The 288,358-nt window shown below is 42.3% G+C and overlaps 3 protein-coding genes across 9 annotated transcripts; 2 read left to right on the top strand and 1 right to left on the bottom strand.

Moving 5' to 3' along the window:
* Positions 1-5,195: 5,195 nt before the first annotated feature.
* Positions 5,196-34,090, top strand: bag1 (BCL2 associated athanogene 1). Of its 2 annotated transcripts, XM_041184427.1 has the most exons (7): positions 5,196-5,263; positions 6,039-6,167; positions 17,776-17,858; positions 19,031-19,144; positions 23,567-23,674; positions 26,931-26,993; positions 33,609-34,090. In XM_041184427.1, the coding sequence occupies exons 1-7, from the start codon at positions 5,227-5,229 to the stop codon at positions 33,696-33,698; spliced, it is 624 nt and encodes a 207-aa protein (XP_041040361.1). In that variant the 5' UTR covers positions 5,196-5,226; the 3' UTR covers positions 33,699-34,090. The 2 variants fall into 2 exon arrangements, with proteins under 2 accessions (XP_041040361.1, XP_041040363.1); XM_041184429.1 differs by lacking the exon at positions 23,567-23,674.
* A 1,556-nt stretch (positions 34,091-35,646) lies between these two features.
* On the bottom strand, positions 35,647-56,540 carry fastkd3 (FAST kinase domains 3). 4 transcript variants are annotated; one of them, XM_041184981.1, is made up of 7 exons: positions 56,176-56,540; positions 53,889-55,359; positions 51,117-51,202; positions 43,748-43,922; positions 42,922-42,991; positions 36,128-36,242; positions 35,647-35,885 (listed from the first exon to the last, which is right to left on the bottom strand). In XM_041184981.1, exons 2-7 carry the CDS (start codon positions 55,330-55,332, stop codon positions 35,787-35,789), a joined length of 1,989 nt encoding a protein of 662 aa, XP_041040915.1. In that variant the 5' UTR covers positions 55,333-55,359; positions 56,176-56,540; the 3' UTR covers positions 35,647-35,786. The 4 variants fall into 4 exon arrangements, with proteins under 4 accessions (XP_041040915.1, XP_041040918.1, XP_041040917.1 ...); XM_041184984.1 differs by having other exon boundaries at positions 51,117-51,199; XM_041184983.1 differs by lacking the exon at positions 56,176-56,540 and adding an exon at positions 55,806-55,926.
* A 28,624-nt stretch (positions 56,541-85,164) lies between these two features.
* On the top strand, positions 85,165-212,771 carry mtrr (5-methyltetrahydrofolate-homocysteine methyltransferase reductase). 3 transcript variants are annotated; one of them, XR_005942571.1, is made up of 16 exons: positions 85,167-85,439; positions 89,209-89,365; positions 91,500-91,650; positions 91,755-91,872; positions 103,188-103,575; positions 109,696-109,824; positions 122,228-122,381; positions 135,816-135,904; positions 137,893-138,073; positions 157,850-157,892; positions 161,614-161,809; positions 163,979-164,097; positions 192,434-192,526; positions 193,942-194,124; positions 204,320-204,526; positions 212,320-212,771. XR_005942571.1 is itself a non-coding variant. In XM_041183474.1 (15 exons), exons 1-15 carry the CDS (start codon positions 85,240-85,242, stop codon positions 204,462-204,464), a joined length of 2,346 nt encoding a protein of 781 aa, XP_041039408.1. In that variant the 5' UTR covers positions 85,167-85,239; the 3' UTR covers positions 204,465-205,233. The 3 variants fall into 3 exon arrangements, 2 of the variants coding, with proteins under 2 accessions (XP_041039409.1, XP_041039408.1); XM_041183474.1 differs by lacking the exon at positions 212,320-212,771 and having other exon boundaries at positions 204,320-205,233; XM_041183475.1 differs by lacking the exons at positions 192,434-192,526; positions 212,320-212,771 and having other exon boundaries at positions 85,165-85,439; positions 204,320-205,233.
* The last annotated feature ends 75,587 nt before the right edge of the window (positions 212,772-288,358 follow it).

Genomic DNA, 288,358 nt, shown 5'->3' with positions numbered 1-288,358 from the left:
ATGTGATCATTGTTATCTTCAATCACCACGCATTCCATATTCTATTAGCTTTTAGGCTTAGATTTATATCTCCTTATTACCAATTCACTGATCATTGGACATACTGCTTAAATGTATACCCTATTATACCCTAACATTGAAAAACACTTCTAATAGATCTCCACTAATAATCTCTGCTCCAGTGTATGTTTCCATGCCTTGCATCATAAAGATATACTCTCATCTCCGTTATCTCCCTTGTACATGTGTTGGGTAGTACTCCTTATATCCAACATTCTTTCTGCAGTGAAATGCCCAAAATGCATACAGTTCTCCATCTGCAGCCTAGCTGTGGTTGACTTTTAAATGCCCTCTGAACAAGGGCAATTAGGGATGGGCAATAAATGCAGGCCTAGCCAGCGACGTCCACATCATAAATGAATGAAAAGCATTATAGTTTCGCTGCCACTTTTTTTTGCTTTTGCATTCAACTTCCCTCCAGGAAAAATAATCTATTTTCACCTTTTGCGTCTTATTACACTCTCCCCGGCAATAGTGCACAGATTTAGTGCCTTCTCCTGTGGCATGTGGGCTAATTACTCCTATTCTATTGCGTGCAAAAACACTACTCCTTTTCCATACTGACTGCAGTTAACCTGAATAAGTGTATACCTTCCTTACGCAGATTTCAACCCACCACAGAAACGAAAACTCTCTTTTATTTCTCCTCCTGTGTTGCCCGGTCTAAGAACACACAGAAAGGAATTTACCGTGTTCACTTCGGTGCAGCCCCATCTGCACATTTTAAATCAATGGTTGCCTCTAAAACAAACAGTAAAAACCACGGCTACTGTTTGGCTTTTGCCGAGAGTGGGGGCTGGGACTGGGGCTGTGCCAGCGGCAGATGAGACCCGGAGTAGCTGAATGTTCAGTCACGTTTCCTCTCCTTTCTGGAGGCAGTTACAGCTAAGGGCTGACTTTCCTTCCCCTGATCATCACAATCTGTTACGTTTCATGCCTACACAGCATCTGATAATTTGAAAATATTGGTTATTGAACATATATGTATATGTATAACCTGTCCGATATTTCAGCGCATATCTCTTCGTTACTTAAAAAGTCTAAAACTTCCAGCGAGTGTTTGGAGTCTGTGTTGCTACAGGAACAGGATTGTTCCGTGTCACTTGCAGCTGCCGCACTGAACAGGAAATATCTTCACTTTTCCACACCCTTTATCGCCAGGAGTTTCCTCAGCTTCTCCTGCTCCGCCGTCGCAACTTTGCTAGAAACTCCTTTCATGCCGCACTTTCGGCGAAGTTGCGGCAACAAAACTCTGAGGAAATTCTTCGGTCTTCTTCACGGATTGGTTACAGCATAGAAGGAGGTTTCGGCCCATCCTGTCTAATGCCACTCATCGACCTTCTCCCTGTAGCCCTGCACATTCTTCCTTTTCAGATAATGAAAACCTGGATTGAACATGCCTCCACCGCCCTCAGGCAGTGCATTCCAGATCCTAACCACTGGTCACATGAAAATGTTTTTTCTCATGTCAGGATTGCTTCTTTTGCCAATTACCTTAAATCTGTGCCCCCCTCCTCTATCCTTCCAAAAATGGAAACAGTTTATTCTTATCTACTCTGTGCAGACCCCTCATGATTTTATCTATTAAATCTCCTTTCAACTTTCTCTTCTCCAGAAAGAAGTCCCTACTTTTCCAATCTTTCTATGTAATTTAAGTTCCTCATCTCTGGGAACATTCTTGTGAACCTTCTGCACCCCCTCTAATGTCTTCTCATCCTTCCTAAAGTGTGGTGACCAGAACTGGACACAATATTCCAGTTGAGGCTAAAGCAGTCTTTTATTCAGGTTTATCATAACTTCCTTGCTTTTGTACTCTAGGCCCCTGTTGATAAAGCCCTGGATGCTGGATGTTTTTTAACCACTCTCTCAACCTGTCCTGTCACCTTCAATGTTTTATGCACACGTACACTCAGGTTCCTCTGCTCCTGCACACCCTATAGAATAGACCCTTTATTTTCTATTGAGTCTCTGGGTTCTTCCTACCAAAATGAATCACTTTGCACTTCTTTGCATTAAATTTCACCTGCCACTTGTCCACCCATTCCATCAACCTATGAAGATCATAAGTGATTGGAGCAGGAGTAGCCATTTGGCCCATCAAACGTACTCTGCCAATTTGATCAGATCATGGCTGATCTGATTGTGGCCTTAAATCCACTTTCTTGTCTGTCCCCATGACCCTTAATACTCTCACTGATCAAAAATCTGTCTAACTCAGCCTTGAATATATTCAATGACTCAGCCCCCACTGCTCACTAGGGAAGAGAATTCCAAAGACTAACAACCCTCTTAGAGAAGAAATTCCTCCTGATCTGTCTTAAATGGGAGACCCCTTATTTTTAAACTGCGTCCCCTGGTTCTAAACTCCCCCACGAGAGAAAACATCTTCTCAGCATTTACCCTGCCAAGTCCCCTCAGAATCTTATATGTTTCAATAAGATCAGCTCTCATTCTTCTACACTCCAATGAGTATAGCCCTAACCTGCTCAACCTTTCAACATGAGACATCCCCTTCATCCCAGAAATCAGCCTAGTATACTGCTTCCAATGCAAGTATTTCCCTCCATAAGGAGACCGAAACGGCACACACCACTCCAGGTGCGGTCTCAATGCCCTGTACAGCTGTAGCAAGAGTTCCCTACTTTTATACTCCATCCCCCTTTTGCCTTCCTAATTACTTGTTGTACCTGCATGCGAACTTATTGCGATTTATGTACAAGGACATCCAAATTCCTCTGTACCATAGCATGCTGCAGTCTCTCTCCATTTAAATAATAGTCTGATTTACTATTCTTCCTGGCAGAGCGGATTCTAGCATTTTCCCAATGATAGATGTTAGACTAACTGCCCTATAGTTTCCTACTTTCTGAATTTCTCCTTTCTTGAATAGTGGTGTTACATCTGCGGTTTTTAAATTTGCTGGGACCTTTCCAGAGCCTAGGGAATTCTGGAAGATTACAACCAATGCAAACACTCTCTGCAGATACTTCCTTTAATATCCAAAGATGTAGGTCATCAGGTCCATGGGACTTGTCAGTCCTTAATCCTGGTACTTTTTCTCTAGTTGCTGTCTTATAGACTATATCAATCAATGTAATTGCACCTTTTTTGTTCCTTAGTTTTAGCCAAATAGATTCGGTCTTTGATCTCTCTGGGACATCCTTCTCTCCATCACTGCAATGTTGTCTTTAATCAATACTGCCACCCTTCCCTCTTTCCGTCCTTTCCTATCTTTCCTGAACACCTGTATCCAGAAATAGTTTAATACCCACTCCTGTCCTTCTTTGAGCCAGGTCTCTGTTGTTGCCATAATATCATATTTCTACATGTCTATGTGTCAATCTGCACCTACAACTCATGACTCTTACTTACCACAACGTGCATTTACATACATGCGCCATAACCCTAATTTAGACTTTATTACTTTCCCCCTTATGCTGAACCTACCTATTACCTTACTATTTCCTACTGTGGTCCTATTTGTCTCTCCCAATGTTTTGCACCTTGGTTTTCCTCTCTGATATTACGTCCTGGTTTCCACACCCCTGCCAACTTAGTTTAAACCCTTCACAATAGCATTAGCAAATCACCCACAATAAAATTAGTTCCGGCTCTGTTTAGGTGTAACCCACCCAGCCGATACTGGTCACAGTGATCCTGATCTGCTCCACCCTCCTCCCAGTCAGTTTCACAGTGATCCTGACCTGCTTCACATTCCTCCAGGTCTGCTTCACTTTTTTGTCGACTTCAAAATGATCCCGACCTGCTGCACACTCCTCCCAGTGTGCTTCACAGCAATCCTGACCTGTTGCACACTGCACCCAGTCTGCTTCGCAGTAATCCCAACCTGCTTCACAGTGATCCTGACCTGCTGAATACTCCTCCCAGTCTGCTTCACAGTGATCCTGATCTGCTGCACACCTTGCCTGGTATTTCTACTATTTCACTTTAACTTCCACAGAATAGGACAGAATAAAGTGGAACAGTCACTATTTTGGGGAGAGGAAAGTGTCTTTGCCTTGTGACATCACAAGTTAATATTTTTATAGTGACTTTTAAAACATAATCACATCATAAATGATGTTTGTGTAACTAGGACTACTGTGTAAATGTGGGTTTCTTTCCAACAGCTTTGCACAAGGACTTGGAATGAGCATGTAGAACTTGAGATTGTTGTGAGGGCAGGAAAAGGACTTATGGATGTAGATATAGAATTTTAATTTTAAAAGCATTAAGGGGATATGGAACCAAAGTAAATCAGTGAGAACAGGAGTGATGGGTAGATTTTAGTGCAGAACAAAATACAGGCTCAATTTTGGGCGAGTTGCTTTTAATGAAGTGGAGATTGGCAAAAAAAAACTGGAACAAGAGACTGAAGGTGGCAAAATATGAATAGGAGTTTCAGCAGCAGACGTGGGCAGTGTTGAAAATATGTGCTTTTGTTGATGGAAAAAATGTAGCTTTTGAGCTGCACTTAGGACAATTGTTTTGTAGGGTTTCGTTCAACCTGAACGACTGACCAGGGAATATTACGTATCTTTTAGTGGTCTAAATTGTATGTTTAAATAAACTAATGAAGTGTACAAAGTACTACACATCACGGTTTCCATCCTTACTCTTTTCATCCTTAGCTTGTAACGCAGTCAAGGCATTCCTGGTCATTTCATCGGTATCCCATTACAGTATACGAGGCGGTTAATATAAAGAAAACGTTTTAACGTATAAAGAATTGCTTTAATTTATATTTTTCGATAACCAACTTTGGTTCTTTAAGCTATCACATCTTTCTCCACGGAGAACAAGAGGAGTCACTGTCAGTGCTGCTCCCTGCTTTGTGTAAAGGGGAAGAGGTCGCTTCACCCAGTCTGCTCGCAGTGGGACTGGTCACTTTGCTTCCACCAATCAGCCTGAAAACAAAAATCTCAATCGGATTCCGATAACTTCACAGACTGCAGTCCGAAGGGCTTAGTGCAATTATTCGAGCCACTAGTTCAGCTAACAGTTTAAGCTGTTTTTATTTAGAAACTCCACATACATTCACCTCCTGAGGAACTAAGTCCCGCTCCACAAATATGGCGCCCACCTCCGCTTTCTTTCACGTCCGCGCCGCCGGCCATTTCCGCTGCGGAGCGGAAGTTGAGTGAACCCCGGGAGGGTGGAGGAGCGATGGCTGGGGATTTGGTGGGACTCACACTGATGCACGGTAATGACCGGGGAACCGGGCTCTGCTGCCTCCATCAGATGGGGAGGAACAGCGGCTTTCAGCGGGGGGGTGGTGGTGACTGAGTCAGCTGCAGGCGGGCAGTGTCTGTCTGCCCGCCCGCCCGCCCGCCCGAGTTTGCACACTGAGCCTTTCACCGCTGCAGAATGAGCTGGGCTCAATCCGATTCAGGTCGGTGCAATACAATAGATCTGTGTTTGCAGCGATCGAGGGACAGGGTAACCTCTGATACATCTGTTCACCGACTGTAAGGTCTGTAGGTGATAATGAAAACTGAGTAAATGTTAGGGTCTGTAAAACGCTGCCTTATATTGTGGTAGAGGCAGATTCAATCGTAGATATCTAAAGGGAATTGAATAATTACCCTAAGAGGGAAAAAATTGTAGGGTTCCGGGGAAAAGGCAGGGGAGTGGGACTGAGTTGCTCTTGCTGAGAACTGGCACAGACTTGAAGGGTTGAATGGGCTCCTGTGCGGTAACCATTGTATGATTCCATGAATAAAATTGTCCATTTTTACCGCACATACGATATTGAATATGGGGATGTTTAGATATGGAGAAGAAGTGGTCTGAATCACAAGGCCTAGATCTCATTGTGTATGCTGTGTGCAGCAGTTAAAACTGGTGCAAATTATTGTATGTGAGCTATGTTCATCTGTTCAGTGTTTTGGTGCAGAGTGCCTTTTCAAAAAAGTGTCGTGGAATAAGGGTCAGGACATAATGATGTTTACTGATGTGAATTGGTATTTCATTCTTAGGCAGTTCAAAACACAAGATTGAAATTTCTGCAGGACAGGAAGGATGTGAACCTACGTTACAGGACATGGCAACAGTTATTGCTCAAGTCACTGGGGTACCTCAGCAACTGCAGAAACTAATCTTTAAAGGTATGCATGATTTGCCATTAGAATGGGTAATGCATGAAATAGTTTGCCTTGATCCTGATTGTGGTTATTGCTTATTGAAGAGTTTGTCTCATTGGAAATTTAATGATAAGATTGTCTGAACAAAACTTGCCAAATTATTGTCTTGGGTACTTCAATCATTTTGAGAATGGAATAACATTTCTGTGCTTAAAGGTAAAACAAAAGAGTTTTGTAGTTTATTGGACAGAAACCACATTTACAGGCCTTTTTGGGAAAGCTGAATGTTGTAGATTAATAAAACATCAAATTCAAAGACAAATTTATGACTGCAGAATTAGAATGCAGACTTCGCTGACAGGATGAAATTCTTTTTATGGAGTGAGCACAGGCTGTACACTCTAGAGGTTGGAGCAATCCCGCCATTCCTTTATCTGTTAATCAATAACCTTGTTACTGCTAATAAATCTTACTACTATTAACTAACCTTACCAATACTAATAAACCTTACTAATACTGATACTTAATACACCTTACTAGTAATAAACCTTACTTTTAAAAAAATACTCACCAGTTTATTCCCTGGTTTAAATAAAATAAGTAGGAAATACCCACCAGCCAGTCACCTACCTGCTTCCCTGTGATGTCACACCTCATTTTTCCCTTCTGAACACAGGTGTTGAACCCACAGACTAGATCCTGGTGGAATAGCTGCTTTATGTCCCGATGTGTTCTCACTCCTTGCCACTCGTGCAGTGAACTCTTGCTCTTTTGTGCATTGCTTTATGCCCTGCCTCCCATGTCATTTGTGCAGAAAGTGTTGTCAATTGTAGCAGCTTGAGTTTCAGGTTTCGGAACTTGAACAACACTGGAATCACTGCGACGCGATGTGAGGTTGAGAGCTTTGTGGATCACAGGTTTATAGATGTGGTTAGCTTGCAGCTTAAGAGTACTTGGGGAGAGAGAGAATGGATGACCACCGGACAGTCAAAAAGAAACAGGCAGTGCAGAAGTCCCCTGAGTCATCCCACTCTCTAACTAGTATTCTGAATACTCAGGAGAGTGATGGTGCATCTGGCTACTGCAGCCAGAGCAAAGTCCATGGCACCACAGATTGCTCAGCTGTACAGGGGGAACAATACAGCGGTACAGGGAAGAGCAATAGTGATAGGTGATTTGATAGTCAGGGGAATAGAAGGACATTTTTGAAGCTGCAGATGTGAACCCAGGATGGTGTATTGCCTCCCTGATGCTAGGGTCAAGGATGAACAGCTCCAGAGCACCCTGAGGGGAGAGTGTGAACAACCAGGAGTTGTCCACATTGGTACGAATGACATCGGCAGAAAAAGGGATATAGTTCTGCAGCTAGATTTTAGGGAGCTAGGGAGAAAATAAGCAAGTAGAACCCCAGAAGTAGGAGGTTAAAATAGATGAATGCATGGCTGGAAAGATGGTGCAGGAGGGAAGGCTTTAGATTCTTGGGACATTGGGACTGGCTCTGTGGAGATGGGACCTGTACAGGCTGGACAGGTTGTGCCTAAAAAGAGCTGAGAATGAGTTCTTTATGGGCAATTTGTTAGTGCTGTTGGGGAGTGTTTAAACTAACTTGGCAAGGTTATGGGAACAGGAGGTAATATGAGAGAGGAATACCAAAGTGCACAGAATACTGGAGAGATAGATAGCAATTAGTGTAGGGAATAGTAAATTATTATGTGGGGTCAAAGTAAAGGAGAAAGTAATAAGTCAGGGGTATTGCATGCATATGAAAGCACGGAGTTTGACAAATAAGTTTGGTGAGTTACAGGTGCAGATTGACATGTAGAAATATGATGTTGTGGCTATAACAGAGACCTGGCTCAAAGAAGGGCAGGACTGGGTATTAAATATTCCTGGATACAAGATGTTCAGGAAAGATAGGAAAGGAAGAAAAGGTGGGGGAGTTGCAATATTGATTAAGGAGAGCATTGCTGGAGAGCGAAGATATCCCAAAGGGGTCAAGGGCTGAATCTATTTGGCTAGAGCTAAGGAATAAAAAAAGTGCAGTTACATTGCTGGTATAGTCTATAGGCCACCAACTAGTGGGTAGGATGTAGAGGAGCAGAGTAGTTATAATGGGGGACTTTAGTTATCCGAATGTAGGCTGGGATAGTAATAGTGTAAAGGGCAGAGAGGGCAAGAATTCTGGGACTGTGTTCAGGAAAATTTTCTACAGCAGTATGTTTTTAGTCCAGTGAGAGAGGCGCACCCTTGGACCTGGTTCTTGGAAATGAGGTGGACCAAGTGGATTATATAGCAGTCGGAGAATAGTTATGGTACAGTGTTTATTGTATCATAAGGTTCAGGTTGGCTATAGAAAAGGACAAAGAAAATTCTACAGTAAGAATAATTATCTTGGGAAAAGCAACTTCAATGGTGTAAGAATGGATCTGGGTCGAATAAATTAGAATCAAAGGTTGTGTTATGATCACAGCTGGTGTTAATTGCAGCGCAAACCAAATCCCAGAGGAAGCTTGGCCTATGGGCCATAACCATTTTTTTGTATTCCGGAAACAAGACGACGATGTACCATTCTCAGAAGTATGAAGCCCAGTAACATTTTTGGGATTTAAAGAATTAAAAGTAAAAGTTTTATTACCAAGAGTAAAAAAAAAACTTAAGCACACAAGTTTACAGTTACACAATTAAAGTTAGTCTTACAAAACATTCCCCAGAAAGACACTCTACTTGGTCAGACCCACAAGTAACACTTCCAGGCAACACTCCCTCATAGATGTTAACTGTAAAAGAAACCTAGTAATATTACACAAGGCAAACTGCTGTAACTTCAGTAAAGGCCTACCACATGACCTCTACCCTCTTCCACTCTGCGGTGGAATCCATTTCAGCATAAAACTGCTTCTTGCAGCTCAAGACTTTTCTGGCTTAACTGGATGGCTGGTTAAAACAGCATCCTCGCCCAGCTCAGAGCTCCAGCTTATTGCTCAACAGCTCAAACAGCTTCAAGTATCTCCATCCCCTAAATTCTCCACAGCAACTCTAAAATATCTTTTTCCCCCTTTCACCTCCAGTTCCATTGTTCATACACCTCTTTGGAACTCAAATCCTTCCAAATATAAAATATTTTGTCTCTATCTTGTGATTGCTTTCGGGTCAATAAAATATAATACCCCACTATTGTTTACCTATGGAACTCCTGCAAGACGCAAATATGGTTTTTGATATCTCTGACTCTCTTTTGATATTCAAACTCACAACTTACATCTAACATTTGTATTTTTAAGTAACCTATTTATTTGTACCTCAAACTTAACACCTCTATCCTTTTCATGTTTTAAGCCCCCAGTCAACCTCACCCCTATCAATCTCTTGTCCAGCTTAATTAACTCTCACACATGCACACAGACACCCATCCTTCTTTACAGAATAACACAGCATTCCCCCAAAATATTAAAGAAAATAACACCCATTTCTCATAGTTGGTGAAAAACACTAGCTGAACAATGAAGAAATAGTGTGGCATAGCCAAGGTTTATCCCCTTGAAGGGGAAAGATAGGGCAAACAAATCCAGAGCTTTCTGGATGACAAAAGAGATAGAGATTAAGATGAATAAGAAAAAGTGTATTTATGACAGATGTCAGGTGGGTAATACAATGGAGAACCAGTCTGAATAGAGAAGGTTCAGAGGGAAAGTGAAAAGCAAATAAGAGAAGTGAAGAGGAATTATGAAAAGACACTGGCAGCTAACATAAAAGGGAATCCCAAAGTCTTCTGTAGGCATATAAATAGTACAAGGGAGTAAAAGGAGATCTACTCATGGAGGCAGGGGGAATTATTAAATTAATACTTTGCATCTCTCTTTAGCAAGGAAGAAGATGCTACCCTGGACACAGTGAAAGAGGAGGTAATTATATATCTAGATGGATTTAAAATTGATAGGGAGGAGGTATTAGACAGGCTGTATATTCCTAAAGTTGATAGGGCATCAGGGCTGGATGCATCTAAGGATACTGAAGGAAGTGAGAGTGGAAATTGCAGCGGCATGGGCCATAATTTTCCAGTCTTCCTCAGACTCAGAGATGATGCCAGAGGACTGGAAAATTGCAAATGTTACACCTTTGTTCAAAAAAGGCTGTAAAGATAAGCCAAGCAATTACAGACCAGTCAGTGGTAGGGAAACTTCTAGAAACAATAATTAGGTCAAAATTAATAAGTCAAATGGATAAATGTGGGTTACTTAAGGAAAGCCAGTGCTGATCTGTTAAGGGAAAATCATGTTTAACTAACTGGCTGGAATTTTTTGAAGAGGTAACAAATTGATAAGGGCAATGCCGTTGATGTAATGTAGATGGACTTCCAAAAGGTATTTGATATAGTGCCACACAACAGACTTGTGAACAAAGTTATAGCTCATGTAATAAAAGGGACAATAGGACCATGGATATGAAATTGGCTGGATGACAGAGAATATTTGTTGATAGATGTATTTCAGGCTGGGGAAGGTTTGCAGTGGAGTTCCCCAGGAGTCGGTGTTGGAAACCTTGCTTTTCCTGATCTATATTAATGGCTTGAATGTCGGGGTACAGGAACTTGCTGATGATATGAAACTTGGAAGCATTGTGATCTGTGAAGAGGATAGTGTAGAACTTCAAAAGAACATAGACAAGTTGGTGGAATTGGCAGACAAGTGCAGGTGAAGCTCAATGTGGAGAAATGTGAAATGATTCATTTTGGTAGGAAGAACATGGAGAGACAATATAAAATAAAGGATACAACTCTAAAGGAGGTGCAGGAGCAGAGGGACTGAGATGTATACGTGCATAAGTCATTAAAGGTAGCAGGACTGGTTTAAAGAGCAGTTAACAAAGCATACAGTATCCTAGGCTTTATTAACAGGAGCATACAGTACAAGAGCAAGGAGATTACCTTGAACTTGTATAAGATGCTAGTTCAGCCTTAGCTGGAGTATTGCGTCCAGATTTTAGGAAGGATATGAAGGCAGTGGAGAGGTTACAGAAAAGATTCCTGAGCATGTCTCCAGGGATGAGGAACTTCAGCTATGTAGAAGTTGGGACTGGTCTCCTTGCAAAAGAGAAGGCTGAGAGGAGATTTGATAGAGGTATTCAAAATCATGAGGGACTGGACAGAATAGGTTGGGAGAAACTGTCCCCGCTTGCAAAAGGATTGAGAACAAGAGAGCACAGATTTGAAGGAATTGACAAAAGAAGCAAAAATGACACGAGAAAAAGCTGTTTCACATAGCACCTGAGTGTGGTGGAGGCAGGTTGAATCAAGGCATTTAAAAAGGAATTAGAACTATTATCCGAAATGGAAGAATGTGCAGGGTCATGGGGAGAAGGTGGAGGAATGACCATAAGATGTAGGAGCAAAAAATAGGTCATTCAGCCCATCGAATCTGCTCCACCATTCAATGAGATCATGGCTGATCTGATAATCCTCAACTCCACTTTCCTACCTTTTCCCCATAACCCTTGATTCCCTTACTCATTAAAAATCTGTCTATCTCAGCCTTGGATATACTTAACGACCCAGCCTCTAGACCCTTCTGCAGTAAAGAATTCCACAGATTGACTACCCTCTGAGAGAAGAAACTCCTCCTCATCTCTGTTTTGAATGGGCATCCCCTCACTGAGTTTTTTGCCCTCTGATCCTAGATGCTCCCACAGGGGGAAACAACCACTCAGCATCTGCCCTGTCAAGCCCCCTAAGAATCTTTTATGTTTCAGTAGGGTCACTTGTCATTCTTCTAAATTGCAATGAGTACAGGTCTAACCTGCTCAACCTCTCCTCAAAAGAAAATCCCTCCATACCCGGGGTCAGCTAGTGAGCCTTCTCTGGACTGCCAGTATATCTTTCCTTGGATAAGGAGACCAAAATTGTTCACAGTATTCCAGGTGTGGTCTAACTAGTGCCTTGTATAGTTTTAGCAAGACTTCCCTATTTTTATACTCCATCCCCTTAGAAATAGAGGCCAACATTCCTTTTGCCTCCTTATTACCTGTTGAACTTCTATGTTAACTTTTCCCCTTTATCTATCCTGCTTGTTACCTCCTTAAAGAATTCTAATAAATTTGTTAGGCATGATTTCCCCTTCATGAAGCCATGTTGACTCTACTTGATTAGATTATGTATTTCTAAATGCTCTGCTATTACATTCTTTGTAATAGACGCCAACATTTTCCCAATGACAGATGTTAAGCTAACCGGCCTATTGTTATCAGTTTTTGTCTCCCTCCCTTTTTGAATAAGGGTGTTACATTGGCTGTTCACCAATCCTCTCAGACTTTTCCAGAATCTAAGGATTCTTGGAAGATTACTACCACTGAATTCACTATCTCTGTAGCTACTTCCTTTAATATCGTGGGATGCAACCCATCAGGTCCAGGGGGGCTTATCGGCCTTTTCCCCCGCTTTTGCCCCATGATTATTTAGTATTTTTAGAATGTTATTAGTATCTTCTACCGTGAATACTGAAGCAAAGTATTTATTCAACTCCTCTGCCATTTCCTGGTTCCACATTATTATTCCGCAGCCTCATTCTCTAAGGGGCCTATGTTCACTTTGGCCCCTCCCTTCCGAATTGCTAATTTGGAGACCCGGTACATACACGATGGGCTGAATAGCCTCCTTCTGTGTTGTAACATTCTGTGATCCTGTCATTCTAGTTATCTTGGTTTGAAGACCCCTACTTAGTTTGATTTCAAGCATTTGAAATGTAACTTCTGATGGTGATGTGGTTTAGTACAAAACTATCCATGACAATATTTGGGAGACCTTGTTCTGTATAGTTGGTATGGTAAGTGTCAGGAATTTGACGAGTGCATGAAAACATTGAATATCAACAAGTGGAAAATAAGTTCCATTCTGATCACTGACCTTGAAATCCAAAAATTCAACAAACTTGAGATGATTTGGTAATTTCTTGTTTTGCTGTAACTGTTACATGACCTTGACAAGAGAAAGCTTTTGGTATTTTATTGGATATTCTTGAACTTTCACAACTTGAGCAAATCTATATTGCCTGGGACTGTATAGAGCAGATTACTGTGTATATATTAAGCTAAAAAATATAACAATAATGCATCAAATTACAGGATGAATAGAGAATAGCAAGACCATTGGAGCCATCTTAGCTTATCCTAAAGGAAGCTATGGTCATCGGTCAGTGCATTCAGTTGATTGTGGGTTTTCTTTGCTTCCACTGTGCCTATGTTCATTGCGTTTTTTATGTACAACCTTCAGTATTTATATGGCTAGTCCAGTTCAGTTTCTTGTCAATGGTAACTCCCAGGATGTATGTTTGTCTTTGAATTTGTGTTCATTTGCCTTACAGTTTAATATGAAGTAATCTACTGGGTTTACCTTTTCTATACCATACCTATATGAGACTTTGTGGCCTTGTTAAGGCTGAAAGGCCTAAGTTTTTCCATTTTTTTCATAACTCAGTTCTCTGACTCAAAGGAATAATTTCATGGTGTGCTATGCACTGCCACCAGAATTTGAATGTCACAGTACACACAGTTCTAATAATCTAGCTTGGCTATTCCCAAGGCGCACTATAGTTTTATCCTTGACTTCATCGAATTGTACTATCTTGTACTGTTTCAGTGATACAGTTCAGCACTCTATTCATTTTGTTCAGTAGTCTGAAATGACTAGTCATGTTAACTGCCATCTATTAATAACCTTTAATCTCATTCAACATGATCTGTTCTTTCTCAGCACCATTCATTGAGGACAGCATTTCTGTTCTTATGTGAACTGTTAAAATTTATTTTATTTTTATTATTTATTCAGTAATGGCATGTGGGTTTTGCTGGCTGGGCCAGCATTTATTGCTCATCCCTAATTGCCCTTGAGAAGGTGGTGGTGATTTGCCTTCTTGAGCCGCTGCAGTCCTTGTGGTGTAGGTACACCCACAGTGCTGTTAGGGAGGGAGTTCCAGGGTTTTGACTCAGTGACAGTGAAGGAAAGGCGATATGTTTCCAAGTCAGGATGGTGAGTTACTTGGAGGGGAACTTCCAGATTGTGATTTTCGCCTCTATCTGCTGTCCTAGTCCTTCTAGATGGTACCTGTCATGGGTTCGAAGATGCTGTCGAAGGAGCCTTGGTGAATTCCTGCAGTGCATCTTTTAGATGGTACACACTGCTGTTACTGTGCGTCGGTGGTGGAGGGAGTGAATGTTTTTTATGGATGTGGTGCCAATCAAGCGGCTGCTTTGTTCTGGATTGTGTCAGGCTTCTTGAATGTTGTGGGAGCTGCACTCATCCAAGCAAGTGGGGAGTATTCCATCACACTCTTGACTTGTGCCCAGTAGATGGTGGACAGACTTTAGGCATTATTCCTAGCCTCTGACCTGTTCTTGTAGCCACAGTATTTATATGGCTAGTCCAGTTCAGTTTCTTGTTAATGGTAACTCCCAGGATGTTGATAGTGGGGGATTCAGTGATAGTAATGCCATTAAATGTCAAGGCGTGATGGTTGGATTCTTCCTTGTTGGAGATGGTCATTGCCAGACACTTGTGTGGCACGAATGTTACTTACCATTTGTCAGCCAGAGCCTGGATATTGTCCAGGGCTTGCTGCATTTGGACATGGACTGCTTCAGTTTCTGAGGAGTCACAAATGGTGCTGAACATTATGCAATCATCAGTGAACGTCCCATTTCTGGCCTTATGATGGAATGAAGGTCATTGATGAAGCAGCTGAAGATGAGTGGGCCAAGCCACTACCCTGGGGAACTCCTGCAGTGATGCCCTGGAGCTGAGATGACTGACCTCCAACAACCACAACCATCTTCCTTTGTGCTAGGTATGACTCCAATTAGCGGAGAGTTTTCTCCCTGATTCACATTGACTCCAATTTTGCGAGGGCTCCTGGAAGTTACACTCGATCAAACATGGCCTTGATGTCAAGGGTCACTTTCACCTCACCTCGGAAGTTCAGCTCTTTTGTTCATGCTTGACCCAAAGCTGCAATGAGGTCAGGGGCTGAGTGGTCCTGGTGGAACCCAAACTGAGTGACAGTGAACAGGTTATTGCTAAGCAAGTGCTGCTTGATAGCACTGTTGATGACACCTTCCATCACTTTACTGATGATTGAGAGTAGACTGATGAGGTGGTAATTGGCCAGGTTGGATTGTCCTGCTTTTTGTGTACAGGACATACCTGGGCAATTTTCCACATAGCTGGACTGATGCCAGTGTTGTAGCTGAACTGGAACAGCTTGGCGAAGGACATGGCAAGTTCTGGAGCACAAGTCTTCAGTACAATTGCTGGAAATTGTCAGGGCCCATAGCCTTTGCAGTATCCAGTGCCTTCAGCCATTTCTTAATGAAATGCGAAGTGACTCGAATTGTCTGAAGACTGACATCTGTGATGCTGGGGATCGCCGGAGAAGGTCGAGATGGATCATCCAGTTGGCACTTCTGGGCTGAAGATTGTAACAAATGCTTCAGCCTTATCTTTTGCACTGATGTGCTGGGCTCCTCCATCATTGAGGATGTGTTGGGCTCTTCCTCCAGTGAGTTGTTTAATTGTCTGCCATTCCCAACTGGATGTGGCAGGACTGTAGACCTTAGTTCTGATCTGTTGGTTGTGGGTTCTCTTAGCTCTGTCTATCACCTGTTGTTTATGCTGTTTGGCATGCAAATAGTCCTGGATTATAGCTTCACAGGTTGATATCTCATATTTAGGTATGCCTGGCACTGCTACTGGCATGCCGTCCTGCACTCTTCATTGAACCAGAGTTGATGCCCTGGCTTGATGGTAGTGGTAAAGTTGAGGATATGCCGTGCCATGAGATTATAGATTGTGTTCGAGTACAATTCTGCTGCTGCTGATGGCCCACAGCACCTCATGGATGCCCAGTCTTAAGTTGCTAGATCTGTTTGAAATCTATCCCATTTAGCATGGTGGTAGTGCCACACAACATGATGGAGGGTATCCTCAGTGTGAAGGCGGGACTTGGTCTCCACAATGACTCTGTGGTGGTCACTCCTACCAATACTGCCATGGACAGACGCCTCTGCGGCAGGCAGGTTGGTGAGGGTGAGGTCAAGGATGTTTTGCCTCATGTTGGCTCCCTCACCACCTGTTGCAGACCCAGTCTAGCAGCTATGCCCTTTAGGATTCGAGCAGCTCGGTCAGTAGTGGTGCTACTGAACCACTCTTGGTGATGGACTTTGAAGTCCCCCACCTGGAGCACATTCTGCACCCTTGCCATCCTCAGTGCTTTCTCCAAGATCCGTTCAACATGGAGGAGCACTGATTCAACAGCTGAGAGAGGGAGTTGCCCATCCCTAATTGCACTTGAGAAGGTAGTGGTGAGCTGACTTCTTGAGCTGCTGCAGTCCATCTGGCAGAGGTGCACCTACAGTTCTGTTAGGGAATGAGTTCCAGGATTTTGAACCAGTGAAAATGAAGGAACAGTGATATAGTTCCAAGTCAGGATGGTGAGCGACTTGGAGGGAAATTGGAGTTAGTGTTCCTGTGCGTCTGCTACCCTTGTCTTCCTACGTGATAGAGGTTGCGGTTTGGAATTTGCTGTTGAAGGAATCTTGATGAGTTCCTGCAGTGCATCTTGTAGATGGTACACACTACTTCCAATGTGTGTGGTGGTGGAGGAGGTGAACATATCAGGTGACGGACAGGTTACCGATCAAGCGGGCTGTATTGCCTTGGATGGTGTCAAAGCTCTTCAGTGTTGTTAGAGCCATACTGATCCAGGCAAGTGGATAGTGTTCCATCAGACTCTTGACTTGCACCTTGTAAGGTGGTGGACAGGCTTTGAGGAGTCAGGAGGTGAGTTACCACAGAATTCTTATCCTCTGACCTGCCCTTGTAGCCACAGTATTTATATGGCTGGTCCAGTTCAGTTTCTGGTCAATGGCAGCCCCCAGGATGTTGATAGTTGGGGAGCCAGCAATGGTAATACCATTGAATGCCAAGGGGAGATGGTTAGATTCTCTCTTGTTGAAGATGACCAATGTCTGGCACTTGTGGCGTGAATGTCACTTTTCACTTATTAGCCCAAACTTGGACATTGTCCAGATCTTGCTGTGTGCGAGTACGGTCTGTTCAGTAACTGAGGAGTTGAGCATGGTGCTGAGCACTGTGTAAGTACTTCACCCCTTTTTTACCTGACCTGCTGCTGAAATCCTCCTTCGTACCTTTCTATCCTTTAGACTTAACTATTCCAACGCACTCTCGGCTGGTCTCCCACATTCTACCCTCTGTAAACTTCTGGCCATCCAAAACTCTCCTGAATTGACCTGAGATTATTAGGAATCACCATGTATTGTGGGATTGCAGTCACATGTAGGCCAGATCATGTAGGAATGGAGTTTCCTTCTCTGAAACACATTGGTGAGCCAGTTGAGGTTTTCTGACGTCTTTCATTTTCTGGTGGTATTCTACAAATTGACTTTTTTTAAAAATATAACTTCCCATGGCAGGATTTGAACTTGCAAGCCCCTAAATTGTCAGGCGACCAAAAGACATTGGAATCTTCAGACACTGCATTTGTCAGATCAGTTATCTTGCACTCCAAAAAGTGTCACAATAACTGAAACATTTTTAATGTTTAATGTTTTTATTTTCTGTGTCATGTAGGTAAATCTCTTAAAGAGATGGAACAACCTTTGTCCGTTCTTGGTGTTAAAAATGGCTGTAAAATAATGATGATTGGTAAAAAGGTAAGATTCTATCATTTTTCCGTGTCAATGAGTTTTTACAGCAAAATATCTAAAATCTTGAACGACTTTCCATTTTGTGCTTTCCTGATGTTATTTATATATTCCTTTTTTTAAAAAGAAGGATAACTGTATTCTTATTTTCTCCTTCCTTCACCGGGTTTTCTCACCCATGCATGATTTCCTCATTTAGCAGAGTAGATAGATCACCTGCTGCAAGGCTACTGTCATTCTATAAGGGGCATGAAAGTAATCTGGGTGACTTGGCCTATGGCATTGTCACTTCTTCTGTAGGGACATGCCTAGGCTGCTTTCTTTATTTTGACAAGTAAGTAATTCATCTGTTTCTTATATATAGTCACTGCAAGAATTACTTAATGGTTGCTGTCAGCTGGCACAACAGGCATAATGAATCTGTGTAATCAGAAAGACACTTCACACATTTTAACACGATTGCTCATCTTAGTAATCCATCAACAGCATGTTAAATAACTGCCATTCTTTCAAATGATAATGTTTGTTTTGGTCAAAGAACTAACAACATATCATGAAGCTAACTTTTTTTGAGTCACTGAAGTTAGGAACCTGACATCAGTGGTTAAACATTCTGGCCTTGCCACTTCCTACAAGCCTGGATATTTTAGGATTACTTAATACTTTATAGTGTCAGGCTGGCTCAGTTGACAGCATTTGCAGTGTTTTGCTTTTTGTTTATTTTGTAGTACTCTTGCCTCTGAGGGCATGTTTCAAGGCTTGAGCGCGTTATTTGAGTTGACACTTCAAAGCAGAACAGAAGGAATGTTACGTTTTTGCAGTTGCCATTCTTCCAATGAGATATTAAAACGAGCCCCTATAGTCTGTTCCATTGGTTCAAAGAAACATTTAGACTAGACACATTGGTACTTTTAGGGAATTCCTTTGGCAGTGTACTGGTCAACATTCTGCCTTTTACCAATATTACCAAAAACAGATGTACTGGTTGTTTGTTTTATTGCTGTTTATGGGATCTCGCTCAGTACAAAGTGGCTGCTACATTTACCTACATAATAACAGAACAAATTACTTTTGGAATAACTATATATGATGCTTTGTGAAGTGCAATAAAGCAATTTCTCCACCCCACTCAAATCTTTCTTAAAAAAAATCATCCTGATTTGTTTTCTCTCAACTTGCAGAACAGCCCTGAGGAGGAAGCTGAATTAAAGAAGTTAAAGGAGCTGGAAAAATCCACAGATCAATTATCACATAAACTGGAAGAAATTAATGCAGAGCTGACAGGCATTCAGAATGTGAGTTATTTCTTATTTGCCTTTGAAAATACTACCTTTTTGATATCCTTGCCATCAAATCATCCCTCCTTCAAAAAATAGCTGGAATGCTGTTCGGGGAGGGACTAAGCAAACAGGAATGTGCTAGTGTCCACTTCTCTGCAAACCCAGTTGTCCCCATGTTTGGCTCACTGCAGTGGTGTGAAGTACCCTCAGGTTAATCTTTCTGGTTAGACTAGTGAATTTCATTCTTGATGTTGGGGTATTGCACTTGGCTTCAATCCCTGGTCTGGGTAAATGTATGAGTGACAGGTGAGGACAATAAGATTAGTACCTTAAACTTAAATAAGGGTGACTATGTGGGGATGAAAGCTGAGCTAGCTGAAGTGAACTGGGAAACTAGACTAAAGGATAGATCAGTGGAGAAGCTGTGGCAGACATTTAAGGGGATATTTCAGAGTATTCAGGATAAGAACTATTATAAAGAAAAATTCTAAGGGGAGAACCCACCATCTGCGGTTAACTAAAGAAGTTAAGGAAAGCATCAAACTTACGGAAAAAGTATACAATTCCACAAAGGTGAGTGGCAGGTCAGATGATTGGCCAGAATATAAGGAATGGCAGAAAATGACTAAAAGGCTAACCAGGAGAAAGAAATTAGAGTATGAGAGGAAGCTAACTAGAAACGTAAAACGGACAGCAAGAGTTTCTACAAGTATTTTTAAAGGAAAAGAGTAAGTAAAGTGAGTGTTGACCCTCTAAAGAGTGACAGTGGGGAGCTAATAGTAGGTAATAAGGAAATGGAAGAAATTAACAAATATTTTTCTTCTGTATTCACAATAGAGGATACAAAAAACATTTCAATAATAGCTGCAAATCAGGAGGTTAACGGGAGAAAGGAACTTGGTGAAATTGAAATCACTAGGGAAATGGTACTGAGCAAATTGATGGAGCTGTCAGTTGGCAAGTCTTTGGGTCCTGATGGACTACATCCTATGGTCTTAAAAGAGGTGGCTGATGAGTTAGTTGATGCGCTGGTGTTAATTTTCCAAAATTTGCTAGATTCCAGAAAGGTTCCATCAGACTGGGAAGTAGCAACTATAACCCCTATATTCAAGAAGGGAGGGAGGCAGAAAACAAGAAACTATAGGCTAATTAGCTTGACATCTGTCATAGGGAAGTTGTTAAAATCGATCATTAGGGAGGTTATAGCTGGGCACTTAGAAGAGCTCAAGGCAATTGGGAAGACTCAGCTTGGTTTTGTGAGAGGAAAATCATGTTTAACCAATTTATGGAGTTTTTTGAAGGAGTAACATGTGCAGTGGATAAAGGAGAGCCTGTAGGCGTATTGTACTTGGATTTCCAGAAGGCATTTGATAAGGTGCCACATCAGAGCTTATTATGGAGAATAAAAGCCCATGGTGTAGGGGGTAAATATTAGCATGGATGGAAGATTGGTTGGCAGAAAGCAGAAAGTTTGCACAAACAGGTCTTTTTCAGATTGGCAGGGTGTGACGAGTGGAGTCCCACAGGGGTCTGTGCTGTGACCTCAACTTTGTACGATTTACATCAATGACTTAGATAAGGGGAGCGAAGACATGGTAGCTAAATTTGCAGATGACACAAATATAGATAGGGAAGTATGTTGTGAAGAGGGCGTGAAGAGGTTGCAGATGGATAGCGATAGGTTGAGTGAGTAGACAAGGATCTGATAAATGGAGTTTAATGTAGGAAAATGTGAAGTTGTTCACTTTGGCAGGAACAGCCAAAAAGCAAAATATTACTTAAATGGAGAATGGCTGCATAATTCTGAGGTGCAGAGGGGTCTAGGTGTTCTAGTACATGAGTCATAAAAAGTTAGTATGCAGGTACAGCAGGTAATGAAGAAGGCTTATGGAATGCTACCCTTTATTCCAAGAGGGATTGAACATAAAAGTAAGGATGTTATGCTTCAGTTATACAGGGCATTGGTGAGACTGCGCCCTGAATACTGTGTGCAGTTTTGGTCTCCTTATTTAAGGAAGGATGTAAATGCATTGGAGGTGGTTCAGAGAAGGTTTGCTAGATTGATACTGGAATGAGTGGGTTGTCTTATAATGAAAGGTTGGACAGACTGGGCTTGTTTCCACTGGCAGTTAGAAGAGTGAGGGGTGATTTGATTGAAGTATACAAGACCCTGAACGGCCTTGACAAGGAAGACGTTGAAAGGATGTTTCCTCTTGTGGATGAATCCAGAACTAGGGGGCACTGTTTTAAAAATTAGAGGTCGCCCTTTTAGGACAGAGATGAGGAGATTTTTTTTCTCCAAGAGTTGTGTAACTTTGGAACTCACTGCCTCAGAAGGTGGTGAAGGGTGGGGTCATTGAACATTTTTAAGGCAGAGGTAGATAGATTCTTATTAGGCAAGGGAATCAAAGATTATTGGGGCCAGATGGGAATGATCTTATTGAATGGCAGAGCAGGCCCGAGGGGCCGAATGGTCTACTCTGGTTCCTATTTCTTATGTTCTTATGTTATGTTCTTATGCAACAGGGCTGGACTCAGCTGTTATTTCACCAAGACATGCCAACATACACTGTCCAGACTAATGAACTTATCTCTTGGATAAGGTGCCTACCTCAGTGTAAATGAGGGGAGGGTCAAGAGAAAACTTCAACATAATACAATATAATAAAACAAAAGCACCAACTCCCACAGCTCCCTCGACTACAACTCCTCACATCTTTCTTCCTGTAAGGACTCCATCACATTCTCTAAGTTCCTTCGCCTCTGTTGCATCTGTTCTGATGATGCTACTTTCCAAAACAGTCCTACTGGCATGTCTTTCTTCTTCCTTAACTGAGGTTTCCCACCCACGGTGGTCGACAGGGCCCTCAACCGTGTCCGACCCATCTCCCGTGTCTCTGCCCTCGCACCTGCCTCTCCCTCCCAGAACCATGATAGGGTCCACCTTGTTCTCATTTTTCACCCCACCAGCCTCCGCATTCAAAGGATCATCCTCCGCCATTTCCGCCAATTCCAGCATGATGCCACCACCAAACACATCTGTTCACCCCCCTGTCAGCATTCTGTAGGGACCGTTCCCTCCGGGACACCCTGGACCACTCCTTCATCACCCCCAAAACCTCAAACCCGTCCCACGGCATCTTCTTATGCAATCGCAGGAGGTGCAACACCTGCCCCTTTACTTCCCCCTTCCTCACCGACCAAAGGCCCAAACACTCCTTTCAAGTGAAGCAGCATTTCACTTACACTTCCCTCAACTTGGTCTACTGTATTCACTGCTCCCAATGCGGTCTCCTCTACAGGCTGGGTGACCACTTTGAGGATCATCTTCACTCTGTCCTCAAGCATGACCCAGACCTTCCTGTCGCTTGCCATTTCAACACACCACCCTGTTCTCATGCCCACATGCCTGTCCTTGGCCAGCTGCAATGTTCCAGTGAGAAGCTCAGGGCAAACTGGAGGAACAGCGCCTCATCTTCTGATTAGGCACTTTACAGCCTTCTGGACTTAACATTGAGTTCAACAACCTCAGATCATGAACTCTCTCCTCCTCACCCCTTTTTAATTCCCTTTTTTCAAATATTTATTTTTTAATTTTTATAGATATTTTTTCCCCACCTATTTCTATCATTATTTTTAAAATGGATTTCCATTCATTGTTTTACCCCCACCTTTTAGCCTATTTCGATCTTTTCCCCCGCACCATCCCCCACCCCACCCCACCCCCACTAGGGCCATCTGTCACTTGCTCATTCTCCTTTCTTCTCTTAATGTCACCATTAGCATCTCCTTTAGCCAGTTTCACCACCAGTAACACCCCTTCGACCTTTTGTTTATGACATCTTTTGCAATCTCTCCTTTGCCTCCACCTATCACTGGCCTTCTATCCAGCTTCACCTGTCCTATCCCCCTTAAAACAGTATATATTTCACCACATTTCTACTTCTCTTTAGTTCTGAAGAAGAGTCATACGGACTCGAAATGTTAACTCTGTCTTTCTCTCCACAAATGCTGTCAGACCTGCTGAGTTTTTCCAGCAATTTTTGTTTTTGTTGAACATAATACAATAACCTGATTATATTTAAAATACCGGGATGGTGGGGATAGACGATACTGTAGTTTTATTTGAAAGGATTCCTTGGTGAGCTTGACTGTATAATTCAGTGTTAGAAGTTATGGATTAACAATATAGGTACCACCACAAGTGCAACAAAACTACACAAAATCTTTGTACATGATTATATTTTAAACGTATTGATGGTGGGGGGGGTGCGGTCAATAATTTTGAAGCATTACAGGTTTGGATTTTACAGATTAACATCTTTTGGTAGTATTTTAGAGATAAGCATTTTGGTTTGTTTGCAACATCAGGCATATGAAACATGATGCTCTTGGGTATGAATTCTGAGGTGAGATTTTATTTCAATTATCACCCAGGGGTTCCTAGCTCAGGATCTTCAATCTGCTGCTTTAACCAAGTTAGAGAAGAAAGTGAAGAGCATATCTGAACAGTGTATGAAGTTCCTTGAACAGATTGATGCTATGGTGGGTAAGAGAAAATGACATATTACAACTGATATAAATATAATTGCTATTTTTGGTGGGGGTGAGGGTTTTAGTTCAAAATTTGAATTTTTTCTCATTAGGTTGCATTGACCATTTTAAATTTTAATGTTTCCCATTTCTGTAAAAAACAAAGTTCACAGCTTTTTGATAACTTATTTCAGAATCTTGATTTTTCAAAAAAATGGTCTATCCAGAACTGTGTAATTATTTTTGAAGCACTTGGATATTGATAATTAAATTTTCTTAAACAAAAATTGATCAGCTATGAACACCAACAAATTTTAATCCAAGACACAATACAGAAAAGACATTCTTGTCAAATTTTAAATTGTGTACTTTGATAAAATAATCAACATATTTGAACTAGTAGTCCTCTAATCACCTATTTATGCAGTGATATTCTTGTAATTTATTTTGAATACAAATATCATTTTTTGTTTGTTCTATTTTCAAAATACAATAAAGTAAAATGAGGATTCCACAAGGCTATAAATGAGTGCCAGTCCGATCCTTGTTAAATGTGTCTAATTCAGTAACAATTGTCCATGTTTAAATATGGTTCATACCACTTTACAATGCCACCTTTTTATTTCATTGGAGATCATTCAACAGTTGAAAACACGTGGCATGTAAGGGAAGTACAAGAACCACTCTTGAACCATGTATCATTTTAATTATGTAGGTTCATGTGAACATTTTAATTATGTGGTACAAGCCTGGTTTGGATCTGTCAAGTCACAGTAAGTTTTGTAGATAGGAGCAGAAAGTTACAAAATGTATGGACAAAACTGGCAGATTTAGTGCAATGTAGGGAAATGTCCACTTTGGATCCATGAAGGACAAATCAGAATACTTTCTTAATGACGAGAACCAGGAGTTATAGAGGAACATGGATATGAGTGTCTATGTACCTAGGTAAAAAAAGTAATCAAAAAGGCTAATAGAACATTTGCCTTTATCTCAAGGGAGCTAGAATTCAGAAATGAGGAAGTGATGCTTCAGTTGTACAGTCTTGGTCCGATCACGTCTGGAGTATTGTGTTTTGAGTACCACTCCTTGGATATATTGGCTTTGGGGTTAAGCACGGATTTTTAGGATTATTAATGGTGTTTTAAAGGCTAAATTAGCAGATTGCATGAATTTGGCTTGTAATTTGCTGGAGTTTAGAAGATGGAGTGAAGATCTAATTGAGACCTTTAAAATGGTAAAGGGGTTCATCATCCCTTTATGATGAGTGGATAGAGAAACTATTTCCTCTTGTGGTGTAATCTGGAACAATGGGGCATTATGTTAAAATCAGAGTTAGACTAGGATTGAAATCAATTCTTCACACAATGGGTAGTGGAAATCTAGAACTTCCCTAAAAGGATGTGGGCTAATTGAAATGTAAGACAGATTTATATACTTTTATTAAATATGTCAAGGGATATGGAGCAAAGAACATGATAGATGGAATATAATGTGGAAAAATGTGAAGCTATCTACTTTGATAGGAAAAACAGAGATGCAGATTATTTCTTTAAATGGTGAGAAATGGGGTAGTTTTGATGTCCAAAGGGACCTGGGTGTCCTTGTTCATGAGTCACTGAAAGCTAACATGCAGGTATAGCAATCAATTGGGAAGGCAAATGGGATTTTGGCTTTTATTGCAAGAGGATTTGGAGTACAGGAGTAAAATGTCTTGCTTCAATTGCATAGAGCCTTGGTGAGATCGCACCTGGAGTATTGTGTGCAGTTTTGGCCTCTTGACCCAGGGAAGGATATACTTGCCATAGAAGAAGTGCAACAAAGGTTCACCAGGCTGATTCCTGGGACGGTGGGAATGGCAGGATTGTCCTATGATGAGAGGTGGAGGATACTGGGCCTGTATTCTTTAAAGCTTAGAGGAATGAGAGGTGATCTCATTGAAACATGCAAAATTATTACAGGGCTCAACAGGGTAGATGCAGGAAGGATCCCCTGGCAGAGGGGTGGGGTCTAGAACCAGGATGTCTGAGGACAAGAGGTAGGCCATTTAGGACTGAGATGAGGAGGAATTTCTTCACTCAGTGGATGGTGAATCTTGGGAATTCTCTACCCAGAGGGTTGTGGAGGCTTAGTTATTAAGTTTAAGACCGAGATCAACAATAGATTTCTAGATATTAAAGATATCAAGGGATATGAGGATAGTGTGAAAAAATGGCTTAGAGATAGATGATCAGCCATGATCGAGTTGAATGGCAGAGCAAGCTCAAGGAACTGCATAGCCTACTCCTGCTCCTATTTCCTTTGTTGCTATGTAAAGGTAGGTAAATGGATTTGAGATACAGATCAACCATGATTGAGTAGAATGGTGGAACAGGCTCATGGGGCTGAATGGTTGACTTGTATCCAATGGTTTGTGTCTCCATTGCAGCATTGCTCATAATACGTACAGAACAATTCGTAGCAAGAAGTTATCAGATTATTTTTAATTTTAATTTATGTGAACTCAGGAAAGGGATTGAGATAATGAAAGGAAGTTCAAATCGCAAATCGCCAATGAATAATGTACTTTATTTTTAGTGGATTCTTCCATTATTAAGAGTTTTTTTAATCTGATTTTTCAACATAATTGCAGAATGCTTTTTAAAAAACTTTATATTGTGACTTTCTTAAAGAAAGTCAACCTTCTTGATACTTAGACAAGACTCTTAATAAAGTGATTGTAATGACTCCTGCCACTTAACTAATTGATTTGATGTAGAAGAGCTGTCAGCAGGATGTGAGAATCTTTGCTTTAAGTGTGATCTCAGATTGATATAATTGTGTTTTTTTGTTTGCATTTAAATTAAACTCAACATGTTTGTTAATCAACAAACTCGAAACTATGATGTTTCTCTGGAAAACATGAAACTGATAAGTAAAACTATTCATTGTGATGAAGAGCACATTGAGAAAAGAATCTTCATTTTTGTTTGAAAACGCATTGGGCAGAAGTTTTCAGTTTTCTATTTCTCTAAGTGCAACCAATGCTACTTGGCTCCTGTCACAGCTAATATTGAGTGAATCTGAAGTCTGAAGAAGATAGATTTGAAAAGTCCTTTAACAAAATCTTTAGCAAACCTGATGAGAAGACCCTGTACCATAATGGACTGTCCCGTCTGTTTCAGAAAGTTCCAAACTAAGTTTAACTTTAAACAAGACTATAGTTCAAATTTGTGCAATTTATACCATATAGTTCTTACAAATGAAATATTTTAAATTTATTTTCAAGAGTTTGCCTGATGACTTTAGTGACTGCAGACATAGGAGGAAAGGTCTAGTAAAGAACGTTCAGGTGAGTCTTTCTTATATATTGAAGATTTAAGGGATACCTTTCTTCAGCAATAGGTGATTATTGCTATGTTGTGTTGCATGTTACTTTGTTCAGAAAGTGCTACCCTGAATTGAGTTTCATGTGCAAAGTGATATGTATATACAGAGTAAATGCCCAAAGTATTATTTCCAGCATTTTCTGTTTGTTGCCATCATCTGATTGTTTGTTAAATTTATTCCAGGCTGTTTTGTATATCTATTATATCCAAGTCCATTTCATCAGTTAAAAACTCTGAAGAGCTTCCTGATTTCAGTCCTAAATTCACCTTTTATAACTTTGAACCCATTACCCTTTCTTTCCTCTTCTCCACTTTGACCGCAGCATGTGATTGTCTCATTTGTTTATCACCAAAACTGGACGTAGTACTTATGTCCATATGCTGACAGTGATACCGTCTGGTTTAAGCACTGCTCCCTCTACTGTTCTGTTCTACTGTGTAGCTCAACATTATATTGGCTTTATTGACAGCTACTCTGTAGCATTGACTTGTACATCCTGTACGACTATACAACAACCATACAGCAAAAGCAAATTACGTGCTGATCCCTTGTATCAGGTCTAAGGGTTGAGGAAAAACTGGAGAAGTTTGGGGCTAACCATGTAAAAGAGGCATCAGATAAAATAGTTAACGAAAAGGAAAAAGAAAAAGAAAGTCTGAAATATTACCAATTGCAAGTGAAGAGAAAGGGGTAATGGGTTCAAACTTATGAAAGGTGAATTTAGGACTGCTATAAGGAAGTTCTACAGAGTTTTCAACTGATTATGTGGACTTGGCTATAGTAGCGATATTAAAAACCTGGAATCATTTAAGAATCAGATACTGAAATGAGTAGACTATAGCATCACTCTGGGTGGACGAACTAAGATGGGCAAAATAACCTTCCTCATCTGTAATTTGCTTCAGATGTTTGAAAGTCAAATTCAAAACCATACTGTGTGTTTCAAGTGCAGTTGGTATCTTATTTAATTGATGGCTGAATGTTTAAGTTATATAGGATTTTAACCTATACATGCTGCTAGCTAAAGCTCCTGTAGCTAGTATCACACAAAAAATTGAGAGAAAACAACGGCCTTGAGTGTTTAAACACTTAGTAAACTTCATCAACATTTTTAGTAGCATGTAATTTTCATATACTCTTCTCGAATAGAAACAGAAAATAGGAGCAGGACTAGGCCATTTGGCCCCTCGAGCCTGCTCCGCCATTCATCATGATCATGGCTGATCATCGAACTCAATAGCCTGCTCCCACTTTCTCCCTATATCCTTTGATTCCTTTTGCCTCAAGAGCTAAATCTAACTCCTTGAAAACATACAATGTTTTGGCCTCAACTACTTTCTGTGGTAGCAAATTCCACAGGCTCACCACTCTCTGGGAAAAGAAATTTCTCCTCATCTTAGTCCTAAATGGTCTACCCCATATCCTCAGACTGTGATCTCTGGTCCTGGACTCTCCCACCATTGGGAACATCCTTCCTACATCTACCCTGTCTAGTCCTGTTAGAATTTTATAGGTTTCTATGAGGTACCCCCTCATTCTTCTGAACTCCAGCGAATATAATCCTAACCAACTCAATCTCTCAGCATACGTCAGTCCCACCATCCCGGGAATCAGTCTGGTAAATCTTCGTTGCACTCCCTCTATAGCAATAACTTCCTTCTTCAGATAAGGAGACCAAAACTGCACACACTATTCCAATTGTGGTCTCACCAAGGCCCTGTATAATTGCAGCAAGACATCCCTGTTCCTGTACTCGAATCCTCTTGCTATGAAGGCCAACATACCCCTTGCCTTGTTTACCACCTGCTGCACCTGCATGCTTACCTTCAGCGATTGGTGTACGAGGACACCCAGGTCTTGTTGCACATTCCTCTCTCTCAATTTATAGCCATTCAGATAATAATCTGCCTTTCTGTTTTTGCTACCAAAGTGTATAACCTTACATTTATCCACATTTTATTGCATCTGCCCTGCATTTGCCCACTCACTCAGCTTGTCCAAATTACACTGAAGCATCTCTGCATCCTCCTCACAGCTCACCCTCCCACCCAGCTTTGTGTCATCTGCAAATTTGGAGATTTTACATTTAATTCCCTCGTCTAAATCATTAATATATATTGTGAATAGCTGGGGTCCCAGCACCAATCCCTGCGGCACCCCACTAGTCACTGCCTGCCATTCATAAAAAGACCCATTTATTCCTACTCTTTGTTTTCTGTCTGCCAACCAGTTTTCTATCCATCTCAATACACTACCCCCCATTCCCATGTGCTTTAATTTTACAGGCTAATCTTTATGTGGGACTTTGTTGAAAGCCTTCTGAAAGTCCAAATAAACCACATCCAATGGCTCCCCCTCATCAACCCTACAAGTTATATCCTCGAAAAATTCCAGTAGATTTGTCAAGCATGATTTCCCTTTCATAAATCCATGCTGACTCTATCTGATTCTGCCACTGTTTTCCGAGTGCTAAGCTATTAAATCTCTTATAATGTACTGTAGAATTTTCCCCATTTCTGATGTCAGGCTGGCTGTTCTATAATTCCCTGTTTTCTCTCTACCTCCCTTTTTAAATAGTGGGATTACATTAACTACCCTCCAATCTGTAGGAACAGTTCCAGAATCTATAGAATCTCGGAAGATGACCACCAATGCATCCAATATTTCTAGGGCCACTTCCTTAAATATTCTGGGGTGTAGATTATTAGGCCCTGGGAATTTATCGACCTTCAATCCTATCAATTTCCCCAACACCATTTCCCTACTAATACTGATTTCTTTCAGTTCCCCCTCTCTCACTAAACCCTGTGTTCCCCAACATTTCTGGTATGTTATTTGTATCCTCCTTTGTGAAGACACAACCAAAGTATGTATTTAGTTGGTCAGCCATTTCTTTGTTCCCCATTATAAATTCTCCAGTTTCTGACTGTAAGGGACCTACATTTGTCTTCACCAATCTTTTTCTCTTCACATACCTATAGAAACTTTTACAGTCAGTTTTTGTGTTCCCCGCAAGCTTACTCTTGTACTCTATTTTCCCTTTCTTAATCCCTTGGTCCTGCTTTGCTGAATTCTAAAGTGCTCACCATCCTCAGGTCTGTTGTTTTTTTCTGACCAATTTGTATGCCTCCTCCTTCGATCTAATACCATCCCTAATTTCCCTTGTAAGCCATGGTTTGGCCACCTTTCCTGTTGTACTTTTGTGCCTGACAGGAATAAACAATTGTTGCAGTTCACCCATGCGCTCTTTGAATATTTGCCATTGGCTATCCACTGTCATCCATTTAAGTACCGTTTCCCAATCCATCACAGCCAACTCATGCCTCTTATCATCGTAGTTTCCTTTTTTAAGATTCAGGATCCTAGTCTCAGAATCAACTATGTCACTCTCCATCTTGTTAAAGAATTCTATCATATTTTGGTCGTTCATCCCCAAGGGTCCTCGCACAACTAGATTGCCAATTTTTCCTTTCTCATTACATAATACCTAATCTAGGATGGCCTGTTCTCTAGTTGATTCCTCAACATATTGGTCCAGAAAACCATCCCGTATATACTCAAGGAATTTCTCCACTACAGTATTGTTACTAATTTGATTTGCCCAATCTATATTCAGATTAAAGTCACCCATAATTATAGATGTTCCTTTATTGCATGCGTTTCTAATTTCCTGTTTAATGCCATTCCAACATCACCACTACAGTCTGGGGGTCTATGTACAACCCCCACTAATGTTTTTTGCCCCTTAGAGTTTCTCAGCTCTACCCATACAGATTCCACATCGTTGGAGCTAATATCTTTCCTTACCGTTGTGTTAATTTCCTCTTTAACCAGCAATTCAACTCCACCGCCTTTTCCTTTTTTTCTGTCCTTCCTATACCCCTGGATGTTCATTTCCCATCCCTGGTCACCCTGCAGCCATGTCTCTGTAATCCCGACTATGCCATACCTGTTTACATCTATTTGCGTGGTTAATTCATCCACTTTATTGTGAATGCTCCTTGCGATAAGACACAAAGCCTTAAGACTTGTCCTTTTAACATTACTTGTCCCGTTCCCACTATTTTTCACTGAGGCCCTGTTTGATTCTTGCCCTTGATTTCTCTGCCTATCACTTTTCTTATTCCCCTTTCTGTCTTTTGTTCTTGTCCTTGATTCCCCCTCCTCTGACTCCTTGCCGAGGTTCTCATTCCCCTGCTATTTTAGTTTAAACCCTCCCCAACCACTCTAGCAAATATTCCCCTGAGGACATCAGTCCCACTCCTGCCCAGGTGTAACCCGTCCAGTTTGTACTGGTCCCACTTCCCCCAGAACCAATCCCAATGTCCCAGGAATCTGAAACCCTCCCCCATCACACCATCTCTTCAGCTATGTATTCATCCGATATATCCTGCTATTTCTACCCTGACTAGCACGTGGCACTGGTAGTAATCCTGAGATCACTACCTTTGAGGTCCTACTTTTCAACTTACTTCCTAACTCCTTATATTCTGCTTTTAGGACCTCATCCCTTTTTTTACCTATGTAATTTGTACCAATGTTTACCACGACCACTGGCTGTTCAGCCTCTCCCTTCAGAAGGTCCTGTAACCACTTTGAGACATCCTTGATCCTAGCACCAGGGAGGCAACATACCATCTGGAGTCTCATTTGCGTCCACAGAAATGCCTATCTATTCCCCTTACAATTGAATCCCCTATAACTATTGCATTCCCACACGTTTTACTCCTCCCCTGTATGGCAGAGCCTACCGTGCCGCAACAAATTTGGCCGTTGCTGCTTTCCCCCGAGAGGCCATTCCCCTAACAGTATCTAAAGCAGTATATCTGTTTTGCAGGGAAATAGCCACAGGAGATTTATGCACTGCCTGCCTAGTCCTCTTGCTCTGCCTGGTGGTCACCTATTCCCTTTCTGCCTGTGGACTCTTAGCCTGTGGTGTGACCACCTCTCCAAACATGCTATCCACGATACTCTCCGCCTCACGGATGCTCCACAGTGTCCCCAGCTGCCACTCCAGCTCCAAAACCCAGGCTTCCAGGAGCTGCAGCTGGAGGCACTTCCTGCATGCATGCTAGCCCTGGGCACTAGAATATTCCCGTCCTCCATCATAGAGCAGGAGGAGCACACCACAGCTTTGAGCTCTCCTGCCATGACTTACCCCTTTAAATTAAATTAAATGTTTTGCAAGATGCTTAATATCAAATAATATCAATTACTCTAGGGCACTTCTTCCTTGCTTCTCATTGTTACAGAATATAGCCCTTACAACGATGAACCACAAAATAAGACCTTAAAAACTATAAGCGATAAAAGTAGTAAATACTTACCCGACTGTACTCACGGTACTCAAAGGATCACCTCGTTCCATCCTCACCAAACTCCCTCAGTCACCAAACTCCAACTTAAGCACTCTACTGCAGCCCAAAGCAGCGCTCCAGTGCAGACACAGTCAGCACTGTAAGATGGCCTGTTTTTATACTCTCAAGTTTATGCCAAGTTGCATTTTGAAGCTGAAATATTAACAGTTCAAACTTTGAACGGTGGATATTTTATTTCAGTTTAGTCAATTCTATTACCTGGAAGCAGGTATATAAATGGTTTAGATGTAACTTCCCAATCACCAACATACATAATCAGGTAGTTTGCATATTTCAAATTTGATGCTTTGTTTATGAGTCTGAGATTGGTAGCTGGAGTATTGGGCCTGGCAATGCAGTACCTAGTATACATTTCCTGTCTGGAAATTCCAACTCCCATGGCGTGAGCATGCTCTGCATCAGCATATAATCATAGTGGTTGAATTAAAATTTAAGACTGTGTGGATGGCAACATGCACACTGTTAACTGTAGGCAGGTTTAAAAAGTGCCCATGAGGTCCGAAGGACTTTATAAACCCAATTTTATAATGTACTAAAGTTACATTTTCATCTGCTAGATTCCGGCAGGGGCAGGTGGTACTTGCAACTGTGCTCCTTCTGTCAGGAAAGGGAGATAGCATACCAGGTTTACTCAGATACCCCACTAGTTCTGCCCATTGAAAGCAAAGCTTAAGTAGTCACTGTTTAATAGCTGTAACTGAATGGAAATCTCTCTCCATTAGGGATGTGGCAAGTTAACAGTGGCAAAACCAACAACCGAAATTCATTCACTGGCCACTTAAGCCGCACCTGGCAACACTTCTCTTTCTCCTTTCCTGGATTTTAAAGCAGCACTTTGTGAACCTGTTGTGCAAATTACTCTGTCTCCATATTTGTGATGTGGTCAGGCTGCAGACTGGGGTTCAGCATTTCTAGGCTCATGTATTTATTGACTAATTAGGATGAAGTGGTTTCACCCAAACAGATTTTGTCTTTTTTCGGGATGCCAGCAGTCAGAAATACTAAAGATATTATCCAACTTGTTACATTTCTGGCAATCAGGGCACAAACTGCTTAGTTTCACATATTGTTTTTTAAAAGAAAAATAATCACTATCCTGGAAATCATTATAGAATAATTCATATGGCCTCCATCAAATGTATATGAAAAGCTGCTACATTTTATTGTGAAGCATGAAATTTCTCTTCTTTTGGCTGCAGACTTACTTGGCTCAGTGTGATGTCATTGAAACACATATCTCACAGGAACGAGAGAAACTTCAATCAAAGAACCTTGCTCTTGCTGACTGATTTTATGGAAAATAATTGAGAATTATAATAGTAAGGAACCATCCTGTTCAGATTTTACTATTTAATGTAAAGAACTTTTAAATTATTTACAAACTGGTGTAAATGATGATTTGGAGAACAGAAACTTTGTAATAATGGTAACCATTGCCTTCTAGGACAGAAACATGTTTATTCTGAATTCTCTCTCACATTGTCACTCCAGAATGTTCTCTATTACTACAAAGACACCGGGTTGTTTTTAAACACTTGGGGGTCATAAGTTCAAGTATTAATGGACATACATGGCACGGAAATAAATACATTGTTTTTTTGTACTCTGGCAGTATGTCATGCTTGCATGTGGTAGTCAGTCAAAATGCAATCTGCATTCCTTAATAAATTACTTAATTTCATTCATTTGATATGTCTAATTTATTTAACAATCTTTGGTGATTTCCATGAATAAGTAAAAGGTTATCCTACATATTTGAAAACACACCACATCAGTTCAGTCCTTATTTGCAAGGAGTTGATGCTAGGCCATTGTAACGCACGTCTTAGCTATCTTAAAGTTGCAGAGGGCTGGGTAAGTCAACTCATTTTTCCTGCCTCAGGAGATATATGGCCCAATGAGATTTATGCAGAAACAGATAAAGATGCCAACGTTGGGGCAAAAGATCAGTTTATGTTTAATAATCAATGCTATCTGCACTGGGTGTAAATGTGCACAATTCATTGAAGATTGCAGGGTAGGTTGAGAGCACGGTTATTAAAGCAAATGGGATCCTGGACTTTATAAATAGGGACATAGAGTACAAAAACAAGGAAGTTATGATAAACTTGTATAAAATAGTGGTTTGGCCTCAGCTGGAGTATTGTGTTCAGTGTGGTCACAACACTTTAGGAAAGATGTGAAGGCATTAGAGAGGGTGCAGAAAAGATTCACGAGAATGATTTGAGGGATGAGGACCTTCCGTTACATAGATTGGAGAAGCTGGGGCTGCTCTCCTCATGAGGGGTTTAGACAGAATAGATAAGAAATTGCTCCCATTGGTGGATGGACGGAGAACCAGAGGACCCTGACTTAAGGTGATTGGGAGAAGAAGCAACGGTGACACGAAGAAAAACTTAAGTTAAACATATTGACCTATAGATACAAGGATAATATATTTACTGCAAATAAGTGCATTTAGAACTGGATTTACTTTTTTTTTCCGCAAGAATGACCCAAACCTCCCTGTCACTTGCCATTTTAACACTCCACCCTGCTCTCTTGCCCACGTCTGTCCTTGGCTTACTGCATTGTTCCAGTGAAGCCCAATGCAAACTGGAGGAACAGCACCTCATCTTCCGACTAGGCACTTTACAGCCTTCCGGACTGAATATTGAATTCAAGAACTTTAGGTCTTGAACTCCCTCCTCCATCCCCAACCCCTTTCTGTTTCTTCCCCCTTCCTTTTGTTTTTTCCAATAAATTATATAGATTTTTCTTTTCCCACCTATTTCCATTATTTTTAAATATTTTAAAATCTTTTATGCTCCCCCCACCCCCACTAGAGCTATACCTTGAGTGCCCTACCATCCATTCTTAATTAGCACATTCGTTTAGATAATATCACCAACTTCAACACCTATGTGTTCTTTTGTCTGTGACATCTTTTGATGATCTGCTTCTATCACTGCTTGCTTGTCCCTACAACCACACCACCCCCCTCCACTTCTCTCCCTCTCCCCCCCCACCTTAAACCAGCTTACATTTCACCCCTTTCCTTGGATTCATCTAGTTCTGTTGAAGGGTCATGAGGACTCGAAACGTCAACTCTTTTCTTCTCCGCCGATGCTGCCAGACCTGCTGAGTTTTTCCAGATAATTCTGTTTTTGTTTTTTACCTTTTAGTATCTTTTCTGCCTAATGAAATGTATAAAATACGCAACTAATAGTATTTCAGGAGTTTAAAATAATTACATTATTTTCAGTAGTAATTTTATTTATATAATTGTATTCAAGAAATTAAACACTGCAGTAGGACATCCACCATTACATATTGTCTTTTTGCTGACGTTGTAAATTACTAAGGTGGAAATTAATTGGCACTTTGTTTTAGTTTCTTCACCAAGCAAGTCTGTAGCTGTATGGAAAGATCTTCTTGTGAAGGTATTTTACCATCTCCTCACTGTTCTTCAGTCTGTCAAATTCATGGAATGGTATCTGGATAAAACAAATGACAGGTTTTCATATTATTCTTAAGGATCCTTAAGTAATGGTTTAATAAATATGCATGAATTCATGTGTAGACACTAATTGTAATCACAAGTTGTCTATAAGAGAGATCTGAAGCTTGGAATTACTGCCAACAAAGCATTTTATGACCATATATTCAAGTATGTATCCCAAATATGTTTTTTCACGAATGAGGTATTTTTGGTTCTCACAAGTTGAGATACACTCACCTGTATAACATCGTAGCCCAGCAGTCGCAGTTGCCTCTGTTTGATGATTTCCTTACCAAGCAGATTGTGACTGTTTACAGAGAACCTTCTCTGGTCATCAATGCATAGTGCTATTCTGAAAAAGATAACAAGTACATATAAAAACATGATTTCAAAACTTAAATCTATATAGTCCACGATGTAAAACCTTTCTATGACTGGGTTTCAAGAGTTTTAAAGGTGGAGTGTCATCAAAGGGTTCAGGGTGGGAGTTCCACAGAATGGAGCTAAGGTAGCAGAAGATGGGGCAGAGAGTAGAAAACAAGTGTCAGGACAGAGGCATGTAGGGCTGGGACGATAGTTGCAATCGTAAGTACTGCATGTGTGGCAAATAAATCTACAATTAAAATACTTCCAGAAATTCAGGATCTGGTTAAAATCTCTAGTTGCATTTCAAGCTTTACCAATGGTTTGAATGATCCCAGAGTACTGATATGCAGTATCTGCCAGTTCACAAAGAGGTGTGTGCTGTCTGTTGGTGACTGCATTATTATATCGGACCTCCATTAACTTGGGATAAACGATTTGTTAGTTTAGGCAGACCTTCGAAATTTTGTGATGTACTTATAAAAGAAACAAAAAACAATATCTGTACATAAGACTTAACATTTTCATGGCGGGGGATGTGTGGTTCATTGTCTTTAGACCTTCTGGGGAAGCCTCTGACATGGTCTTTGAAGGAAAATATTGCGAACAGCACCAAGAACTCTTTACGATCATCGACCTGACCAAAGCATCTAACTCAGTAAATCATGAGACTCAAGATAAAAGCAAAATACTGTGGATGCTGGAAATCTGAAATAAAAACATAAAATGCTGGAAAAACTCAGCAGGTCTTACAACATCTGTGGAGAGAAAGATAGATAGACATCTCTCTGTCTTGAGAGAGAAATCTTGAGGCTCTGTGGATTACGCTCCAAAGATTTGGATGTACAAGAAACGTCACAATTCTGCAACTGCTTCATGAGGATATGACTGCAACTGTTGAGTGAGAGATCTTGAGCAGACGTCTTTAAAATCTGGACCTGGGTTAAGCAAGACTGTTTGCAATCTACCTAACAGTGGCTGTTCACCTCAAAGATCTACTGCCCTCTGGTGTGAATAATAAATACCACCTAGATGAAAAACACATCTCAGCCAAATTAAACTGATCACAATAGACATACATGATATACATGTATACGTATGGTTGCTGATAACTGCAGTGTCATTACCCACGCTGCACCAGATTTGCAAGCCACTATCGATCTCTTTAATACTGCATTCAAGAGACTTGGCCTGTCCTTGAATGTTGCCAAAACAGAACTCATATCAACATCTGGTCAGCCAAATATTCCATCTCCCATATATATTGAAGGAGAACCTCTGGAATATGTTAAACACTTTCCATACCTTAGCAGCCACATCTCTCAAAAGGCCACCATTGACGAGGAGATCCAACATGGGATTAGCTGCATCAGCTCAGCCTTCTACAAACTACATCAATGAGTGTTTGACACAAAGATCTCCGCAAGTCAATAAAAGTCCTAGTGTACAGCGCAGTAGTTGTCACCATATTCCTGTACTGTGAGATGCTTGAGAAATTTCATCAGCATTGCCTCTGCCATATCCTCTGGATTCAAAGGGAGGATTATTGAACAAATGCTAGTGTCCTTGAAGATAACTCCACAAGCATTTAGGAAAAAAAAACTCCTGCAAAAATCAACTTCAATGGACTGGACACTGTCGGATGGACAAAAAGCATCTTCCCCACCAGGTCCTGTTATCTCAACTCTCTCAAATGGCCACTGTTCTGGGGAGGACAAAGAAAGCGCTTCAAAGACACTCTGAAGCTATCCTTGAAGCATGGCAGAATTGACAATAACTCTGAGAAGCTTGCTACCAATTGTTCAACATGGTGACAACTTGTGCATCAAGCTGCGTCATGCTTTGAGTCACAATGTCTTAATGATGAGGCAGAGCTGTGGCAGAAAAGGAAAGAAATGGAAGCAAATCCTACATTCTGGATCCCAATCCTACATACCTCGTGCCCAATATGGTCAAAAATTTACGGGTTGAGAATCGGCCAGTTGAGTCACATGAATACAAATGGCAGAAACTCACAACCCTGAGTAGACGTTATCTTTGAATCGAGGGACAGATAAGGACGACAATGACTTAACATTTCTGTAAGTTTTTTACTAATGTTAAAATAGGTGGTATTTCTAGCAAGGTGAACACCAAAAAAATTGAATTTGTATAAAATACAAAAATGGGATAGAGGGGAATATAAAACTTGGTGTTAACGTTATTGTTTTAATAATTGATATAAAGATAATGTGAAGAACCAAAGTACAAGAGTAGGCCATTTAGCTGCTCAAGCCTGCTCTGCTATTCAGATAGGTCATGGCTAAGCTGTTAAAACATGAATGTGTAAATACAGAAAAACATGGGTATTGATAAAACACACTGGTGCCATCTAGTGGTATAACTTGGTTTTACACTGAAGGATCTCCAAACGGTATTTTCACACTGTTCAAGTGGAACACCGAATCTAGATACTGTCTATACACATCTGTGAGGTGATGGGGTAGCATCTGCAAATGGCAATTTACCAAAGTGATGTAAAGCTCACTAAGATATCACATGGAGCCATAATTTGTTGTGACAGGGCATCTAATGGCAAACTCCTCTTGACGTGTCCTTGCAATGTTTAGGTTTTTACATTTTTAGTGTGGCAAGTTGCTGAAAGTGTGAACTGATAATGGTGATTTGAGGGGAAACAGCAAGAGGGCAACAGTATCTCCTGAACCAACCTGTTTGAAGGATTGTGAAATAAACTGAGGAGGAAGCGTATCTTGGTATAAGTGAATTCGGTGTCAATCAGGTGCAGGGGAAAGGAAGATTGGATTGAGACACTAAAGGGAAAATAATTTTTAATTTAGACTGTACATTTTCAAAATACCCAAAGTGCCACTGATTGGCAATAGTTAATACCATAATTTAACAGAAAAGACAACAATGTGGCCAGTTTAGTTTGTGTCCATTGCGCAAATACAGCATCTTATTGCTGTTCAATGCATTTCGGTGCTGAGCAAGATGCAATTTTCGAAACTAACAGAGAAGCAGTGAACTTTTGAATATTGACATTTAATCTCATATTTTTTAAGACTTATTCTTTCACAGGATGTGGGTGTCACTGGCTAGGCCAGTATTTTTACCCATCCCAAATTGCCCGTGAGAAGGTGGTGGTAAGCCACCTTCTTGAACAACTGTCGTCCATGTGATGTAGGTACACCCACAGTGCCTTTAGGAAAGGGAATTCCAGGATTTTGACACAAAGACAGTGAAGGAATGGCAAAGTATTTCCAAGTCAGAATAGTGTATGGCTTGCAGGGGAACTTGCAGATGGTGGTGTACCCATGCATATGCGGCCCTTGTCCTTCTAGGTGGTAGAGGCCGCAGGTTTGGAAGGTGTTGTCGAAAGAGCCTTGGTGAGTTGCTGCAACACAGCTTGCAAACAGTTCACACTGCTGCCATTGTGCATCAGCGGTGGAGACAGTGAATGTTTAAGGTGGTGGATGGGGTGCCAATCAAATGGGGTGCTTTGCCTCAGATGGTGTCGAGCTTAAAGTGTTGCTGGAGTTGCACTCATTCAGGCAAGTCAAGAATATTCTATCACATTCCTGACTTTGTGCCCTTCAGATGGGGGACAGGCTTTGTAGAATCATGGGGTGAGTTACTCGCTGTAGAATTCCCAGCCTTTGACCTGCTCCTGTAGCTACTGTATTTATATGGCTGGCCCAATTAATTTTCTGGTCAATAATAACATCCAGGATGTTGAAAGAGAATTCTGTGAAGGTAATGCCAATGAATGTCAAGGAGAGATGGTCTTGTTGAAGATGGTCATTGCCTGGCACTTGTATGGTGCAAATGTTATTTGCTACTCATCATCCCAAGTGTGAATGTTGTTTAGGTCTTGCTGCATATGGACACAGACTGCTTCAGTATCATCAGTGAACATCCCCACTTCTGACCTTATGGTGGAGGGAAGGTTATTGAAGCAGCTGAAGTTGATTAGGCCTAGGACACTACCCTGAGGAACTCCTGCAGCAATGTCATGCGACTGAGATGATTGACCTCCAACAACCACAACCATCTTCCTTTGTGCTAGGTATGACTCCAGTAAATGGACAGTTTCCCTGATTACCATTGACTTCAGTTTTGTTAGGACTCCTTGATGCCCTCGGTCAAATGCTGCCTTGTTATCAAGGGCAGTCACTCTCCCTCATCTCGAGAACAACTCCTTTGTTCATGTTTGGACCAAGGCTGTAATGAGGCCTTTTCTGGCTCTCTCCTGAAGTTGCTGTGCCATTTGCTCAGAAATAACTGCAATGCAATTAGTCTCAGTTATTTAATCAGCAATGTCTAGCTGATCAACTCTGCGTTCTGACAAATGGTTATTGATCCGAAACATTAACACTGTTTCTCTCTTGACAGTTGATGCTAACCTGCTGAGTATTTCCAGCACTTTGTCTTTATTTCATATTTCCAGCATCTGGTGAATTTTGCTTTTGTTTAATAGCTTTGACTTTGCTTTTGATATTGACCCAGATACTGTAGTAGTAATGACAGCAAAAGTCAGCATTTGTTGTCATTACACTTCCAAAACTGACAGTAACTTCTGGAGTTGGCACATGTGGAAATCCAGAAGCTGCTAGTAATTCTGTTTCCCCATGGTGCACTGTTCCCATGGCAATCAATTAAAAGTCACTGAACTGAAAACTTATCCATTTATGTTATTAGTCTCATTGTAAAACCCCTTGAAAAAGTGTAACTTTTTCGAATAAGGTGCATCAAGGTTTTTAATAGCGTACTAAGCTCATAATTAATTGGCATCAAAAATAGTAAAATCCAAGCCACAGAGCATTTTGTAGATCAAGGACAATTTTCTTCTTATTTTCAGTTGGTATACAGCATCACCTTGGTGTAGATCAGAAGATCAGACAAAGAGGATTGCACATATGCAACAGAGCTGACCTGATTTTTCACCTATTTAAATTCAGGGGTTCTATTTCAATATGGGATTCTCACATCCAATGTTTCCTCTATGCACTGTGCCCATTCTTTTGCATCCACGCATAACGAGGATAATTTTCCCTTTCATCTTCAATTTCACTTAGCACCCTCGGATGTATGTTAGCCATTAGATTTAGTTGCAGACAGTGATGGCTGCCATAGTGTCTATAGTGAACACTGTCAGCAGGTAACCATCCAGTATTTTAATTACTTTAAGATCCTCAGTTTTGAACTTGTTTACATTCTTAAAGGATTCTAAATATTTGATAACCTTTGTTATTATCTGGAAGGGTTTCTTAGCATAGGAGCCAAATACAAGATTGTTTATTTCTAGTTCCCTCTCTGCTCCTCTTTATTTTCTTTACTTTTTAAGTTAAAATTTCTATTTCTGTGTTTTCCCTCACTTTTCCCCTTCCAGGTGTTATAGAGTTTGTTTCACTTCTATTGAATCACTTGCCATTTCCAAGTAGAGATTTGACTTGCATTTTGTGGCGTGCCCAGTAAAGCAGGTGTGAAAGGTATATGACATTTACCAGCTCACATTCTAGACCAGGTAAGCATCTTGGTTCTCTTAGGTGGTTTAAATCTCCCTTGAGTATGATCTTTGAACTTCCTTTCCCCCACTTTACTAGGTTAAATCCTCATCCACTGACCTTTTTTAGCTTCTCTGAAAGGACGTTTGTACCAATCTTCTTCACCAACAACCTGATGATTCCATTTGCAAACCCACTGTTGCTGATGACACCATCCTTTACAGAGTTAACTCTGAAAAGTGAGCTGCAGTCAAAATAACTGCAGACCAATACATGCAGAACTGAACACGAGAGCAAATGGAGTATTCTCTTCAATGAAAGTACAAGTCTATTAAACTAAATGAGATTAATTGATACTGTCTCTGTAATTTTGCTGTGAGATACGAACCCACTTAACTTGTATTCGGCCTGTAAGTTTGGTAATCATAATAGTGATTCAAGCTGATGCAAACGAACAAATTGCCGTTCTTACACCAGCTTTTCTAGGCAATCTAACAACTTAAAGTTTCTAAATCACAGGTGGAATGCTGCAGTGCTGTTAAACAGATTAGAGAAAACCCATCTCTTGGGCATGTGTCGACCTAATCAACCCATTGGCCCGTAGATCAGTGCATTTGATGAGCATAGCCTACTCAGATACAACTGGGTTTTTAAGTGGTTATAAACGCATGAGATGCTAATATTTAAGCCAGCGTTTATGCTTATATCAGGACCAAAAGAGCAACTCTTAATTACATCTCAACACCATGGCATAGAATTTCTGTTGAGGGTCTGATCGTCAACATAACCTCAGTGGAGACTGAAGAAGTGGCATAAATGGCCAGTTATGGTGATTCTGCCAGTCTTGCACATTGTGGAATCAGTTGCAACATTGCACTTTAAATGCAGGTAATGAAACATAGGACAAGCTATGGTTGCTTGAGCATACATTAGGCTACAGGAAGTCTGCAACATTTCCATTCTCTCCCAGTACTATTTCCATTTACTATCAATCATCATCAGGGTTAAATTTAGGACAAGACCTTGTTCCCTTTTCAAAGTTTCCCTTTATGTACCTTACTGTCAAGTCACCTATGTTTCTCCAGTGCTGCATTCTGAGTGTTAAATAAAAAATTTCTCTGATGGACAACAGCTTCGTTGATTCATTCTAACTAATGTTCTCACCTCCTGAAGACTTCTTCACGCTGAGAGGCGGGAAGCACATATCCTCCTTCATCCAGTTTAATCTCAGCATCTGAAAAAAGTGCAATCGATTTATTTTTTCCCCCCGAAACTGAAACCGAAGCTGTAAGCTTGTTTTATAGAGCTGGTCAATATAATATTAAGAGGCAGTTTAGAGGTGCAGACCTTGTGGGAACATGTTGCTGAGCTTCCATATACTTAGTAGTAGAGCAGAGGCTAATCTCTTTCCCGAACAAAGAAAGAGGTGGTTTGGGGAGTAGTAATCATCTTCTTATAAACCTCTTTGTAAATAGTTACAGAGCAATATTGACAAAGGCTGAGGAACAGATCATTGCCCGTTTTCTCAGCAGGTATATAATTATGGATACGGCAAATGAATAGACAGGATAGCGAGAAATATCCTGTATTTTTATTTCAAGAGCATTGCACTGCTTTGCCAATAAAAAGTTCACATTACAAAGGTCATATCTTAATACTGAAAGAAAATTTAGTTCATTGCAAAAAAACTTTTCAAAAAATGGGGGGAGCTGACCGTTGGATTCATATTTTATCTTTTTATGCACAGAAAAACATTTTCCTTTGTTCCCAAATTTAAAAATAATAAACCATTAACTATTATTCAATATACCATTTAGACTACAAAGAGGTGGTAGCAGAAAACCTTTCTCAAATACATTTGTATTAGTGTCTGCTTCATAAATTCTGGAGGCATAGAAAGCAGAATCCTACACAAATGTACTGATTGATAACACAGTTCTATGGTGAACATCTAGCTTCCATTAAAAAAATTGGCAAATACTTGCAGTACCTAATGTATACCCATATGGTGTGAGCACACGGGAAGCAAAGTAACTCCTTGCTCCAAGAAGATCCGTCAGAGCATTCTTAACTTTGTTGTAGAGATGTTCATCCACCAGGCTTTCCACTGAGTGGCCTGGTGTAAGAAATGATTTCACTCGATACTTTGGAGGAAGGTTAGGACCCTGTTGAGAAACAAAACTAGTGTATTTCTAATCCAGAGGTGTGTCTGCACATACATAAAGTATTAGGTCATACAAGTTGAGGACAACCTTATTTCCACTGGACACAATATTCTTTATCGCTTTAGGTCATGATTTTAGAAAGAAAGATTTGCAGCTAAATAGCACTTTTCATGACCACCGTACATTCCAAAGTGCTTTACAGCTAATGAAGTACATTTGAAATATAGTCACTGCTGTAATATAGGAAACGTGAATTCAGCCCACCAGTTGGAGAACCGGTGGGAAATGGTCATCACTTCTGAGGAGGGAGGCTCAACCAGAATAAGTGCTATCACTTAACTGGCCAGCATCGGGCCTTCCTCAGGATTCAGGACCTGGGGGTGGAAATCCTATCTGCCAAGAACTGATAGCCAGAGGCCTACAACTCTTCTTTACAGGCAGCGTCAGTGGGGCCTGTGGCAGCTGTTGCTGGTAATGCACCCAGGGGGAGGCCTAGGATCACTGAGGGACCCAGGCCACAGGTGAGTGAGGGATAAGAAGGGGTCATGGGGGGGAAGGGGATCAAAGGAAAGTGCAAGGGAGTGGCTTTCAGCAGCTACCCCCTTGCCTGTTGCTGGATCCCTCAATCGAGCACTAAGTGCATTTGAAAGAGGGACAACCTCTCCCCACCACTGGCCCACCCCAAAATGCCATAGTGTTTGCCTGGCGACCTTCTAGAGACACGGAAAGCCATGCCATTCACATATAATCCCTGAACTACCACGAAATTCCAGCAGGCTCACTGATAATTAGTGTCAATTGGCTCAATAATGAGCCTAATTGACAACCCACCACGAAGCAGGCGAACTTCCTCATGGGCCAATTCCTGCCACCAACTTATTTATGGAGTCATAGGGTCAGAGTTACACAGCACAGAAACAGGCCCTTTGGCCCATCGTGTCTGTGCCAGCCATTAAAGCACCTATCTATTCTAATCCCATTTTCAAGCACTTTGCCCATAGCACTGTATGCTATGGCGTTTCTCTACCATCCCCTCAGGCAGCATGTTCCAGATTCCAACCACCCTCTGGGTGAAAAAACTTTTCCTCAAATCTCCTCTGAATCTCCTGCACCTTACTTTAAATCTATGCCATTTGCGAGAGGTTTTCTCACTGCCGGGAGACAGAGGTGCGGCCTCTCCCACGATGAAGTAGGCCCAACCGCCATGTTTGTCGCCGCAATGGGCTGTGTTAAATCCAGCCCAATATCACCAACTATGTAATTTTTATACTAATCAGGATTTTCCACTGTATCTCGAAAGCATCTAGAAACTTATACAAAAGGTTTTCATGGTAAGTAACATAGGAGCAGGCTGTTCAATGAGAACATAGCCCATGGCTGATACGTAACCTAACAATAACAATAAAAAATGTGAGACATCACAGGCTTAAGTAACTTGCCATATGAAAGCGATGTCACAACAGACTACGAAAAAACTTACATGATCAGTATACTGATCAAATGTTTGCCTTTGCTGTTTTGTCATCATCATTAAACAACAAAGAATCTCAGAAGATTTGTATTGGCAGTGTATACCCTCATAGCATACCAAATTGTGAACAGGATTGCAGAATATTACAACTGAATTCACTACATAAGCAACACATTAAAGACACTACTGAAAATCACTACTCCATTGATGACTCTACGCTGAACACCAAATTTCCATTCATTTTGCTAAGTACTTGCATACATAGTTTATAGCCATAATAGTGTCAGTAAATGGAAGGAACAGTCATGAGATGAATAAGTTTATATTTTTAAGTTTTTTTTTGTCAGTTTGAGTGATTGGTTGGGTGGGGGCAGCAGTGGGGAAAAGGTTCCTGAAGGTGAAAAATATCAGGTATGGATAGCAAAACATGCCTACACTTTGAACTAGGCTGAAGTGTTCTGTTTCTATGTTTACCAGCCTTAGATTTTTCATCTCATCATTTTAATGGGTTCAAAATTGCAGGCTGATAAGTGTATAAGTGAAAAACTCAAACATCAGCATCGGCACCAAGTACTTCCAGATCAGATATGCCACATCCAGATGAAAAGTAAAACTCCCTCTAAACTGCCTGACCTATCATAGCTCTAACCTCTGAAGGGTAGTCTTACCATATCGTTGTGAGTTTTCCATTTCCAATACTGCTATCCTCAACAAGACCGCCAAAAATTGCCAATACAGATTGAACATTATATAGTTTTGCACAGTAGATGAGTCGATTGGGTTCAGACTATCTGGTTTCAGCAGGGCTTTATAATTCTCTCAATTTAGGAACTGCTTCACTTTTTTCAGTGAAGTCATAAAATGACTTAAATTCTGACACGTCCCTAAGCTCAGACGACACCTCCATACTCAGACTGATAAATGGTCCAATCACCCTCTTCATCCTTCTCCTAATATATTTAAAAGAATACTTAATTATCTTTTATATTTTCTGTCATATTTATGTTCTTTATTCGTAACTCTGATTAGTTTCTTATTATTCCTTAGTTTGATTCTGTAGCTCCTACTATCCTGCATCATCTACATTTCCTTACATATTGACCCAGATCTTCTGAGCAACATCAATGATCATAGGTTTGTCACTGTGCTCAAAAAATCCCCCAACTTGACAATGCTGTGCATTTCTGCCAGGGTCTTCCAAGCCCAGATTTCACAGAAATGTGCAGTGCAGCATTTTTCAAGGAACTCCATCGGAGTACAGTGGGGGAAGTCAGGACACACCCCCTTTTAACAGCACTAGCTGCCGTATGATAAGTTTAAAGGTCCAGTTTGAATGTTAAGTGAATGGACACGTGGATGAATGGTGGGTGAAATGGGTAGGTGGGTAAGTGGATGGGTCAGTGGGTGAGGTGGGTAAGTGGGATGGGAGTAGATGGGTGAGGTGGAGTAACTGAGATGGGGGCTAGATGGGTGAGATTAGTGAGGGGGTAGTTGGGTTGGGAGGGTAGCTGGGGGTGGTCAGGAGGGCAGTTGGGTGGTGGGGTAGTCAGGGATTCAGTTGTGTAGTTACCCAGATGTTAGACTAGATTATACTCTGTCTAACATTTCCTGGGTGACTACCCAGGTAAGTACATCGGAGCTATCCGAAGTCTCCAACTGAGGATTCCACAGAGCACCCATCAGAAGTTGAAACTTCCCAGCCAATTCCTACAAAGGTCCACGCATCAGGACTTTCTCAGGGTGCCAAAGCCTATCTTCAGTCATACCGGTCTCCGACAATCTGGATACTGGGAGATTTGGCCCACTATCTTCCTTTCTAAGCCATGTTGGTTTTACTCTCCATTTAAAAAAAAATGGACTCATTTCTGGGACTTTGCAATGTAAAAAAATTTCCTTACAGTGCTTTATTTTTCTCTCTCTATTCTTCCTTTTAAATAGTTTTTCCAATTTTATTCCTTTCATGCATTACTTCCATCTCTTCAGATTCTGCTTTTCTGAAATACAACTTAATCTGTTGTTTTCATTTCAACCTTAAAATTAACAACTTTATGATCATTAGACCTGATCATCAGACCTCAATGTCCATTGACCTCAACTTGGCCTAATAGTCCCTCTTCATTAGTAAGGAGGGAATCTCATTCTGCCCTCAGTGGGTTCCCTCACCTGCTGTCCAAGAAATGATTTGAGAAGTACTTTAATTTGCTTATTCACACGCAGATTGGCTCCATTATAAGTCAAATCTCTGTTAGCGTGATTAAAATCCTGCATCATTATAATTGAGACATTTGCAATTATCTTTTTATGATCGCCTGCAACAGCGTATCCTCCTTCTCATTTTGTGCTGACTTGCAACATTATGACATTGGGAAAGATTGAACAGATTACTTTTTTTGTTTAAGAGAAAATTTAGAGGTGACCTGCTAGAGGTCTTAAAAATTATGAATCGGTTAGACTGGGTAGGGAAGAGGAGAATCCAAAACTAGGGGCCATAAATACAAGATAGTTGCTAATAAATCCAATAGGAAATCAAATTGCTTAGATGCTTTTGAAAAACAGGCTAAAAGGTTGAGATGAGGTAAATAGAATGGGAGGAATGTGGAACACAAATACCAGCAGAGGTCATTTGGACCAAGTGACTTGTTTCAGTGCTGTCTATTCTATGTAAATTTTTCAATTTTCCTAGATGCATCTAAAAAGATTCTGCGCCAACCCCCCAAATACTTTCTCTTAGCAAAATTTAAGCTTCCCACGATATATGCAGTGTTACCCATATCCTTTCTTTTCTTCCTGAAGCACACAAAGCCTCGCAGAATGTTTCTCAATCACTTCCTTCCTTCAGCCAGATTTCATTAGCTCCCATGATCAATGTTAGCGGTCTTTTTACCATTTCTCAATAACCACTTTTTCCTTTTGGTCTTGACATTCATGTATTCATCTTATATCATTCCTAATCTTCCTTGCTTGATTCACATCACTCCCTCCTAATATCGTAGATTGTGATGTATATTTCAACCCCATTTTTTCAGCACCAAAAATCATTTTTAGGCCTATACTCGGTGTCTAAGTTGACCCTCTTTTCTGCTAAGAAATGCTTTACTTGCATTAAGAGTCAGCCTCAATTTCTCACCTCAGAAATGCATGTTTTACTCACCTCATAAGTTGGCATATGGGATCAAGCAAGCGAAACAGGACGTGTTGCCAAGAAGATGCATGGGAGTTGAAGGCACACCCACAAAGAGCTGACCAAGCATAATGAATGACGAACAGAAATGGGTCCTCCAGCAAAATAATCAAGTGTGAAGCTGCTTTCAAGTTAAAAGTTGTAACATTTGCTAACTTGGCAAATAACTGTGCTGATGCGAGGGAATTCGGTGCTAGTGAAAAACTGGCCTGAGAACGAATTGGTGCACAAACATCTCTGCCTCTGCTGGAAAGAGGGGTGGGGCAGTGACCCAGGATATGTGTGATGCAAAGATTGTACACAAACAAGGGTGACTGCAGCAATTGTAACAGCTATCGAGGCATCTCCCTGCTGAGCAGTGTGGAAAAAGTATTTGCCTCTATTGCTTGTCTTTGCTTGTCTTGGCTGAAAACATCTTAGTGTCGGATGCTGAAGGTTTTTAAAACATTTTGATTGTGGTTAAAGGTATAGTTGTAGAATTAATTCATTCAATAAAATGTGTCAGTGATTTACTTTGAAATACCGGTGTTTTTTTTTCACATTTCAAAACAGTGACCACCCACACCAATACCAGCAGTTTATGTTTTATACTTGGTGTTTTAGAGGCGTCAAAGGTTTGCTATCTGCTATTATTTCTTCCCACCATTTTCTTTGTTTAAACTTCTTCCAACGGTTTTATTCATCTTAGCAATAAAGATAATGGTACAAAAAAGGTTTAGTGCCAGAAGACTGGTTGGAAAAATAATGGAATCCCTAGGAAAGGAAAAAGCTGAAAAACATCCAAAAACCAAAAATATAACAATGAATAGTCAAAATGGATTTCAAAAGAGGAAGTCTTGCTTGACCAAACTCATTGAGTTCTTTGAAGAGGTAAGAGAGTAAACAGGGGTAATTTTGTAGATCCAAGTTAACGAAAATAAGGTGCTACATAATTGACAATTGAGTAAAGTCAGAGCATGCAAAGTAAGTGGACAAGTAGCGGAATGGATAGCGAGCTGGATGCAAGGCAAAAAGCAGAGAGTCGGGGTAAAGTTTAGCCATTCAGAGTGGCAAAAGGTAGAAAGTGGGGTTCCTCAAGGATCAATGCTGGGACCACTGTGGTTCACAATTTATATTAGCAATTCAGACTTTGGAGTCAAAAACACAATTCTTAAATTTGTGGATTACATCAAATTGTGGGGCTTGGTGGGGGGCTTGTTGTTTGGGATAGTCAGTACTGAGGGGTGACTGCGACAAATTCCAAGAGGAGATTATCAATTTGCAGAATGTGTTTATAATTGCCAAATTAATTTTAACATAGCAAAGTGTGAGGTATTACATATTGCAAAGAAAAATAAGGTGGTCACACATTACTTGGAAAATAAGAATCTAAATGCATTAGAGGAGTAAAGACATCTGGGAATAGAAATACACAAATTACTAAAAGTAGTGATATAAGTCAATCAGGTCATAAGACAGCAAGCTAAGCACAGGGGTTTGTTTCTGGAGGAATAGAATTTAAAAGTTGAGAAATTATGCTAAACTTGTATTGAACGTTGGTTAGACCACATTTGGAGTACTGCAAACAGCTCTGGTCATATATACTATATATATATCTTTTTAAATTACGAGTAGACAGAGAGCAAAACGAGAGGCTATCAACGTAAGATGGATATAAGATACTAAGAAATCAAATAGGGAATTAGAAGAAACATTGTTAGTCAGAAAGTGGTGGGAATGTGGAACTCGATAACACAGTAAGTGTGTTAAGGCAAATAGTGTAGATGCATTTAAGGGGAGGCTAGAAGAATAATGAGGGAAGAATACCCTTAAATTTAATTGGTTAAGGAGGCAGACTGTTAGTCCCATCATTCACCTGATATCTCGCTGACCTCATTGCACAGTTATCAACTCGCACTGCAAAGTTTTTTTCAGCTGAATGGTCAGGAAATCTAACTCACATGAGGTGCCCTACTTCAGCAAATTCTAACCCAACATCTCCATGGCTCAGCAGAAGGCCATCCCTACCCCAGAAGGGGTCCAATTTGGCTAAAATTTTGACTCCTCAGAATGTAGGTTCCTTTAAATTGAAACTTAACTATGTCTACGTGCCCTGGTCCAATTATTTTTATTCATGGGATGTGGGCATCGTGGGTTATTGCCCTTGGTCAGAGGGCAGTTAAGAGTCAACCACATTGTTGTGGGTCTGGAGTCACATGTAGGCCAGACCAGATTTCCTTCCCTAAAGGGGATTAGGTGAACCAGGTGGGTTTTTATGACAATCAGCAATGGTTTCATGGCCATCATTAATCTTTTAATTCCAGGTTTTTATTAAATTCAAATTTTATCATCTGCCATGGTGGGAAATGAGCCAGGGTCCCCGGAGCATTATGCTGGGTCTCTAGAATACTAGTCCAGTGATAATATCACTACGCCATCACCTCTCCCTTGAACCCTGCTTCCCTGAAGCCTAAGTTTGGTCTTGACTCACTGTGTGCAATATACAAGAAAAATATTTGTTTCGCAATAAGACAAGGCAAATATTTTAAAAAATCTTACATACCTCATATGTTTGACACTCCAGTTTCATAGTCATGAACAGCTGGGTCAGCTGGGCAAGGACAAACTTGTCAAAGCCTGTTCCTTCTGCTTTTAGGATATACAAAAAGAATACTAAAATTAAAATGACCCATACAAATTGGAGTTAGGTATCACCATCAGTACTGCTTTAAAATATCCAAAAAGCCTTATAGACAAGTACTAACTTGAGACAGTTAGCTAATCTGTGGGAGAGGGGCAACTTTCTGTTTGCTACTATCTACTGAATATGCGTTGGTATACACTGCCTATGCAAGGATTTTAGCTAGAAAAATCCTAGAAAAGCTAGAAAAAGAATCTGAACCATTAATGACTCTCCCTAAACTTTGGTCAACACATGAAGAATAAACACTTACACGATATTCTGGAGGCTTGCTTGTGGCTGAAACTGTACCCCAGTATGAATCAGACCTCAACAGAGGAGGAAACAGAGGAGTATTTTGAGTTGGAAGGCTGTTCATTCTGCTGTCACAGAAGTAAACTGGTAGATGCTTGAGACCATTGCTGCTGACTTTTTACAGGACCACAAACACAATAGATCACTGGTGCAATAAATACTGGGGTAATAGATGGAAGCACAGATTGGAGAGAAGAAAATGGAGAAAGAAGTGAGATTGGGAAGTGGTAGAGAAGGTTGTTAGGACAGAGAAATGTGAAGGTCACATGTACACTTACTGAGAGAGGCATGAAAAGAGACACATTCAGGGACAGAGATAGAAGGGCGGTGCTGAAAGGGGATAGGTGAGAGACTAGAAGCAAGCTTGAAAGGATTTAGTGACAGGCAACCACAGTTTAATGGAGGTATGAAGTTCTGTTGAAGGGTCATGAGGACTCGAAACGTCAACTCTTTTCTTCTCCGCCAATGCTGCCAGACCTGCTGAGTTTTTCCAGGTAATTCTGTTTTTGTTTTGGATTTCCAGCATCTGCAGTTTTTTTGTTTTTATATATGAATAACTGTGATGCCTGCCTGAAATAGTCACACACTTAGTATGGCTTAAGCAATGACATTGCACATAGGTGGTAGAGGAGTGAGTGTTTAAGGTGGTGGTTGGGATGCCAATCAAGTGGGCTGTTTTATCTTGGAATAGACGAACATTCTGCTGAATCCTTGATCTGAGACAAATTGTTGTTTATGGACAAAAAAAAGATAAAAATGTTATCAACGAAAGTCGTCGTAATCAACTCATGAATAGTTTGTGACCCTATAAGGAAAGATTGAACAGGCTGGGTCTCTTTTTTTCTAGATAAGAGAAACTGAAGGGTGACCAACTGAGGACATTAAAGTTTGATAGGGTAGAAGATGTTTCCACTGGTGGGCAAGACCAGAACTAATATAAAATAGTCACTAAAATCCAAAAGGGAATCCAGGAGAGACTTCTTTATCCAGAGAATGGTTAGGATGTGAAATGTGCTACCAGATGGAGTATTTGAGGCAAATAGTATTGATGCATTGAAGGTGAAACTAGGGAGAAAGGAATAAGAGGATATGTTGATGAGAGTTAGATGAAGAGGTGGGAGGTGATTTGTGTGAAACAGTGGCATAGATTTGTTGGGTCAAATGGCTTGTTTCTGCGCTGTGAATTCTACGTATGAATGTGAGAAAGAAAGGAAGACTGAAGCTCCTCTATTTGTCTCTTTTTTTCTCTTCTCTTGCTGAAGGCATGTCAATACTTGGTGGGGTATGGTATCACAGGTGCCTTCATTTATATGCAAGCCTAAAGAATGAACCTCAGTAGGTTATTGAATAATAGGAAGATCACAGTCGTTCCTAATGTTGCTCTCATTTGACATCCAAAAGCTCTGCTCAATTTTTCTCTCTCCAACTTGAGCATGTTGCGGTCAAGTGCATCACCCAAACTATTGCCATAACTTAGCACAGACTAAGAATTGAACCATGGGGTCTAACTGGTCTATATCGCTTGGCAATTCATTGAACAAACACCATGTAACATCATCCTGTCTTGTTGTCTTATGCTCACTCAGAAGGACTCAATTAGTTGTATGCATCTTTTCCCTCTATGTCTTTAACCCATCGTATGCATCTTTTCCCTCTATGTCTTTAACCCATCGTATGCATCTTTTCCCTCCATGTCTTTAACCCGTCATCGCCATACTGCAGATGGGTTGTTCCCATTGGGAAACATTTAGTCTTCACTACATAACAACCGCTACAGTTCATGTATATAGTACCGTACCTAATAAACCGACAAAACTGGAGGCCTGCTTTGATAACTGACAGAAAAATGGAAATAAAATTATTTTAAAATGCCACCCGTTGTTTTGATGTTTATAGCACCATCTGAGCCCTACAGCTAGGTATGACAACATAATCACTCATCAGAACGTACTGTTCTCTATGAATTTACTTTTTCTTGACTTAAAAAAGATGACTAATTATCGTCAATCTACATGCAACACCTTAACAGATATTTCAAACAGAAAGCTTGGTTAGAACCTCTGTTGCTGGCTTCTCCTCCCCCAGGAATAGAGTACAGTACTCCATCTCCACAAAGCACACTGTTTATAATGTAGTCAGTCCAGTACTGACTACATTATCAAAATCATATTCCTCAAAATTTGACAGCATTATCAAAATTACTCTTTCTCCCTCCAAAAATCAGCTAATAAATATCCTATTTTGAAATGAAATAAATCATAAAAAGAGCACTTTGCTTCCACATCCCAAGAATGGTAATATATGGTATGAGAACCAGTATAATTAAACAGGTCAGCTCACCTTCCAGCTGTTGCAGAAAGTATGGACTAAAGATTTTGGCTACAAAATTCACAGGAAAGCGTTCTATTAATATACACGAATGGAGGAGGTTCAGCAGAGTACGCGGTTGAAATTGTGAAAATCGTCCCCTTAATAAGTTTTCAATCTTTCGAAAGAACTGGCCTGCATTTGGTGGCAGATAATTCAGCTTGCCAAAAGGCATAATTTGTAAGGCAATCTCTTTAGTTGTAAAATTATCTGAATTGTAAACAAAACTCTCAGCAACTGCATCAAATATGGGTGGTGACAGGATCCGCCGCTGGTTGCAATACTGCATCACTTTGCTGATTGTTTCTGGCTGCATGACAAAGGCTTTTTTGGGAACATTTCTCTCCAGAGCATCAGTGAAAAATCTGTCGCTGTGTCCAAAGTACATTAGAGCATTCAGTACCACAATGAGTTCCTGATCTGAGAAATGAGGGACATGTCTCACTGAATGTTTACACAGGTTAATCACCAAAGGAATTGCTTGGGTTTGCTTGAGGACAACCATTGCATGAAGTATGTCATTTTTGGCTTTATGGCCCAGCCTGGAAGCTAAATGAAGAGTGTGGGTGTTCATTTTGTTCAACAGCTGCTGGTAATTTCCTCTTTCCCCCACACCAGCCTTCAGCAAATTATAAACCATTGCTATCTCTTCAGATGTCCAGTCATCCACTTTCTGTCCTTGAATTTCCTCCATTATTTGCTTAAGCATTCTACATCCTGGGCCCTCCAAATCCAGCAAGGCCTTGCCCAGCAAACACAAGTCTTTAATGAACATATGTCCTTTGTTGAGCCGCACCTGACATTCTGACAGTAATCGCACCATGAGAGTGCTCTGTGGGTCCACATACAATTGAACATAAGCATACAGTGCAGTCACTAGTGCTGCATTGCTGAGCCTCAAAGATTCATGCTCAAACTGGAAACACAATGCCTTGAATACCTCATCCTGTAGCAGTACTGCAGGGGTCTTCAGTCCATTCCCATCTCTTTCAATCTGTGATATTTTAAGCAAGGCGGCAGCTGCCATTGTGTCTATAATGGACGCTGACGAGTTCAGCAATTTAAGGATGTGTTTTACGGTTTTACAGTTGTTTAAATGTTTCAAAAAATTCTGTTCATTACAGGGTGCATGTTGCTTGCCGTCCAACTTAAAGTTCTCCCCAGCGTCCCCATGGAGGCACACCGTCCCCAAAGTGCAGCAAGGCTGGTCTCTGACCACATTGTGGTATCCTTTCTGAGGAACCCGTTGATACCATGCCTTTAGAGGTCCAGTTGACAAAATCTGGCTACATTGTGGATACAGAATTTTGTTAAGGTTCTTGCGGGGACACAATTGCCGCTTCACAATTTGTAAAAAGTTGTATGTTTGTAACTCAGTTGAATTAAAATGAAACGCTCTTAGAAGATTTAATGCCATAGCAGCTTCAGCAATTTTACTTCAGACCTGTTAGAAAAGAAGGTGGGGGTCAGAATAGCCTCAAGTTCCCAATACTACAGTGTACTGATAATTTTAAGATGCTTTTAAGATGGTTAACAACTTGGTAAATTGCATTCAGCATTTGCAATAAATGTAAAGAATACGTTAAATTTTTAAAGTTTCTCCCACAACTGAGGATTCCATTAATAAGCAATGTCACAAATTAAATCACTTCCTCACGTGACTTTGTTAATGTAAGGTTATTTGCTGGTATTAAATGCAGCCGATTTAAGATTTGAGACAATTCTCCTTCTCTCACCCTGTGCTGCTGATTCAAGCTGTGTCTGTCTCCCCTGGACCTGGCTGCTACCTCTGATCGGCCTGAAATAGACACTGAGGATGGCAGCCAGAGAGAAGCGGGGCCGGGCCGGGTAAGAGAGACACAGAACCGGGTGAACGCCCGGATACAATACCTGGTCTGAGGCCTGGCAGATCCGCGGCGGGGGGACTGGCCTGATCGCCTCCTTATTGACCTTCCTCCCCAATGGGCCGGCCGAGCCTGTCCCCCCGGACCCTGTGGCCTGACCTCCCCACCCCCACCGGCCTGTCCTCCCCCCCTCCCCCGGGCCTAACCTTCCCCCCCGGGCCTGACCTCCCCCCGGGCCTGACCCCCCACCCCGGGCCTGACCTCCCCCCACCGCCCCTCCCCCCGGGCCTGACCCCCCACCCCGGGCCTGACCTCCCCCACCGCCCCTCCCCCCGGGCCTGACCTCCCCCCCCCCACGGGCCTGACCTCCCCCCGGGCCTGACCCCCTCCCCCCGGGCCTGACCTCCCCCTCTCACCTCTTCATCTAATCGGGAGTCAGAGCCTCGGCGCGCGGCCGAATTCACGCTTCCCCGGAGTTGCAGTCTCTGGCTCTGCAGGTTCCCAGCCCCAGTCAGTGCTGATTCACTGAAGGGATTTGGTTCCTGAGAACAGCCACATCCTCAAAATTATCAGCTGGGCTTCTCTTTCACTCACACTTTTAGTGAATTTTTTCTTGCAGTCCCCACTAACAAGAGGTCTCTGCACTGAAAAATCCTGTCAAATACATGTCAGTTCAGTCGAAGTATTGTATATTTTACGAAGCAAATGGCTGGAGAGATGGTGCAAGAGGCCCAAATAATAAAAAAAAACTATGCCCCTCACATCATCCATGTATAAAATATTTTACTGAGTCTGCCTGCTTGAACCTGTCGACAGTATGCATGCTGCTCCCCAAAGCACAGAAACACACACCTCTACTCATTTCCCTGACAGACATACTCAGAAGCCCCTCTCCCTCGGGCCTCTATTCTTTGATGGGATGTGGGTGTCACTGGCAAGGACAGCACTTGTTGCCCATCCTAGGTGACCTTAAACTGAGTGACTTGCTACAACATTTCAGAGGGCAGTTTTGAGTCAACTACATTGCTGTGGGTCTGGAGTCACATAGGTAGACCAGACTGGATAAGGACGGCAGATTTCCTTCCCTAAAGGGTATTGAACCAGATGGATTTTTAAAACAATCAATGATAGTTTCATGGTCACGATTACAGAGAATAGCTTTATATTCCAGATTTATTAATTTTATGTCTTGAGTCTATGAGTAAACTCTAATTGCACACCTTCATATACACTTGTTAGTTGATGCTCGCTATCAATAACAGAGAGAGACCAATATAAGAACAAACTGTGATTGTTTATTGCAACAGAAGGGAAAACACTAAACCCTTATGTGCTCCCACAACCACTTCTAGCTCTGGATTTACAGTTAACTAGTAGCTCACATTGTACAGTGATTGGTCAGTACTGTCACATGGTTAGTCCACTTGCATTCTCTTAAATGTACACAGTACTCCACTTTACCACATCTCTCCCACTTAAAAAATACAGTTGACAAACTTAATAACATGTGAACTATTTATACTAATAACTATTTATAAATCAAATCTCCCAAGAGGCTTCCTCAGGCATGTTGAGCGTCACAGTTCAACAACCTTGGTTGTTTTTTTCCGTGACCTCCTTTTCAGGGGACAGTTGTCCACTAGGTTCCTCAGTGGATGATTTCACCATCTTCTGGGTGCGGTCATGTTCACTCTTGCTGCCCCTCCCCATCAAGCTGAAACAGATAAAGGGCAACAAGCACAAAACAACACGGACAAAAATTGTTTTTCTTTTCAAGGAATTTCAATAATTCCTCTTTTTCTTCTGTGTGTCCTTTTCTTGGTAGCACTGATCCGTATCTCAGTCTTCTCTTTAATTTTGCTATTGGCTGGACTTGACTCAGGCACGAGCTGAATGTGAATGAGCTCAATAGTTGGGTTTTCCGACAGCTCTTCTGTGAACGTAGGGCCTTCTTGTTTTAAAACTTCAGGGTTTTTACGCAGCTGCTGCTTCAGCTCTTTTAATTCTTTCCTATTCTCATCAATAATTTCCTGGAGAATCTCATATCATTGCCCTTCTCAGCTAACTTGTTCCTTAACTCGGCCAGAGACAGGTTTAACTCTTCTTTTTCTTGTTCAGATCTTTTCAGTGGCACAAATTGGGAGCTGATTGAATTTCGTAGTGCACGAAAGTCCTTTAATAGGTTTTCCTTTTCTTTTCGAAGGATGTTGACTTCAGCTTGAACTCTGTCCTGGTGTAACACTTCCACGGGCTTCCCCTGTTGGGTCTTCATGCACTCATTTCTTTTCTGCAGTAATGCTTCTGGTTTCCAATTGGGAACTTAGCAGGACCTCAAGGTTTAGCTCTCCCAGCCAGTTCCTAATGAGGAGACTCGGTCCCTTGCCTGACATTACAAATAGGGGTAACTTTGCAGTTGTTCCTCATGCTGCACCTTGACTTGACATATCCCTTTCAGTCTTATTTCTTCACCCATGTATGTTTGCTGTTTAATGTCCAAAACTTCCTACTTTAAAGGATGGGTTCCTTTATTCAAGCATCTGAATGTCTGTTCTCCAAAAAGGACATCAACGCTCCAGTATCAACTTCCATCTTAATGGATTGTCTATTGACTATAATGACTAGTTGGATTGGCTTGGTTCTATCCACTTTCAGGTTATAAAATGACTGGATGTCTGATTCTATTTATTCTGGCTTTTCCATGAGACACATCATGATTTCTTCCTTTGTCTTTAAAATGCTGTCTCAGCCTATCTCTGCAATGCCGCATTATGTGACAATAGCAATGGCAGAAAAAGCATTCGACTTGTTTGAATTGTTGATCACCCACTGGATGCCTGGATGCATTTCTATCCTTCATTTTGTGGGCTTTCACTGTGGTACTGCTGTTTTTTACTGATCTGTACATAGGCGCCATTTCCAGCCTTTCTGTGAGGTCTGATGTTTTCGAACTTTTTGTTGCCGGTCTGTCCCGCCCTATCAGATGGATAATGCCATTTTGTGTATCTCTTACAGCTTCTGAATTTCTAACAGCACTTTCCATGGCTGTGGCTAATTCTAATGCCTTATTGAAATCTAGATTAGCTTCGGCTAGCAAACGCCTTTTAATAGTATCACCTCCAATTCTGTTTATCAGTTGGTCTCTCAACATATCGTGAATGGATGTTCCAAATTCGCAATTTTCATTTAATGCCTTTAAAACAGCAACACAGTCTGCTATTGTCTCCCCTGGAAGCCGATTCCTTGAATTGAACTTGAAGCGCTGCATGGTAACTGAGGGCTTTGGTCTCAGGTGTTTTTGTACAATTTTTATTACCTCATCGAATGTCTTTGATTTGGGGGTGTTAGGTGATATGAGGCTGTGGATTAGCCCATACATTTTGCTAGCGCATATGGACAAAAGAATTACCCTCTTCTTTTCCTCCCCCTGGTGTCGTTAGCGGTAAAAAACAATGCGAGGCATTTGATGTACTGAGACCAGTCATCTGAAATGGGGTTGAATAAGATGACATGCCCGAACTACGGCATTGTGAACGAATGCAAGGGGACTGCGCTTCTGATAGGCTTTCCAGTTAATGTCGAATTCAGGTGTTTGGCTTACCACAGCTTTCTTGACTGCCATCGATCGATTGGTGCTTTGCCTTTAGCAGAGTTGCCCTCTCTCTGAGGTCTCTCATAATTTTCTGTCCATAGTCATTTTTCTTGCATGTACCTCTTTAAATGTATTACTGCTTTAAGAATAGTCACTTTTTTTTCAAATCCTTCTCTGCAGCTGTTGGCTTTTCTGTTCTGTGTTTCGCGTTCTTTTTGAGTTTTGGCATGATCCCCATGATCGTGATTCCAGTGTTTTTTCTTTTCTCCTTCCATTTCAAATTTAAAACTGCAGTATTGCTTTCTGCTCTGATTGCTGTCTGTGTTACAACTTAAGTACAGATTCTCTTTCTAATGTTTTGCTCACCCATCTTGTGGATTCTCACTCAGGGGTCTTACAATTTTGCTATGTTCATCCTCGTTGCCAGTTTTATGTCTTGAGTCTATGAGTTTACTAGTCGAGTAAATTTGAATTGTACGCTTTCATATACACTTGTTAGTTGATGCTCGCTATCAATAAAGGAGAGAGACAGATATAAGAACAAACTGTGATTGTTTATTGAAACAGAAGGCAGAGCACTAAATCCTTGCGTGCTCCCATAACCACCTCCAACTCTTGGCTTAAAGTTAACCAGTAGCCTGCACTATACAGTGATTAGTCAGTACTGTCACATGGTTAGACCACTTGCATTTTCTTAAAGGTACATGGTACCCCACTTTACCACAATTAATTTAATTTAAATTCCACCAGCTGCCGAGGTGGGATTTGAACCCATGTCCCCAAAGCATTAGCCTGGATCTCTGGATCACTAATCCAGTGACATTACTACTATGCCACCACCTCCCCTGCTGGACCCTCTCCCCCGACTCAGGCCTGCTGGATGCCGCCACCAACCCTCGCGGGCCTGCCGGACTTCTTCCCGCCGACTTGGGCATGTGCCACCAGACCCTGAACCCCCCACCCCAACCTTCCTTCCCGCCCGACTCAGGCCTGAGTGCCCCTGGGCCCAGACACTGCTCGCCCTTCCCACCCTGCCCCCAACCATCCACCTGCCGAAGTCGAACAACTTTCAGACAATTTGCTGGCCAGTCCTCCTGTTCCTCGTGGCTGAGTGGACTCTGGGCTGCCCCTGTGCAGTAACACAGTGTGCATGTGCAAACACTGTTCAGGCAGCAGGACAAATTGGATAATTATGGTAAAATACATGGCAGTTTATCACTCTGATCTGAACAAGCAGATGGGGCTTTGGTTTAACATCTCATATGAAAGATGATACTTCTAACAGTGCAGTATTCCCTCAGCCTTGATTTTTGTGCTCAAGTCCTGGAGCAGGGCATGAGCCCTGAGTCAGGGCAAGAGTGCTACCAACTGAGGAACGGATGACACTACCAACTGGGTTTAGGGTAAAAGGGAATGCAATAAGGTTTAAATTAGGTGTTTAGTGTATGGTCATCGAGGAAAGAGGCATTGATATAAGATTAGGTTAGCTATGGAAAAGAGCAAGGAGCAATCTAGAGTAAAAATACTTAGTTGGAGGAGGGCCAATTTCAATAAGGCAAGAACAGATCTGGCCCAGGTTTTATATAATCCACTAGTCATTGCGACATATAGCCTAGATAGGACAGAGTGTTTGGAAAGGGCTAGGAATCTAACTTCAAGCACATCAGATAAAGGGACAACAATGAGAAAGGGGACGAGAAATATAGGACTGAAGGTGTTGTTTCTGAATGCACGCAGTATATGAAATAAGGTAAGTGAGCTTGTGGCGCAGATTGAAATTGGCAGGTATGATGTGGTGGGCATCACGGAGACATGGCTGCAAGGGGATCAGGATTGGGAGCTAAATATCCAAGGATATACATCTTATCGAAAAGATAGGCAGGTTGGCAGAGGGGGTGGGTTTGCTTTGTTAGTAAGAAATGAAATTAAATCGATAGCAAGAAATGATGTAGGGTCAGATGATGTAGAATCTGTGTGGGTAGAGTTGAGGAACCGCAAAGGTAGAAAAACCATAATGGGAGTTATGTGCAGGCCTCCGAACAGTAGTCAGGATGTGGGGCACAAGATACACCAGGAGATAGAAAAGGTGTGTAAGAAAGGCAAGGTTACAGTGATCATGGGGGATTTCAATATGCAGGTAGATTGGGAAAATCAGGTTGGTAGTGGATCCCAAGAAAAGGAATTTGTGGAATGTCTACGAGATGGCTTTTTGGAGCAGCTTGTGGCGGAGCCCACTAGGGAACAGGCAATTCTAGATTTAGTGATGTGTAATGAGGCAGATTTGATAAGGGAGCTTAAGGTGAAGGAACCCTTAGGAGGAAGTGATCATAATATGATAGAATTTACCCTGCAATTTGAGAGGAAAAAGCTGAAATCAGATGTAACAGTATTACAGTTGAATAAAGGCAACTACAGAGGCATGAGGGAGGAGCTGGCCAGAATTGACTGGGAGATGAGCCTAGCAGGAAAGACAGTGGAACAGCAATGGCAGGAGTTTCTGGGAGTAATTTGGGAGACACAGGAAAAATTCATCGCTAGGAAGAAGCAGCATACTAAAGGGAGGACGAGGCAACCATGGCTGACAAGGGAAGTCAGGGACAGCATAAAATCTAAAGAGAAATCATACAACCAGGGGATTGGGAAGCCTACAAAGACCAACAGAGGACAACTAAAAAAGAAATAAAGAGGGAGAAGATCAAATATAAGGGTAAACTAGCCAGTAATATAAAAGAAGATTGCAAGAGTTTTTTTTAGATATATAAAGGGTAAGAGAGAGGCAAAAGTGGACATTGGACCACTGGAAAATGATGCTGGAGAAGTAATAGTGGGAAACAAAGAAATGGCGGAGGAACTGAATAGGTACTTTGTGTCAGTCTTCACAGTGGAGGACACGAGTGACATCCCCAAAGTTCAAGAGAGTCGGGGGGGCAGAAGTGAGTATGGTGGCCATTACCCGAGGAGAAGGTGCTAGGAAAACTGAAAGGTCTGAAGGTGGATAATTCACCTGGACCAGATGGATTACATCCGAGAGTTCTGAAGGAGATAGCTGAAGAGATAGTGAAGGTGATCTTTCAGGAATCACTGGAGTCAGGGAGTGTCCCAGAGGACTGTAAAATCGCTAATGTAACCCCCCTGTTTAAGAAGGGAGTGAGGCAAAAGACGGGAAATTAAAGGCTGACTAGGCTGACCTCGGTGGTTGGTAAGATTTTAGAGTCCATTATTAAGGATGAGATTTCAGAATACTTGGAAGTGCATGGTAAAATAGGGCAAAGTCAGCATGGTTTCATCAAGGGGTGGTCATGCCTGACAAATCTGTTAGAATTCTTTGAGGAGGTAATGAGTAGGTTAGACAAAGGAGAGCTAATGGATGTTATCTACTTGGACTTCCAGAAAACCTTTGACAAGGTGCTGCACATGAGGCTGCTCAGTAAGATAAGAGCCCATGGTATTAGAGGCAAGGTACTAGCATGGATAGAAGATTGGCTGTCTGGCAGGAGGCAGAGAGTGGGGATAAGGGGATCCTTCTCAGGATGGCGACATTGGAGTTCTGCAGGTGTCAGTGTTGGAACCACAACTTTTCACTCTATACATTAATGATCTAGATGAAGGAGCTGAGGACATCCTGGCTAAGTTTGCAGATGATACAAAGATGGGTGGAGGGACAGGTAGTATTGAGGAGGTGGGGAGGCTGCAGAAGGATTTGGGCAGGTTAGGAGAATGGGCAAAGAAGTGGCAGATGGAATACAATGTGGGGAAGTGTGAGGTCATGCACTTTGGTAGGAAGAATAGAGGCATAGACTATTTTCTAAATGGGGAGAGAATTCAGAAATCTGGATTGCAAAGGGACTTGGGATTCCTAGTCCAGGATTCTCTTAAGGTTAACTTGCAGGTTGAGTTGGAAGTTAGGAAGGCAAATGCAATGTTGGCATTTATTTCGAGAGGACTAGAATATAAAAGCAGGGATGTGCTGCTGAGGCTTTATAAGGCTCTGGTCAGACCACATTTAGAATATTGTGAGCAATTTTGGGCCCCGTATCTCAGGAAGGATGTGCTGGCCCTGGAGAGGGTCCAGAGGAGGTTCACGAGAATGATTCTAGGAATGAAAGGCTTAACATATGAGGAACGTTTGAGGACTCTGTGTCTATACTCGATGGAGTTTAGAAGAATGAGGGGGGATCTGATTGAAACTTACAGAATACTGAAAGGCCTGGATAGAGTGGAAGTGGGGAAGATGTTTCCATTAGTAGGAGAGACTAGGACCCGAGGGCACAGCCTCAGAGTAAAGGGAAGACCTTTTAGAACAGAGATGAGGAGAAACTTCTTTAGCCAGAGAGTGGTGAATCTATGGAATTCATTGCCACAGAAGGCTGTGGAGGCCAGCTCATTGAGTGTATTTAAGACCGAGATAGATAGGTTCTTGATTGGTAAGGGGATCAAAGGTTATGGGGAGAAGGCGGGAGAATGGGGTTGAGAAACTTATCAGCCATGATTGAATTGCGGAGCAGACTCAATGGGCCGAATGGCCTAATTTCTGCTCCTATGTCTTCTGGTCTATGGTCTAGATACCTAGCATCACACTGACACTGAAATTCATATGCAAAATTACTATTTTGTGTGGTAGGCAGAATGTTTTTTTGGCTTGACATGATTCATATTTTCATAAAACATATAAATCATGAAATTACATATTTATAACAAGAGAGGTTTGAGAAGAAACCAACAGCTAACACAAAGAAAGATTCTAAAAGTCTTCTATAGGCATGTAAATAGGAAAAGGATAGTAAGAGGAAGGATGGGGCTAATTAGAGACCAAAATCTGGATCTATACACGGAAGTAGGGAGCATGACTGAGGTGCTAAATGAGTACTGTCTATCTGTCTTTACAGATACAGATCTTCTGTCACAGATGCTGCCAAAGTCAGTGAAAGAGAAGGTAGTTGAGATACTACAAATTGATACAGGAGATATTAGAAAGGCTGGCTGTATTTAAAGTTGATGGTTACAAAGACCTGATGAGATGCATCTGAGAATACTGAGGGATGTAAAGGAGGATTTTACAAGTGCACTGACCATAATCCTCCAATACAGGCGTAGTGCAGAATTGCAAATGTAAACCCTTGTCAAAAAGAAGGGTGGTATAAACCCAACAATTACAGGTCTGTCAATTTAACCTTGGTGGTGGGAAAGCTTTTGGGAATCATAATCCAGGATAAAATTAACAGTCACTTGGACAAATGTGGATTAATTAAGGGAAGCTTGCATGGAGTTGTTAAAGTCAAATTGCATTTAACTAACTTGATCAAGTTTTTTGACAAGGCAATGGAACGGGTTGCTGAGAATAATGATGTGACATATGTGGACCTCCTAAAGATGTTTGACTAAGTACCAGCCAGCCAAGTTGAAGCCCATAGAATAAAAGGGACAGTAGCAGCATGAATACAAAGCTAACTGGGTGACAAGGAACAAATTAGTGCTGAATGGTTGTTTTTCAGACTGGAAATAGGCATAGAGTAGGGATCCCTTGGTTTGATATTAGGACTACTGTTGTTCTTAATGTATATTTTGACTTAAACTTGGGTGTATGGGCACCATTTCAAAATTTGCAGCTGATAAAACTTGGAAGTATTGTGACCTATGAGGTGAGTGATAGGCTTCAAGAGAACATGGGTAAGCTGGTGGAGTGGCTGATATGTGGCAGATAAAATTCAATCCAGAGAAATGTAAAGTGATTCATTATGGTACAAAGAATAAGAGAGGCAATATAAAATAAAGAGTGCAAATTTAAAGGGAGCACAGGAGCATAGAGACCTGAGGGTTTATGTGCACAAATCATTGAAGGTGGCTGGACATATTAAAAAGGCATATGGGAACCTGGATTTTATAAATAGAGGCCAGGAGCACCAAAGCAAGAAAGTTATGATGAATCTTCTGGTTTGGCCTCAACTGGAGTATTGTGCCCAATTCTGGACAGTGCACTTTAGGAAGGATGTGAAGTCTTTAGACAGGGTGAAGAAAAGATTTACAAGAATAGTTTCAAGATGTGGATAGTTTGGAGAAGATGGAATTGTTCTCAATAGAGAAGAGAAGATGGCGTTAAGAGGAAATTTGATGGAGGTACTCAAAGTCATGGGAAGTCTAGACAGAGTAGTTGGATAAACAGTTCTCATTGGTGGAAACATTGAGAATGAGAATGAGACAATATAAAGCTGAATGGCAAAAATACTAACAGCAACTTGAGGAAAATATTTTTAAGTCATGAGTGGTTAGGATCTGGAATATACTGCCTGAGATTGTGGTGGAGGCAGGTTCATGGCTTTCTAAAGGGAATTGGATAGGCACCTGAAGGGGGAAAAATTGCAGGGCTACAGGGAAAGGGCAGGGGGGTGGGACTAGCCAAGTTGTTCTTGCAGAGAGTCGGCATGGACACAAAGGGCCAAATCTCCTTCTGTGCTGTAACCATGCTATAATTTGATGAAGTATTGTGTTAATAATATATATATTATTTGCTGTGATTTTGCACACAGGACAACAAGAGTAAACCAGGTCTTCAGATGAAATGAGATTGGAGGACAGGGAATAAATGAACCAGGCTGTCAGGAAGTAATTCAGCCAGCACTTTAAGGTTATGCATAATGTACCTATAGTTGGAATCATAGAATGATAGAGCACCCAAGGAGGCCATCCTGCTCATTGTACTGGTGCCAGCTCTTTGGCAGAGCTATCCAATTCATTTTATTCCCCTGCTCTGTCTCCATAACCCTGCAAACTCCAACATTTATCCAATTCTCCTTTGAATGTTACGATTGAATCTGCTTGGAATCCCTTTCTGGCAGTGCATTTCATGTCACAACAACTCACTGTGTAAAACACAAACTTTTTCTTGTGTCGCCTCTGATACTTCCGCCAATCACTTGGTTACTGACCCTTTTGACACGAGAAACAGTTTCTCCTTATTTACTCTTTCAAAACCATTTTTGATTTTGAACACCTCCATCAAATCTCCTCTTGACCTTCCCTGTTCTAAGGGAAGCTGTTTCTCCAGCTTCTGCACATAACTGAAGTTCCTCATCCCTGATACCATTCTAGTAAATCTCTTCCACATCCTCCCTAAAGTGTAGTCCCCAGAGTACTCCAGCTCAGGCCTAGACAATGTTTTGGAAAGGTTTAACATATTTTTTTTTTACTCTTCCTCTATTAACAATACCAAGAATCCTATATGCTTTTTTAACAGCCCTCTTAACTTTTCAATTGCCACACTCAAAAAATTTGTGCACATAACATGTCAAGATCTTTTTATTCCCTTTAAAATTCTACTATTTTATTTATATTTCCTCTCCTCATTCTCCTATCAAAATATATTACTTCACACTTCTCTGCATTAAATTTCACCTGCCATTTGCCTATCCATTTCACCAATCTCCTCCTGAAGTTTGTTAGAATCCTCATTATTTACATTTCTGAGTTTCATATCATATGAACATACATAAGAACTAGGAGCAGGAGTAGGACATTTGGCCCTTCAAGCCTGCTCCTCCATTCAATAAGATCATGGCTAATCTGACTGTAACCTTCTGCCTACCCCAAATAACCTTTCACCCCCCTTTTTAATCAAGAATCTATCTAGCTCTGTCTTAAAAATACTCAAAGACCCTGCTTCCAATGCCTTTTGAGGAAGAGAGTTCCAAAGACTCATGACCCTCGGAAAAACTTTCTCCCCATCTCTGTCCTAAATGAGTGACCACTTATTTTTAAACAGTGACCCCTGGTCCTAGATTCTCCCACAAGAGGAAACATCCTCACCACATCCACTCTATCAAGACCCTTCAGGATCTTAAAGGTTTCAATTAAGTCACCTCTTACTCTTCTAAACTCCAGTGGATACAACTGTCCAACCTTTCCTCATAAGACAACCTACCCATTCCTGGTATTAGCCTAGTAAACCTTCTGTGAACTAATAAGGAGACCAATACTGTACACAGTACTCCAGATGTGGCCTCTTCAGTGCCCTGTTCAATTGAAGCATAACCTCCCTACTTTTGTATTCAATTCTCCTCGCAATAAATGATAACATTCTATTAGCTTTCCTAATTACATGTTGGATCTTGTGATTCATGCAATTAGGACTCCGAAATCCCTCAGAGTTTCAGAGTTCTGCAATCTCTCGCCATTTAATTATACTTCTTTTTATTATTCCTGCCAAAATGGACAACTTCACATTTGCCCATATTATACTCCATCTGCCAGTTCTTTTCCCACTCACTTAAACTGTCTATGTAATTTTGTAGCCTCCTTATGTCCTCTTCACAGCTTACTTTCCTATTTATCTTTGTATCATCAGCAAATTTAGCAACAATACCATCTATTCCTTCATTCAAGTCATTTATATAAATTGTAAAAAGTTGAGGTCCCGGCACTGACCCCTGCGGCACACCATTCATTACGTCCTACCAACCAGAAAAAGACCCATTTATGGCTACTCTCTGTTTTTTGTTAGCTAGCCAATGTTCTGTCCATGCCGATATGTTACACTATACACCATGAGCTTTTATTTTCCACAATAACCTTTGATGTGGCACCTTTTCAAATGCCTCCTGAAAATCTAAGTATAGCACAGCCACTGGTTCCCCTTTATCCACAGCACATGTGACTCCTTCAAAGAACTCCAATAAATTGGTTAAACTTGATTTCCCTTTCACAAAACTATGTTAACTCTTCCTGATTGCCTTAAACTTTCCTAAGTGCCCTGCTATAACATCTTCAATTATAGCATCTAACATCTTCCCCATGACAGATGTTAAGATAACTGGAGGGTAGTTTCCTGCTTTCTGTTTCCCTCCTTTTTTGAATAAAGGAGTTATGTTTGCTATTTTCCAATCTAATGGAACCTTCCCCTAATCTAGGAAATTTTGAAAAATTAAAACCCACGCATCAATTATTTCACTAGCCACTTCTTTCAAGACCCTAGGATGAAGCCCATCAGGATCTTGCAATTTGTCAGCCCACAGCTCCAACGATTTGCTGAATACCACTTCTCTGGTGATTGTAATTTTCCTGAGTTCCTCCATCCCTTCCATTTCCTGATTACTTTGAAATTTTACCTTCCAAATCAGTGGCTTTGTGGGGAAATTCCAGCTGGTGGTGTTCCCATGTATCTGCTGCCCTTGTCCTTCTAGATGACAGCGGTTGTGGGTTTGGAAGCTGCTGCACAAGGAGCCTTGGTGAGTTTCTGCAGTGCATCTTTTCAATGATACACATTGCTGCCACTATTTGTCAGTGGTTGAAGGAGCGAATGTTTGTGGAAGGGGTGCCAATCAAGTGGGCTGCTTTGTCCTGGATGGTGTCAAGCTTCTCGAGTGTTGTTGGAGCTGCACTCATCCAAGCTACATTAGCAGCATCCAATAAAAAGTACTCATTTAGTACCTCAGCTATGCCCTCTGCCTCCACAAGAATTATTTGCTTTCTGGTAGTTAACCTCTTCCTTTAACTATCCTTTCACTACTTGTGTGTTTATTAAAGATTTTTGGGTTCCCTTGTGTTAGTCACAAATCTATTCTTAATTTGAGCATATGCCAACAACCCACCCCTTGGAGAACTCCATCTCTCAGGTATTCCTCCCAATTTTAAATGCTGTGCTATAACTTCAATTATGTCTGATTTCCTTACCCTTGCAGGTAATCCTAATTGTAACTCATCAACCAATTCCATTAACTTAGCTTTATTTACCTTTTGTAAACCAACCAAAGTTATAACTTCAACTCCCTGACAAGTCTTAACAACCACCAAAGCCATATTGCAGTCTCACCACTTCTGAATTCAAGAGTTAGTGAAGTTTTTTTTTAAAGTGCTTCTTAAGATTCACCAACTCCAAACCAATCAAGGAATTTCAAATATATCCCACAGAGAGCCCCAATTTTGTTATGGCACAGTGGATTGTAAATGCTAAACTGCTCAAATCCTAGAGGGAAACTTGAAACAACTGCCACAACTGTTTTGCAATTTGTATTTTTTTTCGAGATGCATGCTTTGAATTCAGCAGTAATAAGTCCACCAAGTCTTTGAAGTTTTTTTCCACAAGACTAAATTAAACCTTTATTAATAACAGAAATAATGTTAAACACATACATAAGTCTACAAATTACTACTATGATAACTCCAAGCTCCCCTAATTAAATATGACTCCCAGTTACACCCCCATTAAGGCAACAGTAAAACAAAATAGATTTTAACAGACACAGACAAAGCACACACTGGACAGGGGTAGTCGCAGTGAATTCTCTTAGCTTCAGTTCCTATAGGCAGCAGCTTAGTACATAGAGGCTGGAGGCTTTTAACACTTGTTAGACCTTAGAATTCCTTCTCCTTACATATAGCCTCATCTCCTTTATACATGTTTATACCTTTTTCATGTAAATCCTATTGTTCCAATATTTCTTTGGACTTTACCTTTCTAATAGTAAAAATCTTTCATAGTATCAATTTTATCAGTAAGCTTTGGGAAAGATAAACACAAAGTTTGGCTTCTTCTGGTGAAGTGTAACATTTCATCCTCTCTTTTGAAATTCAAACCACTCTGGTTTGTCTAAAAATGCATATTTTCCTTTACACTTCACATTGTAAAACTTCAGCCATGTTTACTTATTTAGCATTTCAAACCTAACTTCTCTTCTGATACCTCGAAGACAGGCAGATAGACACCCCACTATTCCTACTTTACTATAAATCCCAATAACATTATGAAAATTATTATATTTTCATAACACCCTCTTAGTTTCCTTCTTAGATTTCCTCATACCTTCTTTATTCAGCTTGATTCTCTACTGTATTACGAACTTGCAACTGCTATAAGCCTTCTTTTTCTGTCTTATTCTAACCTCCATGTCTTTGGCCATCTGGGGGCTCTAGCTTTGGATGCCATTCCCTTCCACATCATTGGAATGTGCCTATCTTGTACCCAAACCATCTTCTTTTTGAAGGCCTCCTATTGCTCAATTACTGATTTGACGCCCAGTTTTGATGCCAATTAACCTGGACCGGAAGCCCTTAAAATTCGCTGATGTTCTTAACTTAGCCCTCCTCCAGTTAAGTAATTTTGTGCTTAATTGTGCCTATGCTTTTCCATAACCATTCTAAACCTAATGATATTATGATCACTGTTTCCCAAATATTCTTCCACTAAAACGTGCCCTATTTGACCAGTTCATTCCCTAGTACTAGATCCAGCACTGCATCTTTCCTCATGCAGCTGAAAATATACTAATCAAGAAGGTTTCCTTTTATGCATTTCAGCAATTTCTTCTCCTCATTGACCTTTATATTTTTTCTATCCCAGTCTAGATTGGAACAATTGAAATCCTTCACTATCTCTGAAGTTCTTACATCCTTATATGCAATTTGTCTGCCAATTTGCTCCTTTATCTCCTTCCCAATATTTGGTAACCAAAAGGGCAATAGGTCCTCTATTGTTCCTTAATTCTAACCAATTTGCTTGTATTTGATCCCTCAACTATGTCATCTGTCTGCAGTACTACAATTGTTTCATTGGTAAATACTGCCAGCCCCTCCTTTTTTCCTTTCCTTGCCTTTCCTAAATTCTTGGAGACAGGAATAATAAGTTCCCAATCCTCCCCTCCTTGAAGCCAGGCTCTGTCATGGTCCCCTGTGGCAAGTGTGCCTGCAACTCACCAACTTTACCTACCACACTATATGTATTTATGCACAAGAACTCCAAACCCACTTTAAACTGTCTCGCACATGATCCCACTTATTCAAATTAAAATACCATCATGGCAGTAGGGGGAACTTAAATTAAACTAACTGAATAAATCTGGAATAAAGAGTTAGTCGGAGTAATGATGCCCATGAATCTACTGGATATTCATAAAAACCCATCTGGTTCACTAATGTTCTTCAGGGAAGGAAATCTGCTTTGGTCTGGCCTAAATGTGATTCCAGATCAACAGCAACATGGTTGACTCTTAGCTGCCTTCTGAAATGGCCTAGCAAGCCACCTAATTGCATCAAACCACTACATAAGAATAAAACTCCCACCCTAACAGCACTTTGGATGCCTACATCACGTGGACTGCAGTTGTTCAAGAAAGCAGCTCAAAACCACCAATACCAACAGGAATTGTCAATAAATGTTGGCCTTGCTAATGACACTAACATCCCATGAATAGAAAAAAACAGAACTATTCTTTACTCTAGTGATATTTGCCTCTCCCAGTCCTCTATGTAGCTTGTTTCACTTAATATTTCATCCCAGTGCCTATCTCAGTGCTAAATTAGTTTAATTGTATAATATAATGCTTTGATTTTATAATATTATTATGGATAAATAGTAAAATTTATAGAAATTTGGGAAGTAGAGTTAGTTGGAGGATAGCAGTTTCTTTAAAGTGCAGGTTGAAAATCTGATGATGCCATTCTGGAGGTGTAATTGCTACTTGACAAGTAGGCAGTGTCATTTAAATGTGGAGCCAGGAATTTACTAGTCAAGTGGAAAATATTGACACAAACGTGAGATGAATATGTGACCTACAGACAGTAAACAACCCATTAGTCCATCCAGCCTGAGCTACACAACTGTGATGTCTTACAATGGTTATACTCCAGTAAGCTGGAAAACCAGACTAAACAAATTCAGGCCAATTAGAGAGGAAAAAAATATCAGGAAGAATGCTCTCTGACTCTCTTAATCCAGGATGTCACTCTGACGCTGATTAATGTTATATTGTACCTACCTACCTTTAGAACAAGATGATCTCTGCCAGAGCCAGAATTAGGTCCCGCTTTTGCTTGAAGGGATTCAGTGAGTTATCGTTTACCACACAAGTCTAACCTGATCTCAATATCTATGTATATTTTCAGTTCTGATCACTAGGCAATACTTCAAACAGTAACTCAGGAATTTTTTTCCTTTTCCTAATCCAGGAGTGCTAAGGCCAATTATTGTGCCCCGTCACTATCCTGGGAGTGGTACTTATAAGGTGATACAAATAAAAAAAAATCACATTTTGAAACCAGTACTTCAGATTTGGCAGGAACATTTGTAACAACTATATAGAATGATTTTGAGCAAAAGAAGGCCAAAGATAAAGTAAATGCTTATAAACAAGTGAAAGGGAACAATAAAGAGGCATGTTAGCTTGGAGTACATCTATCTCCATATGTCGGATCTCAAGCCTCATTCAAATGGAACTAGTGTAACGATTTGAGTCCACTGAGGAAGAGGAGTGCAAAATTGGGCCATTGCTAGTATCACAGCACCCTCAGTTAAGTGGGTCAAGGACAGGGATCATTGGGGAATGAGGATCAGCAACAAAAATATATATTTATACAGAGCATTTAATGTAATGAAACATGCCATGGCGTGTCACATGAACATTATAAACAAGGTACTACACTGAGCACATAAAGAGATATTAGATCAGCTGACCAAAAAGCTTGGTCAAACGGGTGGATTTTAAGGAGTGTTGTAAAGGAGGAAAGGAAACTGGAGAGGCAGAGAGGTGTAGGGAGCACTTTCTAGAGCTTGGGGTCTAGGCAACTGAAAGCACAACCACCAAAGGTGCAGTATTTATCATTGGGAAAGGACAGAGGCGAGAATTAGAAACTTACTTAGGCTTAAAAGACTTCCTACGTCTAGAGATGCATATGGTCGACAAAGCAAATGCTTACATCTGTTTTTGTGGTTAGTTGTTCCTGGAACAGGTTGCCAGCCTGAAGCCTATAGCTACATCCCCCCTGTATCTTTTTCTCAAAACCATAAATCAGTGTCTGAGCCCTTGTAACATCTGGGAGCTTTGTCTTCCTTATCTAAATATGTCATAATCCTTTACATGTATATCAGGTCACTCCTCAATCTCCTTTGCTCCAAGGAGAACAATCCCAGCTTTTCCAACCTAACTTTGTAGCTAAATTCCCTCACCCCTTAAAGCATTCTGGTAATTGTCCTCTGCACCCTCTCAAGGACCTTCCCAGAAGACACATGGAAATAATGGGGAATCAGGGGTCTAATGGAAGTGAGGAACAAAGCAATTATTAAAGAAAAAAGGCTGCAGAAATTAATTGGACTAAAACCTGACAAATCCCCTGGACCTGATGGCCTATATTCTAGAGTTTTAAAAGTGCTGGTTGCAAAGGCAGTGCATGCATTGGTTTTGATCTTCCGGCATTCTCTAGATTTTAGAAATGTTCCCGTGGATTTGAATGTAGTTATTCAAGAAAGGAGGAAGAGAAAAAGGCCAATCAGATATCAGTAGTATTAAAATGCTAGAATCTATTAATGAAACATAGTGACAGAACATGTAGAAAGTCATAGTATGATTAGGCAGAGTCAACATGGATTTATAAAATGGAAACTGTTTGTGAAATTTATTGGAGTTTTTGGATGATGTAACTGGCAGTTTTTTTAAATTCATCCTTGGGATGGGAGCTTCCCTAAGTTGCTCTTGAAAAAGTAAACTGCTGCAGTCCATCTGATGTAGGCACAAACACATTGAAATGATCTGGCAAGCTGCTATAGAAAAAGCAGAGGGCAGTTACAAGTCAACCACATTGTTGTGGATCTGGAGTCACATGTTTGCCAGACCAGGTAGGGAGATTTCCTCCCCTGAAGGATATTAGTGAACCAGATGGGTTTTTATGGCCATCTAGTAGTTTCATGGTTATTACTAATGAGATTAGCATTTTATTCCAGATTTATTAATTAATTGAACTTAAATTCCCCAGCTGTCTTGGTGGGATTTGAACTCATATCTCTAGACCATTAATCCAGGCCTATAGATTACAAATCAAGTAATATTACCATAATGCTGCTGTTCCCTTCATTTGTATACGGAACCACCAGTGGAGTATATTTGCATTTTCATAAGGCATTGGTTTAGGTACCACATAAGATTAGGGCTCATGGATTTGAGGGTATGGATTAAGAATTGGTTAATGGACAGAAGACAAAGTAGGAATACGTGCATCATTTCAGGTAGGCAGGGTGCAATTAGCGGGGTACCACAAGGATCAGTGCTAAGTTCTCAGCTATTTGCAATCTATATTGATGACTTAGATGAGGGGACCGAATGTAATACATCCAAGTTTGCTGATGATACAAGGTTAGGTGGGAAAGTTTTTTAAAAATTAATTCATGGGATGTGGGTGTCATTGGCTAGGCCAGCATTTATTGCCCATTCCTGATTGCCCTTGAGAAGGTGGTGGTGAGCTGCCTTCTTGAACTGCAGTAGTCCATGTGGTGTAGGTACACCCACAGTGCTATTAGGGAGAGAGTTCCAGGATTTTGACCCAGCAACAGTGAAGGAACAGCGATATATTTCAAATTCAGGGTGGTGAGTGGCTGGGTAAGGAACTTGCAGGTGATGGTGCTCCCACGTGTCTGCTGCCCTTGTCCTTCTAGATGGTAGTGATCGTGGGATTGGATAGTGCTACCTAAGGAGCCTTGGTGAGTAAGTAAGCTGTGAGGTGGAGGCAAAGAGGCTGCAAAGGGATACTTACACCAGTTAAGTGATTCGAAAGGAAGGTGGCAGATAGAGTATAATGTGGGGAAATGAGAAATTATCCACTTTGATAGGAAGATTAGAAAAGTAGAATAGTTTTTAAAAAGTGAGAGTCTAGTAAATTTTGGTATGCTGAGGGATTTGGGTGTTCAAATATGAATCACAGAAAGTTAACATACAGATGAAGCAAGCAATTAGGAAGACAAGTAGCATGTTAGCCTTTATTGCAGCGGGATTGCTGTATCATAGTAAGGAATTCTTGTTGCAATTATATAGGGCTTTGGCAAGATCACAGCAGGACTACTGTGTACAGTTTTGATCTCAACTAAAAAGGATATACTTGCCTTGGAGAGAGTGTAATGAAAGTTCACCAGTCTGATTCTTGAGACAAAAAGCTTGTCCTATGCAGACTGATTGAATAGAATGGGTCTATATTCTCTAGAATTTAGAAGAATGAAAGGTGATCTTATTGAAATCTATAACATTTTAGCTGACTTCATGGGTCGATGCTGTTTTCCTGGGCTGCGGATCAGTGTCAGGATAAGAGGTTGGGCATTTAGGACTGAGATGAAGCAACATTTCTTTGCTTACAGGTTATTAACCTTTGGAATTGTCTACCACAGAGGATGCTCAGTTGTTGAGCATATTCAAGACTGAGCTCGATGGATTTTGGGCATTAAGGAAATCAAGCAATAAGTGAATAGTGTGGGGAAGTGGAATTGATGTAGAAGTTCAGCCATGATATATATATATATATAGATTAGAATGACCACTTGGATAAGTTACTGGTTAACAGCCATGGAATTCTAATATCAGTTGCTGTCTTCAGAAAAGGATTATAGCAAGTTGCAAGGAAAGGTAACCAAAGAGCCATGTGTACCTTAAAGGTCAGAATAATCAACTACTGGAGTTTAAAATCACAAACCATTAATGTGGTTCTCACCAGTTTTATGAGAAGGAAAGGGAATGTTTTCAAAGATTCTAACCAGAAGTTCCTATGTCTCTGGTCTGCCTTGATAAGTAAAACCACGTCACACATTTATGTGCTGAACTGATAAAATGTTTGTGCTTTCAGATATATATTTTAAAAGAATATCATGTTCAATTTCTCACTATCAGATCATAGTTTAGTGTTACTGGAATTGAATGTTTTTAATGAAAAATTGATTGGATAATGCTGAATTATATTAAATATGCATTATGTTAGAAATGTAAGCATTTTTGGTTTACACTTACACTTAGCTTAATCTTAAAATTCTAACCTGGGTTTATCTGTTTATTTTAATTTAGCTAAATAAAATCAGCAACAAAAATAATACAAATCAGCATTTAATCCACTTACATTTTCAAATAATTAGGGTTTCAATATTGAATCAATAGGGGCAGAAAGTTAAACCAATAATGGGTGTGTATATCTCTATATAACAACGTATATATTTACAAGCATAAATATTTTAATAAAGATGAAACAGTCCAGTGTCAATTATGTTAATTAATTAAATAAACATGCCATAGAAAGTTAGGATTAGTACTTAACAATGTTAAAGATCTTTTTAATCATGAAATTTATGTTCCTGCCCTACCACTCAAACTCTTCAGTCTAGAAAGAGAAAAATTTAAACTGGTGAATTTCATTCTCACGTGGTAAATTGTTCTTAGGATTTTTTAAAAAATTGTAATGTTTTGACTTACAATCCCTTTTTGTCTCTTTATTAACTCTGTCTTAATCCAATCCTTTTACCCCCTTTATATTTATCTTTCTGTACCTAATTTGACAGTAAATTACCCTAGTTCCTTCTCTGGTATTCCTTTATTTCTTTTTCTATCCTTAAATTTAACTAGTTCATGAGATAAGCTGTTGGTTTTGTAGTTTGCCAAGGTTCCAGATTGCACATTGATCTTCATGTACTGTTATCAGCTCACACTTCCAGCAATTTACATCCAAAACTGTATTCAAGCTGAAGAGTGAAAGGAAAGATCTAACTATTGGAGCATGCTGTGAGACACCCTGCTGCAGCAAACTCTGTGCCATTAGTTTTTTTTGAAAAATATACTTTACTCATAAAATATCTGGAAGAACATTCCAAATCATTTCGAAATCACAATCACAAAAGTACAATCAGATTGAACTTTTACACATGTATCACAAGGTGCATCAATACAATCAATGAATATTACAATCATTTCAATATGGTTAATGCAGGCAATCAGACAATGATATTGGAGTTATCAGCATACATCATGTTGCACTCTGAGGTGCTTCAATACAATTATAATACAATTAATATTCACTGCATACATTCATTTTGAGCTCTGCAGCCCGAGGGGCTCTCAACAGTTCCCAGTCCCTCGGTCCACTGTGGCAGAAAGGTCTTAGACAGCGACCTTTCCCCATTACGCCTTTGTGGTGGCTGCCCCAAGCTTTAGTGCGTCCTTCAGCATGTAGTCCTGGACCTTGGAATGTGCCAGTCTGCAACACTCATTCGGGGACAACTCTTTCCGCTGGAAGACCAACAAGGTTCGGGCAGACCAAAGAGCATCTTTCACCGAGCTGATGATCCTCCAGCTGCAGTTGATGTTTGTCTCGGTGTGTGTCCCTGGGAACTGCTCGGGGTGAACCTCGACAGAAACCACTTCATCTCTCACCAGACCTTCTTTGCAAAGGCACAATCCACAAGGAGGTGAACATTGGTCTCGCCCCCACCACAGCCACCTCGAGGGCAACGTGCAGAGGGGGTGAGACTCCTGGCATGTAGGAAGTATCTAAGGGGGAGGGCCTTTGGCACCACTAGCCAAGCTACATCTTGGTGCTTGTTGGAAAGTCCTGGCGATGAGGCATTCTGTCAAATGACTTTGACAGTCTGCTCGGGAAACCATCCCACAGGATCCACCCTTTCCTGGATCAGGAGAAGGCCTTTGACATGGTGGATGTGCTCTCCAAAATAGGGTTTGGGGAGGGAATTCACAATTGGATCCAACTGCTCTACACTAACATCAGTAGCCCAGTCTCAATCAATGGGTGGGAATCAGATAGCTTTCCAATTAAATCTGGAGTCAGGCAGGCCTGCCCTCTCTCCCCTGTCCTGATTGTGTGTGCATAGAACCTTTTGCTGAGTCCATCAGGAAGGATCCGGGCATAAGAGGAGTGACAATCCCAGGCAGTGGAGGCATCAGGCCAAAGCCTCCCTGTACATGGATGATGTCGCCATCTTCTGCTCGGACCCGCTGTCGGTGCGCAGACTGATCCACATCTGCGACCAGTTCGAATTGGCCTCGGGAGCCAAGATAAATCGTGGGAAGAGTGAGGCCATGTTCTTTGGGAACTGGGCTGACCGATCCTCTGTCCCCTTCACCATCAGGGCTGATGGCCTGAAGGTGCTGGGGATATGGGTTTGGAGGGACCGGGGCATGTGTTAGAAACCGGAAGGAGTGAGTGTCTATGGTGAAAAGAAAACTGGCATGTGGGAGCGATGCTCCCTCTCCATTGCGGGTAAGAACCTGGTCATCAGGTGTGAGGCACTCTTGCTGTTGCTGTACATGGCGCAGGTCTGGCCCATTCCAGACTCCTGCGCGATGGCGATCACCCGAGCCATCTTTCGCTTTAGCAGGAAGTCAAAAGTGGATCGTGTCCACAGGGACGCAATGTATAAGCCTCTAGACAAAAGGGGAAAAAATGTGCCCAACATCGCCCTCATACTGATGGTCACCTTTGAATGCGGCTGCATCAAGCTGTACGTAGACCCTCGGTACGCAAACACCAAATGTCACTACATGCTGAGGTTCTACCTGTCCCCAGTGTTGCGAAGGATGGGTCTGGTCATACTGCCGTGGAACGCCCCAAGTAGTTGGACCGTGCCGTACCACCTGTCCCTGGTGGAAAAATTTATGCAGAGAAACACCTTTGACCACAAGTCCATCAGGCAGTGGTCGGCACGTAAGCACGTAACTCTGTGCCATTAGTGTAACACCTGCATTTGACATGACCACAATGAAAATGACTTTGGCACTTCTTGCTCCTCCAGAATTTAAGACACATGAAAGCAATATATAAAAGAAAGGTAATTCGACCCATTCAGCATGCTTCTTCCACTTGCAATACAACTCACCCTCACCTATTTCCTGTCATGCTGGGGATAAAATCAAGCTTCTGACCCATGGTGTATCTTGATGCTTGTTAATTTTTGTCTTGTCTATGCTCATAATTTAAGAAAAACAGCATCCCTCCGCATTCTAAAGACCCAGATTGTGTTTCCCTCAATGTAATGAAAGGCAATTTAGCTATGAGTCCAACCTCAAAACTAAAATTATAGGTACCAGAATTATCCTTGTCACTCCCTTTTCTGCTTTCTCAAATTCCTCATTGTCCTTTAGAGAGTAGACCGTAAAACTTCAATATTCCAAAAGCGGTTTCATTGTGGTCTTATTAGACTTACAGACAAATGCCCTTAAGAGGCATCTTAGCACAGCATTTGCTTGTGAATCAACAAAACCATTGACTAGAAGTTTTCAATATTTTCTTCCGCATCTTATGTATACATTTTCTGCTATAACTATTATCTTTAGATTTATTAACTTTAATATTCACCTGACATATAAATGTACACAAAAGCCATGAGTTGGTGTTATCTGGACTTCCTCAGTTCTTTCTCAATTCTAAGGTGGCTACTGTTCTTATGTTTAAAATGATTTAGACTGGGTCTCCTGACCAACATTGAACCCTCAACCAAAAATAATTGAAATTTCCTGTGTAAACCACTAAAACATCTTGCATTTAAATAGTACCTTTAATGTCAAAAACATCCCAAGGTAATTTAGAAAAAGTAATTAGGCAAAAATAGATGTAGAACCAAGGAAGGCAATATTAGGAAGGATGACCAAAGACTTAGCCAAAAAAGGGGATTAAAGAAGTCTTAAATGGAGGAAAGGGAAATAGGTGTAGTGAGGGAATTCCAAAGTGTGGAACCTCTACAGCTGATGGCCTGGTTGTTAAAGGGAATGGGATAGGCTGAAGGTCACAAAGATAGGGAGTGGCAAAGCCATGAAGAAATTTAAACACGAGGATATGAATTTTAAATAAAAGGTAATGTAGGTCAATAAGTTATATCTTTCAGTATTTTATCTAGGAGTGCATTCCAAGTATTGATCATTCTGTGTGTAGAGAAGAACTTCCTGATTCCAGTCTTAAATTTAACTTTTACTAGTGTAAATCTGTGACCTCTTGCTTTTTGTTCTACTTGTCCAATTTAATCTAAAATATTTTTCCAAATTTTTTTCATTCTTTCATGGGATGCAGGCGCCATTGACAAGATCAACATTTGTTGCTCATCCCTAATTGCCCTTGCGAAGATGATGGCAAGCCACCTTCTTGCACTGCTGCACTCCATCTGGCGTAGGTACACTCAGTGATGTTAGGGATTTCAAGGCTTTTCAACCAACAACAGCGAAGGAACGGTGATATAGTTTCAAGTCAGGATGGTATATCACTTGTAGGGAAACTTGCAGGTGATGGTGTTCCCATGCATCTGCTGCCCTTGTCCTTCTAGGTGGTAGAGGACACAGGTTTGGAAGGTGCTGTCAAAGGAGCCTTGGTGAGTTCCTGCAGTGCACGTTGTAGATGGTGCACACTGTTGCCACTGTGCATCAGTGGCGGAGGGAGTAAATGTTTAAGTTGGCGGATGAGTTGCCAATTAAGCTTTGTCCTGCATGATGTTGAGCTTCTTGAATGTTGTTGGAACTGCACTCATCCAGGCAAGTGGAAAGTGTTCCATCACATTCCTGACTTGTGTCTTGTAGATGGTGGACAGGCTTTGGGGACACAGAAGACAAGTTACTCACCTCAGAATTCCCAGGCTCTGACCGGCTCTTGTAGCCACATTATTTGTATGACTTGTCCAGTTCAGTTCCTGGTCAACGGCATCCACTGAGATTTTGATAGTAGGGGCATCAGCAATGATAATGCCATTAAATGTCAAGGGGAGGTGGGTAGATTCTATCTCATTGGAGATGATCATTGCCTGGCACTTGTGTGATGTTAATATCACTTGCCACTTATAAAAACAAGCCTGACTGTTGTCCAGGTCTTGCTGCATTTGGACACAAATTGCTTCAATACCTGAGGAGTTGTGAATGGTACTGAGCACTGTGCAATCAACAGGGAACAAGATCCTCACTTTTGACCTCATTGATGAAACTGCTGAAGATAGTTGGGCCTAGGATACCACCCTGCTGAACTCCTGCAGCAATGTCCTGGGAATGAGATGACTGGCCTCCAACAACCACAACTGTCTTTCTTTGTGCTCGGTATGACTCCGACCAGTGGAGATTTTTCCACCTGATTCCCACTGACTTCAATTTTGTCAGGGATCCTTGATGCCGCAGTTGGTCAAATACCGCCTTGATGTCAAGGGCAGTCACTCTCACCTCACCTCTGGAATTCAGCTCTATTCTCCATGTTTAGAAGGCTGTAATGAAGTCAGGGGCCAAATGGCCCTGGCAGAACCCAAACTCAGTAATCAGTTTATAAAATAAAATCAAAGTGCTGGAAGAACTCAGCAGGTATGGCAGCATCTATGGAGAGAGAAGCAAAGTTCATGTTTTGAGTCCATTATGACTCTTCATCAGAACTCAGTGAGCAGGTTATTGCTGTGCAAGTGCCACTTGATAGCACTATTGACGACATGTTCCATAACCTTGCTGATGATCGAGAGGAAATTGATGAGGCAGCTAGATTGGATCTGTGCTGTTTTATGTGGATAGTAAATACCTGGACAATTTTTCACTTTTTCGGTAGATGCCAGTATTGTAGCTCTACTGGAACAACTTGGTTAGGGGCGAGATTAGGTTTGGAGCACACATCTTCAGTGCTTTTGCCAGGCCCATAGCCTTTGCAGCATTCATTGCCTTCAGCCATTTCTTGATATCATGTGGAGTGAATTGAATTGGCTGTGGACTGGCATCCATGATGCTGGGGGCCTCAGGAGGAGGCTGAGATGGTTCATTGTCACTATACTACCGTCTCCCCTAGATTTACCTTTTCCAAGCCATTTACTACATTTTATGTACTTTGGGAAGCATATTTCAGATGCCAAATATCAAGATGAAAATCCCAAATTTCTCCAGTCTTTCCTTACAACTCAGGCCTCTAACACTAGGAATCAGTCTGATGATTGCCTCCAAAACTCGAATGTCTCCTTTGTGTCTTGGTAACCAGAAATGAAGCCATGGCACTGACCAACCAGAATTACAGTTTGATCACCACCTGCACTTGCGTTCTACTTGAAGTTCAACGGCATTACTATCTCTGAATCCTCCATTATCAACATCCTGGGGGCTACCATTGACCAGAAACTAGCCAAATAAATACGAGCAGGTCAGAGGCTAATAATCGTATGACAAGTAACTCGCCTCCTGACTGCTCAAAGCCTATCCATCAGCTACAAGGCACTAGTCAGGAGTGTGATGGAATACTTCACACTTGCCTGGATGTGTGCAGCTCCCACAACACTGAAGAAGCTGGACACCATCCAGGACAAAGCAGTCCACTTGATTAGCACCACATCCACAAACATTCACTCCCCCCACCACTGACGCACAGCAGCAGCTGTATGTACAATCTACAAGATACACTGCAGGAATTCACCAAGGCTCCTTAGACAGCACCTTCAAAACCCACGACCATTACCACCTAGAAGGACAAGGGCAGCAGATAGATGGCACCACCACCTGGAAGTTCCCCTCCAAGTCACCCAAAATCCTGACTTGGAAATATATTGCCGTTCCTTCACCGTCGCTGGGTCAAAATCCTGGAACTCCCTTCCTACCAGCACTGTGGGTGGTCCTACACCACATGGGCTGCAGCAGTTCAATAAGGCAGCTCACCACCATCTTCTCAAGGGCAACTGGGGATAGGCAATAAATGCTGGCCTAACCAATGAAGCCCACATCCCGAGAATGAATAAAAAAAAACTGTTCTGGTTAAGTAGTTCAAAATCTTGTTGGCTTTCCTGATTGCCATTCTGCATTGGCTGGATATATTGACAAAGTCTTAGGAAATTTGATGCTCAAAGTCTTTTTTCAACTTCATCTGTAGCAGTTCATGGAATGTGTGGTCCACTTTCTGTTCCTACATAGGGTGACTGGGTTTCACCAGGACAGACCAAGTTTTTCACCAAGTATCGCGATGACCCAAACATTTTCTCCAAATTGATCAAACATCCACTAAGTCCCCTCCCCTCTCATTCCATTTACTCACATTTGGTTCACCTTTCAGTGACCAGATTGACCATCCTGTCAGAGGCCAATTAGGGATTTCATAGAGGAGGCCAGCAGTGAGGAGAGCAGGAGGCCAACTAGGGAGAGCAGGGGACCAAAAGGGGAGAATGGGAGGCCAGCAGGAGGACAGTGGGAATTGGGAGAGCTCCTGGGGAAAATCCCAGGGTGGTATTTTGGTTGTGCCTGAATAAGTCAAATTCCATTTTTGTTATGAGATTCTGGGTTTTTTACATTATCATGTGGACTAAAAGAGTTGTGGCAGCTGCCTTTCTGTTGTGTCGGTCACTGTAAGTTGAATCTTCAATGAATGATAGTCTTTTCTGTTCAACTGGCACAACTGCTCTCTCACTCTCTTGCTGGTGGGATATGCCAAAGTCAATGATGAATGTACTAGTGCCCAGACAAATGCAAACTTAGGCATCATACTGACTTGTGTTGCTAAGGTCCTCTGCTTCACACTGAACAGTGATTTTTCCAGAGGTGTGGGTGAGCAGGAGGGCAGCATGGGCGAGTGCCATCGCAGCAGGGGAGGCACTGACTTATGGGAGTTACTGGGATTAATTTACAGGAGTTACAGTGGTAGTTTGTAATAGGTCATGGGCATAATTTACCCTGGGGGCCTTGACAGAATCAGCCTCTGGGTAACAACAGAAGATTGACAGTGGTGTCCGCCAATCACAAGCCATACTTGAAGAGGTAGTCTGATGGCATCCATTGGTAAACCACCAACCAGTGCTGACAAAGTAGCAAGCAAGTCCGGTTGAGCTGTGGCCCATTCAACCAAACTTCTTTTTGAAAGATTGCATGCTTTCCTGCTTGCAGTTCTGGGTGCAAACAAAATCTCCCACACTAGTTTAAAATCCAGCTTCTAGTTGAAAAAGCTACTGTTAGAACCCAGTGTGGAAATAAAAATATACAAGGCTTTTAAATGGAAATGGTCTTACCATTGTGCATTGCATAGTAAAGTTAAAGTTGAATAGAGCATTCTGGCTGGGGTCTTGTGACAAACCTTGGTTCAGTTTTTCTCAGAAAATGAGGCAGAAATGTGATTGAAACAAAAATCAGTGGTTCAGAATTACTATTTTATTAACTGGATGTCTTAATTTGGTTGCCAACTCCGGGGGGACATAGTCCAGGAGATATCAACGCAAGACCTTCAACTGCCCCTCCCATTGCTCACCCAACATGTCAATCATTATGGAGCCCCACCATCCCAAGGCTGACAATGTGCAATAAAAACAGAAAACACTGGAAAACTGAGCAGGTGTGCGGCATCTGTGGAGACAGAAACAGGGTTAACATTTGGAGTCCGATATGAATTTTTCTCAACTCTTTTCAACGTGTCCAGGTTTTGACTTTTGAAAGTATATTCATCCTATTTCTATGTTCACCACTTTACCATTGTCTGTATCAAATGTTGTCTGTTACACTCACTTGCTTTACCTATTTATTCTGTCATTTCTGAGTTGTATCGTCCAATTCCACATCCCCATCTAGTTGTTATGCAAGCAAAACGAATGACTTATTCCTCCCAAATTAGTGGCCTTGACAAATCAGATTAAACTCCAAGATAAAGCAAAATACTGCGGATGCTGGAAATCTGAAACAAAAACAAAAAATGCTGGAAAAACTCAGCAGTCCTGACAGCATCTGTGGAGAGAAAGACAGAGTTAACGTTTCGCGTCCGTATGACTCTCCTTCCAGCTTGGACTCGAAACGTTATCTCTTTTTTTCTCTCTCCACAGATGCTGTCAGACCTGCTGAGTTTTCCCAGCATTTTTTGTTTTTGTTTCAGATTAAACTCCAGTCGCCTAGCTTCAGCTTCTTGGAAATGAAACTTCAAGCAGTGCTCTTTGCAGATCTTCCTAGCACAAATGGAGCAGTGCTGAGGATATCAGGAAACTCACCTACTGACCGACATATCATAGCACCAGCATTCACATCATTCCCCCCTGTCGGCTACGTGCCCGACGCAACACCGCCGAATTTCTTCGTCCCGCCTATTTTCTTTGGATTGTACTCATTGGATAACGGCGTATCCGAATGGCGATTGGATAGATGCGCTGTCAATCAAGTGGCGGTTTTTTGTTCTGCGCTTGCGCCGTGTGCTAATGTTGCGAGCCATTGGAAGAACCTTCAAAGTATCGAGCTGGAGTCGGGTTGTTCCAGCAGCTGGTAAGCAAGTGGGACCGGTCCGCAGAGCACATGTCCTTCAGCCCAATCGCATTCATTACCGTCATGCAATTTTTACCCTAAAGGTATTCCCGACTGCGGCCCTGAGGAAAAAGACAATTACCGCCAGTCCTCCGACGTAAGTAACGCACGTTTAGTTCTTGCAGTGCCCAAGGAAGGTGTTGGGGTTACATCATAATTTTACAGAATTTATCGTAAAAAAAATGATTTAATCATTTAAATTCGATGCGCCATTCCCTCAGTTTGTGTCATCATTTTCGACATAGCAGCGGTGACATAATGCTTCTGTGTCCCTTATCTAAATCAGTGGACAGTTTTATTTAAAAGGACGAATTTATAATACCAAAATTGGTCAATCTTTAGACTTTATTCTGGGATGGGACGACGGAGATTGAGAGCCAATAAAAGTATTTCTGAGTTGTATAATATGATTAGATGTAATTCATCTTCTTGTAAGCAGATGGGGGTTGGGGAGGGGAGGAAAAGGGGTGATGGGAAGCATGAGCATAACTTTGTCATGGGACATAGAGCACAGAACGAGGTCGTTCGGCCCAACTAGTCCATGCCGGCGTTTATGCTCCACTCCAGCGCCCGCCCATGTTTCCTCATCTAAACCTATCGTGGTAAACCTGTAAAATAAAAACAGAATACTGGATACTGGAGATTCGAAATAAAAACAAAATGCTGAAAAAACTCAGCAGGCTTGGAAGCATTTGTGGAGAGAGGAGCAGAGTTAACGTTTGGCGTTGAATATAACTCTAAGGAGTTTCTATTAAATTCGAACACTAAGCCTGCGGGAAAAAGAACTTGCTGGATAGATCAAATAGTCTTGACAGCAGAATTTCCAGTATTGTAGTCTGACATGTTTATAGAATGTCCTAATAATCAAAGGTAAATTACTTATTGCCAAACTGAATTATTGTATTGCAGTTGTTAATTGTTTCAGGATACTGTTTTTATGTATCATGGTAACAATGAAAATGCTACTTGTTTCCTGAATTGATTGTAATATTAGTATAAAAATGGACTCAAGTACTGCAGGATTCTTCATACTGTATGCATCAGGAGCAAGATCCTTGCTACTGTACAGTGGTAACTATTTAAAATATGTCCAAAGAGCAGCTGTACATTGTTACTGACTTGCAACCTGATCCAGGTTTCTCAGTGCTGAATGTCACAGTAATAGATATTATTGACCCTGCCGTGGCTATTTCTTCCGAGTAGCCTGTATGCAGGGGATAAGATACGATTGGATGATGAGGATAAAGCTGATGCTCTAAGCTTGCAGTCTCCGGTTGCCTTCGAGGAAGGAATCAGAGCACCTGAGTACTAAACTAGTACGAGGACAAAAACTTGTCTGATGTTATAATTACAAAGAGTGTTGAGAAACTATTCCATATATTGATCCATCTAAAGCTTGTGGTCCTGATGACATCCCAGACCATGCACTTTAAAGCTGCAGCTGGTGAGTTTGCACAATGTTACTGTATATCTTCCAACAATCCATAAACATAGAACTACCTTTTGACTGGCTACAAATTAACGTCTTTCCAATTTACAAGAAAGGACCCCTTACAGATCCAGCAAACTATCTCTATTTCGCTTACTAGCATTTGCTGCAAGTTACTAGAACATATCATTGATAGGCAGCTAATGAGACATCTTGAAGGGCAGAATATCCTTATTAACAAACAGCATGCCTTTCGTAAAGCTAGATCAACAGAATCACAATCATCCTTATCATCCACGATTTGACCTGTAACCTTGGCAATTGCATCACCTCAGATCTAGCTATTTTAGATTTTTCTAAGGCTTTCTAAGGTATCACACATGAAGCCACTGGACAAACTAGATCATATGGAGTCCGGGAGAAAACTAAGCAATGGACAAGAACATTTCTTACTAAAGAGCAACGAAGAGTCACAGTGAATGAAGAAACTTCAAACTAGAAACCAGTCTTAAGCAGTGTGCCCCGAGGTACTGTCCTTGGCCCATATTTGTTTCTGCTCTTAATAAATGACATCCAGGATGGAATATCAAGTCAGATTAATCACTGTGCAGGTGACTGCCCAGTCTATAGAGCTATTACTGAAGCAGCAGATGAGGTTAGCCTTCAGGAAGATCTAAATGATCTTGTTAAATGGGCCAGTATATGGGGAATGAAATGCAATGTAGCGAAATATAACATCATGCGAATCAGCAATACATAAATGTCCAGCAGTACCCAACAACACAACACAATACATGATTTCCCCCCTCGAAGTTACTATAGAATGTTGTTACTCAAGAATAATTTAAAGTGGAATATACAAAGTCAAGACACAGCCTCCAAGGTACCCAAAATGCTCGGATTCGTGAAACAGAGCTTCTGTCACTCTTCAACTACAGTAAAGGAATCCTGCACCAGACATTGATTAGATCACATTTCGAGTAAGGCGTAGCCACTAGGGACCCATATACTGCTAAAAACATTATCCTCCTTGCAGCTGTTTCATTACATGCAACTACTCGAGATTCTAGAGTCTCCCAGTTGGTCACATCGCCAGACTTGCACAGCCTCCAGAACTGAAGCAAAGGCCGTAGGTTGACATGCCTCTATAAAATTTCAAATGAGCAATTAAATATTTCTAATCAGCACATTAAGCCCCAGGGTGACTGAGCTTGAAGAGTTCATAACCAGCCGCTCCAACTATATACATGCCAATGTGCTTTCTTTGTTCACTCTTTTTTCCCCTAGAACAACTAAGAACTGGGCATTCTCCCACAAATCTTAATCTCCATGCCCACTAAGGATTCATTTAAGGAAAATCTTTTGAACTTTTTAAATTAATGTGACTATCGACTGCACTGGTTGTGCACCTCCTATGAAAATTCCCTGATGGGAAACCCTACCAGGTACCAAGTATGGAGATAATATGTATGTTGTTGGTATGAGGGCATGTTTAATCATCATTTAAAAGCAATACCAAATTGACCATCTTGCATATGGTCACCAACATGTGCAGCATCCTTGCTGGTGAATCAAAAGGCTTTGAGGTTTAGTCCCACTTCTGAGATTTGAACACACAATTTTGACTGATACTCCAATGCAATACTGAGGAAACGCTGCAGTAGTGGTGGCAATGTCTTTCAAATGACATATTATACTGAGGTCCTGTCTGTTCTTGGCTGGATGTTAAAGATCCCGCTGCACTATTTTAAAGAGGAGCAGTGGAGTTCCCCCAATGTCCTGACCAATATTTATTCCTTGACGAACAACAACTTGCATTAATATAGCACTTTTTTTTAACCATAGCAAGAAATCCCACAGTGCTTCACAGAAGCATAATCAAACAAGATATAACACTCAGCCATCCGTCGATATTAGGTCAGGAGACCAAAAGTTTGGTGAAAGAGGTCTATTTTAAGGATCATCTTAAAGGAAGACAGGGGTAGAGATTTAGGGAAGGAATTCCAGAGTCTAGGGCCCAGGCAGCTGGAGGCAAAGTTGCCAACAGTGGAACAGTTAAATTCGAGGATTCCCATGAGACCAGAATTCGAGGAGCACAAATTTTGGGAGGTTGTTGGGTTCGAGGAAGTTACAGAGATTGATGAGTGAGGCTATGGAGGAATTTGAAAACAAGAATGAGAATTTTCAAGACCGAGCTGTTGCCAAACCGGGCATCAATTATTATCAGGTAAATTGTTTGTAGGACCTGTGTGAAAATTGGCTGCCACATTATCTACATTATAGTAGAGATTACATTTCAAAAATACACAACTGTAAAGTGCTTTGGGATGTCTTAAGGTCATGAAAGGCATTATTTAAATGCAAATATTTTATATTGAGCTGATCTCATCTATTCATATTGGACATGGTGACTAATCAATATTTTTGATCTTTGCAGTTGGTGGAGGAGGATGTCTTTAGAAACGAAACACCGAATTTTGTTGCTTTATGCCTCACAACAAGGGCAAGCGAAAGCAATTGCTGAAGAAATTGCTGAGGAAGCAGATGAAAAAGGATTTGTAGCTGATATATGTTGTGTGAGCCAACTTGAAAAGGTAACTGGAAAATAACTCCTTGGCACCAGACAATGCATGTGATGAACAGTGCATGTTTCCCATGAGGGGATATATTCTGACATCTATTGCTTTGATGTCACACTTGCAGACAGATGTTTATCTTTTGAGTTACCCTGCAAATAAGATAGTTCTCTGTGATAGTGATGTAAAAGTCAATTATGTACTTTTGAAATGCAATCATTATTGCAATGTAGGGATATATAGTAGTCGACTTGCTTAACCTCATTATCTGACAAATAGCAATGTAATAAGCTGCTGGATAATCCATTGTGAATTGGGGTTGAGGAAGAAATACAGGGAGAACTCGCCTTTAAAAAGTACCATGGGTTATTTGTAAATAAGGCATTGGTTTAATGACTCCTGTTTAAGATAGCACCTCTGACAGTGCAGCACTCCTCAGTACTATTGCTGAAACATCAGCCTGGATTATTTGCTCAAATCCAGAAGTGGGGTTGCACCCACTGCCTTCTAACTCGGATTTTATCGCTGAGCCAAGACCGATGCTTGATTTCACACCCAAATGTTGGACATGCATCTTGTTCACCAAAAGTTCAGACACAATTAGAAACATTGGAGGTGAACTTCATAGTCATTGCTTAAGCAGATCTACTCTTGCTTTACTGTTCTCCACTTAGGAAAACAGTTCTCCATTTAAAAAAACAAGAACAAAACCTGTTGATGGGGGAGGAGAAAAAATTCTGTGGTTGTGTTTTTAGCTTTGCTAAATATGGATACTGCCATCTTTGGGTTAGGTTGTAAAACCTATTGTACAATACTAACCTCTGATTCTCTGACCTGAAGTCCCTTTGAGTGTGGCTTCCCAATGGGTATGCAAGTGAATTCTGTTTGCACAATTTAAAAAAGAAAAAATATATTTTGGTCATTCATAATCATTGTTTTTATTTATTCATTCACAGGATTGGCAATCACTGGCTAGGCCAGTGTTTATTGTCTGTTCCTAATTGCTTGAGAAGCTGGTGGTGAGCCACCTTCTTAAACCACTGTAGTCCATGTGGTGTAGATACACCCACAGTGCTGATAGGAAGGGAATTCCAGGATTTTGACCCAGTGCCAGTGAAGGAATGGCAATATAGTTCCAAGTCAGGATGGTGTGGAGGGGAACTTGTTAGTGGTAGTATTATCATGCATCTGCTGCTCTTGTCCTTCTAGGTGGGAGAGATTGTTGGTTTGGAAGGTGTTGTCGAAGGAGCCTTGTTGCGTTGCTGCAGTGCATCTTGTAGATGGTACACATTGCAGCCATTGTATGTCGGTGGTGGATGAGTGCCAGTCAAGCAGGCTGCATTGTCCTTGGTGGTGTTGAGCTCCTTGAGTGTTGTTGGAGCTGCACTCATCCAGGCAAGTGGAGAGTATTCCATTACACTCCTGACTTGTTCCTTGTAGATGATTGACAAGCTTTGGGTAGTTAGAAGGGGAGTTATTTGCTGCAGAATTCTTAGCCTGTGCCTGCTCTTGTAGCCAGTATCTATATGGCTGGTCCAGTTGAGTTTCTGGTCAACGATAGCCCCCAGGCTGTTGGTGATGCCATTGAATGTCAAGGGCAGGTAGTTAGATTCTGTCTTGTTGGAGAGGCTCATTGCCTGGCATTTGTGTGGCATGCGCTGAAAAATGCTAAGTAATATTCAAGACTGAATGATGTCCAGGTCTTGCTGCATATAGACATGGGTTGTTTCAGTAACTGAAGAGTCCAGTATCTGTAGGAGTCTGTCCAGATACTCTTCCACCATGACCTACAATGGCTGCAATGTGTACCATTTACAAGATGCATTGCAGCAACTCAACAAGGCTTCTTCGACAACACCTTCCAAACCCACAATCTCTCCCACCTATAAGGACAAGGGCTGCAGATGCATGAACGGGGATTCAGTATCTGAGGAGCCTATTGTGCTATCACCCTTCTGCTAAAGAGAGTATATCTTCTTTCAGTGTCTGTTACATGGGCATGCTAGCAGTGTGTAACTTACGGGGACTTTGGGTTACGGTTTTCATTTAGTTCATTTGCTTAATTGTTGAATCATATTGAAGGATTCTTCTTTTGAGATTGGAACAAGAAACAGATTGAAGAAGTTCACTTTCTCTCATCTTATTCTTTCAGTTCGACCTGGAGAAAGAACGTGCTCCAGTTGTTATAATTGCCTCTACGACTGGTAGTGGGGATCTACCAGAAACGGCAAAGAAATTTGCGCAGGAACTCAATAGCAATTTTCCAGTTCACCACTATTCACACATAAAATATGCAGTATTAGGTAACAAATGCTCTGAATTCTTCCGTTAACTTCTCCAGTTAATGTCAGAAGTGGTACCTATAATTTATTGCACTCATTTTTTAAAAAAAAATTATTCTCTCCAGCTCTTGGAGATTCCAATTATTGCCTTTTTGCCAATGGTGGAAAGATAATTGATCATCGCCTTCAACAGCTTGGTGCAGAGCACTTCTATGCAACTGGATATGCAGACGATGGTGTTGGGTAAGGCTGGCGACAGAATTTTTACTATCTGCTAATCATTTTTATCTGTGTTTTACATTAGCGATATTATTTTGTTGACACCACATGGTATGTTGAATTTTGGAGAAAATAGTTCATGAATGAACAGCAGCCATTGAAAACTATGTAAATTAATCATTTTCCTTATTTGCTAAATAAGTTGTTTTCAGCTGCTTATTTACATCCTTTAGTAAACTGTAATCCGTATGCTTGCCTGAGTGTATTTTTAAGCAAGTTGATATAGTTTGCTTTTTCCCACTCTGCCCAAGTTGTTTCTAATCTCCATTATATTGTGTGGAAGTTTCCCCAAAGTAGCAGAGTCAGAGGAAATTGTTCTTTCAGGGTTGCTCTTGTGCGGCTTCTTACTTCTGACTCGGCAGTATTGAAGCAGGCCTAGAGGTAGCTCACTTAGCAGTACAAAACATGTGTGAGCTGTGGAGAAAGGAGGATAAGGGAGAAGTGAATTGTGGAATAGCATACCTTTAGAGTTGGCATTTTATGGAACTGTTATTTCTCATTCATGCCTCCGGTAATCCGGAAGATTTTTTTTTTGTAGACTACCTTTTAGACAGCTGAGTAGGTCAAACAGTTATACAAAATGGATTTCACAGGCTGTTAAGACACCTGCAGCCAACACAATAGGTGGAATATCATCGCACAGATTTGCTTTGTTGCAGGCTTGAGTTAGTTGTAGTGATCTGCTTTCAAGTTCAGTTGCTTGTAGAAGCTTCCCATTTTCAATTGTCTAACATCATCATTCTCTTTTATTTCAGATTTTCAGCATCCACAATATTTTGCTTTTACAATCATTCTCTTTCTCCCTCTTGGTCTACATCTCTCAGCTTCCTCCAGTCACCTTCTTCAGCAAGTTCTCATCTAACCTTGTTGCCTTTTCTTGATGATATTCATGAGCAATCTTTCCTCCTTCCTGGGAACTTCCTCGTCGCTCTTACGTTCTCTCCAACTGACCCGCTCCATCCTTCTCCATAACCACATTTCATAAGATAGTGAAACAAAAACAGAAACTGCAGGTCTAGTAGCATCTGTGGAGAGCAAAACAGAGTTAACGTTTTGAGTCCTTATGACCCTTCTTCAGAGCTGAAGAGAAGTGGAAATGTGATGAAATATATACTGCATAGGGTGGGGGGTGGGGGGTGGTTGGGTGGGGTGGGGGGTGGTTGGGTGGTGTGGGGGGTGGGGGGTAGGTGGTGGGGTGGGGGGTGGTGTGGGGGGTGGGGGGTAGGTGGGGGGGTGGGGGGTGGGGTGGTGTGGGGGGTGGGGGGTAGGTGGTGGGGTGGGGGGTGGGGGGTGGTGTGGGGGGTGGGGGGTAGGTGGTGGGGTGGGGGGTAGGTGGTGGTGGGGGGTGGGGGGTAGGTGGTGGTGTGGGGGGTGGTGGGGGGTAGGTGGTGGGTGGGTGATGGTGGGGGGTAGGTGGTGGGTGGGTGATGGTGGGGGGGGTGGTGGGTGGGGGGGGGGGGTGGGGGTGGGGTGGGGGGGTGGTGGTGGGGGGGTGGGGTGTGCTAGAGCAGGTGGAGCTGGCTAGAAGGCCAACGATAGGTGGGGACAAAGGAGGGATTGACAAGGATGTCTTGGACAAAGGGAGTGTTAATGGCAGTGGTTAGTGCTTTTTTAAAAAAAAAGGTGCTGATAGTGGCATAAAGATAAGAAAGCAGAATGTGATAATAGCAGAACAAGGGTAGCATTGTGTGAAAGAACAACATGGAACAAGTAACAGATGGCCCTGTAGGGGATGGGGTGGGGGGAGAGAGTGGTGGTGGGGACAAAAAAGGATTGAAAATGAGATAGAAGGGGGGAATAAAAAAGGGGATAAAACCATGGATAAGTGAATAAAAATAAATGGATAAAAAATAAAAATGAATGTAGAAAAAAGGGGATTAAAAAGGGGTGAGAATGGAGGAGAGAGTTCGTGGTCTGAAGTTGTTAACTCAATGTTAAGTCTGGAAGGCTGTAAAGTGCGTAATTGGCAGATGAGGTGCTGTTTCTCTGGTTTGCATTGGGCTTCACTGGAACATTGCAGCAGGCCAAGGATGGACATGTGGGTATGAGAGCAGGATGTTGTGTTGAAATGGCAAACGACAGAAAGGTCTGGGTCATGCTTCTGAACAGACTGGAGGTGTTCTGCGAAGTGGTCACCCAGTCTGCGTTTGATCTCCCTGATATACAGGAGACTAAATTGGGAGCAGCAGATGCAGTAGACCAAATTGGAGGAGGTGCAAGTGAAGCGCTGCTTCACCTGAAAGAAGCGTTTGGGCCCTTGGATGATGGGAAGGGAGGAGGTAAAGGGGCAGGTGTTGCACCCTCTGTGATTGCATGGGAAGGTGCCTTGGGAAAGGGATGAGGTGTTGGGGGTGATGGAGGAGTGCAATGGTCCCTACAGAATGCTGACGGTGAGGTGGAGAGGTGAGGGGAAGATGTGTTTGGTGGTGGCATCATGCTGGAGTTAGCAGAAATGGCAGAAGATGATCCTTTGAGTGTGGAGGCTGGTGAGGTGAGAAGTGAGGACAAGGGGGACCCCATCATGGTTCTGTGAGGGAGAGGAAGATGTTAGGGCAGAAGCGCGGGGTATGGGTCGGACACATTTGAAGCCCTGTCCACCACCGTGGGTGGGAAACCTCGGTTAAGGAAGAAGGAGGGTGTGTCAGAAGTGCTGTTTTGGAAAGTGGCATCATCGGAACAGATGCAACGGAGGCAAAGGAACTGAGAGAATGTGATGGAGTCCTTACAGGAAGCAGGGTGTGAGGAGCTGTGGGAGGAGGGCTGAGTAGGACTGGAACGAGGAATGTTCCACATACCCCATAAAGAGACAGGCTTAACTGGGGCCCATGTAGGTACCCATAGCCACACCTTTTGTTTGGAGGAAGTGAGACAAGTTTAAGGAGAAATTGTTCAGTGCAAGAACAATTTCAGCTAGATGAAGGATTGTGCTGGAGGATGGTGATTGTTCGGGCCTCTGTTCAAGAAAGAAGCGGAGAGCCCTCAGACCATCCTGTTGGGGGATGGAGGTGAAGAAGGATTGGATGTCCATGGTGAAAAGGAGGCGGTTAGGGCCAGGGAACTGGAAATTGTTGATATGACATAGTGCACCAAACGAATTGTGGATATAGGTGAGAAGAGATTGGACAAGGTGGGGAGAGAGAGAAGAGAGTCAAGATAGGAAGAAATGAGTTCTGTGGGGTAGGAACAGGCTGATGCGATCGGTCTACCGGGACAGTCTTGTTTATGGATTTTGGGAAGGAGGTAGAAACGGGCTTTCCGGAGTTGGGAGACTGAGGTTGGAAACTGGAGGGAAGCTCTCCAGAGGTGATGAGGTCAGTGACAATCCTGGAAACCATGGCTTGATGTTTGGTGGTGGGGTCATGGTCCAGGGGGAGTTAGGAGGAAATGTCTGAAATTTGGCATTCAGCCTCTGCGAGGTAGAGGTCAGTACACCAGACAATAACAGCAGCACCCTTGTTGGTAGTTTTGATAACAAAGTCAGGGTTGGCCCTGAGAGAACGGAGTGTGGCAAGTTTAGAAGGAGACAGGTTAGAGTGGGTGAGAGGAGTAGAGAAATTGAGACAGCCGATGTCACGCTGACAGTTCTCAGTGAAAAGATCGAGAACAGGTAAGAGGCCAGAGGGAGGGGTCCAGTTGGAGGGAGAATGTTTGAGCTGGGTGAAAGGATCCATTGAACGGGGGGAGGACTCCAGCCCAAAGAAGTGGAGCACGGAGACTAAGGCGGCGGAAGAAGAGTTCAGCATCGTGCTGAGCCCAAAATTCATTAAGATGAGGGAGTAAGGGTATGAAATGGACTTCTTTGTCAATTCCTCCTTCTGTCCCCACCTATCGCTGGCCTCCTAACCAGCTCCACCTGCCCCACCCCTCTTTTGCAGTATAAATTTCATCACGTTTCCACTTCTCTTCAGCTCTGAAGAAGGGTCATACAGACTCGAAATGCTAACTCTATTTCTCTCTCCACCGGTGCTGCTAGACCTGCTTAAATTTTCCAGCAGTTAATGTTTTTGTTTCAGATTTCCAGCATCCACAGTATTTTGCTTTTTTTCACAAGATAGCCTTTGGATGACTGCTTTACTCAAGGTCCATGTTTCAGGCCAGTACAACAAAGCACTCCAAATCACAGCCTTGATAATTCAGTTATAATATATTTCAAAATATAATATCGGCAGAATTTTCCCAGAATTGCACTGTGTGGCAGTGGGTAAAACGGAGTCCTATCCGTCGATGAAAATGGTGGGTTTTCACAGAGTATCTTCCCAAGCCTGCCACATTATATATTCACTCCGGTGAAACACACCGTTTCCATGGCAGGCGGGCTCTCATTCGCCCTCCTGCCATAGCATCACAACGACCGCCATCTTTAAAAGGCAGCCGCCTGCAAAGCGCTCATAACCACCAGCTCACCACCGCTGCCAGGGAGACATGGCCAGCAAAGGCAAAAAGACTGCAGCGCCCTGCTTCAACGGCAGGTCCCTCGAGCAACTGCTGGGTGCTGAGGAGGCTCACTGGGATGTGCTCTACCCCCACTTTGGCTGCAGGACGGGTAGCAATGTCACTAACCTGATTTGGGAGGCGATGGCAGCAGTGGTCAGCACGGATGCCTTGCAGAGGAGGGCAGCCACCCAGTGCCAGAAGAGGATGAATGATCTGCATTCTGCCAGGTTAAGTCACTCTCTTCATCACTCTCAACTCTCTCACTCTCAAACCCATCACACACCCACAGGGCCCTCACTCACTGCTAGTGCAAGGGACATCACCATTCACTCTTTCACACACACTGCATTGTCCTCATCCTGTCCATGGGACCACTCACTACCCACTACTTATCATCTGACCCAGCAGGAGTCCTGATACACTCTCCCCATCTCTATCCATGCAGGACAAACTAGCTCACGACAGGAGGGAAAGGTTGCAGACAGGTGGAGGGATGCCGGAGATCAAAGTTGTGACAGAATTAGAAGACAGAGCCATCCAGCTGGCTGGCAATGACCGGGACCAGGCCTGTGCTGATGGTGAGGTCGGCGCTGCTCTACCAAGTGAGGATCCAGAAATGCAACATCCATCAGACAACCATGCTGTGAGTAATGTGTCCTCTTTCACACGCCACTGCCATGCACTCGTTATCTCGCCTTGCTTTCACAGGCACATCTGCCAAACAGCTGACAGAGTCGATGACCCAGGGCCTCCAATCAAGCTCCGAAGAAACCTCTGAAAAGGAATCTGAAGGCACCCTCCCTGAAGTCCTGTCACAGCGCTCACCCACATTCTCCACCTGCGCAGTGACACACACCTCGGTGGGACCTAGCTTTAGAGTAGCCTCGGGATTACAGTCTGGTGAGCATGTCGCCCTTTCTTCACAGTAGGCGGAGGCAGGGACTTCCCAGGTCCCCAGCACTCGGACTGTTGCTGAATCTGTGTCAGATGATGACCCTCTGCACTCGGTCTTGTCACAGTTGCTGGAACTGAAAAGGCAAGCTAGGGAACATGAGGAAGGGATGTCCCTTGCATTCCTCAGATTGCAAGGCACAATGGAGGAGTCTGTCCGTCTTCAGGCTGAGGTGATAGTGGCGGCACTGCAACACATCGAGATCAACACTGGCAGGATGGCGGCTGCCCCATGGAGACCTTGGTCCTGAATGTCACTCATGCACTGCTGCGCGGGCTTAACTCCATCGCTGATGCCTTAGTTGGCCTCCAACAGTGTGTACACGAGAGGGGTGTAGGGCAGCTCGATCTCACTCCAACAACCCCTGCTGCTCACTGAGTCAGCCAGGGGCCCTCAGACACCCATAGGGAGGAGGATCAACAGGTGCACATCCCGGAACCATCCACCCAGGTGACTCTGGGAGTGACTGGCCCACCTGACTCCCCTCTTCCTGTGACCTCAGCATATCCAGCTTCACAGGCCAAGGAGGGTGCCACTGCCACACAACAGGACCCCAAAAGCAGGCTGGGGCCCCTCCAAGTCTCGGCCCTCCAGAGGAGGCCGGGCGAAGTCATCACAAACAGGGCGTCTCAGTCAGCAGGCTGTTCCCACCTCTGCTGTAGATGTCTGGGGAGCACCAAGATGTAGCGGCAGGGTTAGGAACGTTAGGTAAAAGTATTGGCACAGCCTGGCCAAGGGTGTTGATCACTTGTACGTACTGTTCGCTGTCATCAATAAACTCCAAAGAATGTCACCCTGCCAGTGGTTCCTTGTTCTGATGAGCAGTGTCCTTGTCACTCAGATGTGAAACCTTTCTGCACAAGATAAAAGGCAGGTGTCTCAGTCCAGAGCCTCTTCTCTGCTCTGTGCAGCCTTCAGACCACAGTTATGGCCCAACCTCACTCTCCCTGGAAACATTACTGATTCCTGTACCTTGGCAGGGCTGGTCATTGCTGCCAGAATGTAGTGGGCAGGCACCACAGAGTTCTCTCATACTCTTTGTGTGCCCTCAGCACCTTTTAAGGTGGGGCTGGCCCCCATCACACCAGCATCTGCGACCAGTGATGCTGTGCACCAGCTCCTGAAGGGCTCACATGCTGAAGGCAGACACAGCTTCAGATGTGTCTAAAGTTTCATGGCTGTGTCTCTGAGATGGCCCTGATCATGGACCGCAAGTGAGCTGCCCTCAGCCAGAGAGGAGTCAGGCATTCTGAGGCTAGGTGAAGATCTATGGAGTGTCCTCACTGCATGTTGTCATCATCCTCCTTGCATGTTGTCATCATCCTCCTGCGATCGAGCGACAATTAGGGCCTCCACTGCCTCTCCGTATCAGGAGCATTCTCACAGAGGGTATGGGGGCTGCGATAAGCTAGACTGGAGTCAAATATTCACAACTGTGATGTGAGTATCTTCGGGGACACCTCACTACATGTCATCATCCTCCACAAATCTGGCAGCTATGAGGGCCTCCCGAGTGCTCCTACATCATGTCGCCAGTGCGAGAGCCTCACCCCTGTCGTCGTCACCACTGAGAACCCCCTAACCCTCATCCCCGTCGGCATCCTCCTCATTGGAGGAGACATGCAGCTTCTCCATCTCAGCCAGCTCTTCACCCCATTGCAGCGCCAGGTTGTAAAGGGCGCAGCAGACGACGAAGTCTGATAACCTCTGCGAACTGTATTGCAGTGCTCCACCAGACCGGTCCAGGCACTGGAACCACATCTTCAGCATCCCGATGGTCTGCTCCAACAAGTTGTGAGCTGCTGCATGAGCCTCATTATAGCGTCGCTCTGCTGCAGTCTGAGGCCGCCGCACGGGTGTCATCAGCCACGGCCTCTGTGGGTAGCCCTTGTCCCAAGGAGCCATCCCTGCAGCCTCTGAGGACCCTGGAAGGCTGCAGGGATCTGCGAGTGACTCAGGATGTAGGTGTCGTGTACACTCTCTGGAAAGTGTGTGCATACCTGCAGGATGTGTTTCGGGGGTTGCATATCAGCTGCACGTTCAGTGAGTGGAAGTTCTTGTGGTTGAAGAGGTCCACCCAAGTGTAGTGGCAGAGGCCTGAGCGCCACATGAGTGCAGTCAATCGCACCCTGCACCTATGGGAATCCTGAGATCAGGGCAAATTCAATGGCCCGTGCATCTTGGCTGTCTCAGTTCTGGGCGAAATGCACAAAGCTGTGTGCCATGGAGAAGCTGGCATCTTTGACCTCATGGATGCGTTTTTGGGTGGCAGATTGTGAAATCCCACAGAGGTCACCAGTAGAGCCCTGAAAGGAGCCACTGGCATAGAAATTGAGTGCCGAAGTCACTTTCATAGCCACTGGCTGTGTATGCCCTCCATGCGCCCTTAGCACCAAATCCTGCAGTGAGTAGCTGATAAGAGCCACCATACTCCTACACATGCGCAGCCGACGGCGACACTGGTTCTCAGCCCTCTGCAGGAATGGCAGGCGGCGTCTATAGACCCTGGGTGTTGCTAGGTGCTGACCGGCCATGGTTCACAGTTGTTCCTGGGCAGCGTGTGCGGGAGCCCCTGCTGCCCCTTCATGAGGTTGCTGCTCCTGCCTTTGCATCTCCAGGTGCCTCAGTGACTCTTCTCCATCTTCTATGGTCACTGTAGGCCATCAGGCATACAGCTAGCTCACCAGGATCCATGATCCTGACATTGTCCTCCTGCAGCATGAAAGAGAGAGAGAGAGACGTGGTTATCATGGCTGTAGTTAGCACCTTTCCTGGCCCAGTGTGACAGCCCCTTAATGCTTCCCAGAGAGTGCTGGTCAACCCTCGGATGGCCAGAGATGAGTGTGTTGCATCGCTGCCCTGTCAACCTGCAACATGGGGACACTGGTCCAAACCAGGATACTGTGGTTGCAAGGGGCTGTGAGCACCTCCAGCAGTGACTGCTACATGGCCAGCGTTGGCAAGGAGATTGCATAACGTGTGCAGCCCAACTGCTCCGCGGTCCAGTGAAGTGGTGGCGGATTCAAAGTCTGTGCCTGTGGGGTGAGGGAGGTATGAAATGCTTGGTGACCTTTTGGTGCCTCCGTGTTGCTTGCATGGGTGGGCAAGCTAGGAGCCTGACTCCAATCATATCACTGTGGCTGCGCCTGATCTGTCTTAGTTGCAGAGGCATGGTCAGTTTATACAGGTGTCCCTAATGCGTGGCCACTTCCTTTCCTTACCCTGCCCCCCAACTCAATTGCCTGTGCACGGGATGCAGCACCAGACGACCCCCCCACTCCTCAGCAGTCGCCTGCGGGGCCAGGCATCAGTGTCCCCCCCAGGCCTGTAAACTATGGGCGAGCTGTGGCGAACCCTGCTGTTCACTCACCGCAGCTCCCCCAAAGTGAAGGCTGCCAAGTGCACGTAGCCTGCGTGCTGTGTGAAATACATCGGTGTGCTTTCTCGCCGATGTGGATGGACGATATGGCGGGGTTCCAAGAGCCTGGTGGGATGGCTTTTTAATTGTATGTTAACGTATTATAATTAGCTCCCCACCGTCAGTGGCGAGAAATGTGGCCCACTGTTGGTGGGCTGAGCGGAAGGTCGCGACCTGCCTTCATGTCATCATGAAGTGGGTCCCACCATTTGTTTCGCGCACACCACCTATCACGCCTGCCACCAGCGCACTTGTAAATTTCCGCCCACAATTGTACATGTGGTTAGGTTGATACTATAACAAACCATTTATAGTGATAAACTACAGTAAAAGATGCTGCAGTAACTCAGTTATTTATTGATATTTTTCAAATGACAGATTTGCTCCAGACTCTGTTGTCAAACAGCAAAGATCCACAGAAACACTCATCTCCATCATGAACCCTGCGTGTACTTATGCATAAAGACAGCAAACTGACATCCAATCATAGATTTAAACTTTATTTTCATTTGATACTGGGGTTTACAGACTGAAAGAAGTCATATTTAAAGTACATACCAATGATACAATATGTTCAAATGTTACTCAAGACAAATTAAACAAAATATTGGCCTAGAATTAGCAGAGTGGGTTGCTGTCATTACCGCCTCTGAATTTGCAATTTCAGGATTGTCGCATGGGCCGTCTAACACTGAAATCCCAAGGTTGTGGAGTGTCATTCACTGCTCCGTCACCAGCTAGGCTGTGCACCTCTCCAGTGCTCACTCCCCCACCCAAAGCCGGCAATTATTGAATTCTGTTAATGTGGCGAGAATTTATTTTCTGATCTGATATCACTGCTAGAAACCCCATAAAATTTAAGCCTTGTTCAAAGAGATGTAACTGGGTCTTTAAACAGTGATCCGAGTAATAACTACTGCTGAGCAACTATCTGCCATGAAAAATGTAGAATGTCACTGAATATCTCCGTTCTGATTAATTACTAGATTATTTAAAACCAAATTTGTTTTCTCATGCTACCTCAACTTCTACCTTCATCCCATATATATCCTAATTTTTATTTTGCTCTATATAACAATATAGTTAAAATCCCCATAGAGACTGATAACTTTTAAAAGTAGATATGAATTTCCCAGTGACTCAGGATCACATGACAAGATTTCAAGTTTCAAGACTTTTACTGTAACAAACTAAACGCAACAAAGACTAAACATTACTTAAAAGACAGCTAATACACTAAACTACAGACATTACTTAAAAGACAGCTAATACACTAAACTACAGAAAGGGTTTTATCTAGTAACTTCTTAATACTATGAAAAACCCCATGCTACATTTATATGTTACAGCATATTCTTTGTAGACATGTAGCCTTGTAGTTGAAGCCTAAAGCTTCTCCTGGTGCCAACAGGATCTCTCTCTCCCTGGTTCACCAGGGTGAATCTTCCAGTGTCCAGGTAAACAAAGTTCCCTTCATTCAATCCTTTGAGCATAGTGGAACAAGCTTTCAATTGCAAGATATCCCCTGGTGATTATGTGGCCTTTAACTCTTCACAATTCTTGTTTCCTTGAACAGGGGTTCCATCCTCACCAGCTGTCCGCTTGGTTAACACAAAAATAGTAATTTTCTCCTACCTGCCATAGCAGCACCTGCTTTGTCGTCTTCCCCCAAAAGTTTCTGTCTGACTGCCTCTGAGAGTCTGAGACTGGGCAGCAGCAAGGCTGGCTGCTGCCTCCTTTATGTCAAGGTGTTAAAATTTGCACTTGACTTTAAATAAATTTCAATTTGTGTTTCTGTCTCTGTAATAAGCAGGTCAAATGGGCTTGTCTCCAGGCAGACTTAGTAGGACGTTACATGCTTGTTTCTGGACAGATCACATAAGAGGTCCTAGCCCTCTGGACTACTCCATTTTGCCATGAATTAAAGGAGACAGTTTAAAACATAACTGTCATATAAAGTTCAGTCTTAACAAGATAAAAGCAAAATACTGCGGATGCTGGAAATCTGAAATAAAAACAGAAAATGCTGGAAAAACTCAGCAAGCCTGGTAGCACCTGTAGAGAGAGAAACAGAGTTAATGTTTCGAGTCCTTATGACTTCTTCAGGGTGGTATATGTTATTTGTAATGATGTAAACTGTCTGCTTAAGTTGGTTGCTTTCAAACTTTATTAGAACACTCATTCCTAATCCATCCATAATTACACTAACTCTTAAATTAAGGCAGAGATCGATAGATTCTTGACAAACAACGGAGTCAAAGGATATCGAGGTAGGTGGAATATGGAGTTGAGGTCACAATCAAACTGGCTGTGATCTTATTGAGTGGTGGAGCAAGCTCGGCCTACTCCTCTTTTTATGTTTGTATGTAAATTGCTTGCAAGGAAAATTTCTGTGTCCCTGTATGTTTTTGAAAGTCTTAATATAAATTTCATGGTTTTTTTAAAAAAAAGTTTATTCATTTTATTTGCTTTTAGATTGGAGTTAGTGGTTGAACCTTGGATTCAAGGTCTTTGGGATGCCTTGAAAGATGTGTGCCAGAAGAAAGAAGAGATTAATGATGGTGCAGCCAAAATGTTTGCTACAAGTGATGATTCAACAGCAAACAAACTTGATTTTAAGAACTCGAATGCATTGGCAGATCTTGAATTATTGAGGATAGAAGCAAATGTACCAACTGTGGCTGAAGATCCAGTTATTTCATCTGAGAGTGTTGAACAGAATTGTATAGTAGCAGGACCACAGGAATATTGTCTAGTGCCAAACTGGGTAAAATCTGAAACACTCCTGTCAGAAACCACACTGAATATCCCTACATTGCCAGTGGAGTATCTAAACGTGGAGTTTCAAGAAGGCACAGAGCAGGTAAGGCCACTTATCTCTAAAGGCTTTTCTTTCTGTTTGTTAGTATCATTTAAATGCATCAGATAAGCTGTACAGGTAGCTGCTGTTGAATGCATTTGCAAATGGTAGTAAAAATGACTCTTTAGCCCAACAAACCTCCTTCCAAAAGGATATGTACAATAAGTGATGCTGTTGACTTTCCAAAACCCATCAATTTTGGCAATAAGGGAAAATGAGCACTGAAACTTGAAAAGGAGAGCAGCTATTCCGAAACTATAGATGTTCTGAAGCTGTGTAGGAGTCATTGATATCAACAGGCAGTGCTGCAACAAGAAATTAAGTAAAATGCAAAGATACAACCACAAAGGAAGTAATGACAGAATAAAAAAAATGGAGCAAATAATAGGGTAATGGAAGCCAGCTGTATGTAAGTGGCAGTGGATTCAGAATAGAATCAGGATCTAGGGTTTTGCAAGGGAGGAAGGTAAATTGTTACCGATGTCATGGAGATCTGACTAAATAATGGACCAAATCTTCTGGTGTCCAGCTTGTTGGAGATGGGACATAAGTTGGGAGATGCATTGCAGGAACTTGCAGAAGTCCTGATGCGCGCACAGGTGCTGAAATTGACCAGGAAGCTTAAACTTCTGATGGGCTGATTTCCACTGCCCAGGAACCTCCACATATGTCTTTGACACTTGAGCTCAGGTCAGAGGCTTGGGCCAGGTACATAGGACTTACCTGAATATTTACATGGGAATGCTGCACAGTTTAATACCTGGTCCAATGATGATTAGCCAGTGTAACTCAACTGAGCACCACAACTGACCCCTACTTCCCCCTCCCCCACCTGGCCAACTCGCTCACCCATTCATTAAAAAAAATTAAGACATTTAAAAATGTACCTGAATGTGGGGCAGCTACTGTTATATGAAAAAAGGGTGTGTCCTCTCCTTCCTCCAACTACTATGCCTGCCAGTCTTCCACATGATAGGCTTCGCTGGTCCATTTCTGCTTCAGCAGGGATTGGAAGTCCAGGCTGAAAATGGGTAGTATTGTTGGGCCGGAGAAAGCTGCTGCCGAGAGGTTATGTGCCCAGCATTGCTGCTAACTGGAAGATCTGGGCCAGCAATGTAAATCGGGGAGGTGAACTTAGAATGAAAGAATTTACTCCCCAGGTATAGAAAAGATAAAATAAGGGGTGGAACTTTTTTTTTAATTTGAAGAACAGTGCAGAGCTGACAGAGAAATCTGGGTTAAGTCATAAGAGGTCTACAGCACAGAAAAAGGCCCTAGGGCCCATCGAGTCTGCACCGGTCAAACAAGTACCTAACCATTCTAATCCCATTTTCCAGCACTAGGCCCATAGCCTTGTATGCCATGGTATCACAAGTGCACATCCAAATGCTACGTAAAGGATATGAGGGTTTCTGCCTCTACCACCCTTTCAGGCAGTGAGTTCCAGATTCCCAACACCCTCTGGGTGAAAAAAATTCTTCCCCTCGTCCCCTCTAAACCTCCTGCCCCTTACCTTAGATCTATGCCCCCTGGTTATTGATCCCTCCACCAAGGGGAAAAGTTCCTTCCTGTCTACCCTATCTATGCCCCTCCATATTGTTATATATCTCAATCATGTCCCCCCTCAATCTTCTCTGCTCCAGGGAAAATAACCCCAGTCTATCCAATCTCTCCTCATAACTAAAACTCCAGGCCTGGCAGCATCCTGGTAAATCTCTTCTGCACTCTCTCTAGTGCAATCACATCCTTCCTATAATGCAGATTCCAGAACACGCAATGCTCTAGCTGTGGCCTAACCAGCGTTTCATACATTTCCAGCATAACCTCCCTGCTCTTATATTCTATGCCTCGGCTAATTATGGCAAGTATCCCATATGCCTTCTTAACCACCTTATCTACTTCTCCCGTTACCTTAACAAACCGGTGGACATGCACACCAAGGTCCTTCTGATCCTCGGTACTTCCCAGAGTCCTACCATTCAATGTGTGTTCCTGTGCCTTGTTTATCCTGCCCCAGTGCATCACCTCACACTTTTCCGGATTGAATTCCATTTGCCACTGATCAGTCCCTCTGACCAGCCCGTCGATATCCTCCTGTAATCCAAGGCTATCCCCCTCACTATTTACCACCCCACCAATTTTTGTGTCATCTGCGAACTTACTGATCAACCCTCTTACATTCAAGTCTAAATCGTTTATATATACCACAAACAGCAAGGGACCCACCACCGATCCCTTGGAACCCCACTGGATACAGGCATCCAGTCACAAAAACACTCCTCGACCATCGCCCTCTGCTTCCTGCCACTCAGCCAATTCTGGATCCAATTTGCCAAATTTCCTTGGATCCCATGGGCTTTCACCTTCATTATCAGTCTCCCCTGCGAGACCTTATCAAAAGGTCTTGCTGAATTCCAAGTACACAATGTCAAATGCATTGCCCTCATCTGCACACTTGGTCACCTCTTCGAAAAATCCAATCAAATTGGTCAGACATGACCTCCCCTTAACAAAACCATGCTGACTGTCCTTGATTAATCCCTGCCTCTCCAAGTGTAGATTAATGTCCCTCAGAATTGCTTCCAATAGGAGGCATAGATCTAAGGTAACCACTGAGGTTAGACTGACTGGCCTGTAGTTCTCTGGTTTATCCCTTCCTCCCTTCTTGAATAATGGTACCACATTGGCTGTCCTCCAGTCCTCTGGCACCTCTCCTATGGCCAGAGAGATATTGAAAATTATTGCCAGTGCCCTTATCTCCTCCCTTGCCTCACTCAACAGCCTCCAGGCATGAATGTATACACAATAGTCAAAGGTTTAATTGTTTTCTTCCACAGCTTGGCAATATTGTGGATCAAAGTAGACAATGTTAATGAAGCGGGAGGGAAAACTACATTACTGGGATTTATGGTAGTCTGGGGCCTGGATCCGAGTGAAGGCTTCAAGGGATTCAACACTGGTTCACTTAACTCCATCACGCCAACACTTTTTAAAGTAAATTTAACCCAAAGGTTACAACTTCCAGATAATAGTTTTGCCTTCCAGCTTCAAGTCATCATCACAGACACTATTACTTAAGGCTTGTACAGTACTTGATGAACTGACAACCGCTGCTTGCCCCTAGAGGCTCATTGTCGAGTGTCATGTTGTTGGTGAAATGGCTTCCAGTTGCAGTGGGCATGGTCCACTTGGTTTGATAGTAACTGACCAGAGAAATGAGAGTCTTCTCTATCAGTATTGCTGTCAACACCATCAGCCTCAGTGACAATCTGCCAACTTTAAGGACAGTTTACTAACTTCGGTAACAGTCTACTAACTTCAGTATAACTCTGTATAGGTGGTAGAGTTATAGTGAAGCAGTGACAGCATTATCAAGCCTGGATGAACAGTGAGCATGTCCTTGTTTAAGGTACCTCCACAATTGGCAGAATTGCTTTTCAGCAGCACCAACAAGTTTTACAATTAAACTTATATATTTAATGTATGACAGATTTTTGTGCAGTAAAAATACTTATGGTAAGGTATCTGTGGAATTTTTATAATGTTGGAGTGGGGCCACAGAAGCAAAAAAGTTGAGAACCCTTGATATATAGCACAAGGTTAAACAAGAGAGACTTAAAAATATGGGAAATTATAAAACTGAATTGTTAAATGGACACTTCAAATTACCATGGATAAAAGTTTGGAAAATATAGTATTTTGACTTCCCCTTTGAAGTGTTTAATGTCTGTTTGTCAAAGAGCCCCCACATGAGGGCTAATATTAGTCTTGATACTATGTAACAACTATGATTTGGTAGATGGAATCAGCAATAGAGAGGGAAATTGTAGTAGCATGATTGAGTTTTGATTTTGGGTTTGTTGCAGAGAAGGGGAGGAAGGCAGGTTTTGATAGGATGTCAAGACATTTAAAAGGACTAGACTAGAATATGGTAAGCGGAAGTATACAGGATAAATGGAATACTTTCAAGAATAGATTACAGAGAATATAAATCAATCATATTGCACTGGAAGTGGAGGGGATGGGTGAGTGTAACAGGGAAGAAGTCTGATGTGGGAACAAATTCAATAATGCAAGGAACAGAAAACGTAAATTTTCAGCTGGATCAGAGGGCAGAGATGAATGTAAGGGTGGAGAAGGGGGAGGGTTGGGGGTGGCAGTGGTGGAATTTACTCTTGATGGAGTCGTGCCTGGCACAAAGGAAGATGGTTGTGGCTGTTCAAGGCCGATCACCTCAGTCACAGGACAACACTGCAGGAGTTCTTTAGGGTGATGTCCGAGGCCTAACCATCTTCAGCTGCTTCATCAATGACCTTCCCTCCAACATAAAGTCTGAAGTGGGGAGTTTGAAGTTTGCACAGTATTCAGTACCATTCACAACTTCTCAGGTACTGAAGCAAGCCATGTCTATATGCAGCAAAACCTGGACAACAATTAGGCTTGGGCTGATAAGTGGCAAGTGACATCCGTGCCACACAAATGGCAGGCAATGACCATTTCCAACAAGACAGAATTTAACTACTTCTGCTTGACATTCAATGGCGTTGCCATCACTGAATCTCCCACTATCAACTTCCTGGGGGTTACCATTGACCAGAAAGTTAACTGGACCAGCTACATAAACACTGGCTGCAAAAGCAGGTAAACAACTGGGAGTTCTGGGGCAAGTAATTTATGTCCTGACTCTCTAAAGCTGCCTACTATCTACAAGGCACAAGTCAGGAGTGTGATGAAATACTTTCCTCTTGCCTGGGTGAGCACAGCTCCAACAACACTCAAGAAACTTGACACAGTCCAGGTGCCACTTGATTGGCACCCCAACCATCACCTCACGCACTCACTGCTTCCACAACCACCACACTTTTGCAGTGGTGTGTACCATTGACAAGATGCACTTCAGCAAGAAAACAAAGCCTCCTTTGACAGAACCTTCCGAACCCACGATCTCTGCCACCTAGAAGAACAATGACAGCGGGTGCATAGGAACACCAGCATTTGCAAGTTCCCTTCCAAGCTACACACTATTCTGACCTGGAAATATATCACTGTTCCTTTACTGTCACTGGGTCAAAATCCCGGAACTCACTCCCTAACAGCAGTATGGGTGTACCTATACCACATGGACAGCACCAGTTCAAAAAGTCAGTCTATCACCACCTTCTCAAGGGCAATTAGGGATGGGCAATAACTGATAGCCCTGCCAGTGATGTCCATGTCCCATGAACTGATTTAAAAAAAAAATTACAACATAATCTCTGCCCCCTTTTTTTTCCATTTTGCTTTGCAGGTTTTGGTTTTACACTTTTTTTCTTGTTTTGGCTTTGGACAGCAGCTGTTCATCATTCTGTCATTCATACCTGCACTTGACACATCTTTTATTTCTTTATTTGCCCTATTTTCACCTCCTTTGGCCCCCCCATCACCAACTCTTGTCAGTCTCTCCTGTCTCCCACTCTATCACAGGCCTTTCCTTTTATTCATTTTCCATCCTCTCTGCTTTCAGTGCTTGAAACCTATCACATTTCTAACTTTTCCCAATTCTGACGCAAGGTTATCAATCTAAAACATTGATTCTTTTTCTCTCCACAAATGCTGCCTGACCTGCTGAGAATTTCCAGCATGTTTTGTTAATATTTCAGATTTCCAGCACCTGCAGTGCTTTATTTTTGTGCCCCATCTCTTGGCCTTGTTGATTTGGCACTCAAATTGTATTAGTTATTTTAGATGCATATTAACAGTCAGTAATATCAGCTAAATGAGTTTTGGTTACTCTTGTCTGTATTTAATCTTCTAACTTTCAGTTCTGATAATGAAATACATAGTTCTTTACAAAGGAGTTAATTAACTTAACATTAATTAGTTTTGTTGATTTTACTTCCACAGATCCATTGCTCAGTTTGGGAAGGGAGTTTAAACTTCTGTTTTGCTTTTGGTTATTTATTCTGGACACCAATCCACTCTGAGATCTTTGTTTTAATTCAATAATTTAAATTCAGTACTTTAAAGACCTGGATTCTATCCCTTTGGTTTCTGATTCAAAGTTCAATTCTGGAGTTCAATGTTCTGGAGTTGTTTGATATGCGCCCTTTCTAAATCCTTTTTCCCCCACTGTTTAACCCTCAGGTCTCCCAACAAGAATTATTTTCGTTGGCACCAAACTCCACTGTGTTTCAGGTTCCAGTGACTAAAGCAATTTCTCTAACCCGGGAGGATGCATTGAAAACTGCCCTATTCTTGGAACTTGATATTTCAGTAAGTCCTGTTGATTTAATTTTGGTGTTTCCACTAGAGATGAAACCTTGTGTATGTGGTGTCAAATATGGGTCATTAAATACAGAAGGGTGTGATGCAGCTTGTGCAATTCCTCAAATCACTTACACAAATTGGGGATTATTTTGATGAAAAGGTGAAAGTATACAGTAACTGTACAAATTAAGACATGACTGTTTGAAAGTCTGATTTCCTTTTAAACTCCATTTTGGTCCTAATTGCTATTACTTGAACTTCCTGAAAGGTGCTAAGATGGACACCTGCAGGGGTTAGCATTCAAAGGCTGATTTAGCAACAGTTTTTGTGGAACACTCTATGTGAGCTCCACACACATTTTTTGCTAAGTGTGGAGATGGCTGGCTGACACAAAGCAGCATGCTTCAGGATAATTCCAAGACTTAGGAAGAACCCACACTGATTCTCTATGGCACTGGAAGATCTGGTGGAGGAAGTACTGAGAAACTGGGATGTTTTGTATCTGCAAGGGAGAAGTGTTGGCTGAAGTCTTAACAAACTGCTTCAAAGTCTCCTGAGATAAAAACAAAAAACTGCGGATGCTGGAAAAATCTATATAAAATATTGGAAAAAAAATAAAAGGAAGGGGAAAGAAACAGAAATGGGTTGAGGATGGAGGAGAGAGATCAAGACCTAAAGTTGTTGAATTCAATATTCAGTCTGGAAGGCTGTAAAGTGCCTATTCGGAAGATGAGGTGTTGTTCCTACATTTTGCATTGGGCTTCACTGGAACAACGCAGCAGGCCAAGGACAGACATGTGAGCAAGAGAGCAGGGTGGAGTATTTAAAATGGCAAGCGACAGGGAGGTTTGGGTCATGCTTGCGGACAGACCGCAGGTGTTCTGCAAAGCGGTCGCCCAGTTTACGTTTGGTCTCTCCAATGTAGAGGAGACCGCATTGGGAGCAACAAATACAGTAAACTAAGTTGGGGGAAATGCAAGTGAAATGCTGCTTCACTTGAAAGGAGTGTTTGGGCCCTTGGACGGTGAGGAGAGAGGAAGTGAAGGGGCAGGTGTTAACATCTTTTGCGTGGGCATGGGGAGGTGCCATAGGTGGGGGTTGAGGAGTAGGGGGTGATGGAGGAGTGGACCAGGGTGTCCCGGAGGGAACGATCCCTACGGAATGCTGCCAGGGGGTGTGAAGGGAAGATGTGTTTGGTGGTGGCATCATGCTGGAGTTGGCAAAAATGGCGGAGGATGATCCTTTGAATGCGGAGGCTGCTGGGGTGATAAGTGAGGACGAGGGGGACCCTATCATGTTTCTGGGAGGGAGGCGAAGGCGTGAGGGCGGATGCATGGGAGATGGGCCAGACACGGTTGAGGGCCCTGTCAACGACTGTGGGTGGAAAACCTTGGTTAAGGAAGAAGGAGGACATGTCAGAGGAACGGTTTTTGAAGGTAGCATCATCGGAACAGATGCAACGGAGGCGAAGGAACTGAGAGAATGGAATGGAGTCCTTACAGGAAGCGGGGTGAGAGGAGTTGTAGTCGAGGTAGCTGTGGGAGTCGGTAGGCTTGTAATGGATATTGGTGGACAGTCTATCACCAGGGATTGAGGCAGAGAGGTCAAGGAAGGGAAGGGAAGTGTCAGAGATGGACCATGTGAAAATGATGGAGGGGTGGAGATTGGAAGCAAAATTAATAAATTTTTCCAAGTCCCGACAAGAGCATGAAGCAGCACCGAAGTAATCATCGATGTACCGGAGAAAGAGTTGTGGAAGGGGGCCGGAGTAGGACTGGAACAAGGAATGTTCCACATACCCCATAAAGAGACAGGCATAGCTGGGGCCCATGCGGGTACCCATAGCCACACCTTTTATTTGGAGGAAGTGAGAGGAGTTGAAGGAGAAATTGTTCAGTGTGAGAACAAGTTCAGCCAGAGGGAGGAGAGTAGTGGTGGATGGGGATTGTTCGGGCCTCTGTTCGAGGAAGAAGCTAAGGGCCCTCAGACTATCCTGATGGGGGATGGAGGTGTAGAGGGATTGGACGTCCATGGTGAAGAGGAAGTGGTTGGGGCCAGGGAACTGGAAATTGTTGATGTGACGTAAGGTGTCAGAGGAATCACGGATGTAGGTGGGGAGGGACTGGACAAGGGGAGAGAGAAGGGAGTCAAGATAACGAGAAATGAGTTCTGTGGGGCAGGAGCAAGCTGACACGATCGGTCTACCGGGACAGTTCTGTTTGTGGATTTTGGGTAGGAGGTAGAAGCGGGCCGTCTGAGGTTGGGCGACTATCAGTTTGGAAGCTGTGGGAGGAAGATCCCCAGAGGAGATGAGGTCAGTGACAGTCCTGGAAACAATGGCTTGATGTTCAGTGGTTGGGTCATGGTCTAGAGAGAGGTAGGAGGAAGTGTCTGCGGGTTGACGCTCAGCCTCCGTGAGATAGAGGTCAGTGCGCCAGACAACAACAGCACCACCCTTGTCAGCGAGTTTGATGACAATGACATGGTTGGACCTGAGAGAACAGAGTGCAGTAAGTTGAGAGAGAGAGAGATTAGAATGGGTGAGAGGAGCAGAGAAATTGAGACGACTAATGTCTGCATTGTTCCAGTGAAGCCCAACGCAAACTGGAGGAACAGCACCTCGTCTTCCGACTAGGCACTTTACAGCCTTCCGGACTGAATGTTGAATTCAACAACTTTAGGTCTTGAGCTCCCTCCTCCATCCCCACCCCCTTTCTGTTTCTTCCCCCTTCCTTTTGTTTTTTTCCAATAATTTATATAGATTTTTCTTTTCCCAGCTATTTCCATTATTTTTAAATCTTTTATGCCCCTCCATCCCCACTAGAGCTATACCTTGAGTGCCCTACCAGCCATTCTTAATTAGCACATTCGTTTAGATAATATCACCAACTTCAACACCTCTGTGTTCTTTTGTTCTTTTGTCTGTGACATCTTTTGATGATCTGCTCCTATCACTTCTTGCTTGTCCCTACAACAACACTTCCCCCCACCCCCCCCGCCCCCACCTTAAACCAGCTTATATTTCACCCCTCTCCTTGTAAAGAAAAATCAGTTCTGTTGAAGGGTCATGAGGACTCGAAACGTCAACTCTTTTCTTCTCCGCCGATGCTGCCAGACCTGCTGAGTTTTTCCAGGTAATTCTGTTTTTGTTTCAAAGTCTCCTGATTGTGTTTCAAAAGTCATCTTCAAGTCTGGAGGTTTAAGTAGTGCTCAATCCTCAGTAACAACTTGTTTATTCCTTGCTTACACCCAATCAGCTGGTTGCTGTTGAGGGAGGGTATTAGATCAAACACTAAACAACAAAATACAGTGCAGCCTGTTTTAATGAGTGTCAGTTCCCCACTTTAATTTCCCACTAACAATCAATCTCTATATGGACCTTCCTAGTGTTTGTTTCACCTTTTTTATCAAGGAGGTGCCTTGCCCTAAATGTAGGGACACTGATATTTCACCTCTGCTCCACCTTGCCTAGCTTGAGGCTCTTTAAAGGAGCAATTGAAAATTGCCACTATCATCTGGTCGTTTATATCATTGCTGTTTGTGGGACCCATTGCTGTGTGCAAATTAATGGCTTCATTTCCTACATGACAACAGTGACTACACTTCAAAAAAAAACTTAATTAGCTGTGAAGAGCTCTAGGAGATCTTGGGGTCATGAAAAGTGCTCTGTAAATGCACAGTTCTTTCTTTCTCCCCTTCTGACATCTGTTGTGTTCCAGCAAAAAGGCAGAGAAGTAAGATATTGGGTCACAATGCAGCTGCTCACCACCTGGAAGCAAGTTATAGAATGGCATTAGCAAATGTCTCTGAGGTGGTTCCTTTCCCAAATACTTCTTGGGGCTGACACATCTGGTGAATAGACTGAGAGAAAGGGAAGAACTGGAGTTGTGATTTTTAGGCACAGTGTACTGAATTTAATGGCTTGGTATCATAATTTTTCATTACGAATAGGGTGGAAGAGGTCCTTTTTTGCCTTTTTTAAATTAACTTTATCAGCATGTATTGTGTTGGATTTGTAAGATTGCCCCTGTGTGTTAGTGGTGTGCTAGCTTTGCTTACAGTTAGCTCTGGTCAGATGTTATGGGTTGAACTTCTCATTGAACACCTTGCTTTGCCAGGCACTCAGATCAGAGAAACAAGTTTGGAGGTCAGCATCCCCAACTTATAGCATTGCTATTTCTGCTCTCTACATTGAGTGTGAATTCTCATAGTTTGGGGACTAGAATCTCATAGTTGAATGCAATTTGAGGGATTGTTGCGTTGTCTGAGGTGCAGCCTTTCAATGAGACTTTAAACCAAGGTTCCTTCCACTTGCTCAGGTATATGTTCAATATCCCATGGAGTTAACGAAGTGCTGGGGGAAGCCAAATCAATAGCAATAGTAACGTGGGAAATAAATGAGGGGTACGAAGTTAGGTGTCATTCAATTGAAGACACGTTTGTTGTGGAACCCAAAAAGATGTTTGCGAGAGCTGGGCCTAGAGGGGATCCCATGGCAACACCATGTATCTGGGCATACATGGTGTCATTAAAACTGAACTCAACTGCGCAAGTTTCTGAGTTCATAAGTTTAATGAATACTGATTCACGCAATGGTGGCGGGCCAATATCATTGTGATGTAGTGTTGTAGTACAAATATCTATGGCTTCCTTAAGTGGAATATTGTGAATAGGCTAGCAATGTCAAATGAGCATATGTACACAGCATTGCTATCGAGACGCAAGTCCTGTCTGGCCTTCGCAAATATGAAGGAATCCTTCACTGTATCTGGAAAACTTGGTCAAAACTGGTTGTAATTGTAGCAGTTCTGCCAACCGTTTAACCAATTCATGGTTTGCGGAACCGTTCATAGATAAGATAGGGCGTAAAGGTACATCACTTTTGTGTGTCTCAGGCAGCCTGTACATTCGTGGACTTTCTAACTTCACACCCCTCACGTTTCCAATATGTGAATGATACGTTTGCTATGTTTAAATCCACAGCTGTATGTAATAATTATGCCTTAATGGGCTCCATCCTGTGCTCAAATTCACCTATGAAACGGAGCAGTGAAATGAACTCCCCTTCCTTGATGGACTAATTGAGAAATCTGCCAGGGGATTCTCTACCATAGTTCACCGCAAACCTACCTTCACTGGTCAGTATACATGCTGGGATTCTTACAACAGTTTCACACGTTATAAGATTGGTCTTATCAGCAACTTCGTAACTAGGGGCCAATCCATTGGCACACCATACAAGCTTGATGCTGAAATGGGGCACATCAAAGGCATCTGTGGAATAATGACTACCCTGATCAGGTCATTTAGCATTGTATAGCGCGTAAACTCATGAACGGGCCTAAGGCTGTCACTTTTGGCCCTGAAAAGTTCCCAGTCTACCTCATATCTCAAAAATCTGAGCAACAGGTGAAGCTAGCTGTTTCACGCTGCTAATATGCAGTAGCAACACAAGTGATATTTACCACTAATCGGATGCTGCTGTCAAGCCAAAAAAGACGTTCTGCCGATCATGCAAATGAGTAATATGGTGTATGAATTTTAGTGCCATTGTGATACTAAGTATGTAGGCCATAGAAACATAGAAAATAGGACCATTCGGCCCTTCTTTTGCTCTGCCATTCATCATGATCATGGCTGATCATCCAACTCAATAACCTTCTCCTGCTTTCTCCCCATATCCTTTGATCCCTTTTGCCCCAAGATCTATATCTAACTCCTTCTTGAAAACATACAGTATTTTGGCCTCAACTACATTCTATGGTAGTGAATTCCACAGGCTCACCACTCTGAGTGAAGAAATTTCTCCTCATCTCAGTCCTAAATGGTCTACCCCGTATCCTCAGACTGTGACCCCTGGTTCTGGACTCCCCCACCATCAGGAACATCCGTCCTGCATCTACCCTGTCTAGTCCTGTTAGAATTTTATAGGTTTCTATGAGATACACCCCCCCCCCCCCCCATTCTTCTGAACTCCAGCGAATATAATCCTAACTGACTCAATCTCCCCTCATATGTCAGTCCCGCCATCCCAGCAATCAGTCTGGTAAACCTTCGCTGCACTCCCTCTATAGCAAGAACATCCTTCCCCAGATAAGGAGACCAAAACAACACACAATATTCTAGGTGTGGTCTCACCAAGACCCTGTATAATTGCAGCAAGACATCCCTGCTCCTGTACTTGAATCCTCTGGCTATGAAGGCCAACATACCATTTGCCTTCTTTACTGCCTGCTGCACCTGCATGCTTACCTTCAGCGACTGGTATACGAGGACACCCAGGTCTCGTTGCACATTCTCCCCTCTCAATTTATAGCCATTCAGATAATCTGCCTTCCTGTTTTTGCTACCAAAGTGGATAACCTCATATTTATCCACATCATACGGCATCTGCCATGTATTTGCCCACTCATTCAGCTTGTCCAAATCATACTGAAGCATCTCTGCATCCTCCTCACAGCTCACCCTCCCACCCAGCTTTGTGTCATCTGCAAATTTGGAGATATTACATTTAATTCCCTCATCTAAATCATTAATATATATTGTGAATAACTGTGGTCCCAGTACCGATCCCTGCGGTACCCCACTAGTCACTGCCTGCCATTCAAAAAAAGACTTGTTTATTCCTACTCTTTGTTTCCTGTGTGGCAACCAGTTTTCTATCCATCTCAATACATTGCTCCCAATCCCATGTGCTTTAATTTGACACGCCAATCTCTTATGTGGGAATTTGTTGAAAGCCTTCTGAAAACCCAAATAAACCACATCCAATGGCTCCCCCTCATCAACCCTACAAGTTATATCCTCGAAAAATTCCAGTAGATTTGTCAAGCATGATTTCCCTTTCATAAATCCATGCTGACTCTGTCTGATTCTGCCACTGTTTTCCGAGTGCTAAGCTATTAAATCTCTTATAATGTACTGTAGAATTTTCCCCATTTCTGATGTCAGGCTGACTGTTCTATAATTCCCTGTTTTCTCTCTACCTCCCTTTTTAAATAGTGGGGTTACATTAACTACCCTCCAATCTGTAAGAACTGTTCCAGAGTCTATAGCGTCATGGAAGATGACCACCAATGCATATTTCTAGGGCCACTTTTTTAAGTACTCTGGGATGTAGATTATCAGGCCCTGGGGATTTATTGGCCTTCAATCCCATCAATTTTTCCAACACCATTTCCCCAATAATACTGATTTATTTACTGATACATTCCAAACTGGGGGTCATATCACTCAGCATGTCCCAGCCGTTCTTCTCAATGGGCAGGGTATAGACTTTATCCAACCAACCTATGATTGCAAAACTCAAAACAGTGTTCAACATTAGAAGTGACTGCGCAATTGGACAACATTTGCTAAATAATCCCCAGTGTGCTAAAAATTAACACTGATAACCAATTTAAGATTCACTCAAGCTCACAGTGTGGCGCAGTTGTGTGTACTGAAAGATATATGTATTAATACACAGGGCCCTGTTCTTTGCAGACAGAAAGAACATGTACACACATTGCACTTGTTTCAGCTAAACAAAGTAAGTGATAGCCATTTGCTGACTCATTCCTCAGGGCAATGCCATGAACAATCAGGGTCAAGCTGCCTGGTTTAAATTTCAAACAATACTTGGCAGTTAATTGTCAATCACCATCACTGGCGCATTCTCCATGGCAATGCATCTCCCAATCAGAGTCCATTTGCTAACCAATCAGCACTTTCGTCATACAGTAGAAGTTGTTATTTCCCCTTAGATTGGTTTTCTTGCGAAGTGTCTTGATGAGTAATAGCCAACAACACACTACACATTAAAAATATATATAAATATATAGATGGTGCCTTGACAGCAGGAAGAAGTGAAATGTGGGACTGCAGTGATGTGTAGACCAGACCATTAGAGATGGTAAGTTCCCTTTCCAAGGACCTTTAATTCAAATTGTCAACTTGCTATGGTGGAATTTGAGCGCTCAATCTCTAGATTGCTACTCCTGTACTACACGAAGCAACCAACCCTATATCTATTCACATAGAATACCTGGCTGTACTGTTACAGTTGCAAATATTATAAGATGTGATTCAGTAGATATAATAGGTAATTGTCTGGGGTTTTATCAAATCAAGACAGTTCAAGTACCAGGAATAAACTTAGCTACTTACGTCAGGGTAACTTTCTGTTTCCACTTTTGTTTCATAGCACTCATAAATTTCACCTTCTATCCTTCATTGAAACTGTGCTGAAGAAAGACTCAGACTCAGTTGTGTTGTTAGGAGGCTGTTAGTGATAATCTAGTTATAGATGAGGAGGCCGGTTGGGTTAATCCCATTTCCTGGAGGATTTGTTTTGATGCATTTCTTCCTATGAGCTGGAGAGAAAGGAGTGTTGTATTGTAAAAACTCACCAATTATTCTGGGAACATGGAAAAGATGGGCTGTTTGGTCTAAAAGTGTTTCTCTCTACCAACACAGCCCTGCCCCTGCTCTTTAGGTAGGCACTGCTGGTGCCTGCCAATAGTATTTCAGTGCCTGGGATATTGGAACACCTGTTGATATATTAGAATAACATATCAACAATACAGGCGATGGTATGGTGGTATTGTCACTGTTTGGAGTCATATCATATGGAGTGCAAAAGAAGATGGTTGTGGTTACTGGAGGTCAGTCATTTCAGCTCCATGACATCACTGCAGGAGTTCCTTAGGGTAGTGTCCTCAGCTCACCCATCTTCAGCTGCTTCATCAATGACCCTCCTTCCATCATAAGGTCAGAAGTGGAGATGTTTGCTGATGATTGCACATTGTTCAGTACCATTCGCGACTCCTCTGATACTGAAGCAGTCCATGTCCAAATGCAGCAAGAGCTGGACAATATCCAGGCCTGGTCTGACAAGTGGCAAGTAACATTTGCATCACACAAGTGTCAGGCAATGACCATCTCCAACAAGAGAGAATCCAACCATCACCCCTTGATGTTCAGTGGCATTACCATCACTGAAACCCCCACTATCAACAGCCTGGGGGTTACCATTGACCAGAAACTGAACTGGACTAGCCATATAAATACTGTGGCTTGTAATTCTGAGGTGAGTAACCCGCCTTCTGACTCCCCAAAGCCTGTCCACCATCTACAAGGCACAAGTCAAGAGTGTGATGGAATACTGCTCACTTGCCTGGATGTGTGCAGCTTCAACAACACGCATGAAGCTTGACACTGTCCAGGACAAAAGCAGCCTGCTTGATTGGCACCACATCCACAAACATTCACTCCCTCCACCATCGATGCGCAGCAACAGTGTGTACCATTTACAAGATGCCCTGCAGAAATTCACCAAGGCTCCTTCGACAGCAACTTCCAAACCCATGACCACTATCATTTAGGAGGACAAGGGCAGCAGATAGATGGGAATACCACCGCCTTGAAGTCCCCCCCCAAATCTCTCACCATCCTGACTTGGAAATATATCGCCGTTCCTTCACTGCCACTAGGTGAAAATCCTGGAACTCCTTTCCTAACAGCACTGTGGGTGTACCGACACCACATGTACCTACGCCACATGGAGTGCAGTGGTTCAACAAGTCAGCTCACCACCACCTTCTCAAGGGTAACTAGGGATGGGCAATAAATGCTTCCCCAGCCAGCAATGCCCACATCCTGTGAATGAATTTAAAAAAAAAAATTCTGCCTGCCACATGACTTTTTTGATGTCAATTGGTTCTTTTAGTATTATTGTTTAATCTATCCTGTCATTTCAACATAAATAATTTTCTCAAAAAAACTGAATCCATCAAGTTTGTCATCAATCCAATATCTCAGAGCTTCTTGAATGATTTTTGTGCAAGAGCTTAAAAGTCAGAGTAGCAGGTGTGTGGAAAACACAATGGAGCTTGGAGCCAAAGAATTGAAAAATGTGATAAGCCAAATTACTTGGAAACAACCTTCTGTCATTCCAACAGCTGGCCAAAGGAAATAAGAGGACAATGCTAGTAATGGCAGAGTCTGTGAATATCATGTAAAAGAGCAAGGCATGGATTGCTGTGGCTCTGTCTCTTTTCAACAGTGTGTGGTGCCTAAAACTGGACTTTAAATGCAGAGATTCATTGAAGGCAAGAAAACAGTTACGATATACAGTAATATCATTATTACATCTGATGGCAAGGCAGCGATATAGCGTGATCATACTTTAAAAAGAATATTTTGAGTTTTATCAAAATTTATTTCCAGGATATACTTGCACAGCTGCCAAATTTTGTCATGATGACAAATAAACAAGAGTAGATGTGATACAAATGAGCCATTCCTCCTCTCCTCTTCATCTACACCACCATTACTCCTTTCCTCACACCAAGTCTTCTACAGTTCCTGAATGTGAGTCATTGGAAAACATTTCATGAAAAACAGCCTAAATTTTTTTTTGCAATTTCTTAAAATTATATAATATTGGTGCTTAGTGTTCTTTTATGGTATTTTGACTAAATTCTACGAATGACATTCCCATGTTTGCGTCAGTGTAAATAATATCCTGTTCTGTGATGTATTTGATTGTCTCCATGTAAACCTGCCTTTATCCCCTCCCATCTCAATAGTAAAAGGCGACCAAGGTATTTCAAAGCATTCTTGAGTTCGTCCAATCTTCTGCCCTAGTTTGCCTATATCATATGAGGAGAATACTTAAATGCAAAGAACCACAATGAAAGTGTATTGAGTAATTGTGTGATTTTTATAGTGCTTTGTCTATTTTACTACATTTAAAAAGTTTGGTTGTGTGTTGTCTTTTTATTGCTGCCTGCCATATAGCTAATGTAATGTTGTATAAGTTGTTCGTAGTGAATATAATTGTGTAATTTAGGATAAACCTTTCTTGCTTCATAAGTTCAGAAGTGGGGATGTTTGCTGATGATTACACAATGTTCAGCACCATTTGTGACTCCTCAGATACTGAAGCAGTGCATGTCCAAATGCAGCAAGACCTGGACAATATCCAGGCTTGAACCATTAAGCGGCAAGTAACATTCACACCACAAGTGCTAGGCAATGGCTATCTCCAACAAGAGAGAATATAACCATTGCCCCTTGACATTCAATGGCATTACCATTGCTGAATCCTCCCACTATCAACAACTTGGAGGTTACCATTGGCCAGAAACTGAACTGGACTACAAGAGCAGGTCAGAGGCTAGGAATCCTGTGGCATGCAACTCACCTCCTGACTCCCCAAAGTCTGTCCACATCTATAAGTCATAAGTCAGGAGTGTGATGGAATGCTCTCCACTTGCCTGGATGAGTGCAGCTCCAACAACACTCAAGAAGCTTGACACCATCCAGGACAAAGCAGTCTGCTTGATTGGCAACCCATCCACAAACATTCATTCCCTCCATTACCAACACACATGGGCAGCAGTGTGTACCATCTACAAGATGCACTGCAGGAACTCACCAAGGCTCCTTGGACAGCACCTTCCAAACCCATGACCACTACCATCTAGAAGGACAATGGCAGCAGATACATGGGAACATCACCACCTAGAAGTTTCCCTCCAAGCCACTCACCATCCTGACTTGGAAATATATCGCCGTTCCTTCACTGTTGTTGGATCAATATTCTGGAACTCCCTCCCTAACAACACTGTGGGTGTACCTATGCCACATGGACTGCAGTGGTTCAAGAAGGCAGCTCACCCACCACCTTTTCAAGGGCAATTAAGTTAAGGATGGCCAATAAATGCTGGCCTAGCCAGCGATGCCCATATCCCATGAATGAATAAAAAAATGGGTACTCTGTTTGCAGTTGACCTGTTGATTATATTTCCATATGCTTGGCCATGAAGTGCATTAGTACCTGACCTGATGCTTCCAATCATAATCTACAGAGCACATAACTGTGGGAGAGATTTCATCCCTATTTTGTTTGTAATTTATTTTGATAAGGCTAATTTCTTGGTTGTTAAGGTGCTAAACATGACAGATGCTGTTTTACTGTGATTTACTAAACCAGATAATAACTGGGTAATGTGGAAATACAAAAAAAATTCCAAATTATAAGTTCATATTTGCTGATAAACTGATCTGTTCAAAACTCACATTGTGGACAAATAAGATTGTAGCCTCATTGTGTCCACATGTAATGCTTTACCTTTTGATTACTGAACCAGATTACTGAACCAAATATCTACAAGAGTTCGTAAATAAGTCATTTTTACATCAGTAACAGACATGCAAGATACAATGCAGATTGCATACTGTTCTTCTTTTAAAAAATTGTGCAGGCTAATGCAATTTCAGATATCAAAAATGTAAAAATATGATTTAACTTGGTTACTTGAAACTTTTGACAAACTAATCCCTACTCCACCACCTTGATTATGGAAAATAAAATTACTTGAGTAATCTGTGGACCATTACAAAAGTCATTATTATTTTGCAGAAAACATCAATGACCTATGAGCCTGGAGATGCTTTCAGTGTTATATGTCCTAATAACAGGAGTGAAGTGGAAGAACTGATTTGGAGACTTGGGCTTGCAGACAAAAGAGACCGTGTTGTTGAAATAAGCATGAGACCAAATAATAAGAGAAAAGGTATCTAAAAATAGTGAAGTACTTCAAGATAATGATCTATATTGTCCTATTGTGTAGTTTCACATTTAAAATCTTAACCCGTCTGTTTTTTAAATTATGAAGTCACCTGATGGCCAAATAGATGATGCCTTTTAGAAATGGGTTATGTAAACCAGAAGATGAAAGGTATCATTCCTGATCTCTTCTGAATTATCTGATCTCAATCAGTGTGACAAGTGTAGCTTCTTTCCAATTAGTGACTGGCATATTCCGTTGACTTGCTAATGTTGGAAAGTGGAACTGGCAGCTTGTGCTCCAACTGATTGGTCAGCAAGGTGTGGCAAGAATGGAAATGAATTTGATAAAAAAAATTAGTATGGGATTGAAATTGTGTTTATAAACATAAAAGCATGAATATTATTGAACTTCCAGATAAGGTGCATTGTTGTGAAAGGATTTGTACCTGCTAAAATTAATCTGAAGAAGCTATTTATTTTAGTACATTTTTGTATTGCATATATATCTATTTAAGTTGACATTTTTCGACAACATCTGCATTGATGCATCTTTTGAAGATGATTGTAGTATTTCAACTTCAAAATAGAAATAAAACTTGATTTAAAAAATGCATTTATATAGTGCCCTTAACACCAAAAATATCATGGGATAGTTTAGGAAAAAATGAGGAGAGAAATGAAATAGACTTTTTAAAAAAAAACAAAGCTGTCATCAGAGGGAGGTTCAGAGCAATGATCGGATGCTCAACCAAATGATGAGTTTTGGCAAAGGTTATGAAGTGACAAGAGAAGAAATATCTAAGAAATTAATTCCAGAGAGTAAAGTTGAAGTGGCTGAAGCTGCTGCTGTGAAAGTGAAGAGGAGATAGCCATGCACAAAAAGGTGATAATTATAAAAAGCTTATTTAGCAGACTGAGTTGATAAGTTTTCTATAGTTCAACTCATTTAATAAAGAAAACTTCTATATCAATTTAAACTTATAGGAACATAAGAGCAGGAGTAGGCCGTTTGGCCCCTCCAACCTGCTCAGCCATTCAACCAGATCATGGCTCATCACCTACCTCAATTTCATTTTCCTGCACTATCCCCAAATCATTTGGTATCTTTAATACCTAGAAATCTATCGATCTGTCTTGAACATACTCACTGACTGAGCCTCTGCAACCCTCTGGGGTAGAGAATTCCAAAGATTCTGCCCTCGGAGTGAAGAAAATCCTCCTTCATCTCAGGCCTAAAACACTTACCCCTTATTCTGAGACTGTCCCCTCTGGTCCAACACCTTTCCTGCCCTCCCATGCCCCCACCCCCCTGCTCCCCCCAACCAGGGAGAAACATCCTTCCTGCATCTAGCCTGTCAAGCCCTGTAAAAGTTTTGTATTTTTCAGTGAGATCACTTCTCATTCTCCTAAACCCTAGAGAATACAGGCCCAGTCTCCACAGAGGACAATCCCACCATCCCAAGAGTCAATCTGGTAAACCTTCATTGCACTCTCTCTATGTCAAGCCTCTCCTTCCTTTGGTAAGGAGGCCATAGCTGTACACAGTATTCCAGGTGTGGTCTCACCAAGGTCCTAAGCAATTACAGCTAGACATCTTTAGTCCTGTTCTCAAACACTCTTGCAAGACAATTTGCCTTCCTAATTGCCTGCTGCATCTGTATGTTAGCTTTAAATGATTTATGAACCAGCATGCCAGATACCTTTAGAGGTCAACACTTGCCAATCTCTCACCATTTAAGAAATACACTTTGGTACAAAATGCAGATTTTTTTCACATTCTATTCCATCTGCCATGTTCTTGCCCACTCACTTAACCTGTCTAATCCTTTTGAACCCTCTTTGCACCCTCCTCACAATTCACACTCCCACCTAGTTTTTTGTGTCATCAGCAAAGTTGGAAATATTACATTTGGTCCCCACATCCACATTCCCTCTCATAAATCCATGTTGACTCTGCCCAATCCTACCATTATTTTCTAAATGTTCGTTATCACATTCTTTATTATAGATTCTAACATTTTCGCCACTACTGATGTCAGGCTAACAGGTCTGTAGTTCTTCACTTTTTCTCTCTCCCTCCTTTCTTAAATAATGGGTTTACATTTGCTACTTTCCAATCTGCAAGAACCATTCCAGAATCTATAGAAATTTTGTAAGATGATCACCAGTGCATCCACTATCTCTACAACTGCCTCTTTCATCACTCTGGGATATAGATCATCAGGTCCAGGGGATTCATCAACTTTCAGTCCCATTAATTTGTCCAATACTACTACTTTTTACTAATACTAGTTTCTTTCTTTGCTTCATTCTTGCTAGTCCCTTAGTTTTCCCGTATTCCTGGAAGGTTTTTTTCTGTATCTTCCTCGGTGAAGACCAACACATAGTATTTGTTTAATTTCTCTGCTGATTCCTTATTCTCCATTACAAATTTTCCTGCCTCTGCCTGTTGTGGGTTCACTTTTGTCTTAGCTAATTTTTTTCATTTCTACTACCTATAGAAGTTTTTGCAATCTGTTTCTATGTTTCTTGCCAGTTTACTTATTCTGTTTTTTCTTAGTTCTCTTTTGCTGAATTCTAAATTGCTCTCAATTCTCAGACTTACTACTTTTTGGCAACGCGTCCTTGATCTAAGGCTGTGTTTGCTGTCAATGCCACACATGCCCAGTTGTATGTGCGGCTGCCATCTTTGTAGAGCACATATGCAGTCATCACTGGCCCTGGAATTGGAAGTATTACAGCGCTGGCAGCATCAAATTACTGGTGGCTGTAACACAATCTACAGGCATCATAAAATATATATGAAGTCTCAATACCCCAGCCCTAGCATTTTTTTTAATTCATTCACTGGATGTGGGCTTCGCTGGCTGGGCCAGCATTTATTGCCCATACCTAGTTGCCCTTGAGAAGGCGGTGGTGTGCTGTCTTCTTGAACCACTGCAGTCCATGTAGTGTAGGTACACCCACAGTGCTGTTGGAAGGGAGTTCCAAGATTTTGATATGATTGGCACAAAAATGCCAACAAAACAAATCAAATAACTTAAACAGCTAAATATCAGAAAGCACATCAGTGGTTACATTACTTCATTATTTGAATTGTCACTTAACTTTGAATCATGTAGAAAATGTTTTTCCAATAAGTAACCAATTATTTGGTGAAAATGAACCGACTCAAATAAATTAATTTGAAGCTATTGCTGGGAATTTCTCTAGCATGATTAAAATGGTAGCAAAGGGAAATCACTAACAATAGTGCAATACAAAAAAAAAATCTGTTCTATTAAAAAAGAAATGCACAATGATTTACCTTTGCTAGTTTTTAAGCATGCCAAAGTTTACCATTTCACACATTATCTCTCCCACACATACTTAAGGGTGGATTTCTGCATGTGCACAGATAAGTGCACATGCACAGAAAGACTGTTGGTGGCCATCTTGAATTGACAGGAGTTAAGTGTTGGTCTAATACAATCTTTAACTTCTCTTGTTAGCCATGGTTAGGTCACCTTTCCTGCTGCGTTTTTAATGCCTTAAAGGAATGTAAATTTGTTGTGAACTATGTATTAATTCTTTAAATGCCAGCCATTGTCTGTCTACCATCATACCTTTCCCTGTATTTCCCCAATCTACCTCAGCCCACTTACCCCTCATACCTTCATAGTTTCCTTTGTTTAGATTTAAGACCCTAGTTTTAGATTGAACTACATCACTTTTAAACTTTGTGTAAAATTCTATCATATTATGGTCACTCTTCCCTTGAGGTCCCTTTACAACAAAATTATTAATTAGTGCCTTCTCATTGTATAATACTAGATCTAAAATAGCCCATTCTTGAGTTGGTTCTTCAACATACTGTTCTAGGAAACCATCTCGTACACATTCCAGGAATTAGTCCTCCACTGCATTAGTGCTAATTAGGTTTACCCAGACTATTTGTAGAATGAAGTCCCTATGATTACTGTACTACCTGTGTTAAATGCACCTTTAATTTCCTGATTTATACTGTGTCCTACATTACCACTACTGTTTCTACATCTTGATCTTCCAATCTAAGATCCTCTCTCATTAATGTACTGATCTGATCCTTTATTAACAGTGCTATCGCGCTATCCCATCCTACCTAAACACCAAATAGCCTTGAATGTTCAGCTCCCAGCCTTGGTCACCCTGCAGCCGTGTCTCTGTAATGGCAATTAGATCATACCTGTTTACTTCCATTTGTGCTGTCAATTCATCTACCTTGTAAATGCTGCATGCATTCAGATAGACAGTCTTTTTATTACTTTTGCAACCTCTAGCTTTATCTGGTGGAGCACTCTTAAATTTATATGCTCTGTCCCTGCTTGCCACACTCAGATTGTCAATTCCCTATGGCTACCTTGCTCCCTTGCCTTGTCCTCTCTCTTTTTGGCTTATCACACCATCCCTCACTTGATCCTTTGCCCTCACTGTTTAGTTTAAAGCCCTCTACCACCCTAGTTTATAGGACTCAACAGAACTCTAGACCCAGCATGGCTCAGGTGAAAACTGTCTCAATGGTACAGCTCCCACTTCCTCCAGTGTTGGTGTCAGTGTCCCAAATATTTATTAAAATATCTGTAAATTAAAACACATTTCTCCCATGCCAATCTTTGAGCCACACATTTAACACTCTAATCTTATTTACCTTATTCCAATTTGTTTGTAGCTCAGGAATATTGTAGGGATTATTGTCTTTGAGGTTCTGCTTTTTAATTTAGCCCCTAGCTGCTTGTATTCTCTAAGAAGAACCTCTTTCCTAGTCCTACCTATGTCATTGGTACCTACATGGATCACAACAACTGGAGCCTCCCCCTCCCGCTGTAAGTTCTTCTCCAGCCTAGACCAAATGTCCTGAACCCTGGTATCGGGCAGGCAACACAGCTTTCTGTACTCATGCTGTTGGTTACAAAGAAGTGCATCTATCCCCCTGACTATACTGTCCCCTACTATCACCGCATTTCTATTAATTCCTCCCACTCAAATGGCTTCTTGTATGACTCTACCATGGTCAGTTCGCTCATCCATCCTGTAACCCCCACTTTGATCCATACAGGCTGCACGAACCTTGAACCTCTTGGACAGTTGCAAGGGCCTGAGGCTCCTCTGGGAAATTAACCAGATTATTACATCAAATAGTTTGTATTTTGCATATTACAGTAGGCATTTGTTACTTTGATAAAGCCCCGATAAATGTTGTTAGGGTTGAGCTGCTGGATAAAGACATTGTTTGTCACCATAAATGGTTTGTCAACACCGCAAGTCTTCCTTGCCTTGCATTGAATTGAATTTCTGCAGAATGAAGGCAGTTCACAACTACCTTCTTGAGGGCAATTCACAGAATCTGAATGATTACAGTACAGAAGGAGGCCATTCAGCCTGTTGTCTGTGCTGGCTCTCTGAAGGAGCGATTCACCTCATACCATACTCCGTCTTCTCCCATAGTCTGCACATTCTTCCTTTTCAGATAATAGTCAAATTTCCTCTTGAATACCTTGATTGAACCTTCGCTACCACACTTTCAAGCAGTACATTCCAGGTCCTAACCATTCACTGCGTGAAAAAGTCTTCCTGATGTCACCATTGCTTCTTTTTCACACTACCTTAAAATATGCACTCTGGCTTTTGCTGCTTCCACCAATGTAAACAGGCTCTCCCTATTTACACTTTCCAGACTCTTCATTATTTTAAATGCCTCTGTCAAATCTCTTCTCAGCCTTTTCTTCAGGGAGTCATAACTTCTCCAGTCCATCTATGTAGCTGAAGCTCCTCATCCTAGAATCATTCTTGTGAATCTTTTCTGTACCCCCTCCAATGCCTTCATGTCTTTCCTAAAAGTGTGTCACCTAGAGCTGGATAGAATACTCACGTTGAGGTTGGACCAGTGTTCTGTACAAATTTAACATAACTTTCTTGGAGATGGGCAATAAATGCTAGCCTTCCCAGCAATACCCACGTTCCATGAATGAAGATAATACAGTAGTTTCCACAATTGATATATTAGGTTCACAGAAGTCTCGTTACAGGATATGGTTTATATCTGTACCAGAAAAATACTTTTTAAGATAAATAATCAACTAATGCTTAGTTGCTGGAAATCACATTTTATTATTCTTTTAAAAACGAGTTAATACTTTTGGCAAAAATGAGACACAAATGAAATGAAATTAGATTTTTTAATATGCCAGTAGTTTTCCATGTCATCAATGCAACAGATTCAAGTTACAACTATACTTTTAGTTTTTAGTGAAGCATTCCTATAGATGTAATTATTTGCCTTCACTTGTGTAAACAAATGTGCGGCCAAGCCACTGGTCTGCCAGTTTATTGTACAAAGTCAAAGTTTACTAATAAGTAACTTATCCAGAGCAGTAAATCACAAGGCCACATCCTGTACTAGGAGGAGAATAAATTGAACATTGATCTGCTGAAATATTATTTCAGTGAGCAAGTGTTCTGACTCTGGAACTGGCATCCCAGGGAGATGGTGGAAGCAGATAGTATTGATTCATTCAAATGACAATTAGATGGATTTCTTGCAGTTAATATTTTGGGATACAGTGCAAGTAATTTGATATGTAACACAGGGTAAGTGCAGAATGCCTGGGAGGAATGGTTCCAAAGCTTTCCACCACCAGGGGTTTCCTTGTCTCGTGTCTGGACCTGTTGTCGCTTAATTGATACCAGAGATGAACTTCCATGATTAGTCGTCAGCTTCATTTTTGGTATATCTTGTGACTGCCAGGATATAAGAAAATGAGCCAGATTAATTTTTAACTTTTTTTGTCTAGCAGTTCCTATGCAATTTAATTGATACTTTAATGAGGTCTTGTTGCCACTAATAGGATAGCTGAATCTTTTATAAAAACAAAAAACTGCGGATGCAGTTCTGTGGAAGGGTCATGAGGACTCGAAACATCAACTCTTTTCTTCTCCGCCGATGCTGCCAGACCTGCTGAGTTTTTCCAGGTAATTCTGTTTTTGTTTTAGCTGAATCTTTTACTGGCTGTGGCCTACTGCTTCAATTTTAACCAAATACTTTCCAAGTAAGATGTAATGTTATGCAGATTGAGTGATGCAAGCCTATATGCCTGGAACATGTGTTATATAACACATTGTGATACAGAGAGTGTACAAACAACAAATAAGGTCAGGGATGAAAATATAGTAAAAAGACAGAACTAAAGGCTTTGTATCTGAATGCCTGTAGCATTCATGTGATCTGATAGCCATTACAGAGATGTGACCGCAAGGTGACCTATGCTGGGACCTGAATATTCAAGGGTATTTGACATTTTGGAAGGATAGGAAGCTAGATAAGGGTAGTGAGGCCGCTCTGTTAATTAAGATGTCATTACTACAAGATGACCTTAGTTATAAAAATCAAGATGTTAGAATCAGTTTGGGCAGAGATAAGAAATAGAAAGGGAAGAAGTCAATTGTGGGAGTAGTTTATAGGCCTCCTAATAGTAACAACATTGTAAGATGGGGTATACAGGAAGAAATAATGGGGCACCTAAGAAAGGCACTGTAGTTATCATGGGTGATTTTAATCTGCATATAGATTGGATGAATCTGATTGGCAGATGGAACTTGAGCTCATAGAGTGCTTTTGAGGCAATTTAGAACGTAACATAAGAAATAGAGCAGGAGTAGGCCATTCGGTCCCTCAAGCCTGCCCCGCCATTCAATAAGATCATGGCTGATCTGCCTCAGGCCTCAACTCTTTTGTGCCAGCTCTTCATAGCCCTCAACTCCCTGATATTTCAAAAATCTATCTACCTCCTCTTTAAATACTTCCAGTGATCTAGCCCCCTCAACTCTTTGGGGTAGAGAATTCCGGACTTTCACTATCCTTTGAGAGAAAAAATTCCTTCCCATCTCAGTTTCAAATGAGTGTCCCCTTATTCTGAAACCATGTTCCCTAGTTTGAGATTCCTCCACTAGTGGAAACATCATCTCAACATCTACCCTGTCAAGTCCCCTCAAAAACTTGTACGTTTCAATAAGATCACCCCTCATTCTTCTAAACTCTAATGAATAAAGGCCTAACCTGTTCAGCTGTTCTCTAAGTTAACCCCATTCATCCCAGGAATCAGCCTAGTGAATCTCTTTTGAACTGCCTCCAATGCTAGTGCATCCTTTCCTAAATATGAGAACCAAAACTGTACGCAGTACTCCAGGTGTGGTCTTACCAACACCCTGTACTGTTGTAACAAGACTTCCTTATTTTTAAACTCCAACCCCCTAGCCCACAATTCCACTTGCCGCCTTAATTACTTGCTGCTTGCATGCTAACTTTTTGTGTTTCATGCACAAGAACACCCAGATCCCTCTGTGCTGCACTTTTTTTTTAGAGTCTCTCTCCATTTAAATAATAGTCTGCCTCTTGACTATTCCTACCAAAGTGCATGACCTCACACTTTCCTACGTTAAACTCCATCTGCCAAGTTTTTGTCCGCTTACTCAACCTATCTATATCCCCTTGCAGAATCCTTTTGTCCTCATCACAACATGCCCTCCCACCTATTTTTGTATTGTCAGCAAATTTGGATACATTACACTCTGCCCCCTTCCCCCAAGTCATTAAAGTAGATAGTAAATAACTGAGGCCCTAGGACTGATCCTTGTGGCACTTCACTAGCTATGTCTTTCCAACCTGACTCCCTCGCTTCTGTATGTTAACCAATCCTCAATCATGCTAATATATTACCCCCAATACTGTGAGCTCCTATCTTGTGCAATAACCTTTTATGTGGCACCTCACCGAATGCCTTCTGGAAATCCCAAAAACACTACATCTACCGGTTCCTCTATCAAATCTGCTTGTTATATCCTCAAAAACTCTAGCAAATTTGTAAAACATAATTTGCCTTTCACAAAACCATGCTGACTTGGTTTGATTGCATTACGCTTTTCTAAATGTCCTACTATTTCTTCCTTAATAATGATAGCTGATGATAACATAGCAAATGTTAGGCTGACTGGTCTATAGTTTCCTGCTTTTAGTGTCCCTCCCTCCTTGAACAGGGGTGTCACATTAGTGGTTTTCCGATCTGCTGGGACCCTCCTGGAATTCAGTGAACATTCCACAACATTTCAACCAATGCCTCCACTATCTCTGAGGCCGTTTCCTTTAAAACCCATGGATGCAGGCCATCAGGTCCTGGCGACCTGTCTGACTTTAGTCCTATTAGTTTGTCAAATACTTCGTCCCTCGTGATAGAAAGTGTTACAAGATCTTTTCTCCATTACCTACTTCATACTTGATGGTCTTGGGATGTTTATAATGTCCTCCATTTGTGAAGACTGATGCAAAATGTTTGTTTAAATTATCTGTCATTTCCCTGTTCCCCATGATCAATTCTCCAGTCGCATCCTCCAAGGGTCCAATGCTCACTTTAGCCACACTCTTTTTATATACCTGCAGAGGCTTTTGCTGTTTGTTTTTATATTTCTTGCCAATTTACTTTCATAATCAATTTTCTCCCTCTTTATTTGCTTTTTATTCATCCACTGCTGGTTCCTTTAAAAAAAAATCCCAATCCTCTGGCTGACCACTAGTTTTCACTGCTTTGTATGCCTTGGTTTTTATTTGGATACTCTTCTTGACCACCTTTGTTAACCATGGGTGATTCATCCATCTCAATGAGTCCCTCTTTTTGACCAGGATAAATTTTTGCTGAGCATTATGAAATATCTGCTTAAGTGTCTAACACTGCTCATCCGCTGACCTTTCCCTTAGTTTATATTCCCAGTCTGCTTTAGGCAACTGTATTCGTACTTCTGTAATTGCCTTTATTTAAATTGAAGACACTGGTTGGAGACCTGATTTCTCACCTTCAAACTGACTTTAAAATTCTATCATGCTTTGATCTCTACCCCCTAGAGGATCCTTAACTATGATATCTCTTATTAATCATTGCACACTACTAGATCCAAAATAACCTCTTCCTGGGTAGGTTCTATTGTATTGCTCTAAAAAAACAATCCCTGATGCACTGTTTAAATTTGTCTTGCATATTACCCCCGATTTGTCCAGTCAATATATACATTAAAATCACCCATGACAATTATAGTGCCCTTCTTACACGCCTCCATTGTCTCCTGATTTGTACTTTGTCTGACTGTGAGGCAACTCTTCGGGTGCCTATAGACAACTACCAGCCGTGACCTCTTCCCCTTGCTATTCCTTATTTCTGCCCAAACTGATTCCACATCACGATCTATTGCACCCATATCACTACTCACCACATCACTGATACCTTTTCTTTATTAACAAAGCTATCCCACATCCTTTTCCTTTTTGTCTATTTTTCTGGAACATTGAATACCCTTCAATATTGAGTTCCTAGTCTTTGTCACCCTACAACCATGTCTCTATAATAGCTGTCAAGTCATAGTCATTTATTTCTATTTTTGCCAACAGCTTATCTATGCTGTATGCATTTTGATAAAGAGCCTTAAGCTTTGACTTTTTACCATTATTACTCATTCTGATTCTAATTTCTGCTGCATCCTTCTGCTTATATTTTCTGCCCCTTCCTGTCACACTTCGATTATTGTTTGCCTCTTCACTACCCTGCATCTCTGCACTCTCATCTCCAGCCCAGAAGAGATGTCCTTAACCTTGGCACCAAGTAGGCAACACAGGACTCTGTCTTTGCTGCAGAGAACGGTATCTATTCCTCTAACTATTCTATCCCTTATTACTGCTACATTCCTCTATTCTCCCCCCCACTTGAATGGCGCTCTATACCATGGTGGTGTGGTCAGTTCGCTCATCCTCCCTGCAACATATTCTAGAGCCAATCATACAGTAGGCTATTCTAGACCTGATCAGTGCAGTGAAGCTGGATTAATGACCTCGCAGTAAAGGAGCCTCTAGGCAGCAGTGATCATAACATGATTCAATTTCACATTCCATTTATGGAGAGAAGAATGGATGTAAGACGACTGTTCTAAACTTAAAGGCATTTACAAGGACATGAAGATGGAGCTGGCTACGGTGAACTGGGAAAATAGGTTAAAGGATAGGTCAGTAGAAATGCAGTGCCAAACATTTAAGGAGTTATTTCTTAATGTTCAGCAAAGATACATTCCAATGAGAAAGAAAGTCTCTAGGTGACGAATGTACCATCTGTGATTAACTAAGAGTTAAAGATAGTATCAAATTGAAAGAAAAAGTTTAGAAATCTCTGAAAATTGGACAGAATTTAAAAGCCAGCAAAGAATGGCGAAAAAAAGAGAGAAATTAGAAGATGAGGGAAAGGTAACTAGAAATATAAAAGCAGATAGTAAGAGTTTATGCAGGAATTTAAAAAGGAAAAGAGTAACTAGAGTGAACATGGGTCCTCTAGAGAGTGGGTCTGGGGAATGAATAATGTGAAAAAAGGAAATGGCGGAAACGTGGAACAGATGATGTGCCTGACTTCATTGTAGAAGACACAAATAACATCCCAGAGGTAATTGTAAATCAAGAGATGAAAGGGAGTGAGGAACTAAAAACAATTGCAATCACCAGGAAAGGATACTGAGAAAATTGTTAGAACCAAAGGTTGACCTGCCACCAGGACCTGATGCCCTTCATCCTCATACCCTGGAAGAAATGGCTGTGGAGATAATGGGTGCATTGGTTTTAATTTTCCAAAATTACCTTAATTCGGGAAGGGTCCTATCAAGTTGGAAAATAGCAAATGTAACTCCTCTATTTAAGAAAGGATAAGACAAAGCAGGTAACTACAGGTCAGTTAACCTAACATCTGTCATAGGGAAAATGCTGGAATCTATTATTAAGGAGATTGTTGCACTACAGTTAGAAAATCTTAATGCAATTTGGCGGAGTCAAGGTGGTTTTGTGAAAGAGAAATCATGTTTGACTAATTTATTAGCGTTCTTTGAGGATGCAACAAAGTAACACGAGTAAAGGGAAACCTGAAAATCTGGTAAAATTGGACTTCCAAAAGGTGTTAGAAGGTACCACATCTAAGGTTGCTGTACAAAATAAGAGCCCATGGTGTAGGGGTAACATATCATGATGGAGGATTGGTTGGCAAACAGGAAGCAGAGAGTAGGGATAAATTCAAGCTGGCAAGCTGTAACCTCTGGAGTGCCACAGCAATCAGTGCTGGGGTCTTACCCGTTTACAATCTATATATTGATGACTTGGATGACTGGATCGAATGTATCGTTGCTAAATTTGGAGATGGCAAAGGTAGGGAAATATATTGTGAGGAGCGCACAGAGTTTACAAAGGGATTTAGATCGGTTAAATGAAAGGGCAGAAAGTTGACAGATTGCTTATAATGTGGGAAATGTGAACTGGTCTGTTTTGGCAGGAAGAACAGAAAAATGGTATTATTTAAATTGAGAAAGATTACAAAACTTGGTGGTACAGAGGGATCTGGGTATCCTGGTACATGAGTCATTAAAAGTTTGTATGTAGGTACAGCAAGTGATTAGGGAAGGCAAATGGAATGTTGTTGTTTATTGCAAGAGAATTACAAAATAAAAGTAGGGAAATTTTGCTACAGTTGTATGTGGAATTGGTGAAACCACATCTGGAATACTGTGTACAGTTTTGGTCTCCTTACTGGAGAAAAACATTAGAAGAATAAAGAAATAGCATTAGAAGCAGTTTGTAGAAAGTTCATTTCACTGATTCCTGGGATGAGGGAGTTATCTTAGGAAAGATTGGACAGGTTGGGCCTGTGTCCATTGGAGCTTAGAAGAATAAGAGGTGATCTTATTGAAACATATCAGATCCTGAGGGAATTGACTGGGTGGGTGTTGAAAGGATGTTTCCGCTCGTGGGAGAGACTAGAACAAGGTGACACAGTTTTTAAAAATGTATCTTGCATTTAAGACCGAGATGAGGAAAATTTTTTTCTCAGGAGATCGTTGGTCTGTGAAATTCTCTTCCCCAGAAAGCAGTTGAGGTAGGGCCATTGAATATTTTTAAGGCTGAGTTAGATAGATTCTTGATTGGCAAGGGAGTCAAAGGATATAGGAGATAAACAGGAAAGTGGAGTTGAGGCCACAATCACATCAGCCATGATCTTATCAAATGTTTGAGCAGGCTCGGGAAGCCGAATGGCCCACTCCTGCTCTTAATTCTATATGTTTGTATGTATGTATCGATGTATTTATCGATGTATGTATAATTTAGCAATAATTTACTTAGGCCAATTTGTAGGTCAACTAATTTGCTTCAATAAATTAGGAACCTTTAAGGTAGCTTCAGAACATTTTTCAAATGCAACTGATTAAGAAATGAGAATAGGTATTTGCTATGATTACAGATGAGTTCTAATTTGTGTCCATGGTGGAAGTTGATATGCACAGGTTGCTTGTTACCTTGAAATGTATATGTAGGAATTCATTTAGCAAGGCTTACCAAAATGTTTCTTTTTTGGTTAAGGTGCTCACTTGCCTGAACACGTACCAAAGAGAAGTACGCTGCAATTCATTCTGACTTGGTGCCTGGAAATACGATCAGTTCCCAAAAAGGTACATACAGGTGTTCCGGGATCATACCTAATGAATTGTTTTGATTAAAGAACCAGTACCACCATGCGTGAAGTTGATTAAACAAAATATGAACTGGGAAAACCTAAGTTCAGCTGAGAAGACCCAAAATTTACAGAAATGGAATGTGCAGCACCTTGGGGGATAGCAACCACAAAATGATCAAGTTTAACATAATCAGTGTTCAGATGTGCCTTAATAAAAGCAAAATACCGCAGATGCTGAAAATCTTTAATAAATACAGAAAATGCTGAAGAACTCAGAAGGTCTGGCAGCATCCGTGGAGAGAGAAAGGAAGGTGAGGAAGCTCTGAAGAAGGGTCATATGGACTCGAAGCGTTAACTCTGTTTCTCCCTCCACAGATGCTGCCAGAGTTTTTCCAGCATTTTCTGTTTTTATTTCAGATGCACCTTGCTGCTGGCCTTAGTAATTAAATTATCTGAAGCTAAATGAAGGAAGCAAAGGGAGTAGATAGGAGGATATCAGTTAATGGCCCAGATTTTGCAGTCAGCGGCGAGTGTCATTACTTCGCTGCTGACCTCGAGGAAGGCTGTCCATGAAGATCTAGAGACCTCTGTTGTGGATTTTACATTTTCTGACATTAATTTGAGTTTGCCACATAGTCAAGCAGATCTCCAGAGGACCAACGATAGTGATGTCATCAAGTAGGGTAGAGAATGAATTACATTGAAGAATTCTCACAAACAGAAAACCAGAAAGATGGAATATTAAAACTGAGCTTTTGGTATAAATTTATGGAATTTTTATCCTAATGGAGAAATGCTGACAAGACAAAAATAGAAAATTGGTTTCCAGGGCTAGAGGTTGTTCAACAGCATCTATGGCTCCAGACACTGTTTAGAAAGCCCAGTTAACCTCATTTAACAAGGTGTAACATTTTCAGGGGGGTATTGCAGCATAAAAGGCAAGGCTTTCCACAGTTAATTGATTTCTAAAGTTTACCATCTGTGAGGACTTCAACAATGCACCTTGTGGAGGAGCAGGGAACCACAGACAACAGCTTCTGGATTTCCTTGTTTAACTCGGCCTTTATGGATGTTAGCAGCTGCTGTCAGTCTCAAAGGGGTAATGGTGGCAAACTGACAGGTTTTTCGGTCATTACAGCTGTAAAATCCAAGCCAATACGTCTATAAAGGGCAAATGGAATATCTTTAAAGCGATAGTGCTGAGCCTGCAGTACCAAAATGTACCTACTGGCAAGCTCAGAATATGAAGCTTGACCCTAAATGAAGTAAAACAGGTTAATGGTGAAGCAGAGGAGAAAACTGACCAAATCATGTGAGGAGAAAGGGCAAGGAGTTCACTGGGATAAATATATGGAGGTATAGAAGAACATCAAGGAGCAAATAGAGGGATCGAGGGGGGGGAAAATGCATTTCTGTTGAGGCAAATTTTTTTTAAAAAGTAATTTTTAATACTATGATCCTGAGAGGGCTGTTTGGGAAGAGAAAAGTTGCGTATGGACTTGAAACTAAAGATCAACATGGAATAGTAAATATGCTCATTAGAAATAGGACATTTGGAAATGTTTTAAGTTCTGGAGGCATGCAGAGTAAAACCACAGCATTGATTATATCGGAATGATGAGGAAGGACTACACCAAAGGGATATCCTCCATTTATTTAGCAGCTTTAGCTTAGAAAAACATCTCTAGGTAGGTGTTATCAGATAAAAATGGATGGCAAGCCAAGAAAAGGGTTGGTAAGGGGAGAAAAAGCTTACTCAGAAGTGTGTTTTAATGGGAATCACAAAGATGGAAAAGGAAGTGGAAAGATGGAGGAATTTGAGCATGGGAGCCCTAGGCAACTCAAACATTGCTGTGAGGCAAAGGCAGGGTAGAGTTGTACAAGGGTCAGAATCTTCACATTGTGAGAGAATTATTATTTTTAAGGACAGTCCACTTGGCATTTTACGTATAATTTTGATTTATTTTACATTGTATATTTTAGGCATGTTTGCGAGCATTAGCTGAATACACCTCTGACTCTTGTGAAAAACGGCGACTGCAAGAACTGAGTAGCAGACAGGGTGCTGCAGACTACAACCGGTGTTTGAGAGACCACAACATCTGCCTGCTTGATATTCTTCGTGCTCTTCCATCATGCCATCCACCGTTTAGCCTACTTTTAGGTCAGTCATCTTATCATTTCTTTCCTCTATCAAGATCCCAAATGATATGAAATTCAAAATCTTAGAAATGTTCAGCATTATTCAATACAGGGGACTAAAGTTGGATGATAGTGAACTCTGACATCAGCTTTATACGTAATTTCTCAGTTTTGTTCCAGTAAAATCTAAGGATAAAAGTAATCACTGTTGAGGGCACTGTTTAATTTTATAATTACTCTGCTTTAGTTTGCCTGTACCATCACACAAAGAGAAGCTGTTTACTTCTGTATAAATGTAAAATGAACTTATTCTCTCATTATAGATATTCAGTGTGGAGACATGAATTTAGTTGTGTTTTTTAAAGATTTAAAAGAAATTCAGTTACAAAAGGGATCTTCATTTTAATTTCTAAAAAAGCTGGCAGATATCTTGTAGCTTTGCTCAGGGGGATTCAGAGGACAAATCATTTGTAATGAGAAAAGTGTTTTGTCATGTTAGGGAGAGTCTCCAGGGCTGCTGATTCAGAGACTAAGTCAAATTCCATTTTTATTAAATATAATTCTGAAATTTCTGCTGGTGCTTTGGAGATTGACATTTTCATATTATTTCTTTGCCTACATGTTCGTTATATATTCCTCACCATTTTAGAACAGATCAACCAAGGTTAGATTTCTGGGACAGAATATTACGCTCGACATGCGCCCGACATGCCCGAGCATAAAATGACGTGCGATAACGTCGGGCATGCGTCCCAACGTCATCGTGCAGTCTCATGATATTTCGTTCAGCGGGCGCGCGTTGGAGTCAGCTGTGTGCCCACCGACAATTAAAAGGCCATTAAGAAGCTAATTAAATTCAAGTTTATGCTGCCCGTCCAGCCTAAAGGTTGGCGGGCAGGCGAAGAGGCCGAGCAGCCTTTACAATTTTAGGAAACCTCACCCATGGGCGATCACGTGAGGGTACATGTTTCATGACAATTTTATTTCCCTTATTATATAAGCAGCAGCTCCGTGCCTCAGGAAGATTGAAACGCTCTTTCATGCGCATGTGCGAAGTTCGCACTCGGCCTGCTTGCCCTCCTGCCCCCTCCCCGCCCCCCCCCCCACCCACCCACATAAGTTGCACTAAGCGCTGCTACTATTGTTCCATGCTGGGCGGGCCTTAATTGGCCCAACAGTGTGAAATCGCAGTGCAGAGCCAATCGCAGGCAGCGGCCAGCTTTCCGACCGCCCCCGCCAAGGGCAAAATCCTGCCCCTGGTATTTAACAGTGCCTCATATGGGAAAGTGAGTGTTTCTGTATTTTGGTAGCACTTGGGAATGGCCCTCGGTTTTGAAAGTTCTGTTTGGGCACCATTTTTTAACTGCACTCTATTAGGGCTGCGAGGGTTTAATAACGTGGCGGTGGGGTGGTTTGAATTATACTAGAGGGAAAGCCTGAAGTTTGGCAGATCTAGGGAAGTGGAAAGTAGCTGTGGTTCACTGCTTACTTTGTTTTTTCTTCCCAAGTGTAATAACTTACCCACATTGAATTCCATCTTTCAAGGATTTTTTGTATGCATATTTTATTTAGCTTATTTTGGGTATTGTTGAAAAAAGAGACTTTTTTGTGGAAGCTTCTCACCTTGCATTCATCAGTACACTGTAGAAACTTACCAAGGTTCCTTAGGCAGCACCTTCCAAATACACGATCACTACCATCTAGAAGGCCAAGGGCAGCAGATAGGTGAGAACAACACCACTGGAAGTTCCCGTCTAAACCACCTGACTTGGAAATGTATCGCTGTTCCTTCGCTGTTGCTGGGTCGAAATCCTGGATCTCCCTCCCCAGCTGCACTGGGTATACCTACGTCACGGGGGCTGCAGTAGTTCAAGAAGGTAGCTCACCACCACCTTCTCAAAAATAACCAGGGATGAGCAATAAGTGCTGGCCTAGTCAGCGATGCCCACATCCCATAAGTGAATTTAAAAAAAATTTGCAAGAAAATATCAATGTCTTGGCCACTTGGAGTCAAGCTACCTGGTTTAAGTTTTAGATGATGCTTGGCAGTTAATTGTCACTATAAACTGATGCATTTCCCATGGCAATGCCTCTACCACTTGCCAACCAGTCAGCACTCTCTTCTCATGCAGTATAAATGTTATTTCCCCTGACATTGGTATTTTCTTGCGAATTGCCCTGATGAGTGCAAGGCAAAAAGCTTCAACAAAAAAGTCTCTCTTTTTCAGCAGTGCTCAAATTCTGTACTACCAAATGACTGTCAGCTTATTTTGTTGAGCTTTAGCTACCTTTTAATCTTGGTAGCAGTAGAATTAGAATACAACCATTGATTAACCCAGTGGTTACATAATATGGTATTTTTGATGATGCCTTTCTCGTAATGTCACAGTGGTTTATTTTTGATATTTGTTTCATTCCATGAGACATCTGTTCTGAATTGTATTAAATTTTTAATTACCTGGTTTCAAGTTCCATCGCATTGATTGAGTTGAAAGATTAGGCTTGCACTGGCGCAAATGAGTGAAAGGAAGTAAAGATTGAGAATTAGGCTTAATATAGAAAAGAGAAGGTACCAAAAAAAAAATCAGCAAGTTAATCAGTATATTTTAAAATGTTGCAGAGAACACTATAAACATTTGCATAAAAAATTAATTTCACATGCCTTTTTCCCCACCAAGAAATAAGTTTTGCTCTACCAGAGCTCAGTTACCTCCTTCAAATCCGTCATTGTTTAAATTGCACTTCTGTGTGTTTTTGTTTTTTGTGCAAGTTAGCTGATGGTTATTGGTTATATTCATGACCAATGCATGTCCCACCTTACTCCCATTGTGATTCATTATTTTTACCAGTCAAATGACTGAGTTTCAGTTTACAAGTACGGAACGTGATGGAAAATACCTTTACAAATCCTAGTCTTTTGAGCTTTGTCCACTTAAATAAACATTTAGCATATAACTATTTTATCTTTTTCCTGTTAATACCTTGTTGGCATCCATTTGGGCCTTTGGATCTTCTCTGACTACCAAGTTAATGTTCTACTGCTAGGAGATTCTAGCATCTGATTTTTAATTGTTTTTATGAAAGCCTCTTGGCATTAACATTTTATTAAAGAGTTAGATAACTATAGCAGTTACAAATACATCTGCACATCCAAACTAGTCTCTTGTCTTTTTTTCAAGGTTAAACTGTCAGTGCTACTGAGTGGGTCTTTATGTAGCCTGCCACAGATAAGTAATCTTATGGGCTGTGTGTTCCATTACTGTTATCTTTTCCAATATTGATTGTCTTTCTGTGCTGGTGCTGGTAGTTGTGATGTGAGTTCATGATTGCTGAAACAAAGGAGACGTGCAGTTTTTTTAATCACAGCCTCAGGTGCTCAGAATGGAAACCAGTTTATCTTAAACCTGCTTTTACATTACAGCTCAATTTGATTTTTGTTGTGAATTTGTTGTTGCTGTTTTTCAGTGAGCCTAAGCTGTATGGAATGATGTAATCTGATCACCTGTTGAAGTTAAAAGTACTTTGCTCATATGGTTGGGGTAGATTTGGGCTGTAAAATTGGATGCTGGCATTCAGTTAGCATTAGTGAATTTTCTAATGTATTTTCCTGTTACAAGTGGACATCAGCATGCTTGGGACAGTCTCTACTACTTTGATCCATGTACTTATAAACATTCACTATATATTCCGTCCTGTGACTCTTGACAAAACTGAAAGAATGATTTGTATGTACACAGCACCTTTTTGCATCTTGGTGATTAGGATGCTGACTCTCTTATGTGACTTTATATGGAAAAAAAATCCCCAACTGCTTCACAAATAGGAAAATGGATGCCAAGCCAGGAATTGAGAGATTAGGTGACATGACTGAAATTTTAGTTCATGAGTACTGAAATATTTGAGTTCCTCTAATTTTGGTCTCTTGAACATCCTGACTTCAATTGTATCACTATTGACAATTGTGCCTTCAGTTGCCAAAGCCTGGAATTTCCCCTCTCAACCTCCATCATTTTATCTCTCTTTCCCCCTTTTAAAGTACTCCTTAAACCCTACCCTCTTTAAGCAAACTTTTGGTCATTTGTCTAATATCTCCTTATGTGGCTCATGTCAAATTTTGTTTAAAATTCCAATCAAGTGCCTTGAATGTTTTGCTACATTAAGGGAGCTGTATAAATATAATATTTTCTTAAAATAAAGCATAGATGAAGAAAGGCTTCTGAATTATTTCACACTTCTCTGCCTTGAATTTGATCTGCCACTTGTCCGCCCATTCCATCAACCTGACTATGTCCTTTTGATGTTCCTCCTCACAGTTCACTATGCTTCCAGATCTTGTATAACCCGCAAATGTTGTAATTGTTCCCTGTATACTAAGGCTAGGTCATTGATATATATTGGGAAGAACTAGAGTCCCAACACTGACCCCTGCAGAACTCCACTGCCAACATTCCTCTAGTCCGAAAAGCATCTATTAACCACTTAGCCAATTTCATATTCATGTTGCTACTGTCCTTTTTACTCCCTGAGCTGTAACTTCTCCCACAAGTCTATTCTATGGCACTTTATCAAATGCCTTCTGGAAGCCCATGTACAACACATTAACAGCATTACCCTTATCACCCTTCTTTGTAACCTCAAAAATCTCCAGAAAGTTTTGAACATGATTTGCCCTTAACAAATCCAGGCTGGCTTTCCTTTATTAACCCACAATTGCCCAAGTGATTATTAATATTGTCCCAAATTATTGTTTCTAGAAGCTTCCCCACCACTGAAGTTAAACTGACTGACCTGGTCTGGGCTTAACTTTACAGCCTTTTTTGAACAAGATTGTAACATTTGCAATTCTCCAGCCCTCTGGCACTAGCCCTGAGTCAAAGGAAGACAGGAAAATTAAGGCCAGTGCCGCTACAATTTCCATGCTCACTTCCCTCTGTATCCTTGGATGTATCCCATCTGGTCCTGGTTCCTTATCAATTTTAAGCACAGATGACGTTTCTGATATTCCCTTTTCATCAATTTTTAGCCCACTAACTGTCTGAATTACTACCTCCTTTCATTATGACCTGTGCAGCAGCATCATCCTTGGTAAAGACAGATGCAAAGTATTCATTTAATACCTCAGCCAAGCCCCCTGCCTCCATGCGTAAATCCTGAAAATCTGACCTCGATGCCTGTCCTCTCTGCCATTGGTACCAAAGTATACCACAGATGTTGGCTCACTCCCTTCCCTCCGCAGAATATTTTACACCCTTTTTGTGATGTCCTTTATCCTGGCACCAAGGAGGTAACACACCATGCGGGATTCACAATGACTGCTATAGAAATGCCTTTCTGTCCCCCTGGCATCTCCTATAACAACTGCATTTCTAATTTAAAGGCTCAGGCATGAATAGAACTTGAGACTCTCTGAGGCAAGTTTACCCAGTCTCTGCTAGCTTTTCAGGGCAGGATAGGAAAACTGGCTGTAGGACAGCTACTGGGCGTTTTTAAGGTTTTGTGGTGTACCATCTAATGTGATGATAAAGATTGATGAGGAGGATTCAATTTATCATGACAAATTCTGTTTTTATGCTGCAGTTTGTAAGTTTACAATTTTAGGGTTATTTTCACAAGCCTAAGTGTAATTTCTTCAGTTTTTTAAAATTTGCTTGGTTCCCCCCCCCGAGTCCCTCCTTTTCCTTCCTGTTTCCAAAGGCATAAAATTATTATTCATAAATTGTAATGATCTCTACACACTCCCATAAGTAACCATTCTTCATGTGTGAGCATTAGAGATGAGTGTTTCCCAGCTATTTTTGTACTTGATTGACATCCACATATGTTACATTTTCATCACAGAGTGGCCTGATATTGTTACCTGGAAAAACTCAGCAGGTTTGGCAGCATCGGCGGAGAAGAAAAGAGTTGACGTTTCGAGTCCTCATGACCCTTCGACAGAACTTGAGTTCGAGTCCAGGAAAGAGCTGAAATATAAGCTGGTTTAAGGTGTGTGTGTGGGGGGCGGAGAGATAGAGAGACAGAGAGGTGGAGGGGGTTGGTGTGGTTGTAGCGACAAACAAGCAGTGATAGAAGCAGAATATCAAAAGATGTCAACAACAATAGTACAATAGAACACATAGGTGTTAAAGATAAAGTTGGTGATATTATCTAAACGAATGTGCTAATTAAGAATGGATGGTAGGGCACTCAAGGTATAGCTCTAGTGGGTTTTTTTTTTTTTTTTTATTTTATATAATGGAAATAGGTGGGAAAAGGAAAATCTTTATAATTTATTGGGAAAAAAAAAGAGAAGGGGGAAACAGAAAGGGGGTGGGGATGGGGGAGGGGACTCACGACCTAAAGTTGTTGAATTCAATATTCAGTCCGGAAGGCTGTAAAGTCCCTAGTCGGAAGATGAGGTGTTGTTCCTCCAGTTTGCGTTGGGCTTCACTGGAACAATGCAGCAAGCCAAGGACAGACATGTGGGCAAGAGAGCAGGGTGGAGTGTTAAAATGGCAAGCGACAGGGAGGTTTGGGTCATTCTTGCGGACAGACCGCAGGTGTTCTGCAAAGCGGTCGCCCAGTTTACGTTTGGTCTCTCCAATGTAGAGGAGACCACATTGGGAGCAACGAATGCAGTAGACTAAGTTGGGGGAAATGCAAGTGAAATGCAGCATTTCACTTGCATTTCCCCCAACTTAGTCTACTGCATTCGTTGCTCCCAATGTGGTCTCCTCTACATTGGAGAGACCAAACGTAAACTGGGCGACCGCTTTGCAGAACACCTGCGGTCTGTCCGCAAGAATGACCCAAACCTCCCTGTCGCTTGCCATTTTAACACTCCACCCTGCTCTCTTGCCCACATGTCTGTCCTTGGCTTGCTGCATTGTTCCAGTGAAGCCCAACGCAAACTGGAGGAACAACACCTCATCTTCCGACTAGGGACTTTACAGCCTTCCGGACTGAATATTGAATTCAACAACTTTAGGTCGTGAGTCCCCTCCCCCATCCCCACCCCCTTTCTGTTTCCCCCTTCTCTTTTTTTTTCCCAATAAATTATAAAGATTTTCCTTTTCCCACCTATTTCCATTATATAAAATAAAAAAAAAAAACCCACTAGAGCTATACCTTGAGTGCCCTACCATCCATTCTTAATTAGCACATTCGTTTAGATAATATCACCAACTTTATCTTTAACACCTATGTGTTCTATTGTACTATTGTTGTTGACATCTTTTGATATTCTGCTTCTATCACTGCTTGTTTGTCGCTACAACCACACCAACCCCCTCCACCTCTCTGTCTCTCTATCTCTCCGCCCCCCACACACACACCTTAAACCAGCTTATATTTCAGCTCTTTCCTGGACTCGAACTCAAGTTCTGTCGAAGGGTCATGAGGACTCGAAACGTCAACTCTTTTCTTCTCCGCCGATGCTGCCAAACCTGCTGAGTTTTTCCAGGTAATTCTGTTTTTGTTTTGGATTTCCAGCATCCGCAGTTTTTTTGTTTTTGTTTTTATTTTTGGCCTGATATTGTCCTGTTTTTGCTCAATATCTACAATGTACACTTGTCAGGTTGCTGCATTGTAATGAGAAGTGGCCACCTTGTATGTTTGCCTTTTCTCTTTCTTTGCATGTGGATGCTGGGCAGAATTGTCCATCATGCTGATTTAAGACTACCCAATTCAGCACAAACCTGGGATCAGAGTTGGTACCTCCTTGGTTTGTATGGTTCAGCACCATAGCATACTGTTAGTAAAGCTCTGAAGAAGAGTCATACGGACTCGAAATGTTAACTCTGTTTCTCTCTCTGCAGATGCTGCCAGACCTGCTGAGCTTTTCCAGCATTTTTCTGTTTTTATTTCAGATTTCCAGCAGCTGCAGTATTTTGCTTTTATTGTGCAGTTAGTATACATTTTAGTGGCTAAAAATATTTTTTATATTAATGCTGGGGATCAGTGACTAATAATGGATGTTCATTGCTGAATAATTCTTGATTATGAGCAGATTTTGTTTGTTTTCTTTATGTGGGGAGAATCCTATCCACTGAAGAATCATCTGTAACATCATGAACTAATGGAGTCTATGATGTGATGACCAGTGCTCGCTGAGCTAAGGTGCCAGCTTCCGTTATAACCCAGCATAGAGCCTTAAGGCCTACTCTTAATGCAATTTGCTTAGTGCTTAAAGCATTTATGAAGGAATAAGCATTTATTGAAATGAGGACTGCTGGTCATAATGCTGTAGGAGTACCTCAAAGTGCTCAATTTGGTAAGCGTCAATTGGAAATTAAAACCACCAGTTAGAGCCTCGTGAATTCCATTTTAAATTTTTTACTTGTAGGCCTATCCTTCCGACTTGCTGGCTACTAAATTCGGTCCTGAAGAACAATTGCTCAGAAGCCAACCCTGGCCAATGCTTCCAAAGGAACTTCATTCATTTGTGATCAGCGCACAGGGAACAAAATTTTCATCTTGAAATTAATTGACTTATGCATTTAGAAGCAAATTCTGCTAACTTGGGTACAGGCATTTGGGTGTCTGAGGAGTGGCAGCCCTGTGACAGTATACTGGCCGCATTATTGGTGCTTATGTGTGTTCAAGAGTAGAACTGAAGGACAGCCAGCAAAGTAGGAAAACATTTCATATCTAATTGTCACACTTAATGAATCATATGATTTTTGTGTTCAGACATTTCTAGGGAAATTCTGTAGTTTTTGGTTTGATTTCTACAACAGTGCACAGAGTCCAGCAATGGATTGATATTCAAAGCTCCTGTGTAGCTTGAATTAGTGTGCTGTGTTGGTATGAACTCTAGAGTTGCCTTTTGATCATTTTTTTTCAAAGTTATAAAAGCTTTTTGGGAAACGTGTAAACAAAATTACTACAAAACTTCTGTTATTTTCCAAGATTTTGATTGAATGATCAAAACATGTCTACCAAACTCTCTACTTTCAAACTCTTAAGACTTTATAAGCTTTATCACACTTTATATGCCTCACTATTTGGAGCTCTCCTTATACCCTTAAGCAATCATTTTCAGGACATGAAAGTTGTTCTGCCTTTTTTACACTGTTGTGCGATTACTTCTTGAAGAAAAATCATTGCTTTAGTCCAAAGGGCTAGCAGGACAGCCAACTTATGTTTTAAAAAAAACAGAAAATGTGTGGAACACTCAGCAGGCCTGGCAACATCAGTCGAGAGAGAGGAAGACAGGCTTAATGTTCAAGTTGATTCCATGTTCTGATGACAGATCATTGAACTCAAACATTAACCCTACCTTTCCCACCCCACTGAAGTTAAGTGTTCCCACCAATTTTTGCATTTTTCAGATTTCCAACGCCTCCAATATTTTCCTCTTTGTATTTAAAAGTGAGCAACCTCTACCTAATGTGTTAATGACCTCACTGAAACCTACAAAATCCTGAAGGGCTTGATAGGGCGGACACTGAGATTATCCCCACTGATTGGGGAATCTAAAACACAGTGTCAGGATAAGGGGTCGATCATTTAGGACTGAAATGAGGATAAATTTCTTCAGTCAAATGATTGTGAATCTTTGGAATTCTCTACCCAGACGGTTGCGGACCATTGTTGAATATGTTTAAGGCTGGGATATACAGATTTTTGGGGCCTCAGGGATACGAGGAGTGGGTGGGAAAATGGGGTTGAAGCTCAAGGTCAACGATGATCATACTGAATGGTAGAATATGCTCAATGGGCCTTGTGGTCTACTGCTGCTCCTATTTCTTGTGTTCTTAACCTCCTGACAAAACTGGTTAGATGTTAACTGCTATTCCAATTTTAGGCAAGATTTGGGATACACCCTTGCAAGTGTTTTACAAATATTAAGTTTCCCTTTTAAGTTGGGCATAAGCGTAAATCAAAACTGTACAGAATGGCTGTAGTTAAGTGCCCATGAAGAAATCTGCCAGATCCTTTGGTATCCATTTAACTCAGCTGTAAGTGCAACATCTGCAGTGTGTCAAACCATTTTTGATTGCTCTTTTGATCTTTTTAAATTTGTGTTCTATATAAATCAACCCAGGAATTTGTTTTCCTTCATTTCCAATTTTTCAGAAAATGGCTCTGGCGGCCTTCACTTAATTATTGTATGAAAAATCATATTAGGTTAATTTTTTGGTGTGATTTATTGTGATACACTCCTCAGTGTATCAGTCTGTAACACCAGGACTCATTCATTTTCTCATAGAAGACACTGGAGAATGACTAGAAGCAGGAATCCTGGTCAATTGCACATTTCTCCTTTCTTAGTATTCTTTACCCCACAATCATCATAAGATTCAAATAAGGACATCAGGGCATAAGAAGGAGGAGCAGGAGTTCACCATTCAGCCCCTCATGTTATTTCTGCCATTCAATAAACCCACTGCTGATTGATTGTGGCCTCAACTCCACTTTCCTGCCTGCCCCACCTCTCCACCTTACTGCCTCATAACCTTCAACTCCCTTGTCGAACAAAAATCTGTTGAACTTGCCCTTGAATATATTCAATGACCCAGCTTCCATTGCTTTCTTGGATATAGAAAGCCAAAGATTAACAACCCTCTGAGAGAAGAAATTCCTCCTTGTCTCTGTCTTAAAAAGGAGACCACTTATTCTGAAACTGCACCCCCCCCCCCCCCCCCAACAAACCCCTGGTTCTAGATCTGCTCTCCCACAAGGGGCAACATCCTCTCAGCATCCTCCCTGTCAAGCCATCCCAGAATCTTCTGTTTCAATTAGGATCACCTCTCATTCTTCTAAACTCCACTGAGTTTAGACCCAACCTGGTCAGCCTTTCCTCATAACAGAAACTCCTCATCCCAGGAATCAACATAGTGAACCTTTTCTGAACTGCCTCTAATGCAAATATTTCCTTCCTTAATTAAGAAGATCAAAACTGTATGCAGTAGTCCAGGTGTGGTCTCACCATTAGATAACGCAAGCTCCAACAACTCATCGACACCAACACCCATCTAGGACCCTCCACCCCTGCCTGTCCCTCCGTCCCCACCCCATCTTCCAATCCCAGCCCCAGCCGTGTATTCACTATACCCCCTGACCTTCCCCTCTCTGACGCTGAACGTTCAGTGCTTAGCAAAGGACTTAGTTTCATATCCTTACGCCCTCATCTCAATGAATTTTGGGCTCGGCACGATGCTGAGCTCTTCTTCCGCCGTCTTCGTCTCCGGGCTCACTTCTTTGGGCAGGAGTCCTCTCCCCGTTCAATGGATCCTTTTACACACCTCCAAAATTCTCCCTCCACCTGGACCCCTCCCTCTGGATTCTTACCTTCTCTTGATCTTTTCATTGAGAACTGTCAGTGTGACATTAGTCGTCTCAATTTCTCTGCTCCTCTCACCCATTCTAATCTCTCTCTCTCTCTCTCTCTCAACTTACTGCACTCCGTTCTCTCAGGTCCAACCCTGACATTGTCATCAAACTCGCTGACAAGGGTGGTGCTGTTGTTGTCTGGCGCACTGACCTCTACCTCGCAGAGGCTGAGCGTCAACTCGCAGACACTTCCTCCTACCTCTCCCTGGACCATGACCCCACCACTGAACATCAAGCCATTGATTCCAGGACTGTCACTGACCTCATCTCCTCTGGGTATCTTCCTCCCACAGCTTCCAACCTGATAGTCGCCCAACCTTGGACGGCCCGCTTCTACCTCCCACCCAAAATCCACAAACAGAACTGTCCCGGTAGACCGATCGTGTCAGCTTGCTCCTGCCCCACGGAACTCATTTCTTGTTATCTTGACTCCCTTCTCTCTCCCCTTGTCCAGTCCTTTCCCACCTACATCCTTGATTCCTCTGACACCTTACGTCACATCAACAATTTCCAGTTCCCTGGCCCCAACCACTTCCTCTTCACCATGGACGTCCAATCCCTCTACACCTCCATCCCCCACCAGGATAGTCTGAGGGCCCTTAGCTTCTTCCTCGAACAGAGGCCCGAACAATCCCCATCCACCACTACTCTCCTCTGTCTGGCTGAACTTGTTCTCACACTGAACAATTTCTCCTTCAACTCCTCTCACTTCCTCCAAATAAAAGGTGTGGCTATGGGTATCCACATGGGCCCCAGCTATGCCTGTCTCTTTATGGGGTATGTGGAACATTCCTTGTTGCAGTCCTACACCGGCCCCCTTCCACAACTCTTTCTGTGGTACATCGATGATTACTTCGGTGCTGCGTCATGCTCTCGTCGGGACTTGGAAAAATTTTATTAATTTTGCTTCCAATCTCCACCCCTCCATCATTTTCATGTGGTCTATCTCTGACACTTCCCTTCCCTTCCTTGACTTCTCTATCACCAGAGATTGAGACAGACTGTCCACCAATATCCATTACAAGCCTACCGACTCCCACAGCTACCTCGACTACAGCTCCTCACACCCCGCTTCCTGTAAGGACTCCATCCTATTCTCTCAGTTCCTTCGGCTCCGTTGCATCTGTTCCGATGATGCTACATTCAAAAACAGTTCCTCTGACATGTCCTCCTTCTTCCTTAACCGAGGTTTTCCACCCATGATCGTTGACAGGGCCCTCAACCGTGTCTGGCCCATCTCCCGCGCATCCGCCCTCACGCCTTCTCCTCCCTCCCAGAAACATGATAGGGTCCCCCTCGTCCTCACTTATCACCACAGCAGCCTCTGCATTCAAAGGATCATCCTCCGCCATTTCTGCCAACTCCAGCATGATGCCACCACCAAACACATCTTCCCTTCACCCCCCCCGGCAGCATTCCGTAGGGATCGTTCTGTCCGGGACACCCTGGTGCACTCCTCCATCACCCCCTACTCCTCAACTCCCACTTATGGCACCTCCCCATGCCCACGCACAAGATGTAACACCTGCCCCTTCACTTCCTCTCTCCTCACTGTCCAAGGGCCCAAACACGCCTTTCAAGTGAAGCAACATTTCACTTGCATTTCCCCCAACTTAGTCTACTGCATTCGTTGCTCCCAATGCGGTCTCCTCTACATTGGAGAGACCAAACGTAAACTGGGCGACCGCTTTGCAGAAAACCTGCGGTCTGTCCGCAAGAGTGACCCAAATCTCCCTGTCGCTTGCCATTTTAACACTCCACCCTGCTCTCTTGCCCACATGTCTGTCCTTGGCTTGCTGCATTGTTCCAGTGAAGCCCAACGCAAACTGTAGGAACAGCACCTCATCTTCTGACTAGGCACTTCACAGCCTTCCAGACTGAATATTGAATTCAACAACTTTAGGTCTTGAGCTCCCTCCTCCATCCCCACCCCCTTTCTGTTTCTTCCCCCTTCCTTTTGTTTTTTCCAATAATTTATATAGATTTTTCTTTTCCCAGCTATTTCCATTATTTTTAAATCTTTTATGCCCCCCCCCCATCCCCACCAGAGCTATACCTTGAGTGCCCTACCATCCATTCTTAATTAGCACACTCGTTTAGATAATATCACCAACTTCAACACCTCTGTGTTCTTTTGTTCTTTTGTCTGTGACATCTTTTGATGATCTGCTCCTATCACTTCTTGCTTGTCCCTACAACCACAACCGCCCCCCTCCCCCCACCCAACCTTAAACCAGCTTATATTTCACCCCTCCCCTTGGATTCACCTAGTTCTGTTGAAGGGTCATGAGGACTCGAAACGTCAACTCTTTTCTTCTCCGCCGATGCTGCCAGACCTGCTGAGTTTTTCCAGGTTATTCTGTTTTTGTTCTGGTCTCACCATTGCCTTGTACAGTTGTAACAATACTTCTCTACTTTTCTGTTCCATCGCCCTTTCAATAAAGTTCAATATTCCATTTATCTTCCTAATTACTTGCTGTACCTTTTTTTAATTCTTTCACAGATTTGGGTATCTGGCTTGGCCAGTTGCCCTTCCCTAATTGCCCTTGAGAAGGTGATGGTGTGACACCTTCTTGAACTATCACCGTCCTTCTGATGTAGTGACACCCACAGTGCTTTCAGGAAGGGAGCTCCAGGGTTTTGACCCAATGACAATGAAGAAACCCCGATTATAGTTTCAAGTCAGTATGCGTAGGGCTTGGAGGGGAACTTGCAGGTGATGGTGTCCCCATACATCTGCTGCCCTTGTCCTTCGAGGTGGTAGAGGTTGCAGGTTAGTGGTGTAGGTGCTGTAAAAGGAACCTTTGTGAGTCGCTGCAGTGTATCTTGTAGATGGTACACACTGCCATTGTGCATTGGTGTAGAGAGTAAATGTTGAAGGTAGTGGATGGGGTGCCAATCACACAGGTCCTGTATGGTATTGAGCTTCTTGAGTGTTTATTGGAGCTATATGCATCCAGGCAAGTGGAGAGTATTCCATCACACTCCTGACTTGTACCTTGTAGATGGTGGACCAGCTTTGCGGGATCAGGAGATGAGTTACTCACTGCAGAATTCCCAGCCTCTGACCTGCTCTTATGGCCACAGCATTTATATGGCTGCTCCAGTTCAGTTTCTAAACCTACATGCTAACTGTTTGTGATTCATGTATAAGGGCATCCATACCCCTCCATACCACAGCATTGTGTAGTCTCTCTCCATTTAAATAATATTCTGTGTTTCTGTTTTTCCTGCCGAAGTGGACAATCTCATATTTTCCCATATTATACACCATCTGCCAAATGTTTGCCTATTCACTTAACCTATCTGTATCCTTTTTCAGATTCTGTTCTCCTCACAACTTGCTTTCCTACCTCCCTTTGTATTGTCAATAAATTTGACCCTGTCCCTTCATCCAAATCATTAAAATACATGTTAAATAGTTGAGGCCCCAGCACTGATGCTGTGGTTACCCCAACAATTACTGTTTGGCAAACAAAAATGACCCATTTATCTCAACTATCTGTGCCCTACTGGTTAGCCATTCCTCTATTCACACTAATATATCATCCCCAAGACCCTGCGCTCTTATCTTTTGCAGAACCCTTTAATTGGAACCTTATTGATTACCTTTTGGAAATTCAAATACACAACATCTGCTGGTTTCCCTTTATCCACCCTGTTTGTTACAGCTTCAAGGAGCTCTAATAAATTTGTCAAACGTGATTTCCCTTTCTCAAAACCATGTTGACTTTACCTGATTGTATTATGGTTTTCTAAATGTGTTGCTACTACTTCTACTCTGCTACTACTTAATAATTGATTCCAGCATTTTCTAATGATGGATGTTAGGTTAACATATGGTTATCTGCCTTCTGTCTTGCTCCTTTCTTGAATAAGGGAGTTATGTTTGCAGTTTTCCAATTCACTGGAACCTTTGCAGGTCTAGGAAATTTTGCAAAATTACGACCAATGCATCTAATATTTCTGCAACCACTTCTTTTAAGACCTTAGAATGCAGGCCTTTAGCTCCAGGGGACTTGTCAGCCTTTTAGCTCCATTATTTTTCCAAGTGCTATTGCTCTAGTGATGATAATTGTTTTAAGATCCTCCATCCCATTTGCCTCTTGATTTTCTATCCCTCTTAGGATGCTTTTTGTGTCTTCTACTGTGAAGACGAATACACAATCCTTGTTCAAAATCTGCCATTTCCTTGTTTCCCATTATTGATTCCCTAGCCTTGTCCTTGAAGGGACCAATGTTTACTTTAGCTACCCTTTTCCTTTTTGTATACTTGTAGAAGCTCTCACTGTCTGTTTTTATGTTTCTTGTTAGTTTGCTCTCATTATAATTTCTCCCTCATCATTATTTTGTTAGTCATCCTTTGCTGTTTTTTAAAATGTTCCAAACTTTCCGGCCTACCGCTGATCTTCGCAACATTGTTTGCCTTGCCTTTCAGCTTGATACCATCCTTAACTTCCTTAGTTAGCTGCAGATGGTGCATCCTCCTTATGGAGTCTTCTCAGTGGAATGTATCTTTGTTGAGAGTTATGAAATATCTTCTTAAATGTCTGCCACTGCTTATCTGTTGTCTTACCTTTTAATCTATTTTTTCCAGCCTACATTAGCCAACTGTCTTCATACCCTTGTAATTGCCTTTAATTAAGTTTAAGGCACTAGTTTCAGGCCCACGTTACTCACCTTTAAATTGACTGTGAAATTCTCTTTATGATTCTCTTGCCCAGAAGACCCTTTACTATGGGGTCATTAATAAATCTTGTCTCATTACACATAACTAGATCTAAAACAGCCTGTTTCCTGTTTGGCTGTACTGCGTATTGTACTAAGAAGCCGCCCTGAATGTACACCATGAACCCGTCCTTAATAACTTGATACAGGACAGGGAATGAACCCATAACCATATTGGTCTGTATCAACCTTAGCTTAGTGATGACCACTTGGGGGTTGAGAGTGCTCAGATACCAGTCCAAGACTTTAGCACATAATTCAAGCTGACTCTTACACTATGTGGGAATCTGAGGTGCAGTGTTTTGGACACGATGTTAAACTGAGGTCCCATGAAGCATTAGGTGGATGTAAAAAATCCTGTGGCATTATTTGAAGAAGAGCAGAGGAGTTGTCTTGGTCAACATTTATCTCTCAGCCAACATCAGATACTTCATCTTGCTGGTGGTTGTTAGAAGTGGGCAAATTGACTTGATGTTCCCTTACATCAGGCAACTGAAGGGTTGCAAACGTTACACCTGTTTAAAGACCATAAGACTAATAAACCGGGCAAATTCAGGCCAATCTAATTTTCGGGAAGCTTTTAGAGATGGTAATTTGGGACAATATTAATTGACAGATAGGAAAGTATGAGCTTATAAATAAAAGTCAGTGTGGATTTGTTAAAGGCGCGACAAGTTTTACTAACTTGGAAGTAACAAAAAGCTATGATGAGGACAGTTGTAATTGATGTGTGTACGAACTTTCAAAAGCTGTTTGACAAGTACCACAAAACAGCCATAGAGTTAAAGGGACAGTGGCAGCATGGATAGAAATTAACTAAAGGACAGAAATTAGAACATTGGTGAATAGTTCATTGCTCAGAATTAGGGGCAAACTCTCCACTGGTTGGAGTCATACCTGGCGCAAAGGAAGATGGTTGTGGTTGTTGGAGGTCAATCATCCCCATCAAAGGACATCACTGCAGGAGTTTCTCAGGGCAATGTTCTAGGCCCAACCATCTTAGCTGCTTCAGCAATGATCTTCCCTCCATCATAAGGTCAGAAGCAGGGATGTTCGCTGAAGATTGCACAATGTTTAGCAATATTTGTCACTCTTCTGACACTGAAGTATGCTGTGTTCGTGTGCAGCAAGACCTGAACAACATTTAGGCTTGGGCTGGTAGGTGGCAAGTAACATTCATGCCGCACAAGCCCAGGCAATAACCATCTCGAACAAGAGAGAATCTGATAATCTCCCCTTGACATTCAATGGCATTAACATTGTTGAATCCCCCACGAACAACATCCTGGGGAGGTTACCATTGACCAGAAACTGAACTGGACTAGCCAAATAAATACTGTGGCTACAAGAGCAAGTCAGAGGTTAGGACTCCAGCAACAAGTAACTTGCCTCCTGACTCCCCAAAGCCTATTCACCATCTATAAGGCACAAGTCAGGAGTGTGATAGTTAAATTCTCTTGTGGATGATCATTGCCTGGCACGTGTGTGGTGCGAATGTTACTTGTCAGCCCAAGCCTGGATATAGTCCAGGTCCTGCTGCATTTGGACATAGACTGCTTCAGTATTTGAGGAGTTGCATTTGGTGATGAACATTGTGCAATCATCAGCAAACATCCCCACTTCTGACCTTCTGATGGAGGGACTAGGTTTGCTGTTGTTGTTTGAATGTCTTTGTGATCTTCAACTGTTGGAATTTATGCACAATTATCCAAGAACATTGTGGGAATTAAAATCCACCTTAATTATGGTTCGGGAAAAAACTTTGAGACCGTATTTATGTTACCTTATTTCTGAAAATACCTGTAGGGCTGTTCACTCACAATTTCTGAAGCATGCTTTTAATTTTGGCAGTGGGTATTTTGACTTGGCTTTTATTTGGAATTATTTATGTATTAATATTTATAAATGGTACATAAAATAAAAACTTGCTTTTTAAAGAGTAAAACATCCAAGGTGTTTCCTATGATCATTATCAAATAAAATTCCTTACCTAACCACATAAGGGGAGAGTAGGGGAGGTGACCAAAAGCTTGCTCAAAAAGTTACATTTTTAAGGAGCATATTGAAAATGGAGAGAGAGAGAAAGATCCAGGGAAGGAATTCCAGACCTTAGGGTCTTGACAGCTGAAGGCATAGCTGGAAGAATGAACATGAAGGATATTTATGTAAGAAATACACAATTCTGAATTGAGGAAAGGCAGAGATCTCAGAGGTTGTAGGGCAGGGAAGTTTACAGAGGTAGGAAAGTGCAAGGTAATATTCTCCATTCTCCAACTCACCCAAAGTACATGATCCTATAAGTAATCCTCACCTGCTCATTTAAAAAAAACCCTGAAAAAGTAAGTACATTTGCAAAGGTGAAATCCATTTTCTACTAAACTGGAAGATTATGTCCCAAGTTGAACTTTCCCCATACTGTCTATTTTAATTTAAAAAAAAAACAGATGTTGGGTGTTTTGAGCAACTGACTTTTTGCCCCCCTCAGTGTGAACAATTACTTCTTTTTTGTACGTTTTGAAAATAATCACTTCCTTAGTATAAAATATTGCAGGAGCAATAAGTTGTTTCTTAGTAACTATATCAATTATTGGGCACTTTGGAGAGCTGTAGGTTGTTTTGATGAGGGCTGATCTCATTAGCTTTGGTTAGTTCTTTGCTGAGTGCTAAACCCATCTAACCAATGTTTTATTTAATATTTTCATGATTATTTTGTTCCAGCATATGAAGGAAATATTTGTGTATTTTTAGAAATGTATGTTGAATTTATAAAAGTTCATAATTTGGTCAATAACAATCATGTTATAGTTATATAGTTTATAAATGACAATCAAGTGCAGTATGATGGTAGTTTTCTTTGAATAAAGTTGAATGTTACTGAGATCAAATTTTCATTTAGTTGGTAATCTGACAGGGCATTTGCATTGGAACAATGAGATATTTCTGTCCTTTCCAAGTTATTTCTTAAATTTGCACACTCAATGGCTAATGAAATTTGCCATTTGCGAGTAAGATATGACCAGAGCACCTCATGATCAGTCTTATTACATCCTCACTAATTCATGCGCTAAATCTCCCTCAACTGTTAATTGTGAGGAATGACATTGACACTCCGGGACTTTTGTGTTGGTAAATAATTCATGGTTTAAGAAAGTCTTTCTTCCCACCTCCCCAAACTATGCTTTTAACCAACCCTTCATCCATTCCTTCTCAGTTACTAGTTTTTATGTCACTCCCCTGTACATCTAGTTGCACTGCTACAAGGCCCTTCCCCCGCTACCCCCGGCTGGAGTTTTCTGTTTGCAAGTGTATTGAAAATACATCTGTTTTAATTATGAAGGTTGCAGTTGCAGCCTAAGTGTAAGATGAGGTTTAATTGGTTCAGAGCATGAGGATCGTTATATTTCAGTTTCAGCAGATTTCCTGTTTAAGACAGTTGATCCCAATAATGCTTTGGCCATGAAATACAATGAACGCAAAGTTTCAGTTTGGTTGCACAGTTTTAATGTTTTTTTTATATATACTTAAAAGCTTTATTTGATAACGTGGTTAATTTGCTATTTTTCAAGATAATCCATGATTTGACTTGCTTGAGGCTTCACACTAACAAATGGCCAAAACTGCAGTTTACAACAAAAATACGCCGTTAAAGCCAGTTTTTATATTAATTTGCTTACAAGTATAACACAAAAAGATCAAACTTATACTACGTTTTCCCAATCATAGCTTGTATTTTCTAAAATCTCTTCTCTTTCAGAACATTTACCAAAACTGCAAGTTAGATCCTATTCAGCGGCAAGGTAATATTTTATATTGTATTTGTTGAAGGAGCTGAGACGTTATAAAGGAGGAAATGGCAGAGGTTTTGAACAAGTATTTTGTATCTGTCTCATAGTAGAAGACACAAAAACCATCCCAAGAATAGTAGAAAATCGCGAGGCAAAAGAGAGAGAGGAACTTGGAACAGTCGTTATCACTAGAGAAAAAGTAATGTGAATATTGATGGGGCTTGTTTTCATTTGCTCATGTGTGCGTCACTGGTGGGGCCAACATTTATTGCCCATCCCTAATTGCCCTTGTTCAGAGGTCATTTAAGAGTCAACAAAACTGCTGTGGGTCGGGTGTCGCATGTAGGCCAGACCAGGTAAGGACAGCTAAAGGACATTAGTGAACCAGATGGATTGTTTCATGGTCATCATTAGACAGTTTAATTAATTTATTTTTATTGAAGTTAAATTTCATCATCTGCCATGGTGGGATTCAAACCCAGGTCCCCAGAGCATTACTCTGGGTCTCTGGATTACTAGTCCAGCAACAATACCACTATGCCATCACCTCCCCCATAAGGTGAATAAGCCCCCTGATGGCCTGCATTCTACCTAGGGTCTAAAAGAAGTGGCTGTAGAGATAGATGCATTGGTTATTATTTTCCCAAATTCCCTATATCCTGGAAAGGTCACAGTGGAATGGAAAACTGCAAATGTAACACTTCTATTCAAGAAAGGAGGGAGACAGAAAGCAGGAAACTATAGGCCAGCTAACACCTGTACTTGCTTAAAACCTGTTCCATCTCTAACCTTTTCCAGTTCTGACATTAGGTAAACAACCCAAAATGTTAACTCTTTCTCTCTCCACAGCTGCTGCCTGGCCTGCTGAACACTTCTAGCATCTTCCATTTTTATTCCAGATTTCCCACATCTTCAGTAATTTGAGGTTATGCTTCAGTTGTACAGGGCACTGGTGAGACCACATCTGGAGTACTGTGTACAACATTGGTCTCCTTATTTAAGGAAAGATGTAAATGCATTGAAGCAGTTCAGAGAAGGTTTACTAGGCTAATACCAGGAATGGGCAGGTTGTCTTATGAGGAAAAGTTGGACTGGCTAGGCTTGTATCCATTGGAGTTTAGAAGAGTTAAGAGGTGGCCTGATTGAAACCTTTTAGAACCTGAGGGGTTTGTTATTCAAGAATCAGGACTCTCATGTGCATGGTTTTACTTTTCCACAAACAACAATATGATAATGCAAAAATCCATTATTAAAAAGGCAATAGTAGGACATTTATAAAATCATGAAACAATCAGGAAGAGTCAATGTGTTTTTATGAAAGTGAAATCACATTTGACAAAGAGTTCTTCAAGGATGAAACAAGTAGGGTGGATAAAGAGGAGCAAGCAGATGTAGTGTATTTGGATTTCCCAAAGGCCCCATAAAAGTTTACTACACTAGTTAAGAGCTTATGGTGTTAGTGGTGATATATTAGCATGGATAGACGACTGGCTAATTAACAGGAAACAGAGTCTGGCTAAATGGGTCATTTTCAGGTTGCCAAACTGTGACTAGTGGAGTGCCACAGAGATCAGTGCTGGGACCTCAACTACTTAATATCTATTTTATTGACCTGGATGAGTGACCGATTGCATTGTAGCCAGATTTGCTGCCAGTACAAAGTTAGGTAGGAAAGCAAGTTGTGAGAATGACACAAAGAGAATACAAAGGGATATAGATAGGTTGAGTGAGTGGGCAAAAATTTGGAGGATGGAGTTTAATATGGGAAAATGTAAACTTGTCCATTTTGGCAGGAAAAATAGAAAAACAGAATATTATTTATTTGGCGAAAGACTGCAGAATGCAGGTATCAAGAACATGTTTCATAATCTGTTTTGATATTCTGGATGGACTGGAGAAAATAATGACCAGAAGAAGGAGTTGTGTTGTCTGTCAGAAACAAAATCAAAGTGAATGGAATTTGAAGAGAACCAAGCCCCGATACAAGCAATTACGAGCGATGAGGACATTAATGAATTGGTGTCATTGAGTAGGGGAGACTATGAGGGTATGGAACACACAATCAGTTGCCCCTTTACTGGATGAGTTCACAAAGGCAATCACAACTATGCAGAACTTCAAAGCCACTGCCTAGGACTAAGGATCCTTTTGGATCATAACATGCAATGAGAAAACATCAAAGGTTATTACGGAAACTAAAAGTGCATGGTGTAGGGGGTAACATATTAGCATGGAAAGAAGATTGGCTGGCTGGCAGAAAACAGTATGCATAAATGGGTCTTTTTCGGTATGGCAGGGTGTGACAAGTGGAGTCCCACAGGGGCCTGTACTAGGACCTCAACTTTTCACAGTTTACATCAATGACTTAGATGAGGGGTGTGAAGACATGGTAGCTAAATTTGCAGATGACACGAAGATAGGTGGGAGAGTAGGTTGTGAAGAGGACATGAGGTTGCAGATGGATATGGTTAGATTGAGTAAGTGGGCAAAGATATGGCAAATAAAGTTTAATATGGGAAAATATGGAGTTGTTCACCTTGGTAGGAAGAACAAAAAAGCAGAGTATTACGTAAATGGAGAACGGCTGTATAATTCTGAGGTACAGAGGGATCTAGGTGTTCTAGTGCATGAGTCACAAAAAGTTAGCATGTAGGTACAGCAAGTAATTAAGAAGGCTAATGGAATGCTATCCTTTACTACGAGAGGGATTGAACATGAAAGTAAGGATGTTATGCTTCAGTTCTACAGGACATTGGTGAGACCGCACTCGAATACTGTGTACAGTTTTGGTCTCCTTATTTAAGGAATGATATAAATGCATTGGAGGCGTTTCAGAGGAGGCTCACTAGATTGATACCTGGAATGAGTGGGTTGTCCTATGAGGAAAGGTTGGATGGACTGGACTTGTTTCCACTGGCGTTTGGAAGTGTGAGGGGTGATTTAATTGAAATATACAAGGTCCTGAATGGCCTTGACAAGATGGACGTCAAAAGGATGTTTCCTCTTGTGGGTGAGTCCAGAACTAGGGGGCACTGTTTTAAAATTAGGGTACGCCGTTTTAGGACAGAGATGAGGAAATTTTTTTTCTGAGGGTTGTGTGACTTTGGAACTCTCTGCCTCAGAAGGTGGTGGAAATAGGGTCATTGAATATTTTTAAGGCAGAGGTAGATAGATTCTTGTTAGGCAAGGGAATCAAAGGTTAAGAGGGTTAGATGGCAATGTGGAAATCGAAACACAAGATGATCAGCCATGATCTTATTGAATGGTGGAGTAGGCTCGAGGGGCTGAATTGTCTATTCCTGTTCCTATTTCTTATGTTCTTAACAGCATGAGCAGTATGATACAATCTACCCTGTTTTCTATTCAGTTAAAATTGGTATTTTCTTAATTTTTTTAAAGCAGCAAGTCACCAAATCACGCTGCAGTGAATATCATGATATAACAATTTTTTACGTCATTCCTTGAGGAGGTTCATTATAGTGAAGTTTAATGGATCTTGCCTCCTTGGCCTAAGTGAATAAATGTTTAAGTGGAAAATGAATAATTAGCAAAATGAGGCAAGATGATAAGTATTGTATGATAAATAGTCATTTGGTAGTATTGAACTTGAGTGTTGATGGGAAAAAAAGACATTTTCCGACAAAAAATGTATTTTTCAACAATATTGTGTGATTGTGGGCATGAACAAATACTATTGATCTTATTAAAATTTATTTTTAAAATTTCTTTACAGTTCGTCTGACTATTATCCTGGTAAACTTCATTTTGTTTTCAATGTTGTTGAATTCCCATCCTCCCCTGAGAAGCCTGTTGCCCGGAGAGGTGTATGCACAGGTTGGCTGGCAGAACAAGTTACACCAATACTTCACAGCTATGAAAGCATAGCTACAGTTGGTGACTGCATGTCAAATGGGTTTCCGCTTCCACAGGTATGTGCTGTGTGATAAAACTTTATAAAAGTGAAGCCATACCTCAGTTGCACTGTATTCAGACTCAGTTTAACAGTGGTGTACTTGTAGACTAGATTTCCCCTTAGAACCTTGAAATAAGATTGCAGCCCTTCTCTTGTACCCGGCCTTATCTTTAGTTTGGGATGTGGCTTGCAACCAGCAGAGTACTACTTTAGATCGGCAGGTGTCCTGAAGTTGGGTTTGAGGTGGTAATATAGTTGGGACAGTGATGAAAGTGGGGAGCCAAGATTCAAGAGTGCATGTTTCATGATTATTGTTCTATGTCAATTGAATTTTGTTGTGATTGACTTCAATCATTAGCATTTATGTAGCTGTCAGCCTCCGTTACTTAAGCAGCAAATTCTCTGGGCTGCGTTTCGCACACCTTAGTTGTGCGGGGGTGGGTGCGGTTTGTGGGTGAGGGGGTGCGGAACGTAAAGCCCAGAGGAGTTTTCCCTCTACACACACACCCCGACCGGTTTGAAATTATACAGGGAGTGGGGATACACCAATGGCCTGCCTGCCCTTAGGCATGTTAGGGCCATTAAATGGATTAATGGCCACTAATGACCTCAACCTGCCCTCTTTGGTATTTCGCTTGCAACGAGGGGAGGTCCATGTGGGAAATCTGCCAGCTTTAGCTGTGCAGGCTAGTATTGGACAAGCTGGGGGGAGCGGTATTTCCTTTGGGGGCCCCCTCAGCCCATCAGAGGCATCCCCCATTAACCTTCCCCCCCCCCCCACCCCCCACAAGCCTATTAAATCAATGCCAACATTCATCCCAACTGAGCCTTTTGGCATGACCCCTGACCATGAACTTCAGTGTTGGTCTGGACTCCTCAGCAGTGGTGACTGCTTGTAGTTACAGCAGTGGCTCCCTGTGGCACTGCTGGAACTAGAGAGCCAATTAGATTGGTCAACAGCTCTTGAAGGTGGGACTTCCTCCTAAGAGAGGGGCAGAAGTTGCACCTTAAAAAAATTAATATTGCCCCTAGCGTTAAATTGCCGCAGGCCGGCTGTCAGAATAGTGGAAGGCCCCCCCTCCCCACCAACCATGCCGACATTTTAGTGGGGGTGGGGCTGGCGTGGGCTGGGCAAGGTGGGGGCATTGACAGGGACCTGGGCGCCCCATAAAATCCAGGCATATATGATATACTATTGCCAATTGTTATACATCTTAGATTACTCGCCTATCTCTGCAGCAACATGTTGCAGTGGATTTATTACTGAACGTTGAGTAACCCAAAAATAAGTTACTTCCAAAAAATTGCACTGCATGTTTAACTTATTTTGTTAATATTCTGGGGTAATGTACTGTAACAGAGATTTGAACCTAGGAATACCTAATGCTGATGGAACCATAACACTATGCAAAGTCAACACATTCAAGAAAAGATTTAAATAGGACAAACATGCTGGGCTAGATTTTCATTCCAGAGCTCTGATCCTGATGCTTGGCTGAAATCGGGGTCCAGAAATAAGAACTAACAGTAGTGGGACCCTGGAAATGATTTTCCTGGAGCTGGCTGCCTTCAGGAACCCCATGCAATTAAGAATGGTGGGCAGGCTCCTGAGACTGGAGAGCCAATAGGAGGCCCTCCAGTACTCGAAGAATGGCAGCCCCACCATCAGGGATTGGAACTTGCAATGTAGGCAGGAGAAAGGGAGGGCATGTCAAGATAGAGACACCCTCTGAAGACTTCTTAAAAAGGTAAAATTAAAAGTGACCGCTGTTGCCAGACCATTATTGTGTAGGAGAAATAGTTCCTGAGATTTGATGCTGGGAAGCGGCCTCCACTCATTGGTTGGGATCCACCCCAGCGGGGAATCAGCCCTGACTGCTGATTGGAAAATTCCAGTTGGTATCTGCACCAAGGCCTTGATAGCCTCTTTAAGGGGCATAATTGGCTACCCTCCACTCCATCCAGTCTCTTCAGTAATGGCACCAAGATAGGAACCTGCCAGCAAACCGACATGCTGACAGGCAGGAAGAAATTGAGGGTCGCCTGTCTCTGTTCCCATCTCCCCACTCCTTCCAAAATCCGGCCCACTGTTTTTGAAAGAATTTTTTGTGAAAAAAAATCTTGTTACTTAAAATTCTGGAATTGAACTTGATGATCTTAACTATTGATACATTTTCTTCTGCAGATTTCTATTTTCAGCCGGCAAAACACGTTATTCCGTCTACCTGCAGATGCTGCAGCTCCTATTATCATGGTGGGTCCTGGAACTGGCATCGCTCCCTTCATAGGTTTCCTACAGCACCGGTATGTGACCTGCTCTTAATGTCAGTACTAATTCTGAAACCTTTAAAAACAAAGTGTATATTTAAGTATATTTTTGATTGAATTTTAGAGATTGATACTTTAAGGTGAAGGAGAGACCCAGGGTTGTTTTTCTTTTGCTTAAAAAAGTCAGTCTGCTATGGTGTTGCATACAGAAAGCAGTAATTGGATCTAGAAGAGTTAGAGGATGGAGGTTAAGTAGGCTAACATTGGCTGGGCAGGGGAAGGAGAGAGGTAGGAGACAAAGGTAGAGGGGCACAGGAAAAGGTGGGAAAAGGAGTTGGATGGGGTATGGGGACAAGGATAGCAAAGGCAGCAAAACTATCTTAGTGGAAGAATAGGGACGACTGCAAAGATATCTCAGTGGTATGAAGGAGCAAAGCATTCAGCAGGGAGGAGAGAATGAGTAAATAATCCTTTGTTTGCATTTCAAATGTCTGCGCATCTGCCAGTTGATGCCATCCTTCCATCCTTTAGTTGTCCCAGCAGAAATGCAATGAACATTGTCAGTAGCTGCAGCAAATGGGAGGATAGTGATGGGGTTTGGGCGGGTTGGGGAGTTACTGCTGGCAAAGCTGGAATGAGAGAGAGAGAGAGGGAAAGTAAAAACGAAAACATTAAGAGAAAGTAAGTGAAAATAGTTCATATGCCAGAAGACAATGCTCACTGTTATTATGGAAGCATTGAATTGCACAGCATAGATGGACGTTCAGTCCATTGTGCTCTGCTGACTTAGAGCCACCTAATTGGTCCCACTTCCCTGCTGATAGCCCTGTGATTTTTTTTTCCCCCTTCAAGTATTATCCCATTTCTTTTTGAAAGTTTTTGAATTTGCTTATATTGTCCTTTTCAGGCATTCCAGAGCGTGATCCTGTGTGCGCATAAAAAATTTTCCTCGGCTCCCCTTTTGGGGAGAATATGACCAGAATCCTGATGACCTTTTGTAATGCGAAGACTTTGCCTGTTTGGAAAGCACGATAGTTTGTTGTTCAAATTCTGTTGCGGCTTATTTTCCTTATGTAGTTTGATGATAAGAGTCCACTATGAAATATGCTGTTTTACGACTCAATTAGGCGTTAGAAATTGCATCTTGCAATGAAATAATGAAATGAGATAAATGCAGATAGAAGTTCATAAATATTAATTGTACACCAGTGGCCTGTCTCTCTCCCCTGTGGCATTTCCTGTGGTGATATTATCAGACTTTAGTGGACGTTTCAAGCAGCTGCACTGTCTTGCATAGTATTGAAGAGCAACAGATTTGAAGAGCTTTGATCTCAACTTCTATTTTACTCCGAAGCCCAGTGTTTTACTGTTTCATTTAGTGGGAGGGAGATAGGGTTTTGCAGTATTGTACAAAAATTTTAGTATTTAGTTCATCATAAATAGCTAATGGGCCACTTTCAAATTCAGGCATTGTGTAGTATTGGTATTCAGATTTTATTCAATTGTATTTCTCTACCAATATATCTGATATTGTGTATTGAGAAATTCTCTTAATATATATAAGCAGTCTCAGAGACCTGTTTCAAGGGGTACTCATTTCACTTTAAGGAAAAACTAAAAGTCATGAGGACTAGTGTTCATCCAGGTGCCAAATCTAAGCATTCTCTCAAATTAGATTTTTTTTATCATTCACGGGATGTGGGCTTTGTTGGTTGGGCATTTATTGCCCATCCCTATTTGTCCTCGAGAAGGTGATGGTGAGCTGCCTTGAACTGCTGCTGTCCATGTGGTGTAGATACACCCACCGTGCTGTTACAGAGGGAGTTCTAGGATTTTGACCCAGTGACAGTGAAGGAACAGTGATAAATTTCCAAGTCAGGATGGTGAGTGACTTGGAGGGGAAATTCTAGGTGATGGTGTACCCATCTATCTGCTGCCTTAGTCCTTCTAGATGGTAGTGGTTGTGGGTTTGGAAGGTGCAATCACAGAATTACACAGTGCAGAAGAGGCCCTTCAGCCCATCGAGTCTGCACCGACACGTGAGAAACACCTGACCTACCTACTTACCTAATCCCATTTACCAGCACTTGGCCCATAGCCTTGAATGTTATGACGTACCAAGTGCTCATCCAGGTACTTATTAAAGGATGTGAGGCAACCCGCCTCCACCACCTTCCCAGGCAGCGCATTCCAGACTGTCACCACCCTCTGGGTAAAAAAGTTTTTCCTCACATCTCCCCCCCCACCTTGAACTTATGTTTGCTTGTGACTGACCCCTCAACTAAGGGGAACAGTTGCTCCCTTTCCACCCTGTCCATGCCTCTTATAATCTTGTACACCTTGATCAGGTTGCCCCTCAGTCTTCTTTGCTCCTAACAAAAACAACCCAAGTCAGTCTAACCTTTCTTCATAACTTAAATGTTTCATCCCAGGCAACATCCTGCTGAATTTCCTCTGCACTCCCTCCAGTCCAATCACATCCTTCCTATAATGTGGCGACCAGAACTGCACACACTACTCCAGCTGTGGCCTCACTAAGGTTCTATACAACTCCAACATGACCTCCCTACTTTTGTAACCTATGCCTCAATTGATAAAGGCAAGTGTCCTATATGCCTTTTTCACCACCCCACTAATATGCCCCTCCACCTTCAGAGATCTGTGGACACATACGCCAATGTCCCTTTGTTCCTCAGAACTTCCTAGTGTCATGCCGTTCATTGAATACTTCCTTGTCAAATTACTCCTTCCAAAGTGTATCACCTCACACTTTTCAGGGTTAAATTTCCATCTGCCACTTATCTGCCCATTTGACCATCCCGCCTGTATCTTCCTGTAGCACAAGGCACTCAACCTCACTGTTAACCACCTGGCCAGTCTTTGTGTCATCCGCAAACTTACTAATCCTACCCCCCACATAGGTGACTATGTCATTTATATAACTGACAAATAATAGGGGACCCAGCACAGATCCCTGTGGTACACCACTGGACACTGGCTTCCAGTCGCTAAAGCATCCTTCTGTCATCACCTCTGTGTCCTATAACTAAGCCAATTTTGAATCCACTTTATCAAATTACCTTGTATCCCATGTGCATTTGCCTTCTTTATAAGTCTCCTACGTAAGACCTTGTCAAAGGCTTTGCTGAAATCCATATAAACTACATCAACTGCACTACCCTCATCTACACACCTGGTCACCTCCTCAAAATATTCACTCAAATTTTTTAGGCATTACCTCCCTCTGACAAAGCCATGCTGACTATCCCTGATCAAACCTTGCCTCTCCAAGTGGAGATAGGTTCTCTCCTTCAGAATTTTCTCCAATAGTTTCCCTACCACTGACATGAGACTCACTGGCCTGTAGTTCCCTGGCTTATCTCTACAACCCTTCTTAAATAACGGAACCACATGAGCTGTTCTCCAGTCCTCTGGCACCTCCCCCATGGCCAGAGAGGGTTTAAAAATTTGGGTCAGAGTCCCTGTGATCTCCTCCCTTTCTTCCCTCAGCAGTCTGGGACACAAATCATCCAGATCTGGAGATTTGTCCACTTTTAAGCCTGCCAACACCTCCAATACCTTGTCACTCCCAATATCAATTTGCTCAAGAACCTCGCAGTCTCTCTCCTCACGTTCAATACCATCATCCTCTTTCTCTTGGGTGAAGATGGATGCAAAGTATTCGTTCAACACTCTAGCGATATCCTCTGGCTCCACTCATAGATTGCCCCCTTGGTCCCTTATGGGCCCTTCTCTTTCCCTGGTTATCCTCTTCCCATTGATATACTTATGGAATATCTTGGGATTTTCCCTACTTTTACCAGCCAGAGCTTTCTCATATCCCTTCTTTGCTCTCCTAATTTCTTTCTTAAGCCCCACCCTGCACTTTCTGTACTCCACTAATGCCTCCGCTGATTTGCTTCCCTTGTACCTGCTGAAAGCCTCTCTTTTCCTTCTCATCGTAATCTGAATATCTCTGGTCATCCATGGTTCTCTGGGCTTGTTACTCCTTCCGATCACCCTAGAGGGAACATGTTGAGCCTGTATCCTCCCCATTTCCTTTTTTAACCCCCCCCCCCCCACCCCCCCCCCCCCCCCCCCCACCACTGCTCCTCTGTAGATTTCCCCACAAGTAGCTGTTCCCAGTCTACCTTGGCCAGTTCCTGCCTTTTTTACTAAAATCTGCTCTCCTGCAGTCCAAAACATTTTTTTGCAACTTGTCTATTTCTTTGTCTATAACAAACTGAAGCTGTACCATGTTGTGGTCGCTATCGCTAAAATGCTCCCCCACCACCACCTCAGCCACCTGTCCGGCTTCATTCCCCAGAATTAGGTCCAGCAGTGCGCCGTTCCTTGTTGAACCCTCTACATATTGACCTAAAAAGTTCTCCTGTACACATTTCAAGAAATCCACTCCACCCAAGCCCTTAACACTATGTCTATCTCAATTAATGTTGGGAAAGTTGAAATCACCTAATACAATTACCCTATTGGTATTGTTTTTATATACCTCCACAAATTGTGCACATATTTGCTCCTAAATTTCCTGCTGACTATCTGGGGGTTTATAATAAACACCTAACAATGTTGTTGCCCCTTTTATATTCCTAAGCTCCTCCCACAAAGCATCATTTGATGCCCCCTCCAAGGTATAATTTCTCCTTACTGCAGTAACTGACTCCTTAACTAATAATACAATACCTCCTCCTCTTTTACCCCCTCCCCTGTCTTGCCTGAAGATTCTCTATCCCCGAAATGTTGAGCTGCCAATCCTGCCCCTCCCTCAACCACATCTCAGTGATGACTACTATATCACAATTCCACCTATCAATCCTCACCCTTAACTCATCCATTTTATCTGTAATACTCCTGGCATTAAAGTACCCTTGGTGAATTCCTGCAGTGCACCTTGTAGATGGTACACACTGCTGCTTCTGTGCATCGGTGGTGGACGGAGTATGCCGGGCCATTAAGTTACAGATTGTGTTTGAGTACAAATCTGCTGCTGTTGATGGCCCATAGCGCCTCATGGATGTCCAGTCTCGAGTTGCTAGATCTGTTCGAAATCTATCCCATTTAGCACAGTGGTAGTGCCACACAACACGATGGAGGGTATCCTTAATGTGAAGGCAGGAGTTTGTCTCCACAACGACTGTGCGGTGGTCACACTTACCAATACTGTCGTGGACAGATGCATCTGTGGCAGGCAGGTGGTGGGGATGAGGTCAAGTATGTTTTTCCCTCTTAGCTCCCTCACCACCTGCCTTACACCCAGTCTAACAGCTATGTCTTTTAGGACTCAGCCAGCTTGATCAATAATGGTGCTACAGAGCCACTCTTAGTGATGGACTTTGAAGTTCCCCCACCCAGAGTACATTCTGCATCCTTGCTACCCTTAGTCCTTCCTCCAAATGGTGTTCAACATGGAGGAGCACTGATTCATCAGCTGGAGTGCAGTACGTGGTACTCAGCAGGAGGTTTGCTTGCCCATGTTTGACCTGATGCCATGAGAATTCATGGGGTCCGAAGACTCCCAGGGCAACTCCGTCCCGACTGTATACAACTGTGCTGCCACCTCTGCTGGGTCTGACCTGCCCGTGGGACCCAGGAATGGTGATGGTTGCTATCTTGGGACGTTATCTGTAAGATATGATTCTGTGAGGATGACTATGTCAGGCTGTTGCTTGACTAGCCTGTGAGACAGCTCTCCAAATTTTGGCACTAGCCCCCAGAGGTTAGTAAGGAGGACTTTGCAGGGTCGACAGGGCTAAGATTGCCGTTGTCATTTCCGGTGTCTAGGGCAATCCCGGGTGGTCCGTCCGGCTTAGTGTGACTTGTCAGTGTTCTTTCCAGAGTAAAGACTTTTTTTATCCAACTGGTTTACGTGCTCGTGCTCTGTGACTGGCATTTGAAGGAAGCGTATAGTTGTTGTCACCACGTGGTTCCATGCTTTCAAATCTTAGCTGTCACAATGGATGTGTCTCCCTTGGAGCCAGAGAGGTTACAATGAATGTAATAGGGAAAGTAATCTTGCTTCCTATTGTAGTAATTTTTCTGAGAGCAGGGAGGATAACAATTTCTTATTTTTTGTTTTGATTTATATAAAACCGCTTAGCTTTAAATCTGTAAGACTTGGTAGCAGTACAGAATGCTTATTCTTACTTGAAATGTGTTGTGATCTCCGTAGAGACCAATAACTTTGAAAAAGAAATTTGAACTTCCAGATAATAGCTGAAAGGATAACGCAACAAGGTTTCATGTTTTAAGACATTTACTGTAACATAAGACCAAAAACACTTTTGGCTAAACACAGTCTTTGTAGGCAACTTATTTTAAACTGCAAAACAGAACCTTCCCCTTTCTCCTTCAGCAAAAATGAAAATACACTTAACAAATATACTTTATACTGTCCGTTCAGTAGACATTTAATTCTCCCAATTTACTTCTATTCTTACCCTTTCTCAGCCTGGTAACTTTTAACCTCAGAACTGTCTTTCACAGTGAAGTTTCTCCCCGGAGATTCTTCCTCTAGCACAAGCTAGGCGAATCTTCCGGCCGCGGTTTAATGTCTCGTGAGTATGACCTTTCCAATCTGAGCATGTGCTCGGACCCTCATTGTTGTGTGGTGAACCACAGAGTCACAACAATGAAACAACCATGCTGATATTGTCAAGATTAAACATATTTCACCCTAATAGTGAGATGTGCCTTTGGTTGTTGAGGAGTTCTACTACTTGTGTATCTGGTTGAACCACTTTAATAATTTGATATTTCAAGAGTGTTCAGCAAAGTCCAATCTTTTGGATTTTAGGTCTTAATTTTATTTTGCGTTTTCTCTCCTTTTGAGGCTCCACTCACTGTACCATTTGCATAGGTTAAGTAATTAAGTATGTATTTATCTTCCATGTGAAAATAACCAGGCTGATTTTAATGTACCCTGAGTCTTGTCTGTTCCCATTTTAAATGTAGGCAACTGTACTGAACCGCAACAGTAGGTCAGTCAGTTCTGCTCGATTTTGACGTAATTTTAGCCGCGCTTAACTTTCTTCAGACCTGGGGCTTGTGTCGAAAGCATTCACCCAAATCCAAGTGGGAGCTTTAATGTGATATCTTAAAAAATCTTCGAAGACCACTGCATTTGGTAGGTGAGCTGGGCTTCAAGTCCCAGCAAGCCCAGGAAACCTACAAGAAAGGCATTCAAGTAGACATTTCAGCTGGTATTTAAAGGGTTGACAGAGATTGAGTTAAGTGTTTCCAGATAATTTCTGAGCTCTTTTTGGTCATTTTCTTAAGTGCTTTTCCTGCTGACTGCCCTCTAAATATGTACCAGTTGTGATTTTTTTTTTTGACTGGAGCCCCAGCCCCTTTGCTGGTACAGTGGGCTTTTCAGTGCAAACACTTTAAACGAACTGACTTGGAGAAGGAAGGAGGGCATGTGAAGGGATATCAGATAGGTCAGGCTGGCTGGGAAGTGCTCCATGGGCTTGTGTTGGCAAACATATTTGTATAAAAAAAAAGTCAAAGTTCCATCTTTTTGATAGATGGAGATGCTTCTTCTCAAACGACCATACACTCAGACTGATACTTCCAACATCCCAGAATCCTCCATCGTCAACCCTGGGATGACCTGTTCCACCAGATGTTGTGGCACAGTGGTAAATAGGAGGGAGTGAGTGCACTCATTGACTCTAGACTTCATGAAACTTCCTGTTAATACTAAGTATTGCCCTCCTTAAGCTGATGAATCAGTACTCCCTCCTGTTGAATACCACTTGGAAGAAGCACCGTGGGTGGCAAGGGCACAAAATGTACTGAGTCCATCATTGTAGCACCACAGTTGACTGAGCTGGCTGAATCCTGAAGCCCATAGCTGCTAGACTGGGCTTTTGGTGAGAGAACTAACAGAAGGTAAAAGCCTACTTGACCTCACCCTCACCAATCTACCTGTGCAGATGCATCTGTCTGTGACAGTATTGTTACGGGTGACTACTACATGGTCCTTGTGGAGACTAAGCTCAGCCTTCAAATTGAGGACACCCTCCATCGTGTTTGGCACTACCACTGTGCTAAATGGGATAAATTCGGAACAGATCCAGCAGCTTAAAACTGGGCACCTATGAGACTCTGGGCCATCAACAGTAGAAGAATTGTGTTCGATCCAATCCATAACCCCATGGCTGAACATATCCCTCAGTTTACCATTATTACGAAGCCAGAATAATCAACTTTGGTTCTTTGCTGCAGGAAGACATCCATGGACAAGTCAGATGGGCAGAAAGATGGCAAATGGAACTCAATCCAGAAAAGTGAGATATTGCATTTGAGGAGGGCAAACAAAGCAAGAGAATATACAATAAATGGTAGGATACTAAGAAGTGTAAAGGAACAGATCCCTGAAGGTAGCATAACAGGTAGATAAGGTGGTTAGGAAGGCGTAGGGGATACTTTCCTTTATTAGACAAGGTATCAAATACAAATGTGGGTGGGTTGTGCAAGAACTGCATAAAATACTAGTTGTACCACGGCTAGAGTACTATGAACAGCTCTGGTCACTATTACAGGAAGAATGTGATCACACTAGTGAGGATACAGAGGAGATTTATGAGGGTATTGCTGGGGTTTTTAACTATGAAAAAAGGTTGGATTGGCTGGGGTTGTTTTATTTGAATCAAAGGAGGCCAAGGGGTGTTTTAATTGAGGACCTAGGTAGAATCAATAGGAAGGACCTATTTCCCTCACCAGGAGTTGAATTTTTTCATCCAGAGGATGGGGGGTTTGAAACTCACTGCCTGTCAGGGCTGTAGAGGCAGAAATCCTACTTTCATTTAAAAAAAAATCCAGAAATGCTCTTGAAGTGCTGTAACCTACAGTGCTATGTACCAGGAGGTGGAAAGTGAGATTAGAATGGTAGATTTTTTTCAGCCAGCACAGATGTGTTGGGTAAAATGGCCTCCTTCATTGCCATAAACATTCTATGGTGGTTCTTTGGTTCAATAAGGAGTGTAGAAGAGCATGCCAGGAGCAGCACAGGCTTACCTAAAATTTGCCAATCTGGAGAAGCTACTAAAAACAGGACAAATCCAATATGACCAATTACTGCCCCATCAATCTAGTCTGCATTGTCAGCAAAGTGATGGAGAGTGTCATTAACACGGCTATCAAGCAGCACTTACTGTCTGATTACCTGCTCACCAATACTCTATTTGGGTTGTGCCAGTACTATTCAGTCCCAGACCTTATTACAGCTGTGATCCAAACATTGGCATAAGAATATCGGAATTAGGAGCAGGTGTAGACCATTTGGCCCCTTGATGCTGCTCTGCCATTCAATAGGATGGGCCAATTACTGTCCCATCAGTCTACTCTTGATCATCAGTAAAGTGATGGAAGGGATCATCAACAGTGCTATCAAATGGCACTTGCTTAGAAATAAACTGCTCACTGATGCTCAGTTTGGGTTCCACCAGGATTACTCAGCTCCTGACCTAATTATATCCTTGGTTCAAACATAGACAAAGCAGCTAAACTCCAGAGGTGAGAGTGACTGCCCTTAAGATCAAGGCTGCATTTGACAGGGTGTGGCATCAAGGAGCCTGAGCAAAACTGGAATCAATGGGAACTGGGGAAAACTCTCCGCTGGTTGGAGTCATACCTAGCACAAAGGAAGGTTGTTGTGGTTGTTGGAGGTCAATCATCTCAGTTTCAGGACATCACTGCAGGAGGTCCTCAGGGTAGTGTCCTCGGCCCAACCATCTCAGTTGCTTCATCAATGACCTTCCTTATGAACATACAAAATAGGAGCAAAATTAGGCTATTTGGCTCCTTGAGCCTGCTCCTCCATTCATTTGAGATCATGGCTGATCTGTTTGTGGGTCAGCAGAGATGCAGATGCAGAGTTGTCCCATGAACTGTAATGATGCCTGTAGTAATCTTAAGCATTGAACTGGCATTGTAACAGTCAGGTCAGCCCTGAAACGTGACTGCATGTTCTTGCTAGGAATGCTGACCTATGTGAATAGTGCTGTGCTACGCTGCCGCCAAGGGAAACCCTTTTTGGAAATACCTTATTGCTGATGTTCTGACTGTGCTGCAAGGAAGTGGGACAAGTTGCTGGGGTGCTACGTGTATTTGCAGATTCCTGTCTGTAGCTAAGAATATGAGAAAAAGGAGCAAGAGTAGCTCAAAAGGCCTGTTGAGCCTGGTCCGCCATTCAATATGATCATGGTTGATCATGGGCTTCAGTTCCACTTTCCCACCTACTACCCATATCCCTTGATTCCCTAAGAGATCAAAACCTGTCTTTATCAGCATTAAATGTAGTCAATGCAGAGCATCCACAACCTTTCTGGGGCAGAGAATTCCAAAGATTCATAACCATTTGAGTGGAGAAATTTCTCCTCATCTCAATCCTATTTGAACAGTCCCTTATCCTGAGACTCTGCCCCATTCTAGACTCCCCAGCCAGAGAAACAATCTTTGTGTCTACCTTGTCAAGCAAGTCCACTTCAAAATCTCAAATTTTCAATGAGATCACCTGTGTCATTCTTCTAATTCCATTGAGTATAGACCTAATTTACTTAGTCTGTCATCATAAAATAACCCTTTCATCCCAGGGGCCACTCTAGTGAAGCTTCAGTGTACTGTCTCCAATAAAAGTATTTCCTTCCTTTAAATCTAGAGATCAAAACTGCACAGTACTCCATGTATGGCCTCACCAAAGCCCTGTACGATTGTAACAAAACTATACTTTCATTCCAACTCCCTTGCAGTAAAGGTCTACATGCCAAATCTTTTTATTTGGACTTCGTAATTCTGTACTTCATCAGCCATAACAAATGCTGTCAGTTGGTTGTGATGTCTTTTATGGTTTTCCAGAAATATTCTCAACTTTTGAGCCTTCCAACGCCTTTGCTTCACTCTGTTTATTTGAATTACATGCACTCTTTCTCTCCCACCACTAGAGTACTCCCTAGACCAGCTTTAGTCTGTATGTGGAGTTGTGATTGATAAGACAACTAGTATTAATATAGGGCCTTCAATATAGAGAAACAACCCAAAAAAGATGTTGGAATGGATGTTGAAAGAGATGAGATTTAAAGATGACCTTGGAGGAATAGGAGTGGGGTTTAGGAAGAGTATCCTAGAGTGGGGCTAGGTGTCTGAAGTCATGATCCCCAGTGGTGAGAAAGAAGCATGAAGGGATGCAGAAGAGGCTGGAAGCAGAGGAATAGAGTTTGAGAGAAGAGGTGGATATATATAGGGAAGATGGGGAGGGGAAAGGTCATGAGATTTAAATATGATTTTTAAAAATATATTTCGGGCCAACTGGGAACTAGGGAACCAACGTAGGTTGGTCAGTAAGAGGAGGGATAAATAGTCAAACTGGACTTGGTGTGGGGTAAGATAGAGCCGCAGAATTTTTAATTTGGTTCTGAGGAAGAATCATATAGGACTCGAAACGTTAACTTTGTTTCTCTCTCCACAGATGCTGCCAGATCTAGCGAGTTTTCCCACATTTTCTCTCTTGATTTCAGATTTCCAGTACCTACAGTTTTTTTACTTTATTTTAGAATTTTTAATTAGCTGTTTCATACAGGATTGGAGCCAGGAGAGTCTAGAGGTGGCAAAGGTAGGAATGAAGGTTTCAACAGCAAAAAAGCTGAGGTGGCAGACGCAGGTGGAACTAGGTAATCTTGGTAATAGGAGAGGATAATGGGATCAGAAATTAAGCTGGGAATCAATTAGGACACCAAAGTTTAAGTCCACCGGGGCTATACTGTGGAAGATCATCAAAAAGTAAAAGAAAAATGGGAAGCTTAGTGTGTATTTAAATTACAAAATTATCATTGGTACAAAGTGGTTTCCAATGCTAAATTTATGTAATATAAATCTGGAATTCCAGCCTGCCCTGATACTGGAGTGAAGCAGGGTGAGAATGCTACCACTGGGGAGTCTGCTCTGCTTCACTTCACTTTTGTTCCAGACGAGGCCTTAATTCCAGATTTAGGCAGCATTTGTAGTATTTCTGGATTATCGATGTAAAATGAAACCGCTTAGCACTGAAGCTGCAGTTGTAGGATAAATGCACCCTTGATGGGAGGAATTTGAGATGTGGCATAAAGAACATCTGAGGCATAAACTAAGGCAATAAGAGTGAACTGTTGGTAAATGCATTGAGCAAAGGAAAGGGCATAATGACTTAGTATCTTTCAGTGTTTTAAATTCCATGGTTAAGAAGCTGTTTTCTCTTGCTTTGGAAATACCATAATTCCTGGATGATATTGTAACATGCTGGTATTTAAAATTTTGGATTTAATTCAAGCCAAAAAGATTAAAACTAGACAGCAATGCCCCTTTTTATAGTTTTGGTTGAATGTAAGCCTACGTTTTTCCATATACATCTCTTAAGAAAAATCTCTCTATTTAAAAGAAACACATGACTCCAGTTGTTTGTAGTTTCCAATATCCATAGCATTGCAAAAACAGACCATAACAAACGCTGACCAACATGGCATGTGGTCATTGGTGCCTATAATTAAAATTCTTCATAGTTTTACGGTTGTGTTTTCAGTTTTATTTTTGAAAAATTATGCTGCGATTTTTTTGAAATTCGTTTTGGACCTTTGAAAACTGGTTTAAAAATTGGGAAAAGGAGTCGAAACACTTGGTGGGAATCAGAAAACATTCTTATGGTACGAGAAAGGCTGTATTTCAGCTTTTAATAATACTGTATCATCAGTATTATTTTTTAGCGGCTTCTCTGTATGACTGTACATTAGGACTTTACTGATTTTTATTTTGTTTTAATTCATACAATGAAGAGCAGTCCAAATCTCAGCTACCTTGATATTATACCTGATGAGGATACAAGAAATGTGACTGTCATATTTGATGATCTCTGGAAACACTTACAAAACAAATGAGAAGCCGCTATCCCTCAAAATATGGAGTCTTGAGGTTTTTCTTGTGATTACTGGTTCTGGAAAGCCATGCAACTTTTGTTCAACTCATTCTGCAATTAAACAATTAACACAAACTACCAATAAGACCAGTTTGATGCTTCTACTCAACTACAAAAGCTATTAGTGTGACTATTTATATTCAATCCTGAACATTTATCCAGACATACACACTCCCAAATATCCATGTGCGATTATAACTAGCCTAACTGGCCCTTATCAGCATATGGATATCCCTGTTTAAAGCACATTCTAATAGCATGTTTTTGCTTTAGTGTAGTTTGTAAATAACAGAACTTCCCTGAATAGCGCTGCCTCTATTTTCCTTTTAGAGCAGTTGCTGAGCATCTGCCAAGAGCTGCATTGTAATTGTGCATGTGCAATCTATTTTTTAGATACACCACCGCTTCACTCGCTGCCTCCTCGCAACCACACCCCCCATTCCCTCCCACTCACTGCTCCCCTTTCCTGACCCCCTCTCAGCTTCTCACTCACTCATTCATGGGCAGTGAGGGATTGGTGAATGGGAGGAAGCAAGGGGGTGACAAGTGGGGGAGAGAGTGAGGGGGTCAGGAGGGGCAAGGAGCAATTGGGAAGGAGGGAAGCAGTGGGAGGGAGCAAGAGGCTGGCGGGAGGTGGGTAGTAGCAAGAAAGAATAGAAAGAATATCAAGTTCGTAAGAATAATGAATTGCTATACTATAGTATGGAAAGTTAGTTAGAGTAGCAAGTAGGAGGTGATTTTGGGGCCAGTTAGGTTCGAGGCAGTCAATAGGTTTTTAATGTAAAAAGTTACAAGTCAGGAACGTAACCCATCCTTATATGTTTTCTCATGGGAAAGTGATTTTCCTTTAGCATGTTTTCATTTAGCACGCTATATTTTAAGAAACAAATTAGGAGTGCTAAACGAGAGATAGCTGTACTCTAGAATGATCTGTAATGTGTCAAGCCATGGGCTCATTCGAAGACTATCCTGAAGATTTAGATTTGGGAATCTATATCTAATTGAGTGGGGGGTGCAAAATTTAAATTTAGAAAAATATTGAGCTGCAGCTGCCAGAAATCTAATTGAGAAAATGGTCACATGTGAGGTTAACATTCCCATGTCCTTAGTAAATTCACTGCAGAGTTTTCTTAATTCAGGAAAGTATGGAATACTTATATCATTGGTAGTTGTTATTAAAGGTTTGATTGTTGAAGACTTGGTGCTTGGGCAGTGGTGGCCTCAGTTGTTATGCAGATTGATGGGATTTTGTGAATCCAGGAACTGTTTGCATTTCAAATACAGGTTAAGTAAGCAGGAGAAAAATCAGTTTTAATTGATCGATGATGAGGTGCAAAAAGTGAAAATTGAAAGAAACATTGAGCTGGATTTTATAGGCCATTGGCTGTTAATAGCTGGAGGTGGGATTTCTGCCCCTCGGGGACCGGAAGTCCTGCCTCAGGGAGCTGCCAGCCAACCTGATGGCCAGCAGCGCCAGGCAGTCCTCACTGGAGATCATCACTGGAGCCAGTCACTAGTATAAGTTGGGTGGGGGTTGATTTTGCTGTTTCAGGCTGGCAGGCCCCAATGAGAGAAATGGTGGTAGAGTGGGGGGGCAGGTTTGAGAGGTCAGGAGGGAGGGCAAAGGGGAATGTGATCTTTTGGTGGGGGGTGCTGGGGTGGCGCGTGGTGTCTCTTATGCACGAGGTACCCCCACCCTTTCCTGACACCAACCTGCATAGCTGAAGCTGCCGGACTGCCCGCTCGGTGTGGCCTCCCCATTCTGTGGGTAAAGTAGCAGTGGAGGGCGGGGTGAGGGCTAAGGGTGGGCAAGCTACCTACCTGACCCCTCCACTGCACCCTATAAAATTTCATACAGGCCTCAGGCAGGCAAGCAGGTGATGGGAAGACCCAAGTGCTGGATTTTAGAATCCCCCCACCCCCCCACCTGCCTTCAGTGCTGCCGGCGGGGGAGTGTAAAACCCAGCCCATGGGCTGGTGGATGCTGAAGCATGCACAACATTTTATTTCAGTTTTTAAAAACAGAGAATGCTGGAAATGCTCAGCGGGCCAGGCAGCATCAGAGAAAGAGAGTTAATGTTTCAGGTCCATGACCATTCATCAGAGTTGGGAAAAGTTAGGTTTTGAGGGAGAGGGTGGGCTTCTAGTCGCCTGTCATTTTAATTCTCCACTTTGCTCCCACTCTGACTTTCTGTCCTTGGCCTCTTGCTGTGTTCCAGTGAAGCTCATTGGAAGCACAAGTTTCCGATTAGGCACTTCCCAGCCTTCTGAACTCAACACTTAGTTCAACAATTTTGGACAGTAGTCTCTCCCTCCGTTTTTTCCTTGGCTGGTTTTCATTTCACTCCTTGTTTCTGGATTTTAGAATGTTCTGGATTTTTTTCAGACCCGTTGGCAGGAGACCAAACTGCCTACATCTCCTAATTTGTATGTTCTTTCTCACTTTTGCTTTCAAATGACCTTTTTCCATTCACTCTTCCTCTGGACACATCTTTTATTTCTTTACTTGTCCCATTATCACTCTCTGTGGCCATGCATCACCAGTTCACTTAATCTGTTCTGTCTCCCATTTTATCACTCACCTTCCCTTTTGTTCTCTTTTACACTGTCCCCCTTTCACTTGTTTAAAACCTATTACATTTCTAACTTGTTCCAGTCCTGATGAAAGGCCATTGATCTGAAAAGTAACCTTATTTTTCTCTCCACAGATTCTGCCTACCCTGCTGAATATTTCCTGTTTTTCTGTTTTTGTATCAGATTTCTAGTAATGTTTTCCCTCTCTATCATTTCAGTTTTTGCCCTTGAGCTTTACAAGTTAAAAGAATTCAGTTTAATTTGTAAGAACAAAACAATTATGTCTGGTAGAAATCACGCACCCTTCACAAAAGCATTCTATTCTTTGTTCTCATTAACAAAGTATGAAATATAATTATGTGACGGGCATAGCCAAAAAGAATCATGACAACAAGGACAGAATTTGGATTTCCTGAGCAAGATGATATATAGGATTATTTGAAACAGTCAAAGATGACTTATTTGAACCCATGGGAAATATTCAACCTATGCAACTATTTTGTGATTTTAAATTGACAGGGTTGACTTTAATATGAAAGCAAAATACTGCGGATGCTAGAAATCTGAAATAAAAACATGAGATGCTGGAAAAGCTCAACAGTTCCTCGGCATCCATGGAGAGAGAAACAGAGTTAACGTTTCGCATCCATATGACTCTTCATTTTATGGGTGGAATTTTTTGCTTGGCATCTGGGCGCCCGTCCGACCCGCTCACGTGTGAAATAGCGCATGATGACATCAGGCGAGCATCCTGACGTCATCGCACGATATTTTGGTCGGCGGGCCGAAGCAATAGTCGGCAGTTAAGTGGCCTATTAAGACCATTAATGCAGCAGTCAATGGTGATTGTTTGTTGCCCTTCCAAAGTTATGGGTTGGCGGGCGGGCGAATTGGCCAGGCAGCCTTTTTGAGGAAATCTCATCCAAGGGAAAGATGAGATTTTCAATATTAATTTATAAAAAAGATAAAAATGTTTGGACAGAAATTACCACAGCCATATGTTCAGGTGACTGATCCTGATGCGTGGACATTTTTTTTGGCATTTGAATATCTTTATGGCTTTTGAATTCTTCGGCTCTCTGCCTTCAGGGAGCTTTCTGTGAGCGCTCCCCTGTGCCCACGCTGACTTCAGCGCTCGCCCTCCTCCCACCTCCCAACCCGACAGTGCTGAGCATTTCAGCGCGCCTTTCACACTGGCTGGCTGTTAATTGGCCAGCCACTGTGAAATCGCGGGGGGTGGCCCATTTCCTGACTGCTCCCAGGCCTGCTGACCATGCCTGTATGCCAAACTCAAAATCCTGCCCTATGTCTTTAATATAGTTTCTTACTATGATAAGGGAGGCAAAGTTTGAATGCACCTTTAGGCCATGGTCGGCTAACATTTTGTGTCTACTGTATAGATAGCAGATTGGTTATCACTACTATGAGATTTCAATATTGCAATTTCTGGGATGAAAGATAAAGCAATAGTGAAATAGGTATCTAAATTTTTCTGTAAGGTAACATGGCTTGAATGTTGTGGCACAATGGATTTTTATTGTTTTATCCATTTCTTTCAAGTCTGCTATAGTAAGACTGGCAAATGAGATGCTGCATGATATAAAGATTCAATTTAAGTAGAATGGGGGCAGAGAGGCAAACCTCATGTGATTTACCATCTTACAGCGAAACAAATGCCAAAAATTGACATCTGTTGGGATTGTTTCATGCTGTTTATTTCATCAGTGAAACTTTACTAGTCAAATTTTCTGAGCTTTTGTCAGAAGGCTACATATTCAAAGAAGTTAATAGTGAACAAACCTAATTTCCACCCTCCCCTCTACCCCTTCCTGAGAAACTGGTCTTCATCAGGAACATTAACTTTGGTAAAGTAAAATGGGCATGATGTAAACTGGCTGCCAATTCACCATGAGCCCGTTTCATTCTACTGATGAAGACCAATTTCACCCCAAATTGTACTAAAACTCATGTGTTCAGGATCAGAATGCTGAAGGAGATTATTGCAGAAGTGACATGGAAAATAACTTTTTTCCGGATTCGCTAGAGACAGGCTGTGTCAAAGGGACTGACAGACATGGCACATGTTCAAAAAGAGAAAGGAATAAAGGAGGTAACTATTAACTGATGAGCTTTACATCAGAATAGAAAAATTATTAGCAATCCTGGCTGGTGATTTCTGTTGCTGCATTCCCCAACCAGTGGTGCCCCCAACCCCCACCGCCATTTAATAGATGGAAAAAGTGTCTGAATATGAAATGCTTGAAGGGGAAGAAAGTTATAAGGCTTTGGGGAAACGGTTAGAGAATGGGACCAAGTAGATAACTTTATCAAAGAACTGGCACAGCCACAATGGGTTGCATGGTCTTCTTCTGTATTGTGTCATTCTATGATTCTAGGCATGTGGGCTGATGAGGGCACAAGTAGAAATCTTCGACTCATGACTAGCAATCAAATGATACCAATAGGGCATGGAGTGATTAGAAATAATCCTTGGTTTATAAAGGGATGGTCATGTTTGATAATTTAAGAAAATTTTTCAGGGGAATGAAGCATAGATTGTGGAATGTGGATGGTTTTGTTTATAATATAAATGCCTGAAGAGCATTGGATAAACTGCTGAATAAAAAAACCTTTGAGCTTTGGGGAAGAGAAAGAAACATGAGGATATAATTTAAATAGAAAATTTCCCAATGCAAGACAGGAGCAAAAGTGACCTAGATGTGCAATACATAAATCCACAAAAAGGACAGGTTGAATATGTACTTTTTAAAAAGCAATGAAATTTATACTGAAAGAGATAAATACTAAAACAAAGTAGTCATTGTAACACCGAGCAAAACAATGGTTCAGCCACACCTGAAATGTTACTTGTAGTTTGAGATTCTTGGAGTGGTATACAGCATTGCAGAGAAATAATACAAATTTACTAGGTTAATCCCCAGGAGTAAAGCCTGAGTTACAAGGAAAGGCTAGAGCAACAAGGGCTATGTTCTCATGAACTGAGAAGATTGAAGAGGATTTGTTAAAACAAATAGACGTTGTGAATAAAAAAGAAAATGCTGGAAACATGTCAGGCAGCATCTGTGGAGAAAGAAACTCTGCATTGGCTATTGCCATAAGTCTGTAAATCAAAGAAAGGCCATGACCTCAAGGTAAATATTAGATACTTAAGAGAGGGAGAGTAAAAGATTTTTTTTTTCACTTGGCTATATTGATTCATACTTTACAACAGGTAATAATTAATACTAAATCAGTTATCGTTTTCAAAAACTACTAATTATTTAAAGAAAAATGCATTGGGAGAAAGCAAGAAAATTTTGTGGTAAAAGGATAATGTACATCTGTTTGTTTGAGAGGTTTAAATTTAAGCCTGCACTAAAAAATTTTGTTTCTGCCTATCCTTTCAAATTCAGGAACCAAGGGATTTTATTCAAGACTTTATTTTTTTTGTTAGCATGCCATCTAGTAAAACCTTCATTAATTTACAGATGGCAAAACCAAGCTAAAGAATTCAGAAAATATTGAATGTGTGATTCTTGAGCTTAAAAGAAGCTAAGGTTTGTGTTTCTGATGCATAACCTTTGTTAACACAACTTTTGCGGCTAGAGTTACTTTGAATTTTAACATATTACTTTGAAGAAGAGTATGTTAATAACTGCTGCAAATCTACCAAAAATTCCAAGCTTGATTCATAGTATAGTTTAGGAGCACTATGGAGGTTGCTTGATAGAGGTGCCTTAACACCAAAGTCGGAAGAGAAGCCCCACCCTGTACATGTATTTTTACCCATCTTTGTCATTTCCATGAGCAAGATTGCTGAACTGGGGGAGAATTTTGTACTGTGTATTTGCCTTCCTAGACATTATACCAAGATTTAAATTACATAAAACAATTTATTTTACAAAGTTAAGATCTGAGAAACAGGAGGTCTCTGTTGCATTTTCTCCACTAAAAATTGCCCATATTGAAGATGTAAAAATAGCTTGCAAAATCTGGCAGAAAAATTGAAACTGCTAGAAATGTTCATCTGTCAGCCGTTGTATAAAGGAAAGATAGTGATGGTTTCTGGTGGCATGCCATCCTTAGAATTGACCTGGTAGGTAAGCAGTTCTGACAACAGTGTCGTCTAGATTAGTGACTTACTCCCTTCTTTCAAATGCATACAAACCTATTGTGTATTTCCTTCAGAACTCGAGAGAATACAAGTTAAATTTATGCACCCTGACCTCATAACTTTTTAAAGCTCTGATACTCTACTAATTTTGCAGTCTACCTCCTCCAATACCAACATATCCTTCCTAAGATGTGCCCAAAACTGAACGCAGCACTCCAGGTAATTTCCAGCCAAGGGCCTCTATAACTAAGATATAATTTTCTCCCTTTTGTATTATAGCCCCCTCTTGAGAAAAAGGCTAACATTCTATTAACACTTTTGATTAATTTTTGTACCTGTCCATAAGCTGTGAATGATTTTGAGTACATGGACACCACAAGTCCCTTTGCTCCTCCACAGAAACTAAACTCTTTCCATCAAGAAATCATTCCAATTACTTTTTCACATCCAGTCCCTTTCCTCCTCATTATAAAGTATCCTGAGGCATTTTCCTGCAAATGAGGAGTGCCATAGAAATAAATGTTGTTCTTTGGCATGATAAGTGTGTGGTTAATTTCAACAGAAGGATGAATGACAATTCTGACTGACAAAGGCTAGACCTTTTGATTTTTAACAGTTGACCTTATGGCACCTTCAGGGTGTCAATGCCTGATACTGGCCTGATTATGCTCAATGAAGTCAAAAACTCAACTATCCAAATAAAAGAACTGAACTCTGCAACATCTGAATAATTGATTTTAAAGCTTGTAGATTTTTCAGAATTAATTTGGAATGTGATACTATATTAAAAGAGTATGAACCGGACAGTGAGAAATTTGTAGTTTTTATCCACTTTTATGTTGATAATGTTTAGATTTGACAGGGAACTGGAAGTGAGAAATGATAATAAAACACTGTACTTGATATTTGTTTTACTTATTTTAACAGTTGCTGGTTGACAAGAAATGTTACCAAGTGGTTGAGTGGGTAGTGCCTAGTAGATTCTAGGCACTATCACTTCGTAACAATGTGCATGTGACGCAGTGGGCATTGTGATCTTCCACCTTAGTGTCTGAATTTTTTATTTTGTAAAACAGTAAAGTTAATTTTTTATTTATTCCTGGGATGTGAGCATCACTGACAAGGCCAGCATTTGTTGCCATCCCTAATTGCCCATGAGTAGATTGTGGTGAGCCACCTTCTTTACTCACTACAGTTAATGTGGTAAGGGCACATCCACAGTGATGTTGGTGAAGAAATTGAGCCAAATTTTTCTGTCGTTGGGTAGGCTTGTGCCTGACCCAAACAAGCATAAAACGATGTGCGATGACATCAGGGGAGCGTCCGATCCGTGGGATATTTCAGTCGGCAGGCGCACGCAAGAGCCGGCCATGCTCCCGCTGAAAACTAAGTGGCCTATTAAGGCCCTTAATCAATTAATTGACTACAATTTTTCGCTGCCATCCAACTGTTCGGCCAAGCAGCCTTTGCGTTTTTGGCGAGACCGCACCCACGGGTGGGATGAGGTTTCGACCAGTGATTTTAAAAAAAAGATAAAATCATTTAACACTCATATTTAATGTGTCCCTGCTCATGTCAGAGTCATGTAAAGGGACATGTTTTAATTTTTAACAACTTTATTTTTAATTTTTAAAATCTTCAGCTCTCTGAGGCAGCTCTGTGCCTCAAGGACTTTTTACTGTGCACACTTGCGCGCATGTGTGAACTTCCTCACTTGGCCTCCTCCCGCCCCCACCGGTAACGCTGAGCGCTGTAGCGCATGACTTATGTTGGCTGGCCATTAATTAGCCAGCCAGTGTGAAATTGCGGTTGGGGCCTGATCGTGGGCGGTTACCAGCTTCCTGACCGCTCCTGGATCCGCCCGCCCGGCAACCGGAAAATCCTGGCCATGGCGATTATAGTTCCAAGTTAGGATGGTGTGGAACTTGGAGAAGAACCAAGCAGTGGTGTTCCCATGCATCTGCTGCTCTTGTCGTTCTCAGTGGCAGAAGTCATGGGTTTGGAAGGTGCTGTTGAAGAAGCCTTGGTGAGTTGGTGCAGTGCATCTTGTGGTTGGTACACATTGCTGCCACTGTGTATTAACATTGGAGGGAGTTAATATTTAAGGTGGTACATGGGGTGCTGATCAAGCGTGTTGCTTTGTCGTCAATGCTGTGAAGCTCCTTGAGTGTTGTTGGAGCTACCTTATTCAGGCAAATGGAGAGAACTATGGGTGTACTTACTTCACATAGACTGCAGCAGTTCAAGAAGGCAGCTCACCACCACCTTCTCGCAGGGAATTAAGAATGGGCAATAAAAATGCTGGCTTAGCTAGTGACCATGTCCAATAAAAGAATAAGTAAACATGTTATCTCCTGGCATATATGTAGGAGATAACATAATTACAACACAAAAGTACATAGATTTCTATGTGAAGTACTGGTATATTACCACTACCTGCAACTATTTATAAAATATATTCCTCACTGTTGGGTAATTTCTACAGAAGTCATCTTTAAGGTCTGACCTCTTTAGTCATGACATTATTAATGAAGGTCCAATAATGGTATTTACTGCAGCACACAAGGTAATGCTATTTCACTAAGTTCTCTTTGCTCTGGATTTTCATGGAGTTGGGAAGACTCCATGGAGGGATGAAAATGGTGGCTGGAGCCCAATTTTCGCCAGGGGCTTTTAAGGGTGCACTTTTCAAAGAAAGCACCAAGAAGTCGTCCTCTCCTCCTCCTCCTCCTCAACCCCCCCCCCCCCCCCCCCCCCCCCCCACCACCACCCCCCCCCCACCACCACCACCACCAACCAATGCCAAACCACGACACTTCACACCCATTCACCCACTATCAATGGTTTGGTTCAGTGGGCGGAGCAGTGCCAAATGAAATTCAATCCAGAGAAGTGTATTTGGGGAGGGCAAGCAAAGCTAGGGAATACTCAATAAACGGGAAGTTATTGAGAGGGGTTGAGGAAGTGAGAGACCTTGGAATGCATGTCCACAGGTCCTTTAAGGTGGCAGGACAGGTGGACAAGAAAGCACTTTATTGGGCAAGGTATTGAATACAAAAGCATGGATATAATGATGGAACTGTATAAAATGCTGGTTAGGCCTCAGCTGGAATTTTGTGTACACTTCTGGTCACCACATTACAGGAAGGACATAATTGCTCTGGAGAGACCGCAGAGGAGATTTCCAAGAATGTTGCCAGGGTTTGAAAATTGCAGCAATGAGGAGAGATTGGACAGGCTAAGGCTGTTTTCCTTAGAACAAAGGAGGCTAAGGAGTGATCTGGTTGAGTTGTACAAAATTGAGGGACATAGATAGGGAGAAGACTTGTTTCCCCTAGCTGAGGGGTCAACTTTCTATGCACCCTGGTTAAAGGATTAGAGGGGACATGAGAAACGTTTTCACCCAGAGGGTGGTGGGCATCTGGAATGCACTGCCTATGTTGGTGGTTGAGGCTGAAACTCTCAACCCATTTAAAAGGTACCTTGATCTGCAACTGAAGTGCTGTAACCTGCAAGGCTCACAGACCAGGTGCAGGAATCTAGGATTAAAATGAGCGGCTAGTTTCTTTTTGCTCTTTTTACCAGGTGTAGATACAATGGCCTGAATGGCCTCTTCATGCACTGTAACTTTTCTATGGTTCTATACACTGTATAGAACCAATGAACTCAGAGTAAGCTCTGAAGAAGAGTCATACGGACTCAAAACGTTAACTCTGTCTTTTCTTCTCTCCATAAATGCTGTCAGACCTGAGTTTTTCCAGCATTTTCTGCTTTTGGTTCAGATTTCCAGCATCCGCAGTATTTTGCTTTTAACCCAGAGTATATGATGCTATGATGACTGAATTTTTACACTATATTCGCATTCATCATGCAACACTTATTTGAATCTCGAGGTTCTCTTCTCTAGTTTTATTAAACTGAGATGTGATTTAGCTGAATTAGATCGGAAACAGCTACTTGAGGACAAATCAGTGTGAAATCAGTGGGAGTCATTTAAGGAAGAGATAGTGAGAGTTCAGAGAGAGTGTATTCCATAAAGAAAAATGATGGGACTGACCAATCTAGACCCCATGAATGATGAGGCTTAAAGGAGAGGATAATCAATAAAAGGGAAGCTTATGACTGATGCCATGGTCTCAATAGTGCAGAAAGCAACAGTATAAAAAGCAAAAACAAAAACAGAATTACCTGGAAAAACTCAGCAGGTCTGGCAGCATCAGCGGATAAAAAGCATAAGGGTGAAATTAAAAAGGAAATTAGGAAAGCAAAGAGAGGGCATGCAAAAGCATTTGGAAGAAAAATTGAAGGGAAACGCAAAAGTTTTTTTAAAAAAGTACATCCAGAAAAAGAGGATAATGAAAGAAAGAGTAGGGCCTATTCGGGAATGTAGGGTAACCTGTATTTGGAGGCAGGGAATGATGGTGTAGTTTTTAATGAATATTTTGTCTATTTTCACAAAACAAAGGGAAGGTACAGTCATTGCAATCAGGAAGGAGGATTGTGAGATATTAGATGATGTTAACATAGTGAAAGAAGAAGTATTAAGGGTTTTAACCTCTTTGAAAGTGAATAAATGCCCATGCCCAGCTGAAGTGTATCCTCAGCAGTTTAGGGAAGCAAGAGAAGAAATAGTGGAGGCGCTGCCCATCATTTTCAAATATGCTCTGCAAAGGTGTGGTGCCAGAGGAGAGGAGGACTGCTAATGTTGTGCCACTGTTTACAAAGGGAGAGAGAGAGAGAGCCTTACCTCTGGTGGGAAAATTTTGGGGAAAAGTTCTGAGAGACAGGATAAATCTTCATTTAGGAAGACATGGATTAATCCAAGAAAGTTAGAAAGGATTTAAATGAAGCAAGCCTGACTAACATGATTGAAGTCTTTCAGGAGATAACAGGAGGGCCCAGTGAGGGGTAGTGCATTTGATGTAATTTATATGAATTTTATCAAGGCTTTTGCTGAAGTCCAGCATGGCAGACTGGCTACCAAACTGAAAGTCCATGGGATCTAAGGCAAAGTGACAAGTTGGATTCAAATTTGGCGAAGGGGCAGGAAGCAAAGAGTAATGGTCAGCTGGTGTTTTGTGACTGGAAGGCTGTAAACAGTGGGATTCTACAAGGCTCAATACTGGGTCTCTTCCTTTTTGTGGTGTATGATTTGGACTTGAATGTAAGGGAGATGGTACAAAATTGGCAGTGCTGTTGTTGATGATGAAGAAAACTACAGACTATAGAGATTAATGGACTAGTCAGGTGGGTGGAATAATTGCAAATGAAGTTTAACCCAGAGAAGCGTGAGGTGATGGGAAGGCTAACAAGGCAAGGGAAATACAATAAATGGTAAGATACTCAGAAGTGTAGAGGAATACTCTGAATGTGACTGGACAGGTAAATAAGGTGATCAAGAAGACATGGATACTTGCCTTTATTAGCCGAAGTATACTATATAAGTATATACTATATATGCTGGCACCATATAAAACGCTAGTAAGGCCACACCTGGAGTGCTGTGTGCAGTTCTAATCACCACCACGGTAGGAAGGATGTGATTACATCAGAGAGGATTCCAGAGATTTAAGAGGGTTGTGCCTGGACTGGAGAATTTTAATTACAACGAACAATTGAAGAGGCAATGGAACAGTGGGAAGACCTGATTGAAGTGTACAAAATTGAGAGGTCTAGATAGAGTGGATAGGGAGGCCCTGTTCTCCTTGGTTGAGAGGATCATAACCAGGGAGCATAGATTAAGGGGAAGAGGTAAGCGGTTTTGAGGGGAGTCATGGGGAAAATTTTTGCTGATCTGGAATTCACTGCCTGAAAGGCTGGCAGAGGCAGAAACTCTAATATTTTTAAAAAGTACTTCGATATGCATTTGAAGTGCCATAATCTACCATACTATGAACCAAAAGCTGGAAAGTGGGTTTAGACTGGATGGTACCTTTTTGACTGGCGTGAACAAGATGAACTGAATGATCTTCTCTAACGCGGTAAATTTCTATGATTTTGATTTGCTCTTGCCGAACTTCCCACCTAGTGCACCCACTGGGTGCTTATTTCAACAAGCTCTTCCCTGTTTAACCTACCCCATCCAGCAGTGCTGTTTGGATTTTGCTACTGTATTTGTTGTCCCCCTTCCATTGCCCAGCTCAGTGGACTGCCCTTGCTTCATTCTATATTTACCTATCTAATCAAAGGCAGAACATCTCCAACAATTGATTTTTCTTCCTGTGCATGCTTCATTCCCTTTGGAGATGTCCAATAACCTATCTTTGGCTCTTTCTTCCTCGTCAAAATGCTGTCCCTTGGTGACATAATCTGAAGACCAGGAGTTATGTTTCACATGAATGCTGACGACATCCCTTCCATCCCCCTTACTGTCTCAGGTTGAACCAAACTGTTTACAACCTTGAGTTCTACTCACCCTAAAGCTGAGCTTCTGGCCCTATATCTTCTCCATCACAAAGATCACCCACTTTCACTACTGTGAAATGGCTTGTCTCCTCCTCTAAATCAGCCCATCTGCTGTTGAAACCATCATCCATGCCTCTGCCATCTCAAGACTCAGTTATCCCAACTATGGCTTATTGTGCATCCTAAAACCCCTTGACACAGCTATTAGCAACCATGCTTTCATCCATCTAAGTCCTACACTCTGGAGATCACACCCAATTCCTCTCTACTTCTCTTTCCTTTTAAGACCCTCTTTAGAACTCACCTCTTAGATCAAACATTTAACGATTCCTCTTAATATGCCCTTTAACCAGTTGTGAATTTTTGTTGGGTTATACCTTTGTGAAGCACCTTGAAATGTTTACTGTAATAAGTACAAGTTGTTTTTACTGTTTCTCTCTATTTACGCTATAGCTGTTCTTGATAAGTCATTCATATCTCTGCCTCCATTCCCAGCATTTTAAGTAATAACATTTCCAACTCTAGCTGCTCACATGTTTTAAATGTCTACAGACAGAAATTGGTTAGACAGCTAAATTAGTACTGTGAAAACTCGTCTGCCTAATTCTTTGAAACTATTTAACTTTATTTTCTATATGTCAGCAGTTTACAATGTTAAGAGTTATATAGACAAGTTGGTGGAATGGGCAAGCAGATAGCAGATGAAGTTCAATGCGGAGAAATGTGAAGTGATTCGTTTTGGTAGGAAAAAACCTAGAGACAATATAAAATAAAGGGTATGATTCTAAAGGAAGTGAGGAACAGAGGGAGCTGAGTGTATATGTGCATAAATCATTGAAGGTGGCAAGACAGGTCGAGAGCGTGGCTCATAAGCATACAGTATCCTTAGCTTTATTAATAAGGGCATAGAGTACAAGAGCAAGGGGGTTATGTTGAACTTGTATAAGACACTAGTTCAGCTTCAGCTGGCGCATTGCATTCTATCTGGGTGTCATACTTTAGAAAGGATGTGAAGGCATTGGAGAGAGTGCAGAAAAGATTCATGAGAATGGTTCCAAGAATGAGAGGAACTTCAGTTATGAAGGTAGATAGATTGTAGAAATTCGGACTGTTTTCCTTGGGGAGGTGTGTCTGTGTGTGTGTGTCTGTCTGTGTCTGTGTGTGTGTGTGTGTGTGTGTGTGTGTGTGTGTGTGTGTGTGTGTGTGTGTGTGTGTGTGTGTGTGTGTGTACGGACAGAAGATTTGATAGAGGTATTCAAAATCATGAGGTGTCTAGATAGAGTAGTGTTGCCATGCGTGAAAGGATCAAAAATGAGAGGGTACAGATTTAAAGTAATTGGCAAAAGAAGCAAAAACAATATGAGAATTTTTTTCATGCAGAGTGGTTAAGGTCTGGAATGCAGTGCCTGAGAGTGTAGTGGAGGCAGATCCAAAGGAAACATTCAAAAGGAAATTAGACTGTAATCTGAAAGAGAAGAATGTGCAGGTTACAGGGATAAGGCGGAAGTATGGCACTTAGTGAATTGCTTATTCGGCGAGCCAGTATGGACACAATGCGTTGAATGGCCTCCTGCACTTTAAAAATTCTATGATTCTGTAAATGAAAAAAAGTATTCATTGTGGATTCAACTGTCAGTGAGATTTCTAATTTTAAAAAAAAAACAACTTTTGGTTTTTGGAATGTTTGAAAGTATGTGGATGGTGGGTCTGTGTGAATTGGAGCAGTTAAGGACACAAACTGTGGCAATTAGAATTATTTGAAGATTGTGGAAGGTTGCATATGAAAATAATCTTTTTAAATGTTTGGACACTGAGGTAGAAATTAAGTACTTTAATGTATTTGGTTATTCATTATAAAATGAATTTAATTAATGGGCTGACTGTTTTCCTGATAGATCAGTGAGATTATTGAGATAAACTCTCCTCTCAGTATTGTCTTAGCTGACCATGGCTGAGACAGCAATAGGTGTCCTACGTTTGGCCTTAGTGTATATAATTAAGGAGAGAAGTGAGAAGAAGTTTCTTACCCTTGATAACTACCCAGCTACTCCAAAGTGTGAGTATATTGCCTCAGCTGGGAATGCATTAGGTTCAACCATGATGCTGGCCACAGACAAGCAGCTTGCTGGAACTCAGACACATGTGAATAATGATCATTCGGATGAGGCACTGCACGATGGTCGTGAAACATCTTCATGTAGGAGAAGAAAAAATAAGAATGCCTCAACATTTTCAGGGATCTAGCATGGATAATTGGTGGTGTAGATTTTTGAACAATTTAGTTTTTGCTTTCTTAGTCTGCTGGTTTTCTGTTTCAGTCAAAAACAGAAAGAAGAGAATCCTGACTTTGTTTTTGGGGAAACTTGGCTATTTTATGGCTGTCGATATCATGATCGAGATTATCTGTTTCGGTAAATACGTTGTTTTGATTCTTTATTTACTACTTATTCCCCTGTAACTTAGATCCATTTACAGAGTAGCTTGGGGCATTGTGCTAGCTCAATAAATCCTATTTTTCCCACACCTTGCACTGTTATATCTACAAACCTTAATTTGAATCACTTCAAAAACAATTTTTTCACTTTTGTCTTCAAATTACTCCTTTTTTTCATTTTTACAGCAGCCAAAATTCTATCCGCATATTATTCAGTCCTGTTCAAAAACTTTGTAGAGCTCATGGGCTGGCTCTACTTTTCAGTTGAAGTACTCTTTCAGCACCAAATGTTAGCTCAAAAGATTTCTGACTTAAGGCAGTTCTAGTATCCTCCAAAAAATTACTCCAAGTCCAAAATATAGCCCTGGCATGATTCAGAGCTACCAGCATCACTGCTCCTGAGATTCTTGCACCTGAAATGAGTTGATTTTTCCCTTTTATGGATGGTAAGCTCATTACTTAATTTGATGCTGGCCACAGTACGTTGAGCATGGGCCAGAGGCCAAACTGTTTGGCACCAGCAGCCCAGTAAAGGTCACCTGTGGGGCACTTGTTTTTATATATTGCAACTGATGAGATGCAAAGACTCCATTGAAAAATAGGTAGCTGGAGTAAAAAAGATCCATGCTGTGTAAATTCCACCCCTTCCCCATAACACGTCTCTGTTGCAGCAAGTTTCAAACCTGTACTTAGTGTCTGGCATAACATTCAGCTGCATTATTGGGTTACCCTTAATTAAATTCACTCCTGCGGACTTGTTGAGATTTGAGCACAGTTGTGTGTGCATAGGCTCCCAGAATGCTATATGCTTCTTAACTACACTGAGCATGGAGTAGGCCTCAGGCCTTCAAAACTAATCTAAGGAGAAATTGGTGGCCAATCTACATCAGAGTAGTGGCAATGAGCCACTGCATTTTTGGCCCCTAACTGTCTTAACTTTTCTCCGTCAAACTTTAGTGAAAAATTGTGCTTCAAAAGTAATCATGGTGGGTAAACATGGAAAATTTTATTTTAGGAAAGGAAGAATCTTAACACGTACAGTTGTAGTTCAAAAACCTGATCTCTCTTATAATGGGGCAGAGGTCTTAAAATTCACCTTCAAAATGTAAAAAAAAAATCAAAATGTTGAAAATTTGAAACAAAAGCAAAAATGCTGGAAACACAGCATGTCAGATCAGGCCTGGCAGAATCTGTGGAGAAAACAGATAATTTAACATTTCAGACATAAACCTTTTGTCAAGACTGAGACGCTACAAATGGATTAAGTTTAAAAATGAACAGAGCAAAGGGAAAAGGAAATTAAAAAGACTCTAAAATATGTCTTTCAAGAGGGAGGGGGGTAACTGGAAAGCAGGAGATGGCAAAAATGTATCTTGTTCCTTTGCTTTCCAGGAATGAGTTGAGGAGTTTTCAAAACAATGGCACTTTGACCCAGCTGAAAGTCTGTTTCTCAAGAGATTTACCCAAGGACACAACAGAAGGAAAACCAAAATATGTTCAACATCTACTTCAGCTCTTTGCTGAAAATGTCACAAAAATGTTGCTGAGTGAAAGTGGATATTTGTATGTATGTGGGTAAGTAGAAATTGTTAGGTTCATAGTAATGATGTATATAATGGCATGTTACAGAATGGCACAGATTAAAGCATATAATTCAACCATAATTCTCTTATGAGATAAATATATATGACTTATAACATGTGGGCAGTGCTGCATTTCAGTCCATAAAGGCACCCAATGCATGTATCAGTGGTGAATAAATGTTCTGTAAGTATATTCTCCCTGAGGTGGATGGTATTGTTAATGCAGAGTATCTGAATTGAAAATAATGACCTGGAGCTTCTGATGAGTGGCAATCATTGTTGGATTTCCGCTCTGCTCGAATCCTGCCTTAACGTTGCTCTGCATTTCTTGTTGGATTTTCCAGGTCTGATTTTCCCAGGGAGAGGAAGTCGGGGCTGGGTGGAGGCGGGTCAGTGTGAGTGATTAGGGGTGCTGTCAGGTGAGTAGTTACCCAGGAGTTAGATTAGGTTTTAATCTATCTAACATTTCCTGGGTAACTACCTAGGTAGGTACATTGGAACTGTCCAAAGTCTCTGACTCTAACTCACAGGCGGAGACGTTTGAAAAGGGTTCCGGGAAGTAGGGAAATTGTACATTGGAAGTTGAAACTTCCCGGGAATTGCCACGGCAGTCAGTATGTTGGGGCTTGCAGGGTTCCGACGAACATCTTCTGTTGTATTTCCAACCTCCAACAATCTGAAGACTGGAAGATCTGGACCAATGTACTTTATCTGCAGTAATAAAGTTTTGCATTTTTTAATTAAAGCTGAAATTACTAAATGTCCTATTTAGAAGAAGAGAAAATAATTAGAATTGACCGACAAGAATGGATTTGGAGGGTCAGTTTCACAAAACAGTAAGAACAAAGCCTTAAATGAATAAAAGCAAAAAACTGCGGATGCTGAAAATCCAAAACAAAAACAAAAATACCTGGAAAAACTCAGCAGGTCTGACAGTATCTGCGGAGAGGAACACAGTTAACGTTTTGAGTCCATTTGACTCTTCAACAGAACTAAGGAAAAATAGAAAAGAGGTGAAATATAAGCTGGTTTAAGGGGGGGGTGGGACAGGTAGAGCTGGATAGAGGGCCAGTGATAGGTGGAGATAGACAAAAGATGTCATAGACAAAAGGACAAAGAGGTGTTGAAGCTGGTGATATTATCTAAGGAATGTGATAATAAAGGTACAGATAGCCCTAGTGGGGGTGGGGTGGGGGGGAGGGGGGTGGGGTGGTGGGGGGGGAAGGGATCGAATTAGGCTAAAAGGCAAAGATAATACAATGGATGGAAATACATTTAAAAATAATGGAAATAGGTGGGAAAAGAAAAATCTATATAAATTATTGGAAAAAAGGGGGATCGGAAAGGGGGTGGGGATGGAGGAGTGAGTTCATGATCTAAAATTGTTGAACTCAATATTCAGTCCGGAAGGCTGTAAGGTGCCTAGTCAGAAGATGAGGTGCTGTTCCTCCAGTTTGCGTTGAGCTTCACTGGAACAATGCAGCAGGCCAAGGACAGACATGTGGGCATGAGAGCAGGGTGGAATGTTGAACTGGCAAGCAACAGGGAAGTCTGGGTCGTGCTTGCGGACAGACCGAAGGTGTTCCACAAAGCAGTCACCCAGTCTGCGTTTGGCCTCTCCAATGTAGAGGAAACCGCATGGGGAGCAGCGAATGCAGTAGACTAAATTGAGGGAAGTGCAAGTGAAATGCTGCTTCACTTGAAAGGCGTGTTTGGGCCTTTGGATGGTGAGGAGAGGGGAAGTAAAGGGGCAGGTGTTGCACCTTCTGCTGTTGCGTGGGAAGGTGCTGTGGGAGGTGGTTGAGGTATAGGGGGTGATGGAGGAGTGGACCAGGGTGTCATGGAGGGAATGATCCCTGCGGAATGCCACCGGGAGGTGAAGGGAAGATGTATTTGGTGATAGCATCATGCTGGAGTTGGCGGAAATGGTGGAGGATAATCCTTTGAATGTGGAGGCTGGTGGGGTGATAAGTGAGGACAAGGGGGACCCTATCATGGTTCTGGGAGGGAGAGGAAGGTGTGAGGGCGGATGCGCGGGAGATGGGCCGGACATGTTTGAGAGCCCTGTCAACCACCGGGGGTGAATGAATAAGCCCATTTTTTAAAAAAAGTACCAGAATACTAGGTTTTGCGGCAAGAGAAATATAAAACAATTAACCATGGTTAATTGATATAAAATCTTAGCAAGACCACAGTTAGAGTACTATCTGTAGCTTTGGTCTCCACACTATAGGAAAGAAGTTAAGGTAACAGAGAACTGTTCTTGCAAATTATTGTCCTATCTGCAACCTCTCCAAAGTCCTAGGTCATATTGCCTGCCAAATCCATCCCCATCTTTCACACAACTCCTTATATGAATCCCTCCAGTTAGGTTTTAACACCTGTCACAGTACTGAAACACCTCTTATCAAAGTCACAAATAGTATGCTTTGTGACGACGACAAAGGCAAACTATTTCTCCAACACCTTTCCTCTATTGTCTAACTAATCATAGCCAGAGAATCACCTGCAATGACTTATCTTCCTGTTACATTACCTCTGCTGTCTGCCAAAGATCTATCCTTGTCCCTCTTCTGTTTCATGCTGCTTCTTGGTGACATCATCTGAAAACATTGTGTCAATTTTCTGATGACACCCAGCTTGACATCACCATCACCTTTCTTGATTCCTGTACTGATTCTAAATTATCAGATTGCTTATCTGATATCCAGCACCGGTTGAGCAGAAATTTCCTCCAATTAAATATTGGGAAGACTACAGCCATTATCTTTGGCCCTGCTCCAGATTCCATATGCTGACCTACATTGACTTCCAGTCGAGCAAGATTTCGATTTTAAAATTCTCCTCGTTTTCAGGTCCCTTCATTGATTGCTCCTCCCTATCTCTAAATCTCCTCCAGCACCTCAACTCTCCCAGATATCTCTGCTCATCTAATTCTGGCCTCTTGAGTATCCCTGATATTAATTTCTCCACCATTGGTTGCCTTGCTTCTAGTCACGTAGGCCCCAAGCTTTGGAATTTCTTCCCTAAACCCCGTTACCTCTTTTTCCTCCTTTTGCGATACTTCTTAAAACCCACCCCTTTGACCAAACCTTTGGCCATCTACCTTAATATTACCTTATGTGGCTCTGTGTCCAAATTTGCTGTGAAATGTCTTGGAATGCTTTATTACATTAAAGGTGCTATATAAATACCAGTTGTTGAGAAAATGTTCTATGGGGTGAAGCCCGCAGGCTACCACGCTCAGGCCTTGGATGTGTGAGGTGGGAGGGGAGGGGGCACCTTCATCACTGAACCTCTTTCTAGATTGGACAGTCTCCCAAGGTCTGCACCCTCCTTCACCCCCCCCCACCCCCCCCAGCCTTTCCATCAGGACACTCAACCCCCTTGCCCCCTGGCCCTCCCCTGCTGTTCCCGCCGTTAGACCTCCACACCTACTTGGTCCTGTAGGCTCCAGCAGCATGCTTGCATCCCAGCAGTGGCTGCCACTACCCATGATGTGGCTCTTTGAGACAGGACTTCTCCTGAGAGAAGGGCACAAGTCTTGCCTTCAGCCAATTAATACTCCTTAAAGCATTAAATGCCTGCCATCCAGCCGTGGTCAGTGGGGATGCCATCTCAGCTAATTTTTTCGGTGATGGTAGGAAACTTAGCTATCTGAAAAATCCTGTCCTGTGTCAACTTTTATATGTAGCTTAGATGAATGCTACCTCCAGGGACTTTTGTTCCAATTTTTAAAATATATTTCCTCACCATTGCTTCGTATCTTTGCCATTATTTGAATATTAATGGCAGGGTGTCTGGTTGTTTGGACGATTTATTAATTTATGACCAGGACTGAGTTCCACATGGCCTATTTCTTTTGTGGAATCCCTGAGGCTCTGCAAAATTGGAAGATGGTGATGGAGAGGAAGAGTTGGTTGGTTGAGAGTCAGAGTATATTATGTAGACCATAGCATTTCATATTAGTTCCCTGACTTTGGTCAATTCCATGACTCAGCGAACAAAATGGACTCCATGTACATGTGACTTGTTTGATATATTGTAACCAAATTATCTTTTAGCAGATTTTGACATGTTTAACATGGGAAATAATTTGTGTCACATTTTAAAGTTCCTATTTTGGAGTCAGGGAGGAGACCTAGAGTTAGAAAAAAATTGAATTAAAAATAAACATTTTAGAGGGTTGGGCAGAATTCTGCTGAACCTCTCCACCTACTATGTAATACTGTTTTCCAGAACCATTAATTTGAGAGATTATTGCCAAACCGCTGCCAACCACCAAACAGATGGTAATATAAAAGCGAAGCTTTAAACTTAGAATCTTATCTACAGTAATAACCATTTATCTAGTTTAGAGAGTATTGCATAGTGTTCAGGCTTTCAGTGTAATTTGGAAGGAACAATCGGGTCTCCCCTAATGCCTTGGTGCATATGACCTGGTTACAAAGTGGTCACGCCAAATGTGGAACAGCAGTACTGGACAGGGTTCAGCAACCACAGTGCAAGAAAGCTGCATTTGGTATTAGGAGTTTAATCCCATTTGCAGTTAACATCAGTATCTGCATGGCAATTTGCCTCTTCTCTGGTGGCATGGAGGGAATGAAACTGTATCTGGGGCGAGCATATTGTGATCTTCCTACATAAATACAAACTCGGTGAATAATAAGGAAAACTAAATTGCATTTTTGGAGGTGACAGTGTCCCATGTTTTAAACCAATAAAGAATACTGTGGGGGTTATTTTGGTGAAAGAGTGTAAACTGGTTGTTTTTGGGTGCTCTGCTAATAAGCCATGCTTGCTTGAAAGTCTGGTTTTAGTGCACAATCTTAACAACAATAATAATGGGTTAAATTTTTAGCTCGGCGGGTGGGCACCCAACCTGTCTGAGTGTAAAATGACATGCGATGACATCGGACGTGCATCCTGATGTCATCGTACACTCGTGGGATATTTCGGTTGGTGGGCACGCTCCGGAGTCGGCAGTGCGCCGCTGACAATTAAAAGCCTAGTAAGGCTATTAAAAAGTTAATTAAATGAAATTTTTTGCTGCCTGTCCAACCTTACGGTTCACAAGCAGGTGAAAAGGCCAGGTGGCCTTTGCACGTTTTTGGAAACCTCATCCACAGATGGGATGAGGTTTCCTAAAGCAAATAAAAATCAAATAAAATCTTTATTCTTTCATTAATAACATGTCCCTGTATTCATGTGACAGAGTCACATGAGGGGACATGTTTCATTTCATCTTTATTTCTTTAATTATATTTTTTCATATGCCTTCATCTCCCTGAGGTGGCAGGGATTATATAGTGCGTGCTTGTGCTTGCCCCACTTATCCTCCTCCCCCTGCCCACACAGGCAGCGCTCAGTGCTGCCACTCATGGTTCACGCTGGGAGGGCCACGATTGGCCCGGCAGTGTGAAATTGCCTTCCGGGCCCAATCACAGGCAGCAGTTGGCTTCCCAACAAGGCAAAATTCTGCCCAACATCTTTAACATAGTAAAACGTCCCTCATTTCACGGTAGCATTTATTAAACATAATTTGACACAGAGCCACAAAAGGGGATATTAGGGCAGATGACCAAATACTTGGTCAAAAAGCTAGATGTAAAGGAATGACTTAAAGGAGGTAGGAGAAAATGGAGGCAAAGAGAGTTAGGAAGGGAATTCCAGAGCTTACAGTTATGTTTCTAGGCAACTGAAGGCACGGACACCAATGGTGGAGACATTAAAATAAGGGGATGCTCAAGAGGCTGCTATTAGAGGAGCGCACATAGCTCAAAGGGTTGTCAGGCTGAGTGAGATTAAAGAGTTAGGGAGGGGCAAAGTCATGGAGGGGCTTGAAAACAAGGCAAAGATGAGAAGTTTAAAACCACTGCATTGCTTAAATGAGAGCCGCTGTAGGTCAGCAAGTACAGGGATAGATGCAGGAATAGGACTTTGTTAGAGGCAGCTCAAAGAAAATTCACTCCATTGATACCTGCAATGGGGGGGTTATCTTGTGAAGAAAGGCTAGACAGGCTGCGCCTATATCCATTGAAGTTTAGAAGAATGAGAGAAGAGCTTATCGAAGCACGTAAGATCCTGAGGGAACTTGACAGGGTGGATGCTGAAAGGATGTTTCCCCTTGTGGGTGAGACTAGAACTAGGGGACACAGTTTAAAAAATAGGGGACCTCCCATTTAAGACTGAGATTAGGAGAATCTTTATGAGGTTGTGAGTCTTTGGAACTCTCTTCACCGGAGAGCTGTGAAAGCAGGATCGTTGAATATTTTTAAGGCAGAGGTGGATAAGTTCTTGACTAATAAAGGAGTCAAAGGCTATCAGAGGTAGGCAGAATGTAGAGTTGAGGCCACAATCAGATCAGCCATGATCTTATTAAATGGCAGAGCAAACTTGAAAGGGCCAAATGCCCTATTCCTCCTTCTAATTCATGTGTTCGTATGGACTTGGTGCAATTTAGGATGTGTGCAGCCGAGTTTTGGATGACCTCAATTTTACAGAAGGTAGAAAGTTGGAGGTAGCCAGGGGTGCATTGGAATTGTCACATTGAGCAGTAACAAAGGCATGCAGGTGTGTTGAAACAGCAGCAGAGTCAGGCAATATTACAAGGTGGAAATGGACAGCCTTAATAATGGTGCAGGTATGTGGCTGGAAGTTCATTTCAAAGTCACACATGGTACCAAGGTTGTGAAGTCTGTGTTGCAACCTCAGACATTGCCAGGAAGAGGGACTTTGGTCCCAATTGTTGATTACCATAATTTGAACTTGTCTGGAGATGCTAAAGTGTACACATGCTAGTTTAACACTCGAGCACTGATTAGACATGATTTTCATGCAGCAGCGTATGTGGATTGTACTCACCCAATGAAGGTTTGAAATTTGCTGGCTAATGCACAACAATGTGTTTCATGATGGAATGGGGCTTTAGTTCAAGTACTAGCCACTGAAATGCCTCACTGCTTCCTTAGTGATAATTGGCAATGACTTAAATGGCGGTCTGCCCCTTAATGACCCTCCAATTGGCAGTTCCTAGTACAAGCTTCACCTAATTCATCAAAATGCGTCTTGCATTAAGAACTGGTTAAGCTGGGGTTTTGGTTTAAGACCCTGTCTTGGCCATCTTGGAGGCTTTTTGGCACCTAAAATAGTGGGGCAAATCACTCCCATGAATGCAGAGAAATTGTAACAAAGGTTGGGGCTTTTCATATACACTCTATTTAACAGATATGTAAGGTAAACTTCACACTTTGATGCCCCAGGCACATGCCAGGTACATACATAACGCTTTGTTTCTCCCCTTGTGTGATCTACAGTCAATCAATTTTAATGAATAGAACCCTACTAGTGAACTGTGGTTTCCTTCTAAACCCTCCACTGTAGTGGAGAATGACCCTCCATCACAACGATCAAGCTTTTCAATAAAATCTTGCCAGCATTCTATGTATTTTTGTAATTGTACTTCATGTACCATTTTAAGTGTTTCATTTTCTTCAGGATTTTGACTGGTGCCAGAGGTGATGGGTAATCTTTTTCAAATAAGTTATGGACTTGCTTTTTGGATTTGTTTATTTGCTGCCCTAGGGAGGCAAAATAAGAGTCAGAAAATAGGGCAAAAGTATCTGGTAGGGAATTAGGAATGCCTTCAACCAGGCTACTTTAAGAAGCCCACTTGGGAGTTGGGGAATATCTTTTATTAAATCAAGTTTGGTATCAGTTATAAAGAAATGTACCTATATATTTAAACGCATTAATGTTTGGGTTGATATTTATTTTAGGAAGAAGATAGACATTGGTTGTAGTTGTATTATTAGCCTTGAATTTCTAATGTGCTATTTGTGCAGTACCCAGGCAAACATAGCATGCCAGTTACTTGCCATTACTATTTGAAAATATTAATTTTTAAAACAGATGTTTTCTCTTTCATCATTCAGAAATTTGGTACTGATAATGAATGTTGTTGGAGGGGAAGGAAGGAAGGGAAAGCCGGAGGGCTGGCCAACCTATTGTGAATATGCTGGCTAGATGGGAAAAATTTCAACTGAAGAATTCATTTTTTCCTCTTTAAAAAAAATTCTTTGAAAACCCTGATTGCAGATGCATGTCAGGTTCAAAAAATAGCAATAATTGCAGCTACTGTTTAAAATATATATTGAAAATGGGGAAACAAAGCAGTAATTCCATCTCAGATGGACAGCCAACTGTGTAACATTGTTTGTAAATCATTGCCTGCAGTTTGTACCATTGAAATGAAAATCAGTGATTGTGCTGTAGTTCACTTTCAAAATAGATAGTGATTCCTCTATATCATGAGATGATAAACACTCCATTACCTATTTAATATTCTATGCTGAGCTGCTACATTTGCCTAGGGTTTGATTGAAATGATTAAGTCCTTCTGACCCCAACTTATTCTACCCTAAAATTCTTAATTATTCAAACTGTATGCAGTATCCATGTCCAGTACATATTGCCTGTCTATGAAGAAAGAGTTTTTTTTGTTGAAGTTTTTGCCTTGCACTCATCAGGACAACTTGCAAGAAAATGCCAATGTCAGGGGAAACAACAAATTTATACTGAATGAGAAGAGAGTGCTGATTGATTGGCACACGGACTCTGATTGTTAGAGGCATTGCCATGGCGAATACACCAGTTGATGGTGACTGAGAGTTAAGTGCCTAGCATTGTTTGACATTTAAACCAGGCAGCTTGACCTTGATTGGTCAATACATTGCCCCGGGGAATGAGCCAGTGAATGGCTGTCACTAATTGTGTTTAGCTGAAACAGGTGCAATGTGTGTAAATGTTCTTTCTGTTTGCAAAGAACAGGGCCCTGTGTATGAATATATGTATATGCAAATGCACTACACTGCGAGCCTGACTGACAATATTAAATTGGTTGTCAGCATAATTCTTACCACACTGGACAACATTTGCTAAATAATCCTCAATCACAGAATCACGTTTAATGTTGGACACTGTGACTGGAATTTTCCAGCCCCACTGCACGTAGGACCTGCCACGGGCAAGGCGGCACCCCAGCCAGAAGTCCACTGACTTGTAGTGGGACTGGAAGATTGCAATGGTGGGCGGGTGTGGAAAATCCCGGCCTGTGTCTTTAGTTTTACAAGAAGAGGCTGTTTGAGTATAGTCTATACCTTGCCTGCTGCGAACTGTGAAAGGGACATGCTGTTTGCTACAATCCGCCAGTCTTTGGGATGTATGACCTACATACTTAGCATCACACAGGCACTGAAATTCATATAGCACATTAGTCACTTGCCTTTTTGGCTTGATGGCAGCATCCTGTTAGTGGCGAATACCCTTTGTGATGCTACTGCATTGTAGCAATGTGAAGCAGCTAGCTTCACCTGTTGCTCAAATTTTCGAGATACTTCGAGGGTAAACTGAAATAAACTGGGCACTTTTCAGGGCTGAAAGTGACGGCCTTAGGCCCAGTCATGAGTTTGTATGATATACAGCGTGAGATGATCTGATCAGGTTAGCCATTATCCTGCAGGATATCTTTGATTTGCCCTATTTCAACATCAAGCTTGCATTGTGAGCAAATGGCTTGGGCCCTTTTTACAAGGTTGTCGATAAGACCAATCTTGTAGCATATGGAACTGCAAGAATTCCAACACGTGTATTGACCAGTGAAGATAGGCTTGCAGCAGACTATGGTAGAGAAATCACCTGGCAGATTTCACAACCAGTACGTCAAGGAAGAGGAGTTCATTTAATTGCTCCATTTCAAAGGTGAATTTGAGCGCAGGATGGATGGAGCCCGTTAAGACATGCAAGGAAATTATTACATGCAACTGCGATTTAAATATAGCAAATGTATCATCCAAGTACGGAAATATGCAAGGGGTAGGAAGTTAGGTATGATTCCATCAAAGGTACGTTTCTCATGGAACCCAACAAAGATGTTTGTGAGACTTGGGCCAATCAATCAGCACTCTCTTCGCATACTGTATAAATTTGTTGTTTCCCCTGATATTGGCATTTTCTTGCAAATTGTCCTGGTGAGTGCAAGACAAAAAAAAAGTATTTTTCAGAAATACTCAAGTTCTGTACTACCAAATAACTAATGACTATCTACACTTTGGGTTTTGTAACATCCAAAAGAATAGGGTCTTATTGTAACTGCTATTTTACAGAGTTTATTTTTGTTTCTTAAATAGAGATGGCAAAAATATGGCTAAAGATGTGGCCAATTCTGTGACCGAGATTGTATCAGAAAACCTGAGAGTGGATACTCTGGCAGCCATGAAAATTATAGCCAACCTACGTGAAGAGAAACGTTACCTACAGGATGTCTGGAGTTAACTGCATCTGGAGAGAGGGGTATAAAGTAGATCTTTTAAAAAAGACTATGCCGCAGAAACTAGGTACAGTGTTTAAAAAGTGATAAGCAATGCTAATCGTTGGAAGGAGTGTTAGAAAAACACTCTTCCTAGACAAAATGATTGGGGATTTTATTTTTAAACCATCGCACAGCTCCTTGTCAAAGACATAATGTAGTGAATATCACTCTGACGATGTTTAGAAACAAATGATAAAAGTTAGTCAGACGTCTTTTCAAATAATGCATTTTCAGATGAATTCAGATGTTTTCAACCATGCTGTTAGGAGTTGCTGCAATGTGATTTTTCTGCTCTTTGAAATGTAATAACCCATTCAGCAGCATTTTAACTGTTTTAATGTAACCTGTTACTGTAATGTTTAACTAAAGCAATGTAAATGCATTTAATTATGCAATTTTTAAATTATGTCTTTTAAAACATTTCTATGCTAAGGTTAAGTTACGTATCAGACAGAAGTGTAGAAGCTTCCATAGAGCTCCAGTTAGGTCTAGTGAGAAGTTATTGTTTAGATCTGCACTAAATGCCAACATTTTCAGCACATCTACCAGTAGGTTTTGTTATACAATTCACATTTCGTTAATAGATTCGCAGGGTTAGTTGCGGAACATTGCATTTTGTCATGTCACTTACCTCACTGCTGTCTTATTTGTTGTGCTGTCCTATTCTTTACTTTTGGCTTTGGTACCAGTTATTTTTATTCATTATATAAAAGGCAAAAATATTGCTGGAAATGCATCTCTATGCCAATAGATAGAACATTAACTTTTGTGATCACTGGAACTATAGCCTTTGTGGACCTTCAACAAAGGACATGCATACTCTTACTAACTTTATTTCATTATCCTTGTAGCAGCATAGCATGTGGGAGATCTTTTTCTCTTGGATTCAATACTTCAATAGAAAATTTGGGGAGGGCAGAACGACAAAGATCATAATGATCCTTTGAATGTTAATCAAAGCACTTACTATGAAGTTCTGTTAGTCTCCCTTCCCCCACTCCTTGTTCTGTTAACTCTTTCATTTCAAGGACTGTGTTCCTGAGTGCTCACCTGGAAACAGAACAAAGTAATTTCTGTTATGTTTGTGTTATAGTTTGTGTAGTTTTATGCATGGAGAAATGTTCAAAATCTTTGTGTATTCTTTAGGTCTGCAAATTCTGCACATAAGTGCTTTACATGTGACTTCTGATCTGTTAAAATTGTTACCATTAGATGCAGTTACACTAATCATCAAACAACTTGAACAATATGGGGTATAACCAGCTGAGGAGAAATTTATTTACATGCAAAATGTTTTTGGGAAAACTTTTGCTGGTTGGAAATTGAACTGCAACATTTACACTGTAGACACAATACAAAATTGAAACTAATAGCATGGTGCAAAGTTTGCAGTAAATGGCAAAGGAAAGGTGCTCTCTGTTCACTATGTTGCCTGCGGATTTTTGGAGGTTTTTGATCGACGACTTCCTGTCATTAGGCAGCTGACCCAGCTCGACATAGGGGACCTGTGGCAGGGCAGGAAATCAATCAGATCAAAGAATCCTCACCAAGTCAGAGGGGGGAATTTTAACCTCAGTTGGTCAGTCAGGTAGTTAAAATCTTAAAAGATTTAGACCTTCATCCCACCTATGTCCAGCTTTAATGGAGATGGGAATGTCTGCAGTTGAGTGACAGTAGGTGCCTCCGAGGAGGCAGGTTGGCACTTTAAGTATTACAATGAGGCTCGCAGCTTCATTGTTCAACTTTTCAAATTGAACTGTGAATAGCCAGGTTTCCTGACCCACAGGAAATTCAGCAACTAAACCCAGGTGAGGAGTGGTCAAATCCAGGAGGTAGATTCTTTTACACCTATCTGGTGGATCAACATGCCTGGGCACCCCTGTGATCGGGCACTTCCTTGTTCTCCACTCCCGACCCATGGTCCCCTTCTGAAGCTTCCAAACCTCACTCCCATTCAGGCTGGTTTCCATGTAAGGCACCAGTTAGTGTCGATGCGCACACACTGGAGTTAAAACCACTATGTGCGGGGAGCCCCAACTTCTCGGTTCCCTACCCCTTACCAACCACCTCCCCAACCCACCTTGGACAGGAAACTTCAGATTTCTGCATTTGACTGCAAAGGTGGACCCCAGAAGTTGGTGTCCAATTTACTCCATAATATCGGAGTGCTTTTAGCCTTACCATTCTTCTGAACACAAAATCCGAACTAGCATGTTTGTAACATTTACATATGCTGACCCTTGGCACCCCTGCGCTCTCCACATTTGGAGGTAAGTAACTTTTTTCTTTTTTATAGCAGTTGTTGTGTAGAGTAGATTTTCTAACAGGACTGGATGCTCCAGGCTTCCTCAGGATAAACCAGTCTTGTAGCAAAGACCTCAGGCAAGGTATTTGACACTCTCTTTACCAATACTTGCTTTAGTTCTGCACAAAGGTCACCTCTTCTTTTTCCTTGCCCTTACCCAGTGTGACAGGCAACAGACTCAGGGTGACCAACCATCCTGTCTTTTATGTGATCATCCGTTAATTTAATGTTTTGTCCCTCGTCCCGTTTGTTTATACCCTGGGGTGCCATTTATCCTGTATTTCTCAGACTTGGGGACTGCTGGTGAGTCTCTTCTTGCCACTGCCCTAGTATCTTTATTTTTTGCTCATGCGCACTGTGCATAAGACAATTAGACATAGGAGCAGAAGTAGGCCATTCAGCCCATCGAGCCTGCTCCACCATTCAATTAAATCATGGCTGATCTGATAATCCTCAACTCCACTTTCCTGCCTTTTCCCCATAACTCTTGTTTCCCTTACTGATTAAAAATCTGTCTATCTCAGCCCTGAATGTACTTAATGACCCAGCCTCCACAGCCCTCTGTGGTAAAGAATTCCACAGATTTGCTACCCTCTGAGAGAAGAAATTCCTCCTCATCTCGGTCTTAAATGGGTGACCCCCTTACACTGAGATTATTCCCTCTGGTCCCTAGACCCTCCTACAAGGGGAAACAGCCTCTCAGCATCAATCCTGTCAAGTGCCCTAAGAATCTTGTTTCAATAAGGTTGCCTCTCATTCTCCTTGAATGAATAGAGGCCCAACATACTCACCCTTTCTTCATATGAAAATCCCTCCATACCTGGTGTCAACCTAGTGAACCTTCTCTGGACTGTCTCCAATGCCAGTATATCTCCCCTTAGATAAGGGGACCAAAATTGTTCACAGTATTCTGGTGTGGTCTAATTAGTGCCTTGTATAGTTTTAACAAGGTTTCCCTATTTTTATACCCTATTCCCTGTGAAGTAAAGGCCAACATTCCATTTGCCTTCCATATTACCTGCTAAACTTATACATTACCTTTTTGGGATTCATGCACTAGGACCACCAAATCCCTCTGTGCTGCAGCTTTCTGCAATCTTAAATAATATTCAGCTTCTCCATTCTTACTGCCAAAGTGCATAGCCTCACATTTTCCCACATTATATTCTATCTGCCAAGTTTTTGCCCATTCACTAAACCCGCATGTATCCCTCTGTAGACTCTTTGTGTCATTCTCGTCACTTGCCTTCCCACCTATTTTTGTGTCATCCGCAAACTTGGTGATAGTAAATTCACTTCCCTCATCTAATCATTAGTATATATTGTAAATAATTGTGGCCCCAGCACTGATCCCTGTGCACTCCACTAGTTATAGGTTGCCATCCTGAAAATGCCCCCCTTATCCCAGCTCTCTGTCTTCTATTAGTTAGCCAATCCTCTATCCATGCTAATATACTACCCCCAACACCATGGGCTCTTATCTTATTAAGTAGCCTTATGTGCAGTAACTTATTGAATGCCTTTTGGAAATCTAAACGTATTACACCTACTGGTTCCCCACTTGTTACCTCCTCAAAGAATTCTAATAAATTTGTCAGGCATGATTTCCCTTTCATGAAGCCATGCTGACTCTGTTTGATTAGATTATGATTTCTAAATATTCTGCTTTTACATCCTTTATAATAGACTCCAACATTTTCCCCGTGACATGTTAAGCTAACTGGCCTATAGTTACCTGTTTTTTGTCTCCCTCCCTTTTTGAATATTGGCAGTTTTCCAATCTTCTGGGATTTTTCCAGAATCTAAGGATTCTTGGAAGATTACTACCAGTGCATCCACTATCTGTGTAGCTACTACCTTTAATATCCTAAGATGCAACCCATCAAGTCCAGGAGACTTATCAGCCTTTAACCCTATTTGTTTCCCTAGTACTTCTTCTCTAGTGATAGTTATTGCATTTATTCCTCCCCTTCCCTCACTGGGATATATCTTAGTTGTGAGTCAAGAACTATTTTCTTAAACGTCTGCCATCATTCATCAATCGTCTTTTCTGCTAAACCCCTTTCCCAGTCCACTCCAGCCAACTCAGCCCTCATTCCTTTGTAATTGCCCTTATTTAAGTTTAGCACAGTTGTTTCCAACCCAAGTTTCTCACTCAAACTGAATGCTAAATTCAACCAGATTATGGTCACTGTTTCCTTGGGGATCTTATACTCTGAGCTCATTTATTAAACCTGCCTCATTACACATTACCAGATCCAAAATAGCCTGATCCCTGGTTGGATCCACAACATATTGTTCTAGGAAACTGTCCCAAAAACACTGAACTCTCACTCGTGTCTACCTCTGTCAATTTGATTTTCCCAGTCTGCATGAAGATTAAAGTCACTGATGATTAATGTACTGCCTTTTTTACATGCTCTCATTATCTCCCGATTTATTCTCTGTCCTACAATATAGCTACTGTTAGGGGGCTTATAGACTACTCCCACCAGTGTCGTCGTCCCCTTGTTATTTCTTACCTCCACCCACATTGGATTCTACATCTTCCGATGCAAGATCATTTCTTGCTATCATACTTATTCCATCTTGTACTAACAAAGCTACCCCACCACCTTTTCCTCCCTGCCTTTTGAAAAGTCTCGTATTCCTAAATATTTAGTTCCCTGCTTTGATATCCTTGTAACCGTGTCTCCGTAGTGGCTATGAGGTCATACCCATTAACCTCTCTTTGTGCTGTTAATTCATTTATTTTGTTCCAAATACTATTAAGTAAAGAGCCATTAATTTTGCCTTTTTTACCACTTCGTCCCCCTTTGACTCATTTGCTGCTTTTTTAAAATATTTGTAAACTCTGTCTCTTCCTGTCACACTCTGGGTATCATTATCTAAATAGCTGTCCTGTAATGCTGCCATATCCTTTTGCTTTTTAAGCATATGTATCCTCTCTCCAGAACCCTCCCCCACCTCTCTCCCTCTATTTAGTTTAAAGTCCTCTTTCCAGCCCCAGTTATTCGATTCGCCGCGACACTGGTCCCAGCACGGTTCAAGTGAAGCCTGTCACACCAGAACAACTCCCTTCTACCCCAGTACTGGTGCCAGTGCCCATGATCTAAAACCCATTCCTCCCACACCAATCTTTGAGCCACGCATTTAACAACTTGACTTTATTTACCCTATACCAGTTTGCCGGTGGCTCAAGTAGTAATCCCGAGATTATTGCCTTGGAGATTCTGCTTTTTAATTTCGTTCCTAACTGTTCAAATTCTTTCAACAGAACCTCCTTTCTAGTCCTATCAATGTTGTTAGTCCCAGCATGGACGGCGACAATGGAATTCCTCCCCTCCCACTCCCCTCTCCAGCCCTGAAGTATCCTTAACCCTGGTACTGGGCAGGCAACACAGCCTTCGGGACTCATGCTCATGCCTGCAGGGAACTGTATCTATACCCGTAATTGTACTGTCCCTTACCACTACTATGTTCTATTTCCTCCCCCCACTTGAATGGCCCCCTGTACCATGGTGCAGTGGTCAATTCGTTCATCCTCTCTGCAGTCCCTGATCTCATCCACACAGCTTGCAAGAACCTTGGATAGGACAGTTGCAAGGTCTGAGGGTCCTTAAACACTCCTCCCTGGGTTTTCATACCTAATTCACCTGCAATCACACCCCACCCAGATTACAGACCAAATTTGAATTAGCTAATCTGAGGGGTGTGACTGACCCCTGGAGCAAAGTGTCCAGGTAACTTTCCCTGCGCACGCACTCTGCAATTGGTTCACTAGGCCATGAGGAGGAGAGAAGGAGGAGGAGGACTGGCCGATGTTGGACTGAGCAAATCTTTTTTTAAAAATAAGTTTTAAAACACATCACGCAGAAGAGAAAACTCAACAGTAGGTAATAATCTAAATCATTTTCTTACATTTCATTCTTGACAGGACATCGTCTCATTCTGTTGCTCCTCTGTAATGACCCCACTCATCATGGTGCTCTGAGTCTCGGCCCTGAGTCTGAGCTCTGGCCCCGAGTAAGCTCTCCCTCCCGTTCCCCGGTCTTGCTTGCACACCCCCCCCAATTCCCTTGATCAAAGTGTCCCTGACTTCTTCAGAACTGTTTGTCCTGGACACACTTCCAGTTGGATTAGTATGCATGCTTCCTGCCTACTACTTTTGTGGCTGAGGATGTGGCTACATGGCGCTACTTCTAGACCCGAGTCTAAGAGCTGTGAATGGGCCTGCTCTGCAGCTTGATGACCAAGGATGCAATATGCTATCACGAGATGCATATAGATTTTTTTGAGTTCTGAACTATTGGTACTGAGCAGGATGAAATTCCTGAATTAATTTGATTCTTTGACCAGCTTTTGGTATGATAATTTATATTGTCCACAAAACATACATTATTTGAAAATTGAGTATTTTTGAAATGTGAGACATTTTCTATTCTATACAAATTGTATTATTTATAGTGTAATATGTTAAAATAGTGGCAGAATTGTAAAAGACTGAGATTCTCAAATAAAACATCATTCAATTTTATAATCTTGCTTTTTGTCAATGTTCCGCACTTCCTCCTCCTAATTTGATAACCAAAAATAAATATCTGGATTTTAAAGTTGACCCCCAGATAGCTGAATTAGAGAGATGTTGGTGGATGAAATGAATCTATTCTTTTCCTCCACAGCATAGCCTACTGTAGGGTTGGCAACCAGACTCTTCAAAGTGAGTGCTTGGAATAAAGTCAACAATATGTGATCAAAGGTCACAAACCTGAAATGATAGCTCTGCTTTTTCTCCCTGCAGCTGCAGCCAAACCTGCTGAATATTTCTAGCATTTTCTGTGTTATTTGTGATGAAGGTAATTAGGGATGGGCAATGAATTCTGGCCTAGCCAGCAACATCCACATCCCATGAACAAATTTAAAAAAAAAGCAACTTTTTCACTCCTCCAGGTGTATGTATGTCGAGCAGGTCTGATTTGCATATTTAACTTCTACAGACGGTATAATGGGGAGACCGTTCCCTATTCCAGGATCATCCTGGCATACGAAGGTAACCCCTGACTACTTTGCTGTTCTGCAAGCTGCCTTCTTAAACCCTTCTCCCCATACCTTCCCCCCTCATCTCCAACACTAAGTGCAAAGAGCTCATGGACTACTTTGATCTTCATGACAATCAGTTGCCTCAGATGTGTCCCTCCCTTCCACATGCCCACCTGGCCAAACATGCCCTCTGAGTTCATCAGTGAGACCCACCTCCTGTACCATTAGATCCCATTCCCACTAAACTGCTGACCACCCAACTTGCCCTCCTCGTCCACATGTCAGCCAATCTTGTAAATGGTTGTCTCTCTTAAGGTGCTGTCCCTCCTTTAAATGTGCTGTCATCATCCCTTGCCTCAGTAAACAAGCCCTTGACACCAGCGTCATACAAACTACTGACCTACCTCCAAACTCCCTTTCCTTTCAAGTCTTTGAACGTGGTGTTGTCTCAAATCTATTCCCATCTTTCCTAGCACTCCATATTGGAACCTTGCTACAATACCTGTCATAAATACTTTAATCACAGAAAATGGCTCATCTTCAAGGACCAAGAACATTCTGGAAGAACTTGTTTTTAAAAAGACTTGTGTTTTTCAAAAGCTCCAGACCCAGTCAAAAACAAAAAGTGAATGGAAGATGCCCCAAAGTGGCTCGATGTTCTGAAATTGACTGCAAGTTTTCTACAAAGTCTGCCTGAAAAGTAGTGCAAAACTCCGATTTTTCGCAGACCAGTGCTGAGAACCATATGTATAATCCAGACACCATTTCAAGGACTCATCATATACCCTTTTCCCTTGAACCATTGATTTTTAACTTTTTTTTTGGTGTATGTATGTATGAGAGCGAGAGAGTTAGCGTACTTAGCATAATTATTATACTTTCATATTTCATACTTTGTTAATGTTTTGCCTTCTACTTGACAAGTCTGGTTTTATAATAAACTAATGATTTTGTTTATTGAAGAAACCTGGGCATTGCGTGTTCATTCTGAGAATCATAGGTAAAGCACATGTTTGGCCAAATAGCTAGCTGGAGAAATCATTTAAATATGTGTTGTGACCCGTGGAGTAGTGGAACTAGAGACAGACTGTGCACTCCCATCTTGTAAACCACATTTTTTGTGACTGATGAAGGTAAACTTGTCCCCTCCTTTACCTGTTGTAGCCTTTGATATGGTTGACTACACCATCTTCCTTTAACACCTCTCCACTGTCACCCAGCTAGCTGGGGCTGCTCTCACCTGGTTCCATTCATATCTATATAATCAGAGCCAGAGAGTCACTTGCATGGCTTCTCTTCCTGCTCCTACACCATTACCTTTGGTGTCCCTTGAGAATCTATCCTTGGTCATCTTTTTCCCATCCACATACTACCCCGCAGTGACATCATCCAAAAGCATAATGTTAGTTTTTCACATGTACACTGGCAACACCCAGTTCTGCCTCATCACCACCTCTTGCGGCTTCAACATTGCTAAGTTATCAGATTGCTTACCAGACATACGGTGCTGGATTAGCAGAAATTTCCTTCAATTAAATATTGGAAAGACTGAAGTCATTGCTTTAAGTCCCTGCTTCAAACTCTGTTCCCTAGCTACTGACTCCGTTCCTTCTCCATGGCAACAGTCTGAGATCAAGCCAGCCTATCTGCAACCTTATCAGATTTGACCTTGAGATTTGTTGTGTTAAAAATTGTCAGTTTAGTGCTGGTTTTGTGTTGTGGAAACGGAGTACAAAAGACTAAATTTTCTACACTGTGTTGAAGGCAGCTTCCAAAGATGAAAGACTATTGCCTAATCCTAATCAGGAGAATGATAGCATATTGGTATTGTCGCTGGACTAGTAATCCAGACACCTAGGGTAATGCTCTGGGGACCAGGGTTCGAATACCACCACGGCAGATGGTGGAATTTAAATTCAATAAAAATCTGGAATTAAACGTCTAATGATGACCATGCAACCATTGTAAAAACCCATCTGGCTCACTAATGTGGTTGACTCTTAATTACCCTCTGAAATGGCCTAGCATGCCACTCAGTTGTAACAAATCGCTACAAAGCCACAAGAAAGGAATCCAACCAGACGGACCACCCAGCATCGACCTAGACACCAGACACGACAACAGCAATTGCAGCCCCATTGACCCTGCATTACTGCCAAAATTGGGAGAGCTGTCTCACAGACTAGTCAAGCAACAGCCTGACATAGTGATCCTTACAGAATCATACCTTACAGATAAAGTCCCAGACACCACCATCAACATCCCGCTGGTAGGACAGACCCAGCAGAAGTGGCAGTACACAGGCAGGAGGGATTTGCCCTGGGAGTCCTCGACATCGACTCTGAACTCCCCATGAAGTCTCATGGCATCAGGTCAAACGTAGGTGAGGAAACCTCCTGCTGATTACCATGTACCGCCCTCCCTCAGCTGATAAGTCAGTGCTCCTCCATGTTGAACATCTCTTGGAAGAAGCACTGAGTGTGGCAAGGGTGCAGAATGTAATCTGGGTGGGGGACTTCTTGCCCATCACCAAGAGTGGCTCGATAGCACCACTACTGACTGAGCTGGCCGAGTCCTAAATGACATAGCTGTGAGACTGGGTCTGCGGCAAGTGGTGAGGGAACCAACAAGAGGGAAAAACATACTTGACCTCATCCTCATCAACCTGCCTGCTGCAGATGCATCTGTCCATGAAGTGACTACCGCACAGGCATTGTGGAGGCTAAAACAAAAAATAAAAAATACCTGGAAAAACTCAGCTGGTCTAGCAGCATCAGCGGAGAAGAGTACAGTTGATGTTTTGAGTCCTTATGATCCTTCAACAGAACTAAGTAAAAATAGGAGAGGGGTGAAATATAAGCTGGTTTAAGGGGGGTGGGGGGGGGAAGAGAGAGAAGGGGGGGTGGTTGTTGGGACAAGCAAGAAGTGCTAGGAGGAGATAACCAAAAGATGTCACAGACAAAAGAACAAAGAGCTGTTGAAGGTGGTGATATTATCTAAAAGAATGTGCTAATTAAGAATGGATGGCAGGACAAGCAAGGTACAAATAGCTCTAGTGAGGGTGGGGTGAAATAAAACTAAAAGGGCATAAAAGGTATCGATAAATGATCGGTGGAATACATTAAAAATAATGGAAATAGGTGGGAAAAGAAAAATCCATATAAATTATTGGAAAAAACAAAAAGGAGGGGGAAGAAACGGAAATGGGGTGGGGATGGAGGAGGGATTTTAAGATCTAAAATTGTTGAACTCAATATTCAGTCCGGAAGGCTGTAAAGTGCCTAGTCGGAAGATGAGGTGCTGTTCCTCCAGTTTGCGTTGAGCTTCACTGGAACAATGCACCAAGCCAAGGACAGACATGTGGGCAAGAGAGCAGGGTGGAGTGTTAAAATGGCAAGCGACAGGGAGATCTGGATGCTGCTTGCGGACAGACCGAAGGTGTTCTGCAAAGCAGTCACCCAGTCTGTGTTTGGTCTCTCCAGTGCAGAGGAAACCGCATTGGGAGCAATAAATGCAGTAGACTAAGTTGAAGGAAATGCAAGTGAAATGCTGCTTCACTTGAAAGGAGTGTTTGGGCCCTTGGATGGTGAGGAGAGAGGAAGTGAAGGGGCAGGTGTTGCAGATGTCACCCCATTGTGGAGACTAAGTCCTTTCTTATTGAGGAAACCATCCAATTGTGTGGCACTATCACTGTGCTAAATGGGATAGATTTTGAACAGATCTAGCAACTCAAGACTGGGCATCCATGAGGTGCTGTGGGCCATCAACAGCAGAAGGATTATACTCGAACACAATCTGTAACCTTATGGCCTGACATATCCCCCACTGTACCATTACCATCAAGCCAGGGGATCAACGCTGGTTCAATGAAGAGTGCAGGAGGGCATGCCAGGAGCAGAACTAGGCACACCTAAAAATGAGGTGCCAATCTAGTGAAGCTATAACACAGGATTGCTCGTGTGCCAAACAGCATAAGCAGCAAGTGATAGACAGAGCTAAGCGATTCCACAACCCACGAATCAGATCTAAGTTCTGCAGTCCTGCCACGTCTAGTCATGAATGGTGGTGGACAATTAAGCAACTCACTGGAGAAGGAGGCTCCACAAATATCCCCATCCTCGATGGGGGAGCCTAGCACAGCAGTGCAAAAGATAAGGCTGAAGCATTTACTACAATCTTCAGCCAGAAATGCTGAGTGGATGGTTCATCTCGGGCTCCTCTGGAGATCCCCAGCATCATGGATGCCAGTCTTCAGCTAATTCGATTCACTCCACGTGATGTCGAGAAATGGCTGAAGACACTGGATACTCAAAGGCTATGGGCCCTGACAATATTCCGGCAATAGAACTGAAGACTTGTGCTCCAGAACTTGCTGCTCCCCTAGCCAAGATGCTCCAGTACAGCTACAACACTGGCATCTACCCGGCTATGTGGAAAATTGCCCAGGTATGTCCTGCACACAAAAAGCAGGATAAATCCAACCCGGCCAAATACTGCCCCATTAGCCTACTCTCAATCATCAGTAAAGTAATGGAAGGGATCATCAACAATGCTATCAAGCAGCATTTGCTTAGCAATAACTTGTTCACTGATGCCCAGTTTGGGTTCCACCAGGGTCACTTAGCTCCTGACCTCATTACAGCCTTAGTTCAAACATGGACAAAAGAGCTGAATTCCTGAGGTGAGGTGAGAGTGGCTGCCCTTGACATCAAGGCAGCATTTGACCGAGTGTGGCATCAAGGAGCCCAAGCAAAACTGGAGTCAATGGGAATCAGGGGGAAAACTCTCCTGTGGTTGGAGTCATACCGAGCACAAAGGAAGATGGTTGTGGTTGTTAGAGTTCAGTTATCTCAGCTTCAGGACATCACTACAGGAGTTCCTCAGGTTTGTGTCCTAGCCCAACCATCTTCAGCTGCTTCATTAATGACCTTCCTTCCGTCATAAGGTCAGAAGTGGGGATGTTCGCTGATGATTGCACAATGTTCAGCACCATTTGTGACCCCTCAGATACTGAAGCAGTCCATGTCCAAATGCAGCAAGACTTGAACAATATCCAGGCTTGGGCTGACAAGTGGCAAGTAACATTCGCGCCACACAAGTGTCAGGAAATGACTACCTCCAACAAGAGAGAATGCAACTATCACCCCTTGATGTTCAATGGCATTACCATCACTGAATCCCCCACCATCAACATCCAGGAGGCTACCATTGACCAGAAACTGAACTGGACTAGCCATATAAATACTGTGGCTACAAGAGCAGGTCAGAGGCTACAAATCGTGTGATGAGAAACTCACTTCCTGACTCCCCAAAGCCTGTCCATCATATACAAGGCACAAGTTAGATGTGTGATGGAACACTCCCCACTTGCCTGGATGAGTGCAGCTCTCGCAACACAAGAAGCTGGACACCATCCAGGACAAAGCAGTCTGCTTCATTGGCACCACATCCATAAACATTTACTCCTTCACCACCGATGCACAGTAGCAATAGTGTTTACCATCTACAAGATGCACTGCAGGAATTCACCAAGGTTCCTTAGGCAGCACCTTCCAAACCCACGACTGCTACCACCTAGAAGGGCAAGGGCAGCAGACAGATGGGAACACCACCACCAAGTCACTCACCATCCTGACTTGGAAATATATTGCCACTCCTTCACTGTCGCTGGGTCAAAATCCTGGAACTCCCTAACAGTACTGTGGGTGTACCTGCACCACATGGATTGCAGCTGTTTAAGAAGACAGCTCACCCACCACCTTCTCAAGGGCAACTAGGGATGGGCAATAAATGCTGGTCCAGCCAGCAAAGCCCACATCCCATGAATGAATAAAGAAAAAATGTGCCACTGAATCATATTGTTGCAATTCTTAGCCTACAATTGCAGAGGATGTAAGACAGGCTTATTTCATGCCTGCTTCCAGACCATAGCCAAGCTTTTCGTTAAGCTTGTCTTTAAATCTTTGTGGGAGATTCCTAGAAATAATAAGCTCCCATGGATTTGCGAAAAGATGAAATTTGATCTACACTCTGCAACTTGATGCCCTTTAGTAATGAGCTTTTTTTTATGTCTCTCCCACAAGCCCAACTTCCTCCTTTTATCCCTCATCTGGTCTCAGATGACACATTTGAGACATGCTTTCACTTGCTATCTCCCTCTGCTTCATCTATGCACCTTGTCACTCAGTTATGCTTGCATTTTTGCCTTATTTCCAATAGTTACAAACTAAAAATTCATTTTTCATATTTTTCCTTTGTGAGGATTGCAATTTGTGATCAGCCCATGTTTGTTCAGGTGGAGGTAGACAGCATGTAAATTTGGTGCTGCCACCTTATTTATCTGATAGTGGCATTGAGCTGAGTGGCTTCCATGCCGTTGGCTTCCTCTGCACTCATCAGGCAGCTCTGCTGCATTCACTGGTAGAACATGATGCAGCCAGTGTTCCATTCTTCAAGGCAGTCTCAACCTCACCTGTTGCAGATGTATCTGTCTATGACTGTATTGGTAAGAGTTAGCATTGCTCAGTCCTTGTGGAGTCTTCATGCTGTATGACACTACTACATGCTAAATGGGATAGATTCAGAAGAGATATAGCAACTCAAAACTGAACATTCATGAGGCACTACACACCACCAGCAGCAGAATTATATTCAAACATAATCTGTATGCACTGGCCTGGCATATCCCTCTCTCTACCATTACCATCAAGCCATGGGATTAACCCTGGTTCAATGAGGAGTTCAGACTGCATGCCAGGAGTAGCACCAGGCATACCCTAAAATGAAGTGCAACATGCATGCTTAACAGTGGAAGCTCTATGCAACAGACAGAATAAAGCAACCCTGCAACCAGTGGATCAGATCAAGCTCCCCAATCCTCCCACATCCAGTCATGAAAGGTGTTGGATAATTAAACAACTAAAGGGAGGAGGCAGCTCCACAAACTTGCCCATCCTCAATGATAAGGGAACCAGCATAGTAGTGCAAAAGACAAGACAAACATTTGAAACCATCTTCAGCCAGAATTGTGAAGTGAATGATTCATCTCTGCCTTATGCTGCAATTCCCAGCATCATGGATGCCTGTCTTCAGCCAGTTTGATGCAATCCACACGATTTCAAAAAACAGCCGAGTGCATTAAACACAGCAAAGGCTATGGGTCCCAGCAAAAAAAAGGTGGGGTACTGAAGACTTGTGCGCCAGAAATATCTGCGCCTCTAGCCAAACTGTCATAGCACAGCTACAACACTGACCTCTACCTGACCATATGGAAAATTGCCCAGGATAAATCCAAACTAGCTAATTACCACTTCATCAGTCCTACTCTCAATTATCAGTAAATTGATGAAACCTGTCACTAACAATGCTGTCAAGCAGCACTTACTCAGTAATAACCAGCTCAACAATGCTCAGTTTGGGCTCACCAGGGCCACTCAGCTCCAGACCTCACTGCAGCCTTGGTCCAAACACGGATGAAAGAGCTGAATTCAAGAGATGAAGCGAGAGGGTAAGTAGTACGAAGGTGGAGCTTGACTCGAGAGCAGTGAGACACAGTACTTAAATCTAGGAATTTGGAAAGTGATTTTTTAGAAAAATGAGGTTGATCTTTCTAAAATCTAGTGAAGTTTGCATTTAGCATTTTACTGTAACAGTAAATTGCAGTTTCTTTCAGTTTTAGTCAACATGTTCCCTCTAGTGTGATAGGAAGGAGTAACAAGCCCAGAGAACCATGGATCACCAGAGATATTCAGGATACAATGAGAAGGAAAAGAGAGTCTTTTAGTAGGTACAAGGGAATCAAATCAGCGGAGGCATTAGTAGAGCACAGAAAGTGCAGGGTGGAGCATAAGAAAGCAATTAGGAGAGCAAAAAGGGGATATGAGAAAGCTCTGGCTGGTAAAAGTAGGGAAAATCCCAAGATTTTCTACAAGTATATCAACGGAAAGAGGATAACCAGGGAAAGAGTAGGGCCCATAAGGGACTATGGGGGCAATCTATGGGTGGAGCCAGATGACACCAGTAGAGTGTTGAATTAATACTTCACATCCATCTTCACCCAAGAGAATGAGGATGAAGGTATCGAACTCGGGGAGAGAGGATGCGAGGTTCTTGAGCAAATTAATAAAGTGAGTGACAAGGTATTGGAGGTGTTGGCAGGCTTAAAAGTGGACAAATCTCCAGGTCTAGATGATTTGTATTCCAGACTGCTGAGGGAGGCAAGGGAGGAGATTGCAGGGGCTCTGACCCAAATTTTTAATCCCTCTCTGGCCATGGGGGAGGTGCCAGAGGACTGGAGAACAGCTGATGTGTCTCTGCTATTTAAGAAGGGTTGTAGAGATAAGCCAGGGAACTACAGGCCAGTGAGTCTCATGTCAGTGGTAAGGAAATTATTGGAGAAAATTCTGAAGGAGAGAATCTATCTCCACTTGGGGAGGCAAGGTTTGATCAGGGATAGTCAGCATGGCTTTGTCAGAGGGAGGTGATGCCTAACAAATTTGATTGAATGTTTTGAGGAGGTGACCAGGTGTGTAGATGAGGGGTAGTGTAGTTGATGTAGTTTATATGGATTTCAGCAAAGCCTTTGACAAGGTCCCACGTGGGAGACTTATAAAGAAGGTAAATGCACATGGGATACAGGGTAATTTGATAAGGTGGATTCAAAATTGGCTTATTTGTAGGAGATTGAAGGTGACGACAGAAGGATGCTTTAGCGACTGGAAGCCAGTGTCCAGTGGCGTACCACAGGGATCTGTGCTGGGTCCCCTATTATTCGTCATTTATATAAACGACATAGATGACTATGTGGGGGGGTAGGATTAGTAAGTTTGTGGATGACACAAAGATTGGCCAGGTGGTTAACAGTGAGTCTGAGTGTCTTGGGCTACAGGAAGATATAGACGGGAAGGTCAAATGGGCAGATAAGTGGCAGATGGAATTTAACTCTGAAAAGTGTGAGATGATATACTTTGGAAGGAGTGATTTGACAAGGAAGTATTCAACGAACACTCAGAAGTTCTGAGGAACAAAGGGACCTTGGTGTGTGTGTCTATAGATCTCTTAAGGCGGAGGGGCATATTAGTGGGGTGGGGAAAAAGGCATATGGGACACTTGCCTTTATCAATTGAGGCATAGAATACAAAAATAGGGAGATCATGTTGGAGTTGTATAGAACCTTGGTGAGGCCGCAGCTGGAGTACTGTGTGCAGCTCTAGTCACCACATTATAGGAAAGATGTGATTGCGCTGGAGGGGGTGCAGAGGAGATTCACCTGGATGTTGCCTGGGATGAAACATTTAAGTTATGAAGAGAGCTTGGATAGACTTGGGTTGTTTTAGTTGGAGCAGAGAAGACTGAGGGGCGACCTGATCGAGGTGTACAAGATTATGAGGGACATGGACAGGGTGCAGGGAGCAACTGTTCCCCTTAGTCGAAGGGTCAGTCATGAGGGGACATAACTTCAAAGTGAGGGGCAGGAGGTTTAGGGGGGATGTGAGGAAATACATTTTTACCCAGAGGGTGGTGACAGTGTGGAATGCGCTGCCTGGGAGGGTGGTGGAGGTGGGTTGCCTCACATCCTTTAAAAAGTACCTGGATGAGCACTTGGCATGTCATAACATTCAAGGCTATGGGCCATGTGCTGATAAATGGGTTTAGGTAGGTAGGTCAGGTGTTTCTCATGTGTCCGTGCAGACTCGATGGGCCTCTTCTGCACGGTGTGATTCTGTGATAGTTAGTGATAAACAAACTCCCTGCTGAGAGTCAGCTGAAATTAAAGTTTTCTTGTTAGAACTGGTGCTCTACTGAGCAGGTACTGACTCAGATCTCTAAAATTTCAGCTAGTATAAATACAGAAGGTTTTGCAGACATACAAAGTAAGTAGCGTGCCGGGAGATGGTATTTTTAACTTAGGGAATTTGGGAAGTGAGAGAATTTGGTGCAGTGAAGGAGGAGGTGCTGCTCTGGTCTTTTACCAAGAAAAAGTGGTCCAAGAGAGGGAGCTGGAAACAGAGGGAGCTGAAGCCTGAAGGCATTAACTAGGTGAACAGGTAGGTGATTAGTTGCTAAATTTTAAGGTTTATTCTCTAAACTGTTAGAAATGACAAGTATACTTCTAACGCTATCCCCATGAACACACTTTGAAATAAAACCATCCAACTTTCTTGCAGTTATTGCAATTTCATGGCAATTTTCTAAAATGACACAATATACATTTTGCCTTCCTCACTGAATTTTGGCACTATGCGAATATTCCTTGACAAATCAAAGCCAGGAGTTAAATCTGAATCATCATCAAGTATTCCTGCTGCCTCCTGTTTGCATTACCTGAACTTTTTCTTTGTATCAAGATCAAATTTCCTTGCTTTTTATCTCTGTAATTCAAGGTTTTCCCTTTCTCATGCAGTTTTGAATTCTAATTTAAAGTTTTCACATTTCCCTTTTTCTCTTTGTCCTCTTTTTCGAATTCAAGTTTTTAAAAATTTCTCTTTCTCAAATTCCAGTTGCTTTATTTGCAACGGAATCCTAGCTAACTTGACCTGTGTACTTTCAGGATTATTTTTCTCACCCTCAATGTTCAGGTATTGAGCCAATAATTTGACAATCTCTGCCTTTTTAGCCCTGACTTTTAAATCTATTTCCAATTTCTTTGTTACTGCCTTTAAATTAATATTTGTTAACTATTTAAGGCACTCGCAAACAGATTCTCCCTTTCGAGAAATGCTTGAGCATGGACATAGCCATGGTAACTTTTAAATGAATACAACAAAACTAACTGTGAAATGGTTGTTCACTTAAAGCCTGGAAAATTTCCATCTCCTCACTCCCAGCCTCTGGATTTGTATTCTGAAAGAGCCCCTAATTTGTTACAGTTCCTGTGGCATCCAATAAATTTTGATTAAAAAAAAGATTTCAATTCCAAGTGACTGGCCTAAAGGAATTGCATGACAAGATTTCCAGTTTTAAGTCTTTTACTGCAACGAACAAACTGAAATCAACACTGACTAACCATTACTTAGTAGGCAACTAATATTCTAAACTACAGAAAAGACATCCCTTTATTTTTTTTTAGCGCACAAATATTTCTTGTTGTATTTATGCTTTACAGCACACTGTTTGCAGAATTGCACCCTTTACAAGAAGTAGCTTTCAATGTGTTCACTTCTTCCTGTTTCACATGAGTCCAGTGTTCATCAAAGGCCCTGTCCTTCAGTCTTCCAAGAATTATTGAACTGTCTTCCAGCAACAAGGCTCACTCTGGTGATTCATTCTCCCTGCCTTGTGAGAGCAAGTCTTCCTGTGGCCTTATGATTCTGTAGGTTCTTTCTCTTTATCCAGAGGATAAGCTTTCATTAACATTCTGCCTAGTAGCTAGCAGAGCACAGCCTTTCCTTGCTGCTTGCAAAGGCTGCTGCTTGTCTGTCTATCAGTCCATTTACCTCTTAATCAGACTGCCTGGGGAAGCTATAAGTCTACAATAAAAGCATGTTCATCTGCCTTAGTCTGTAAGGTTACCCATGGCAACACCAGGTGTTGCGTCCTTTATTTTTCAGGTGTTAAACCTGGCATGTGGATTTCAATAACATTTGGCCTGGGCCCTGTCTCCATGGCAACCAGGTCACATAGGCCTATCACCAGGCAGAAATGGCAGGAAGTCACATGTCCCTTTTCATTCCGTCATTTTTCTGTGAATTTAAAGGGACAGTTCAAAGCCACCTGAGAAAACTGATCATGGTGTCAAAGTGCAGGAGGCCATTCAAGTGGGGGGATAAAAAAGGAATGCAGCAGTAATAAGTGACAGTATAGTTCAGGGGATAGATACTGTACTCTGCAGCTGAGAGTGTGCATCTTGAAGACTGTGTTGTCTCCCCAGGGTTAAGGACATCTCCTTGGGGTTGGAGAGGAACTTGGAGTGTGAGGGGAAGGATTCAGTTGTTGTGGTCCATGTAGGTACCAATGACATAGGTAGGATGAAGAATGATGCCCTGCAGAGGGAAATTTGCAGTTATGGGTTAGATTAGAAAGCAGAATCACAAAGGTAATAATTAGATTACTACTGGAGCCGTCAGCAAATTTGTAAAGGACAAATAAGATCAAAGAGTAGAATGCTTATTTCAAAGATTAGAGAAAAGGGTTTCGATTCACGGGACATTGGCACCAGTCCTGGAAAAGAGGGAGCTCTGCCATTAAGGTGGCCTTCACCTGAACTGCACTGGGACCTGCATGCTAGCAAATTGCATAACTAGGGCTGTAGAGGGGCTTTAAATTAAATAGTAGTGGTGGGGAGAGGAGCAGAGGTGCACATGAGGGGAGATTTGAAAAGTTAATGAGAAAGTAAAAGGCAATAATGCACAGTAGTGATATGGGTGATGATGAACAGAGTGTGATAGGAAGGGACAGAGAGTACAAACATAAGAGTACACCAGCAAATAAGGTCAGAATAGGGAAAAATGGTGAAAAGACAATTAAAAGCTCTCTACCTAAAATCATAACAAGGTGGATGAATTGCTAGCACTAATAGAAATAAACGTTTATGATATGATGTCCATTACAGAGAAGGGGGTGTTCAGTGGCCATGAATGGGACCTGAATATTGAGCACTATATGATTTTTCAGAAGGACTGGAAGGAAGGAAAAGGAGGTAGCTTTATTAATATAAGATGAGATCAGTACAGTAGTGAGAAATGATCATGGTTCGGAGGATCAAGATGTTGAATCAGTTTGGGTAGAGATAAGAAATAGCAAAAGAAAGAAGTCATGGGTGAGAGTAGTTTATAGGCCCCCTAACAGTAGCTACATTGTAGGATAGAGTATAAATCAAGAAATAATAGGGGCTTGTAAGAAAGATACTACGATAATCGTTAGCGATTCTAACCATCCTATAGATTGAATAAATCAAATTGGCAAAGATAGCCTGGAACATGAGTTCATGGTGTATTCAGGGCAGTTTCTTAGAATAATACGTTCTGGAACCATCCAGGAAATAGGCTAATTTAGACCTGGTCATATCTAATGATAAAATAGAATTAGTTAATGACCTCACAGAAAAGGATCCTCTAGGTAAGAGTGATTATAACATGATAGAATTTCACATTCAGTTTGAGAGTGAGAAATGTTGGTCTCAAACTAGAGTCTTCAATAAAATTACAAGGGTATGAAGACTGAGTTGGTTAGAGTGGACTGGGAAAATAATTTAAAAGGTAGGATTTTGGAGAAGCAGTGGCAGACATTTAAGGAGATATTTCATAACTGTCAACAAAGATATATTCTATTGAGAACAAGCGACACTTATGAGAAAGATGTATTACCCATAGTTAGCTAAGGAAGTTAAAGACGGTATCAAATTGAAAGAAAGGACAGACAATGAGGCAAAGATTAGTGGTAGGGCAGAAAATTGGGAACAATTTAGAAACCAGCAAAGGATGACTAAAGAAATAAAAGGAGAAATTAGAGTATGAGAGAAAACGAGCAAGAAATATAATAACACATAGTAAAAGCTTCTACAAGTATGTTAAAAGGGAAACTGCAGCTAAAGTGAATGTTGGAGGGTAAGACTGGGGAATTAATATTGGGAAACAAGGAAATGGCAGATATTTTGAAAAAGTATTTTTATTCCGTCTTCACAGTAGAAGACATTAAAAGTATCCAAAGAATAGTAGTAGATAAGGGACAAAAGGGAGGGAGAAACTTAAAACAATTACAGCCACTAGAGAAGAAGCACTGGGTAAATTAATGGGACTAAAGACTGACAAGTCCCTTGGACCTGATGACCTGCGTCCTAGGGTCTTGAAGTGGCAGCAGGGATGGTGGATGTATTTATCGTAATCTTCCAAAATTCCCTAGATTCTGGAAACGTCCCAGCAGATTAGAGAACTGCAAATGTAACTTCTGTTCGAGAAAGGAGGCAGATGGAAAACAGAAAACTATAGGCCATTTAGCCTGACATCTGTCATTGGGAAAATGTTGGAATCCATTATTAAAGAGGTAGTTTAGAAAAATCATAATACAATTAGGCAGAGGTTTTGTAAAAAGGAAATCGTGATTGACACAATTTGACAAATTTATTAGTTATTTGAGGATGTAATAAGGTACCAGTAGATGCATTTGGATTTCCATAAGCCATTTGGAAAGGTGTCACATAAAAAGGTACTACACAAGAGCTCATGATGTTGGGGTGGTATATTAGCATGGATAGAAGATTGGCTAACTGACAAGAAATAGAGTGTCAGGGTAAATGGGTCATTTTCAGGTTGGCGAGCTGTAATTAGTGGAGAACTACAGGGATCAGTTCTTGGCCCTCAACTATTTACAAACTATATTAATGACTTGGATGAAGGAACCGACTGTATTGTAACCGAATTTGCTGCTGATACAGCAATAGGTAGGAAAACGAGGTGTGAGGAGGATACAGAGTGACTGCAAATGGATATAGATAGGTTGAGTGAGTGGGCAAAAATCTGGCAGATGGAATGTAATGTGGGAAAATGTGAGGCTGTCCACTTTGACAGGAAGAATAGAGAAACAGAATATTCTTTAAAAACAGTAAGACTGCAGAATGTTGCGGTACAGCGAGATCTGGCTGCTCTTCTACATGAATCACAAAATGTTAGCCTGTAGGTCCAGCAAGTAATTAGGACGGAAAATAAGAGTGTTGACCTTTATTGGGAGGGAGATGAAGTATAGAAATAGGGAAGTCTTTCTACAAAACACCTAGGCCAGAATTTTATGCCTCGCGGGTGGACATACATCCAGCCAGAACGGATGTGAAATAGCGCATGATGACATCGGACGAGCATCCCTTACACGAGCAATCTTCAGATTGGTGGGTGCGCATAGGTGTCACAGCCAAGCCTGTCAACAATTAAGGTGCTACTTAAGGCCATTAAAAAGGCAATTGACCCCAATTTTATGTTGCCCATTCGATTTTGCCCAAGTGTGGGATAAAAAGGGTCAGCAGCATTGCCATTGTGAGTAGTGAGGAATTTAGGAGATAGTTTACAGCTGGTTGCTTATTTGAACTTGACAGCTTCACCTCTGTTCTGAGTTTCAGTCTTAACATTTCTAGGCTTCATTTCAGAACTCATTAGTATCTCCAAGGCCCCCAGAGGATTTTGGTCGTGTGGACCCTTCCAGGCATCAGACAGCCTTCTGTAACTCTGGTAATGGGGATTGTGCTCTCTGTTGTTGGCACCTCCACTGAGGAGTAACAGAGGGGCAGAAGGGGGAGGAGCTACACAGCTTCCAAGGGAGTGACCTGTGGGGGGAGAGGTGCAGGCACAAGGGGCACAGGGCCAGCAGGTAGTCCAAAGCAGAAAGGGCCGCAGCAGATGCCACTATCCTGCTGCCAGGGTTTACAGGAAGCGATGCAGCTACCTCAACATGTCTGAGGTGCAATGCCAAAGGGGGCTATACCTCTTCAGGGAGTCTGTGACCTTCACTTGTCAGATGATTGGCCCTGAGATCACCTTCAAATGTGTGGGTGGACACCTCATGCCAGTGGCTCTGAATGTCACAATGGCCCTCAACTTCTTTGCCTCTGGCTCTTTCCAGGAGCCAGTGGGGGATCTTTATGGAGTCTCCCAATCAGCTGTCCACAGTTGTGTCAAGCTGGCGACTGATGCTCTGCTCAGGCAGGTAATGACATTTATTAATTGCCGTACAGACGAGGCCACCTAAGCTGAGCGAGCCAGAGGGTTTGCAGTGATTGCTGGGTTCCTCCGCATCCAGGATGCAATCAACTGCACATATGTAGCCATTAAGGCGCCAGTGGGTCAACCAGGTGTCTTTGTCAACAGGAAGGGCTTCCAGTCGATGAACATCCAGATAGTTTGTGACCACAAGATGCAGATTCTGCAAGTCTGTACAAGGTACCCTGACATCCCTTGATGCTTACATCCTCAGACACTCACAGGTGCTGGGGCGGTTTACTGCTCTAGCTTCACATTATGGATGGCTGCTGGTGACAAGGGCTATCTGTTGAAAAAGTGGCTTATGACACCTCTCCATCACCCAAGAACAGAGGCAGAGCAGCGTTATAATAGGAGTCATGCCTCCACAAGGGTGGTGATAGAGAGGACCACAGGTCTTCTGAAGATGCGCTTTCGATGCCTGGACTGTTCAGGGGGAGCACTACAATACCACCACCCCTCAAAGAGTGGGTGTCAGTGATAGTGGTTGCATGCTGTGCTCTCCACACTCTGGCTCTGGCAAGGGTTGGGGGGGGTGCCCACTGGAGGAAGAAGATCTTGAGGCAGCTCCACAGGTCACAGATGATGAATTCATTGGTGAGTAAGAAGAGGAGCAGGTGAGGAGAACACTGAGGGTTTGGAGAAAGACCTCTGTCCTGTGTCCTTCAGGGAGGCAGGGACACCAAGGACGCCTTGATCCAATGCTCCTTAGCTAGGCTGCCAAAGATCTGCTTCCACCTCATGCCACAGCTGCCACCTCCATCCCGGACGACTGAAATGATCCTTTCATTTGAACCCAAAGTCCACTCAGTGCCTGTGCAATAATGTTTAGAGCCACTCCAGCATGAGATACTGGTGTGCCCTGCACCTACAAAACAAGTGAAGCATACTCAGGCCACTAAGACAAAAGCAAAATTTATATCATGCTGGCACTCTCATCAAATGAACATAACAATATATGGCAATAATGGTCACACTAGTAAACATATTAACAAAACATGGCAGAACAGAAAATCACCCATGAAAAGTCCCTCTTGTGCTCATGGTGCCTTAAACTTACGTTTGTGAGTGCTGCATCTTGTTGCCTCCCCCACAACCAAACCGTTGCTGGCAGCGGCATTGGAGGCAGCCTGCTGACTCTGCTGTCCTGTTGGCCTTGATGACCTTGGTGGCTATGTCTGGCCAGTGCTAGCCCCGCCTTGGATGGAACAGCCAATGCCATGGCTGGCCTCTTGCCAGTCTTTGCAGTTTCATTGGATGCCACGGTTACTGGCAGAGGGGCAGAGGAACTGCTGCCATCATCCAAAGCACAATGAGAGAAGCCCACAGAGATGATAAGGAGCTCATGTGTCAATGTGAGGTTGCTCTGGACCTCCCTGCTGGCCATTGATAAAGAGGCATCTATCTGGGATACCGGGTGCCTATTATTGCTTGGCCGATGGTAAAGGCTGAGTTGTTCAAATCCCAGAGGAAAACTTGAAACAACTATCGTAACCCATTTTTGTAATTTGTATGTTTCAAGATGCAGGCTTTGAATTCAGTAGTAATAAGACCACCGAGACTCAAGAGGTTTTTATAAAACTAAATGAAACATTTATTAAAAGAAGAAAGATTATAAACACATACATATGCCTACATAAATTATTACTATAATAACTACCAAAATCCCTTAATCTGACTTTCAGTTATACCCCTTTAAGGCAACAGTAAATCTCATAGATTTAAACAGATGTCTGGCAAAGCACACCCTGGACAGTCGCATTCAAAATTAATTTCTTTCAGCTCTGGATCCTTGCAGACAGTAGCTTGAGCCTTACAGGCTGGAGGCTTCTCACACTTGTTAGATCTTAAAATGTCTCAACCTTAAGCACAATCTCCTTTCTCCTTTATACATATCTTTCTCTTTGAATGTAAATTTTCCATTGTATCACTATGCTTTTAACTTTACCACTTCTAACAATAACATCCTTCCATCCCACCAATTTTCCCACCAAGCTGAAAAAAATAAACACATTGTTTGGTTTCTTCTAGCTAGGTGTAAGATTTCATCTGTAGTCTTGAATGGTTGTTTTTAAGAAATGCAAATTTACACTTTACCTTCTACCCTCCTTACATTTATCTAATTAGCATCTCAAAACTGGTATACATCAAAGCACTCAGACTAGCTGGCTTTGATCCAATTAAGACATGTAGACACACACATAGGCACAGATCCCACTAGAACTCTATTTTAAAAAGTAATTTCCAATAACATTATAGGCATTAATATCTCTTCATGACTTCCCCTACTTATTGAAAAATGAAACATCATAATTGTAAAAGATGGCTTCATTTTTTTATTAACTCATCTTACACTATCTCCGATACTTAACTATATACTTACACGATTACTGTACCAGATGCATGCATTAACATAACAATATATGCATAAATCCTTGGTGTCAGCAGAAATCATTCCAGTTCAGTGTCCAGGCTTTAAAATGTCCAATTTTCCTATTAAGTGTCACTCTTGATACACACCTGCAATCAGATTCTCTCAAACAGCGACATGTATTATCTGTAGATTAAATGGTTGCTTTAATAAAGTCCACCTGAATAGCCTTGCACTTTTGTCTCGAAATTTGTCCTGAAACTTTAAAGCATTGTGGTCTGTATAAACAATTGTTTCTCACAACTTGTTTGCCACATAGATTTCAAAATGCTTCAATGCTAACACCAACTCAAAATCTCCTTTTCAATCATTGAATATCTTCTTTGTTGTACAGTCAACATCCATGAATAATACCCTATTAGTTTTTCAAGTCCAGTGTCATCTCCTTGTAACAATACGGCTGCAATGTCTGTATCGCTTGTGTCAACGGCCAACTTAAATTGCTTGGTGTAATTAGGTAGTGCCAAAACTGGTGTCATAGTTAATACAGTTAGCACACTATCGAAAGCCTTCTGACACTCCAGTGTCCATTGAAACATCTTGTTCTTTTTTAATAGTCCAGTCAGTGGAGCAACCACACTGTTAAAATTTGGTACAAATTTCTGGTAAAACCCAATCATGCCCAGAAATCTCAAAACTTCTCATTTTGTATAGGCACTGGGAAATCCATGATAGCTTTGACTTTCACATCTCTTGGAGCCAGCTTCCCATGTTCAACGGTATGGCTTAGATACATAACTTGCGTTTTTGCAAATTCACTTTAAGTCAAGTTCATCACCAAATTAGCTTCTTGTAATCAAATAAATAATTCTTTTGGATGCTGTAAATGCTCTTCCCATGTCTGACTGAAAACTATTAAGTCATCAATACAAACAGCACAATTGCTTAGAAGTGCAATTACTTTGTCAGTCTTTGGAATGTTGCAGGTGCATTCTTCATACCAAATGGCATGACTTTAAACTGAAATAGTCCATTTGGCATCACAAAAGCCAATATCTTCTTTGCTCTCTCCAATAATGGTACTTGCCAATATCCTTTCAGCAAGTTAATCTTTGTGATAAATTTTGATTGTCCCACTTTCTAAATACAATCCTCTACCCATAGGATATGAATCCGCTTTTGTCACTGCATTCACCTTTCAATATTCCACTCTGTTTTCCATCCAGTTTCAGTACCAGCACAATAGGTGAACTCCAGTTACAGCAGCAATGCTCAAAGATATCATATTAAAGCATAAAATTAATTTTTTTCTGTTCTTGTGATAACTTTGTCATATTTAATCTATAAGGATGCTGCCTTACCGAAGATGAAACTTCTAGACACATCATGTATGGCTAAATCTGGCCTCCCCAACTTATTTCCACAAATAGGTTTGTGTGACTACAATAGCTTTTCCAAATTACTTTGTCACTTGTTTGGAAGGTAACTCAATATTACATTTAAGTTTTCACGTAAAGTTTTCTCATTATCCAATTTGATTAGAGGAAAATCAATTTCAGAGTCCTGCATTTCTACCTCTTTCTCATTATCTACCACCACTAATACCTCCTTTTGTTCCTCTTCCATGCCAAAGTACTTTTAAAGTATATTTACATGACACACCCTCTGCTTCATTCTTCTATCTGGAGTATTTATTAAATAATTTACTTCACTCAATTACTTTGCAATCCTGTAAGGCCCACTAAACCTTGCCTTTAATGAATCATTCAGTACTGGCAACAGAACTCGTGCTTTTCAGCAATAAAACTGTGAGCTTTAGCTTTCTTATCTGCCTTCACTTTCATCACTTACTGTGGTGTCTTTAAATGTTCCCTAGCCAACTCACACGCTCTGTTTAACCTCTCTCTAAAGTTTGATACATAATCCAGGAGAGTTGTTTCTGGATTTTGATCCACTAATTTCTCATTAATCAATTTCAATGGTCCCCTTACCTCATGACCATAAACTAGTTCAAAAGGACTAAAACCAGTCAATGCATTAGGAGTGTCCCTAATAGCAAATCACAAGAATGGAATTCCTCTATTCCAAGCATGTGAACAATCCTGACAGTACGCTCTCATCATAGTTTTTAAAGTTTGATGCCATCTTTCCAAAGCTCCTTGTGGGTCCAGATGATAAACTGTCTACTGAAACTGTTTTATCCCCAAACAGTTTATTACTTCCTTAAACCGCTGTGACATAATATTTGAACCCTGATCTGATTGTATTTCCTTAGGTAAACCATATCTTGTAAAAAATTTAGTTAACTCTTCCACAATCTTCTTAGGTGTAATATTTCTTAAAGGTATTACTTTAGGAAACCTGGTAGACCCATCATCCATTATTGTCAATAAGTACTGATTTCCACTTTTAGTCTTAGGGAGGGGTCCTACACAATCAATCATGAGCCTAGTAAAATGTTCTTCAAGTGCTGGTATTGGGATTAAAGGTGCCGGCTTAATCACTGCTTGTGGTTTTTTTTTCACCTGACATATATAATGTGTTCTACAGAATTTGACTACATTCCTTTGCAATCCTGGTCAATAAAAATATTTCTGTACTTTTGCCTGTGTCTTTCTAATTCCAAAATGTTCCCCCATTGGAACCCTCAAAATCTTATTTCTACACCCTAATGGGATAACAATATGATGTACCTCCCTCCAGCTTTCATTTGCTGAGACATGGCCCGGTCCCCATTTTCTCATTAAAATATCACCCTTAAGGTAATTACGTTCTGGAATACATTTTGCCTTTGTTCCTGAGTAAGCTGTCTGATATAACTGCTTTAATTACAAAGCTTTTTGCTGCAACTCAATTAACTGCCTTGAATTAAACAATTCAGCTGAATGGTCCTCTCCTGTGTCTTTCTGAACAATGTTATTAAACATAATGCCTGCTAATTGGATTTCAATGCCTTCCTCCTGCCTTTGAACTACCTGTCCTTCTTATTTTCCTTGCTTCAACCTGTGTACCTGTGATCTCCTGAATCTGGAAACAAACCAGGATGCTCCTCTTGTAACAACTCTGTTGAAAACACTTCTATAGGCTGTTCAACTACCACAGGCATCAACCACATTTGTGATCCAGCTATATCATTACCCAGAATAACTTGAACCCCTGCAATGAACATTTTTTCCACCATCCCAAGTCACTTTACCAGTTTTCCACTTATTCTTTAAATTTACCTTCCACGATGGAATGGGTTTAACATCTCCATGAACCCCACTTATTATCACCTGTTCCTGCAATACTTCCTCTGAATAACAAGTATTACTATCCCACAACATCAAGGATTGACTAGCCCCAGTATCTCTTAAAATTTTAAACCCTTTACCTACTCCACCCTGTACACGTGGAAAGACTTTCCTTCACACACAAAATCTTTAAACATTTCTGCAACCTGCTCCTCAGAATTCTTTTGGGTAAACTATGAACACATTCCCACTTCTTTACCTATCACTGATTCTCCCTGTGTGCCCCACTTTATTACAATGAAAACGCCTCAACTTTCGAATGTCACTTCTACCCTCAGCACTTTCCATTTTATTCTGAGAAAAAACCTCCTGGGAATTTCCAACTATTCCTTCTCTTCCCTAACTACCTTCCTTTCACCTTCCCACTTTCTATCCTTTTCTGATTTGAAAGGGTAATAAAAACAAGGTTTATCTCTGAACTAACTCCTAATCGGTCAGCTATCTCTGCTGTTTGTCTTACTGTTTGAACCCTCTGTTCCTCCATATGAGTTCTCATTACTGAAGGAATTGAATCTTTAAATTCTTCTAAAAGAATTACGTCTCTAGCAGCTGCATATGTTGTCTCTATTTCTAATGCCCGTATCCACCAGTCAAAATTACTTTGTTTTACTCGTCGACACTCAACATAAGTTTGCCCAGGCTGTTTTCTCATATTCCTAAATTTCTGCCTGTATGCTTCAGGAACCAACTCATTTACACTTAAAATATCCTTTTTTTTTATCACATCATAATTCAATGATACTTCTTCAGAGAGCAAAGCATATACCTCATGTGCTCTACACACCAACTGGATTGTAACAATAATGTCCAGTTCTCCTGTGGCCATCTCATCCATTTAGCTACCTTCTCAAATGAAATAAAGAATGCTTCAATATATTTTTCCTCAAACTTTGAAAGAGCTTGTAGAAATTTAAACATCTTCTCCCTCCCCATCCACCCCCCTCCCACCCCCACCCCAACCCGGGGTTTAAGTTAGAAGTCTTTTGCTCATCAGAACTTTCCTCAGAATCTGAGGTCTCTTTTTTAACTTCTAGCCTTTTAAGCCAATGCCCTCTATCTCTTTCCTTAGTTCTCTCTTCCATTGCTAACTTTTCCCTCTGGAGATCAAGTTTTTGCATTTCCATTTCTTTTTGAAATAATCTTTTTTTCCCTTTCTTTTTCTGCTGCTTCTAGTTCCAGTTTTTTCATTTTTTTTGTTTGTTCAAATTCAAGCTTCTTCATTTCTAACTGAAGTCGCACTACCTGCAGCTGTTCTCACTAGTGTCAGGTGTCACTTCCAACTTCAAATGCTGTTCTATCACTTCAGTTATATCTGCTTTCCTAGCTCCGGCAGGTAACCCCAATTGTAATTTATCCCCAAACTCTGTTAACTTAACTTGGATACTTTTTGTAACACGATCAGAGTTATATCTTCTACTCCCAAACAAGTCTTAGCAATTACCAAAGCCACATTGCAGTCCGGCAAACAGCCCCCAATTATTATGATGCAGCCGATGTTGTTCAAAGCCCAGAGGGAAACTTGAAACAACTGTCATAACCCATTTTTGCAATCTGTATGGGCATAATTTTATGACAGTGAGATTTTACGTTCCTGCTGTTGTCAACGGCATTTATAACAGACTGCCACATTTTACAGCCCTGTCCCTGCGGAAACGGGGCCATAAAATTCTGCCCTATGTTTCGAGGTGCAGGCTTTGAATTCAGTAGTAATAAGACCACCAAGTCTCAAGAGGTTTTTAAATAAAACTTAATTAAACATTTATTAATACAAGAAAGATTGTAAACACATACATAAATCTATAAAATTACTATTATAATAACTACCAAAATCCCCTTATTAATCTGGCTCTCAGTTACATCCCACATTAAGGCAACAGTAAAACTGATAGATTTAAACAGATATCTGGTAACGCACACCCTGGACAGTCACATTCAAAATTAGTTTCTTTCAACTCTGGATCCTTGCAAACAACGGCTTGAGGCTTATAGGCTGGAGACTTCTCACACTTGTTGGATCTTAAAATGCCTCTCCCTTGCACTCAATCTCCTTTCTCCTTTATGCATATCTTTCTCTTTGAATGTAAATTTTCCATTGTATCATGAGGCTTTTCACTTCACCTCTTCTAACAATAACATCCTTTCATCCCACCAATTTTATTAGTAAGCTGAAAAAGAATAAACACATTGCTTGGCATCATTTAGCTAGGTGTGAGATTTCACCCGCAGTCTTGAATGGTTGTTTTTAACAAATGTAAATTTACACTTTACCTTCTGCTCTCCTTACGTTTACCTAATTAACATCTCAAAACTACTATACTTCAAAGCACTCAGACTAGCTGGCTTTAATTCAGTTAAGACACACACAGACACACACATAGATACAGACCCCACTAGAACTCTATTTTAATAAATAGTTTCCATTAGCATTATAGACATTAATATCTCTTCATGGCCCTCAGTGGTCCTCTGGTGTCAAAGGTGGCTCTTTGGGGTCCTGTGTTCATTGGCAAGCTGGTAATTCTAGGGGAGAGCAATGACATGTCATTAGTTCAAGTCATTGCACTGTCACTGCATGCCAGGCTCCCTGGTGAGACAATGAAGATCTATACGACGACGCCATCATCTTTCAATGATCAATATGGACTCCGGGTTTGAGGCTGCCATCAATGATGAGACCACAAAAATGTTTGCACAATCTGACACTTTCACCTCTGTGCACTGCACCTTTACCTTCATCAGGGACCCCTGCCTCTCCACGACTAGCTGACCTAGTTGGTGGCGGCACTCCAGCTTCAAGGCATCCATCTCGTACCTTGTCAGAATAAGGATGTTTAGGGGCCCTCTGCCTGTCTTAGTTCTTTTGTTGGCATTATGATTTCTCTTCTCCTGAAATGGTGGAGGAGCATTGATTTGTCCACTCTGCCTGCAGTGCCATTGCAGCCTGGCACACCCACCCACGGGACACCTTGCAGGGCACAGCCAAGTCATGGCCCTCAACCCACAAGGCGCTCAGGCCAAACAGCCAGGGCTCACCCCCCTGACTGGTGCCAGTGTTAGTGACAGATGGCACTCAGACTCTCACAACCCTGAGCTCTAGCCCTTAATGCTTCTCCACACTGACCCATGCCAATTCGGTACTCAGTTTGATGAGCACAGCTTTTGCGGAACTGCACCCACGTGTGCCGCACAACATTGTGGCCGTTGACCTCGCCTGCCACCTCCCCCAGGCTTTTATGGTCCAGTGCGGTTGCCTCCTCCTGCCATCCCTAGGTACTAGAGTGTCTCGCCTGACACCGACCCCTTCCACCAGGACCGCGAAGCACTCATCCGAGAAATAGGGGGAGACGAGTGCCCACCCGACTTGCCCTCCCGCCTGATGTCTCCAGCTGCTGGCGCGGCCATTGTTCAAATGAACTGGTTTCCTGGATAGACTTCGAAGATTCTTCCCTGGCAGTTATCAGGAAACTGCCTCTGCTGGATTTAAAGTGTCTTCTGGATCGCCATTGGACCCAGCGCCCGATAGGCTCCCTCCTGGCCCTTCCCGACCATTGAGAAGGTGCGTTTTGTGTTGGGCAGATCTTAATGGGCCATCCAATTAAGTGTGAAATCACGTTTGCAATGTGACCGCAGATGGGAGCCGATTCCACATCCACTTCCATTCCCGCTGAATTGGCCCACACCAAGTGTGAAATTCAAGCCCTAGAGCACTATGTACAGTTTAGCTTTTCTTTCTTAAGGTAGATAGACTTGCATTGGAAGCTGTTCGGAAAAGGTTCACTAAGATGATTTCTGGGCTGAAGGGGTTGTCTTATGAGGAAAGGTTGAGCAGGTTGGGCCTGTACTCATTGGAATTTAGAAGAATGAGAGGTGATCTTATTGAAACATATAGAGGAGAATTTTCCCCATGTCGGGCGGGCCGGTCGGGAGCGCATGCAGGAGGGTGCGGATCTGATTGCCACCTGCAATCGTGTCCATGCCGCCATTTTATGGGCCAATTAAGGCCCGCCCAGCGTACTTCACAACTCCTGTGCATAGCGGGACTGGGCAGGCTGCGGTGGGCGCGCGCAGACCGCCAGGTCCAATGGTGACCCGGTGGACTGTATAAATGAAGGCCTGGCAACCTTGGAAAGGCTGCTCATAATGGTTGGGAGAAGGGCTCTGCATAGGGGCAATGTTGGTGACGCAAGTCCGGAGGGTAGGCCATTGGGACAGGCCAGGCCGGTGGGGGGTGTAGGCCATTGGGGCAGTGTGCCCCTTGTTTTTCAGACGAGTGCCTAGCTGCTCCCCTGGAGGAGGTGGCAGCGCGGCAGGAGGTCATTCTTCCGAGGGATGGGAGGCAGAGGCCTCCCCATCTGATCAAATGTGTGTGGGAGGAGGTGGCCGAGAGTGTGAGCTCCCATAATGTGGTGGGGCGCACATGACTCCACTGCCGCAAAAGATTCAACATTCTCCTGTGCTCTGGAAGGGTGAGTACCATGTTGCCTCAAGTCACTTAATGCAACTGCCACGCACCCCCCACCCCCCCCCCCACCCCAACCCCCAATCCCCACCCGGCAGCTCTATGTACAGTAACGTTATTGAATCCCTCAGGGCATGCATCCCTCGCTGGGTGTGCCAGCAGAGATTGCCCATGCCCAGTTCACCCTGAGAGGGTTGAGCTAGGATGGGTTCTGCATCTGCAGCATGTGTGACCCGGAGTATAGAATGGGGGTGAAAGTCAAGGGTCTGCACCTAGGCAGAGTGCTGGAACTGGGAAACATGTCAAAGTCAGGGTGCTAACATGCTGGGAGGGGAGCTTCCAGTTGGCGGGGCACCAATCCATCTGCTGGTCTTTGCACTCCACGTGCTTGTGCCTCCTCAAAGTGGCACCTTGTGGTGCCAGATGTGAAGGAGGCAGCATTTGGGCAATGGGGGGCGGTGTTCAGCCCTGGCTTGTTTGGTGAGTGTGTGGCAGCTGCGGGGTGATGAAGAACTGGAGCCCTGCAATGTCCCACTCTGGCTGGGTTAGGAATCCAGGTGCAGGCTGGACTAATCAATGCTCCTCTCTCCTTTTCAGGTGAAGACTGCGCACAATGCGTCGGAAAGAATGCGGACTGGTGGAGGCCAGGCCCAGTTGGCCATCCTAATGTCTTACGAGCAGCAAGCCATGGATCTGGAGAGGTACCATGCCCAGCAATGAGGTCACGATGTGTGTCCCAGAAGCCATGGCACTGCTGAATGCTCAGTGATTGAAGTTTGCAACAGGGTTTACCATTGATTATGGAAGGATGAGCACATAATGATCTGGGGGAGCGGCATGCAAGTTAACATTGTCTGCACTGTAACTAATCAAATGTCCTTTACCTTCTTTTAAGCATCACTGGAGCAGGGCTGGGAAGAGGAGGCAGAGGGCCCACCTCTCACCCCTGAAGTCCCAAAGCAAATCCACTCACCAGCATCACACCATCTCAGCCAGGCAGGCACCTTGGTGGGAATTAGATATTTGGCTAGTGTCCCAGGGCACAGCAGTGAGGGCACTTCATACTCGCTTGAGGTGTGGGTGGAGACAGAGTGCCCAGGGCACCACCAGTTGGAAGACTGCTGGGGACCAGGTACTTGCTTGGTCGGTGGCTGATGATAGGCCTCTGGAGTCGTCCATGAGGCAGCAGACGCTGGATGTCCAGCAGGGTCTGCGGGAGGATCTGGCGGAGATACACGAGGCTATGCATGGCATGGTCTCCATGTTGGAGGAATCCACACAGAGGATCACCGATGCAATGAACCTTATGACCGAGCACCATGCTTCATCCATAGAGAGAGTGGTGACTCTCGTGGAGATGCACCTCCAGGAGAACAATCAGGGCCCCCTGGGGTTGCGCTCGGACCTGCAAGCCCTCACATCGGCATTGGCCACAGCTTGTCAGTGCCAGTGTGGGAGATGGTCTGGGCACCAAGTATTCCAGCTCGGTGCCCATCCACCAACGGTGAGCAGGGAGGTCCGAAGTGACCTCACGTCGGTGCAGGAGTCTCTGCGGGCTCCTCTCAGGGTGCTCTGGATGAGGGCAGCAGCTCCTCTGCCCCTCTGCCAGTGACCGTGACATCCAATAAGGCTGCAGTGACTGGGGAGAAGCCAGCTGTGGAACTGGCTGCTCCCTCCCAGATGTGACCATCAAATGCTCCACGGGCCACAGGACGTCTGCCAAGGTCATCAAGGCCAACAGGACAGCACAGTGAGCAAGCTGTCTCAGATGCCAGAGCCAGCAAGGGGACACTGCATTAGCACCCGTAAGGGTAAAATTAAGGCACCTTAGGCACACCACAGGTTTTTCACTGGTGCTTTTGTTGGCCCACAGTACTCAGTCGAAGTGTGATGTACAACACCATTTTTGTTTTGCTTTATCAATTTACTTTTGCTTACTCAATAAATTTTGAAATGTTGCCATGCCTCAGGTACTTCTTCAGGTACCTTACTGCTGCATGTGTACGGGAAGTCATGATATTATGAGTGAGTTGTTTGACATTGAGCTTTATTGACTAGCGCCTTAGTTAATGTTAGTATCCAGGCAGATTTAGCACTCAGGTATCGAGTATGGAGCCTGCAGCCCCAGTGTGTGTTGAAGGTCCATCTGGGGTGGGCTAGCTGAAGGATTAGAGCCTCCCTCCCGGGTGTCCCTGCCTTCCTGGAGTATGCCCGGGTCAGCATCTACCCCCTCAGCATTCTCCTCGGACCGTTCATCCTCGGACTCGCTGCTGGACCCATCATGTGCATCCGGAGCACGTCTTCCTCGTGCAGAGCGTCCCCGCCTTTCCAGCGTCAGATTGTGGGGAGTGCAGCTTGCAACCACTATCAGCGACACATGATCTGGGGGATACTGGAGTGCGCCCCCTGAGCAGTCCAGACATCAGAAGTGCATCTTGAGAAGACCGATGGTTTTCTCCACCACAGCCCTTGTGGAGGCGTGGCTCCTATTGTACCGCTGCTCGGCCTCTGTTCTTGGATGCAGAGAGGCATCATGAGCCATCTTTTGAGGGGATAGCCCTTGTCATCCAGCAGCCGTTCATCTAGCCGGGCTGAAGCACTGAAGAGCCTCAGCACCTGGGACCGTCTCAGTATGTAAGTGTCATGGGAGCTGCCTGGGTACCTTGCACAGACTTGTAGAATCTGCATCCTGTCATCACACACTATCTGCACGTTCATGGAGTGGCAGCCCTTCCTGTTGACAAAAGCATCAGGCTCACCTGCTGGCACCTTGATGGCCACAAGTGTGCAGTCTATTGCACCTTGAATGCAGGGGAAGCCAGCAATGGCCGCAATGCCTCTGGCTCACTGTGTCTGGCTGGCCCTGTCCCAGCAATAGTGGATGAAAGTCAATACACACCTGAATAGAGCGTCTGTCGCCTGCTTAACACAAGTGTGGAAAGCTGATTGGGAAACTGCAGAGATCACCCACCAACCCCTGGAAAGAGCCAGAGGCATAGAAGTTGAGGGCAGCTGTGACCTTTAGAGCCACTAGCATGGGGTGCCCACCCACACAGTTTGCGGAGATTTCAGGACCTATCATCTGACAGATGGAGTTCACTGTCTCCCTTGAGAGATGAAGCCACCTTCAGCACTGCACCTCAGACATATTGAGGTAGCTGCTTTGCTGCCTGTAAACCCTGGCAGCAGGATATTGGCATCTTCTGTGGCCCCTTCCGTCTTGCACTTCCTGTTGGCCCTACGCCCCTTGTGCCTGCACCTCTCCTCCCAAAGGTGACTCCCCTGGAGGTTGAATATGGACTCCTGGCCTCCTCCCCCTTCTGGCCCTCCCTTCCTTCTCAGAGGAGCTGCCTCCAGTGGTGAGCACAACTCCCATTCCCAGGCTAAGGGAAGGCTTCATGAAAGCTGCAGGCCCCAGAAATTATCTATACTGTAGAGTCCTGACCAAGGCTATTACTCCTGTCATAGCAGCTGGTATGAGTTTTGAAGTCACTCTGCTCACTCAGGCAAGTACAACCAGGGCCCACTCCCACACACCAACGGGAAAATTCTGGCCATAAGATTCTGAGGGGGCTTGACAGGGTAGATGCTGAGAGAATGTTTCCTCTTGTGGGAGAATCTAGAACTAGTGGGCACAGTTTCAAACTAAGGGGAATCCCACAGAGGTGAGGAAGAATTTCTTTTCTGACCATCATTAGTCTTTGAAATTCTCTCCCAAGGAGAGAAGTGGAGGCTGGGTCATTGAGTATGTTCATGGTTGAATTTGGCATATTTTTGGTCTACAAGGAAGTTGAAGGCTATGGGGGACAGGCAGAAAAATGGTGTTTAGGCCACAATCAGACCAGCCATGATCTTATTGAATGGCAGTGCAGGCTCAATGGGCCGAATGGACCACTCCTGCTCCCAATTCTTACTTGTGGCTGCCCTTGACATCAAAGTAGCGTTTAACTGAATGTGGCATCAAGGAGCCCCAGCTCCTGTCAATGAGAATCTGAGGGAAAAACTCTACTGGTTAGTGCAATAGCTAGCTCAAAAGAAGATGGTGGTTGTTGTCGGAGGTTCACCACCACCTTCTCAAGGTCAATTAGGGGGATGGACAACAAATGCTGGCCTTCCCAGCAATGCTCACATTCCATGAAGAAATAAAAAAAAGACTGTTCCCCCTAAAATGAAGGCAGCTCTACCTGACAGGATGCAGCTGAATACTATTGCTACAAATCTAAACAAGGAAAATGGATCTCAGGGACAAGAGGAAGATCCAAGGTCACAAATGGGGCACTGGAGGCCTCGATGTGCGATGGTGGGCAGGAGGAGAGATGCAATGGTTCCTCGGGAGGGGGGCAGGAAGCCCTCAAGGGCAACTCCCAGAGGGATTGGGAATGAATTGCCAAGGAGGTTAATTCCCAACTTCTGAACCCGAGTCCTACAGGAAATCTAAGGATCTCACACAGGTGGTCAAGGTCAATGAAATGAATGCATCTTCACATGATATTTCCTATCCACCACAACATCAACCTCTCACGCTGCTCAATGCACCACAACAGCAGCACACCCTGGCACTCAGGACTCGCACATAACATCCAGATACTCCCCCTCCCTTCACCCATCTACTAATACTGCTAACCTCACAGCCATTTCACATATATCTAGTCATTCAGCTGTGGCAGGCCCAAGAATTGTGCAACACCATCACTGATATTCTGCCCTCTCTTTTGCAGGATAAGGTGACACATTAAAGACGAGAGTATTACTGAACCAGTGGGGGAACTTGACCTATGTCTTTTGAGTCCTAAGGAGGAGATGGTTCTCCACATCATGGAGTCAGCTGAGAACAGTCAGGATGATGGTATATTCCTGCCTTATGCTCTTTCTCAACTCCCAACTCACCCTCATCCTGCTGTTTGGTATGACGAGCAAGCTGCAGATGGTGTCAACATGGACCTCTTGTTTTCCATGCCACCCCAATCTTCCCCTGTTTTTCTGTTTTCAGACATCCAATAACTTCAGTCTGCCCAGCCATAGGAGCTCAGGAGGAGTGAAGTGAGCAACAGCACAGCGCTGATGAAGAGGCCCTAACACTTGATGTGACACTCGCAGCCATCAGCTCAGAAACTGGCACTGTATATGCCTTCGAGGCTTCTATAGTATTGGAGCCAGCAAGTGGTGAGTCACTAGGCACAAGCATGCTGCAACCAAGCAATAGATAAATTATGGTTTGGTTGCTAGTTCACAGGAGGGAAAGGTCACAGATAACCTTCACTACAGGGAGCTCAGATATGGATCTTGATACAGGAAAGCACTTACAGTATGTGTACTGAGATGCAGGGCAGACTGGCTGGTCTGCAAGACAGCCTCGTGTCACTTTGGATCAGGATGGAAGTGTCTGGCTCCACATTGGCAGAGGGTATCGTGCAGTACTTTCCTTCTCCACAGTCTCTGCTCATCCCCTTGACATGCTGCAGAGCCAGAGCCAGAGGCACTGCAGTTCCCATACCTCTCGAGGCCTCTTGTGTAGACAGGTCACCAAATCCTCTGCCCTTCCTGTGAGGATGCAAAATACAGGAATTCAACACAACACCCCCAGCAATTAAATACATCTTACCTGCATATTGGCTGCATGGGCCTTTAAATAACATTAATGTTGCGACCTTCTTATAGGACAATGGGCAGCATATTAACTGAGTGGGTTGTGTGACATCAGGATAGCACCAGATCAACTGCTGTGGTCTTGCAGGGGAGCTGGCATGGGCTGCCCATCTCAGTGCACTGCATGGTCTGTGCCAGACGCAGCTGAAAACATAGCCAGCATCGCAGGGAAGGTGTTGGCTTCAGCAATGCTGCAGTTATGGATTTCATGTGCAATCACTTTTCAGGCCATCTAATAACCTCTTCCAAACCTATTCTCAATAGCTAATATTTTTCATCATTATTATTCCTTCCCAGGACGTGAGTGTTGCTGGCTAGGGCAGTATTTATTGCCTTGTAGATGATGGACAGGCTTTGGAGAGTCAGGAGTTGAATTACCCTCCACAGAACTCCTAACCTCTGACCTGTTCTTGTAGCCACAGTATTTCTATGGCGGGTCCAGTTCAGTTTCTATTCAATGGTAATCCACAAGGTGTTGATAGTGGGGGATTCAGTGATGGTAATACTACTGAATGTCAGGGGGAAATGGCTAGATTCTCTCTTGTTGGAGATGATCATTGCCTGGCACTTGTGTGGTGTGAATGTCATTTGCCACTTATCAGTCCAAGCCTGAATATTGTCCAGGTCTTGCTGAGTCTGTATACAGACTATTTCAGTATCTGAGGAGTCACAAATGGTGCTGAACATTGTGCAATCATGCACGAACATCCCCACTTCTGACCTTATGATGGAGTGAAGGTCATTGATGAAGCAGCTAAAGATGGTTGGCTTAGGACACTACCCTGAGGAACACCTGGGGAAGGTGGTGGTAAGCTGCCTTCTTGAACTGCTGCAGTCCCTGTGGTGTATGTACACCCACAGTGCTGTTAGGGAGGGAGTTCCAGGATTTTGACCTAGCAACAATGTAGGAATGACAATATGGTTCCAAGTCAGGATGATGAGTGGCTTGGAGTAGAACTTTTAGGCGGTGGTGTTCCCATGCATCTGCTGCTCTTCTCCTTCTAGATGGTAGTGGTCATGAGCTAGGAAGGTGCTGGTGAAGGAGCCTTGGTGAGTTGATGCGTGCATCTTGTAGATGGTACACACTGCTGCCTCTGTGCGTTGGTGGTGGAGGGAGTGAATGTTTGTGGATGTGGTGCCACTCCACTTTGTCCTGGATGGTGTCAAGCTGCTTGAGTGTTGTTGGAACTGCACTCGTCCATACAAGTGGAGAGTATTCCATCACACTCCTGATAAGGTTTCGATCAATGGTGAAAAAAAAAATTCAAACTAATTTCCAACGTCCCTGCTCATGTGACAGAGTGACATGAGGGGACGTGTTTTTAACATTTTTAAATTCTTTATTTTTTATTTTTAAAATCTTTGGTACCCTGAGGCTGCTATGTGCCTCAGGGAGCTTTTACTGTGTGCACCCGCGTGCATGCGTGAACTTCCACTCTCACCCTCCTCCCCCCCCACCCTTAACCCCGGCAGCGCTTAGCGTTGTAGCGCACGATTCACCCTGGCTGGCCATTAATTGTCCAGTCAGTGTGAAATCGCGGTTGGGACCCCGATTGTGAGCGACGGTCCGTTTCACAGCCGCTCCCGCTTGCCCGCACCAACCCCACCTGATGACCGAAAAACCTGGCCTATTATCCTTTATACTCCAACCCTCATCTCATCACTTGAGTTCAGCGCTTTGGTCCATGTTTGGATCATGGCTGTAATGAGGTCAGAAGCTGGATGTCTCAAATAATGTACCAAACAAGCTTGGAATATCTTCTAAAAATATTTTGTCATAGATTTGCCTCTACAAATTTATCCAGTACAAAACATTAGAAAACCTAGGATAAATGTACTAAAACCTACTTCAAATACTCTGTTATTTTCTCAATTAGAGAACTGGAGAATTCATCAAAAATACATGGACTGCTCTTTTGACTATTTTAAAGTAGGACAAGAAACCACAGGTGAGAATTTCCTCTATTTCCTCTTCATCTACATTATTATCCATCAACCCCCAGTTTTTCCCTCCTGTGATTAAAAAAATACGTGGAATGAGAGCACATTAACCTTTATGGGAATTAGTTTGCCCTATGACAATAGGAGTTCATTATTCAAAAGGTATTGAAACAACTAAAATGTCTCAAATTAATTTATGAAATACTTATTCTGCAATGTACAATGCTGTGATATGATGTGCAAATGAATTAGCTATTGCCTTTGTTTAAAATGCTCATATCTGTTCATTAAACGGCTCTTTAGAAAACAGTTTTCTAATCAGAATCTTTAGGAAATTAATTGGTATCTTGGCAATCATGCCTGTTATAGGATATACTAACTGATTTATGGTTTGGTCTGAAGTTCTTATTGAATTGGTACTGATTACTATAATGCTATTTTGCTGCTCAAATTTTGAATGGAAGAAAATAGCCTGTAACTTCTGAGCTCTGAGGCATCATAACTGGCGGGCACTCCAAAGATGCACTGAGGAACCCAGCGTGGAAGTCCCCAACTAAGGATTGCACAGCAATTGCTCAGGAAGTTCAAACTTCTGTTGGCCAATTGCCCTGCAAGGTCCATCTGGAAGTACGATATAAATTGCAAACTTCAGATGGTTCCTGACCACCCCACCCACCCACCCCCTCCATGACCACCTGCCTCTCCACTTCTCCACCCCCCAGTCCTACTCACTTAGCTTACCAACTTACTTTCTTCCTGGCTTCTCAAAGTGGCTACACCTTTAAACTTACCTGCTTTAAGGTATTTAGTGCTGTTAAAAGGGGGGCGTGTCTTCCTTACCTCTGACTCCTCAGCCCTTGACATAAGGTCTCGGGAACTCGCTGCACTACACATTTCTCTCCTAGCCTGAGTCGGAAGGTTGGGTGAGAAAGGAGCGGCTGAATTTTGAGGTAAGAAACAAGGAGCAGAATGGCAATCTAACTCTGATTGCCACTGCATGGAAGTTGATACATATAGGAATAGGAGATATTGTATATACTTGTGTAAAAGTTGGATTTTTGAGACCAATTTTTGGGGGTCAAAGGTCATGGGATCGACTTTTACAAGGTAATGTTTTTGAGGGATTAACGTGCATGCTTGATTTGGACCCATAAAGACCATCAAAAGAAGTAAAGTAAAAACCAGCAACACTATTAATTAATTATAATTCCCTAAAATTAATTTATTTTATAACGTTACAATAATTTCATCCAACATAATATAAATATATACCATAATGAATCAATTATAACTACTTCGAAATCACTGATCACAATCTGAATCACCAAACAATTCGTCCCAACAGCCAGGTTGTATAACATCATCGTATGGATCTTCCTAGTCCTCGTCATCATCTTTAATCATTATTGTCGTAGTACCAATAATTTCTGCACGATCATTCCACAAGTAATCATTTTTGGTACTGTCGAGAGCATTCGATATTCCATATTTTTGAAATGATATTTTTGGACCTAATTCTGGGGAAGGCTGAGGTGGTGGTGGGCAAGCATTTTAGTGATAGCGACCACAACATGGTACAGTTTAAGTTTGTTATGGACAAAAAAATAGACAAGTTGCAAAAAAATGTTTTGGATTGGGGGAGAGTGGATTTTAGTAAAATAAGGCAGGATCTGGCCAAGGTGGACTGGGAACAGCTACTTGAGGGGAAATCTATAGAGGAGCAGTGGGGGACGTTCAAAAAGGAAATGGGGAGGGTACAGGCTCAACATGTTCCTCTAGGGTGATAGGAAGGAGTAACAAGCCCAGAGAACCATGGATGACCAGAAATATTCAGGTTACGATGAAGAGGAAAAGAGAGGCTTTCAGCAGCTACAAAGAAGCAAATCAGCGGATGCATTAGTGGAGTACAGAAAGTGCAGGGTCGAGCTTAAGAAAGAAATTAGGAGAGCAAAGAGGGGATATGAGAAAGCTCTGGCTGGTAAAAGTAGGGAAAATCCCAAGATATTCTATAAGTATATCAATGGGAAGAGGATAACCAGGGAAAGAGTAGGGCCCAAAAGGGACCAAGGGGGCAATCTATGGGTGGAGCCAGAGGACATCAGTAGCGTGTTGAATGCATACTTCACATCTGTATTCACCCAAGAGAATGAAGATGAAGGTATCGAATTTGGGGAGAGAGACTGCGAGGTTCTTAAGCAAATTAATATAGGGAGTGACAAGGTATTGGAGGTGTTGGCAGGCTTAAAAGTGGACAAATCTCCAGGTACGAATGATTTGTGTCCCAGACTGCTGAGGGAGGCATGGGAAGAGATCGTAGGTGCTCTGACCAAAATTTTTAATTCCTCTCTGGCCATGGGTGAGGTGCCAGAGGACTGGAGAACAGCTAATGTGGTTCTGCTATTTAAGAAGGGTTGTAGAGATAAGCCAGGGAACTACAGGCCAGTGAGTTTCACGTCAGTGGTAGGGAAATTATTGGAGAGAATCTATCTCCTCTTGGAGAGGCAAGGTTTGATCAGGGATAGTCAGCATGGCTTTGTCAGAGGGAGGTCATGCCTAACAAATTAAATTGAATTTTTTGAGGAGGTGACCAGATGTGTAGATGAGGGTAGTGCAGTTGATGTAGTTTATATGGATTTCAGCAAAGCCTTTGACAAGGTCCCACGTGGGAGACTTATAAAGAAGGTAAATGTACATGGGATACAGGGTAATTTGATAAGGTGGATTCAAAATTGGCTTAGTTGTAGGAGACAGAGGGTGACGACAAAAGGATGCTTTAGTGACTGGAAGCCAGTGTCCACAGGGATCTGTGCTGGATCCTCTATTATTTGTCATTTATATAAATGACATAGATGACTATGTGGGGGATTAGAAAGTTTGCGGATGACACAAAGATTGGCCAGGTGGTTAACAGTGAGGTTGAGTGTCTTGGGTTATAGGAGGATATAGATGGGATGGTAAGATTTTAGAATCCATTATTAAGGATGAGATTTCAGAATACTTGGAAGTGCATGGTAAAATAGGGCAAAGTCAGCATGGTTTCATCAAGGGGAGGTCATGCTTGACAAATCTGTTAGAATTCTTTGAGGAGGTAATGAGCAGGTTAGACAAAGGAGAGCCAATGGATGTTATCTACTTGGACTTCCAGAAGGCCTTTGACAAGGTGCCACACAGGAGGCTGCTCAGTAAGATAAGAGCCCATGGTGTTAGAGGCAAGGTACTAGCATGGATAGAAGATTGGCTGTCTGGCAGGAGGCAGAGAGTGAGGATAAAGGGGTCCTTCTCAGGATGGTGGCCGGTGACTAGTGGAATTCCGCAAGGGTCAGTGTTGGGACCACAACTTTTCACTTTATACATTAATGATCTAGATGAAGGAGCTGAGAGCATCCTGGCTAAGTTTGCAGATGATACAAAGATAGGTGGAGAGACAGGTAGTATTGAGGAAGTGGGGAGGCTGCAGAAGGATTTGGACAGGTTAGGAGAATGGGCAAAGAAGTGGCAGATGGAATAAAACGTGGATAAGTGTGAGGCCATGCACTTTGGTAGGAAGAATAGAGGCATAGACTATTTTCTAAATGGGGAGAGAATTCAGAAGTCTGGAGTGCACAGGGACTTGGGAGTCCTGGTCCAGGATTATCTTAAGGTTAACTTGCAGGTTGAGTTGGTAGTTAGGAAGGCAAATGCAATGTTGTCATTTAATTCGAGAGGACTAGAATATAAAAGCAGGGATGTGCTGCTAAGGCTTTATAAGGCTCTGGTCAGACCACATTTAGAATCTGGTGAGCAATTTTGGACCCCGTATCTCAGGAAGGATGTGCTGGCCCTGGAGAGGGTCCAGAGGAGGTTCACGAGAATGATCCCAGGAATGAAAGGCTTAACATATGAGGAACGTTTGAGGACTCTGGGTCTATACTCAATGGAGTTTAGAAGGATGAGGGGGGATCTGATTGAAATGTACAGAATACTGAAAGGCCTGGATAGTGTGGAAGTGGGGAAGATGTTTCCATTAGTCAGAGAGACTAGGACCCGAGGGCAGAGCCTCAGATTAAAAGGAAGATCTTTTAGAACAGAGATGAGGAGAAATTTCTTTAGCCAGAGAGTGGTGAATCTATGGAATTCATTGCCACAGAAGGATGTGGAGGCCAGGTCATTGAGTGTATTTAAGACCAAGATAGATAGGTTCTTAATTGGTAAGGGGATCAAAGGTTATGGGGAGAAGGCGGGAGAATGGGGTTGAGAAACTTATCAGCCATGATTGAATGGCGGAGCAGACTCGATGGGCCGAATGGCCTAATTTCTGCTATCATGTCTTATGGTCTTATGGTCAGATGGGCAGATAAGTGGCAGATGGAATTTAACCCCGAAAGTGTGAGGTGATACACTTTGGAAGAAGTAATTTGACAAGGAAGTATTTAATGACCATTATGACACTAGGAAGTTGCGAGGAACAAAGGGACCTTGGCACATATGTCCATAGATCTCTGAAGGCGGAGGGGCATGTTAGTGGGGTGGTGAAAAAGGCATATGAGACACTTGCCTTTATCAATTGTGGCATAGATTACAAAAGTAGGGAGGTCATGGAGTTGTATAGAACCTTGGTGAGGCCACAGCTGGAGTACTGTGTGCAGTTCTGGTCGCCACATTATAGGAAGGATGTGATTGCACTGAGGCGGGTGCAGAGGAGATTCAGCAGGATGTTGCCTAGGATGAAACATTTAAGTTATAAAGAGAGGTTGGATATACTTGGGTTGTTTTCATTGGAGCAGAGAAGTCTGAGGGGCGACCTGATCAAGGTGTACAAGATTATGAGGGGCATGGACAGGGTGGGTAGGGAGCAGCTGTTCCCCTTAGTTGAAGGGTCAGTCATAAGGGGACATAAGTTCAAGGTGAGGGGCAGGAGGTTTAGGGGGGATGTGAGGAAAAACTCTTTTACCCAGAGGGTGGTGATGGTGTGGAATGTGCTTCCTGGGAGGGTGGTGGAAGCGGGTTGCCTCACATCCTTTAAAAAGTACCTGGATGAGCACTTGGCAGGTCATAACATTCAAGGCTATGGGCCAAGTGCTGGTAAATGGGATTAGGTAGGTAGGTCAGGTGTTTCTCAAGTATCGGTGCAGACTCGATGGGCCGAAGAGCCTCTTCTGCTCTGTGATTCTGTGATCAGGATCAAGTTCATTCCACACATCTGTTGCTAATAAGGGCACATGCATATTTCTGCCTTTAGCGGCTGTTTTCTCACCTTCCAATTGTTCCACATTTTTCAGATACTGTCTTTAAGAGGTCTATTTATACAGACATCCAAGAGCTGAACAACACTTGTAAGACCACCAGGAATAACTGCCATGCTGATGTTGGGTGCCCTTACATAGGAACGAAATTAATAACAAAGTGGGATTTGAACATGTCACGGATGAGCACGTTTTTCTTTGCATAGCCCTCCTGGTCTCAAATTCCACACTTCAGTGATGCATTTCAGCTGCTTTCATCCATCCAGCCTTTCTCATGAACATGGACAACAAAGCCTTTCTGAAATTTCTCTTTAAGGAGAGATTTACCATTAAATATCAAAGTTGGCTTTAGGTTTGTGCCATTCACCATGCAAGATGGAGCCACTTTGAACCGTGTTTTCTCGTGGTCAGTTCTCTTTACAAGGATGTTTTACTTTACCAATCTTGGTAATGGTCCTATTTCCTGACATTGGTATTTCATCCATATTTCCAATGCAGGCCAATTGACATGCATTCTTCTCTCAATGTCAGATGACAAAACTGTGTCATTCAATCTCGCCTGTCTTCCACCCTATTGTAGACCTTCATTTTTTCCTTTCTCCCACCCACCCCTTGCGCCCAGCCTGTTGTGTTTCTAACTTTTCCCAATTCTGATGAGGTCATCAATCTGAAACTTTACCTCCATTTCTCTCTCCACAAATGCTGCCTGACCTGCTGAGAATTTTCAGCATTTTCTGTTTTTACTTCTTTCCATGGCCCAACTCTCCCAGTCTCTGGATGGTCGGAGTCCGGCTGTCTGATAAAAGAAGCACATCAGGATCTTGTGGAAGTCCTGACGTGGAAACCAATGTGGAAATTGCCCTGGAAGTTTAGACTTCTAATGGGCAATTCTTCCACTGCCCAGGATGCCCCATGGAAGTCTCCAACTCTGAGCTAGTCAGAAACTTGGGAGAGATCTTCAGTGTTTACCTGATAGTTCCCAGGAAATGTTAAACACATTAAAACATTGTTAACACCTTGGTAACTTCACAACTGATCATTCCCAACCAGACCTGACTATCCCCACAACCATCCAACTAGCCCCTGACCTGATTACCCCCTCACATATTCATTCATTCACCCATTCACTAACATTCACTAAAAGCCAGGACCTTTATATACTTATCAGAATATGGTAGCCAGTGCTGTATAAAGCGGCATGTCCTCTCTTCCCCGGACTCAGCTCCGACGGAGTTCCCTGGGGGAAGTTGCACTTTGACAGCTGGGTTAGAAGATCTTGGAAGAAATGCGCAGGAGCGTTGGGTTTGGAGAATTCTTGCGTGCAGCATTGCCACTACTCAGAAGCTTCAGACACTTGTGCTGTTTACACCAGGAAATGGACAAAACATCTGGTTGCAACTTGAAATTTTTGGGCTTATATTATTTGGACTTTTTGACTTGACACTGCTTGTTTAACACTAAATTCATGCACAAGGTAAGCCTGATATATTTTCTGATGTATATTTTTATTTGTTTTTATATTTAAAACTATTATGCTAAGAAACAAAACCAAACTAGACTAAAGGATTCAGAAGCCCAAGCAATGAATGAATCTCAGAATTCAGCTTCAGTCCAGTGGTGATCCACCCCTCAGGTTCATTCCTGAGTAGCACGAGTTTCATCAGATCATGCTTGGGTAACTGGATGGGACATGATGGGGGAGCTCAGATTGTTGGTGCCTCTTGATTACATAGATCAAAAATGAAGATGCTGACTTTCATTCCTGTTGCTGTCCTTGTCCTTTCAATTGAAGGAGGTGACACTGTAGTTCTTAACGTGCAAATAGAGAAAGAAAAGGAATATCTGTAAACAAATGTCATTCTGGGTTGGTAAAAACTTTGATCACCATCATCCTATGCTGTAAATGTAAATTTAAAGGTCACATCATATGATTGACATAAATAGTGCAAGAGATTGAATAAAGGAAAAATATTATTAAGCAAATATCATGCTTTATCAATAAAGTTTTCTCCTGGAATTATTGCACCTGTACTGATGAGATGTTGGAGAGCTGCCCCATACTTTCTTGCAGATACAAATGGTTGCGGGGAGAACTTAACTCCATTTTCTAGTCATGTTATGTACTTAAAGATCTCTCCCAAGTTTCACTGATTTTTGGCTGAAGGCAAGATAGTTTGCTTATGACAGTATTTGGAGAATACCTACAGCTCAAAGTTTTAGCCTCCAGATTATGTTTTCAGCCTTTCTGGTTTGTAAGGTTAAATGTGTGTGGCAGGGCCAAAGACCTTGCAAGGGATCAAAAATATGTTACAGTCGCCTTCTCCTCACATGAAGCACCCTGATATCAATCTGCTATTTCTTCTGCCAGGAAGCCATGTTTTGGCTAAACTCCTCATTACTTAGAAATATAACTTGACAGAATTACTTCAAAAACAAGTGCATGCATTAGGATAGCATAGACAATGTGTAGATCTTTACCCAGATACCAATATACTTTATTGTAAGCTCCAAGTTTATAAAACTAAATTCATATTTTGCATACTGAATTCTCAAAGCACTGAAAGATCTACCAGCTTTTAGAAAACATATTTTCTAATGGGTATAGTGTATAGGATATCCACATCCCCAGCTTGAATGCAACTTGCAATTACTTTAAGTTAAATGTAATACTGAATTAGGAAGCAGTAAGGAATTGTAGTACACTTGCAATAAAATTCAAAGCTCCTTTCAATAGTAGACATTTGAAGGCAAAAATATTTGCTCAGAATTGGACCTGAGTTAGGCACTCATTTATACCACAAACTCTTATAGGAACTCAAGCTGGGAATTTAACACTGGGTGAGGGTCGTATGGGTGGGAATCAAGGACAAGAAGCCATCATTGCCATCTGCAGAGTGAAGCCTGGATGATATTATGTAATTTGCATAATCCCCTTTAATCTCCCATTTGGCAGGAAGCACTACTGTTCCTCCTGGCCCACAGGGAAGTAAAAAGAATATACTTAATTTCCTGCAACATAGGAACATGCAGGGATGAAACAGTAAGTACTTGATGGCTATTTCAGCCACCCTGCCACATTCCTTTCAGAAGGCCAGGGGTAAAATCAGGGCTACTCTGATCAAAGGAGAGCAATAAGGGAGTTTGTTTTGGTGGTTTTTGGTAGAGTGGTGTTCATATTCCACATTGTTTCTTTGAAGGGGCTGAGTGTGACTTGTGTCCAAGCCTTTGCTGGTGTGTCCTTAAAGTGACCATTAAATGATGAACCATGAGCAGAATTAGTTGATTTAACCAACTTTCTGCAGCACCTTCACTCAACACCTACCCAGAAAGCCTGTTCGAGATCAGAAGCAAGCCATGTGAGGAAAAATTTCAACTTGCTCGTACATAAACACACTGCCTCTTTCGAGCAATGCTCCTTTAACATGGGTTTTTGTAGAGTGTTTTTATGATAACAAAATGTGGTTAAGGCAGTTTTTCCATTTCCCCTCTCTTGGCCTCTTCACAGATTGTAAGGCCCGAGATCTACAATTCCAACTAATAACCAGTCATTAAGAGAATAGAACTACACCCTGCATACCCTTCCTCTGACAGTTCATAACTACATACACATAGAATGTACAGTACCGAAACAGGCGATTTGGCCCAACTAACCAATGCTGTGTTTATAGTCCACACAGATTTTGTTGCCCTCCTCAAAAACTTCATCTCATTCAACGAAGATATCCGATTCTTTTCTTCCACATGGGTTTATCCAGCTTCTTCTAAGCTTTTCTTCTAATTTTATGTGTTTCAGCCAGTCTACATTGTAGCGAGCACCATATTCTCATTATTCTTGCACAGTGGGGTGGCAGCCTACTCTATCAAGTCGGGAAATTGACGTTGGTTCAATGAGGAGTGCAAAACAGCATGCCAGGAGTAATACCAGACGTATCTGAAATGAGGCGCCAACAAAGTAAAGCTACAACACAGGACTACATATGAGCTAAACAGCATTCTATAGACAGAATCAAGTAATCCCACCATCAACAATCAGATCAAAGTTCTGTATTCCTGCCAAATCCAGTCATCAATATCAGTGGACAGTTAAACAATTAATCATAGGAGCAGGGTCCACAAAGGTCCCCATCCTCAATGATGGTAGAGCCAACATGACTGCAAAAGACCAAGCTGAAGTGTTTGCAACAGGTTTCAGCCAGAAGTGTCGAGTGGATGATCCATTTTGGCCTCCTCCTAAGGTCTCCAACATTAGAGATGTCAGCCTTCAGCCAAGTTAATTCACTCCACGTGATATCAGGAACAGCTGACTGCACTAGATGTATCGAAGGCCCCAACAACATCCCAGCTTGGTACTGAAGCCTTGTGCTCCAAAACTAAGTGCACCCACAGTCAAGCCATTCCTATAAGGCATCTACAGCGTACACTGGCATCCACCAGATGCTGTGGAAAATTGCCTAGGCATATGCCGTCCGCAAAAAGGACAATCCACTCCAGCCAATTCCCTTCCCATCAGTCTACTGTCAAACATCAGCTAAGTGATGGAAGATGCTGTAAACAGTGTGGCACTTACCATAGAATTACTGAATTGTTATGGCATAGAGGGAGGCCATTCAGCCCATCATGTCTGTACTGGGTCTCCAAATGACCAATTCGCCAAATGCCATTCCTCCACCTTCTCCCCATAACCGCGCACATTCTTCCATTTCGGATAACAGTCTAATTTCCTTTTGAATGTCTTGATTCAACCTGCCTCCACCACATTCAGGTGCATTCCACACGTTGTGTGAAACAGCTTTTTCTCGTATCATTTTTGATTCTTTTGTCAACTACTTTAAATCTGTGCTCTCTTGTTCTCAATCCTTTCATGGGTGAAAACAATTTCTCCCAATCTACCCTGTCCAGATCCCTCATGATTTTGAATACCTCTATCAAGTCTCCTCTCAGCCTCCTCTTTTGCAAGGAGACCAATCCCAACTTCTCCGATTTATCTTCATAACTGAAGTTCCTCATCCCTGGAAACATTCTCAGGAATCTTTTCGGCAATACCTTCACATCCTTCCTAAAGTCTGGATGCAATACTCCAGCTGAGGCTGAACTAGTATCTCATACAAGTTCAAGATAATCTCCTTGCTCTGGTATGCTATGCCCCTATTAATAAAGCCTAGAATACTTTTTTAACTGCTCTCTCAATCAGTCCTGCCACCTTCAATGACTTATGCACATATACACCCCTATCCCTCTGCTCCTGCAGTCCCTTTAGAGTTGTATCTTTTATTTTATGTTGTCATTCCATGTTCTTCCTACCAAAATGAATTATTTCACATTTCTCCACATTGAGCTTCATCTGCACTTGCCTGGCCACTCCACCAACTTGTCTATGTCCTTTTGAAGTTCTACACTATCCTCCTCACAGATCACAATGCTTCCAAGTTTCATATCATCAGCAAGTTCTGAAACTGTGCCCTGTACACCAGCATTCAGGTCATTAATATAGATCAGGAAAAGCAAGGTTTCCAACACTGACCCTTGGGGAACTCCACTACAAACCTTCCCCAGCTGAAAAACATCCATTAACAACTATTCTCTGTTTCATGTCATCCAGCTAATTTCATATCCATGTTCCTATTGTCCTTTTATTACATGAGCTATAACTTTGCTCACAAGTCTGTTGTGTGGCCTTTTGGAAGTCCATGCATATTACATCAAAGGCATTGCCCTTATCAACCTTCTTTGCTATCTCTTCAAAAAATTCCAGCAAGTTAGTTAGACATGATATTCCCTTAACAAATCAGCACTGGATTTCCTTAAGTAACCCACATTTGTCCATTTGACTATTAATTTTGATCAAATTATTGTTTCTCGAAGTTTCCCCACCATGCATGTTAAACTGACTGGCCTGTAGTTGCTGGACTTATCCTCACAACTTTTTTTGAACAAGGGTGTACCATTTGCAATTCTCCAGTCCTCTAGCATCACCCCTGAGTCTAAGGAAGTCTGGAAAATTATGACTAGCGCGTCCACAACCTCCGCATCCTTAGATGCATCTCATCTGGTCCTGGTGCCTTATCAACCTTAAGAACGTGAATAAATGTTTTTGTTGTGACAGTCACCATAGTCTCAGAAGACCATCAGCTGCTCTCTCATTAGAGCAAGTCAACTAGTGGTGAGTTTAACCTGAGGGTCACCATACCTCAGAAAAGGGGTGAGGTTGAGAAGGCAGGGCCTTCATGGATGACCTCAGCCAGTACAGGAATTGAACCCATGCCATTGGCATCATTCTGCATCACAAACCAGCCATCCAGCCAACTTAGCTAACTGATGGTCGGTGTAACTGTAATCTTGTGTGCTTAAGTTTTCTTTCATCCTTGTTAATAAAACTTTTAATTTAAATTTTTAAAATCCCAAAAGTGTTACTGGACCTCTTACTGCTGAGATCGGCACATCCTCTTCTTGCTTCAGAATACCAAAAAAAAAACGGTTACGGTCCGTAAGCCAAGTTTCCTGCTCACCAGTGCTCAGTTTGTGTTCTCACAGGACTTCTTGGCTCAAATATGGGCAAAAGAGCTGAGTTCCAAAAATGAGGTCAGAGCGACTGCCCTTAGCATCATGGCAGCATTTGTCAAAATGTGGCATTAAGGAGCTCACTTAAAATTGAAGTCAATGGTAATCAGCGAGCCAACTCTCCATTGGTTGGACTCATACCTAGCACCAAGGAAGGTGGTTGTGGTTGTTGGAGGCCAATCATTTCAGCTCCAGGACATCACTGCAGGAGTTCCTCAGGGTAGTTTCCTTGGCCTAACCATCTTCAGCTGCTTCATCAATGACCTTTCTTCCATCATAAGGTCAGAAGTGAAGATGTTTACTGATGATTGCACAATGTTCAGCACCATTTATGACTCCTCAGATACTGAAGTAGTTCATGCCAACATGCAACATTCAGGTTTTGGCTGATAAGTGGCAAATAACATCTGTTTCATACAATTACCAGGGAATGACTATCCCTGACAAGAGAGAGTCCAACCACCTCCTGTTAACATTTTACAGCATCACCCTTGTTGAATTCCCCATCAACATCCTGGGGGTTACCATTGAGCAAAAACTTAACTAGACCAGCCACAGAAATGCTGTGGCTACAAGAGCACGTCAGAGGCTGGCGGTTCTGTGGCAAATAACTCACCTAACTCCCCAAAGACACACTTACAAGACACAAGTCAGGAGTGTGTTGGAATACTCCACACTTGTCTGGATTAGTGTGGCAACAATACTCAAGAAGCTTGACACCATCCAGGGCAAAGCAGCCAGCTTGATTGGCAGCCCATTCACCACCTTAATTATTCATTCCCTCCACCACAGATGCAAAGTGACAGCAATGTGTACTATCTCAAAGACGCACTGTAGCTTGTTCAACAGCATCTTTGAAGTCCAAGACCTCTAGCACCTAGAAGGACAAGGGCAGCAGGCACCATGGCAATATCACAACCTGCAAGCTCCCCTTTAAGTCACACACCACCCTGACTTGGAAATCTGTCATCATTCCTTCACTGTCGCTGGGTCAAAACCCTGGAACTCCCTCCCTAACAGCACTGTGGGTGTACCTACATCATATGGACTGCAGCATTTCAAGAAAGTGGTTCACCACCAATTTCCCTTAGGGTAATTAGGGATGGGCAACAAATGCTGGCATTGCCATTGAGGCCCGCATCCCAGGAAAGAATGAAAAGGTGAGGGTGCTGGTAAGAAACCTGGAACTCTACTTTCCTCAAATGCAGTGGAGATTTGACTCCCTCACGTGCATCTTATTTTTTTCCCAACAGGTTCCCTGCCAAGGAGTCAGTTTACTTAACAGCCTTTGCTCCCTACTGGACGTGGCAGATTCTGGAGGATGCTGCAGGAGCAGGTAAGGAACTGACTGCCAAGTTGGTGGGAACTTGGGTGGAATCTGGATCTTGGCGACATTGGATCCCCAATCTAGTGAGGGAGTCAGATCCCAGGAGCCAAGTGCCCAATCCCTGATCGTGGAGCATCTTTGGATGAGGGTAGTACATGATGGCAGGGAACAGGATGAGCTGAAGTGGCAGTTGTTACCTTTCCAACAAAGTAATTCTCACCTCCCTTAAGCTGCCAGGTTTCCCGATGCCTGGAAATTCCAGTCAATCTGTGAGAGGTTAAATGTAAGGCTCCCAGCCTCATTGTAATAATTAAATGGCCATACTACCTCCTGGGAGTGGGTTGGCTGCCTGCCTTTTGTCACACCTCCGATAAATCTGGAAGTGAGAGGCGGAAGAGGGTTGGGGCTGGGTTTGAGATTTTTATTTTATTTAAGATTTTTATTTTAGTTTTGGGGATTATAATTACCCACAAAGATTTTGGCCTCCGTGTGCTAGCTTTTCTTTTTTTCCTCTTTCTGGTTTCTGGCGATCCGTTACATCTGCTTCCAAAATCGGGCTTGATAGATCAATATAAAAGTGGCTGAAAAATATTTCTTTGACTCTTTCTGAAGAAGAAACTTGTTCTGTCACTTTCCATCACTTGTCAGTGTGGGAGAATTTTGCTGCTGATTTTGTTGCAGTTGTTGTCAATCTGTGATCAGGATGAACTGGGCATTGTCCTTTGTTTCATTTGCCTTGAGATGGTGGCATATAGGCAGAATTTGTGGTGCGGGTATCCACTTTGTCTGTCAGAGGAGGGTGATCTTGCAATTTCCCAGTCTTGAATTACTTTCATGGAACATTTGTTGCCTGGGCTTTGTCTTGGAATCAGGAAAGAAAGATGGAGCATAGTTGCAGGTCTGAGAGGGCAGCCAGGAGGTTCTAAGGCCTAAATATTGTCCTGGTGAGGGAGAGAGGTGGAAAGTATTTTCAGAGCTATTTCTCAGTGACTCCCCTCTGATCTTCCTGCTGTCTCTGGGACCTGCACAGACACTCAGCTCCACAGGGGATCCTCACACAAGCCTTTAATTAGTTTTTTCCTGCGCACTAGGCCCCACAAAGAATGTGATGCCGAAGACGGGAACATCTTCCCACCTCATAAAATGCTAATGCTTGGCCTGCATTTGTTCCAGATGCAGCACTTGCTTAGTCAGTTTGGGAAGCTGCAGGAACTTTGAGGGCAATGTGGTAAGAAATTATTTGTTCTGATACAATTTACCTTTTCTTGTGGCCCTCTTCCAAGTGCATTGGTCAACCCCTAGCTCCACAGCCAGTGTCCGTTTTTCATTTGTGAACCTTACACTGTAATATAAAAGACAACTAAACAATAATGCAAATCACAGCTGAGCCCAATGCTATCCTTACCAGGAGGAAAACTCTCCTCTGCTGGATTCATACCCAATACAAAACAAAATGGCTGAGGTTTTTGGAGGCCAATCATCTCAGTCCCAGAGTATCACTGCAAAAGTCCCTCAGGATAGTGTTCCTAGGCCCAACGATTTTCAGCTGTTTCATCAATGACCTTCCCTTCATCATAAGGTCAGAAGTGAGGATATTTGCTAAGGATTGCAAAATGTTCACCACCAGTCATGACTCCTCAGATACTGAAGCGGTCTGTGGCCAAATGTAGCAAGACCTGGACAGCTTTCAGGCTTGTGCTGATAAATGGCAAATAACATCTGTAACTCACAAGTGCCAGGCAATGACCATCTACAACAAGAGAGAATCTAACCATCTCCACTTGACATTAAACGGCATTACCATTGCTGATACCCCCACTATCAACATCTGGGGGTTAACATTGACCAGAAACCGAACTGGACCAGCCATATAAATAATGTGGCTACAAGAGCAGGTTAGAAGCTGGGAATTCTGTGGTGGGTAACACACCTCTTGACTATCCAAAGCCTGTCCCCACCATCTAAAAATCACAAGGCAGTAATGTGATGGAATACTCTCCATTTGACTGGATTAGTGCAGTTGAAGCTTCACACCATCCAGGATGAAGGAGCCCACTTGATGGGCACCCCATCCACCACTCTCTACCTTCACTCCCTCCACCACCAATGCATAGTGGTTGCAATGTATACCATGTACAAGTTGCACTGCAGCAACTTGTCAAGCCTCCTTCCACAGCATCTTTTAAACCCTCTACTTTTACCACCTAGAAGGACAAGTGCAATACATGCATGGGAACACCACCATCTGCAAACTCACCTCCAAAGCCACACACCATCCTGACTTGGAACTATATTGCTGTTCCTTCACTGTTGCTGGATCGAAATCCTGGAACTCTCTAACAGCACTGTGTTAGATGGTCTACTGCGGTTCAAGAAGGCAACTCACTATCACTTTCACAAGGGCAGTCAGGGATGGGAATTAAATGGTAGCCTAGCCAACGATGCCCACATTCCATGAAAGAATAAAAAATAACCCTCTGAGCTATTAGCAAGGTGATGGTTGTCATTTGTTGTAATTACTTAAAGGATTTTGTGTTTTATTTTGAAAAATAATCACATTTATTCTCAGTAATTGTCTATTTTCTTCTATGTTTCTTATCAAATTTAGAATTGTTAAAGTTCATAGTGTAAAAGGAGGCCAGAGCATTTCAAACAATAGGTTCTTTTTCCACACCCACACAATCACACCCAGGGTTCCCCTAGGACCCAGACTTGGTCCCATTAACTTCCTTTGGTGAAATAATCCAAAGTCATAGGGTGAACTTTTAAATTCACCTTGATGACACAAGCTCTATTTACTCACCAATTCTCTTCACCTCTCCACTAGCATTGTATTATTAGATTGTTTGTCTTTGATCTTGAATGAGCCAGAATTTCACACTCTCCATATCGTTGCTACTAACTCCATCCCACTATAGTTGTTCTCTCATACTGAACCACATTGTTTGTAACTTCAATGTCCTAGTCAACCCTGAGTATTTGATTGCATATTCTCTCCATCACAAAGACTACCTGCTCTCACCTTTACATTGTCACCTGTCTCCATTCTTGCCTCAGCCCATGGCACTTCAATGCATCTGTTTAATAACTCAGTGTCCTCCTGGGTGATTTTCCATCCTAAATATTTCATTGACATCTGCTGCACATATCACATTCGGCACCAAGTTGCTGATCTACATTTCTTGCTGTTCTTCCAACACCTCAAAATTAAAAATTTTCATTCTTGTGTTTAAATGCCTCCATAGTTTTATCCCTCTCTAATCTATTTCCAGGCATACTATTTCCCCGTCATTACTATTACTCAAAAATGCAGGTCATTGTTGTTTAAGGACTATCACACCATCCTGATGCTTTTGAAACCACAATGTTGTTAGCAGCATATAAAGTCACAATGACTGAATCTGTACAACCAACCTTTGAGTAGCTTTTTTCTTAGTAATTACGTTTTCAGCAGTCAGTACAAAATAATATCCAGGTAAGAAGGGTTACAAAAAAATAACCAATAAGCTCAGAGCAGCAGTGAGTTAGATAGTATTTCTTCTTCTTAATTAGAGACACAAGGCAGACTTTGGAAGGACCTTTCCTCATCCAGCACTTTATCTTACAATCTGAAACAGTTAAGAGCTGAAATAGAATAGTGAAGATGCAGTTTCTGGAGAGTAGCAGTAAAAGTATTGAAATCCAATGAATTATCATCCGTGGATAATGACTTTTCATTTTAATAGGTCTATCCACCAAATTCTGCTCGATTCTAACCTTCAGGACATGCAGTCTCTCACAGACCTCATTAAATTTTGCATATATTGACTAGGCTTTCAGTACAATGTTGTCTGAAAATCTTAGCACATTTCATCCTTTAGCGTAAGTACCCTCTTGCTTTCTAATTGTGGAAATGACTGCTGAAGAATTTCCTTTCTTAATTAAGCATGCGATGCTTGCCTGTGAAGTACCATGTACTTGTAAGAGAATGCAAATGGACTAACCATGTGACAATCCTGACCAAGCTCCTGGTTCACTGTAAGTCTACAGCTGGAGGTGGTTGTGGGAACACAAGGATTTAGTGCTGTACCTTCTGTTGCAATAAACAATCACAGTTTGTTCTTATGTCTGTCTCTCTCTGTTATTGACAGTGAGCATCAACTAACAAGTCTATATGAAAGCGTGCAATTCGAGTCTGCTCGACAAGTGAACTCATAGAGACTCAAGACATAAAACCGCCCTACACTCTCTGTTTGAAATAACTCAGTTTTTGCCGTTCTCAGAATGATTTCAGGCTTTTCAGTAAGCAAAGATTAGGGTTTAAAATTACATTCATCAGTTTCTGTGACTGTTTTCCCGCAAGCCCAAATCAAACTGTTCAACAGCTGCCTGAAATTTGCAGATCCTTTGTTTAATGCAGCTTAAAACTATAACTAATTTTCCCTCAAAAAAACCCTTGCTGTACCAAACAATGGATTGGAGAAGTTGGGACTGTTTTCCTTGGAGGCTGAGAGGAGATTTGATAGAGGTATTCAAAATCATGAGGGGGTCAGGACAGAGTAGATAGGGAGAAATTATTCCCACTCATGAAAGAATTGAGGACGAGAGGGCAGAGATTTAAATTAATTGACAAAAGAAGCAAAAAGTGGATCAGCTCATGCAGCTCCAAACTGGGCACCTATGAGGCACTGTAGACCATCAGCAGCAGCAGAATTGTATAGTGCCATTGGTAGCAATAGCGCTCGAGTACCTTCATTAAGTGAATGTTCAGACACAATGTTGAATGACTATTCAATTGTTGGAAACATTGCAGCTGAGCCCAATCCTCCCCATCCCTTTAACCTCACAAATTGATGCATTGATGAAGGAAAGATTGCCTACATATAGCAACTTTTATTAGGACACCCCAAAGTGCTATATTGTTTTTTATTCTTTCAAGGGATGTGGGCATCACTGCCCAGGCCAGCATTTGTTGCTCATCCCTAATTTCCCTTGAGAAGGTCGTGGTAGCTTTCTTGAACCACTGCAATCTATGTGATGTAGGTACACCTAGTAGTTAAAAGTCAAGATGGTGTGCGGCTTGGAGGGGAACTTGCTGGTGGTGGTGTTCCCATGCATCTTGCCCTTATCCTTCTAGGTGATGCACTTTATAGGAAAGTGCTGTCAAAGGAAGCTTGGCGAGTTGCTGCAGTGCAGCTTGTAGATGGTACACACTGCAACCACTGTCCATTGGTGGTGGAAGGACTGAATGTTTAAGAAGGTGGATGGGTGCTAATCAAGCAGGCTGATTTGTCCTGGATGGTGTCAAACTTCTTGAGTGTTGTTGGAGCTGCTCTCACCCAGAGAAGTGGAGAGTATTCCATCACACTCCTGACTTGTGCCTTGTAGATGGTGGACAGGCTTTAGGGTGTCAGGAGGTGAGTTAGCTTGCACAGAATTCCCAGCCCCTGACCTGCTCTTGCAGTTATAGGATATACATGGCTGGTCCAGTTCCGTTTCTGGTCAACGTCCAGGTTGATGATGATGGGGGATTCAGCAATGGTATGCCATTGAATGTCAAGGGCAGATGATTAGATTCTCTCTTGCTGGCAAAGGTCATTGCCCGGTTCTTGTGTGTGTGAATGTTACCTGCCACTTATCAGTCCAAACCTGAATGTTGCCCAGGTCTTACTGTATATGGACATTGACTGCTTCAGTATCTGAGTTGCAAATGGTGCTGCACCTTGTGCAATCATCAGCTTATATCCCCACTTTTGAACTTAAGATGGAGGGAAGGTCATTGATGAAGCAGCTAAAGATGGTTGGGCCTAGGACACTACCCTGAGCAATTTCTGTAGTGACGACCTGGAACCAACAACCACAACCATCGTCCTTTGTGCTAGGTATGACTCCAACCAGTGGAGAGTTTCCCCCCTGATTCCCATTGACTCCAGTTTTGCTCGGGCTCTTTGATGCCACACTCAGTCAAATGCTGCCTTGATGTCAAGGGCATTCACTCTCACCTCACCTTGGGAGTTCAGCTCTTTTGTCCATGTTTGGACCAAGGCTGTAATGAGGTCAGGAGCTGAATGGCCCTGATGGAACCCAAACTGAGCTTCAGTGTTCAGGTTACTGCTGTGTAAGTGCCACTTGATAGTACTGTTGACAACACCTTCCATCAGTTTACTGATGATCGAGAGTACACTGATGGTGCGGTAATTGGCTGCGATGGATTTGTCCTGCATTTTGCAGCCCGCACATACCTGGGCAATTTTCCACATTGCCGGCTAGATGCCAATGTTGTAGCTGTACTGGAACAGCTTGGCCAGGGATGTGGCTAGTTCAAATCTTCATTACTACTGCTGGGATGTTGTCAGACCTGAAGCCTTTGCTGTATTCATTGATATCAAGTAAAGTAAATCCAAGTTTCTGAAGATGGGCATCTGTGATGATGGGGACCTCAGGAGGAGCCCAAGATGGTTCATCTACACAGCACTTCTGGCTGAAGATGATGCAAATACTTCTGCCTTGTCTTATACACTGATGTGCTGGAATCCCCCATCATTGAGTATGGGGATATTTGTTGAGCCCCCTCCTCCTGTTAGTTGGTTAACTACCACTGTTCATGACTGGATGTGGCAGGACTGCAGAGATTTGATCTGATCTATTGGTGTGGCATCGTCTAACTTTGTCTATTGCGTGCTGCTTCCACTATTTGACATGCATGTATTTCTGTGTTGTAGCTTCACCAGGTTGGCACCTCATTGGTGTTATACCTGTCATGCTCTTCTGCAGTCCTCAATGATCTGGGGGGTAATCCCTGGCTTGATGTTAATGGTAGAGTGGGGGATATGTATGGCCATGAGATTACAGATGTGATTGAAGACAATTCTGCTGCTGCTGATGGCCCACAGTGCCTCATCAATGCCCCGTTTGAGCTGCTAAATCTGTTTTGAATCCAGGCCATTTAGCATGGTGGCAGTTCCACACAACACAATGGATGATATCCTCAGTATGAAGACCAGGTTTTGTTTCCACAAGGACTGTGCTTTGGTCACTCCTATCAATACTGCCAAGGCCAGATGCATCTGCAGTAGTTCATAGAGTCGTAGAGGTCTACAGCACAGAAAAAGACACTTCAGCCCATTGAGTGTGCACCAGTCAAACAAGTACCTAACTATTCTAATCCCATTTTCCAGCACTAGGCCCATAGCCTTGTATGCCATGGCACCGCAAGTGCACATCCAAGTATTTCTTAAATGTTATGAGGGTTTCTGCCTCTACCACCCTTTCAGGCAGCGACGTCCAGGTGAATTGGTGAGGCAGAGGTCAAGTAGGTCTTTACCTTTTGTTGGTTCTCGCACACCTGCCACTGGCTGAGCCTGGTAGATATGTCCTTCAGGACTCGGCCAGCTCGATCAGTAGTGGTGCTAACAAGCCATTTTTGTGATAGGCATGGCAGTCCCCCGTCCAGAGTATATCCTGTGTCTTTGTCACCCTCAGTGCTTCTTCCAATTGATGCTCAACATAGAGGAGTACTAATTCATCAGCTGATGAGTGGGCAGTTCGAATTAATCAGCAGGAAATTTCCTTGCCCATGTTTGCCTGATGCCACATGACTTCATGGAGTTCGAAGTCAATGTAGAGGACTCCCAAGAGAATTCCTTCCTGGAAGTACACTGCTGTCCCATTGCCTCTGGTGGTCTGCCCTGCTGGTGGGACAGGCTGATGGTATCTGGGATATTGGCTATAAGATATGATTTGGTGAGTATGACTATGTCAGGCGATTGCTTGACCAGTCTGTGGGACAGCTCTCCAATTTTGGCACAAGCTCCCAGATGTTAATAAGGAGGTCTTTGCACAATCAGCTGGACACAGTGTGCCATTGTTGTTTCCAGTGTCTAGTTTGATGCTAGATGATCCATTCAGTATTGTTTCTTTTGATTTTTCTGAAGCAGTTTGGTACATCTGAGTGGATTGCTCAGCCATTTCAGAGTGCAGTCAAAGGTCAATCACAGTGTGTGGGTCTGATGTCATATGTAGCTCAAAGCACATAAGGGCAGCAGATTCCCTTTCTTAAAAGACATTAGCAAGCCAGATGGTTGTTGTAATCCAACAATGCCTCAACTTTAAAATTCTCAGCCTTTTTTCAAATCCTTTCATGGTCATACCTCTCCTTATCTCTGGAATCTTCAGTACTACAAGAGATCACTGTGCTTCTCCAATACTGGCCTCTTGCTTAATCCTGAAGACTGTCCACAGGCCTTCCCACCAGGTGGGAAGCTGGCAACATCCTCACCCACCATCCTCCTACCCAATTTAAATGCTCCATTGCCACCGATTTTGTCATGGGGAGGACATTAAATTCCAGCCATGAATGGTTAGAGCATAGAAAGATGCCATTCAGCTGATTGTGTCTGTGCTGGCTCTCTGCAAGAACAGCTTGCCTAGTGTCACTCGCCTGCCTTTTTCCTATCACCTTGCAAATTCATCCTCTTCAGATAATGATCCAATTCTCTTTTGAACCCTACAACTGAATCTGCCCCCACCACACTCTCAGACAGTGCCTTCCAGATCCTAACTACTCCCTGTGGAAAAATGTTTTTCCCCATGTCGCTTTTACTTCTTTGGCTATTCACCTTAAATCTATACCATCTGGTTTTCGATCCTTCCACCAATAGGAGCAGTTTCTCCCTATTTACTCTGTCCAGACCCCTCATGATCTTGAATACCTCTATCAAATCTCCTCTCAACCATCTCTTCTCCAAGGAAAATAGCCCATATTCTCCAATTTATCTATGTAACTGAAGTTCATCATCACTGGACCCATTCCCAAGAGCCTTTACTGCACCCTCTCTAATGCCTTCACTTCCTTCCTAAAGTGTGATGGCTATTAAGTAGATGTTTACACATTGTTAAACTGTTAACTAAATCTGGCTTATTGCTCATTACTAAATCTAATATGGCCTGCCCAGTGGTTGGTTCCAGGATATAAATTTTCAGGAAATTATCCTGAACACAAACAAGAAATTTGCTGAATGAGTTTGACTGCTTATCCCAATCAATATGAAACCAGAGACTTATACACGATTCCCACCAAGTCTTAAATCATTTTCTATTTTTTAATTCTACTCATAAAATCTCTATTGTTTGCTTACCTCTTGTTTTTTCAGCTCTTATTGTAGAAGTAATTTCATCTTTCCTTAATCACTAATGCTACTCTCTATCAGATTTCTTTTGCTTCCTGTAAACATTATAATCTGGTATATTCAGTTTCCAGTCCTGACTGTCTTACGGCCATGTCTCAGTAATGGTTACTGTATTCTCTAAGTTGAATTTGCGCCTGCAATTCATTCAGCCTGTTCCTTATGTTCCCTATGCTTGTGTAAAGAACTCTTATTTGGGTCACATACCATAACCTGTCCTGCTCTAATGTTTTTTCTTACTCACATCCTATTTCTCTCTCCCTTTGCATCATTTAGTTTTCCCTTTTCCTGTGGTGCCTAATGCATAAATCCTGACTACCACTCTACTAGCTTCCTTTTCAGTTGTTTACACTATCTTTTCCATCTCATCCCTCTCTTCCCATCTCCCATTTACTCCTGTAAAGTCTTTGTGACCACCTTATTTATCCTTTCCACGAGCACCATTGTCCCAACCTGATTCAGGTGCAGCCCATTCCCGCAGAACAATTCCTTCCTGTCCCAGTGCAGGTAGCAGTGCCCTGTGAGATAGGTCCATGTACTGAACATTTTGACAAGTTGGGACCGAGCATTTGTCCAGATATTGCTCCTGCTTTCTTACATGTAAGACTAGCTCTAACTTGCTCTCTAGCTCAATAAATCTGTGCTGCGGTGATTTGGGATGGGGATGTGTTTGCTCAGTTTCACTGTCCACAAAGTCTCACATACATACACAACCTGTTCTGCCATAGCTCAGTCTATGGGCAGAATTTTCTGCCTGTCGGGTGGGCGGGCCCGACCCAATCTCTGGCAGGCGGGGAACTGATCCCCGCCAGCGAAGTGGGTGGTGCCGTCATTTTAAGGGGGCGGGCCAATTAAGGCCTGCCCAGCGTGACGTCCAGCGGGAAGTGCTATGCACTTCCTGTGTGGGCAGGGGTGGGATTCCCCAAAAGTGAGAGTGCACTTTTTTGCACATGCGCACGAAAGAGCGCACATCTCCCTGAGGCTAGGTGCTGCTGCCTCAGGGAGATCGCTTCCACTTTGAAAAATATGAAAAATAGAAAAAAAAACATTCCCTAACATGTCCCCCTCATGTTGTCACATGAGATGTGACATGTTCATAATTTACAGAAAAACTTTATTAAAATTTTTAAAACCCTGCATGAAACCTCATCCTGTTGGTGGATGGGGTTTCATGTTTTCTCTATTTGCCGCCAGGGCTCCTGGCTGACCTACCAACCTTAAGGTTGGGACGGGCAGGTCCTTTAATTGTTTAAATGATCCTGTCAAAGGCCTCAATTGGCCATTGACATGTCAGCAGGCCCGCAGATGATTTTGCTGTGCCCCCACCTTCCTGAAAATTTAAATGGGGCGGGGTGACGTCAGGGGTTCCGCCCAATGTCATCCCGTGTTATTTTACGCACCAGCGAGCGGGCCCCGCCCCCTGCTCGCCGACAGCAAAATTCTGCCCTATATTTATTTATGGATAAATTTATTTATAGATTCCATTTTAGATTTAAGCTTTCTTAACCATTTAGCTAACACCAAAATGCAAATGCTAACCACTAAATAAAAGTCGCTAACCACTAAAATAAAATTATGTTTTAGTAATTTAGCCACAACACACTACATTATGAACTTTTCCCTCTATTTGTCTGCTGCTGTGTTTCCCCCAATGGACTTTGGTGCTACTGTTGGCTTGCGTGCACTATTTAACTTGTTCAAGGCAAAAAGAAGCACTTCCTCCCTCCTCTGCATCAAGTTCCCACTCTCACCAAATTCTAAGCTTCCCATTCTGTTCACGATGCCTCCCCCCTTAGCATACATTGAGCTTCATTCAACATTAGAGTGGCAGAGCAACCAGCCAGTAAGAACTAATGTTAATACATATTTAACAGAGTAATTTACATTCCGATGACGTAAATTACTGACAGCCTGGCCATATCTGTTATATAGGAGATGAATCACCTTTATGGTTTTGTACTACAATAACTCTAGCAGAAAAAAGTTTGTTTCTGGATCCTTCCAAACAACATTCTGAATTTGGCTGCATAATTTGCAATCACACATAAGTTGTGTCGGTCATGCGCTTCATAGTAATGTTCTTCAATTTATGTTGATTTGAGAAAAGGAATTAATTTGGAGACCTCAAAGCATAAACAGGATGTGTATCACAATGACATCTAAGACAGGATTAAAGAATTTTGAGCATGTGAACATTATTGGTAGATAAAGGGACCACTAGTTTCCAGGATTACTACTATATCACTATCATATCTTCACTGCTAAAAATTTTTGTGACCAACACCGTACATGGAGCTGAAAAGCATTTGTTGAGGAATAGACCAGAGAAAGTCTACTGCATGGTACAGAGAGCAACACTAATTAAAGAATTGCATAATGGAAAGAAAAAGATATAATAGTTTTTGCAAGAAAGTAAAAACAGAAACAAACTTCACCCAAAATCTATTAAGTAGGAAGTGTTTTTGTATTTCTCCTTCAAACCGTATCTTCAGGCAAGTTTTATTTTAATAACTTTTACAAAATTATTGCATTTCTGTTGCAATTATTTTGAAGGGGGGGCATTAAAAATCAAATAGTTTCTAGTCTGCTTTTATTCCAGGTTTTTTTAATTTTAAAAATTTGTGCTATTGAAACTGACAGATATCAATTCTGGGTAAATGGAGCACATTACGTTTCAGCTACGCAGTTTACTCATTCTAATTGGCTGAGTATTTCGACCTGATTTTGTAATTTTTTAAATTCATTAATGGGATGTGAGCAAATCCGGTTATGCCAGTATTTGTTGCCCATCGTTAATTGTCCTTGAGAAAGAGTTTGTGAGCTGCTTTTTTGAACCTCTGCAGTCCACCTGGTGAAGGTACACCCACAGGGCATGACTCTTCATTTGGTTTGTGGGGGCGGGCCCGACATGCTGATGTGTAAAATGACGTGTGATGATGTCAGGCATGCATCCTGACGTCATGGCACTGAGTAGCGATGTTTTGTTTGGCAGGCGCGGGCCAGAGTCGGCTATGTGCTCGCCGATATGTAAACGGCCTATTAAGGCCATTAAGGATCTAATTAAGGTTATTGTAAACACTGCCCGTCCAACCTTAAGGTTGGCGGGCAGGCGAAAAGGCCAAGCAGCCTTTACATTTTTTAGAAAACCTCAACCATGAGTGGGATGAGGTTTCCTAAAGCTTTTATTAAATAAATACATTATTTTTATAAATATAAAAACATGTCCCATCTCATGTGACACAGTCACATGAGGGGACATGTTTAAATAAATTTATAAAGCTTTCGTTTAATAATTTCAGAAGCCCTTCAATCTCCCGGAGGCAGCCCCATGCCTCAGGAAGATTGAAGCCCTCTTTCGCGTATGCTGACTCTCCCTTCTCCTCCCGCCCACACAGGTAGTGCATCCGCTCGTGTCTTACGCTGGGCAGGCCTTAATTGGCCCACCCGTGTAAAATGGTGGCGCGGAGCTGATCGCGGGCGGTGATCGGCTACACGACTGCCCTGCCCACTCCTGCCAAGCCCACCTGCCAAATGAGAAATTCTGCCCACAGTGTTGTCAGGAAGAGAGTTAAAGGATTTTGAACCAGCAGCAATGAAGGAGCATCAACATAGTTGAAATCAGGATGGTGTTACTTGGAGGGGAACATGCAGGTAGCAGTGATCGCCTGCATCTGCTGCACTTATCCTTCTAGCTGGTAGAGGTCACTTGTGTGTAGGGTGCTATTGAAAGAGTCTTGGCAAGTTGTTGCAGTGCACCTTGCAATAGGATACACTGCCATGTGATTCAGTGGTGGTGGGGGTGTTTGAAGTGGTGGATGGTGTGCTGAGCAAGCGGGCTGCTTTGTCCCAAACAGTGTTGTGCTTCTTGAGTGTTGAGCTGCACTCATCCAGGAAAGTGGAGCGTGTTCCATCACACTCCCGACTTGTACCTTGTAGATTGTGGTCAGGCTTTGGGGAGTTAAGGGATGGGTTGCTCGTCACAGAATCCCCAGCCTCTGATTTGCTCCTGTTGCCACTATATTTACATAGCTGGTCCAGTTATGTTTTTGATCAATGTTGAATTCATCAATGGTAATGTCATTAAATGCCAAGGGGAGATGGTTAGATTCTCTTTTTGGCACTTGTGTGACATGAATGTTATTAGCCACTTATCAGCCTAAGCCTGAATGTCATCCAGGTCTTGCTGCATATGGAAATGGACTGCTTCAGTATCTGAGGAGCTGCGAATAGCACTGAACATTGTGCAATCATCAGCAAACATCCCTACTACTGACCTTACGATGAAAAGAAGGTCATTGATGAGGCATCGGAGGGCAGTTGGGTCTGGGACACACCCCTGAGGAACTCCTGCAGTGAGGTCCTCAGCTGAGATAATTGACCTCCAAAAACCTTTGCGCTAAGTATGACTCCGACCACTGAAGAATTTTCCCCTTCATTCCCATTGACTACAACTTGCTAGAGCTCCTTGATGCCACACTCGATCAAATGTCAAGAGCAGTCACCCTCACTTTAGCTCTGAAATTCTGCTCTTTTGTGCATGTTCGGACCAAGGCTGAAATGAGATCTGGAGTCAAATGTCCCCTGGCGGAACTCAAACTAAGCATTATTGCAGTGTATGTGCTACTTGTTAGCACTTTTCCATTGTTTGATTGTGGGTTATTGATTTCATCTGTAATTATTATTGGGGCCATTGAGCCCTATGTACCCAACAGAAACTGGCTGTATGGGTTATTGCCCAGGCCACTTACCTTGGAGTTGGCAGGTTCTGATTTTTACCTGTTCTCCTCAGCAGGAGGCAAGGTCACCCACTGAAAGCTGGTTGGGTCCATTTTAACACATGTACGTGGGTCATCTTTTTACAAGGTGGCCTGAGCGGGAAGCAGCAGTGAGTTCCCTGCCAGGTCAACACAGAGATAAAGAGAATCAGGGCGAAGTGACCCAAAAAGGAATGTTCTTTCTTTAGACTTTCGTAATGGGGCCAGCAGGCGTGGGGCACTGGGAAAGCTTGGGCCTCCCTGCTGCAAACACCATATTTTCTGATTGTGGGATGAAGCAGCAGTCAATCTTGCTGCTTGCATGCTGTCTGAATGGGTGGGGACAAGGTCAAAGCATTTAAATAAGGCCTGGTCATTAGTTACTAATAAAAACAGAAAATACTGGAAATGGTCAGAAGATCAGGCAGCATCTGTGGAGAGAGAAGCAGAGTTAACATTTCACGTCAATGATCCTTCACCAGAACTGGCCCTTAAATGTCTGTGTCTCAATCTGTCACAGACAGATGAGGAAACCAAATCACCCATGTGGTCTCCTGCCAGAACGTTACTTTAGAAGCCAGTTAGAAGCCAGGCCAAATGTGTCTGCGGCGAAGACAAATAGGACCACTAATGCTGGAAATGAATGAAATTCAGTGCAGTTGTTTAACTGAAATTTGTGTGAGGGGGTGTTTATACTAACTTTAATGTTAGGTCCCCAATGCTTAGAATGAGCAGGTTGGTGGTAATATAAAACCCAAAATCGAACATAATCAACACATTTTTAAAATACAGATTTGATGTAGAATTGTGAAAGTCTGCACTTAGCCACTGGCTCTGCAATGGTAAGATTCTCAGTATTAAGGTAATCACACTTGATCGAAGTGCAATCTGCTGGCTGATGGAAGCTGCATGAAGACCCGACTTTGGCTGAAATCAGCAGGGTTTTTTAGATCATAAATTGCAGGGGATTAATGAGGTGTGACAAACTTATTGAACTGCCCAAAAGAGTCTACACATTTAATATATTACAAGCAGTGCATTGTAAGTGATGCCTATGTTACTGGCAATGGGTTCACACTTTTTGCATTGATAAGTGGGGAAAGTGTACGTCACAGGGCTGCATTGTGTGTGATTTTTGGAAACTAAAATCGCAGTGTCAATTTAGAGCCAGCACCTAACCTGATCTTGGAGAGATGAAGCGTGAAACTTCTTGGAACAAACTTTTGGGGCTGAATTTTATGAGTCGGTGATCAGGGGCAGGGCCCATACACCGTCGCATAAAATGACGCGCGGTGACATCGGGGAGAACTCCCAACATCATTGTGCCTGATTTAAATTTTCAGGAAGGTGGGAGAGCAGCAAAATCAGCTGCACGCCCACCGACCTGGCAATGGCCAATTGAGGCCATTGACAGGATCAATTAAGCAATTAAAGGACCTGCCCATCCAACGTTAAGGTTGGCAGGCAGGCCAGAAGCTCCAGCGGGAACTATAAAAAACATGAAACCTCATCCACAGGCGGGATGAGGTTTCATGTAGGTTTTAAAAATTTTAACAAAGATTGTGTAAAAATTATGGACATGTCCCAAATCATGTGACATTGTCACATGAGGGGACATGTAAGGGAAATTTTATATTTCTATTTTTATCTTTTTTACATGGAGAGCCGATCTCCCTGAGGCTGCACTTAGCCTCAAGGAGATGAGTGTGCTCTTTTGAGCGCATGCATGAAAGAACGCACTCTCGATTTTAGGAATCCCCCCCGCCCGCACAGGGAGCACATAGCGCTTCCCTGTGGACGTCACGGTGGGCGGGCCTTAATTGACCCGCCCACATAAAATGGCGCCGCACCTCCGATTGAGGCCGCTGATCGGAAACACGCCCATATGCGCCTGGCCATGAAATTCACCCCCAACAGGGGGAAAATTCAGCCTTGAAGTTCATTTAAGTGTCTGCAGATCAACTCTATCATTAACAGTACAACTCTTCCACCCTACAACAAACTGGCGATGAGGAAAAAACCGGATTGAACACAAGAAATCAAGTTAGAAAGAAACTGGCAACGTACTTCACCCAGTGATTGTAAGTAGCAAGCTCCATTAGAATAGAAGAAGTTATCCTCTCTCAAAATGGCACAATTTTGGAGAATTGATCCTTTTGAACCAGCCACAGACGTTTGGTCTCAATTCATTGAACGCCTCACATTCTTTTTTCAAGCGAACGAGATTATGGGGAAAGAGAAGAGGTGAGCGATCCTCCTGAGTATTTGTGGGAGCAAAAGCTAAGGTTTGATTCAAAGTTTGATGGCACCCAATGCCTCAGATTTGAAAAATTTAGATGAATTGGTGGACCTCGTGAAGGGTCACTTTCAACCCAAGTCCTCAGTCACATTCAGAGGTTCAGGTTTAATTCACAAAATACAACCCCAGGTGAGACAATTGCATGCTATGTGGCAAATGTGAAGCAGCTAACAGAACATTGTGAGTTCAGTATGACTCTGAACAATATGCTCAGAGGTCATTTAGTGTGCGGTGTGAAAGAGGACACTATTCAGAAAAGATTATTGTCCAAGGTGAACCTAGATTTCAAGAAGGCGCGAGAGATAGCTCTGGCAATAGAAAGCACTGTAAGAGATTCACAAACAATTCGGAGTGTGCAAAACGATGCCATCCTCAATATCAGGAGGGAAACCTCAGCCGAAAGTGACACGAAAAAGCGAGACTCTGCCAAGAAGCAGGAAACATTAGCTGAAGAATGAAGAAAAATAGCTTAGCAGAGAAATTGAAGAATAATTTTAATAGAGGTGGAAACAATCAGTCTTTTAGTGATTGGCATGTTTAAAAACATCAAATGCTATTATTGTCATGGAAATGGACATATGATGAAGCAATGCAAGGAAAGGTTCAAGCAGGCTTGTAAACATAAGAAGGTGGCCATGACTCTGTTAGTATGAAATTTTAACATTTTTTTTAACGATGGATCAAAACCTCTTCCCGCCCATGGATTTGGTTTTGCAAAAAATTCAAAGGCTGCTTGGCTTTTTCGCCTGCCGCTAACCATATGGTTCGATGGACAGTGAAAAATTTAAATCAATCAGATTGTTAATGGCCTTTATAGGTCTTTTAATTGTTGGTGGGCGCGCTGCCAACTCCTGTGCGCGCCCGTCGACTGAAGTATCGCACAAGTGCGGGATGACATCGGGAAGCTCACTTGACATTATCGTGCATCATTTTATACTATATTGGGTTGGGTGCGGGCCCGCCTAACAAGTGAAAAATTCTGCCCTGGGTGTTATATAACCTGTTCAGTCCTCAGGATAGGCAGCACCCACAGTCCCTGTTCTTAAATGTGACCAAATTTGTAGGGAACACAAACTGATGGTTAACAAAGCAGCCAAACTGGGCAGGTACCCCATTCCAAAAATTGAAGACCTGTATGCCAAGTTGGCAGGAGCGACAATATACACAAAGCTTGACGTGAGGCATGCTTATCAAAGATTAAAACTGGATAATGCTTCCCGGGAATTTGTCACAATTAATACCCACAGAGGATTGTACCAATATACAGGATTACCTTTTGGTGTCTCCTTTGTGTTCTTTTGTTCTTTTGTCTGTGACATCTTTTGATTATCTGCTCCTATCACTGCTTGCTTGTCCCTACAACCACACCACCTCCCCCCCGCTTCTCCCCCACCCCCCCCCCCCCCCCACCCCCCCACCCCACCCCACACTACACCACCTTAAACAGCTTATATTTCACCCCTCTCCTTGGATTCACCCAGTTCTGTTGAAGGGTCATGAGGACTCGAAACATCAACTCTTTTCTTCTTCACCGATGCTGCCAGACTTGCTGAGTTTTTCCAGGTAATTCTGTTTTTGTTTTGGATTTCCAGCATCTGCAGTTTTTTGTTTTTATCTTTTTGTTTTTACCCCTCAGAATTTAGTAGGTTTCAATGAGATTTCCCCTCATTCTTCTCAGCTCCAGAGAATATAAGTCCAATTTACTCAGCCTCTCATCATAGAACAACCCCCTCATCCTAGGGACCAATTTAATGAACATTCACTGTGCTGCCTCCAATGCAAGTATATCCTTTCTTAAATTTGGAGACCAAAACTGCACACAGTATTCCAGATGCAGTCTCACCAAAACTCTGTACAACTGTAGCAAAACTTCTTTATTCCTGTACTCCAATCCCCTTGCAGAAAGGCCAACATGCCATTTGCCTTCCTAATAACTTGCTGCACCTGCATGCTAACTTTCTGCATTCCTGGTACAAGCACACCCAAGTGTCTTGGAACATCAACATTTACAAGTTTCACGCCATTTAAAAAATATTGACTTTTCTATTCTTATGACCAAAATTAATACTTCACACTTCCCTACATTATACTCCATCTTGTTGCCCACTTGCTTAACCTGTCTATATCTCTTTGCAGCCTCTCTGTATCCTCCCCAAAGCTTACCTTTCCATCTAGTTTGGTATCATCAGCAAACTTTGATACATTACTCTCTGTCTCCTTATCTAAGTCATTAACATAGATTGTAAATAGCTGAGGCCCCGGCACTGATCCTTGCAGCACTCCACTATTCATTGCCTGCCAACTTGAAGAAGCCCAGTTTATGCCCACTCTCTGCTTTCTATCCATTAACCAATCCTCTACCCATGCTAAAATATTACCCACAATATTACCTCCTATACTGTTTCAATAAAGTTCAGCATAAGCATGAGGATCAGCACTTCATCTTCTGATTTGGCACTTTACTGCCTTTCGAATCCACCATTGAATTTAACAATTTCGAGTCAGCAACATCCCTTTTGCCAGTTAATCTCTGCTACCTCCACACTATCACAAATCTTCCCTTATGTTGCTCTCCCCACTCCTTTGTCTGCTGCTGTACTTGCTTAAAACCTGCTCATCTCTAACTTTTCCCAGTCCTGATGAAAGGTTATCGACCTGAAACATTGGGCTGAATTTTACTGTCCCCAGCTCATGGGTTTGAAGGAGGTGGGGCAGGGGTGCTTGTTAAATCCAGCAGGTGGCTTGCCCACCGTTGCCTGCCCTTCCTGGCCCCAGCAGAATTATACCAGAGGTAGGAGTTATATTGAGCCAATTGAGACCCTTAAGCAGGGAATTACTGCCCACTAAGGGCCTCATCTTGCCACTGCTGGGATTTAACCAGCAGTGGGAGAGTCTCACGCTGTGCCCACCCTGGCAGGTTTCCCATCACAAATTGGTGGTGGGAGGGAAGTGGAGGGGGGGGGCCCTCCTTAACGAGACTGCTGGGTCCATCGGGGAACTCCCTAAGGTGTTACACCCCTAGATTCCCCTCCCAAATGGTCTCTCAAACCCTAGACCCCAACCCCTCCTCACTCCACTTACTCCCCTCACTGGGGGCTGCCAGATTTGCATCTGGTGAGACCACACTCCCATCCACACACCCAAATCTGGATTCAACGCCACAAGCCTCTGTCCCAAAGTTCTAGGGAGCTGCCAGTATTTGATTGGCCAGCAACCCCATGACACAGGACTTCCTGTCCGTGAGGGGTGGATATCCTGCCCCCAGCCTATTAACTGCTAATTGGCTGCTAAGTGGCTGCGGGGCAGCCTCTGTTCCCCTCCTGACTTTTTAGCTATGGGAGCAGAGAATCCGGCAGATCGTTCAGCCCGTTAACCCTGTTTCTCACTCTGCAGACACTTCTGAACCTGCTGAGCATTTTCACCCTTGTCTGTTTTTATTTCAGATTTCCAGCGTTTGCAGTATTTTATAAATTGGATACTGTCTGTTTGGAACTCCAGTAGGGTGGGAAGAGGTTTGTGAAGTAAACACCAGCACCGACCAACTGGGCTAAAAGGTCTGATTTGGTGCTGTACTTTCTATGTAATTCAAGGTCATTTCATATTATTGCCACTGATTTTATGTTGGCGGCAGTGGTATAAATATGTTCCAAAGATGGCAGCATTTGGAGTAGAACTTAAAGCTTAATAATTGATTTTGGATCATAGGTTTCATAGTCAGCTCTATAAAATGGAGATTCCACCATTTAGCAGTGAAAACCAACAATTATCACATCAAAACTCTGACTGCAGTGGCCCAGAGATGGTGTTAGGATCCCTACGAATTCTAATTTGCATTAACATCTTGGCTTCAAAAACTCAATGCAAATTTGTCGTATTCTAAAAGGAGCAGCGGAATTCGAGGAGGCAGCTGGGGAATTTCAAAAAGATTTGGGCAAATCATTCAAGTGGTCTAAACAGATAAGGTAGTTCACAGGGGAAGAGAAGATGAATCGTGTTGAAAATCTAAAGGAGCAAGCTTCATGTCGATGCAGAACAGCAATCAGAATGCCAATAGAACATTGAACTACAGCCGGGCAATCATGTTCAAACTTTATAGTGTTCACAACTTTCCTCCAAATTGAAATATCCGGCGCATGCTTGTAGAATTAAACATAGCTAATTGCAGAAGAACTTAGGAAATCTACCCTAAGAGTCATCATGGAGAACAACACGCAATAACCCCATGTATTTTGTAGTAAATGCACACCTTGGGTTGAAAGTTGCAGTGGAGTGTTTGTTGTTTTGAATGTTTGCAGTATGATTTTTCCCATAGTGATTTTCATGTTGAAATGTAGTTTACCAAGTGAAATCCATACACAGTAGAGCAGAGCAGATTAGTTCAGGCTACAGGCATCAATAATAAAAATTGTATCAGCAGAGGCGATTTACAAAAGCCATTAGATTTGGCTCCTGGTGAAACAATGGTTCAATTTTTAAATGCTCCTTGTTTCCAAATCCCTTCATAGCATCACCCATTGCTATCTCTGCAATTTCCTCCAATCCAACAACCCTCTGAGATCCCTGCTCCTCCATTTCCAGTCTTTTGAGCTTTCCTGATTTTAATCGCTCCACTATCGCTGAACTCTGGGATTTCATCCCTAAAATCTCTCTGGCTCTCTCTCCTTCTTTCCTCCTTTTACGGCATTAAAGGCAGTATATATATGCTTTTGATGTTGTAGATTTATCTAAATTGTATAAATAATCTCCACAGTTTAGTAATCTGCAAGTTTAGATATGCTATGTAACACCAGACTATAATGCTTCCATTTGCCAAGCAGAGAGCTAGGGTACAAGTCAGGTAGCTCAATCTGACTTTTCACTGAGACTGTAAGATTCTTTTTCTCTAACTTCCCCTCTTCCTGTCCTCTCCTTTGTATTTAACTTAAATCCATGTCATGGAATTTTTGAGTACTGATTGGTGTCAAGATAGTAGCCAGGATTTTCCATTTGTCGGCGGGCCCGGTGGGAGTGGGCGTGGACCGTTGCGGAGCCGACCATGATTTCACATGGGCGGGCCAATCGTGGATCACAAGCAGTAGAGCTGAGCAATACCTGTGTGGGTGAGGTGAGGAGGGAGAGTCGGGTACAGCGCTCTTTCATGCATGCGCGCCAAAGAGTGCTTCAATCTCCAAGAGGCAGGGAGATTGAAGCGCTTTTAAAAAAAATAAATAAATTCAATGAAAGTTTAATGAAACGTGTCCCCTCATGTGATTGTGTCACATGAGATGGGACATGTTTTTATTTTTCAAAGAAAGTTTTTATTTAATTTGTAAAAGCTTTAGGAAACCTCATCCTGTTTGTGGATGAAGTTTCCTAAAAAAACGTAAAGGCCGCTTGGCCTTTTCACCTGCTCGCCAACCGTAAGTTTGGACGGGCAGCATAAAATTCAGGTTAATTACCTGGTTAATGGCCTTAATAAGCCTATCAATTATCGGCGGGTGTGCAGCCGATTCTGGCGCATGCCCGCCGAATTAAATATCGCGCGACTTCACGATGACATCGGGACACAAGCCCAACGTCATCGCGCGTCATTTTATGTTCCGGTGTGTCAGGTGCACGCCCACATGCTGAATGTAAAATTCTGCCCAGTGAGAATGGAATTAGAATAAACAGTTCATGAGGGGAACACCTGAGGTCTAACTCATCGATGCCTGTCAGCATCAAACGTGGCTTTTCCCGCAACAATGCCTCCAAGGACTCATTTTTGAACAAGTGCATCTGTCATGCCACTTTCATAATACTTGTATTATGTATTCATTATACAGCTCCGGTGAAGTCTTCAGCCTTGAGCAGAACAATTGTAATGGCCTGTTAAGGGTGAACAACAGCTGTTAAAGAACAGATACCTTCCCCAATTCTGCAAATTTCAGCTTTCATATCAGATTCCATGTGCATATTTTTCATGCACAGGGTAACTGTTTAATGAAAGGAAAGGGCTTGTCTCACATAATTCTTCAGTGACCCAGTTCTTCCTGCTAGGACAGATGGACGCAGTCAAATATGCTGGACTTGCATTCTGGTTGGGAAAATGTGGACAGTATTTCTGACATATGGGGCTGGAATTTCCCTGGGTGGTTAGCTTGGAGGTGGGGTAGGAAAATAGTAGGGAGCTGCATTAGGACAGTCCCTGATGAATTCCTGTCACTGAGGAACTTTCCCAGGAGGGGTGATAGGTCAGTGCCTAGGGAGGACGCTGATCAGCAGCAGCACTGAACAGAAGCTGGCAGCCAACTTAAATACTCAAGGCCCCAAATACTGATGATTTAGAGGGTCCACTGGCATTTTGCTAGTGGCGTGGCAGCCCCTGGTCACTTGCATAGGCCACTGGCTTACTGGAGGTGGCTTTCTGCAGCAAGCTGGAGAACTCTATGCCTCAAAGAGGGGGCTGTTGCCATCAAAGAATGCCCTAGTGACCCTAATGATCCAAGCAGAAGTCTTTCCCTAATGATCCAAGGGTCTAGCACCTCCCCCCCTCGTAATTATTTATTGTCATGTCTCTGAGCCCACCTCCATTTTGAGGCACCTTCGTAATCCATGACCTGCATCAGCAGTGTTCGCCTCTCCAGGTAGCTCTTCCAAAGTTTAGAGCTGCTAGCCCTATGATAGATCGACAGCATTGAGAGCCTGTCTGCCATCCTTAAAAGGATGACCTGTATGGAGACGGCTGGTTAAGGGGAAACTTCTGGGAAAACAGCTCCTTCAGTCAGGCTCCTGGCCAGTCTGTGTTTGGGTCTTCCACCTGGTCTCAACGTCGGGGCCCTGAACCCTGCAGGAAAATCCTGCCCATGGTCCTAAGGAACAAGGCTGCTTGGTATGAATGTGGACTTAACAAACTATCCCTATGTTACATTGGAGCTGAAGAAAGGGAAATGTGCTGTAAGACTGCTATTCCCGTCGGTTCTGGCTGGTAATAGTCTAGAAACCAATTTGCAATTTTTCTATTTAATGAATTTGATACTGAATTGATATTGAGCTTGCATTGAAACACCTTGGGATTGCCATTTTCAGGGCCTTAATCCATTGTGGCATAAAACAGAATTTTTTTGTGCTTTTAACATTTACACATGGTCTAGGTCATTATATCATAAGTTATTTCTTTATATTTATGGTGTGTGTGTTTCAGACTGCTGGAGGTGAAACACTAAAGTCATTACGTTTTAAATTACATCATTGAATGCAGAGTGTGGGTAAGCAATTGTAAAATGTCTCACATACCAGTTCACTGACAAGACAATAGCATTTTAAATAACTTCTAAAATACATTTTTGAGTTAAATAATGTTGAAATTTTCAATAGAGGCAGCTCAAAAGGAATGAAAATGATCAGAATCTATTTAAACATGACATTTATCCCCAAGTATTGCAACCAAGCACAATCTTCCTTTTCTTAATTAAAATGTTATTGATATTTTGTAATATATTTGCTGACATATAAGCGCTTGATAATCTATCCCTTCTGTGAAAAGAAATAAAAAATACATTTCCTGGCTTATTGAGTATACTCCTCCCTTGAATATTGGAAAATGAAAGCTCAAGTGAAATTTATTCTGCCCACTTCAGATGATTGAAACTGACAGGAATTATATCTAAAAGAAATTGCAGCATGTCAGTTAATATTACTCGACTTAGCTGCCTTATGCGGTTGGTCCTACATTATGTGCAAGTAGAATCAGAATGGAATAATATACCTAATTAACAGCGAAGAGCACAAAGGATTACAAAAACATTAAATAAAATAGAAAAACATCCTTCAGATTCCTTTTGCTCCATTAAGCCACTGAAAACGGCAATATTTTTTCTTTAATAAATATTGATAATATCAAACAGAATATCCTCTGGCATAATGTGAACCCAACACTGCTGTTTCTCTTGTAAAGTTATTCCTTATATACTGTTAAAGAAATTTTTCCAATATTTATACTTATTTATATAATCTAGATATTATAGATTAAAAGTCCTGTCTATTGTACAGACTTATTTCAGGCATTAACTTTGTTTCCATTATGTATGTTAGTATTTATATATTTTTTATTCTTTCACAGGATGTAAGCATCGCTGGCTGGGTCAGTATTTGTTACCCATCCTGAACTGCCCTTGAGAAGATGGCGGTGAGCCACCTTCTTGAACTGCTGCAGTCCATGTGATGTGGGTACACCCACAGTGCTGTTAGGAAGGGAATTCTAGGATTTTTTTATTTGGATAAAAAAACAAATGACCCAGTGAAGGAATGCTTAAAAAGTTCCAGGTCAGAGTGGTGTGTGGCTTGCATGGGGAACTTACAGGTGGCGGTGTTCCCATGCATCTGCTGCCCTTGTCCTTCTAGGTGGCAGAGGTCACGGGTTTGGAAGGTGCTGTTGAAGAAGGCTTGTTTATGTTTATACCGTTAACATATTATAATGGTAAAATCCAATGGAACTAAAATTGTGTGGTCATTCTGGCAGACTCCAACTGTAACTTCAGAATCAATCAGTTTGGGTGGAGCTAAGAAACAACAAGGGACAGCAAACATTGATGGGAGTTGTTTATAGGCCACCAAACTGTAGTGCTAATTTTGGGCACGGTATAAATCAGGAAATTAGAGATGCATGTAGCATGAGTATACAGTAATAATGGGCAACTTCAATTTGCATGACTGGGTTAATCAAATAAGTACTAATGCTCTGAAGGAAGAATTCCTAGAGTGTATGCAATATGGGTTTTTGGAGCAGTACGTTGTGAAGCCAACTAGGGAACAGGCTATTTTGGATTTAGTGTTGTGTAATGAAAAAGGGCTGCTTAATAACCTTGCTATAAAGGAGCCTTTGGGAAATAGTGACCATAACATGATAGAATTTTGCATTAAGTTTGAATGTAATATAGTTCATTCTGAAATTAGGGTCTTAAATCTGAAGAAAGGAAACTATGAAGGGATGAGGAGCAAGTTGGCTATGGCGGATTGAGAAAATACTCTAAAGGGTTTGACAGTAGGCAGGCAATGGATAGTATTTAAGGAAATACTACACGATCTACAATCCCTCCCAAACAGCACTGTGGGTGTACACCACACGGACTGCAACGGTTCAAGAAGGCAGCTCACCACTACCTTCTCAAGGGCAATTAGGGATGGACAATAAATGTTGCCTAGCCAGCGATGCCCACATCCTGTAAATGAGTAAAAAAAAGATATACATTCCTCAAAGGCACAAACACCTAAAGGGAAAAGTAAATCAGCCATGGTTAAAGCTTGCATTAGATCAAAGGAAGTGGATCATAAGGATGCCAGAAAAAGTGGTAAGCCTGAGGATTGGTAGCAATTTAGAACCCAGCAAAGGAGGACAAAGAAACTGATTGAGAAAGGGAAAAGAGAATATGAATACAAACTAGCAAGGAACATAAAGGTGGACTGTAAAAGTTTTTTTTAGGTATGTGAAGAGGAATTGATTAGCAAGGACAAATGTGGGCTGGTTACAGGTGGGGTCAGGTGAATTTAAAGTGAAGAACAGGGAAATGTCAGAGAAACTAAACAATTACTCTGCACCTGTCTTCACAGAAGAAGATACAGACGATCTCCCTGATATACTAGGTGACTAAAGGACTTGTGAAACTGAGGAACTAAAAGAAATTAGTATTAGAAAAGAGGTGATACTTGAAAACTTAACTGGATTGAAAATTGATAAATTCCCTGGACCAGATGAGCTTTATTCCAGAGTGTTGAAGGAGGTGACTAGAGAGATAGTGGATGCATTGGTGGTTATTGTTCAAAATTCTATAGATTCTGGAATGATTCCTGTGAACTGGAAAGTAGCAAATGTAACACCACTATTTAAGAAGGTATGAAGAGGGAGAATGGAGAACTGTAGGCTTGATAGTTTGGTGTTAGTAGTAGCAAAAAAGTTAGAATCTATTATGGAGGATGTGATAACTGGACATTTAGAAAAGAATGGTAAAATTGGGCAGAGGCAATATGAATTTATGAAAGCGAAATCATGGGCAGAATTTTCTGCCTGTTGGGTGGGCTGGTCAGGAGCGGGCGGACGCGGAGCTGATCGCTGCCCGTGATCGGCTGCGCGCTGCCATTTTACATGGATGGGCCAATTAAGGCCCGTCCAGCATAAGTGTACCCGGTAGCACTCAGTGCTACTTGTGTGGGCGGGGGGAAGAGGGAGAGTCGGGGCCTGCGCTCTTTTGCTCCGTGCCTCATGGAGATTAAGTTCAGTTTTAATGTTTAAAATAAAGAAAGTTAAAAATCATTTACACGTTACCTCATGTGACATTGTCACATGAACTGTGAAATGTTTATGAATTGTTTAAAATTTATTTATTTATTTAATAAAGCCTTCATGAAACCTCATCCCACCTGTGGATGAGGTTTTATGAAAAAGGCAAAGGCTGCCTAGGCTCTTCCCCTGCCCGCCAACCTTAAGATTGGATGGGCAGTCCTATCAATTAGTTTAATTGGTGTATTAATGGCCTTAACAGGCCTTTGACAGTTTGGCGGGCACGCTGCCGCCTCTGGCGCATCATTTTATGCATCGGCGTGCGTGGCCCGCCCCCTGCACACCAAAGAGAAAATTTTGCCCCATGTTTGGCACACTTGTTGGAGTTTTTTGAGGATATTACTTGTATTATTAATAAAGGAGAACCAGTGGTGCATTTCGGTTTTCAGAAGGCTTTTGATAAGGTCCCACTTAGGAGGTTAGTAAATAAAATTAGTGCACATGGGATTGGAGGAAATATATTAGTATGGATTGAGAATTGGTTGACAGATGGAAAGCAGAGAGTAGGGATAAACAGATCATTCTCAGGATGGCAGGCTGTTACTTGTGGGGTATCACAAACAACAGTGCTAGGTCTACAGCTGTTCACAATCTATATAAATGATTTGGATGTGGGGACCAATTGTAATATTTCCAAATTTGCTGCTAACACCAAACTGGGTGGAAATGTAGTTATGACGAGGATCAAGGAGGCTTCAAGGGGCCTTGGACAGGATAAGTGAATGGGCTAGAACATGGCAGATGGAATATAATGTGAATAAGTATGAAGTTATTCACTTTGGTAGAAAAAACATAAAGGTAGAATATTTCTTAAATGCTGAGAGGTTGGGAAGTGCAGGAGTCCAAAGGGACCTTGATATCCTTCTTCACGAGTCACTAAAAGTTATCATGCAGGTGCAGCAAGCAATTAGAAAGGCAAATTATATGTTGGCCTGCACTGGAAGGGGACTTGAGTGCAGGAGTAAAGATATCTTGCTGTAATTGTGAGACCTCACCTGGAGTATTGTATACAGTTTTGGTCCTCTTATTTTTCCATAGAGGGAGTGCAACAGAGATTCACCAGATTAATCCATGGGGTGGTGGGATTGTCTTATAAGGAAAGACTGGGGAGACTGGGCCTGTATTCTCTAGAGTTTCGAAGAATGAGCGGTGACCTAATTGAAACTTTAAAAATTCTTATAGGGCATGACAGGGTAGATGTAGATTAGATGTTTCCCCTGGCTGGTGAGTTAAAAACCAGGGGACATAATTTCAGGATAAGGGGCAGGCCTTTTAAGACTGATATGAAGAGGATTTTTTTCACTCAGAGGGTAGTGAATCTTTGGAATTCTCTACCCCAAAAGTTCAATCATTGAGCATGTTCAAAACAGAAATAGATAAATTTCTGGAGACTAATGACATCCCTGAGATAGTGCAGGGAAGTGGCGATCAGCCATGATCTAATTGAATGGTGGGACTGGCCTACCCCTGTTCCTATGTTCCTATGATTCCAGAATGGCTGTAAACTGAATCGAAACCTGTACACCAAAGCTTCTTATAAAGACATCATCTGAATGGAGGGTGGATGAGGAGGGGGCAGAGCCTGAATCAGAGATTTTCAGAGTTCTGGTCCTTCATTTGGACTACTTGACCTTTAATGCACAGCTATGCATTGCTGATGAGATTAGGCATACAGGCTGACCAAGAAGCAGATGTGGGGACTACCTGAGGGAGTCTAGGCTTGGACCATAGTTTGGGCCCCTGAAGATAAGGGCTGAATTTCGTTTTAATTTTTAAAATGTCCACTTTGAATCTTTACCACAAGGGGCAACTATACTTTGTTTCCAGTAGTGCCCTAAAACATTTCTGATGGACCACATACACTGGACCATGTAGTATTATTGCAACAATGGGTGCTCCAAATATGGCCCCAGTAGCACCCCTTGTGCAACAAGTTGCCACAAAACCTTATCATTGCACTCTCCTCTACTGCAGTATGTTGTCCAATTCCAGTTCCTACATAAATAAATGCAAACAACAACAAAGAAAGACAGCTATGAGGATTTATACTTTAATCAATTTAGTTTAGGAGAATGTGGATTTAATCTGCATTGAAATGGAAAAGAGATTGTGAAACTAATTTGCTGGAAACTGAGAAGTTCATATGAGGAACCAAGGGCAAAGAACTAAGTTTTATGTTTAAAGACTAGGCAATTACAGGATAGATGGGGATTAATGCTTATAATTGTTTTGAATATGATTTATCAATTAATGGCATTAACATTAAATGGCAATAAATGTAGAATTTATTGAATCTTTTAAGAAACTGATGAGGAAGAAGAGGTAATAGGAATAGCCTGCACTGTAAAATGGTAGGATACAGATTTGCTTCCTTTTTTCCCCACCTGATGATTTACTGATCTTAGCTATGTTGTGCCAGGAGTTGCTGAATGAAGGTCAGGATCTTTTCAATAGGGATAGAAAATGGGAGGATCAGTCACCTACTTCTAATAACGAACTAGGGTCTTAGATTTTTCCCTCTAATTCTTTTTCATTTGATTTGCTGAAGGCATTGAAAGAGCAGTTCCAAAGCATTAATTGCCATTCAGCATTTCATCCAATTGTCCATTTGTAATGTTATGACCAGGATGGGAGGAGTGTTCAGTTTATCTATCCCTACCACTCTCATGGCATCAGGCAAGGCAACGAGAGCGCGAGCTGGGCAGCTTACCACTTTCTCAATTCGTCCTAACTGAATTCAAAAAACCAAGTCCAAAACTTAATGTTCATCTCTATCATATGATTTCCAGTAAATCACTAGCCTTTGCCTTTAAACCAGTTTTTCCCCCATCCATTAAAATAATTGCAGTGCAAACAAGCAAACAGCTCTTCCTCCTTAAGTAACATGCTGGTCAGGTGATTTGTTGGAAAAGGCAAAGTCCTCCTAGTCCAAAGGTGAACTGATGACCCTTTTAAAAAAAATACAAGTCAATCTCCAAGTGACCGGATAATGCAGAAAATATGTTTTTTTTAACAATAACAAATGAGACCAGACAGTAAGTGTAGTGTATTATTCATCCATGAGGGCAGAGACATCATAGCTAAGCACAATTCTGCCTTCTCCTTACATCTGCATATTCCATCAAGACTCAGTGGGTAGTGACCAGAAGTGGAAACCTTGGTTGTTTTCCTACTCTTGAGACTGATGGAGGCCAAGTGTAGCATTCCTCCTGTTAACCACATTAGCGAACAGACCAAAAATTAAAACACCCTGACATGCATTCTTCAGCACCTCACAACGTATTGGCCCAGGGCCAGGATTTTTCAGCCCCACTGTGGTGTGTCTTCCCCACAGTGGATGTGGTGAGCCATTTAAATCTCTATTCAGTTGGGCAGGACCGTAATATCCTTCAGGCTGGAGGGGCCTTAAAATCCTGGCCCAGATTTCAAATTCAGTGGTGAACAAATGGCTCCAGCCTTTCAACACACTGGTAATTGACTATAGAATTTCTATGTTATTTT

The sequence above is a fragment of the Carcharodon carcharias genome, chromosome 3 (genome assembly GCF_017639515.1).
Source record: "Carcharodon carcharias isolate sCarCar2 chromosome 3, sCarCar2.pri, whole genome shotgun sequence".
Taxonomy (NCBI): Eukaryota; Metazoa; Chordata; class Chondrichthyes; order Lamniformes; family Lamnidae; genus Carcharodon; species Carcharodon carcharias.
Note: the sequence above shows the minus strand (reverse complement) of the source record. Positions and strands in the feature narration are given on the sequence as shown.

What these genes read in the sequence shown, in the direction of transcription:
- bag1 (XM_041184427.1), top strand. Translation starts at nt 5,227, where the DNA reads ATGGCTGGGGATTTGGTGGGACTCACACTGATGCACG. An exon ending in TAATGATGATTGGTAAAAAG is followed by an intron (nt 17,859 to 19,030) that starts GTAAGATTCTAT and finishes CTCAACTTGCAG; the next exon opens with AACAGCCCTGAGGAGGAAGC. An exon ending in GTCTAGTAAAGAACGTTCAG is followed by an intron (nt 26,994 to 33,608) that starts GTGAGTCTTTCT and finishes TTTTGGCTGCAG; the next exon opens with ACTTACTTGGCTCAGTGTGA.
- fastkd3 (XM_041184981.1), bottom strand. Translation starts at nt 55,332, where the DNA reads ATGGCATTAAATCTTCTAAGAGCGTTTCATTTTAATTCAACTGAGTTA. An exon ending in TGGAGTGTCAAACATATGAG is followed by an intron (nt 43,923 to 51,116) that starts GTATGTAAGATT and finishes GTTTCTCAACAG; the next exon opens with GGTCCTAACCTTCCTCCAAA. An exon ending in TGGGCTACGATGTTATACAG is followed by an intron (nt 35,886 to 36,127) that starts GTGAGTGTATCT and finishes TGTTTTATCCAG; the next exon opens with ATACCATTCCATGAATTTGA.
- mtrr (XM_041183474.1), top strand. Translation starts at nt 85,240, where the DNA reads ATGTTGCGAGCCATTGGAAGAACCTTCAAAGTATCGAGCTGGAGTCGG. An exon ending in ATTACCGCCAGTCCTCCGAC is followed by an intron (nt 85,440 to 89,208) that starts GTAAGTAACGCA and finishes TGATCTTTGCAG; the next exon opens with TTGGTGGAGGAGGATGTCTT. An exon ending in TTCAAGAAGGCACAGAGCAG is followed by an intron (nt 103,576 to 109,695) that starts GTAAGGCCACTT and finishes TTTAACCCTCAG; the next exon opens with GTCTCCCAACAAGAATTATT.